The sequence below is a fragment of the Aulonocara sp. 'chitande type north' Nkhata Bay genome, linkage group LG7 (genome assembly GCF_057382095.1).
Source record: "Aulonocara sp. 'chitande type north' Nkhata Bay isolate Kocher_YH1m ecotype deep benthic linkage group LG7, A_spYH_male_GT1.1, whole genome shotgun sequence".
Classification (NCBI taxonomy): Eukaryota; Metazoa; Chordata; class Actinopteri; order Cichliformes; family Cichlidae; genus Aulonocara; species Aulonocara sp. 'chitande type north' Nkhata Bay.
The window spans coordinates 34221694-34483691 of NC_141350.1; the positions used below are offsets into that span (position 1 = coordinate 34221694).

Consider the following 261998-nt stretch of genomic DNA (forward strand, 5'->3'; position numbering starts at 1 on the left):
ACCAGCATTAGGGTTTATATGATGACTACTCGAAAAGAGTCTCAAATTGCACCTGAGCTTAGTAGCTGGTGCAGTAAAGCAGGTATAGACCCAAACCGGGCTTTTGTACTGCATGATGTTCCTTCTGATTTTGACTTATCAGACATTGAAGAGACAGCTCAGTCAGTGAAAGCTTTTGGAAGAGTAAAAGTGAGAGATAGACTAAGAGACACCCAGACAGGCAATAACCTTGTGCTGTGTGAATGCCGTCAAGCTACTCAGCCAGACCGCATACCACCACATGTACAGCCATTGAATGGAGGTCCTGTCTGGAAGATTTCCCTCCTCACTGAATCTGTGAGGTCAGTTGATGACTTCTCAGCCAAGCTTAAGAAACTAATGGTAGAAGAAGGCAAAACAATTGATGATGTTAGTGCCTTGCTGTCTACTGAAACCCCACAGGAAAACTCCCCTGAATCCATCATTCGGGCAGTCGGAGACCTGTTAGCGAAAACTATGCGACCTACCGGTGAGAATACTGCATCTCGACGTCTGCGGATATTCTCTGGCCACTCTCCCACTCCAGCAGGTGAAGAGAGCCTGGATAGCTGGGTTGAGCAAGCTCGCCTGATGATTGAAGAGTGTGACTGCTCTGAGAGAGAGAAGCGAAGGAGAGTAGTTGAGAGCCTAAAGGGACCGGCGTTGGAGATCATCCAAGCTGTACGACGAGATAACCCTGATGCTAGCCCGGAGAGCTATGTAGAGTCTCTAGAAAGTGCATTTGGATCCCTGGAGTCAGGTGAAGACTTGTACCTCGCCTTCAGGAGCCTGGGTCAACAGCGAGGAGAAAAGCTGTCAGACTTCCTGAGAAGATTGGAACGCTCTCTGACCAAGGTAGTGCAGAGAGGGGGTCTCCCTAGCCATCGAGTCGACCGTGCACGTATTGACCAGCTTATACGGGGTGCAACTGAGTCAGAGATAATGTTACTGCAGCTAAGACTCAGAGAAAGAAAGGAAGAGCCACCCGCTTTCCTGAAGCTGCTCAGTGAGATTCGAGAAGAAGAAGACCATGCAAGAGTGAGGCATGAGTCAAACACCACAGTTAGACAAGTGAAAGTTGGCGAAGAGACAAAAGCCAAATCGACAGAGGTTCAAGAGCTCAAAGCCGAGATCAAAGAGTTACGCTCTGAGCTTAAAGAGTTAACAAGCAAGCGCTCAGATGCCGAGCTAATGTTGAAACAAACCAAGAAAGTTGCTGAGACTGGCGCGGAGAATGAAGTCCAACAGTTAAAGCAGCAAGTTCAACAGTTACAACACCAGCTGACCGTTATGGCAGTGTCACAGGGTTCAACCCAAACTGACTCAACAAAGAGAGATGGGAGAGCCAGACGAAGCAAGGTAAACAGACCATATGCTGCAAAAGATTCAGAAAGTTACTTCTGTTACTGGTGTGGGGAGAATGGCCATATTGCCACCCACTGCATGGCTCCTGAAAACACTGCCAAAGTAATTCAGAGGCTACTCGGAGCCCTTCGTAGGAGCAAAGAGGGAAAAGGAGCTACAGGTGGCGCTTCTGAGCCCACACAGGTCGGTTCCATCCGGAAAAGTTCCGTGCACACATCCTCACAGGGTGGACTCCCAGAAGGATTGGTCGGCCCGTCCATGATGACCGATGTGACCATAGAAGGACAACCATGTAAAGCTCTCCTTGACAGCGGCTCTCGAGTCACCATTATATTTGAGAGCTGGTATTCCCGTTTCATCCCCAATGTGCCCATTCTTCCTTTAAAAGATCTCGCCATATGGGGACTGAGTGATTCCAACTACCCATACAAAGGGGTATGTGGCAGTTGAGGTGGGTTTTCCCCCCAACTCAAAGGAAGCTGTAGAGACAGTCACTGTCTTGGCCTTGGTGTGTCCAGATCCAAAGAGCCCAGACCCGGTTCCTGTCATCATTGGCACTAACTCCCAGAAACTGCATTCTCTGCTGAGAGATTGTGAAGAGGTAGGAGGGAAAGATGAGATTCACTCACTGAGGATAAATAGTCTCTCCTCAGAACTGCCCTCATCACTCATTAGCCAACAAATAGGCGTGGTGGGTCATGTGAAGTGGCAAGGCCCCGGGCCAATCACTATCCCTCCCTGTGCAGTACAGTATGCAGTTTGCAAGGTGGAACAACAGCAGCCATTAGACAAAAGTATTCTAATGGTGGAGGTGGGCGAATCTACAAACCTCCCAGCTGGAGTGTTGGTTCCACCTGTAGTACTACCATCTTCTGAGATGGACACTAACAGTTTCACACTTCTGCTAAGAAACGAGTCCCAAAGAGAGACTATTGTCCCCACTGGTACAGTGCTAGCTCAGGTGTACTTGGTGGACACTGTCACTGAGTTAACAAAGACCTCCGCCCAAGAAAGGTCTATTAACCCTGAACTGTTTGACTTTGGAGATTCTCCTATTCCTGAAGAGTGGAAAGCCAGGTTAGCAGCAAAGTTATCAAAAAGAGCGGATGTTTTTTCCCTGGAGGAGTGGGACGTCAGCTTAGCCAAAGGTGTCACTCACCACATAAGGCTGAGAGACCCTCGACCATTCAGGGAGAGATCTCGCAGAATCGCACCTGCTGACATTGAAGATGTCCGACGCCATCTACAAGAACTGCTGGCAGCCGGCATAATCAAAGAGTCACGCAGTCCGTATGCTTCCCCGATTGTCATAGTCAGGAAGAAGAATGGCAAGGTGCGGATGTGTATTGATTACCGTCTACTGAACTCCAGAACCATCCCAGACCAGTACACTATGCCACGCATAGATGATGCACTGGATTGTCTGACAGGAAGCAAGTGGTTTTCTGTACTGGACCTGAGAAGTGGATATTACCAAGTGGAGATGTCTGAGGCTGATAAAGAGAAAACAGCTTTTATCTGTCCTCTTGGGTTTTTCCAGTTTGAGAGGATGCCTCAAGGCATCACTGGCGCACCCGCAACCTTTCAAAGGTTAATGGAGAGAGCTGTTGGAGACATGAACCTGATTCAAGTCCTTGTGTATCTGGATGACCTTATTGTGTTTGGCAGGACACTGGAGGAGCACGAGGAACGGTTACTTAAAGTCCTGGATGGGCTAGGAGCAGTCCTGAACCAAGAGTGCCCAGAAGGACTCCGCCCGGTAGCGTTTGCCAGCCGCAAGTTGAGTCATGCAGAACGGAACTACCCAGTTCACCAACTGGAGTTTTTGGCTCTGAAATGGGCAGTAGTGGAAAAGTTCCATGACTACCTTTATGGGGCTAAGTTCACGGTGAGAACTGATAATAACCCACTCACCTACGTCCTGACCACTGCCAGGTTGAACGCGACAGGTCATCGGTGGCTAGCAGCACTCTCCACCTATGATTTTAGCATTCAATATAAGCCCGGTCGTGAAAATGTGGATGCCGACTCACTGTCCAGGAGTCCGCAAGACACAACAGATGGATGGGTGGATATCCCACCTTCTGGGGTAAAAGCTTTGTGTTGTCGGATCACTACAGATGGTTTTCAAGAACACACCACCAGATTTGTTGACCAGCTGGGTGTTTCGCCAGACGCCATTCCAGCTTTATATGCAAACTTCACTCAGATAGAAGTGGGCCCGCTGGAACAGCTAAGCCTGAAAGAACTGTCAGAAGCCCAAGACTCTGATCCAGTTATAGGTGTGGTGAAACCTCAGGTTGAGAGATACCAAAGTGTTTCAGCTTCCACGCATGCAAACCCAGATGTTGTGTTGCTGATACGAGAAAGATCCAAGTTAAAGGTTAAGCGTGGCCTTCTGTACAGAGTCACCACAAGACCCTCTGGCCGAGAAGTGAGTCAGATCGTCTTGCCTGCTAAGTATCGGCCAATGGTACTAAAATCAGTGCATGATGATGCTGGTCACCTGGGCACAGAACGAACTACAGAGCTCATTAAAGACCGGTTTTACTGGCCCAGAGTGGCATCTGAAGTTGCAACATGCATACAGAACTGTGGAAGGTGTGTAGCTAGGAAGTCCATCCCACAGAAAGCTGCTCCTTTACAGCACATTACCAGTAATGGCCCACTAGACCTGGTCTGCATAGACTTTCTTTCTATTGAGCCAGACTCTAAAGGCATGGCTAATGTGCTGGTTGTCACTGATCATTACACCAGGTATGCTCAAGCATTTCCCACAAAAGATCAGAAAGCACTGACTGTCGCCAAAGTCCTTTTTGAAAAGTTCTTTGTGCATTATGGATTGCCGGCTCGCATTCACTCAGACCAGGGTAGAGATTTTGAGAGCAAGCTCATTAAGGAGCTATTGACCCTGCTGGGCATTCGTAAGTCCCGAACGTCACCTTACCACCCTCAGGGTGACCCGCAGCCTGAGCGTTTCAACCGTACTTTGCTAGCAATGTTGGGCACCCTGGATCCAGCTAAAAAGCCTAAGTGGAGCCAGCATATAAGCCAGCTAGTACATGCTTACAACACCACTAGAAATGATGCCACAGGATACTCGCCCTACTTCCTCATGTTTGGAAGAGAGGCGCGACTACCCATTGACCTGTGTTTTGGTGTGGGGTCAGATGAAGAAAATGACTTAAAGCACCACCAGTATGTGGCTAACATGAGAAAAGAACTTCAAAAAGCTTACCAGCTAGCCGCTGATGCAGCTTCCAGGAACAATGAACGAAACAAGAGACTGTATGATGCGAGAGTTCGGAATCAGACACTTGAGGAAGGTGATCGGATGCTGGTTCGGAATCTGGGCCTCACAGGAAAGCACAAACTACAAGACAGATGGAACTCACTACCTTACATAGTGATTGCCAAGTTACCCAATCTCCCTGTGTATCGTGTAAAACCAGAGAGAGGAACTGGTATTGTGAGGACCGTGCATAGGGATCACCTGCTGCCCATTGGTTACATGGTCAGGATGTCTGCTCCATCAGAAAAGACAGCGCGACCAAAGAGACCAAGGACCAGGGCACAGCAAGTAAGGTGTGAAGATGAAAGTCAGACACAAAATCTGGAGCATCTGAGTGAAGATGATTGGTCCTCAGAGTCTGAAGAACAGTGTGTCTACTATGAACCTCCTTTAGCCTTTCGCGACAGTGTTGAACCTCGACGTGAGGAGGTTGTGAGCCTTCCTGACCATATGGAAAGTGATCATCCCAGTGTTCATGAATTGTCCGAGGTGGAGGAACAGGGGGAAGAACTCTCAGTAGTAGTAGATCAGACGGAGGAAAGTTCACAGCAACACCAAGACTTGGTGGGGGCTGAAGAGCTGGAGGACAGAGATGTTCCTACACCTAGTATCTCAGTTGGGGGTGCTGACTCACCCTATGACCTCCAAACAAAAAGGAGAGTGAGACCTGTTTTGCGCCTCAGTTATGATGAACTTGGAAGGCCCACTGACAGACCTGTGACTATTAGTTACCGAGGTATGGTAATTCAGATTTGCTACGACCCTGACTCCTAAATGTTAATGCACTAGCCAGTACTCTTTAGTCAGATTTTAACTGGCCTAATGCAAATAGGTCTGATGGGGACATTCAGACATTCAGAAGGGGGAGGGTGTAGCCCTGGCTATATAAGTAGCTCATTATTTCAATTTGTTCATTAATATTGATAGTTAATTGCAAATGTTTAATGTGTTCAAGAATGTATACAAATGCCTGCAAAGTATGTGATGTGTGTCAGTTAAATGCACAACCTTTTTATTTGTATTTTGAGGTTTATGTCATTATTTTTGATATGGTATTGATATGTACTACAGCTCCAGTGAACCCTGAAGTAGTCTCAGGTAGAGGGGTGGGAGTAAGTGGGGAGCCGTGTGCACTCTGCAGGAAGCGAGAGAGACGAGAGCTGAACAGTGTCGAGTGAACGCAGAGTTCATAGAAGGGCGACAGACGCATTTTCGGGTTAACGGATAGTTAACTGGAGTCGAGAACTGTTGTTACCCTACTGTGAGGTAAAGGTGGATTTTGTCTGACACTTGTACCCAATGTTATTGTGTAAAACGGATTAGCGCTAACACAGCCGCTAGCACAACTGCTAACATAGCCGCTAGCGTAGCCTAGCATATTCGCTAAGCTCTTGTTCTGCTCTGTTTTTATTTATTAAGCTAATGCTAAGATTGAATGTTATCGCATGTGAACTGGCATTTAGCGGAGTTGTGTGATTCAGTAGGAGGAGACGGACGTCTTGCTGGTGGTCAGAGAGGTCCCTTCTGCTGGTGTGCTGAAGTTATGTGTTCACGTGGGAGCACGTGGAAAGGACGACTGTGAGTGCTGCTGCCGCGGCCTGCTGGTAGCCGTGACCCAGTTTCCCCGCTATCCCCTTGAACTGCCTGGAGGTATGAGTACTGTTGTTTGCACGTGCTTTTTATTTTTACTGCTTGGCAACAAGTGAAGCGACCATATTGTTTTAGGTCCCAACGCACCCGAGCCACGACTCAGGCCTGCAACGAGGGGTTTGCTAGCAGAAAGACTGTAGCACTTGAGGTGTGTGTGTGTGTTTGGTGAGAGTGCGTGTGGGCCCACAATATTATTTGATTATTTTGTTTCTGTTGAGGTAGATACCTTATCATTGTTTAACAAACTTTATTGATTTTACTTATTTTCTTTGTGTTGTTAATTCAGCATTCACTAAAGTGGAGTTAACTTTATAATTGACCTGCTTGTGTGTGATTTATTTCCATGTAGTGTAGTTTTATTACATATTTAATACCATAAGCATTAAAAAGGGAGTATCAATAGGAAAGTAACAACAGGAACCCAGGGCCCCTCTCAATAGAACGTGGGACGGGTGTTACACAGGCTACTATATGCACAAAGAGGAGGCACATCATAGGAAGAGACCCGAGACATGCGGTTTAATTCTGTGCGATTCTGTTGTTTCTCATTTCACACTGTTGTATACCGAATGCTGCTTGTTTCGTAACTGATGGTGTTACGACCATGCTTCCTAGCCCAAGCGTCTGCTGCGTCACTAAGACTCTCTTTTGTTTAAAGTACTGTAATGCTTTGTTTTTCTAACAGACACAAGAAGCCAACATCTATTCAGCTGTCAGTTGGCTTCTACAATGTTTTATTGAACTGTTGGGAACTGAACGAGTATTTGCTTAATGGCTAAGGACATCAAACTTAGATCGAGGAACGGATTTCTAAATGTTAGGTTTTGAGAGGTCACTTTCCCGTCCACGAAAGTACAACATGTTGTATCTAACAGGGACAGAGATCTGTGTTTTGTTTGAAAATCTGGTGACGATCATGGTGTGTGGGAATTTTGGCAGAGTTCTGGATTGCTAATGAAAGTCATCTGTTGGACTGAGATAACCCCGCCAAATGCCTGCTGTTGCTCCTACAAGAGAAAGAGAGAGAGAGAGGAAAGAGTCCGACAAAGAAAATGATTCAGCCATGGTGAAATTGCAGCTATGAGCTGGAAACATCAAAGGTGCTGAGTAGAGGAAACATACAAAAGCATAAGTGTAAGTGGCAAATATTGATGACCTTTGATTTTGTAAAGCACGTAACTGCATCATATGAAGCGAGGTGGTGAAAAATGTGATTCTTTTTATGGTCCAACCAAATGTAAAAGCATGCAGCGCAAGCATGCACGATACCAAGAGCTCAAACAGATCGTACAAACAAGAGAAAAAAATACCTGGAAGTTTTATAGGTTGGGGAGTTTATACAGTGGGTTTATTCTACAGAGATAAAGTTTTTAAAAAGTACAGCGACAGCTGGGCCAAAGTAAAAACAAAAAAAAGAGAGAGAGAAAAAGCCCACTGCAGATTGCTTCACTAGGAGTGTTTATATGTAGGTTAATTTGAACATGATGTAGGAGTTATAGCTTAACAAGAGCTGTGCAAGACTGCGTACCTCCACTGACACTGAAAATGACCTCCACATCATGAATGAATCGAGTCCCAGCCTCCACAAGTGCAGTTATGTGAAAAATAAATTAGGAATTAAGCATCAGTCAGGTGCTGCTAATCAACTGCTCTTGATTAATTGATCATCAGCTAGTGTGAGCACCTCTAAAAAAGCAGATGTTTCAGCAGTTTGTTGGTCTGGGGCATTCAGGGGTGTGCTAACAAAATACTACGATCATCCAAGTAGTGGATGTCCCAGCAAATTCACCCCGAGGTCAGAGAAACTGCAAAACGGCTACATCTCAGACTCTACAGGTCTCGGTTAGCATGTTAAATGCTAAAGTTCATGACAGTAAAATTAGAAACACACTGAACATGTATGGCTTGTTTGGAAGGGTTGCTAGGAGAAGGACTCTTCTGTCTCTGTGTAGAGTGGCAGTACAGGCAGTACCTGAACAAACAACAGGGTTTCAGGAACAATATTCTTTGGACAGGTGAGACAATATTGTACAAACACCTCATACTGACTGTCAGTGATGGAGGAGTGATGATTTGCTCTTGTTTTGACACATGGTCTGGGCACCTTGCAGTCACAGAGTTGTCTGTGAACTGCTCTGTATACCAAAGGATTCTGGAGAACAATGATATCTGATGTCTGAAAAGAAAAGAGTCAAATGTTGCAATGATCCAGTAAAAGTCCAGATCTCAGCCCAAATGAAATATTCTGGGGTGTGGATCTTAAAGGAATTCCTACAAACCTCAACGTACTGAAGCAACATGGCAACGAAGAGTGGGCCACAATTCCTCCACAATCTTGTGAGAGTGTGATAGAAGTTACTCCTGCTTGAGGTGGTTCTTCATGCTACTAAGTCTTGAGGTGTATTTAAGATTTCCACAGTCCTATGAACATAACCTTTTTCATATGTACTAGATTGTGGTATTTTCACAAGGACATCAAGACAGTGTCTTCCAGTCTTTAGTATTTCAATCAGGTCTTTACCTCAAAATGTCCAATTATGCCCTACATTACAAAATTCTTCCAAAAGTTCCTGTATTCAGATCTAGATGGGCTCCATCACTTCTAAGCTGGGCCAGGCCACCTCTTTAATATCGCTATCAGCAGATTTTCATGAACATTTATGGGCAGATTTGCATTTATTTTAATCAAAAACAGACAAACCAAAGCAAGCACAGAACCTCGAACATTAAGATAATACAACTGAGAAGCAAGTCAGCTCTCAAGATGCTAAAGATAAACCAAAGAGACAAAACAGCTGGATTTCTTTAATGCTTAACCTAGATGTGGAACATGTCTTCAAATTTATGATATGACTGACATGTAAAGTTAGAGAGGTTTAGAAGAAGACAAAACAAAAAACTACAACTATTACCACTACTACTACTACAGTACTTTCACTTTTTAAAAAGACTTACTTCAAAGAATAATAGCTCCAGTCACAGCTGGGATATGTTAAGCTGGAATGGGAAAGTAGGTCTTGCAGGGTATCCTAAAAAGGACAATAAGAGTATCAGAGTCCACATAAGTGATGATGCAGTAGGTGTACTTGAACTGTTTATGAAAAGGATTGTTTCCTGGATTCAAACTGTTTTTGTTTGAGCTGCTCTCTGTAAGGGATACATAGAAAGCAATTCCTTTATTCCCATCCCACAAGAATGTTTAAACCCGCCAAAAATGTTTCATCATTCAAACCTTCATTGGGGAGTTTTTTGTTTTGTTTTTGTTAAACATGACTATGGCATGAGAATAAAGGAATGTTAAATGTTATATAAAGAGTGCCTTGGTGCACTTTGATATTTTAGTTCTGACTGACTGTTGATCTGTAAGTAGCACTGGGAGACAAAAGAAATGTTTCTAACAATATCTTGAATGCTTAACAGACTGTAAATAAAAGATAGATTGAGACATCACCCATTGGTTAGTGAAGCCCTCATTTGTATCATTATGCTCTTGCCAAGGAGTTAGTTCAACTAAGAAACAGAAGAAAATGTATCACTAATACAGTAGAGATCAGTAAGTCACAGACTAGGGCCCATGCTAAAGCACACATTACACTATCCTTGGGGCCATAATTTTTCAAAATGAACACCATGCACTAAGCAAGCAACTTCCAGGGATGGAAAAAGATCTTGGGGCCTTTTTCAGCTTGATTTGACAAATCCAGTGAAGAAACAACAGGAAAGCGGGGGCAGAGAGAGAGAAGGGGGAAGACATGCAGCAAAAGGTCACAGATCAGACTCAAACCCGGGCTGGCTGCTCTCAGCCATAAGGCACGTGGGTGCCTGCTCAACATGCAGAGCTAAACCAGCACCCCATGGATGGAAAAATTTAACCCCAAAAATTGCAGTTTCTTTAATGACCACTTGAGGCAGAATCTAACAATGACTCAGTCTCTGTCAATTCCCATTTAAAAATATAGATCAAACCACAACAACCTTGAGGCGCTTTATATTGTAAGGTAAAGACCCTACATAATAATCATAATAGAGAAAACCACAACAATCAGACAACAATATGAGCAATCACCTGGAGACTGTGGGAAGGAAAAAAATCCCTTTTGGTAGGTAGAAACCTCAGGCAGAACTAGGCTCAGGGAGGGGCAGTCAGCAGCTGTGACCAGTTGGGGGTGAGTGGAGTGAATCACAGATCGAGTGTTAATATTTGCAAATTTAAGGAATTTCTAAACTAACTACACTTTTCAGGTTAATTTTGTCACTTGACAATTATCCATATATAGTAAACAATTTCTGGACATACGTAGGTGTCTGAAATCACAAATTGTTTTTCTTTTACTTCCTTTCAGTAAAGTTTGCAGATGTTGTTCTGTTCAGTGATCAATTAGTCCACTTTTACTGTCCTCCCCATCTCCCTGATGTCTACATTAAACTCTGATCATACTGTAGAGCAGTTGGTAGTTCTAATTAGGGTAAGAGAAAGATAGGTAAAGAGAGAAAAGGCTGTTTAAAACAAAATGACCATTTAAAGTGCTCAAACCATAAAAACAAAAAAGCCTGCAGTAGTTAGCCGTTTTGCACGTATAGGTTTATTGCATGCCACTTTATTTTCGTCCACCCCCCTCCCCAAAAGGTATTTTTTTTAACAGGAAAAAACTATGAAGTCATAGCAAGCTGTTTCTCATGCAGTATTCAGAGATTTTCAGGTTAGAGCCGTTGGCAAATATCTGGCTTTTTACATGTACCTTCAAAGTTTAAAAGCAAAGAGAGTTTATTCTTTATTTCTTGCAGTGGAGAGCCAGGGAGCAGCATCTGTCTTTGTGCCGCGGCTGAGTCGTATTGTCATTAGAAAGCACTCTCCTGCACTCTCCTCCTCATCATGATTCGAGGACGCTGCTCCCCCACAGCATAAGGCGACACACGGCTCCATCATTGACATTCCTGCGGATGCACCATGCCCCCTGGTTCTCGCATAAGGAACTGGGGAGAAGTGCAGGGTGACATCAGAAGGAATTACTGACGGGAAAGAGGCAGAGAGAAGGAGAGTGTCACCTTATTATAACCTGACCCTAGGGCACTGAATTCCTACCTGAGAGAGATCTGGAGCTGGTCACTTACGTGATGTAACACACATGCACACACATCTCTGTGTCTGGCTGGAAAATCTGGGTGGCTAAAGTGAATAGTTGAGCTGCCCTTAAGCAAGGCATTGAACTTCAAGCTGCCCCGTTGGAGCTGCTCAGAGGTGCTGAGAGCTGGAGGAAGCTGTATGAATTTGAAGGAGGATATGCCTCAAAAGGAAGGTATTCATTCAGAATTGCCTGTTTCTAGGTAATCAGTATATTTCTTTCAATAATTTCTCAGCTTTTTCCTTAAAAAAAGAAAAAAAAAAGCTTTTTTGACTCTTGTATGAATCGCTCCAGCCTGTTTTCATCCCGGGGCATCAATTAGTGGCATGTTGTCAAAGCTGGTCGGTGGCGTGGCTCATTTATTCACAAGGTGTCCTGAAACACTGAGTTATGGCATCGGTGAGACTGGGCTCTCATTTCCTATTTCTTTTTTGCCAAACTAACGTACTTTAACCAAAACCACTTTTTTTTAGTACCAAATCTAAGTGTTTAGGGAAAGCTAGAACAAAAACACTGCTGTCCATCAGTGCTACCCCTCAGCGTCCTAGTAGATAGATAGTAGATGGTATAAATTTGAAAATCACAAGATATTTTTAGAAAAGTTGACCGCTGACATTAAGGTTGAGGTCACTGAGACTTGAACTCATTTGAGATATTTAATAGATGCATCTGTTTCAAAATCCTATGTTGCCTCATTCTCCATTTATAAATTTGACAAACTTGGGCATTCGTGCCACCGGCCAGCCCGGCAGGGTGATGACAATCCTCCATTGGCATTTCATGGCTGAAGAGTAAAAAGCCAGTGAAACTAAATCAGAAAAGACTAGGACAAGCATAAAATACAAAAGGTCCATACAGGACAGAAGCAGTGGTCTCTTTACAAATGCATAATTCAGGCGCCGCACTGCTTTGCCAAAATTCCAGCCACCAAAACATAACTGGAATTAAAGTATGAGCATCGACCAAAGCAGCATCCTCAAAGGTTCTCCAAACAAAAGGCTCTCTAGTAGGGGTGAGTTTTGATTATCGATTTATCGATTAAAATCGATTCTAGCTTGGATTACATGATATTGATTCATTAAAATCCTGAATCGATTTTTTAATATAAATGTATTTTGCCCGAAAAGCCAGAATCTCAGGTTAAACCTCACAAAATTTCAACAACCACCAAACAGCTAAAACAGTAAATGAGAGCAGGTACACGGATTCTGCACAAAGACGTAAACACAAAGTGCGGACCCACCAACGGATCAGAATCAGTGAGATGTCGCCTTTCTCACCCGACGGCACGGACACGGTCGAGGCTGAAAGCCGACAGCTCGCTGATTCTGATGTTTCGGCGGGTCCGCGCTTTGTGTTTACGCCCTTTTTGCGTTAGATTCTGAAGCTGCAGGTTTTATTTATCTCCAACCAAAATTCACTGAACCAGCAGCAAAAGAAGCAGCAAACTACGCTTCACATTTGATATAATCGTCATGAATCCCCTCTTACTTTTCCTGTTTTGTTTCCACCACAATAAAATCACACTTCATGCACAGCTCTCGCTCTCTCTCTCTCTCTCTCTCTCTCTCTCTCTCTCTCTCTCTCTCTCTCTCTCTCTCTCATCTAAAAATCTGTTTTCTGCATTATTCGCTTGCTTGTTATGCACAAGTCTCAAGTGTCAGCTTCCTTTTTGTAGATATAAAAATATGGAAATGTACTGATGCATGATCTGAATTATAATATTTCTGACTGTCTGAGGCAAATTTTCCCCGATTCAAATCGAATCGAATCGTGGATCGAATTGATTCGGGACCTTGTGAACCGGAATCAAATCGATTCTAGAAATCAGTGACGATACTCTCTAGCCAAGAAAGAGGGAACCAACCTCCAACAAAGCTTTACGCCAATTCAAAGTACATTAGGGGTGTTTACACCGAAGCTACCAGACCAAAACTTCCAAGTTATGCACTCATTGCCATTCTTACCATTGATATATTTACCAGTTATATGGATAATGGAGGTTTATGTGCGATGTTTTTGGATGTTATACCGTTTTCCCTTGCTCTTCTCTTTTGCACAATGTATTTAACACATGCATGCTGTGAAACGTATTTGGATGGTTTTGTGCTGCCTAAGTTTTGTTTTTACGTCAATAAATACAAATAAATTAATATTTATTGTTTAAAGCATTCATACATTAGAGGTAGCTTGCTGTTCCCAGATCTGTTATCATCAAGCAGCAACCTCTGAGGCTGAAAAATAAAGCTGATGCATAAATGCCAAAAAATCGAGTCTAGCCACATAGACCCATTATGAAAGAGCCAAGTTCACAGCAGAAATAAACATGTTTACTACACTGCCTATTTGAGCAATTTGTTGATGCTAAATTGAGTCACTGTATCCCTCTTCTTGTTTATGCTGCCGGTACCTGTGGCGCCCTCCCACAAAGAAATCGCAGCCTGTAATTGGATGATATGGGAAGGTTGTCAGCTGATGCAGCTCACCTGGGATTTCCAGGCTCACTCTCTCTTCCACTCCACCTGGCATCGACCCCCTTTGGTGTTTACGTTAATAAAATATTATTTATAACAAAAGGCAAATCTCTTGTGTCGACTCCTTCCTTGTCACACCCGTTTTAAAGCATTAAGTCTGATCACCTCTGCTGTTTATTGTACAAACCAAACAAGAACTTTTCAAGGGAAACATTTTTTTGCCATCCATAAGTTGATATTTCTGGTTATCATCTCAAAATTTTGACTTGCTAGCTCAAATGACATAAAAATAACTTGAATTTTTGAGTTATTTAATCAAGATTTTCATATAGTAACTTGATATTTTGTCTTATGGATGGCTATTTTTTTTTCAGTGGTGGAAACAAGTGTCCGTAGTTCTGGCCAGTGAAGTGTCAGTACTTTATTAATGTTAACACTAATTACTAGCTACCTGTATCTATGCAATGCATTCGTACAGTCTGTGAATGCAACTTAGGCTAAGCTATAATAATTTGTCGTTCCACAACATAGATTGTGATTGTCAGCATTCCAAAACATCCAAGTGGCAGTGTTGGGGAGTAACGGAATACATGTACCGGTGTTATGTATTCTTATTGAGTAACGTAACGGAATACAAAATACATTTTGGGGCATGTAATCTGTAGTGGAATACATTTTAAAAGTAACCTTCCCAACACTGCAAAGTGGACACTCCATCCATCCATTTCCTTCCACAAATGTGCATCTGGGTTGCGTGGATCACAGTCTCAGCGGACATATTCTCCCTGATTACCTCCTCCAGCTGGTCCTGGAGGACAGATGGGCTTTTCCAAGCCATTTGAGAGATATCTCGGTCTCCATCAACTCCTGGGTCTGCCCTGGGAGCTCCTGCTGGTTAGAACATGCCTGAAACAAACTCAGCTAAGAGGCATCAAGAAGGCATCCTAATCAGACACCTGGACCACCTTAACTGGCTCGTTTCAATGAGGAGGAGCATCTGCTCTACTCTCCTTCCTTCCTGAATGACTGAGCTTCTCACTGTGGTCTAGGGTTACCACTTACATCACCTCAAAATCAAGAAGATATTTCGATTTCTACTTTTTCTTCTACTTAGGTAAAGTTTGTGCCTGCTCTGCCCAGCTCTGCAAATGGACCCAAAAATACCTTTGACAAAAAGTGTCCTGAACCGACACAGTTTAAAAATAAGAAATAAAAAAGCTGTATAGTCCAAGTAACAACAGCCTCACAAGGACTTCTGAAAGGCAAATTATCCTTGATGATATGAGTGTGGAGCTGGCTTTAAGAATCAAATGACATTCATCGGCCGGAAGAGCAACTCTGAATGAAGAATGAGAGAATTGCTTAGCGAAAGCGCCGGGTGCAAATCCCCCCCAAAATACCAGAGGATCCTCTTTTTCTCTCCTCTCTAATCTCTGCCGCTCCACCTTTAAGCAACAGTAATTTGTGACTGAAGTCCACACACAAAAACACACACGGAGCTCTACATGTGTAAACGCATGAAGAAAACACTCATACATGCACAATGTCCTGCCGTTTACCTATCTCTGTTGCCATTAAGCTTACCCTGCGTGCTTCGTTTTTCTCACTGAATCACAACCACTTTGTGTCCTGTAGCAAGACAGAGGCTTTGAGCCCCGAGGCTGCAGAGCTTTATCTCCGGCCTGAGAGAAACTCAGTCAGCAGGGCTGATAAACTCAGACCTCTGAAAGCATGCACGTGCGCACAGATTCGCACACAAACACAACTGAAAGGCACACACACACGGCAACATAATGGAATAAATTCACCATGGTGCTACTGAGTGAAACGACTGTGGCCAAGTGTATGGCTACAGTGGAAAGATAACATTTATTTTTCTTCTGCTCTGTTGGTGGAAAATTTTGTTGAGGACTTGCTGAGGGGTCCTGAGGGCCATGCTGTTTTATTTTCATTAGACTGTCAAAGCTGACGAGGACCGCGAACACGTGTCCAGACGCCTGGCAACAGGCGAATGTTTCTTTCTGTAAAGAAAACTGCATGTGCGCTATTTGACATGATGATGAATCGCCTATGAAGTAGTCATGTTTCCAGTTCGCTGGTAGCCGTCCGATGAGGTAAACTCTGGGAAGAAATCACATTATGCCCGCTCATGCAACACCAAAGTCCATATGAAATGTTGCACCAAAAAAAAAAAGAGAAAAAGGGAAGTCGCATTTAGAAGAAATTAGCTGTTGCTCTCATTCCTTTTGCGGCCGTCACATGTCGTCAGACTGTTTCAGTGCATTTTTGTTTTTACCCAAAGCGAGCAGTCGTGAATAATTACAAGCTGTCTTTTTCACTTCCACCCACCCTTAGGTGAATAAAGGTAATATCAAATCTTGCTCTTGCTTTTATATCATAACAATCTCAAGTCATTTCCGAGGCTCTCCTGCTCTCTGACACTAACGCTTTGTAATGAGGGCTACAGCAGCTCCTCGCCATTTGTCATGTAATCTGCCTGAAACTGTTGACGGAAATGGAGCAGACTCTGTGGGCTCAGAGAGGACTCGCTGGACAGCGCAATCAGCCAACAGCAGCAGGATGTGGAAACCGGTTCATGAGGTGTTGCTGGACAGGGACAACAGCCTTCTGCTCATGAGGTCAGCCACCGCTATTCAGTGGACAAGGCTGGGAAATGCTGGACGTGGGTTTGTGGTTACAAGTGGTCCTGGTTTTGGAAAAAGGTTAATACATGACTTTTCCACCTTGCTGGTATTTCATGATTAAGCTAAAATGCTCCCTTGAGGAACACGTGGGAGACTGTCTTTCCTCATAAAGGAGCACTTAGCCGTTTTCTGAAAGGTTTCCTTCATCTCTTAAACATATGGAGGGTTGGATGAACAAGGACGCCTGCAGCTCTCACCCTTACTGTGGAGCTTGACTCCAGGAACTGCGAAAGTTTTCCAGCATCTAAATCTGTAAATGTGAAATAACCGTCAGCCACAAGATAATTATGAGAGCTGATGAGCTGATTAATGAAAGAGAGTATTTCATGGTCCCAGTCATAATGTTTCTATTTTCGTTGATGTCATTTATTATCCAGCATGTCGGTTTGTATTTGCCTTCTACTTCTGTTTCTTAGGTTATGTTTGGGTGGGGTCGCTGTGTGTCTTTGTTCTGAAGTATGTAGTTATCTCCAGCTTGTGTTCCCGTTCTGTTCCTCCAGTTTTGTCTCTGTGTTTCTTGTTCTCAGTTATGTCTCTTATTATGGTGATTGTTGATCTCTGTCTCTTGTGTTTAGTTTAACTCCTCCTCTGGCCCATTTTGTTAGTTACCCTCATCTTTTTAGTTATTTATGGTCCCAGCATTTAGTGTCCGAGTCTCCCCTTGGCCTTTGTTGTGTCCTCCCCGTGCGGCGTTTCCTGGGTTTTAGATTCCCTGCTCCTTATATTAGCCTTTTTTACGCTGTTTAAGAAACTGCATTTAAGTTGTTTTTTGAGTCCAAGTCCCACCTACCACAAAGCTCTTTTTATGACAGAGAATAATCTGGAAAAAGGGCTACAACCTCAAAAACAATCACATCAAGTCAAATAGTTCTAAGTCTTAAATGTTCAGCCCTTTAAGATCAACGCCATTACTCTTTATATCTTATAATGTTTGATTATATATTAATTTTTGGGCCTATTTTTGCTGTTTTTGAGAATCTTCAAAGCATTCTTCTTTTGGGTGCTCCCTTTAGCAATTGCCACAGAGGATCATCTGCCTCCATCTCACCTTCTTCATCTTTAGCATTCCCAAACCTTCCTTCACATACATCCATGAACGTCTCCATCTTCAACATCCTTTGTCCATCATATTCACCGTCCCTCCTCTGCACACACCCAAACCATGTCATCCTCGCCTCTCTACCCTCGCTAGCTCAAAATAAGCTCAATACCTCAAAGTAAAAATCACAGTTTCCTATAATCTGTCAAGAGTAGGTTTGTATTGATAGCACAATATTGTAAGAAATTATCAATAAACATTAACTGGAGTCTGGATTTAATGGATATCACTGAAGAGATTGGTAAAGGCCACGCCCATTTGCAATGATTTTTCTTTTACAAAACATTGCTTTGACTTCCTGTTGAACATATTTTCTACTTTGACATCATGATCATAGCAGATCTAAAAGGCGGGTTGGGGAGGTTACACACATACACACACGGGCAAGCGCACGTACACATGATTTTCACCCACCTGTTTTTCTGTCTGTGAAATGTATGCTGTCATGTCAATTCATCTCAGTCAATTCAGGGTCACTGGAGTCTGGAGCCTTTCTTTGCAGTGTTAAATAATATTACAGAAAGCTGTTGGTTTAATAACAAATGGAAAAAAAATAATTTGTACCTCCCAGATTTGGCCCGTTCGCTTTCCACTGCAAACTGAGACATTGTGGTTCACTTCAAAAATCCCTCCATAAGCTTCAACTGGTTCAGAACTCTGCTGCTCGCATTATCACCAGAACCCCCTCCTACCAGCACATCACCCCTGTTCTTCAGGAACTTCACTGGCTCCCTGTGAAATTCCAGATAATTTTCAAACTACTTCTGCTCACCTTCAAGGCCATTCATAACCTCGCTCCTCCTTACCTTTCTGACCTGTTAACCACTACCTGTTCTGCCCGTTCACTTCGTTCTTCTTCTTCTATCCAGCTTACTGTACCTTCCTTCCGCCTCACCACCATGGGAAGCAGAGCTTTCAGCTGCTCTGCTCCCAGGCTGTGGAACTCTCTGCCCCCAGAAATAAGAAACACTGGTTCTCTCCCCCAGTTTAAATCCCAACTCAAAACTCATCTGTTCAAATCTGCATATTCACTGTGAATCCACTGTTTGTTAATTTTATCTTGTGCTTTTATTTTATTGTTCTTATTCTGCCATTGTTTTACTAAGTGTTTTATCCTATTGTAAAGTGTCCTTGGGTGACTTGAAAGGCGCTCATAAATAAAATTTATTATTATTATTATTATTATTATTATTATTATTATTATTATTATTATTATTATTATTATTATTATTATTATTACTTTTTCCACTCAATAAAATTAAGCATATTTACTCTACTAGCTTTGCTAATTCGATGTTAAATCTTGATAAAGTTGCAAGGCTGTGATAGTTTGGACATGTGCAGAGGAGGAATAGTGGATATGCTGAACAAAGGATGATGAAAATGGAGCAGCCAGGCAGGAGGAAAGAGGAACACCGCGGAGAAGAGCCATGGATGTAGTGCTGGAGGCGGTGCAGAGGGTTGGTGTGATAGAGGAGTTTGCGCAGAGATAGAGTGAGATGGAGGCACATGATCTGCTGCGGGGACTCCTAAAAGGAGCAGCCGAAAGAAGAAATCAGTTTTAAATCTTAGCCAGAGCTGCTTTGTAAGGACATCTTTGAATAGTTACTTCATCCAATATATCCCACCTGTTTTTTCTCATTTTCTTTTCACTCCTTTGTAATGATCTCCGCCATCCTCATTAGTTTCACCTGCTCACTTTTTTCACCTGTGTCCAATCAGCCCGATGTGCAAAAACTCTCGTCTTTGTCAGTTTCACTAAAGTCCTGTTTTCTTTCCTGGACTGCTTTTTCTCGAATGCTTGCTTTTCATTACTTTCGCCCACCTCTGATGCCTGCATTTCAGTCATCAGCTCAATACCCACACCTTTATTTCATCTCAGTGCAGCATTTCATACAGTTGACCACAACATATTACTCAAACGACTGGAGAACTGGGCAGGTCTTTCAGGAACTGTAATAAACTGGTTCAAAACATACTTAGAAGATAGGAAATACTTTGTATCAATAGGTAACTTCACATCTGAGCAGACAAGTATCACATGTGGAGTTCCCCAAGGTTCCATCTTGGGACCCCCTCTGTTTAACATGTACATGCTCCCACTGGCACAGATTATAAAGAACAACAAAATAAACTATCACAGCTATGCAGATGACACACAAATATATATCACAATGTCACCGAGGCCCTGTACAGGCTCTTGGTAAATGCATCGAGGAAATTAATGTCTGGTTGTGCCACAATTTTCTCCAGCTAAACAAAAACAAAACTGAGGTAATAGTCTTTGGTGCCAAAGAAAAACGATTACAGGTCACCAGAGAACTTCAATCTATACACCTAAAAACCACAAACCAGGCGAGAAATTTGGGTGTAGTGATGGATGCAGACCTAAACTTAGAAAAACACATTAAGACAATAACAAAGTCAGCTTACTATCACCTCAAGAATATATCTAGGATAAAAGATCTGATGTCTCAACAGGACCTGGAAAAACTAGTCCATGCATTCATCTTTAGTAGGCTTGATTACTGTAACAGCATCTTTACAGGTCTACCTAAAAAATCAGTCAGACAACTACAGCTCATTCAGAACTCTGCTGCTCGAGTCCTCACTAAGACCAAAAAAGTGGACCACATCAGTCCAGCTCTGAGGTCCTTACACTGGCTGCCTGTCCGTCAGAGGATAGACTTTAAAGTTCTGATGCTGGCCTATAAAGCTCTGAATGGTTTAGGACCAAAATACATCAATGACCTCCTGACCCAGTATGAACCATCCAGATCCCTCAGGTCATCTGGATCCGGTCTTTTATCAGTTCCCAGAGTCAGAACCAGACATGGAGAAGCTGCATTCAGCTTTTATGCTCCTTATATCTGGAACAAACTCCCAGAAAGCCTCAGATCAGCTGAAACACTCAGTTTATTTAAATCCAGGTTGAAGACTCACCTGTTCTCAGCTGCATTTGAATAAAGCACCAAATCCACACTTTTAAGCTTAAATTTCAAAACTTACATTTAACTACTGATTTTATCTACTGTTCTGATTTTATCTACAGTTTTTTATCATGCTTTTTATTTGTTTGTTTTTTTAATGTCTCTGTAAAGCACTTTGAATCACCTTGTTGTTGAATTGTGCTATATTAATAAACTTGCCTTGCCTGTATTTAATTAAAGGAAAAAACTCAAAGATATATTAAATGGAAACCAGACACCACAACAACACCTGAACTTATTTATTTATTGACACATTAACAAAGTTTTCTTTTTAAAAAGTAAAAAGATCAATATTTTCATGTCAAGTGCAGTTGGAAACGAGCAAGTATAAAAGCTAAAAGTCAAGTATAAGCATTGTGAGACAGGCTGTGCACTTTAATGAGCCTTGAATATAATTAACATCAGTGTGCTGCAGGTGGTACATTCTTATCAGCAACACTCACGGCTCATTGTTAGCGAGAACGTGTTAACAAAGATTTGCTGTGCACTAATGCCTGTAAACAGCCATGTCAGTTTCAGCAGATAACCCATTTTAGGAAACAATAATAATAATAATAAATTTTATTTATAAAGAGCCTTTAAAGACACCCAAGGACACTGTACAATAGATAAAACACATAATAGAACAATGACACAATGAAGATCAAGATAAAATGAACAAACAGTGGGTTCACAGTGAATATGCAGATTTGAACAGATGGGTTTTGAGTTGAGATTTAAACTGGGGGAGAGAACCAGTGTTTCTTATATCTGGGGGTAGAGCGCCACAGCCTGGGAGCAGAGCAGCTAAAAGCTCTGCTTCCATGGTGCTAAGGCAGAAAGAAGGCACAGAAAGATCGAAGTTAGCAGGCAGAAAAGGTAGTGCTTAAAAGGTCAGAAAGGTTAGGAGGTGCGGGTTCTGGTGATAATGTGAGCAGCAGAAGGACGTAATCTGTTAATGTTGCGTAGATAGAAATAGGCAGAACAGGTGAGATTATTGATGTGAGATTTACAGGAAAGTGAATTGTTTAGGATGACGCCAAGGCGCTTAACTTGAGGAGAAGGCAAAACTGTGGAGTTATCGATAGTGAGTGAGAAATGGTTCGCCTTCAAAAGGTTGGATTTGGTGCCAATAAGGAGGATTTCAGTTTTATCCTCATTGAGCTTTAGAAAATTAGAGCTAAACCAGGATTTTAATTCGGATAGACATTCTGTAAGGGAAGAAGGTGGGAGGGAGGAATCAGATCTGCAGGAGAGATATAACTGGGTGTCATCAGCAAAACAGTGAAAGTGAAGATCAAATTTGCAGAAAATGGTACCTAGAGGGAGGATGTATATTATGAAGAGAAGAGGGCCTAAGACTGAACCTTAGGGTACACCAGTAGTGACGGGGAATAGACGAGAGTGGAATGATTTCAGTTGAATAAACTGGGAGCGGTCAAGGAGATATGATTGAAACCAGGCTAGGGGTGTGTCAGAGATGCCGAGAGAGGAGAGTCTGCTTAGATGGACAGAGTGAGAGATGGTGTCGAAGGCTGAGCTCAGGTCCAAAAGGACGAGAATGGTGAGAAGACCAGAGTCAGCTCCGATTAGAAGATCGTTAGTGACTTTAAGTAGAGCAGTTTCGGTACTGTGACATGAGCGAAAACCAGATTGAAATCTGTCTAATGATAGCTATCTCCTCACACTATCATTAATTAATTCATTTGATTTTATTTTGTATCCCTGTGACAGACTGCCGATCTGTCCATGGTGTACCTCGCCTCCTCTTCCATGCCTGTGGTTGCTGGGATAGGCTCCAGCCCCTCCTCCGCGACCCTGGCAAGGATAAGCGGGAGAAAATGGATGGATTTTATTGTGCAAATGTATCTAAATATGTAATTGTATCTTTCTAATATAAAAACAGACTAAAGGTCAGTGACAGATGGAAAAGGAGAGCATAAAGAAAGATGAAAGGAAGACTGGGAATGCTGGAATGGGAAGAGGGAAGCAGACAAGCCAACGTCTCTCTGGACCAATCAGTGCAATGATCACTCCACTAATTAATTTGGTTTACAGAAATGGGAACAATGGTTTTGGTCTCTACAGCCACACTTAATGGCCCATTGTTTGGACTGTGTGGACACAAATAGATCCTTTTTTCCCCTTTTGTTTTTACCAAGTTATGATAAAAATCTTGGCGTAATGACAGAAGTTATTTTTAACACTGACTGAATCTCATAATTAAGGAAGATTTTAAAATGCTTCAACAAAACCAACTCAATTGTATAAAACAACCTAAATGCAGTCGTCTTTGTGAATTTGACTTCTTTCTGGTGTATGCCTTTTAACATGGGCACATTTAATGGAGGTGGGGAGACTCCAGACTGTGATTGCACAGCGACTTGTTTCTCATTTCGCCATGAGTGATGCAACTTTTCTGAGACATAACTTTTGTGAATAGGGCGAGACATTAAAGTGGCTTTGTCAGAAAGTACATAGGACTTTAAAAATTATGTCTGTTCTTTTTTGAATTATGGACTATTGTGTAATGGTCTCTTTACACCCCCCTGCTTAAATTATTTTCTTGTCTCTGGCTTTTTTTAGATGCTCTGCAGACAAATGACCCAGGCTGGCTGCAATTTACCTTATATGCTACAGCACAATATTATGGCATAATGCATTTACAGGACTATGCAAAGGTTTTAAGAACGAGGAGGCTTTCAGCAGTAATTCCAGGAATAGGCTTTATTAATGAGTAAACTAAATAGAAAAGAACAGTAAAAGAACAGAACAGTAAGAACAGTCTGCATTTGGTATGAGAACACTTACCAAATGCCTTTAAGACGGCACCAAGCAACTTGTGGAACTGAAAAACTGAAGCCAACACAAAACTTCTGTCAATCCTCAAACTTCCAGATTAAAATGCCCAACTTTACAGCATGCTTTGGTGCATAGTTTCCACCTTTGTAACAACTGTTCATATTACCTTCAGTTCTGAAAACTCTAAATGCATTATACCATACACCTACGCTGTGGTGCAGAATATGATCAAAATCTATTTATATAACATATGTTAGTGTGTTCTACATCATTCTATATCATACCTTTTTAAAGACCTCACAGTATGTCATTATCCTAACACTGCACTTTCCTCACATGCTTACTTGTGGTTCCCAGAGTTTCTAAAAGCAGAGCCTTCAGCATTCAGGTCCGTCTTCTGTGGAACCAGCTAACCGCTCAGATTCAGGAGGCAGACACTTTTTGGCAAAGCATACCCTTCATCCGTTGATCATGAACCCTCCCTTTACTATGCTACATGCTGTGGCTGCTGGGGGTCTTCATGTGATGCACTGAGCAATTCTTCTCCACTGGCTCCTTTTTACTCCCCATGTCCTTACTGTATATTCCACTCCACTACTCTAGAATCCAGTGGCAACGGGCTTTACTCCACTGCATCTGATGTGTTGCATTGCGCTTGGTAATTTAAGGCTTGGATCCAGCTGCTCAGGTATGAAAACCCATTATGTGAAGCTCTCTATACACTGTTCCTGAGCTAATTTGAAGGCCATATGAAGTTTGGAGGTCTGGAGTGACTGGCTCTGCAGAAAGATGAAGACCTCTGGGCAGGATCCACTTCGTGCCTGAGTTGCTGTCTTCCCAAATGCTTCCACTTTATTATAAAACCACTAACAGTTGACTGTGGACTATTTAGCATTAGGGAGATTTCATGACTGGAGTTGTTGCACAGGTAGCATTTTATCACATTACCACACTGGAATTCACTGAGCTCCTGCGAGCAACCTATTCTTTCATAAATGTTTGTAGCAGCAGTCTGCATGCCTAGGTGCTTGATTTTATACACCCATAGAAGTGACTGGGACTCATGAAATTAAAGATTTGAATGGGTGACTGAATACTCTTGGTATTTTAGCATATAGCGATAGAAATTATCATATCTAGATGTAAACGTATCCAATATGTGGTATATGTAGCTATGACAAACCCTATTTATGAATTTAACATTATGTCAGCAAACCCCCAGTGCCTTTAAACGTATGCATAGTACTGTGTATATGTGTCAATCCTGTTAGATTTTGACACCACTGTTCTGCTCTTCAGTGACATTTGAGCACAAAGAAGGATGTCACCTCACTCTAAGCGCTGAACACAAAAAACCGTCAGATTCCTGTCCTGATGTCACAATCCGAGCTTTGACATTTTCTAGCTGCACAAATACGACAGACAGATACGCCTTTGTCTTCAAAATGAAAACATACAGTAGCATAAAACAAAAAGGACAGTTCCAATTTGCTCCAAAGTCAATATGAGAGGGTCTCAGATGGTGAATAAAACATACAAGTGAGTGAGGCGGGAGGGGGGCATGTCAGCATATGACAGTAGTCTCTAAAAAGTAAATCAAAGGAAATGCTGTTTTGTTTTTGTTTTTTGTCAGATGACGTTGTCACAAAACGTCAAAAGCAACTGCCATTCAGGCAACAATCAAATCCCTGCGCACGTGCCACAGAAACCCATTTTTCTAATTAGTTATCACCCAATAAAACAGTGGGGAGTTTGCAGAAAACATGAAGCGCTAGCGATGACGTTTGTTTTTTCTTCATAATGACTACTTTGAGAGACAATTATATGAGATGAAGAAGAACAGATCTGCAGTGTGTTCAAAGGTCCCCAGAAGTGTCCAATTAAAGAAATGAAGCTGAGCACATTTAGAAGTAAGAGCCTGTGACACCCAGCACCTCCTGTCTTGTAAAAATGGGTGGAAAGGTGCGAAGCAAACAGCCAATTTATTTAATTGGTTCTTTTACACTTTCAGGTGCAAAGAGCCTAATTTATCACCAATGTTGTCTGAATTTACGACTGAAATGAGGAAAAATGCTAATTTGTTTCTTCTTACGTTGAACTGTAGTAGTTCGAGGCATTAAAGTCATTATCCTGAATTTTAACTGTGTTGCTGAACCGCTCAAAATGAAAGTCATTTACATGAGCCTTTGCAGTGCAAGACAGGTTTGTTTGAATCCTTTCCTAAAATCAACACACTAAAACAGCAAAATGCAACTCCTGGTTTCAGAGGAAACTGTAAAGAAAGATCCAACGTGATAGTCATAACACGCAAACCTGAGAGTGACAGTAAATTTTAAATTTTAGCATGAATGGGTGTCTTTTTTAAACAACCTCCCCAGGAACAACATTAAATCTAACAAAGCTTTGTAATTTGTGCCATTTCAAAACCAAATTTTAAAAGGGTCACCAAGCCTTGTCAAATATTTTGTTTCAATTAGTTTTTTATTCCAAGTGAAAGGTTTGAAAGACTAAATGTTACATGTGAAATAATAGATTTTTTAAACAAAATTTTAAAGCATTAATATTAGAATCCTTTTGATATTTAAAAATTCATATTTTTAATTAAGATCTTCTGACTAAAAAAACAAGGTTCAGGGAAGCAAAAAGTGAAACACTTTAACATTTCAAACTGATTAATTGTACAATGCAAAAAGGGAAACAACATCATCCAGTGCTGTCATTGCTTTTAATGGTTCAGAGTATATCAAGTGCTGCTTTTGCTTACAATTTTCAGCTGAAAAGAAAAAAGGAAGTGACATTAGCTTTTGCTAATATGTGTTGAAAGCAACAGGAGAAAATATCTGTGGTTAAAGAACCACTGCTGTGCTCTTGGAACTTCTCTCCTGATGCATTTAGTATTTCAGTATTTATTTTAACAATGCTGCATTTAAACAAAATGCAACAACCATGATGTATGACTCCTAACTACTGTAGCTAGGCTTTTAAATCACAACATGTCAATACAAGTCTAACCTATACAGATATAAACTAAGAACGACAGTTATATAAGAGCTCAAAAGCAACAACTAAAGCGGAATCCTGTGCCTATAAGAAGACAACACTATGGACCATATGTGAACATCTATTTTTGAATTATATTTCCTCGTTGGTTATGTTATGATTGTGTTCACTTGTGTTTATAAATGTAAACCGGCTGACTTAAGTTGCTCTTACCAGTTTCTTATTTGATATATTCTAAATATAGTTTAATTCCACTTTTTAGTTGACATGAACTTTTTTTTTATATTTTGTTTTTTTTTTCAATGAGAAACACCTTTCAGTTTCCAGTTTGAGGTCAGTGTATTGAAAAATAATAACCTCTTAAGGGTGTGAACACAAGAATTCCCCCCCCCCCCAAAGATCACTATCACATGTTTGGATCAGAGTTGTTTTATTAACCTCTATGGGTCAGCTACATGAATCAATATAAAACAGAGAAACACTGCGTTGATTAAATCAAACAGCGGGATGCAGCTGTCAAGTCCTATCATTTCCTGTGGGTCTCAAAGCTAAGGGGAAATTACTGCTGGTGAAACCGCAGGAGTGTCCAGTGTGTGTGGGTGGGTGTGTCAGTGTGTGTTGTGATGGGGGGAAATACAAAAAAAATACAGTCTGAAGGTTTTTGACCTTCACATGTCAAAATAACCTTTGACATGATAACAGCTTACAACATCTTCTAGCATCCGATCACAGAAAATGTTTCTTTTTCTTATAACTTCTAAAATACAGTCGCTGATATGATTATTTTATGTCAGTGGAATGTAAAATATCTCTCCAGGCTTTCTGAAAGTCTTTCCTGGCAGCTTTTTTTTTTACTCACTTTCAGTCCAGTCCATGTACCTGCCCATTTTCAAAGCAATGTATATTTGTTATGGTACCTGATTACTTCTCCAAAAAAGTTATCCGGTGGAGGTTTGCCCGGTGTCGCAGAGGTCATGTCAGTGGAGCTCCGGGATCCGGGGGTTTCTCTGTGAATTTCACATTCCCGTGGTGGTGTGCTAGGTGCTTGCTCAGATTTGAAGTTTAATTTTTCGCTGTAGAAAGAACTTTTCTTCCCACTCATGGTGTACAGCGGACGCTAATACTTTTGTCACTTTTCACGGAATAAAACTCAAAGTAATGTCTGTACGTCCACGCTTTAAACACTGCACGGTCGCACTCTCTCCCACAATCCAAATTATCCATTGTTGATCTACACACGTCTATTGCTGCCACGGATGTCACACATGCTTACGTCATTGTCATGAGACACTCTCACAAACAAAATCACGACGGATTACTAATGCAGTGACGCAGCATGCTTACGGGAAAGTAACAGAAATGTGATTACTTCTTTTGCACCAGTAATCCCTTACATTACTCGTTACTTGAAAAAAATAATCAGATTACAGTACCGTGTTACAGCCCATCTCTGCTGACCAATGAATCATTCAAGCACAAAAAAGGCACTAAACTCAATCGATGTATCAATGTTTTGTCTACACACAAAGACAAGGAAGAAATCATTTAACACACATTTTAACACATTCAAAAACAAAATTTTTTAGAATCTATTAAAACAAAAACGGTCAAAGGTAACAGTTTGACAAACATAAAACAGTATTTTTAATGTATTTATAATGTGTTTTCCACAACAGTGTAATCCTTGAAAAACAGGAGTCTTGATGTTAAAACAGTAGTCACATGATAGACTGTTTTCAAAAGCCTGACCAACCTATGAATCGCAGGTTCTTCTTCTATTAAAGGACAAGAGCTCCTTACAAACCAGCTGTTATAATCTCTTCTTCGTGACCAGTTCCCTTTTGGTGCCTCATCTGTCCTCTGCTCTCCACTCCTGTTCTGTCTTTTACTCACTGAAAATAAGACAATCAGCATATACCACAAAACAATAACATCCAAAACTCACTGTTTAGAGCTGAAAAACAGTCCTCGTCCTCATCTTTCTCTTTCAGTACACAAAATGTGCTCTGCTGAGTATGAAATACTTGAAACGATGAAGTAGATCTGGGCTTGAATGATGCAAGCAAGGACCAAAACAAGCCATTTTAAAACTGCACAATAGTAATTTTTGAGACTTTAATATGTAATTAGAATGACAGATCAATAGACCCTGGACCGTTTTGTATTATATTTTAAGACCCAGGGTTATTCAAAAAAAAGAAAAACAGCCCTGAATGCACAAGGCTAATGAGGTCTCTTCTGTGAATCATAATTAGATTAGGAGTGCAAATAGGAAAAAGAAATTTCAGTGCCTTCCTAAAAACATGAAAGAGTAATGCAAGTTTGGCTGTTGATGGCAGAGAAGCAGGATTTTTATCTGCTGGGCTTTCAAGGGGATTAAACCAGGAGGTTTGTCAAGGGGGTAGTGTTTATTTTACCTGCAAAAGTTTCAGTTTTAGTCTTTTGACTAAAGTTTCATTTGGTTTTAGCCATAACGTTGACATCTACATTTTTTTAGATTTAGTCTAGTTTTATTTGACTAAGATTATACTAGGCTAAATCTCAAGTCGATTCAGTTGACTGAAATATAAAGTCTAAGTCTGTTGTTTTTACCAGTGACAGTTGCTCCAGACGGCTTACAAATCATCTTCTTTTTCTTGACGTCAAATTCAAAATGTGTCCGTATTTCTACTGTTGTCTTCCTCCCAACCGTTGACATTTTATCACATTTCATGAGGAAACAGGAAACATGACAGCTAGTTGTACCATTGCTCCAAAAAAAAAGAAAAAAAGTGCAGTCGGTACAAGAAGAATACTTCTGATTGGATCACTGACCACTGTATTCAAGATGGCCGGGGAACAATGTGGCTTCCACAAACCGGTTTCTTTCCTAATTTATTTTTAATGGATTATTTCTACATTTAGGAGATGCATCTGTTTGTTAAAAGATTTAATTATACAATAATCAATGTATATTTGAGTGCAATATAATTTTTTCCTATGAAATAACTTTAAAAAACAGCTGACTGTACCTTTAACACAAGCTCGCATAATATGATTATGAGTAAAGAGTACACAGTAAAATTTGAGTTTGCCAACATGTGTTCAATTTCCTTTCCACCAGGAAATGCTGCCTCATTCACTAAACTATTGTGCTTTTGGTCGTGCAAATTCTTTCTGCAATCTTAAATCTTGTAAATTTCTTAAATCTCATGTGTTTGTTTTTCCCAGCCCAGAGATATGCAGGTCCAACATCTCTTACCTTGCTACAGTCCATTATAATTGTATTATTCAGCTGCAGGCCATTACAGACAAACTGTAAGAAAGAGAAGAACCAAAAGTGTCGTTGCACTCAAACTGGGAATCATAACTGTTGGGTTGGGAAAAAAGAAATCATTAAACTTTACACACTGTTTTCAGCAGATTTCATCTGTTCAACTGTTGATTCTCATCGTGCAGTTTTCAGGTGAACATTGAAGTTGAAATCATTTAAGGTAATGCTTCAAAATAATTGCACACACAAAAAAAACAACTTCCATTTGGTATTTAGCTGCAAAGGGTGAACTTACTTCTAGCACTTTGGCTGTTAGTGTCCTTCACTGACATCAAATATTTTGGTAGAAATTCCTGTTGTTGGCTTTGTACTCATGAGTATCTCTTGTAGAGAATCACAAAGTCTGATTATCCAGAAAAGAGGCCATACCTCCTTAATTTAAAACAAATCATAATCTATTTACTATTTAAATCCATCCATCCAAAAAAATCTTTATTTTAAAATCTAAAATTAATTTAAAAAATAACCAAAATACATTTAAAAGGGACAGAAGCCATTGTACTAATCAAAGTATTATACAGTTTCATCTTCTATGCACACCTGGTGGAAAATTCATCACCCTTCTATATCTGTCAGCAGAATTCATAGAGGAATCATCAAGCTAAAACACATGAAAATACAGCAGATGTTGGTTCACACATCAGGTTCACACACCTTGATGTAGCCCTGTGGCTTACTGGTTTGGATACCAATTAACACTGCAATCAAACCAGTTCTTTTCCAGTTAATTAGAAATTCACATCACCTCAGTAAAGGTGGTGCCTTTAAGGCTTTCTGACAGATTTTATTAAGGTAATAAACAGAAGCTGTATGACTTCAAATCTTGTATTTTTTTTATTTTTATTTCCATCTTCTTCCTCCAAAATTATGCAGCAGGTACTTCCTTGCAAGTAGTAATTCTGCTGAGAGGATAAACAGATTCAAAAAGCTCAGTCTATTTCAGTCTCTCTGTTGTTTGTAACAGTGTTAAAATTCTGCCCCAATTGTAAATTTTAAAAATATCCCATGCTATCTTTGATTTTAAGCAGTTTCTGGGGTCTTTTGCCAATATATTCACAACTTTCCTTTTTTTTTACAGACTTTAATGGTACCAACAGAATGAATAATACTGACTTTGGTCATCCACAGAAGTCCTTAAGTCCCACTAGCTCAAAAAATAAAGTTGTTGCTGACATATTTTTTGAAAACCCAACCCTGCAGAAATAGTGTAGTTCTAAATTTATTTTAATACCAACAGCCATAAGTTTTGCCTATACTGTGTAATATCCCAACATCTGCTTAATGTAATGGCACAAAATCCAGCACAGACATGCTCACCAGGGAAAGCATCCTTGTGACTACAGTGACACTTGAGTTTTTCCCTACTCTCTGGATCTGTCCCACTGGCCTTTAAGCATGCTGTAATCCAGCCTATTCTGAAAAAAAAAAAAAAGAATCTTGATTGTTATGATCTTTTGAACTATAGACCAATCGCTAAGCTTCCGTTTCTGTCCAAGATCCTGGAGCGACTAGTTCTTTCTCAGCTTCAGGCGTATTTAGACGCGAACAACATTGCAGAGAAATTTCAGTCTGCCTTTAAGCCACGGCACAGCACTGAAACGGCCTCGCTTAGAGTTCTCAATGACCTTCTTGTAAGCACTGATTCTGGATGCTCTGTGGTCCTGGTTTTATTGGACCTTTCCTCTGCTTTTGATATGGTGGATCATAACATTCTTCTACTAAGACTTGAGCATACTGTGGATATAAGAGGCACTGCCCTTAACTGGTTTAAATCTTATCTCGCTGACAGCTCATTCTCGTTTAATTTGGGCAACTTCTCATCTTCCTCGGTACCTGTACGCTGTGGTGTGCCTCAAGGATCTGTATTAGGCCCTATTCTCTTCTCACTATATCTGCTCCCTCTTGGAGCAATTTTTGAGAAGTATAATTTTGCCTTTCATTGCTATGCTGATAATATACAGATTTATTTTGAGATTACTGACAATCTTGCTATGTCTTTTCACTATTTTCGTGAATGCATGCGTGAGGTTAAAGATTGGTTCAAGAGTAATTCTCTTGTCCTGAACGAAAAGAAAACAGAGATCGTGGTGTTCGATAGTAAAATCCCCCAAGACCAATTATGTGCTGCTCTGATGCCTTTTGCTAGCTCCCCTTCTGATTATGCCAGTAATTTGGGCATATTACTGGATAGCTCGTTTAAATTTGACAAGCAAGTGTCTGCCATAGTGAGGTCTAGTTTTAATCAGCTGCGCCTCATTTCTAAGGCTAAGCGCTATATTCCGCATAATGACCTGGAAAAACTTATTTACGCATTCGTGACTTCCAGGTTGGACTACTGCAACTCTCTTTACATAGGTCTTTCCTCCTCCCTTCTCCTTAGATTGCAGACTGTCCAGAATGCAGCGGCACGCCTTTTGACAGGTAACAGGAAATTTTCTTCCATCACTCCTGTTCTTGCTGGCTTGCACTGGCTGCCAGTTAAATACCGTATTCAGTTTAAAATACTAGTTTTCACATACAAAATTATCAATAATTTGGCGCCGAGCTACCTCAATGAGCTTCTTAGGTTACACACTCCTGTCAGAGCACTTAGATCTGCTACCCAACTTCTTCTGGAGCAACCTCGTTCTTGGCTGAAGTCTCGCGGCGACCGTGCATTTGCTGTAGCTGCCCCAGTCTTATGGAACAATCTTCCTGTTGCTATCCGGGCGTCTGACTCTATGTCATTGTTTAAATCACGGCTGAGGACTTATTTATTTAATCTCGCTTTTCCACCTAGCTAATATTTGGTGTGCGTTGATACATTTTTAATCTGTTATGCTTTGTTAACTAACTTTCCCTCCCATCTCCTTTTTCCTATTTTATTTTTTTTGTCAAGCATTTTGGTATACCCTTGGTTTTTTAGTGTGCGTTATAAATAAAGTTTATTATTATTATTATTATTATTATTATTATTATTATTATTATTATTATTATTATTATTATTATTATTTTCCTCCAGCTCCACCATCAGGTGTAGATTTATAGTTTCAACATCCATTTAATTTGGGTAACATATATATTTATGACATCAAGTACTTTGGCTTATGATAAAACAACTGCAGCAATATTAGCATTTGGGTCATCATCAGTTTGGTTTCAGTTTAAGCATGTTTTTCTTGCTACCTGATAATTTTAAGTTTAGCCAATCAAACACCCAGATCTCAAGAATTGCACTGTACTCCATATGAAAAAGTGGTGGCTCAAAACACTGATTTGCTTTAGTAAAAAAAGAAAAAAGGAACTTTCATCTCTGGCCATAATATAATGCTAGTTTTGTGTCCTTTGCTCAAGTACACAAAGTCCACATTAGGATCAAGATGAGTGGTAGCAGGTATCCTGTCCGGACTGTTGTTTCACTCATTGGTTATGTTTAGTCACTGAAAAAATTACTTGGTTGGTGTTACAAAGAGGAGGCGTTTAGGTTAAAACATGCCCCCTCACAACAATAAATTTCATAAATGACAAGTTGGAAATGAAAGATACCTAACTCATACCTTCCCAAATTGTGGGGCCCATTGCAGGGGGGGGGGGGGGGGGGGGGGGGGGTGTATGAAAAGGGGGGGAACAAAAGAACAACATTTGGACACTGCTAGCACGGGGCGCCCACACAAAGGCAAAGCAGGAGATGAAGCATAGCAGAATATGTTTCCAAACCAACTTCATTCTAAGCCAAAGACTAGAAAATATGGTGAAGCAAATCTTCCCTTTGGCTTCACCTGCACAAGTGCCAAGGTAGGTCTCCCCTGCAGAATTAGTTTTCCCTTCGTCAGGAGCAGCGCTGGGCTGTTTAAATCACGGACAAACAGTATCCTGCATTCTTGATTTTTAGTTCAGAAACACTTGTTGTAAAGACTAACTACTCCTGACATTTTGGATGTTAGCTCTTTATACAGTAAAGTTACAGTGGGATACAAATAATATCAGACTGATCCTGCCACGATTTGTTCCCCGGTTCGAATCACAGACAAACAGCATCCCACAGCTGTTTATGTTTTTGAACCTATTTTGCACAGAGAGGCATTTTTTGAAAAATGTATTGATAGCAATGTTGAATATTATTACACAGGAAAACAAACAACTACATGTAAAATAATCACACAGTGACACCTCTGCCTTTGTAAATGGAGGGACAGTAACTGCGTGTTTATATGTAAGAGTGTAAAACCTGAAGATAGAGAAAAAATACTGTTAATCTGACTATCTGTCATTCTGCAATTCATGTCATGTAAACAACAGCGTGACTTGAAAAAGGCACATACCTTTGACGTTGCCTGACGAACTCTGTATTCCTCGTCCACACATAAACACAAAAAAGGAGTTTTAAAAAATCTCTGTTTTCAGTGATTTGAAACGCCGTTTACGTGTGGACGAAACAGCTGCGTTTTCAAAAATACCCATGTAGGTGCGGACGTAGCGTAAAAGAGTTAGTAGTTTATTTTCTTACTACCTGTAATTTATTGCCGATACCTTGTATTTGCTTAATTGTTTACTAAATGTTTGAGGAATGGAGCAAAATATGGGTGTGTGTGGTTGGAGGATGTGTTTGTGCGCGGGGTTGGGGGGGCACGAGCATTTTTCTTGTAAAACAAAGGGGGGCCTAGCAAAAAAAGTTTGGGAACCACTGCCGTAACCCAAGACTGACTGCCAATACTATGTCTTAAATGATAGCTTGTGCATACACGAACCATGCCAGCAGTTTATACAAAAATGACCCTATTTGACATGAGAATGGGCTTCTATATCATTTTTATCAAAGGTGTTGGATAAGATCTGTTTTTGTTCTGCATTTTATAGCCTTAAATCTTCTTCCAGAGGCAAGAGGGGGATACAAGAGTGTCAAGGGTGGGTTGGACCACTTACTTGACTTTCCTACGCACGTATCTAGTGTATATACCGGTCAGGGCTAGTAGTTTGTTTCTGATGACACAACTCCATTCATGTACACCGTATGCAGGTCGCTCAAGTCTTCTGCTCTACAACTGCTGTCCAGGCAGTGCAGCTGTAGATCAGGAGGATCTTAATGCTATCACAATAGTGTAATCAGCATCTGTTGTTATAAATGGGTTTGTTTGGGCTTTCTCTGCTTAGCTTTGTTCATCTGATATATGCATACCCCAAGGAGCTTCTGAAAGGTGAACATAGCATAGCAATCATGATGGTACCCACTGGTTGTTTCATTTTCGCTAATGTCATCTTGATTTTATGGATGTCTGACAGATTTAAACATTTTTTAAAAAAAGCATAAACAAAGTCCATGAATTCAAACAGAAGACTGATAAGGTAAAGCTCACAGAGAGATGGCAAAAACAGTACAATGTGACAGGGAACAGAGCCAAACTGAGGCTTTAAATGTAGAAATAGACACAGCTGGGGAACTGAGCACACCTAAACTAAATCAAGGTAGCAAGGCAACAGAAGGACAGCTAAACACAATACACAACTAGCTGAACAAATAACAAAAGTCCACCTACAAAAGTAGTAAAACAAAAGTTCAGAAATGACTCACGAAAGTCACACTTAGAATCAACAGAAAATACTAGAAAGTTGGCAACTCAGAGAAAAAAAAACACTGGGTCAAAAGATCCAAGAGCATGGCCCTCATGCATTGTAGTTCAGGGTACTCGGTGTGACTCCTGCTCTTATGCATAGAGAAAAAGAAAAAGTATAACTGACAACTGCAGCATGATGCCCGAGCAGATCAATTTAATAGTCAACATGTGGTCCAGATACAGCTAGTGACAGACACACAAAGTTCAAGAAACTGCAAATGCAGCTATATGGTTTGCTGTAAGATAGATAATGTGCCAAAAGCGAGACTGAACCCCATCAATCAGAGCCTTTGCCCTAAAATTGCCTGCCATAGCTTGATCCAGTGAGTCCAGGTCGGTTCTTGTGCAGATATACACTGCCCAGCATCACACATGAATGTATTTCACTTCTGACCCCTGATCATTGATTTCTTTTCTTCTTCTCTTTACTGCTGTTATTCCTGTTGCACCCTGGACAGAGTCAAATGAGATCAAGTGGGATCACTAAGCAACTGTAAAGTCCGGTGATCTAAGAGGCCAGCTGCTTCAGCACAAACCCGTCACCCTTTGCCCTGACATTATGCTTTGAAATCACTACTTATTACATGTGATGAAACTTTAATGTAGCTCAGGGGGAAACTGAGGGAGTAAGAAAGTGACATGTCATTTCCTGCCGCTGTGATCAGGAGAAAACTAAGGAGATAATCGCTTTTAAAGAAACATGAATTAATATGGAGTAATATGGATTTAATGAGAAATTTTAATAATATTTCTTTATACCTGCTATTGAACTAAGCTATTTGCATTCAGCTGACCAAATTCAAATTACTAAACTTGGGGAGAGGTCATATTGTTGCTGTACTGAGAGGATGTTGTTTTCAGAGTTTTGATGGCTTCATCAGTCCCATCAATAATTTTATACAATACGAAACAAGTTGACTGCTCTACACTTAATTTTATCAAAAGTACTAAAGTTTGAATTGCATGTTTGCAAAAGAAAATCAGTTGCCACTCATAACTGAGTGGCAAACTTTGGTATGTTTGATTTGTAATTTTATGGGGTTTTTTGCAAGTTTTGTGCAAGTGCTACCTCTTTTAACCTTCTGGTACTTTAACAACTTTCAATAATCTTTAATACCACTGATCAAACTGTGCAGAAACTTTTTGTTTGGTCTGTTTCTTTTGAGTTCTTCTTAAAAACGTTTCCGCAGATGTATGTTTCCCTTAAATTAACCTGAATATATCACTTTTGTGAATGTGGTGCCTCCAGAGAGAGATTCACAGTCTTCCAAACAAAAACAGCTTGACAAGGTTGCCCTTTATAGCAAACAGGCCACTCCAAAGATGCTTCAGGATGTAGCAGGCATAACTCATCACCTGTGCAAATTGTGTTGCTGAGACTTCTGTAACATGAAGAATTCCCAGGTATCACGGCAAAGGCCAAGCCTCCCATGCAGAGAATGTCTCCCTTGCTGGGTAACATCAGCAATAGCAGACTTTAACCTTCCCGACTTCACTTTAGCTTGTTTATGGAAACTCAACCGAACAACGTGGCCGAAAGGCAAGTGGGACATATTAGAGGCATTGTTAGAGATGCAGCTGGCATCTGATGAGAAGCAACAACATTTAAACAACCCTTCACTTTGACCCATTAGATCCTACACAACTCTGCAAGCCTGGGCCATGAAATGAGAGCTCAAGACCTCACACCGCATTTATGGGCAGATCCGTCAAAGCAATGAGCAACAGTGCCATTAGCATTGATAGGGAGAGGCAGTGTTGCTTCACCGGCTTAATGGCAAAAGCCAATTTAGCGTTCGATTTAATAAAGAAGAGTTGTTGAAAGCATTGCCATGTGCCAATTACTTCAAGGCCTGCTGGTCAGCTCACTGTAATTGAAGGTAATTTTGCAGCCAGTAGGACATCCAGGAAGTGAAAACTGCCACTGCACCTCTCAAGATTACAGTCTACACAATTTCACAACAACGAATCATGACTTTTTCTTGTATTAACCAGCTCAATATGCCTTTTAAACTCTAAACTAATACAAAGTAGTGCACTAGCTGCACACGTGCGATCCCCATGAGAGCTCTCTGTGACGTAAAACCAGGGAATTAAGCGCCACAGTGGTCCGTGGTCCATTTCCGTCTCGCAAATTATGCTCTCTGCTTGACTCTTCCTGTTCTGGCCCCCATCCCTCCATCTTTATAATTTCTGTCCTAATGTGTTTTCTTTGCCTCTTTTCTTTCCTTCTGCCCATTCCTCTTTCCATCCTGCCTCTTAGCGTTCCCTCCTACACAATTACAGCCTCTCATCAACACTCCGCATTGCTCTTTCAAACATTTATTATCTGTTTCTCCTCCTGTCTTTCTTGGTGCCTCTGATCACCTCATTTCTTGCTCCAATTAAGCTGCAGCTCATAAATGTGCCCATATTTTTGTGTGTGATGCTTGATCTTGGGATGTGGTATGAGACAGTTAGAGCAGTCACACAATGAGGGCTACTGAAATAATAAATTGCCAGGGTAAGGATTGGGACGTCCACAGGTAGTTTGGTGCTAGGAATGATAGTGGCATTATCTGGTTTATTGCTGTTAAATGTGACAGAATTTAAAAAGGATCTGGTCCTAAGCTGCTGCTAGAGGAGGAAATCTGTTGATTGGATCGGATGGCTACAGGGGGAATGTGGACAAGATGAGTATTTTTTTATTTAGGTTAACATAAAGCTAAGGAAATACGAGACAGTATTAACACAACTTCACAATTTTAGCTATCAATTAAAACCTTAGCTGTGTCATAGGCTGGCAGTTACAGCCATCTCTCTCGTGACTGTGGTAAAGTATTCCCTCTCCAGGAATCCCAGCCTGGAGGCGTGGCTGGGCTTCTTAGCATACCTGTTCTCCATTTCCTGATTAACTGCAGTTGAATCAAGAACAGGACCATTTCATCATTCTCAACGAGATCACCTTCCCTCCTGGTGAGCCCTGGTGAAAAGAACCTGTTGGAGTCTGGACTGGAATTTCCCATGAAAGAAGTACTTACCTGTGAATGGCTTTTTGACTTTCTGACTCTCTATGTCAAGAAGAATAGAACTGAAGGGCTTAAGTAGCTGCCTACTCTCCATAGCTCACACAGCATTCCTGTTCTGTGCGTTAGACAAATAAAACTTACTTTCATCCTCTAAGTTTACTTTACTTACATCCAGGTGGGTACGTCTATTCTTTTGAGCATTACAAACAGAGAATCTGAGATGATTTGTATTTTACTTGCAGTGTAAATTCTAATCTGTATGTTTTGCATGATAACTTGTGTTCCTGAACTTGTTTGAAAAGTGATCAACAATAAAGCTACAAAATTTGATATAAGAAAAAGTGTTTGATGAATGTGCCATACCTGTGCATAACCAGATAAATCCTGGTCCTCCTCCCTGGTCCTGAAAAATGAACCCACATAACAACTTTACAATGTAAAGCAATGTAAAATGCTTTACACTGACAAAGCCTCGCCTCTGTCAGTGCACCCCAGGGCAGCTGTGGCTACAATGTAGCTTGCCATCACCAGTGTGTGAATGTGTGTGTGTGAATGGGTGGATGACTGAATGTAGTGTAAAGCGCTTTGGGGCCTTAGGGACTAAGTAAAGCGCTATACAAATACAGGCCATTTACCATGAGTGTTATTGTGGACTGATATATGAATAAAACTGAACTGCATCGGATAATGGCACGGCTGTTGCTCCACTTGGAGGAGTTAGGGTATCTCGGTAACCCCAAAACGTAAGCTTAGTTGTTATGGAGGGGCTCGGAGTAGAGCTGCTGCTTCTCTACAAACTAAATGGTGGAGTTCTTGCATCTGTCCAGGATACCTCCAAGGCCCCTGGTGAGCTGAAGTTTTATGTGCATGTCCATCCTGGAGAGATCAAGGGGCACACCTAGGACACACTGGAAAGAGTATGTCTCTGTGCCAGCTTAGGAATACCGCAGTATCCCTCACCAAGAGCTGGAGGTGGATGTATAAGAATATAGACAACTAAACTGATACAGAGAAAAGACTGGCTGTGTATATGGGCTGTTGAGACTTATAAACATCTTGCATCCTTTTTTCTGTACACCTATGTGTTTCAGATGGAAGACCCATATAAACTATCCGCTCTATCAATGTTATTGAAGAAATGGTTTCATGATGTTATCGTCTAGCCCAATTCAAAACATAAACAAACACGAGGGATTTCGGGGTCATGCGGGGCTCAGTGCATAACCTCGTCACATCAGACGGAATCAAAGTGGAAAAACATCTTTCTGCATTGCTGTTTCGGGACAAGAGGATGAGTTGAGACAGCTAAAGGAGTTTGTAAAGGTCATGAGGACATGTTAATCAGATGTCTGCCTGCAATCATTCCAGGCTCATCCAGCTGGGAGGAGACCCCAGAGCAGATCCCAGAGCACACTGTTGGTATTATTCTTTAGATGACCCAGGAGGTGCAAAAGGCGAACAGGTCTACTTTTCTAAGTCTGCTACCACTGTGACCCAGACGTGAATAAGCAGTGGAAAAGAGATGGAAAATGAGATAAATTGATGTAACTGTGGAAACCACCACAGCTGAGAGTTAAAGCCTATTACACCTGTCAATCATGCAAAAAAAGCTCCAGAAAATACCTTTTTTTTTTCTGACATTTTTCACTTTCATTAAAGTGATGGGGACAAGAAAGAAAAAGCACTGTCAAAATCCTCAATCCAGAGCTGAACAACCACAAGAAACATATTTAAATGGTTTTTGACATTATTGCAGTCGTTCATCTATTCAAAGCAATATTACTTCATTTATCTACTTGCTCATCATGATCACCAAAGGATGGAAAGAGCCTTTAGGCTCTTAAAGCAGATGTTTTTGCTAATTTTTCTCGTATTTAAAGCTCTTTGCATGATTCACAGTTCAAAACAATCCTTGTTATCCTATACTGGGTCTTAGTGCTGTTCATCCTGTGTCTAACGCAGGTTTAACCCCTCTCCTCTGAAGGCCAACTTCCCTTTAATCCACCTTTCTTGTGATTGCATAGTGAACTTACGTGTTTGGACTCTTGATTGTTTTTGTTTGTTAAAAGAATACTTTGAAACTACTACTGGACAAACTTTAGCTTTCTAAAAAGTCCAACAAGGGTGAGGTTCAAGAAGGATGTCCAGCAGGCGCTGAACTTATGTCTTCGTCTTCAGCACAACTTTGAATTTAGAACTGTTTTTCAACCAAGACTAGACTTTGAGGAAAGGTGAGTCAACGGTTGACATCACAGCTGTGTTTTCTGGGGTCTCCATGGACAGGAATATCAAGCCAAACCAAATCTTGGACTGCGTGCAAGGCTCGTCTGTCTCTGACCTTCTGCAGACTCAATACTTGACAGGGTTATTCCTGAAGCATTGTGTGTGTGTGTGTGTGTGTGTGTGTGTGTGTGTGTGTGTGTGTGTGTGTGTGTGTGTGTGTGTGTGTGTGTGTGAGAGAGAGAGAGAAAGAGATATTTCTGTGAAGCAATGGTTCCCCTGGTCAACCTGTTGTTGTTGTTTTTAATAATATTTTATGTCTCTTTTAAACCTCAGAGGACATGCTTTAGCGCTTTTAATCTCTTACAGAGGGGAAAAGAGGAAGGATGCTGAGAAGTTAATGTTGCAAAAAGGAAGTTTTGATGTATACTATTACTTGCAACACAATAATAAAATCCTGAAGACATTTGGGACGAGGAAAAAAATCTGTGACTCTGACCTGGTCTCTAAAGCGAGCCCAGACTACAGTGAACCACACTTCTTTTTTACTGCTCTTGTAATCCTGAAGGTTTTAGGAAATTTGGTGGGAAATGCCATTTTAAATGCCTTGTATCCGGGTAAATATAATATGTCTTCATATAGTTTAAAACGGAAAAGAAAGGATTTAAACCAGGGCAAGTAAAGACACACGAACAAGTGTGTTCATATGTCAGCACAGCAGGTGATGACCTACACAGGATATGAAGTCTGTAGCAGCTACCTCACTAAGCTCCCTGTGAAATCGCAGATCAGAAATATGAAGTAAAACAATATTATCCAGTGAGAAGTTGTAATGAGTTTCGCTAAAAACCCACAGTTATGCAGAAGGGCCTGATCATGGAGGGTCTCTCTGCAAAACCTTTTGCTTCATTGCCTGTTCAGCTTGTGACAATTTTCTTTTGGCATGAGACGGGTTTTAATACAATTTCAGGGGGGAGGAACATCCCATCGCCGTGACACATCAATCCCTCTGTGATCCAGACCCTTCTGCATGTTCAAATCGCAAAAGAAAAAGAAAATGACAGAGGTTTTGAAAATGAGTTTTTACCAACCATCACGTGCTAGTAATCATCCACTGTAACAGGTCTGTGCAGATTGCTCTGTTAAATCTCTCAAATCTGGCTCTTTTTAAATTTTAATCATCCTTACATGAAGATATAAAGTTGTCTGAGCAACGTGACGTGTCCAAAATATTACACAAAACATGTGAACACCAGCTACGTTTTGCAAGTGTTTAAAAACATTGTATAATCAACCGATCATACCATCCAGAGTACTTTTCATTATGTTTGATGTTTATTTAATCAGTACATTGAGCAGTGTTTGTTCATTTAAAGTGTTTAAACCCCTAACTCTAGCTTTTATTTGAATTTCTAAACCTTTTTTGTCCACCTCCTAGCGTTAGTTTTTACTTTGGGCTTAGTTAACGAAAATAACTATGGCAGCTTTAACTTTAACAGCTGATCAGTACAGGTTTCTGGGTTTGAAAAGATAAAGGTTGTATGTGTTGTTGGAGAGAAAAAGAGTACTGATTGTTTGTGAACACAAAAATAAAATAAAAATTCAAGTCTGAGTCAATTCTCTATAATCTGAGGCCTTACTGACAGCAGCGTTACGCACCTGTTGTCTGTTTCCACTCTTTATACTTCACGATGATAGGAGGGTTCAGGCTGGTTTTAGCCTTTATGTTACAGTGCAGTCCAACACACATTACTTCATCTCTTTATTGGACCTCAGGGTCAAACATATTTGCACTGCAAGGTCAACATGCATGTGTGCACGAAGCATTGTTAAATATAAACTATAGATTGTGGCGAACACTACTGTTGTGTAGGCCCCAAGGACTGAATGATTTCTATTCCATATGAGTCCTTTTATGCATCAGGGAGGGTGGGTGGCATAATTTGTCTTTTATTCTTGTATTTGAATGGATTCACAGAGAGATTGCAAACCTTGAAAAAGAGATTCTCCCCCTCAGAAAAAACGCTTTCACCGCTTCGTAGGGTTTGGTGTTCTGAAGAAAATGGCTGCATCGATTTTAACCAGGCCTGACTGAATTCCAGGGACGGCCTCAGTGGCCCATCCTTTTCCTGCAGCTTTCATCTGCATTTTCCCTCTCCGGCTTTATCTGCATGCTTTCTGAGTGAAATTAGCCCAATGTGACGACTGATGTGCCACTGGAACCCTGCTGATAGCTGCCAACCACTTCACCTAGAAGCAAAGTGCCGAGACGGGAAGCAGCAGGCTTCCTTCCCAGCAGATAAAAACACAAACATGAATTGTTATTATTATTATTATTATCCTATCTCCCATCTCTCAAGTGTGCTCCGAATATTCAGCCACCTTGCCCCCCATGGGTTGTCAATAGAGAAGCCAAGAGCCTGCAAATCTGTCTGTTTATATACATCACATCAAGAGCAAATATTAATGCTCAATTTCCTAGCAGTGGGCCATCCTATAATGCATTTATCCTCTGCAAATAGCAATGTCACGCTAACTCTGGGGAGAGGCGTCAGCTGAAACATTATGAATAACTTGATCAAATTACACAGTGAGAGCAAGAGGGGAATAATAAGGCTGGTGGTGTGGTGCTTGGCAGCCCGTAAGGGCCCAGCCAGGTTAAGGCACCCAGCCAGACACCATGCTTGGAACTAAATGAAGCTGTTAGGAAATGCTACAGGTCGTTCAGAGGCGCACGCTGCGCTCCCTCAGGACCCGCCATCTGCTGACACATAAAATGCCAAGACCAAAAAAGCACCAAATTACTTTAATACTCTTTAAGAGAAGCTAGACTCTTTGGTTCATTTCACTTTTTCATTGGGAATTAAAACTTTAAGAGGGTGAAAATAATTCCACTAAGTTCTTGCACTAGGCTCATTCAAACTGTGCTTTTCTTATAGATCTTTTACATGAGTGATGGAGCTTCACTAGGAAGAGTGATTTATTGGTGACACCGCAAAAGTTTTCAGTGATGTAAAGATGCCTTGAGTCCAGCTTTTCACAAGAATAACATTTGAAAAATGTCAGGAGTAGGTATCAGACAAGCCTTTATTCCAATGACCACATTTCTATATATCTTAAATTGTTTTTATATTAGCTTGTTTAGTTTGTTCTTGATATCTGAGTGATACATCTCTAACAAATTAAAAGTTGGTGATAAAGTTATGAAGAATTGGTGGCATGGTCAGTTTAACAGCTAGGTGTCAACCATGACTGCTGCAGTTGCTAGCAGTGTCAGGTAGGCCTCACCTCTCCTAATTCAAATTACTGAACTAGATCATTATTAACGCACATTTCTAGCAAATGATAGAGTGCAGTTAATTGTACTAACAGCACTTGAAAGTCTGCACCTGTAACCAGTATAGCCATAGAAATTAGACCTCTGCATTCTGCAGATTGTATCAAACTTGCTAGCATTAGCTGTTAACTTAGCACTTCAGCCTCTTGTCAACATATGGGCACTCCCAGCTCCAAAAAAAGAGATGGTGACCACATAGATGCCACATCCAATTTTGAATATGGGGTTCTGGCCTATTCCTACATAGAATACCAAATTGTAGGGCTGCTTTATAACGTTTTGATGCAATATATATTAAAACTTAGCAACAGGGAAAAATGTTCCACATGTGCAAAGTAATTTTACAGTATTTTATTTTTATGAAAATGTTTTTTTTTAAATATAATTAGTACTCCTTCTGATCTGACTTAAATGACAAGTCTGAAACAAAATTAGTTACATATAGTTACAGTTAATGTACCTATAAAACACGCAGAACTTCATAGTGTTGTTCAGATGGCTTTGTTTTTTTGCACACAGAAAAGTAAAAGCTTTGAGCCAAATGATTCATCTGAAAAGACAAACATCTTTTCTACATGATGGAACAATTTTATCAGCTGAATATTTGTAAAACAAGGTTTATGATAATATTTTATGATATAAAAAATAATCTTTTGGTATGAAAACTCATATTTGAAGTATCATTAATAGCATAGCATTTATAACAAACTAAAAAATAAAAGAGAACTTTAACTGATTGTAGAGTTCAGACTTCATAAGTTTTCTTATTGTAAAAACAGGCCCAGTTCCCTCTGTGAAATATGTGACCATGCTGATACATTGTTCCAAAAAACAGCAGCGAACAGTTATGCATGCTGTACACTGGTGACGATGACCTGAATTCACAGTGGCTGTTCCCGTCTTTTATATTCAGTCTATGGGAGAAAACTCTTTTTGCTAGTTGTCAAGGTCCTTGTGAAAAAAGCCAAGTCCAGTTTGATATTAAAAACGTAGATAACTGGCAGAAACCTCTGATCACAACAGCAACCAGCTTTTAGATGAAGTGTTAGCAGTGTTAGCTGCATGCTTTTACAGATGCAGATGAACACCTGTGATTTCACAAAGATATGCAATAAATAAAAAAAAGGAGGACATGTACAAACGAGACTGGATAACGTGATGTTTTTTTTAATCTAAAATGAAAAACGGCGTGAGAGGGGCCGCTGTGCACTAACTCATTATGTTTCAGCAAAATAGTTCCCTGAAACTTATTTTGTCCTCATACTAATTCAATTATAAATCCAATATCTTTTCTCCCTAAGCCAAATGTCAAGCTGTGCCTGAGTTATTCCTGACTACGTGCAGAATCAGTTGGTTTTGGCCAGCAAGATGTGAACTGAGGCATGCTGGGAAACGACTGGCCCAGCTGTGTTTCTGCATGGAGATTGATAAAGAGATTAGCAACCCCCTATGTCTGACCTAAAACAAGGTCATGCAGGGCAGAAACTGTACTTGAAGCCACTATCATTACGATCTGCACGTCTTCTCACAGAAGAGAAAACAGAAACCATCTCAGTAGCTAAGTGTGTGGAACGACTCCCCTGGAATGAGCGCTGACAAAAACAACATTTACAGTAGAAAAATCAAAAGGCGGCTTTTAAAATGAGTTTCCGAGCTCGCTGTCTTTGTGTGGAAGGAATGCTTTGTTTTGCAGCCGCTCCAAAAGCCTGTTAATAAAGCTTTACAGGAGGGGTGGTCAGTCAGCTCAGTTGTCAGAGACCACTTTAATTTCCCCTGAGTCATCACTAGACTATTGTGCTGTGCTGCCTATCACACCATCTCATTAATCATCATAGATATTTGCAGCACATCAGAGGATTTTTGGTCATTGTCTGGATTATTTCTCACTAATCTCTGCCATATTTATGGCACAAATGGGTGAAGGGAACCTGGAGTGGCTTTAGACTTTTGCAACCAGTTTGTTTTTTGACAACAGAAATAGAATAAGCAAATAAAGGGGACTGTCCCCCCCCCCCCCAACTCTATGTCCTGATAGGCAGAGATTCATGTGTTCACCAATGACGAATGTCGATGTCAAAGCCGCAAACAAAATAAGAGCTATACACTAACTAGGTTCTTTATTAGGTACTCACTGCTAGTACCCGATTGGACCAGTTTAGCCTCCAGAACTGCCTTAATTCTTCATGTCAACAAAGTGCTCGAAACATTACTCAGAGATTTGGGGCCATATTAATAAGATGATATCATACAGTTGTGAATCTCCATCTCTTATTGGATTGAGGTCTGGTGACTCTCATTGCCATGTTCAAGAAATTAGATGATCTGAACTTTGTGACATGGTACATTATCCTGCTTGAAGCAGCCATCAGAAGATGGGTACACTGTGGTTATAAAGGGACAGACATGGTCAGAAATGGTACTAAAACAGGCTGTGATCTTTAAATGATCCTCAGTTGGTAGTAAGGGGCCAGAGGTGTGGCAAGAATACAACACAGGGCAGGATCACAGCAAAAATGGACTTGTCGGGCTGACATGATGAATAAAGAACCCAAGTTTTAACACTTAGTCTAAAAAACATAGTGCTTTACCTTATGAGAACATCATTATTGTCCCGACACTGAGTTTGAACAGTGAAAGGGGAACCACTTCAGATTGTAATGATGCTTCAGATTTGAAGTATGGAGATAACCATGGAGCTGAATGTCAACACAAAGCCAAAGAAATATTAATGGAATAAGTTACCAGATTATATAAAAATACATAAAAACCCTAATAATATGTTGTTTATATCCCCCACTACTGTTTACCAGTGCCATATTTATCTAACCAGTTATGTTACCTTTGAAAGAGAGAGGATAAAAACAAACCCAGGTATTAGTCTGAGCTGCTTTATCCCAGAAGATCAAGTGCACCATCGGCTGTGATCTCTTGACCTTTACATTCAGCCAATAGTGTGCTGACTCTCTTAATTATCTGTGTACACATGTGAGGAGCTGAGAAGACAAATGAAGAAGTCGCATAATGACCTTCCTTCCCTTCCCCCTTGTTTAAGACTGTGTCACAATGATTGTGTCCTGCTCCTCATTGTTATTCATGAGCTGTCTAGACGTGTGTGTGTGTGTGTGTGTGTGCGTGCGTGCGTGCGTGTGTGTGAGGATGTTTTATTGCTACTCTGCCATTCTGGCTGCAATGACTCTGTGATGAGGCTGTGTAGCCTGTAGTCAAGTTCAAAGAGTAATTTGCCTGAGTGTTATTTCAATGGAGTGGAATGGCTTCTCATCACGCGCATTTTCCCTCCCAATAATGCCAGTGTGGTGAGCTGTGGTGCTGCTGGGCACGTGCATATACCTCACTGAATCGTGATGAGATGCCTGTTTAACACACATGGTTATACACACACACACACACACACACACATGCAGGGTGCAAATGGGCTGAAGCTAACACAGATGAGGCACGAGCGTCTTGTCAGCGTGTGGTATTGGCACTGGCAGCCTGCAGTCAGTGCACGGGGCAGTAACGCTGCTCATCCGAGTTCCACTCGAGCTAAGTTCACTGGTGACATTTATGAATCAGATGTGGTGTCAGACTGTCAGTGAGCAAGCTGCTAATAAGATGCAATACCTTAGTGTTGGGCCACCAGCATCTCTGTTCAATCAAAGGTCAACACTATAAACATAGCTTGCAGTCGGTCACAGGTTAAAGTTCAAAAAAGTTGAACTTTACAGGAATAAAATAAATAAATATTAGATACACCTCACAAGCTAATCTTTTAAGCAAGTGGAGTCTTTTGTTTTGGAATCAGCTAATTTCACTGACTGATTTCAGCTGCGGGAGCCTGAACGCATCCTTTTCAGAGGAGCCAGTTAACATCAGTGCTTCTGTATCCTTGAAGAAACAAAAAGCAAACTTGTCTGAACTTCAGCATCCTTGATCTTGCCCCTGGAATTCACTGTGCATCTTTGTAGTCTCACAGATTAATCACTTAAGGGCCTTGAAGCACTCCTAGTTGGTGCATTTGGTTATATAATTCAACTTTATCACAGTCATAAAGACAAACTCAAACCAAAATATATTGCTTGACTATAGCAAGCAATATAGGAGTATTTTTTAGATTTTTCCTTTTACTGGTAAAGTCTCTAAACTGACTGCATCTCATACATCAGGGCTTTTTTTTGTCAGGATGCAGAATACACACTTTCCACAACAACTGGGGTTTCCAGATGGCTGTCGTCTGGTCTTATAGGCATGTGTGTCTGGGGCTTTAGGCGACAAAACATGGTTAAGGTTAAAAAAGTTACTCACATTACTTGTAACATGAGCTGAAATTGTTATGCTACGTAATTTCTAATTTGTGTTGTATAGTTATTTCATTTTTAACCTTAATTTATATTCTATTCCTTCCTAGTTAAATTTACCCTTTTTAATTTTTCATATTTATTTCCTATCTTATTCATAGCCTTTTCCTTTTTTTGTTTTCTTTAGGTCACGAGCAGTTGTCCAAGCATTTCACTACATATCGTACTGTGTATGACTGTGTACGTGACAAATAAAATTTGAATTTGAATTTGAATTTGAATTATCAGTTATCAATATAAACCCTATGCTATAGTCCCATGTGCTAACACACATCCTTGTGCTAAAGAAGGCACGGATATAGCTTTCTTTTAGTGTTTAAGTAAGAATACAAAGAAAAATTGAAAAGCAGTTCAAAGAAACTTTAACGTGATTGTTACAACGCTGCAACGATCACTGCCTTTGTTTCCTGTTGAAGTTCAGGGTCTGGCTGCTGGGCTCGGTGTCGTCGTTCATGGTCTCGACAAGCTGTCCACACAGATGCTTGAAAAGGGTTCTTAACAGTGTAACACATTTGTTTCTGTTGCTGATGCAGTTTACCAGGTAAAGTGGTAAAGTTTCTCTAGTCCATGCATTCATCTTTAGTAGGCTTGATTACTGTAACAGCATCTTTACAGGTCTACCTAAAAAATCAGTCAGACAACTACAGCTCATTCAGAACTCTGCTGCTCGAGTCCTCACTAAGACCAAAAAAGTGGACCACATCAGTCCAGCTCTGAGGTCCTTACACTGGCTGCCTGTCCGTCAGAGGATAGACTTTAAAGTTGATGCTGGTCTATAAAGCTCTGAATGGTTTAGGACCAAAATACATCAGTGACCTCCTGACCCAGTATGAACCTTCCAGATGCCTCAGGTCATCTGGATCCGGTCTTTTATCAGTTCCCAGAGTCAGAACCAGACACGGAGAAGCTGCATTCAGCTTTTATGCTCCTTATATCTGGAACAAACTCCCAGAAAGCCTCAGATCAGCTGAAACACTCAGTTTATTTAAATCCAGGTTGAAGTCTCACCTATTCTCAGCTGCATTTGAATAAAGCACCAAATCCACACTTTAAGCTTAAATTTCAAAACTTACATTTAACTACTGATTTTATCTACTGTTCTGATTTTATCTGTTTTGATTTTATATACTGTTTTGTTTGTTTGTTTGTTTGTTTGTTTGTTTGTTTGTTTGCTTGCTTGTTTTAATCAATTTTAAATCATGCTTTTTATTTGTTTATGTTTCTAATGTCTCTGTAAAGCACTTTGAATCACCTTGTTGTTGAATTGTGCTATACAAAAAAACTTGCCTTGCCTTGCCTTGCCTTGCCATTGTCCACCCTTCAAAACTTGTAAACCCCTCCACCATTGTCTACAAACCAAAGTTAGCTTGTAGCACATGTGAGCATTAAAAAAGACATTTGTTTATTTCTATCTGCCTAGCATGCAGATAACTGAAGAACCTTTGTAACACAAGTAACCAAATACATTTAACTGTAATGTGATCACTGAATTTAGCACAGTAACCTGTTATATTACTGCTGACTGTGTCCCCTCTTAAAAGTCTGGATGACATGGATTCAGCAGCATACTTACTGATAGTGAAAAAAGTGACAATTCATGTCCATGAACAAAACTAAATGCATTTTTTATGACAATTTTTTTTGTAATTGTAAAAAATATTAGCAAAATAGTAAGTAGTAAATAAAGTCACCACCACTCTCCTCAAGTTTCTCAGTTATTCCTAGTTAAAAACTTACCTTTAAAGCATTAAACCACAAATATTCACATGAAACTATCTGGACCATTTATTCCTTTAACGTCATTGGCAGAGGTGTGGACTCGAGTCACATGACTTGGACTCGAGTCAGACTCGAGTCATTAATTTTATGACTTTAGACTTGACTTGAAAAAATGTTCTAAGACTTGTGACTTGACTTGGACTTTTACACCAATGACTTGGGACTTGAATTGGACTTGAACCGGTTTACTTGAAAAGACTTGATATTTTACCCCAAATATAAAATTTAACATGCATATTATATAGAGATTGAAAATGTGACGTCATTCACGGGTAGAACCGCAAAGGATTCTGGGAACTCGTGGCAAGCGGTACTAGCGCACGCAGGCTTTCAATTGAAATCAGTCACACAGCGATAAAAAGAAACACAAAAATGTCAAGAAGCTGTTGTATTATTAACTGCAATAGCCGGTCGCATGACAGCCACGGGAAGCCGACGGGTAAAGAGATCGGTTGTTATCGGATTACGTCGTTGAAGAGAAATTGTTCGAGCCATGTTTCCAAAGTAACAAAGACGCGACGGATGGTCTGGATTGCAGCCATTCAAAGATCAAATATAACACTCCAGCTCACAGGTTAGTCTGCTCCAAGCATTTACACGAAGGTCAGTGTTTTTTAGTACTTAATACGTCATTTTCATAACATAATTGGTGATATAGGTTACAAGCAAGTCTGGCGCTGAACAGAAATTGTCGCGCTATGCTCCTTTATTTATTGTGCATAAATAGTGAATTGTCCTGACACAATATTGTGTTTCGCTTCTGTTATTATGGTACATTGACAAAAACATATACTTTTATTCACAGGATAAAACAGGTTTTTTGTATCACTAATTGCCCAGTACGATTACAGCATACAGTATTATTGTCACTGCTACATTTCTGTGATGGGTACCAGAAATTATTTCCACTACTAATTAATTACCGTTGAGCTCAAAGGTCCTATTAATAAACGGTTAACGAATGTGTATTTATGACGACGATTTGTGAGACTGGTAAACTTATGATACGTACGATGGTCTTTACTTTCTACACGGTGCATTTCAAGGTCCTGCACCCATCCGTCGGTAAACTGTACCTGGGCTTGTTGCAGTGACCGGAAGTTACTAAACTTCATGAGTGTGTGCACTCACTCCAAGAACCGTATGATTATAAATATGCATATAAATATGCTAAGATGAGATAGCTGACTTCATCTAACTAGCAAATGTTGTCCAGGCTACGTTGGTGATTCAGTTTTTTTTAATATGTATGATATTTTTGTCATGCGATTTTAAAGCTGGTCCTACAACCGCATCCAAGAATAACATGCAGCTTATCTCAGAACTGTCGGTGAAAATTATTCTTGGAGCTAGGTTTAATTGAGCTGCATTTTAAAGAGGTGCAATTTCACAATTTGTGTATATTTTCTAAGTTCACTATTTTGTCATGTGTTGAGAAAAACACAGATTAAAAAATTACATGGTCTAATATTTACATTTAGCATAACTGCAACATTATTTTTTCGTTTTTTTTTTTTTAAAGACTCGAAAGGACTTGAAATTCAAAGTTTCAGACTTGTGACTTGACTCGGACTTTTACACCAGTGACTTGAGACTCGACTCTGACTTGCCTGACATTACTTGAGACTTGACTTGAGACTTGAGGATAAAGACTTGAGACTTACTTGAGACTTGCAAAACAATGACTTGGTCCCACCTCTGGTCATTGGATGCATGTGTGAAAGTGCTGACAGAGAGCAGTGAGACTACCAGCTGCAGGTTAACACACACAAACTAAAGACCTGTCACTTTGGTTATGCTGCAGAAGCACCAGGACCATGACCAGGAGAGCAATAACGGCGCTTCATCCCCAACCATCCAGCCTGTCTGAGCATAAATAATGCTACAATCAGACAGAGAAACCGAGGAATAAAAGAAAATCCAGCGAGGCATTAAGTCAAAAGGAGGAGAGAAAGAAAAGGGAAAGCATGTCTATGAAATCGCATAATTGCGCCGCGGGGAATTTTAATCAATTAGGACCGCAGAGCTAATTAAAGGCGGCATTGTGTTTACTGACTCAGAGCGGCAAGCTCAGGGGGAACAAACACAGAAAACACAAACACACACATTTCCTTATGACTCAAACATCCTGGACGCTTGCAGCCATATGTCATAGGTTTAGCTCTGACTCATCGGAGCATTTTGACGTTTCTGTTTTTCCTCTGAGAGATCCGAAATATGTTTGAAAAACACATGCACGTACACCCACACACACACGCACCTGCCACCGCCCATGGTCAGCTCCATTCATGAGCACAAAGCCCAGTCACGCTTTATCTGTCAGTGTCGAGCTAAGAGAGTTGACCCTCTCGAGCAGCCGGGCGCTGAATGTCTAATGATGTCTGACAGTGTCCAAATGGACTCCCATACAGTTCAGAGAAGGTCATTTACATCATTTAGTGCTACTGATGAGATGAATAATAAATGAATTACTGCCCTGATGGGAGCAGGGGGGGAGAAGAGAGTTGATTGAGACAGGAAGCTCTGCTGTTGGCCATGAATTAAGGCGATGCAAACAGGTGCTGTGTTTACTGCACGCGCTCGCTGAGGTGCCGCTCTCCAGCTGTAACATTTTCCTGACATCCTCCAGAGTGAAGGTAATTTCATTACCCAGCATCCAAACTCTACATGCTTGACTAGTCGAGGGGAGAAAGGAAATCAATAGACACCATTACCATGGTTCTTATTTGAGGCGTAATGGATATGCGTGTGTTCAGTGTATGTGTGTGTGGCTGTTTGTCGGTGTGTGCATGCTGCAGTGTAAAACAAACCTCATTTACTGTTGACTAATGAAGATTTAAGAACCTACTGTTTGTCTTTTTCTGAGCAGCTGTCAGGGGTTGATTATATCTTCACATCATAGAGGAGTCCTCGCTGCAGTGTAATGGCGTCGTCTTATGTTTCACGCCTGCCCCCCCCCTCCCCAGCTGAGGGATGAGGGGTTCAGAGCACGACCCCGTGACCCCGCAAAATGACGGGCAGGGAGAAGGAGGAGGAGGTGTTGAGGGAGGAAGCGGAGGAGTTGAACGGGTCATTGGAGTGAATAACATCACGTCAGACCACCAGACTCCTCCATCTGCTATCAGAAGTGTCTGTCTGCTCAGTAATTAAAATTAATTACCAAAAATTAACAGCAGGCCAGTTTTAGCTCAGTTACAAGGCCTTTCACACACATCACACACTAAACATCCAGTAGTGTCCTTTCAGCAGAGCTCAGAAAGCTCTCCAGTTATGACACCATCCTTGATAGACATCTTGTCTTCTGCCTCGGTTGCTATCTGCAGGGCTCATCATCACGAGCGCACGTTGCCGCCGTTGTCTTGTTTAGCAGGCTTATCTTGCCCCTGCCACGGCGCCGACAATTTGTCTTTTAATTTTGAGACAACATCACTTTGCATGTGTCATTTCAGAGACAGTGGGAGATTGTCTTTGCCTCTCCTGATGCTAGCAGCCATCGACATGTCCCACTGTGATGTATGGATTAGCAAAAAACCATCTTGACAGTCAGCAGCATGGCTGAGAGAGAAAACATGCTCGTATATCCGCTCATCACATGCTGGGCTTTATGTAAAAATAAAAAAAAGACAAACTATAAATAGGGATAGATAACTCACTTATCTTCCAGAAGGTTTCAAGGAAATTACTTCACCTCTGTAGCAACAAAATCCTCTTTATTCCAGCCCCGCTTTTCTTTCTTTTTAGGAGTTTATAATTAGTATTCTATTTCTAAGGATCTGAGGAGATACTGTAGTCTAAACAGCATGGGCACTCAGCAGTCCTCTCGTTATTTCGATCCAATTATATGGAAAACAATGTGTTTTATTGTCTTCTGTATTATAGCGTACAGTTTAGAAGATATATTTTTATTTAAAACCCATAATGCCCCATTAAAACATCTCCCATAAAAAGTATTTAAAAAGCCTCAATAATTTCCTTAAACCACTTTTCAATGTCATTTTTAACAAGTTTTACTCATGCAGGACTAATTAGCACATTGTGAAGAGGAGGAGCTATTTTTAGATTCATCTGGAAATATCATAGCTTTCCTCTTTCTTAGTATGCTTTGTCAAAACATCCGAGTCCTCCATTAAACATATCATGCAACATGTAGGAGTTTCCTGTTTACGAAGACCAGAGTTCATTTACATGCACAAATACCCACAACAAAAACACATTAGTGGTCTCCCCCAGGAAAAAAGAAATATTATCCCTACATCACTACATTATCAAAACACACACTGCTGCTTGTAGTCTTCACTCACAAGCTCAGTATCTATCAGTTGTCCCTCGTTCACGACTGAAGACTAGGAGGGACAGAGCTTTTCAGACTTCGTCCACACTAGCCTGGATAGATTTGAAAACGGCGTTTTCGTTTGAAAATGCTCCACATCCACACTAGCGTTTTCAGTCGTTTTCACAGAGTTTTGCGTCCACATTGAAACGGCCGAAAACGCTTACGTTCCAGTCCTGCGAAAAAGTGAGTGAGAGTCAAAGAATTTGAAGAAAAGCTATCTGGAGCATGTACAAACTGATATTAATCTTTTTTAGGGCTGTCAAAATTGAAAGCAATTAAAACAACTGCTGTATAATGCACTCCGCTATCTTGACTGCATCACATGACTAAAATGCGCCATTTTTTAGAAAGTCTGCGTTTTCGAGTGCCCACACTGTGACGGGACAGCTGTTTTGAAATGTGTGCGTTTTCGAGAGCGTTTTCAAAACGCTGTGTCTTTCCTTGGGGAAAACGCAGTCTCAGTGTGGACAGGAGGCCAAAACGGAGAGAAAACGATGTGTTTTCAAACGAAAACGCATTAGTGTGGACGTAGCCTCAGTCTGTGGCACTGAGGCTCTGAAACAGTTTAGCTGACTCTGTGGAGTCTTTAAAAAAGACTGCAAAAAACCTTTCTGTTTAATCAGGCCTTCTGCTGTTTTTAACACAGGTCTTTGTTGATATTGTGTTGTAATTGTTGTTCAGTGCTTTGTGACTGCATATGAATATGAATAAACTTCATTTACTTACATTCGTTGTCAAGACCTTCGAGATGTTTAAAGTCAAGCTTTTGGGGGAGCGCAAGCTGGTAAGAAGAACTGAAGCTAAGTGTCACGGCACTGGGACTGATATCCAGTGTTTTGTTAATTTATATTCCTTCATCATTGTTATTCATGGTTTTGATTCTCATTATTATGTTTATGTTATATTTTATTCTTTATTCTTAGGCTTTAGATTCCTGTTTCTTTGCCTTCTCCGAGTTCCACATTTCTCCTCTTGTCTCCATGTTCCCTCCGTCTCCCCAGTCAGTTGCGTCTTTGTGGATGTCTCTTGTTTCCTGTTTTATTTTGATAGTCCTTTTCAAAATAAAACATCTACTTTTGCTTCCCCTTGTCTCATTATGTCTGATTAGGCCCAGCTGTGTTTCCTGCTGTTTCCCATTCCCTCGTTACTGCCTCGTGCCCTGTGTTTTCCTTTGCCCCCTTGTTGTCTTGTATTTCTTCCCTCTGTGTTCCAAGTCAGCTCCTAGTTTTCAGTTCCTGGTGTTTGAGTTTCTTGTTTGTAGTTTTGGATGTGAACTTTTCTGGAATTAAAGCTGCCGTTTTGAGCTTACTGCTCCGTTTATGAGTCCTGCCTTTGGGTCCAACATTATGCTTGCCACACAGCACACCGTGACACTAAGATGCTGTCTGCTATCATGTGATCCATAATTTCTGGGATCCTGTAGCTGTTGACTGAAAGCAGATTGTTATGCTAGCCTAGACTCTTTCTGAGGACCAATAAGTCCCCAGAAAACCACAATGTGTTGTTCAGAATAATAACGTGCCGATTCGGATGATTAAAGTTTTCTCCTGAGCTGTTAGTCCAAGCCAAAGTAGCTTTTCTCTGCCTAGCCTTCTGTAAGTTAGGCTTATCTGGCTCCAAGCCATAAAGCAAGTTTATTAAGTACTGATATATCAAACTCTTCTTGTACTGACACTGTATTTACAACACTTATCTTCCTTTTATCGAACACTATGATTAAAGAGCCTACCTTCTCATGTACTGTTCACTGCTCAGCTTACAGTACTGTACCCAGTGCTAACATAGCTCATGTGAGGCGAAGCAGTCAATTAATTTAACAGCTAATTACTTCATTCTGCTAAACAGTGCTATTTACTCAAAGAGTTGTTATACACCAATTCAAGCAATAAAAATGTAGAACATTTAATAACCACCAGCATTTATTATTTCATCACTTAGTGACACTCATCGATCACTCTGATGACTTGAAGTAATTATTACAGTTATTTACAGGATACATCATTAACAGTAGTTTACATAATGAAGTAGAAAGAAAAAAAATGTTTTTAAGAGACACAGTATGTTACAGCAGATGAATGAATAAAGGTTGAGGCATACATCTGAATCATTTTATAGACTGCTTGATGAAAAATTACTGGGAGAAATTTCAGGTTCAGCTCTTGATCGCTGCAAACTGTCCCCCACATCAAACAAATCCCTTTGGACTGCAGTCTGTTTGGTGTCCTGTGTCTGAGTGATTCAGATTTTGTCTCATTTGTCAAAAAAAAGACAAAAAAGGTTTATTATACCTTGTGTGTACTATAATTTATTGAAATGTGCAAACATACAAAAAATTGTTTTTTCAATTCTAATTCTGACCACTTTTGTTCTTTAACACAGACTCGTATGCAAGCTTTCCGATCATTTATTTAAGTACCCTTCATTCAGGTTCTTGAGGTTGTTGGTTTCTGTTCTCTGTCAAGATGATCCCTCACTGATTCAATGATGCTTGGGTCTGGGCTCAGTGGAGCCCAGTCAATGACTGATAGTGTTCCATTGTGCCTTTTTCTACATGGGTATGCTTTTACTGCAATGGCAGTGTTTGGCGTTTTTCAACATTGTCATGCTGAAAAATGAAGCTGCTGCCAGTTCATTTGTATCTCTCGGGTCCTGTGCCAGGGCTTTACTTGATTTTTTTTAAGGACATGGTTTTTCTGATACTTTTCATCTGTTGTAGATACTTTATTTTTAAAGCTTGCCACTTTTTTTGTTCCATACTTCTCCAATTTCCTCATTTCTTTAAGGACATGCTGCACACCGTACTGAGATGTATCAGATTTCTCACTAATAGCGCTTTGAGGTATCACCTAATTGGTCGAGGAAAAATCCTCATCCTTAGCTTAATGTACACAGTAAAAGTTTACTTGACCGGAAACTTTCTTTTCTTAAGTGTTCAAATGTCGTCCTGCACACAGTTGACTGTAGTTTAGAAGCTCACTGTGGCTAACAATGACAGCTGACATCTATCTTTGAGTAGAAACAATACTGTAGTCCAAGAATGCATACCCCTGCCACGGCTGAAACCTGCCTGAATTCCCACAGGACCATATATTAAATGAGTTCCTGGGTGATCAAATCAACCAAGACACAACATAAAATATCCAATTTTGCAATCAGAATCTTTCCAAAACAAAGTCCAGATCTGGATGTGGATCCAATCATTATAGCTGCTGATCCAAAACCTGTGTCTGTAGGATTATTATTTTTATGCAAATCCATCCTTCGTTTTAAAAATTCTAACAGACAAACCGAACCAATCATGGAAACTCCTTTGGGAAGGTAAAAGCAAAACAACAACAACAACAACAACAAAAACTTGTATGTAATGTAATTACACCTGAAATGTAATTCAGGTGTTCTAATACTTCACTGACATGACTTCATGAGCTTGACATCAATGTTTTGCAGATTCTAGAAAAACATGCCAACACTAATGGGAGGAACTGATAAAACTGGAGAGATTGGATAAACCAGAAACTGGTTCTTGATTTCCATCCCAGCATCATGGCCCTGGATTTTTAGTTATTTTAATTCAGTTCTTTATATTAAGTTTTAGCTCTTCTTTTATTTTATTATTAGTGTTGTTAGTGTTTCACGGTGTTTGTGTCTCTGTCTCATTCGTGTCTTCATCCCTTTGTCTTCTTGGTATGTTTTTAACTTTGTGTGTCCTACACTTCTACTTCCTATGTCATCTCCATAATTGCTGATTGTTTTCCCAGCTATTCTGTTTTGAAAATCTCTTGTTTCCTATGTCTCTGTTTTGGTTACCTATAATAATAATAATAATAATAATAATAATAATAATAATAATAATAATAATAATGGATTGCATTTATATTGCGCTTTTTGGGACCCCTCAAAGCGCTTTACAAGTTACTATTCATTCACTCTCACATTCACACACTGGTGGAGGCAGCTACAGTTGTCGCCACAGCTGCCCTGGGGCAGAGTGACAGAGGCGAGGCTGCCATATCGCGCCATCGGCCCCTCTGGCCGTCACCAGTAGGCGGTAGGTGAAGTGTCTTGCCCAAGGACACAACGACCAAAAGTGACCGAGCCGGGGGTCAAACCGGCAACCTTCTGATTACAAGACGAACACCCAACTCTTGAGCCACGATCGCCCACGATTGCCCACGATTGCCTACCTTGTGTGTTACTTTTGAAGTCTCAACTCTTGTTTGTTTCCAACCTCTCTCTGTATCCTCTCATTTCCATGTCACAGGTCTGAATAATCTTGAGTTCATTTGAATGATCTCAGCTGTGGTTGTACTTGGTGTTATTGTATTGTAGGCGGTCTTTCTAATGGGCCTGTAAGCAGCTACAGCAGAAGCTTGCATGGCTTCCAGTATTGAGTTGGAACAGGTGGCTGACATGAGTTAATTGGAATCAACCCTCCAGAGGTGGCTGAAGCCAATAGTTTTACTGCGTGACTGGTGACAAGTGTTGCTCGCACACTGAGCAGCCTTGAAGTAATTACCGCATGTGTGGCTAAATAATTGACTGCAAACAAGGCCCACACACACATACCTGTAAAATTTATAGCATGTGAATGTGAACGGATTTCTTGTAACACTATAAAAAGAAAAATAGCTTTGATTTAAGAAAAAGAATAGAGGGGAAAAGGAAAAATATATGAAGAGAAGAATAGTGTCTGTATTGGTGTGTAACTGCTGTTATTGTTATCCATGCCAGCTCCATCTCAACCACAAATGATGGCAATGGATCAGTTTGTAGTTATTTCATATTAAAAATGTGCTTTTAAATTTGGTAAAACTTTCTTTTGTTTCGTTCTGATTTCCAAGTTTTGCTTATTGTTTTTATGAGGAAACAGAGGTAAGTTATTACAAAAACACCCATTTTGCACACTTTTTTAAACATTAGGCTGTAACTAAAATACCATACTGGCCTTTAAGAATTTGGACTCACACCTGCAAAAGAAACCTGACTAAATACAGTGTAAACCAAGAAATCTATCCCCTTTTACTTACCTGTCCCTGTGCTGTTCTGCAGGACTCAAGGCTGCTGACAGCTTCGCCCTGCAGTTGAAATCAATACAACAACTTCTTTGAGCATTTCTCTCTCTCTCACACACACACGCACACACACACGCGCGCGCGCGCACACACACACACACACACACACCTGCAGTTAAAGGATAACCTTGAGACAGATCCCACAATGGTGCAGAAGAATGAATGGATAGTGTGAGGAAAAGCAAGAAAGTGAAAGACACATGGGATGTAGAGAAAGAAATGGCTTTCACGTCTGCCCGACTGCTCTCCAGGCTACAGAGAGTTCTTTATAGCACAGCTGGTCGATCGCGACTGTGGAGAAGGCTGCAGACGCTAATGAAGCAGAGAAGGATCTGACTGCAGAAATAACATTAACAACCATGCTAACAGCTCTTTAAGGCTGCGATTAGACACAGTGGTCCTTTGAGCAAATGCTAACACCTTAATATGCTCAGGAAAAATACCGCCAACATGCTGATGTTTAACAGGTAAGATAAGGTTTAATAGAATCAACAAGTCATAACCAGGAGGTTTCCAGAAAGCTTATTAAATTTATAATAATAATGATGAATACCTGGTTTACATTTGGCAGATCTCCCCTTCAGAGTACTCTTCCTGTGTGCCTCTGGACTGTTTACAGTTCTTGGAAATTCAATTCTGACCTCTGACATGTTCCCTCTGTGATTTTGTGTTAAACCGACTTGAGTTTTGTATGAAAGAGGCCACCTATGGGGTATTCTGTTATAGTCAAGGAGTTTATTCTGTGCACTGCTGAAACATTTTGTGACACAAACCTTTACTGATCAAGCACACACATCCATACATATGCAATAATACTAAGTGCAATAATCCTTTCTGTCATCGTTGTATTTTTACTCAGTTGTATATAGTATTTGTATTTGTATTCTATTTTTATCTTATTGTATATTTATTTTTATTTTATTCTACTGTATATAGTATTTTATTTTATTCTATTCTGTACAGTTGTGTACTGTATTTATTCTTATTGTATTCTAATTTTTGCCTCATAACTTTTGCACTGTCCACTTCCTGCTGTGACAAAACACATTTCCCACGTGTGGGACTAATAAAGGTTATCTTATCTTATCTTACTTTTGTTGCTTAATGAACAACCTAAAGCCTCCTATAGTAAAGTGTTTTAATGTGGTTCCTCAAATCAGGCTATGTGCAGTCATCAGGTGGGGTTCATGCATATATTACTGTAGAGAAGCTTTTTGCCTTTATACACCTTTTCCACATTTTATGATTGGTTAACAATCAGTTGTTTAGTCCCACTCAGTGTGTATTCCTATGGGTCAAACTACCTGCCAGTCATCATTAATTGTAGCAGACATGAGTGGTTTTAATTTCAGTTCCTGCTAAGCGTGTCAAGGGAACAGTGGCTGCTGTTAGCCAGAACCGCTGCTTAGTGCAGAAAGAGAGAGCCTGTGTCCATGCTCTGAAAAGTGCATTTCCTTTTTCTTTGAGGAAATAACTGCAAGTTTGTGTATGTCTATAAATGCTGTATTAAATCTGAAGATTTAATACAGATCGTATGATTCGTTAGAACTGCATGTGTAGCAGATTCATGGTAGTGCTTCACAGTGTGTTCACATGACAATTGAGATAGATTTATAATAATCTGCATTCTTTTATTCACCTGTCCAGTGATGTAGTGTTAGGGACTATAGTATATTACACTGGTAAAAGATACTACTGTATGATATTAAGTATGTATGGAGTGTGGTAGATAGTACTGCAAATGTAATTTATGCCCTTTATTTTAAAGTTGTAGAACCACATATCAAAGGAAAAAGTCACAACTGTCTGAAAGTATTATAAGTGCGCAGTGAGTGTGACGTTTAAATTAAACCCCACTGAAGATGATTCCACTCTCGAACATTTTTACTGATGCCCCACAGAGAAACTGTCTGACCAGCAATTTATTTAAGGGCTGAAGCATCCACATTACTTTATCAGTGGTTTATTTTCATTACTTTACTTTATTTGTTACATTACTTTTGTTTTATTCTACAAAAGTCCTTAAATGTAGGACAGTGTGGCCTCAGTATAGAAACAGACATATGTAGAAATGGAGGCTACAGTGCTGCAAACCTGACTGTGTTTCTTAGCTTTTCCTTACCTGTTGAAGATCAAGCTTGGCATGCATTACACTGAGCTTTAACACTATTCTGGTTTCATTGCTATTAGTTTTATGTTATGGTTTCTTTGCAGGGGGTTGGAAAAACTTGATGTTGTGATAGCAGACAGGATAGTTGCTTCTAGCCTGGGTGGAGTTTGCACTCTTCAGGTTGTTTCAATCAGTAAGAAACAGTCATATCTCTACTGCTCTTCTATTTCCCTCTTCTGTTCTCACTAACTGAACTCAGGTGATGTACAACTAAAAAGGCATGTTTGATGTTTTTCTCTATCAAACCATCGTGCACATAATTTAACTTTTGCAGCACAAGCACTGACATATTTGTTTGATCAGTAACTGTAATGTGATAACTAAATGTAATACAATAATACCTTAGTTTACTGCATTAGAAAAGAGAACATGTGGACCACAAGATCAGCAATAATAAATCTCAAGCACATGACTGTTTGTCCACTCATTTACAAAAGCATACACCCTTAAATTAATCATGTCTAATAAACCAGTGCCCTTTAATTGGCTGTGATGGCTCACTTGTTGGTGTCAGCATGGCCCAAGGGCATAAAGTACTTGAATAACAGTGAGGAGGAGGTTAAGATTACATTAGAAGATAAGACCTGGATCAAGCATAGGTGACTTAGTATGTCAGTGCAGTGTCCCCTGAAACAAGTGTTTAGAGGTCAAAAAGAAGATATGAAATTAAATGTCAAAAAAGAATTGTTCCACAAGAGAAAAAAATGCCTCAGGAGAACAATCCAGCTCATCAAGATCTCCAGTGGATGGAAAAAAAAAACTTCAATAACCGGTGAGAGGCATCCCTGACAGGAACCTTCCCTTAACGTGATACCTGCCATATTGAATCTCCACAAAACACAGGAAGCAGGGACATCAGGTGAGGTGATTTTTTGTTTTGTTTTTTAGGGGGGGGTTGCATTGCACCTTTCACCCCTCCATGTGGCAAACGGTCAAAAAAGTTGCTGCTGTCCTGATAAATATACTCTCTGCATCCTCCAGTTGATGAAACATCTACTGTACTTCCATTTTTCCTGAGGATCCACCCAACAATAAAAATCAATTAAAGCTTAAAAAGGAGAACTAACTACTTACAGCTTCCCTTCAAATACAACACTAAACCCGTGCTGTGTGTGAACAGTGGCCAAAGAGATACCAGTTACAACCACGCTGATATTGTGACTTGTTGTGACTTGTTGTAAAGGAAGGAACCTCATTAGCATTTGTACTGGCACTTTAGTTGTCAATGCAAAGGTTAGCCCATTGGCTTTGTGCACATTTTGCAAACATGAAAGGCTTGAAATGCAGAAAATTTCAGTTAATCAAACTTACAGCAGCTGTGTCATCAAGAACAACTTGAACCATAAATAAAAGACATGCATTCCCACAACACTGGACACATGATTGTAAATGTGGCACAGAAAAAGTCAGACATAATATGGCATTGAAGACATTTTTAAACGGATAACAACACTTTACACTGACTAAATTGTTGACAATGCTACTGTTTTTCTCATGTACCAATGCTGCCATGTTTATTTTGGCCTTTTAGGTTTATAATAAAGATAAAGATCATTCATTCATGAAAGCATAATTTGTGTTGGTCACATAACCAGAAATCAGCCATGACTTGTTTAACCTTTTTCATTTTATGCCAATTAAATTAGCCTAAAATCCAACTTTAATTTGTGAATTTTACTTAAGAGCACTAGAGGTGGTCAGATCGATCCTACTATCAGTAGTATCAATACCTGGCATTGGTTTCATTCTATCCTCTAAGTTCAGTAACATAGCCCACTGATTTAATTATTTCTGTGTGATATTAAAACCTTTTTGTGTTGACTGTCACATATGTTTTGTTTACAGACTGTAGCACATTGAAATAAGAGAAGTTGGCACAATGTCCTTTAGAGACATTTCTATTCGTGGTCTCCAAAATAAATCCAGTTTCCAAATACATGGAAAGCTAAAAGGTGTATTCTATTGTGTTTACTAGCTATTGTAGAAATTAAAAGTCATAGTGATTTAGTGGCGACTAAAATGTGTTCTGTAGAGGTGGGCGAGTCGAATCAAATATCGATAGTATCAAGCTGGTATTGGTATCAGCTTGATGCTAGTGCAATTCAGTTCAATTCAATTCAGTTCAATTCAATTTTATTTATACAGTGCCAAATATCAAACAACAACAGTCACCTCAAGGCGCTTTATATTGTGAGGTAGACCCTACAATAATGCATACAGAGAAAAACCGAACAGTCATATGACCCCCTATGAGCAAGCACTTTGGTGACAGTGGGAAGGAAAAACTCCCTTTTAACAGGAAGAAACCGCCAGGAGAACCAGGCTCAGGGAGGGGCGGGCCATCTGCCGTGACCGGTGAGAGAAGGAAGACAGGATAACAGACATGCTGGGGAAGAGAGCCAGAGATTAATAACAAGTATGAATCAGTGCAGAGAGGTCTATTAACATATAGCGAGTGAGAAAGGTGACTGAAGAAGAAGAAGAAAGGTGACGCTGCAATAGGATCGATACTTCTATTTATCTACCAAGGTTAATATGTAGCCCAGTGAATTGTGACTGGAAACTGATGATGATGATTCATAACATAAAACATGACACACTGCTCTCCCGTACATAATTATGAGTTAAAGGTATTGGTATCAGTATTGGTATTGGCATTTCTTTCCCTGTATTTACTTGGTATCGGTCAGTATCACCATTTTCAGTATCGCATTGTACCACAGAGCATCTAAGATTTCATCAGGGATTGCTATGCACACTCTCGCACACAAACTAACGTTGATTGTTAAAAACGATCATCTACCCTATTTGCTGCTCCACGTCATGACCACATGGCATGTGCATATTCGAGTTTTTGTTCCTCTTATTTTATTGTGTTCTGTTAGACTCAACAAACAGCGCTACAGCTTTCATTATAAAGAATTCAGAATGAGTTTACTGGGCAAAGGTAAAGTGGGAGGTTTCTCAGCAGGAACAGTACTGAAGCTTCTGCCGGAGAGGAGAAGTTAGCAGCGGCCAAGTTGCCTATGATAATATTTTGCAATAGTTGTGATCCGACTTTGAGTGCCTACTTGTTTGAAACTTGAACATGTGATCCAGAGGAGCAACTGGCAGGCAAGTGGGATTCCAGAGAGTAACAGTAGAGGGTGAACAGCCAGGTGAGTTACAGGCAAGTGCTTTTCTTTGTAGGAGCAGTGACCGGCCGGATAGCAGTGTCCGTAAAACTCCACAGGGTAACAATCTGAATCTGAGGCAACAGGTTTTGGCAACAGGTTTGGCATGCTGGCTTCAAGCAGGCAACTGAAAAACAGACAAAATGACTGCAAGAATTACTGAGCAAAAAAGCAAAAAAAAAAAAACCCCCACACAGGAACTAGCTAAATACATGGATGGTCTAATTACACCATAATGGCGAGAGTAGCACAGCAACGGCAAATCAGCCGTTAAATACTATGAGCTGATGGGTTTACTCAGAAACAAGTGCAGGGGAGGAAACCCAGGAAAGAGGACCATAGCACGCTCACCTACTCCCTCCCCTTTCTTAATGCTTTTTTAAAAAAATCAGATTGCACGTCCTCATTCCTCTCCTGCATCTCAGTCCCTCCCAACAATGAGGCAAGTGGAGGAGGCAAGAAGAGAGAGGAGCTGAGGCATAAAACAAAATGAAGCCTCATTTTAAAGCGATGACGTCTGGCGCAGCTGCAGCCTAAATTGTTTCCTTATAGCATAACTGCAGTTGTGTTTTATGATCTCAGATGTAACAACATCCATAACATGTTTTACATTTAGGGCTACTTTAAATCTAATTTAGAAATCATTCTCTTGCCTGTTAGCCACATCCTGTTTTATTTATTTTTTTAGTTTCATTCCCTGTCTCTGTCTTCCCATCTCTGCAATTCCAGAATCATTTTCCCTGCTGTCTCAAAACCCAATCAGCCTTTTTTTCTTTTGTCCTCTCTCTTTTTCCAGAACGTCAGTTTGCCCACCTGTTCACCTGCCTGTTTTATCCCCATGTCCTTGAGTTTTCTAAGTAGTTATCCCTGTTTGCCTTTTGTTTTTCACCCTGCCTGTCCATCACAGGGACTTAAAACACAACACCCAGCTTTAGGTGCTTCTTGTCCATATGCAAGCCAAGAATACCTTAAATTTGAGAGAAAATGAGAAAAAGAAAAAGAAGCGCAACAGGCTGTACTGATGTCAGACTCAATGAGAAGCATTCATTAACCTTCAAAATGCTTTAAAAAATAGGAATGGGTTCAGCATGAAGGTAAACTCCATGAGCAAGACACAAAAACACAAATACAATTCTCCGTTTCCTCATGTGGTGATTCTCAGAAACATCCCTAATAAATGGACATATACAGAGAGAAGGGCAAACTAGATTGAGGGAGGCGTCCTGCGTGCTGAGGGTGATGGTTATGGTTGTCCATGAAAAGAGAGTCTTAATTGTTTCCTTGGAGACAGCCAGAAACAGCCCATGAGTTCAGCCTCTGACATCCACGCTTTTCTCATTAACTCAGCACCTGACATTCAGAGGAAAAGGAAAACAGCAGTCTTCAGCGACTCTTTCCCCCCTCAAACTGGTCGGAGCACTGACCGTCAGGTCGAAACCACTTCTTCATTATCCTTTTTATTGTTCTGCGTTCGTTGACAGTGTCCGCGGTGTTAATAGCATGACACTGGTCTCGTTTGTGGCTGAGAGATGTGTAGTCACAGTCTGCGTGTGGACACCCACTGTTTGTGAGCCTTTTCAACATAACAATGCAATGAGTGTTACGCCAGTGGATTTCACACCTTATGTAAGACATACAGCAGAGCAATGCGCAGAAAGGCCAACGTGGTTACTGCAATGAAGCATGCTTCCCATCATCCTCAGCTGCTGCTTGCAGAGAATTGTATGATTGTCGGGGATTCTCTCTCGAATACTGAAATGTTTATGCCTTACAATAAAAAGTTCCTTGAGGCAACTTGTTCTGTGAATTGGTGTTCACAGTCAAAGGTTTACTAATTACGTTTTTTAAACAACTCAAGACACTTTTGGTTTGAAGACTCTGGATGATAATGTTTGGAAAGGTGTATATACGTAAGAAGAGGCTGGCAGCGATGTGACTTCTATCTACTGTCAATAAAACCCAGCGATTTGAAGCGGTGACAGATAAAACATCCATTAGTGATGCAAAGTGGCTGGGTACCTAGTTGCCCGGGAATGATGTGTGATGTGTCTCCAATGCAGTTTCCTTCTTTCCTTTGCACTGTCTAAAAACACACTGGGAGCTTTTCAGAAACCGAGTGCTTAGTCTGCACATCCCAGCAGACAGTACTGGGATACTTTGAATCGTAAGTATTGTCTTGGGTGGGTGCGATCCGCTCCAGTGACAGTGTTGCCACTAGATTCCTGTGGTTTGTTTTGTTTGTTTTTGCCTAAACTGCCTAAATCCAACCAAACTGCTTGTGAAAACCAGACACTGTATATAAAAGACTGTTTATAGACTTTATACAGACACAGACTGTATATAAAGAATACCACAGGCATCATTTTGGAAAGTATATTTTGAATCCTTTACATGTGTGTTTTAGTTCCTATCCTGTTAGTTTTTTGTAACCATAAGTTGCCACATTTGGATAAGAGGGCAGAAAATTATCAGCTAATATTTGCAAGCTGCAAAAAAATGTATTGTACTGGTGCGCCACACAGACTCATAGACACATTTTTGCTAATTATTGCTAAATAACAGAGGAACAAGAACCTGAACCACAGACTTTTTTGGCAGGTTTCTTCCACACACCAAAGCAGACTATTGATTATTTGTCAGAAAATGTAGATAAAAATGCTCCAAGAGGCACCACAAACTCACATGGCATAGTTGGGACATCTGTCAATCAAAGCAGGGACACCACGGAAAACAGTATCCAGATGGAGGAGTTGTAAATCCAGAATTAAATTCAAAATCCTGCTCCTCACATACAAGATCTTAACTAATCAGGCCCCATCTTATCTTAATGACCTTGTAGTACCACATCACCCTATTAGAGCACTTCGCTCTCGCTCTGCAGGCCTACTTGTTGTTCCTAGAGTATTTAAAAGTAGAATGGGAGGGAGAGCCTTCAGTTTTCAGGCCCCTCTTCTGTGGAACCAGCTTCCAGTTTGGATTCGGGAGACAGACACTATCTCTACTTTTAAGGTTAGACTTAAAACTTTCCTTTTTGCTAAAGCACATAGGTAGGGCTGGACCAGGTGACCCTGAATCCTCCCTTAGTTATGCTGCAGTAGGCATAGGCTGCTGGGGGACTCCCATTGAATATTTCTTCCTCAGTCACTTTTCTCACTCACTATGTGTTAATAGACCTCTCTGCACTGAATCATACTTGCTATTAATCTCTTTCTCTCTACCACAGCATGTCTTCTATCCTGTCTTCCTTCTCTCTCCCCAACCAGTCGCAGGAAATGGCCGTCCTTCCCGGAGCCTGGTTCTGCTGGAGGTTTCTTCCTGCTAAAAGGGAGTTATTTCTTCCCACTGTCGCCAAAGTGCTTGCTCATAGGGGGTCATATGATTGTTGGGTTTTTCTCTGTATGTATTATTGTAGAGTCTATCTTACAATATAAAGTGCTTTGAGGCAACTGTTGTTGTGATTTGGCGCTGTATAAAACTGAATTGAACTCAATACCAAACCACCACCTAACCTAGTTCTGCTAGGAAAAGGGAAACTATCCAGAGAGGCCAAAACTATATTTTGTACTAGGTCTAAACATACTTTTTAATTCTGTAATGTTGGATATTTTAATATGACACCATTAAGATTTTAAGCCTCAAGTGGCCATTAGGTGAACTGCAGTTTTAGACGCCTACACTTTATTTTTCAACCCCAGAGGCAGGCCTTTGTTTCAGCACAATTGTACTTCATCATATCAAATGTGGGAACTTTTTCAGAAACATTTGAAATACCCATAAACAATACAAGCAGTGCAGTGGTAATATTGCTTAAGAGTATAACCCAGAAAGTGATGTTTTTTAAGCCTAAACAAGTAGTTTTATTGCCAAAACATAAATATTCCAAAACATTTTGACAAGCTCTTGCCTTCTTTGAATGTTTGATTTACACTACTACCGCCACTTCTCCTTACTTTTTTAAAATGACCATTTTCTCTACAAGTCAATTGTTATTATAGAACATGTGCAATTTTCTGAAACACCTTTTTTTTTAACTAAAGTATCTGAAGCCACATCATTCATGCAGTTGACTGGTGCAGCATTTCTGCAATCCAACACCTTAGGTTCAACCGCTGACTGGCACTTTAGACTGTGACTGAACTTCTGCTTGCCTTCCCTACAGTCTCTCCTTTTTCATGTTCTCAAAAAACAAAACAAAAGCCTGAGACAGATTTTTTATTTTTTTTTGGTCTCAAATTGAAACCGTTTTAAACTGCATCAGTTTGCACTAAATTTAACCCGAGAGGTCATCAGGCACAATGGACAGAAAGAGATGACCAGACCTGACTGATATGCTTTCAAGTAGCACTGATTTCCTCAGGATTTTCTAACACGGATAGAACACACACACAGTTCCACAGTGAAAAATTGGGTTCACGGTGACACAGAGGAGTCTAAATCATCAATATGTGATAAGCTGGGACTGAAACTATAAGATTTTCTGCTTTCGAAGGAGTCCAAATAAGAAGTGCTGAGTTTTTGTGATGTCTTGATACCAAAACCACTACGTATAGGCAGACATATAAGTGAAGTCCAGGCAATTGAGTGTTTAAGAAAAAACGTAAGCAAAAATGTTGGAGGCTACAGGGAAACATAGGATGATTCAATAGCATGTTTACAGTTTCATACAAGTGAAGTTCTTTGTTCTTTTTCTTTTGACAAGCCCAGATTTAAAAATTCTCTTTGCACTTTTGGGCCATTTTTCTTCTTCCATCACTGAAGATAAAACCATGCAACACTCAACCTTAATATTCCTGCTCAGGATCAGCGGCGCCTCGCCACTCTCCTCTGTGAGCTTCCTCGTGTCCATGGCAACACCTCAGTTTAATATTGATTTTACCATTTGAACACTTTGCAGATCTTGTTATGCCTTATTATCGCTGAAGCAGAATGTCTTTCTCCAGCCACTGGACTGCGATTTCGGTTTAGAGCCGCACAGGCTCCATTAAAAGCAGGCCTCAGCCTATTTGGGCCCCAATGAAACACTCTAATAGTACCATTAGAGCAGGTAGATTAGTCACACATGCAGGCACGCTACATGCGCTCACAGTGAGCTCCCAGCTCATGCTGTGAATGTAGTCAGAAAAAGCAAGAAAAGGAAAATGTAAAGTTGGATAAAGTTTGAAAGTGAGTCTTGATTCTGAGATTGTAGGACAAAAAAAATTGATCCGTGTCTGTTTTCATGTCCTAATATGGCACGTATATAGTAAAACAAGTGAACCTGACAAAACCACATGATTAAGAAAAGGCTTTTCTATTAACTGAGCCTGAAGCGATCGAACAGTTGAAGTAGCGGAAACAAATAACAAGAAGAATCAAGAGGAAGAGAACACAGAGGAACTTTATTAACAACAGGGGAGATAGAAACATAATTAAATAAATGGAGACAGGTCTTACTAAGCAATTTGGAAGACGATAGTGATTCTGCAGGCCTCTGCTCCTGTGGGAACCCACTATGAGCATGCTCAGGAAGGGGCCAAAAGCCAAACGTGCTTTCATTTACTCTCTATTTTTAGAACTGATGAAATGTACAGACCTGTTTTTGTGTGAAACACCAACGAACATGAAAGGTATGATTGTAATGCTGTAACTGGAATACTTTTATGGGTCAAAGACTGGCTTCCCCTGGCCTCTGAAAACCATTTCAGGACATTATAAAGGATTATGAGAGCCATCAAATGTCTATCATGGTCAGTAAGCAGATGTAAGAAAAAGTGTTTGGACATTTCTGTGGATGCCTGAATGTGGCAGCCATGGCTCTTATTTTAGCTCATATTATGGATTTAAAAAAAGATATCACAAAATGCTGCAATTTGTTGTATGTGCTGTAAGAATTCTTTTGACTAAACATTAAATTTGATGTTGTCAACAAGCATCACCGTTTAAGTATTTAAGAGCAAATATTTTATCATTCTGGATCTTGATCTGTTAAAGCAAATATGTTGTCAGTGCTCACTATATTAATTTTTATTTTTCATGGGTATTTTTTACAATTTACTCTTTACATCACAATAAATCACTTAGTTTGTTTATTCAGACCAAAGAAACAATGCAAACCATTTGAGAGAATGAATTCAGTTTTCTGGCGTGTAAACATGGTGATAAAACGGCAATACGATGGAGACAGTCTGTTACCAGTTTGCAACTGAATGGAGCCACGTTGGGAATTGCATGCAGAATACAACCAATTGAACCAGCTGATTCAAGTCCTCTGTTGCAAAGAGGTGTGTCACAGACTGAGGAAGATTGATTGAATTAGAATAGAATTCAACTTTATTGTCATTGCACATGCACAGGGCAACGAAATGCAGTTTGCATCCATCCAGAAGTGCTTTAGCCGATTGCAACGTTTTGCCAGTCTCTGTGTTTATAAATTAGACGGCAGTTATTTGCAAACGTTCTGTCTGAAAGTGATTATAGTGACTCTGAACTGGGATGCAACTGTTTGGAGACAGATTGCTTCCCACCAGGCAACCAGTGCAATCACTTTGTGATTGAAAAGTATCGCCCAGAGGTAGAACTTGCAACACCCTTAACCTCTGGGCAACCAGTTACCATAGTTATTTGTAATTGTGAATCTGAAAAAATGTATTCCAATGACTAGGAAACCACTGATTTTTACTAGTTCCAAGAAGTTGCAGTCCTATTTTTACTCTAGTGTGACTGAGCCTTAACTATTAAAATCAAAGATAAAATAATTTGTTTTAGTTCTAGAATCTATTGTAAACTGCTTTGACACAGTCCTGTTTAAAGGTTTGCGTATAGCAGTCACACAGTGTATATGTGTAAGATTTTTTTTCTTAAAGTCAAAGCAAATCAGGATTGGGCAGAGAGTAGTGTTTTTGCTTGAAATACAGATTCCTAGCATCTATGCAGCTTTGAAGAGCTTCTAGCGTGGTTGTAATCTTTTTGTATTGTTGACTCTTCCATCTCCAAATTTCATGATATGTTATAAATGAAATATCTTGTTTTTTATGTAATTTTTTTTTAATCAATCAGGCTTTTAATGCCATTTATTACAATTTGCATTGGCTATGTATTTGTCCATTATAAATATTTCATGAGCCAAGATTTAAAAATAACCCAGCATTATTTTTTCTGTAATGGGGCCTTTCTTCAATCATTAATAGCGTATTTGCGTGCATAGTAGATGAGATGTCTTCCACAGGTAGGAGGGAATATAAGCCAACTGGGAATTCAGCTAAATGACAGTGAGAATGTCAGATTTGATCCGGCTCTCGTTTCTAAGTGAAATCCTTCTTTTTTTTTTTCTCCTCTTCTCCTGTCAAATGTGCAGCTGGGTCTCCGTTCCCAATAGGTTCCAGTTAGAGGCATGTTTTGATTTCTTCACATGAAATATCACTCCATCTTTAAAAGCCCATAGGGCGGTGGTGTTCCCCCACTCTGACCTTTACCTGTCAATCAATAAAAGCAACCCTCCTTTCATCCGGAGACCCGACAGGAAAAATGAATACATCATTTGCTACTGCATATTTGCCATCAAGCCAATGATTGTGGGCCACTTAAATAAAGTTACTACTAGTTACTAGTTATTGCTTATAAACTGTGCGCTAAACTGCTGTTTCTCACTGCTTTTTCTTTGAGGTTTCACTTTAATGTCTCCAATGTTAGCTCTGCTCTGGATTTACAGATTTTACACTCTCAACTAAACTGCTCTCCATTTTGGCCTTTTTCAGTTGTTGATGTTTGAGTATTTGCTCCACCCACATCAGCACCACCAGGTGAACATGTTCACAGTTTACACGTTTAATGTGGAATGCTAATTTTGAAAATGTGAACAAAGGCACCCATTCAAAATGTTGTCAGCCACTTGAAAAGTTGGTGTCACCACCAACATTACTGGCACTACGTGACCTACTACAGCAACTAGGGTTGGTCAATACACAGTTATTGCATCATGTAATGGTCAAGAAATCCTCTAAAAGAATCTCACTGCTCATTTGTTCCAGCTGTCCTAAACAATCCACGTAAGTATTCCTGAAATGAAATGTACACATTTTAATTTTGAAAGCCCCCCCAAAAAAACAAACAGAACAAACAGAAAAAGTTAGAAAGCTCTAAGTTACTGGAGTGGAGAGTCCCCCCGAATGGATCATCCATTTGATGTTTATGATAGGACAAAAGGTTCCACTACTTCCTAGGGGTAGGGAAGATTTGCCCACCACAAACCACTTCGAAGTTCACGTTATACAGCTTTCACATATAAGACTTGAAACTTGTTTTTACTGTTTTATAAATTTGTGCTTTTTCTTCCCTTTTCACATGTTGTTTGGGTAACTTTAGACACTAAAATTACTTGAACGACAGTTAGAAAAAACATCTTTTTACAACATGTACAAATTATAAAAGCTCAGGTTTCTAGGTTACCAGGGTGAAGACCCCTGAGAATTTTAAGGTATCCTACAAAATATAATTTGTTTTGGTTTGTCACTGATTAGAATGGATTTAGGAATAGGAGAGCACCTGCTGGCCTTATGGCAGTGATTACAACTGATAACATCCATTCAGTGATGATTACAGTATTTGAAGCCGGTGAGAAACATTGCAGGAAAACCCTTTGTTGCAGCTAGAAGAGGTCTTTCCTTTATTCAGCCTTATTTCCTTCTATTTTGATCTCTGATTTGTTTATTACTAGAATTAGAATATGTCTACTCTCTGGAAGACTGCTAGTCCAGTAGAGCTGTGTTTTCCCATATAATAGTGCCTAAAGAGAAGTACTATGTGCATACCTTTTTTTAGACTACATGCTTTATAGGTCCAACCTCCCATTTGATTGATTGTCTCACTTCCTGAAGGCTCAGCATTGATTTAAAGTGTGGGAGCAGGGAGTCCACATCATCATTGACAGCCCCGACCTCACTCTGATGTTTACAATTTAAGCCACATATGTTTGCTAATGCAGCATTACTCAGTGGTGTAAGCATGCTGAATGCTCACATTATCCTACTCACTACTGACAACCGCCGGCTGCTTCTGACTGATGGGCCATCCACGTGAGGGGGAGCGGTGAGTGATAAAGAGCTCAACAGAGTTTTAATTAATGGTGTCTAGCCAAGGTCAGAGTCATCACGTCAGTGAGCTGTGGCCCCAGATTTGATTGATCACATTCTGCTCTAAAGCAGTCAGGTGACAAACATTGATCTGGCTCTGTGGTCTGTTCCAGTACTCCAAATACAACATCTACCCATAAATTCATCCTTTTACATATCCTTTATTCATCCAACCAATGCTTCCTCTGATCTTTTTACCTATCCTAGCATTTATCCAGCTACAAACCATCAACCAGCCCAATCTTACATGCATCTATAGACAAACGTTGAACCATACACCCTTTACCCATCTGACCATATACTCATCCACGAACTATCTATCTATCTATCTATCTATCTATCTGGAATCATTCATCAACCACCTACCACTTTACCGTCCAACCATTTATAAATCTACAAACCTTTCATTCATTGAACTATCCACATTTCATCCATTCTTTATTGCTTTACTCATCCTACCATTTAAAGTGGGGCAAAAAAGTATTTAGTCAGCCACCGATTGTGCAAGTTCCCCCACCTAAAATGATGACAGAGGTCAGTAATTTGCACCAGAGGTACACTTCAACTGTGAGAGACAGAATGTGAAAAAAAAAACCAAAACATGAATCCACATGCTAGGATTTGTAAAGAATTTATTGGTAAATCAGGGTGGAAAATAAGTATTTGGTCAATAACAAAAATACAACTCAATACTTTGTAACATAACCTTTGTTGGCAATAACAGAGGTCAAACGTTTACTATAGGTCTTTACCAGGTTTGCACACACAGTAGCTGGTATTTTGGCCCATTCCTCCATGCAGATCTTCTCGAGAGCAGTGATGTTTTGGGGCTGTCACCGAGCAACACGGACTTTCAACTCCCGCCACAGATTTTCTATGGGGTTGAGGTCTGGAGACTGGCTAGGCCACTCCAGGACTTTCAAATGCTTCTTACGGAGCCACTCCTTTGTTGCCCGGGCGGTGTGTTTTGGATCATTGTCATGTTGGAAGACCCAGCCTCATTTCATCTTCAAAGTTCTCACTGATGGAAGGAGGTTTTGGCTCAAAATCTCACGATACATGGCCCCATTCATTCTGTCCTTAACACGGATCAGTCGTCCTGTCCCCTTGGCAGAAAAACAGCCCCATAGCATGATGTTTCCACCCCCATGCTTCACAGTAGGTATGGTGTTCTTGGGATGCAACTCAGTATTCTTCTTCCTCCAAACACGACGAGTTGAGTTTATACCAAAAAGTTCTACTTTGGTTTCATCTGACCACATGACATTCTCCCAATCCTCTGCTGTATCATCCATGTGCTCTCTGGCAAACTTCAGACGGGCCTGGACATGCACTGGCTTCAGCAGCGGAACACGTCTGGCACTGCGGGATTTGATTCCCTGCCGTTGTAGTGTGTTACTGATGGTGACCTTTGTTACTTTGGTCCCAGCTCTCTGCAGGTCATTCACCAGGTCCCCCCGTGTGGTTCTGGGATCTTTGCTCACCGTTCTCATGATCATTTTGACCCCACGGGATGAGATCTTGCGTGGAGCTCCTGATCGAGGGAGATTATCAGTGGTCTTGTATGTCTTCCATTTTCTGATGATTGCTCCCACAGTTGATTTTTTCACACCAAGCTGCTTGCCTATTGTAGATTCACTCTTCCCAGTCTGGTGCAGGTCTACAATACTTTTCCTGGTGTCCTTCGAAAGCTCTTTGGTCTTGGCCATGGTGGAGTTTGGAGTCTGACTGTTTGAGGCTGTGGACAGGTGTCTTTTATACAGATGATGAGTTCAAACAGGTGCCATTCATACAGGTAACGAGTGGGGGACAGAAAAGCTTCTTACAGAAGACGTTACAGGTCTGTGAGAGCCAGAGATTTTCCTTGTTTGAGGTGACCAAATACTTATTTTCCACCCTAATTTACGAATAAATTCTTTACAAATCCTACCATGTGAATTCATGGATTTTTTTTTCACATTCTGTCTCTCACAGTTGAAGTGTACCTCTGGTGCAAATTACTGACCTCTGTCATCATTTTAGGTGGGGGAACTTGCACAATCGGTGGCTGACTAAATACTTTTTTGCCCCACTGTAGGTCTCAATGATCTGTGCATACTTCAAACCATCCTACATTCCTTTTTCCATCTAACTGTACATCCACCCTTCCATCCTTCTATGGATCCATTAAACCAGCGGTCCCCAACCCGTGGGCCATGGACCGGTACCGGGCCATGAGTCGTTTGGTACCAGGTTGTGAAAGTTGAGGCTCAGGTGTGAAATTTATGGTTTTCAGGGTTTTTAATCTTTTTTTTTTTTTTTTAATCATTTTTATAGTCAACTCTGTTTCCCTGGGCCTTTTTCCGTGTGTTATGAATAAATCTTCTTTTTTTTGGTACCACTACTGGTTTTATTTTGTTGTATTTATCTGCGACACCTTAAAGGCCAGTCTGTGAAAATAATGTCAGGCATAAACCTATCCGTGGTGCAAAAAAGGTTGAGGACCGCTGCATTAAACTATTCAAAATGTGTCCAACCATCCATTGCATTACCCCATTGTTTCTTTTAACCGCCATCCTCCATTTACCCATTTGCCCTTAGCACAATTTTAAAATCTATGAACCTTCCATTCCTCCTTTAAATCCTTCTAAATTTTAATTGTTTTATCCAGCCTACCATTTATCTCTCAGTGACTCAGCCAAACTTTTACCCATTCTACCATATTTATATCTGTGAATCGTCATCTTTTTTTAAACCATCCAAAATTTATCAGCTTCTATTCTGTGCAGATCCTAAGACTTATCTCTCAATGACCCATCAGTCCCTTAAACTATCTTATCCTAAATTCATGCTCATCCTACTATTATCTATCCACCCTTATTAGCCATCCTACCATTTACTTAAAACCTTTCATCAGTCCTTTATAAATTTATTCAACCCTCAATAATTCTATAACAGAGCCTACAATTTATCTCTCAGAGATCCAACCATCCTTTTGATACATCCTACATTATCCTACCTTTATCTATCTTTTCTATCTTTTATCCTAAAGTCATCCATCCATCCTTTTACCCATCATGCAGTGCATTTCTAAATGTGTAAATCCATCCATCTGTTAAACTCAAATGAATTCTTCCAACCATCTATTATTCTTTTGTCTACACTACTAAGTCTCTCAATTACCAGTTCAGTTTTTCCCCATCTTAAATTAATTTTCCATCCAACTGTCCATCTGTCACACACCCTTACATCCATCCACACACAGACTTTTTATTTACCCAGTCATTTGTTTATGTATCCAGTCAATCACTTACTCAACCCTTCATCCATGACTGAGTTTTTAAATTAAGCTCAAACGAAGAAACCACCTTTTCTCTCTTCTTATCTGTAGATGGGTCCCTCCAAAATGCTGCTCTGATAGTGAAGGTATGATAACCTGCTACTAAATCTGGAACTTGGATCAAATGATCGGGAGGAAAGCACCTCTCCCTGCATGCTGATGGCCTGTTCTGTCCCAACAGTTCATCACTCTGAAGTCAGTGGCACAACCACATGGCTTCAGCTAACTGTCAGGGTAGTGACCCCTGAAACCGCCTACCATTAATCACAGTTAGACAGCACATAGGGAGCCACAGTGGGCAAGAAATGAAGGTTGCTGGAGGTCAATCTGGCAGACAGCATCATTTCAAATTATCGGTTATTGCTGTATATTGGACTGTATATAAAAGATGAACATAGACCCTGAGTCTAAACCAAGATGACAGTCTAGAAGTGCCTGAAACCTGCATTATTTCTCCTGACCAGCTGGAGCAGAAAGAAACCAAAACAAAAGATAATGGTTATAGAAAGTTAGCCTACTTATTGTTTGATTTATCTCTTCAGTAAAAATTGTGCTAGTAATTTTATGGTCTCTGTCACTAGTTTTAAATCACTTGCACATTGCTACTGACAAACCTCAATCTTCAAAACAGTATTCCACAAATCAGTGTGTGAAATCACAGTGACTTTGTACTTCTTTTTCAAGGCTAAAAGATAAGGTTATTTACAGTGGTATTTACAAGTCTTACCAAATCAAATACACAGCTAGGCATGTAAGTAAACATTTTAAATTACTTTAATTAATGAAACCGCTTAAGAAAACTGCAGTTCCCCAAATGGCCACTTGAGGCCGACTACAAAACAGAGTGAATTTCCACTGACTCCCATGTTAAAATGCACAACTTTACAGTATAAATAAACAATTAATTTTCTATTCATGACAACTGCGTATATTACTATAACTTGTATGACTGTTCATGACCAAAAAGGCCCAGAACCTGGTTACTGACTGAGTAGTCGGCATGGAAGATGCTGACTTCTCTCCAAACATTTGCCATTTACTTTCTGAGTTCCAGTGAAATCTGAAGCAGTCTGATGCAAACTGGAAATGCAGCATATTTTCCTTCAAGGTAAAAGCTTTGGGTTTTCAAAAGGTTTTGGTTTTGGTAGTAGCTAGGTGGTTAGTTGGCGAGCGTTCAGGGAGGAGTTGGCATCTCCATGCAAACTACAGGTGACCAGACAATCTGCTAGTGACTAAAGCAATCACACATTTGTAATGTCACTTTTGTTTCACCCACTAACAGCCAGAAACAACTCAACAACTGGCCACACAATACAGATTTTTCCCTAGTAACTTGGTAACCAAACTAGCTAGCCAGTGCTAGTCTTGACTAATAACTGACCAGGTCAACCATCTCATCTAAATTGTGTTTAATGGGGAATAAATCCAATCTTGCCACTTGTCACTGTAGGTGACGCTGTTTTTGCAGTATGATTTGAAATGTCTTAGACACAGTTACAGTTTTACATTAATACAATAAGAATAATGGCTTAATCGTTTAATCCAGGGATTTCTAACTCATTTTACATCGAGTGTAAAGAAGGAGGATTTGGACCCAAACACAAGCATGGACAACAGCGTAGCTGTGAGAAAGTTTATTAACAATGAAAGGCAAAATATAAACCAAAGCAGAGCACTGCAGGGAACTACGCTAACAAAAACCTAAACAGGGAACAGCTACAAAATAATAATGAAAGGATCAAAAACCTGCAACGAGAAACCTGAAATATGAAAACCTGAGACGTGGAACATGGAGAAAGACACAATAGAAATACAGGGGTAGACACGCAGATGAACCAGCCACCAACAGAGGGAAACGCAAGGCTTAAATACACAAGGGACGAGGGAACGAGACACAGAAGGGGAACACAGCTGGGAGAAATAAGACCTAACGAGACAGGGGGAGCGAAGCTAGAAACACTGACATAACCCTTCAAGATAAAACAGGAAACAATTCACAAGGACGCAGAATAAGAAACACAGACTTTACACAGAGGGAACACACAGGCAGAGAAGACTAAGCACAGAACTAAACCTAAACTAAACATGAGGGCATAAGAACAACACCTAAGAACTAAACCCTAAAACAGAATAAACTGAAACATAGAATTCTAATAATAATCAACAAGGCACAACAGTCAGAATATACACAAAATACAAAATTAAACCAAAACACGAGAACTCAAAATACTGGGTCAAAATGACCCAGAACCGTGACAGCTGTAGTAAATAAAAGGAGAAATAAATGTATAAAAGTACGAAAAAAGTTCTGTAAGCTTTTTTACCAAACTGTCGTATATTATAAAGCACAAAGTTCTTGTTATTCACATTGGGGTTTGTTTGTTTTTTCCTTTTTTAACTTTTTTTTTTAAACTGTGGGTCTATAATGTGGAAAAAAAACCCACAAAAAACGAAATTTATATAGTTATAGTGAAAAAACAGAACCTTTCAGTAGTATAAGTGATATATTTTTGGTAGTCAAAGAATTTGACACATTTATTTGAAGCAATGCCACTAACCCAAAAACAAATGTGTTCATACATTTTGTTGTCAGCATAAAAACACTGATTACAGCCACTGTTTAACACTAAATCCACCACATGAAATTTATCCTAAAAGATTAAAATGTGCGGCACAAACAGCAAAGTAATACTTTAAAATTAGTAACTATTAGAGATGGCACGATACCACTTTTTTATGTCCGATACCGATACCGATATCATAAATTTGGATATCTGCCGATACCGATATGAATCTGATATAGTGTTTTTTAATCAGCAAAACTGTTGACAACAAAACCACCCCTCACGCTCCACCTCATGATGCTTAATCGACGTAATCAACCTTAATTTGATGCAGTGTGAAAAAAAATGCACAGAAATCAATTATTTTTCAAGAAATATTAAATAGATTCAACATCTTTCTTCAACAAAATTGCAGACTGCACAGATGGTACCTTCCCAAAGGAAAAAGTACTATAGCTTACTAGGGTATATATATTACCGTAGACTTAATAGTTACTATATACAGTAATGGACTTCTATTCCTTTTACATCAAATTAAAACTTTGGGTGTAAGATTCGGATAATTATTTATTAAAAGCTCGACATTTTAAATGAGAATAAAGAAAAGTGTGTCTTTGTGCCCCTTTTCCCTGTTCATGCCCTATCGGCCCCCCTGGCTAAACTTTGCTAGATCCGCCCCTGCACAGTTACAGCCGTCAGCTGCGTAGAAAAAGATCCTGGTGTAGAAAGTAATATTAAATACATTCTAACAACAGCTTATCAAGCTTAAACGTGCTGCTACTGTTCAGCCGCTGGTTTCCTCTTTCTGGTGCAAAGTGGGCCAAAAACAAAGAAGAGAGACGGACTCGCGACAGAAAAGCCGATCAGCTGATCGTTAAGCAGTTTCATGATTGAAGTAGCAGCAAGAGGAGGCAGTCGCTCCATATATCGCTTGTTAAGCTTAACGCAGGAATGCTTTACAAACATTCAGAGATGGACTTACACACTTGCTTTACTTCTCTCGGGGATAACTTTGTCGGAGATGAAATGCCGGGTTGCTAGCGAAGCTCCACATGCTATCCAGACCACCGACAGGTCCCGCATGCCACAGCCGCTCTATCACGTGATGCATACTGCTCCGACGTGTTAACGTTCTGAGGCGAGTTACGGCGCGTTGCAAGTTTTGTGAGGTGCTTTCGTGATATTTAATGGATCGGATTACATTTTTTATTTTTCTCCGATATCCGATCCAGTAATTTAGGTCAGTATCGGACCGATACCGATACGTAATATCGGATCGGTCCATCTCTAGTAACTATTGGATAGTTAGCTGGGCGTGTTTGAACTAAAACACTTTTTTGAGCATATGAATGAATTCCTTCACATTTAACTTTACTAAATGCGCTGAATCAAAAGTACTACCGCCATAGTCACCACTGTCCAGCAGCTGTCAGACAGTAGTTGGTCTTTAATATATATAATATCCATAACTTACATACGTATATATATTTTTTTGCATAATCAATATTCAGTTGTTCAGATAATAAACTAAATGAGGAACACTGTGTGTCTTACATTTCCTTTAAACACACGTCCTGCTAAGAGAACTTCACCTCTGAGCCAGTGGGAGTTTAATCTCTGTGAAAACACTGAATTCTTAGCCGCATTAAGCAGAGCTCTCAGAAAGGTTAGACTAAATGCAATAAACTGGTATTAGAAGCGTGTGACCCGCTTAGTGCAGGACTCACACAGGGAAATACTCAGCGCTGTTCCAGCCACGAGAAACCAGAATTCTGCACTATTTTTCATGTTTTCAAGAAATAAAGTTTCTTCTGGCAGCAACCTTTCAGACTTTGCTTAATCTTCAATTGACCTAAAAAGAAAAAGTTTTGAATTTCTGTGTTTTTGCCTTTACCTTGAAATATTTGAAAGAAAAGACATAAACAAAAGTGATAAATGTTAAAATAGCTGCAAGAAGAAAACAATAATAATAAATAACTAGAAAGTCCCAAGTTCTTTAACTCAAACACAGATTTTACAGCTGGACAGGTTTCATAGATTTCTAATAGATCCATTGCCAAGGTAAAGCTGCTAAAGGTCACTGTGTAGCAATATGTTAGACAGTATCAACAGATAATCATACAGTCTCTGAAGGAGCATCATGTTGCACCTTAGTGGAGCTGAATGTTACTGCTGTAGCTTCTTGTGTTGAGCCTCTACCTCCATCTAGTGGATGACATAACAGAGCACAGTGACTCACTTTAATAGGTCTGGATTCAGTGACACTCATTTAAATATTTCTAAACAACATAATTACTTTTCTTAGCTCCGTGTAATCAGCAATGATCACAAAAATATTAAATATGAAGATGTAAATATTAGGGAAGGTCACATATTTACATTATTTTTCAATGTATTTCTTCAAAAATGCATCTATAACTACACAAATATGTGGCTTGAGGAATTTTGTCACTGTTAGATTGTTTTATATGATGATTTTTTTAGCCATTATAGAGATTCACACTTGAAGATTAAACAAAAAGGGGAATATTTAAATTGTTCGTAACCGAGCTAGCTATACTAGTAACCTAGTGAAGTGCAGTTGATTCTCTTTTCCTATATCTTCATTAATCCTCCTTCATGGCTTTCTTTGACCTTATGACATTTTCCATTCAGATGAAGGTAAAGAGTCCACATTGTGTGGATTATCCAACAGCAGTCTGTGCATTATGAATCCAGGTTGCTGGAGTTAGCAAATAACTTCAGCACTTTGACCTCTTGTAGATAAGTATGCTCACTTCGTGCTCCAAAAACAAAAAAGTGGTTCCGATGTATCTTTTATACAGTCTATGGCTTAAGCATCATACGTATTTAACTTCATCTCCACCAGGAAGCCATCCTCTTCATCCAAAGCTATGCTGCTCTGGACCACCTGCAGTATGTTTGCCACCTTCACAAGACCTAAAGAAGCTTCAACTCTTCTTTGAAGCCTTTCCACACAGTTTAGGAGTGTTTATGGGAATTTCTCACTGTTCTTCTAGAAGTGCATTTATGAGGTCAGACATTGATGCTGGACAGAAGACCTGGCTCGCAGTCTCCACTGTAACTCAGCCCAAAGGTGTTCAAAGGTGTCAGCTTGAGGTAGAACTCTGTGCAGGCCAGTCAAGTTCTTCCCCACCAAACTCGCTCATCTATGTCTTTATGGACCTCGCTTTGTGCATCGATCTGCAGTCATGGTAGAGGAGGAAGGGGCGATCCCCAGACTGTTCCAGAAAGTTAGGAAAATTAAATTGTCTAAAATGAGTTGGAGCTAAGGGGCCGAGCCCAACTCCTGAAAAACAGCCCCACAACATAATCACCCCTCGACCAAACTTTACACTTGGCACAATGCAGTTAGACATGTACGGTCTCCTGGCAACGACCGAACCCAGACATGTCCATCAGATTGTCAGATGGAGAGGCGTGATTTGTTACTCCAAAGAACACATCTCCATTGCCCTACAGTCCAGTGGCAGCGTGGTTTACTCCACTGCAACCACTTTATCCAACGCTTTGCATTTGGTTTTGGTGATGGAACGCTTGGATCACTTCCACTTATTATAATACCACTAACAGTGGACTGTGAGGAAAATTTCACAACAGCACAAAAAACTGAAACTAAAAAACTGAAGTGTAACTATTATTGAGTTAAAAGCCACCAAATGTCAAGACTCCCCCTCAGGCGTGTATCTTCCTGATAGTTTTTTTATAAGGTTTCAGGCACAATGAAGAAGTGCTAATTCGCTTCAGTTATCTGCTTTCTTTATTTTCCCCATTTTCCCTATTTACTTCCTCCTTTGTTTAATGACAAAGGAAATTACCAACATGTAAGTAATTCGTGTAATTCCAGTAAAACCGATCGAGTGAAAAAAATATATTAAACTGAGAGCGAGCTCTGCTTTAAAAGGAAACTTAGAGTCAGCAGCTGCTAATGAAGACGTACCACTCGTTAAAATATAAGCTTTCATTTAATTATACAGTAAAAGTATTTTCACCAAAATCGTCATGCCCAAGTTTAAGAGTTAACTTTAACCCCACCAACCTTTGTTAGGTTCTCTAACACAGTCCTTCTGGTGAAGCATCTGTGTCGTCAATCAGTGATGAAACTTGGACTTGATCTCTCATTTACCTGCTCTCTTCTGTTTAGGTTGTTTGCCACTTCGATACCGTCAAACTCTCCTCATTCTCACTTTTATCGTTACTACTCTGATCAGGTGACCTTTGTGCCAACTGTCTCTGAGCTGGTCAGTCATTGCAATTCTTTCCTTCGTCCTTTTCGGAACATCATCTCAAGAACATGTCCTAGATTATCATCCTTTCTAACTCTAATAATGACCGTATTTAACAGAAGTAGGTTCATGCTTTATTCAGTATGACCTGAAACTATTAAACTCCTATTAAACTGGATGGCTTCCTACAACCAGAGGAGTTGCCCCCTGCTGGCCATTAGAAAGAGTTTAAACCAATAACCAGTACAAGCAGTGACCTCACAGAGTGTTTTAGATTTTCACTGCAGTTTTTCCAGTCTGCCCCTGTCCTGCCTCCTGCAGGTGAACCTTCTGATGGGTCCTGAACACGCTGTTGGTTATGAAAGTTTTCCCACAGACGACGCAGTGATATGGCCGTTCTCCCGCGTGCACCTGCCTGTGCAGCTTCAGGCTGTAGAGCTGCGTGAACTTCCTGCCACAGATGCTGCAGCTGTGCATCTTTTCCTCTGAGTGCGTCATCATGTGCATCTTCAGATTGCTCGGGTTGCTGAATCTCTTGTCGCACTGATCGCAGGCGTACGGCCTTTCCCCCGTGTGCACACTCGTGTGATACTTGAGATTGACCATGCAGCGGAATTTCTTGCCGCACACGTTGCAGACGGGCTTCTCTCCTGGTTTCTTGCCCGTGTGGATCCTCATGTGGTTCTGAAGTGCACTGGCGTGTCCACAGCGTTTGCCGCAGGTCTCGCAGACGTATGGCCTCTCGCCCGTGTGGATCAGCATGTGATGCTTCAGGGCGCTCCTGTGACTGCATCCTTTGCCACACACCTCGCAGGTGAAAAGCTTTTCTCCGGCGTTTTTGCTCGTGTCACTGAAACTGAGGCTGAGCACCTCGCAGTTTTCCTTTTGTGTGTGGGTAACTCGGTGAGCGGCCAAAGATGCGGACGAGAAGAAGGTCTTGCCGCACATTTTGCAGACAAAATCTCTGTTTCCTGAATGAAGATTCTCATGATCGTCCAAGCTCTGCCTGCACTCGAAGGTCTCTGGGCAAAGTGAGCAAACAAATGTCTTCTTCAACGCGCAACAAATGTGTCGCTGAAACGCCTGTTTCCCCGTGAACTGCTCCTCGCACAGCGAGCACGTGTGGGTGATCAGTTTGTTTAGGTTGTGCTGACGCATGTGCCTGTGGAAGGTTGATTTGTACGCAAATTCCGTTCCGCACTTTCTCGGTGTGCTTTCTCGAATGTGCAATGAGCCCACGGAGTCCAGCAAAGCGCTTGCCGCACTCAGAGCAAAGGTGAGGCTTGGAGTGAGTCAGGCAGTGTCTGTTCATCAAACACTTCAGAGCAAATGCTTTGCCACATGTAGGACATGTGAAGTCCTTGGTGGGCTACTTCCTTCCGATTTTCACAGCAGTGCATTCATGCTCAGCGTCTTTTTGGACGCCATTTTCCTCAATGACACTGGAGGCTGGTTCAGGATCTGCTATTGTGACTTCAGGTTCAGAGAGGACTTCAGAGCTATTTTCCTCATGTGATGCTGGATCAGCTGAAACAAAAACAACACTAGAACTAACAAGAGAGTAACACCAACCTATCCATTTCAAAGACTTTAATGCCACACTGCAAACATGCTACTTTAGTAATACTGCTGTTATAAAAAGTCAAACTCCTAAACAGAGGATCCCACTGTGTTTAAATGTATAACCTGATTCATTTATCTGGACACTGCAGCTAGTTTTGCTATTACAGTTGTGTGCTACACATATGTTAGATCGCAGTTACATCATGATTATGTGCTTAAAGTTCTGATAATGCTTGCATTTTTATAACGTAAATATTGGAAAAATAAAGCCATAATTACTGCACAGTCCTGTTTTCAGGGACTCAAATACAAAGTCATAATTCAGTCAGTTGTTTTACGGTCAAGCATGAGCAGTTCTTCATTAAAGCTTCATAAATAAAGAAGGTAAATGAAAGTATGAATATCAAAAATCATACGCCAGATTCAGCTGAGCACAGCAAAACTAACTGGATATTGCTTCACAAAGCAGATGGAAAATAGCCCAAAACATTGTGAGAACAAGACGGAACCTATTGAAATGTAAAGATGCGGAATATTTTGCAGTGGCTAAGTGATTCAACCTTCTCTGAGCCCAGTGGCTTTTTCCACTTGCTGAAAACTAAAGAGCAGAAAAAAAACACCAACGACTGACACCTGAAGACTGCTCAAGTAGAGGCCTGATAAAGCCTCGCAAAGGAGGAAACTCATTATCTGATGATGTCCGAGGGCTCCAGATTTCAGGATTGTCCACAAAATATTAAAAATGTACATTTTTAAAATTATTTTATATTCTTTTAATTTTATTTGAGCCCTAAAATAGTAAAGAGTGTATAAAAACAGCTGCAGTAACTTGTAAAGAAAACATAGTTACCAGGTTCTGGCACAGATTCTGGGTCAGCTTCATCTGTTGACTGTTCGATCTGTTCCTCCTCTGAAAACACACAAAAAATTCCAAACTGTATTCAAAATTTAATTTAGAAAAAGTGTTGTTGTTTTTTTATTGGTTACTGGCTGAATACCTCTACAGTATAAGTGATCACTCATCTGTCTTGTTGCTGGTTGCGATCCTTGCATGTTATTTCTCTTTCTGGACACAGATTCTGTTTTTACACAACAAAAGTTAAAAGCCTAGTTTAATATACAAAGAAATCCCAGAGTGAGAACATTAAAAGCCTCATAAACCATCAGCTTATTTACTTTTTCTGCCCCCAGTATCGATCTGCCCTGCTCTGGGTTTCTCTGCAGCAGGAGCATCTCTGGCGTCACTCATGGACACACTGAAAATTAAGGAGATTTTCTCCACAGCAACTTCAGCCCACTTTTTCATCAGGGAAGCAAACTGGTTCTGTACAATCACAGGAAAGACAGAATGATATTGCAAATGTATAGTCAGCCAATCACATAACAGTATTGCATTAAAGTTAGGGATTTAGATATGATGAATACGATCTGTTGAAGTTCAAACAGATCAGCAGAATTAGGAAGAAAGGTGATTTAAGCAGAGCTGCAAGGTTGTTGGTGCCACACAGGCTGGCCTGAGTACTTAAGAAAATGCTAATCTACTGGGGTTTTGCACATGACCATCTCTAGGAGGATGGGCAGGATAGGATGGTAACCGTTGCTCAAATAACCACTTTTTACAACTAATGTGTGCAGAAGAGCATCTCTGAGCATGAGTTCACTGTACTGTCAGTACACTGTCAGTGCGCCCCAGGGTGGCTGTGGCTACAATGTAGCTTGCCATCACCAGTGTGTGAATGTGTGTGTGTGAATGGGTGGATGACTGGGTATGTAAAGCGCTTTGGGGTCCTTAGGGACTAGTAAAGCGCTATATAAATACAGGCCATTTACCATTTACTCAAATGGCCTCAACATTCACCACCTCTCAATCCAATCGAGAACCTTTGTAAGGTGGTGGAATGGGAGACATGCGAGTCTCCCATTCCACCACCTTCCAAAGGTTGTGCCATCATGATGTGCCATCATGTTACCACGGACCAAAAACTCTAAGGGATTTTTCCAGCAACTTCATGAAGCTATGAGATGAGGAATTAAGATATTTCTACAGGGAAAATGGGTTACAACCCACTATTAGTAAGCTGTAACTAATAAATTGTCCATGGAGTGAACATGAGCTTGTAGTTCGTTGTAGTTTAACAAAATGTGCAGCAAAGTTTCATTCATTCATCTGCCCTGACAGGCTGAAGAAGCTAACTCATGATTAGCTTCTAAGATGGGATTTCGGTTGGAGTGGTCGCCATGGAAACAAACGATTGGACTTTTGGGTGACGTAGTGCTCATTTGTGCCACTTATACGGTATACATTTTAGGACACCGTACACTTAAGCTAAGAAGGGTAAGTGGAACTAGTGGAAAGTAAATTTCCTGTCATCAGTGAAACCGCACACATTTCCCGTGCGCGCGTGACCGCGGGGTTACCGTGACATCCTCGTGAAGGAGTTGCCTGCGTAGCGTCACCTCCCTCTCCTCATCCTCGCGCTTCACGGCGACTACGGAAGCCGCATTTGAGCGCTGCTGAGCGGCCACAACCGGAGCCGAGCTCCTCTCCAGAAGTCTCCCGAGCTCTGTCACGGCCGCCTCCACCAGAGTCTCCATCACAGACGACAACTGACTCTCAAATGTTTCCAGCCTGAACATGTCTGACTGTGATTTTGTTCGTAGTACTCATAAAACCAGACATCCTCTGCTGCTGAAGTTCAGCAGCTCATGTTTGTTTCCTCTCTTTACTTCTTCGACTGATTTCCCAGAGACAGTAAATGCATTTCGCTGCTGCCCTCTATGGGCCACAAAGCGGTACTACTTCTTTACAGACTAGATTTTTGTGTTAAACTGGTCGAGCCTCTAAATACTAAGAAAAGGTGTTTCATTACCTCGTTTTGCAGAGGATATACTGGCTCATGCTTTATAAAACGAACAAAATAACATCATCCCAATCCAAACAGACAAACAGCAAAACTGACAAAACAAGTAGGTCATGTGTCTTTAAATTTCCCAGATTAGACCAGAATCCATAAGTCTATAAACCTAACACTATGCAGTTGTGCAAAATCTGTTTATAAAGTTATGTACAAAAATGAAAAACAACCTTAATTTTAAATGTGCTTACACAAGTACAAAGTGAAATTTTACATTTAATAGAATCTGGTCATAAAGGGCATAAACCATAAATGACTTTGCACTGTTTAAGACACCTTCACCTGATTTAGCTGGGGACTGTTTCCAGAAAAGCCATGAAAAGATACAAGGTGTTTGTTTTTTCACCATTTGACCAAACCTTCCCACCAGACTAAGTGTGGTACACATTACAAATGTACCTCTGATGGGGAAATATGTTTTTAAATGTCATTTTCCCCTCCAAATCCAGGAAGTATAGACAAGAAATCAGATCTTCAAAAATGGAAAAAAAAAATAGCCTTAATACTTTAAAACATGCTGTTTTATGGATGTTCGTGGCTTCATTTGTTGAGGTACTTCACAGGTCTTCCAACTGAAATTTCCGCTGTCGTGAAGCAATCGGCAGGTCCTCCATCATGACCTTCCAGCAGCTTTTAAAATTGTCATTTTGTGACTTGTACAGGAAAAATGTCTTGTTTGTGACCCAAAATGCAGACAGAGGGCTGGCAGGTAGAAGAATAAAGATATTTGTTGGCACTTACTGATGACCAAAAGTTGCTGTACTCACAGCCCCCCCCCCCCCCCCCCCCCACACACACACACACACACACACAATGTATGAGGGCATTAGAGGGACAGGCCAGACTTCGGGTGGGAACAAGGCACAGGTAGAGAAAATCTGGCAAATTGCAGACATGGGAAAAGAAAAGTCGTTAAAAGGAAATTGACTCCTTTCAGGAAAAGGGTAAACACCAAAATGTCAAACTGAAGATTTGGAAAAACAAACACTTCCAATTCTTTGTGGATAAATTTGCTCATCTGGCATTAAGATGATGCCCGCTGACTAAACTCTCGTTCCTGCTGAACTGAGCCAGTGTATTTGATCAAACTGCTGTCAGCTCAGAAAGCACGAGGGGGAGGCCAGATGTTTTCTCAGGGGATCGTGAAGATGGTAAAGAGACTCCACATGTGACCCCTGATAGTCACAAGGTGAAATTCTACATAATGAACAAAACATGGCAGGAGTGTAATGTCCTCATAAAACAGTCTTCAATAGAGCCAGTCGCCAAGTTAAAAAAAAAATGCCGATCGTCTCTGTATGAGTGACGAACTTAGCCACTGTGAACAAATATTCAAGACTCCCTGGTCAGCAGTCAACTAAGTTCTGCACCCAATCAGACACTGTACACATGACACAGCTAGCACCAATCCACTGACCGTGCCTCGGATGAGCTCTTTCAGACTGGTTGCTTGAAGAACCTCCAGTACACAGGTATATGCATGCCCTCCAGGAACAGTCGGAGACTCCGTAGCAGTGCAGTAATCTCTGGCAATGTGATTTCAACTTTGTGGCCCAAATCATCTTGCCAGAGACACACACAGCCACAGAAAATCAGTCGTTTCTCCGGAGAAATCCCCCACTGCTCTGCCTCCCTGTGTGGTTAGTAGTCTTTCTCCTGATACTCCAGTCCAACTTCCCCTGACAGGCTTCCATGCTCTATTTAACTTGGGGCATTTCCCTGATTAACAGTGACTCCAGAGGCCTGAGGAATTCCTAACATGACAGTGTGTTCCTCTGACAGTAACCGATCGCCCCTTTGTGTCTTAAGGTGAGCAGGTGTGAGGGCTTTGGTGGCACATTAATCCGATGGTTTGGGTATCCTCCCCCAGGAAAAGACAAGTGTCAGCCTCAATTTTTCCTGGTGGATTTAGTGGGTTTTCTGCAACATTCATGATGGAAATTCCTGCCTTCAAGTAAAGAAATCAGTCTCTAGTGACCGATTTGCTCCTTTTATATATTACTAGAGGGACAAAGGCACAGTCTAAATATTAGGGATAGCATGTCCCCTGCATTCAACCTGAAGTCAGGAGGTGCAACTCTTTTGTTCACCATGTCTACACAGCAAGAATTTTTCTGTATTTTTCGGATCATAAGGTGCACCGTCGATGAATGGGTCTGTTTTCATACACAAGGTGTCACGGTTCTGGGTCATTTTGAACCAGCTTTTTCGGTTTCTTGTATTTTGGTGTTTTTCTAGATTATGTTCATTATATTTATGTTCTGATTCTTTAGCTATCCTGTGTTGATTATTTTAATTATTCTGGTTTAGGTTTTGTTCTCTTGCCCTCATGTTTAGTATAGGTTTAGTTCTGTGCTTAGTCTTCTCTGCTCGTGTGTCCCTCTGTGTAAAGTCCATGTTTCTCAGTCCGCATCTTTGTGAATTGTTTCTGGTTTCCTGTTTTACTTTGAAAGTTCATGTCTCATGTCAGCGTGTTTTACTTCTCCCTTGTCTCATTAGCCTAATTTCTCCCAGCTGTGTCTTCCTCCTGTTTCTCATTCCCTGATTACTTCCCTGTGTATATAAGCCCTGTGTGCGCTGTTGGTGTACAGCATTATATACTAGCTAGTCCAACTTCAGTAACCCTACAAGCGTCACTGCTGTTTAGTTTTCTGTCTTTGTTTATGTTGGAAGTGATAGCAGAGCTGTACGTTTGAATTTTTTCAGAAATCCCTCAGTCAGAACATATTGTATCATGTTTAGGTGGAAACTAGCGAGCTAACTTCCTGCTAACTTCTAACTCCATTAAATTTAGTAAATTCTGTTTTCATGGATGCCTGGATGTTAGACTTGTTACTATCACCTCAAGAATATTTCAAGGATAAAAGATCTGATGTCTCAACAGGACCTGGAAAAACTAGTCCATGCATTCATCTTTAGTAGGCTTGATTACTGTAGCATCTTTACAGGTCTACCTAAAACATCAGTCAGACAACTACAGCTCATTCAGAACTCTGCTGCTCGAGTCCTCACTAAGACCAAAAAAGTGGACCACATCAGTCCAGCTCTGAGGTCCTTACACTGGCTGCCTGTCCGTCAGAGGATAGACTTTAAAGTTCTGATGCTGGTCTATAAAGCTCTGAATGGTTTAGGACCAAAATACATCAGTGACCTCCTGACTGAGTATGAACCTTCCAGATGCCTCAGGTCATCTGGATCCGGTCTTTTATCAGTTCCCAGAGTCAGAACCAGACACGGAGAAGCTGCATTCAGCTTTTATGCTCCTTATATCTGGAACAAACTCCCAGAAAGCCTCAGATCAGCTGAAACACTCAGTTTATTTAAATCCAGGTTGAAGTCTCACCTATTCTCAGCTGCATTTGAATAAAGCACGAAATCCACACTTTTAAGCTTAAATTTCAAAACTTACACTAACTACTGATCTTATCTATTTCTGATTTTATCTGTTTTGATTTTATATACTGTTTTGTTTGTTTGTTTGTTTGTTTGTTTGTTTGTTAAGTGGGTTTAGAGCTCTGGGTAGCTCCCCAACTGGGTCTAGACTGGGTCTAGAGAGTATTTTAAATTCAGGGACTTTAAAATAGAAAGTAGCTCGTCCACAGAAGGACTGGTAGCTCCCCTTACGATAAGGGTTCAGATCGCGCGAACAGGTGTGAAATGTGTGTAGTTAGTTAGTTAGTTAGTTAGTTAGTTAGTTAGTTAGTTAGTTAGTTAGTTAGTTAGTTTGTTTGTTTGTTTGTTTGCTTGTTTTAATCAATTTTAAATCATGCTTTTTATTTGTTTTTGTTTCTAATGTCTCTGTAAAGATCTTTGAATCACCTTGTTGTTGAATTGTGCTATACAAATAAATTTGCCTTGCCTTGTTACATCTGGTAAAGCAGCAATGCTGATCATTTTATTAAAGGTGAAAGAATTCAGACAGTAATGCTTCAGTGTTCGTTTGACTTTGGGACCTGAAGCAGACGGAGTTTTGGACACAGATTACTCCGCGAGGCTCCAACAATCCATCAAGCAGTGCAGCTTCGTAGCTTACCAAAGTTGTACCACAACATTTTTTGACAGATAAAATCAGTTCGAGGTCAGTACACACAACTGGAATTCATACATAAGTAGGGATGGGTATCGTTTAGGTTTTATCCGATACCGGTGCCAAATCGGTACTTTTGAAATGGTGCCGGTGCTCAAACCGGTGCTTAAAGAATGGAGAACACATTTTTGGTCCAAAAACCTCTCATGTTCAGCTTGTTTTTGTAAAAAGATAACAATGTTAGCCTTTTCTGCAGCTATGGGGCATATATGGTATCACTCTTGGCTGGAAGCAGTGCTTAGACAATGGAAAAAACACAAACTTTATCCAAAAACCTCTCATGTTTAGCCGTTTTCCTCTTTTTCTTTGGTCATTTTAGCCTTTTTAGCCAGGGTGAAGGGAGTATCTGCCATCAAACAAGAAGACAGCCGCATGTAGCTATGATGATGTTTGCTAGTTCACCTTACCTGCATTAATGTAATAACATGGTTAGCCTACTCAACGTGAATTACACACGAACAACATTAAGCTACTCACGCAGAGAAGAACGGCTGCTGCTGCCATCATCATCCGTCATCATTTCTGCTACACTGGCAGGGCTAGGAGCCAGGACTCTCCTCTTCGTGTTTTTGGGGATGTTGCTAACTCCGGGTCCGATAACAGGCACCACACCCGCAGTAGATGCGCTCGGTGTGAGGTCTCCCAGCAAGCTATCAAATACAGCGCATTTCTTGGCTTTTAAAAAAAAACGCTATGCGTCGCCAGGTGTTTCATCGGATTTGAGGTGTTACCTCCTTTGACAGTATCACAGTATCAGCTTAAAGCACTTGTTGCAGGCTGCTGAGTTTGCATATTTTGCTGTGAAGTACAGCCAGACTTTTGACCGCTTCGCCTTGGGCATTTTTAATCTGTAGCTCTGCTCTAAAAGAACGTACGTACCTGGACCCGCCTACTATCCTCAGAAACGTAAAATGATTGGCTAGAAGTGTATCACAGCTCAGGAAAAAAAAGCACCGAAATAAAGCACCGAAATGTGCGCTGCTTTTCGGTCTGGTTACTACCGTTTATGTCAGAACCGTTGTCATGATACCGGTACCCATCCCTATACATAAGGCACACAGGATTATAAGATGCACTGTCAATGTTGAGAAAATTAAAAGGATTTATAGTGCGCCTTATAGCCCAAAAAATGCAGTAGACCCAAAACAGTCTTAACTTTTTTCCTTTTTTTCTTTAAAGTATTCATTTCTGTTAAATTCTGTACACATTAATCTGGCCATGATGAGATGTCTTGCAGAAAATGGGCTCTTGCAAATAAGCAAAAAAACTCCACATGGAGACAAATCCAGCGATGTGTCTTCCTGGAGATTGACCAGTTTGCAAGGCCAAGTGAATGAGTTATAGCAGATCTTTAATATACACTTGAGTGTATTTGATTTTATTGCAATTTTCCACTTACAAAAAAGTTGTACATTTAGTGCTTTGCACTGCACCAGACCAGCAGGATTTCTTCCTGCAGAAAACCCCTAGGCCAGGGGTCAGCAACCTTTAACACCGAAAGAGCCATTTGGACCCGGTTTCCACGCAAAAGAAAACACTGGGAGCCGCAAATACTTTTTGACATCTAAAATAACACTGTATATATTGTTTTCTACCTTTATGCTTTGTGTGAACAACTAAGGTGTGTTGCTTAAATCCATGAAGTGCTACAGAGAAAATTACATTTTATTTATGTAATTAACACATTTTGAACTCTTAAAGAAATATAACAAAAGGAAAGACACCCAGCGGAACTAAAATGATCCATGTAGCAAACAAAAACTGTTGTGAGCCACCACCCTTATATCTCCTTTGGGCTTTTGAAGCCTGACTTTTAAAAAATAATTGGAAAAAAAGCACTATGCTGCTACAAAATGAAAAATAGATATTTGCAAAATTCTGCCTAAATATGTATTTTACCTGCTTAATGTGTGTGGCGGGGTGTGGTCTGCAACGCCGCTGCATTGGAGGCGGACGCACCAGAGCAGCACCCGAAATCACGCCTCGCCGCCTTTACGTCTATGCTATCTCTGCTGTTGTGTTGGTGTGTGTCAAGCTGTGAGCTGAAAAGCTACAGCCGGCTGTATGCGTACAGCAACAGTGTGTGAAAAGTGGTCAATAAAGAGATGTTATAAAGCATGTTCATGCAAACATTGTCGGGTCTGCCGTGATATTTTTACAATGGGACTTCTGCTCCTGAACCTCTGCGCACAGCGTCTGCAAATTGGGGCTGTACGAAGTCACTTTCATCTTTACGCAGGACTGTAAGCTGTCATCTGTGAGGCGTGAGCGGTGTTTGTTTTTAAACATAGTTCACGGTGGAGAACAGCTGCTGATATAATGTGGATCCGAAGATCCATAATTGGGTTGAAAGTCTCGATAAATGCACGGCGTTTGGGCGGGTATACCGGCTTATTTTGAGCGATGAAAAAAATAATAGAATATAATTTTATTTTTAGATTTCAATATAACAATAATCTTCCAATTTAGAACTACAAGTTTAAAAAGAACTAACATAAATAAAATACACTTCAGCTAAATACTTCTAATTTATTTTCTAAAACCACGCGGAGCCGCACTATAAGGACTAAAGAGACGCATGCGGCTCCGGAGCCGCAAGTTGCCGACCCCTGCCCTAGGCAGACACTAAACACCTAACCTGACAGAAATAATTCAGATTAACTCTTTCTGGCATTAAAATGATTAGAAAACCACAATTATTATAGAGCAAGTCAAAAGAACAGACTCTTAATGTTTTTAAAAAAAACTAAATAAAACACACTTGACAATAAAAACTGTAGATTTAAAATTAAAATAGACATTCTGTATTCAGAATTCATAAAACTAACAAGTTTACAAAAAATTAATTACAAGGAAACAAAAGGAAAAGAAAATTGTGCAAGCATAAATCTGCCCAGCATACCTGTTACACAATAAATGTGTCTTTTGCAGTTGAAAGACTGTAAAACTTTCTTTCAGTCCCGTGTGACTCCCTGACTCTTCCCACTTCCAAGAAAGGCCACTCGCACAGCACGAAAACTTGAAAAAAAGCCACCTAATCAACCATCCACATTCACAGCAATAAGGCAAAAATGTTCACTCACCAGTTAAAGTGTAATTTTCACTAAGGATAAACTAAACTGCAAACTGAGGTTTTGTCTACCTACAGACCAAGCAGCCTAATTGTTGAAGGAGGAGGTGCAATTGTTGAAGGAAGGGGAAAGGAGAGGTTGGTGTTGAGTTTGAAGAAGTTGCTGTCATCTTTTTATCCAATAAACAGGCAGCAATTCTTTGAATGGACCAATCACAGGGCCCCACCTGTTTCAGTATCACACCCACACCTGCAGGATTCAAGTAAGGTGTAGTGAAGAGGTTTAGTCGCCCAGTCCCCTCAGGGTGATTATTTTTTTCCAACTGTTTGGATTTTTAAGACTTAAATTTCGGGGTGTGGTCAGTTTGATAGACAGGTGTGTCTCCACAGGCAGCTGCAGCTGGTTGCTGTTTGAAAGGCAAGTCTCACCTCAGCCTCTTCAAAGTTGCTGCTTAGTAACTGCTTGAGGTCCCACATGAGCTCCAGGGCCCCTGAGGGGTACCCGGGAATACCCAGAAATGGGCACACCCAACAGTAGACCGAGAACCTGTTTGAGAGATTATACCCGTGGGAAGTGTGGCATCTAAACTATAGTGGTGGTGCTGCCATGACCCAGCTGATAATTTTTGTTCTCAAACTGTTCTCCCATTAGGAGCTCAGTCTGAGTGGAGTTTTTTTTTTCTGCTCCTCTCACCTCATGTTATGTATTTTCGTTGTTCTTTTTTCCTATCAGCCTATCTCTCTGACATGTCTCCCCAATGTAATGTTTGTGTAAAGTATGTTTGGTCAGAGGGTTCCTTTGTAAGTGCGCATGGGCCATTTAGCGTGCTGCCTGCTGTAACCTATAATTTCCTTCGGGATTAATAAAGTATTCTGATTCTGATGATTCTGATAACAGATGAGCAAAGATGATGGGTGGACAGATCAATCGAAACTTTTTCTGTGCAGGAAAAATTCATACAAAGGTCTCCTATAGGGTAGAGTTATTTGATTTAACCAGCTGTAAAAGCTGAATATACAAAGGGCATTTCCTTTACACTGAAAATGTTTGAAACCAAAGAATATTCGAACAACTTAAAATTTTGTGGATGTTTGCTTTTTCAATTTAATGCTTAAATTGTAAGGAATTTAATTGTATTTAGTTTAATTACTACAAATAATACACTGGATTACAGCATTTCAAGCATTTTTATACATTTTGACATTTTAAAGCAGTGCCGTAGCTCCGCAAACGCACATAACGCACACTGCGTAGGGCACCAAATGGCCGGTAGGGCACCAAAAAAATCAGGGTCGTAAAAAAAAAAAGTAAACCATATTAATACTATAAATATCATATGCATTAATATGGTTAAACAATACAAAAGCAACATAAAACAATTTTCCCGAGAAAAGGGGTGAATCTGCTTTGTGCCCTGTCTCCAGTCTCCTCCTGGTGCCCCCCCACTCCCAGTGGTCTGTTCTATAATTGGTAAACACCTGTTTGAACATGGCCTCGAAACGGCAACAGGAGTCGGGAGCGGAGAAAAGAAAGAAGAAGAGGAAGCGTGATGAAACTCAGGCGTCGCTTGCCGGTAAGGCAATGTTTAAATAATAATAATAAAAAAAGTTCATTATTGTAGCCCTTGCTTGCACGCTCATGTCCGTCAACTCTGTGATAGCTCCTGTTAGCAGTGTTCATACTGTGTTAACAAATGTTGCAAATGATTGATGTTGGGTAGTTTGTTTACGTTGTGGATATGAATATAGAATGGACTACTAAAAGCAACTCATCATGGTCACTCAATTGACGGTTTTCAGATAACGTTAGCAATCGTGACTCACGATTGCTAACGTTATCGTGATTCGTGAGACTAGCATTTCCCTCCTCAGGTTGCTAGCTGGCTAACGTCATGCATGCTACTGATTAACCTTAACTTTGGGATAGGTCAGTGATGCAGTCAAGTATTATTATCAGATTAGACAAGATTACTTTGTATGTTGCTGCATTTCAGGATATCTATAAAGACGCATATCTTATTTATGCCATTGACGTCTGAACACATAAATAGTTCTCGTCTTTCTTTAGGTTCATAGATCAAGGGCGACATCTGTTGGTGAAACTGTAATATGAAACCTATATCTTCCAGTAATATAGATTTCCTACTTGCGCATTTATATCAAATTATGTACAGCATGTTTATATTGCCATTTGCCATTATGAAAATCTATACATGTAAAATATAGTTAGTAATTTTTAAATGTACCAGTGACTTACTTAATTTATTAGTCTTATAATGCAATCTTTCGTAGGCCTACTGTAGATTCAAAATTGTATTTCTGTAAAATCCCTGAATATTTTCTCTTGTATGCAGGGTCAATGCTTAAATATGTTCAAGGAGGATCTCAAGGACAGGATGAACCATCCAGTAGTAGTGCCATCCCTGGACATCAACCACCAGCCATTGTAGACCCTGCAACAATCCCTAGCCAAGAAGAACAAGAACCATCAACCACCAGTTCAGGTACAGTTCCATACACAAGTACCACTGAGAGTCCTGTCACTGAGAGACTATCAGAAAGTGACACTGTGGAGACATGTGTGCCCCCTTCAACCGATCCTGCTCTTTGGCCAGCTCACATTGTAGATGCTGATCGTGTTGAAATTGTGCGGAGAGGTCCTTTTAATGTCAGCTCTGATTTTAATTTTCCAAAGGGGCCTGATGGAAGAGCATTTCACACTAGCCTTAAGTTCAAAATTCTTCCCAATGGAGAAAAGGTTCACCGGAGCTGGTTAGTGTACTCACCGCAGAACAATGCTGTGTTCTGCTTTGCATGTAAGCTTTTCAGTGTGAAGGATATAAAGCTGAGTACAGAGGGCTTCAGTGACTGGTCGAACATCAACATCCGTTTGAGGGGTCATGAGTGTAGCCAAGACCACATACAGTGCATGCTTAAGTGGAGAGAACTGGACACACGGCTAAAGAAAAGCATGGCAATAGATCAACAGGAGTTGACCTTACTAGAGGCAGAAAGGAAAAAGTGGTGAGAGATTCTCAAACGATTACTCTCAATAACTCTCTCACTGGCTTCCAGAAATTTGTCTTTTAGGGGCTCTTCTGACTGTCTTTATGAGCCGGACAATGGCAACTTCTTGAAGGAAGTAGAGCTTATGGCAACATATGACCTTGTAATGGCAAATCACTTGGCCAACATAAAAGATGAAGGTTCCCACACACATTACCTCAGCCCTGAGACACAGAACGAACTAATTCAGATTATCTCTTCAGAAACATTCCGCGCCATTGTGAAGCAAATCCAGTTGGCAAAATACTTCTCCATCATTCTTGACTGTACTCCAGATGTGAGTCACACTGAACAAATGTCAGTCATAGTACGCATTGTTTGTTTCCAAGCACAACCAGATATTAAAGAATACTTTCTTGGCTATATAAATGTGGAGCAAACAACTGGCCTTAACCTGTCCAATGTTGTCCTTGACAAGTTGAAGGAGCTTGGCATTCCATTTGAAAACTGTCGAGGACAGGCCTATGACAATGGGGCCAACATGAAGGGGAAGAAGCAAGGTGTTCAGGCCAGACTGCTACAATTAAACCCGAGAGCATTGTTTGTGCCTTGTGGAGCTCACACGATGAATCTGGTCATAGCTGATGCTGCCAAGTCCTCTCCAGATGCAACTGGCTACTTTGGGTATTTGCAGAAGTTGTTCAATTTCTTTTCCAGTGCCACCCAGCGATGGGCCATTTTAACAAAACATGTGAAATTGACACTTAAATCTTGGAGTGACGTTAGATGGGAAAGCAGGCTTCAAAGTGTAACTGCTGTCCGGAGTCAGACAAAAGAAGTGAGGGATGCTCTCCTGGAGGCCAGAGAAGCTGTAAGTGTTGCAGTCGCAAAGGTGGAGGCTCAAGTGCTTGCTGAGGAAGTAGCCTCATTTCGATTTTTGATTTGCTCCATCGTGTGGTGTGAACTTCTTACAATCACAAACCAGGTGAACAAGTTACTACAGTCCAGCTCCATGCAGCTCGATGTTGCTGTCAGGCTCATTGACACTGCCAAAAGTAACCTCTCTAAATACAGACAGTCTGGGTTTGATGAGGCTGTGTCAGCTGCCAAAGAACTCTGTGAGGCCCTGAACATAGAACCACAGTTGAAGGAGAAAAGGCTCAGGAGCACAAAAAGGCAGTTTGCATATGAAGCTGTTGATGAGCCCCTCCATGATGCCCTTAAAAAGCTTGAGGTCACATTTTTCAATTGTGTTGTGGACTCTGCTTTAATCTCCCTACAGGAGAGGTTTGAGACCATGAATCAAGTGAAGGAGAAATATGGAGTGCTGCTTGATTTCAGCAAAGTGAATGGGATGTCCAAGGAGGATTTAAAAAAACACTGCACTGAAGTACAGAAGACACTGACAGATAAGGGAGTAGCTGACATTGATGGACCTGAGATGATGCAGGAAATCATCAACCTTCCTCAGCTGCCACCACAGACGTCTGCTTTGGAAATGCTGTCATTTTTACATGACAATCAGCTTCAAGAGGTATATCCCAATCTGTGGATTGCTCTGCGTATTGCACTGACCCTGCCTGTCACAGTTGCCTCTGCTGAGCGAAGCTTTTCAAAGCTCAAACTCATTAAAACGTACCTGCGTTCATCAATGGGGCAGGAACGTTTAAGTGGTCTGGCTGTTATCAGCATCAATGGTGACGTGGCTCAGAAGCTATCATATGATGACCTTATAGCTGATTTTGCAACCAGAAAATGCAGGCGTGGTGTGCCTCTCTAGGCCCTAGAGAGGCACACCACGCCTGCATTTTCTGGTTGTCAGAGTATGCCCTAGAGTCTAGGGCATACTCTGACAACGAATTGTAAAAATGTTTAACATAGTTACTTAAGGAATGTGGCTTTTGTGTTCAAATTCTTATTTTTCTTATTTAAGTTTCTTATTTAAATTCTATTGTGAAACTATTTGTAAATATATTAATAATAATACTATTATATTATATATATTATTTTTTTATAAAAAAAATTACACATTATTGCCAGGCTCTTTGTTCTTGTTCCAATGTTCAATTTTTGTTTCAGTATTTATTTGTAACAGTATTTTTAACCTCCTTTAACCTTATTTATTTGTTTAACTGTCATGTTTGTTGTTATTTAATTAAACAAATTCCACTGAGAAATTCAAAAGTATTAATGTTTTTTTTGTTTTTTTTTCAGTGGCGGGGGGGGCACCATAAAGCATTTGTGCTTAGGGCACCCAAATGGCTAGCAACGGCCCTGTTTTAAAGTCATGCTAGCATTATGCTGCCTGGGTTTTTTTTGTGTTTTGTTTGTTTGTTTTTCTATTTTAATAATTAAATGACTCATACAGAGACCAATAAGTAGAAACATATGCATTGTGTTCACAGGTTATGTGAACACAACTTCCTGCTGGTAAGTTAATAAATTCATTGACTCTAATATTGGTCTGAGCCTCAAGGTAAACATCAAACACTACATGCATATCACATGAACAGGCTTGTGCTCAGAATCTTGTTAAGCCCTCTCTTCTTTCTTTGAAGACAAAGTAAAACTGCGTATGTATGACTGTTAGGATGCTTGACACGCAGTGCCAACAGTGACTAAATAATCTCCTCAGCCATTTAGCAATGATTTACAACTTGTGGCCGCACTCCACAGCTCCATCTTAAACCCGTCACTCATCCCACTTTCTCATGTCACGTAAATCATTTTTGCTATAAATTCTCCGCTCTTACTCAATTGCACTCATTCACTTTCAAAAGTGAACACAATGTGCTCAGGTTCATGCCAAACTTTAACAGTATGCTGGAATAAGTTGAGCAGTTAGCAGTGTGAATAACAATTTCAGTAACTACAATAAGTCGTTTGAGCCTCCCTGCTGGATTTAGTTTTTTACATATTTGATGATCTTGGGATGTGGTCCTGCCAGCTGTTCAGGCACCCTTTCTTTGAACTCCAGTAACATTAAGAGCCACTTGGGGGTAGTTCTTAAGTTGAGGGGGGCGGGGATTATAAAGCTGCATCATAAAAATAATGCATTAAAAGTACTGTCCTGGAAATGTTTCAATATTTTGCACTGTAGCTTTTACATATGGCAACGTTTGAACAGCTGCACTTCACAGGCATTTTGTACTGAACAACTGTTTTCCACAATAGAGGGAAAAATATTACACACCTACTTAAAGGTTATTTGCATAACAACAACAACACTTCAGTAGGTCACATGTAGCAGGGGAAAGTATCACAGTGGTTTCACCCAAAACCTTCGGTGGTAATGACCCACGCCTTTTTCACACAGATGATGATGCATGATGATAGTGGGTCACTGACCACCCCCTAAGTGACAACACCCACTAGGTTTTAAATACCTGGGAATCTCCACCTTTTTGTTTGAGAACTAAAGAAACCTTTGGGATAAGAGTTGAAATGTCTTTTAAAAGGTTAAAGGTGTTTTGCCTTCTGTAACACGCACGTTAGTCTACCACGTTACACCTTCTTTTCAAGCTCTTAAGACCTACCAAAAACACAGATGCTATTCTGAGAACTGTGGTTACACAAATAACCAAAAGTCACTGGCAGTTAACAATTAGCCCCCTTATCCCAGTAAGGATCTAACTGTTCCTTTCTTAAACAGCAGGGATAGTCTCTTCTGCAGTAGATTACACTAGCAGCTTTGTGCTGTGAAATACCTTTGTGCACACACCCTGTTGTCACTCTGTCAGTCACCAGTGTCTTGTGTAATTTCACAACTTGCCAAAGGCTTTTTGTTTAACAAGAGGTCATTTGATGTGCCTCAGTGGGGAAAGTGCAGGTGTAATGACTTCATTATGCCTGAAATGTATTTTTCTGTTCTCTCTCTCTTTCTTTCTCACAAGTCTTGATACAACACAGTTATAAGTGGTGGCTGTGCTTGGACAAGTCAAAAGGGCTGTTCCTTTTCTTGTACTGCAACAGTTCTTAATATTTACAGCTTCTTGCCTGCCTGTTTCTCCTTTCAGTTATGTTTGCCAAAGCCTGTTTGACAGGCTTATCTGTACAGTCTTCTCAGTCCCCCATCGCACATAACATTCCTTTTTTTAGTGTGAAAGTCTCAGGGGAAACACAGTCTGCCCAGCAGCCCAAAAAGTTGTGAAACTTGCATTTGTAGATACTAAAATAGATTTGTTTTAGCTCTCATATGCACGGACCTATTTTGCAGACAGAGGTTAATTTAAGCATAGATTATTTTAGATTGTAGCTGAAGCACATGGAACAAGAACTGAAACCTATAACATGATCAAATATTGTATAGAGCTGCAGACTATATGATCATTTCACCATGTAAATCCAAAAATAAAACATGCAGAAACAAAGGGGGGAAAAAGAGAATCTATTTTTCTCAAAAAATCTTTTTCACTTACTGCAAAGTGTCAGTCACAGATGCTCCAGATGCACGTCTTCATACTCTTCATAGCTTCTTTCTTACAGACTCTCTGACAAGCTATGGAGTTATAGTCCAGCCTCCTCAGACAAACACAGACACACACACCCCTGACACATGCTCTTGGCTCCTCACCCTTACACTTCTAATGGTGTTTAAGTAAAAAGCCACTATAGAAGAGTTTATATCAGGAATATCAAACTCATTTGACAGCTCACTTTGATCTTGAATGGAGCAGTGAATGACATTTCCTAAACATTTAGCCCCTGAGATTTCTTAATATAAGAAAAAGAAGTGCATGTTAAACACTGTCTTAGTTACATGATGAATGTGTGAAATTACAGAGAATGTTCTGGTAGCTCATTGCTCGCACTGTCCTGTATTTATAAAACATAAAGTTTTTCTTAATTCACAGATTTTAAAAAAAACATAGCAATAGTAGTAGTAGTGGTGACGGGGAGTGAAAAACTTTTCTGTCATTAAGTTGTTTATCTATTACTTAACTAATTTGTTGCATGAATGGGAATTGAGGGAGGGCTTTATCAGTAGGAAAACCTGTACACATTATAAAAACACAGCTTAAAGTTCAACATCTGTGCATTTCTTGGCATTTTCCAAAGCTTTCAAGTGGGCCGGATTGGAGTCTTTGCCGGGCTGATTCTGGCCCACAGGCTTTATGTTTGATCTGGTATTATATGATTAATAATTAATTCCATTTAAAAGTGCCAGTCCAGCTGAACACAGGTGAACACATCATACGTTTTGAATCAAGTAATTAGTGCACTTAACAGTTAAATACTGCTGACCCACCCAAAACAAATGAGATAAACTAAATATTAATATTTTATTAATGCATTTATTTATCAATAAACACCAGTTAAATGTTGTTTCTGACTCCCTATGAAGGAAGGATATGTAACCACACTCTGGACAGGAGGGTAGACTACAGTAGTTTCTGGGTCCGAGAACAACAAGCTAATGAGGCTACAAAAAGCATTCTGAGAGCAACTTAAGATTTACAGCTTAAAAACACTTCTGATCTCCATGTCACTTTTCATAATTTTATTTTAAAGAGCCCTCAGTTAAGTCTTTCATTAGATTGACAAGGCAATACAAGATATAATAATTTTCTATGAAGCTTTGGTTTACTAAAATCTCTCCTATAAGACAACCTCACCTTTTAAATATTGACATATAGAGCTTTATTATCATTGAGGATCAAAGCATTATTTATTGTATATTATTCACAGAAATCATTAATAACAAAGACACGCTGCCTTACTTTGTAGCCTGTCCTCTTGCTCATGTAGTGACCCGGTGACTCTGCTGCCCTGCAGCTTTTTTCTGCACAATGCCAGGAGGAAGCAGTGGGCTGAGGCTGACTCTTTTCTCTCCTTTTATAAATCGGGCTTTATGAGCTTACATAGTGCCATTTGTGCATGAGGCCTGTCCCTGCTCCAAAACAATTCAAAGAGTTTGTTGGTCTGCCTCTTTTTGACAAAGCCACTCTTTCAGCCTGCGTCTATGGAACGCCAGGACTGCCATAATGAATTAATTAAATACACCATTAAATAATTAATTAAACGTGGCAATAATTAATTAAAATTGGAATTAATTAATTAAATAAATAAATAGTTATGATATATGTAATTAATTAATTATTGACACATTTAATTAATTATTTATGTATTTCACATTTTAATTAATTATTGACACATTTAATTAATTAATTATTGACACATTTAATTAATTATTTATGTATTTCACATTTTAATTAATTATTGACACATTTAATTAATTATTTAATGATATATTTATTTATTTCATTTTGGCAGTCCTGACGCCTGGCTCTCATCATGAAATAATTTTATCTGTCAGCCTCACCCATCAAACTCAGGGGGCGGGGTTAACGCTGATCGAGTCAAAACCATTGCTTTGGCCTGGTGGCCATTGTTTCTAGCACACAACAACCGGCATGTGGAAGCTAACAGAACTGAGCTTTGAAAAACCCTGTTTGTGTGTTACCAAATACCGTTTTAATATTTTTTTAGCCGAGAATGTAGTGGTTTAATCTTCATGTGTCTGGTCGGTTTGTCAAGATACAGCCTCTTTGCAAAAGTGTTTCGATGATTTCGGAGATGTCGTCCCAGTCTCACGGCAAAGCGTGGGATAGACCCGCTCGCCTCGCAAGCAATCCCACCGACAAAGCTCAGGCCCCGGTACACAGCTGTAGTAACCCCCGCTGACTTCTTTTACTGAGGTTATATTTATCGGTGTTTTATTTCCTGATGTTCTTATGTGTCCTACGTGTTTCAGTCGCCAATTCTGAATTATAACTAACATTAAAAACATGTTTAAGGAGGAGAGAGAGCAAATAAATCTGTTTAACATCTGATCTTTGGGTTTTTTTTTCAGCAATCAGCGTGACCTGTGTATAAACACATAAAAGAGATAACGTTGGTGTTTCTGTCATGTAGTAACTGCTGGCTTTAACTGTACAAAGGTTGTTCGACACTATGAAACACATACAGACTTCATGATGTTCGGCTAATATTTTTATTGTGAATATTAATCATGCTGACCTCGCTCTGTACACCACGCAGCGAGGTCAGCATATCCACGATATCCTCAGCTCCATGAGTTAACACAAAGTTTCCCAGCTGACTATCTAACTGCCAACTATTCCAGAGACGTGAAAATATACAGCATAAAGAAAAGTGTAAGAGACTCAGCAGCAGATTAGAATAACAGTTATACATTTAATAAATCACCAAATGAATCCAAGAAACGAGCAAACCTGTTCCGACAATTTGAATTTGTATTCCCTCAGCTGCAGACTCGCTGCTGTTTAAATGTTTGAAAAGGAAGATTAGATATAAAAAACGTCAAACATAGACTCAGTCTGCCTTCACATTTGATATGAGGCCAGCACGTATAGTGGCCTCAGCAGGCTATTACTGAAATACACGTGCTATATCATAAACTATGATATAAACAGGGAGGTCCTATTAACATGTTTAGTCTTAAAGGACACCTTCCTGCCTTTAGTCTCATTCATGAGCAGTATTAGTTTTCTTCTAACATCCAGAAGTCTGCACAATGTGTTTCATAGTTTGTAACAAGCCTTTGACAGGTAAACATAACATGACCGAAAAAGCAAAAAAAAAAAAAAAAAAAAAAAAAAGGAGAGAGAGAGTATTGACGTAAGAAGAGAAAATTCTCTCAATTATGGAGACAGGCAAATGGTTCATTTATGTTTGATGTGTGTTTATTCCTCCCTAAATATCGTCGGTGAAGTTCGCCATGCACGTCAGATTTTCCTGCGCATTTTTATACGTCTGCCAACAGAGAGAGAAAAAAAATCACATTCTAACAGACAGCTGGTGCTTAGAATACAGTTGAATAACTATTAAAAAACAGATGATATTTAGATGATAGTTCAGTCTAACACATGTGCCAGTGAACCATTAAACGTCTGTGAAACTATGCAGTTATGAAACGTAACTTTAACCTCAGCCAAACCGATTTGCTCAGTTGTAAATAAAACAGCGAAGTAAACGTGACCCGACAGACAGAACCTGAGTGAATGAAGTCCAGTGTTTAACCACTGAGAGCTAAAACTCAGCTGAGGTTTCAAAGCTGTGTGCCGGTGATTGGACATCAGCTGCTGATGAAGCTGTTCGCCTATAAAGTGCTCTGTAAGGAAACGAGCTCCAGCAGCTCTGCGCTCGGGGAAAACACTATATTTACTTATCTTGTGCAGAAAAATGCGCTGACATTGCGTTATATCGAGCACCGGCTGCCCAGTTAAACTGTGACTATCACCAGGTAACTAGGCGTGTTTCTTGAATTAGCAGCAGGTGTTAAACAGCTGACAGATGAGGAGGAGGATGCATGCAGGTAAACTGAGGGTCTGTTGAGCTGATCGCTGGTTTCGTGAGAAAAATGTCAGCTCGTTCTTTATGTTACAGAAGCACAGAGACACAAGACCAGGCGGAAAGAGACGATCGTTCGGTGAAAATGAGAATCTGCGAATGCAACATGTGGAACACGGAGAGTGGAATATGTAAACAAACCGGTTAACGTACCCCCTCGGTGCGCTCTGCATGCTAACTGTTAGCAGAGCTAGTGAAATCTCTGAAAACATCTGAGCACTTTTGCAAACATGTTCTATGTTGACAACCTGACCAGACATACGTTGCGACATTCGCGGCTAAAACACTGTTAAAAGTGTAGCTGGTGACAGAAAAACGGGGTATTTTAAAACTACACCACCACCATTGCTGCCTGTGATTTGATCTGCATTCTGGGATACCTGGCTGCCCCAAGTCTACACAAGCAATCGATTTTCTAGGATCGACCTGTTTTGACTTACTTTGCACGGCAACCAATCAAATGTTAGAGAAGCTGCATGGGCAGCGTTAACCCCGCCCCCTGAGTTTGATGGGTGAGGCTGACAGATAAAATTATTTCATGACGAGAGCCAGGCGCCAGGACTGCCAAAATGAAATAAATAAATATATCATTAAATAATTAATTAAATGTGTCAATAATTAATTAAATGTGTCAATAATTAATTAAAATGTGAAATACATAAATAATTAATTAAATGTGTCAATTAATTAATTAAATGTGTCAATAATTAATTCAAATGTGAAATACATAAATAATTAATTAAATGTGTCAATTAATTAATTAAATGTGTCAATAATTAATTCAAATGTGAAATACATAAATAATTAATTAAATGTGTCAATAATTAATTAATTACATGTGTCATAACTATTTATTTAATTAATTAATTCCAATTTTAATTAATTATTGCCACATTTAATTAATTATTTAATGGTGTATTTAATTAATTCATTATGGCAGTCCTGGCGTTCCATAATATGGAGGATATCTGGCTGTTTAGCAGGTAAATGCTCCAGTATGTTCTTTATGTCCATACTTGGTCTGTATGTAACCTAGGTAGGTAGTATACGCTTTCTTTCTTTCTTTGTTTTTGTAGAAAGTCAATGTTTTAAAAGTGTCATGGTGTAAGTGTAAGTTGTTATTAAATGCAGATAAATCAAAAATCATGTTATTTTTTAGAATGGCAATATACTCTTATACTCTAAGTAAATTTTAAGTAATGCATAAGTAATTTTAGTAATTTTAAGAATCAGATAACTTCAGGTATTTTGCAGAAAAGGAGACACAAATTATTCTGTAAGTAATTTTAAGTACTGCATAATTTCTTGGTAATTTTACAGAAAAAACAAACAATATTTCTTCATCTCACACTGTAAGTACACTGTACTTTTCAGCGTGTGGACCATATTACAGAGTAGTTTAACCTTACCTAACTTCCTGGTATTTTACAGGAAAGTGCTTTCTGTACACTCCTTTTGACAGTTGTTTGAACAGTCATTGTGACAGAAAAAAAAAGTTAGACGTTAGACATGGATCCATTATTATAAGGACACAATGGCCTGCAGATTTTAATGGTATTTATCTTTTTCTTATAAGTTATTATAATTATCTTGATAAAATAAAAGGACAGTTGAATAAAAGAACATCCTTCATGTACATGAACATAGTGACTATTAAATAAAGATGTAAAAACATAAAGGTGTAAAGACAAAATATTCAAATATAAACCCTGAATCCTGAAAGTACAGCATATTTACAATGTACGTTATTCTAGTGTGCCTTTAAGCATTTGTATATAAAATATAATTACACTGTAATTTAAAATAAAATACCTTGAAAGTCCAATTAAATACAGGAGTATTACACCCTTATTTACATGCTGTATTATAAAGCATTACCCTGACCCGAACCCAAAAACGTTAGATAGTGCATGCAGTTGATCTTTTTGTCTTATTACTGGCTGAGAGGATCATGAACACCTGTTAAGTAGATATCCTTGTACATCTGTAGAGTTTCCCATTAGATGTATTTTTTTGTTTTTAAATAAAAATCTCTCCTTAAGCTCATTCTGATCTCTGCACATACATATGCGAAAACCATCATCGCTATGGCCTTGGGTCAGTATTTTACCATCGTTTGTCCCCAGAGTCAGAAGAGAATATGGGCAACAATTAAATATGGTGCCTATGTTTCCCCAACATGAGGATCTGAAACTGTTAGAGCTGGTACTGTGTGAGAGTCAGAAAATATTACTCCTGATCAGTGTGGCTGCTCTTGGAGTTGCACTTTACCTCATTAGTAACAATATTGTTGTCGTTGATGTTATTTTTGCATATGATTTAAACATAGTGTTCCCTCTAACCAACCACAGACTTGGCTTGGAGGAAGAAATAAATATCCTGTATATCCAGTTCACTTTGTAGAAGTACAGAGCTCATCGAAGCTCCTGAAACAACCAGCAGGCGTCTCTCTTTCTCTCTTTCTTTCATGTATAAATGCAACACAGACTCTTTCACATAGGGAAAAATGTGTTCAAAGTTCAGCAAAGTGTTGGCTTTAGTTTAAATTATTAAACATTGCAAACGTTTGTTATTGTTCGTCTTTCTTTAAGGAGTTATTAAATAATTTTCCATGTGCAAACAATGTGTGATGTGCACATGTGAAAGGTATTAGTATATTGATCACTTAAAATTCATACAGTGAATATATATTACAAGCCAGCCTGTGATGTTAAATATAATATTCAAACTTTTGGTTAAATTCTCCTATTTTATAATTCATACGTCAGACTGGGAACACCCCTTCTTGCCTCCATGTGGCTCTCCACCCTCTCCTCATCCCTCTATCCTTCACCATACAGAGCTCCAGACCTCCTCTGGGAACATCCGAGACATATCAGTACACTACAGACTCTGCAGACGTTTAATCACCTCTCAACAGCTCAACAGCTGCTGGTACTCTGGTATTTAATCAGATGTGCTTCTGAGTTGTCAGTAGATTTGAATAGAGGGATTTAAAGCCGCTAACTGGTGACGTTTTGGAGCATGAGGGTGAGCCAAGTGTTGCAGTTGTCCACTTTACTGGTAGGACTTCACCATGTCTGGTGTTCACCTGCACTAGGTCAGGTCCCTGTGTCTCAGGTGAAGATGCTCTCGCTGGGTCTGGCTCACCTGCTGGAAGAGGTGACTGAGAACGTGGAGCGACTGGAGCAGCACGGGCAAATGATGGGAAGAGAGATGGACGGGGCAACAAAGCGTTTGGAGAGCCTTCGTAAGAAAAATATACAAGTGGGACGGACTCACAAACAGGTGAGTGAGAGCTCTGCAAATTACTTTTCACAGCAAATCAGACAACCTAGTGTGCAATCTTTGCCCCAAAATCTCCAGCATATGCTTCAGATTATATATTTTGGATGTTTTTTAAAGCTACAACTAACAACTTTGAAGAAAACAGTTCATTTTGGAGTCTAAAATTTTGGAGTCTACACTAGTGTGTTAGTGTAGTGTTATTTGATTAAAAATAACACTACTCTAACACACTAGCTACTAATTTATTGTCATTTAAATCCAGTAATTGATTAATTACCTAATAACTGATTGTTATATTATTATTTTATTATATATTTGTGCTGTCCTTTGTAAGATGGGTAAAATATAACATTGAATATGGCAGCTTTGTTAAGCTGAAAGTATTGATAAAATTACAGGTAACCATCTTCTACTTTTTATTAATCAAAATCAACTAAAATGGCATAAAATATTAGATTTTAAGCCCATAGCTCTGCATCTTCCTTGGTGGTTTGGCTGATTTAAATGTGTTTCTCTCCAGGTGAGGAAGGTCCTGCAGACATCGTCTGCCAGGAGGGACAGACAATGGAGGACAGTCAGAGACCTGCAGAAGGAGTCGGAGGATCTGGAGACTGAACAGGCAGGCATGCAACGCCGCATGAACCGGATCCTCCAGAGTATGAGGAGCCTGACTGAGGCAAGGTCAGGGGGTGGGGCTTGCACTGGCATCAGCTCCATGAAGGTGAGCAAAAACCAGGAAGTTAACCAATAAATTATCAGGAATCATGAAGAGACCAAGTCATCAGTCACACTCACGTTTGCTGCAAAAAAATGTTTTGCAAAGTATATTGATGACTCGCATATGAGGGGGTGGTAAATAAATTAGCACATTACTTAAGCAACTGGAGCTGGAAATGGCCACTACCAAGCGATCTCTTTATATGTGGGCAGGTTTCAGCCAACATTACCTTACCAACATTAACAGAGCTACTGAGGCAAGGAAGTCAATTGTGAGGGTGTTAAAAACATGACAAACTTTCCAAATGCTGCATAAATATCAACAGCTGCTGTACCATTAGCACTGGAGCTGTCCTGGATCAGGAGCATGCTGATTGAACCTTACAAAGAAGAAAGCTTCAGCAGTTGCTTCGATGGATTTATCAATGAAGTTCAGAGATCTTCTTACACTTTAACATTGTTGCTGTGTTGCAGGTTCTCGTTGATAAACAGGCCCGACGACTTGCCAACCTGACCTCTGAGGTCTCTGCGTGGGAGAGAATGATTGACAGACGCCAGCAGTACATCGAACATCTGGAGAAACAGCTGTCTTCAGGTTTAATGCTAACATTTTATACTTTTTTCATATTATGTTTTTGATTCTGTCTTTTCTACCTTTATAACTAAATATTTTACCTGTCTTGTGTATGTCACAAGGGAGGGCAAAGTCAGGCCTGCTGGTTGACCCAGTATGAAACTTCTCATTAGTTTCTTTTTTAAAAACACAGTTTTTACCCATTATCTAATTTGCCAAAAATTACATTAAATATCTCTAAATATACTTGATAAATAGCCTCAAAATCTTGTACAGACTTTTGATCACCAAACTACTGAATATTTCCACAACCACTGCATCGATTGCTGAATAATGTGACACAGATGAGCATGTTTTTTTTTAAACTTTTGGCTGCAGATGTACTTTATGATTGGTGCTTACTGGATAATTTGAGCTCAGCAGTGTAGCATGGCTGACTATCTTGTCTGTCACTCTAAATGTGTCTCTGTATTTTCTTTTCTCTGGTAATTACTTGGGTTTGCTTTCTACCTGCTCTTGTCCTCTCTGTCTAGTGCAAATAACTGTGAAAGCCCTGCACTGGCTGTGCTGTGTTGTTCATTAAAAATGCTCAGGAGTTTGTCTTCCTCTCCGGTGTGTCTTTGTGTGTTTGTTTTAGATGCCTAAAAGCCTCCCAGCAGCGCAGAGGGTAGAGGTTCACCCAGCCTGTGACCGATGAGCACAGCTGCATCAACACTGTGACTCTGACCAACTTACAGGCTGAGACTGATGCTGCAAAACTGACAAGGCAAACAGCTCTGACAGTCAGCCATGTGAGACGTCAGTGCCTTTTTAAACGTGTGTGCCATCTGCATCTCACAAGGATGTATTTTTTTTTACAGCATAAAGCAAATATTTTTACCCAAAACATAATAAAACATCTCAATTTCAATAAACCTAATGCAAAAAGCTGTTTGGATTCCTCATCTAGTATTTATAAATCAAAATCATCTCACCACTCCTCAGATTTATATGGTGGCCTCTTAGATAGGCCGGACTCTCAAGCTTGGCACCAGTGAGGAAACTAGCTAACTATAGTTCATGTAATTAAAACAATAACACCGTGTCTGTTTTGTGAAACTTCTTTTACTTTACGGGAGTTTCTTGTGTTATTCAGAGTGCTTTAAGGCAGGGCTTTTACTTCTAATAGAGCATTTTTCTATGTTATTTAGAGTTCGTCTGTGTCAAATATGTTGTGGAAGTGTTCTGTCCTCAGTAAGAGCTGCCTGTTTCTAAAGGTTTGAAAACACTACTTGACTTGTTCCTGAGTCATCACGTTGTGGCTCTGGCTTTCACATTGTTGTGGTGATGATGAAACGACTCACGAAGATAGTTTGTCACACTCACTGAAATAAACACGAGCGTAGTGAGACAGTTGTTCAGCACACCCACCGATAAAACAAATCATCCAGTTGAGTCACACTGAAATTTTTAAGAACTAAAAACTGAAAAGGCAAAGTTAGACTTGGTCAGACATTATTTAACTAACAAGTTACACGAAAGAACACAGAAATTAAACGACTGTGCTAGAATATTGAACTAAGACTATATTCTGAGATCCAGCAACTATCGCACTGCTCCTTTATGAGTAACAGAGAAAACAGTGTTTGTCATTTTGATGTCGCTGGCCAGAAATTTGTTAGTAATTGTTCGTGTTTTGACCTTGATCCTACATTACAGATGATCTGGATGTTGGTCTTATGTGTTTGTGTTGTGGCTTGGTCATTCTTGAAAATGAGATTTTTGATCTCAGTTACGTAATGGACATACTGTATACTGTCTGGCTTAAAGAAGAAGAAGAAGAAGAAGAAGAAGAAAAAGAAAAAGCCTCCAGCTGGATTTAACTAAGCAAACAGGTAAATCAAGAAAACAGTTGAGATTACTGAAGCTGCTGAAACTAGGTTAAGAACTGTCCGAAGCATTATTAAAACCTGTGATAGTGGTCAACCATCAAACTGCAGTTATAAACTCAGAGTTTTAAATTTTGTGGGTTCATGATTTTTTGTTTTAGTTTCATATTGTTTACGGTCTTCAGTTATTTTGCTATTTTTGTGTCTTTTTGTCATTTGTGCCTTTAGTTTGTTGCTTAGTAAGGCTATAGATGTGTGAGCTCCCTTTGATGATGCCATTCTGTTCCATCAGTCCTGTCTCTATGGTTGTCTTGCTGCATCAAATTTGTATGTTTAAGTCTTTAAGGGTGTCCAAATTCATGGGCTGCATCCTCCTGCACAGCAAATTCAAAAGTGTTAAATGTTTTGGTGTTAGTAGTCTTCTTGCAAAAGTAGAGTTAATTTTACTCTAAGCAGAGTCACATTCTTTTAATGTAACTCTGAGGTGTAAAATGATAGTAGTTAAAATCGAGTGTTAAAAATTAGTGTTTCTATTTCAAATCTGGAGGTGTTACAATGGAAACATTAACTCTTGACCTCTTAACTCTGAACTCCTACAGGGGCTATGACACCAATAGAGTAAATTCACAGACTCCGCCCCCAGCACCACAGGCTCCAATCAAAGCTGAAGTGAAGCCGTTTCAGAACATTTTGCTCTACATATTTGAGTTGTTTGCGATGCTTGGTAAGGCATTTTTTTCAAAGATTGTTTCAATTATTATTATGAGCTTTTACTTCTGTGGCTCTTTGGAGTTGAGACAAAGCTGTGTGAAAGGCATTAGCCATGTTGCTCGCTGATAGCATAATATTCTGTTTTAGCTAGCTGAAAGGTATTGTTTGCGGGCAAATACCACAGCCTTGAAAAAAAGCTTGCATGTGAATTTTCAGTCAAACCTTTGGTCAAATACACCTAAAACAATGTCTAGAATTTGAAATGTTGGTATAATGGTGCTACTTGAACCCTGAAAACGATCTCCCATAAAAATAAAAATAAAAACGAGCAAACAGCAGTAGCAGATGTCCTGACTGGGTTCTACCTACCTACCTACCTACCTCCGTGCCAAACTTCGTGATGCCTTTGGTTTTCTCACTAGCTCCTTCTCTGACACTGTCGGGAATCTGGGTGTGCTACTTGACAGCTCATTTAAACTTGATAAACAAGTGTCTGCTGTCGTCAGATCCAGTTTTTACCAACTTCGCCTTATTTCTAAGGCCAAACACTATATCCCGCACAATGACCTGGAAAAGCTCATCCATGCCTTTGTAACGTCAAGGCTAGATTATTGTAATTCACTTTATTTTGGTCTCCACTCTACCCTTCTACATAGATTACAGACAGTCCAGAATGCCGCTGCACGCATTCTAACTAAAACTAAGAAGTTTGCTCACATCACTCCCGTCCTCGCTGATCTGCACTGGTTGCCTGTGAAATTTCGTATTCAATTTAAAATTCTGTTGCTTACTTTTAAAATTACTAATAACACAGGACCAAGCTATCTTAAGGAACTCTTAAACTCATATGCTCCTGCGAGGGCTTTAAGATCATCCTCACAGTTATTGTTGGTTCAGCCCAGATCTCGTTTGAAGTCTAGAGGTGATCGAGCGTTTGCTCTAGCTGCACCTGAGCTGTGGAACAATCTCCCGATTGGCATCCGGGCGTCTGATTCTATTCAATCTTTTAAATCACGGCTTAAAACATATCTGTTTGAACTTGCTTTTTCTACCAGTTAAATCCTGGCCTTGTTTGCAGTGAGTTATTCTATTAATTTTTCTGTTTGTCTTGCGTTGTCTTGCGTTGTCTATGTTCTCTATCACTGTGTTTGATGGTACCGCTTTACTTTGCTATAGCTATGTGCTATAGTTTACTCTTATTAGTGGTTTTTACCTGTGAACATAATTCCACACTTATATGACTCTGATGTTATAGTGTTAATTGTTTTATTCTTTTATTCTTTTATGTAAAGCACTTTGGCATGCCCTTGGCTTTTAAATGTGCTCTATAAATAAAGATTGTTGTTGTTGTTGTTGTACCTTAGCATTTAGATCCCTCCAGAGTTTTGTGCACACGGTTTAGGTAAAAATGAAAAAGGTTGAGGTTTTACATTTAGTTCAGTATTACCTGTTGCCTGTGTCCTTGTCTTTTGGGAAAATACTTTACACAATAGCTCAAAGAGGATTACTTTTTTTTTTTTTTTTACTGTGCTGCAATTGTTTACTGGATTATTTGTGCCATTAATTAGTGTCAACTAATTTTTATTCAATCTCCGCACAGGATATGCTTGTGAAGATGGAATATGGGGGAGAGCAGAAGTGCGTTGAAGTTCCACAAAGGGATGAATGAAGGACATGCATATTGTATTGAAGAAATAAGTGATGAGAATGCTGTTATTTGCATTTACCATGTCAGACCTTTTGATAAACAAAATTCTAATGAAAGTGAGAACATGTATACTGTTACATCTTTCAGAAAATGTTTTGAAATTGTGGTGCACAGTTCAGAATAAATGTTTTTCAAAAACCATTGCATCTTTTTAGTAAATGTTTATTTCCAAAGGAAATTTCTAGAAGTTCAGAACAGTAAAATTCCCGCTTTTTAGAATGAATTAGAAGATAACTCTTACGTAGTTAAACTAAAATACTCTTTGAGAGTTAATATATAAACTCTTAACACCAAGTGTTAAATTATCAACTCCAGACAGATTTGGTGTTTAACACTAAATCAGAGTTAACGTACCAACTCTCCAAAAAGTGTTAAATTAACACTCTCTGGTGTGGACCCATATAGACACTTTAATAGTGTTGAAATCAAATCCGACAGTGTTAATTTGGACATGCTGGATTTGCTGTGTATGGAGGGAATCTACACAGTGACATCCATTCAATTTTAAATTCAATTCATTTTTTTTTATAGAGTGCCAAATCACAGTAACAGTCACCTCAAGGTGCTTTATATTGTAAGGTATACTTACAAAGAAAAACCCAACAATCAAATGACCCCCTATGAGCAAGCACTTTGGCGACAGTGAGAAGGAAAAACTCCCTTTTAACAGGAAGAAACCTGCAGCAGAACCAGGCTCAGGGAGGGGCGGCCATCTGCTGCGACCGGTTGGGGAGGGGGAAGGAAAACAGGATAAAGACATTCTGTGGAAGAGAGCCAGAGGTTAACAACAAGTACAATTCAGTGCAGAGAGGTCTATTAACACATAGTGGGTGAAGAAGAAACACCCAGTGCATCATGGGAATCCCCCAGCAGCCTACGCCTAATGCTGGACATACAATGTGCGATTTTTTGGCCCATTTTGAGCCGATTTTTCAGTCGTGCGACCGTTTTGGGGATCGACCCGAGTTTGGCCTTAATCGTGTGTCGTACATCGTATACGTGGGGTAACGAGAAGTGATTAACACCTCACGACCAGCTCCCGATCATCAGTCGTTTGGTCGTAAGAAAATCAAACCTGTTTGAAATCCTGTCGGCCGTCGTGAGGGTGTCAACGCAGCGTCTCACACTGCGCACGCGCAAACACAGAGATGAAAGCGAAAAGACAGAACAGCACAGCAGTGCAGCGTGTGATCCGGACACAAGGGATGGAGGCACAACTTGTAGAACTGCCAAGCTCATCTGAGCCTTTTCGATGTGGCCTCACAACAACCGTGAAAATAGTGTAAACTTTTGTGTTATAACCTTCATGCTATGGACACACAGTGTGAGCACTCAGGTTGCACAGAGCAGCGGGCCGTATAGTATGAGACCCTGCATCGTGACCTACGAACTTCTAACCCCTACGAGTCAATCGTACAGTTTGAACAGGAGCTGAATAACACGACTGAAAAAATTGCACAGTGTATGCCCAGCTTATTGCAGCAAAACCACGGGAGGATTCAGGGTCACCTGAGCAGGCCATCAGCCTACTAAAAGGATACAGAAAAATCCAGTTGAAATAGTGTTAGTTGTCATCACTGGTGCTGGTGGACTCATTTGAACACCTCCGAAATTTGCAAACGCGCAAGTATTCCTCTTCTTCCTCCAAATCCTCTCGGGACCTTTTCCTCGTGCCTCCAGTTTCATGGTTGTCAGGCTCTTCATGGGCATCTTCAAAAAGTTCATCATTACTGCTCTCAGAGTGATCATACACAATTGAGCTGGTCCCCGAATCAGAGTTTGCGAGCCTGGATTTTTTGCTATTAGGCTTTTCTTCATCTCCATCTTCCTTTCTGGACCTTTTCGTGGATCCAACAGGCAGCGGTACCTCATCAGCAATATTACCAAGATGAGGACAGCCCTCGCTATCAGTGTCACAGGCAGAGATAGAGTCAGAGTCATCATCAGAAAACTCCTTGCTCCATCTGATTCTTTTGTTTGGTTCCACATCTTCCACATCCATCTCTCTAGACCTCTTCCTGGATACACCTGGCTGAGGATCCTCTTCTGGGATGTACGGGTGAACATCCTCACAGTCTTCAAATACCTCATCAGAATCGTCATTTTCAATGCCGACAACAACAATAGCGTTATGATCATCATGCAGTTCATTGTTGTCAACATTGGCATTATTGTCTCTCACATTAATATTGTGATTGTTTACATTGTTGACATTGCCGTCATTGACATTGTGAAAGTCAATATATAAGACATCATATCGATCCTCTAATTCATCTAGTAGCTCAGTCAGCCTCCAAAAAAAGATATCATAGAGAGTAACATAAAGTCTTTCCAGTAAACCCCAGAATCCACCAACAGGTTCATAAGCTGGCTCCTGATCTCCTCTTGGAAACATTTCTGGGTTAACCTGTCGGCCTGCAAGATCATTTTATCTTTTAATTAGCATTCATAAATATCTGCTGAAAATCAGTTTTTCATCAATTTTACGACTGAGTACATGTGCTTACCATTACGGTTATTTTGTGATCCATCTCCGCTTCCATTCATTTTGACTACAAGGAACAGAAAACAACAATGATCACTAAAAAACTCAGAGTGTTCAGCGAATTTGCTTTTTTTGTGATAACTTTAGGCTACGTCCACACGTACACGGGCATTTTTGTAAACGGAAATTTTCCTTTTTCGTTTAAAAAAAATTCCCGTCCACATGTGCAGTTTTGAAAAAATATCTCCTTCCACATGTAAACCCTAAAAACAAAGTCAGGAACATGCCAAATCCTAACTGTGTAGAAATATTGGCCAATCAGAAGTCTAGAAGCCTGGGAGGAAAACCTCACAAAACCTTACGTACTTCTGAAAGGTTTTTGTCTTTTTCTGGAAAGGCAGCTAATGTTGTGTTACTTTCAAGTGCCTTCATCATTTCAAATGTTAATAACTAAAGACAGCATTTTAGCTGGTATAGACTCACAACTTTGGAATGGACAAAATGCATATAGCATACATGAATGTAAATTTTTTAAATTACATTTATTGCAAACCGACGTCAGGATTTGTATTGTGAGAGCATCTGTGTTGAATGATGCTCACTCTGATGCCTCTGTCTTTCTAAATGGAGGGACAGTAACTGTGTGTGTTCATGTAAGCATGTAAAAACGGCAGATACTAAGATTAACAGCAGAGCTTCTGTCACTCTAAGATATGATTAAGAACATTTTCTAATTTATGTATAATTTGTCAAATATTACAACAGCTGACAAATAGTTAAGTCTTCATTTGTTTTCCTGAATAATAGATCCACATCATCCTCTCTATGATGTAAAATATAGTCTAGACTTGCACAATGTAAAGTACATAAATACTGTCCTGGCAGGCAGGAAAATCAGGCTTTATATTTAAGTAAATGATCTTAAGTCTATAAAATGAAATTTGAGCTTACTTTAGTTCTTGGTAAATGACAGAGCAGTTAATCCTCAGGGAAATGTAGAAATTTCACTAAATAGTCGTCTTCCTTCATACGGTTGCAGTGTCTCTTCAGTTTTGTTTTCATATACTGATGTTTTCATTCAAAACATGTTTAAATGCTGTGATGCCATTCTAGCATCATAGACTGCAGAATGTACATAGATTCTTTTTACATCAAGTTGTATGCACAGATTTTGATATCTTTTATATAGAGACAAAAAATACTTAAGACAGAAGTGAATCTTAAAAACTAAAGCAGTCAATGTGTGTTTTTTTTTTTATTCTAATAGTTACTGTAAAGTTCTACTCTAAGAGATTCATCTTGGCCTTTATGCAGGATTAAAGCTCAATAATGAGGACACACACAAAATATAATACATTTCTTTATGATTGTTAGGCAAAAACAAAGAGAACCCAAAGCTATCAAAACATATATCCACAGTCTTATTCTTGCTCTGCTCCCTAATTTTCCCCTGGAGGCATCACTATGGCAACAAAACAACATGCATTAAATGACGTTCCAAACAACAACCAAACTGTTTTCAGTGCTTAATATTTAACATGTCTTCATTATAAACTGTATTTGTGCAAATCAGTGATGTTGATGTGCACAGCTGGGATTCAGACTTCGGAGGGTTAATCCAAAAATTAGGTTTTATGGCAGCTTTGATGGATGAATTGATGGATGGACGGTGCATAGCAGTCAGTTTTACAAATGTAACAAAGGAAAATACGACATTTAAAATGACAACAAAATTCCACATTATATCTAAATGACCATAAAGTTTATTGTGATAAACTGTGTAATACAAGCATGTAGTTGATGCAGTAACTGAGGACACAATGTTACTAAAACAGTATAATCTCACACATTGTCTGTGACATACAGTTTGTTAATACTGAGTGGTTGTTGGAGCAGGAATCCTCAGAACCGCAAACTCCACGGTTTGCGGTTCTGAGGAGCAGAAACTCCTTATTGCAAAAATAAGGAGTTTTGCAATACTTTGCAAAACTCCTTATTTTCCTGTGCTATGAAATTCTGGGAATGGGAAATTCCTGAGGAACGAGAAAATCTGTACTTTTCTCAGTCGGCATGAACTTTGACCTTTTCTTCGGATGTTTAACTATATGGGTTTTCCCTGTCCTATTGATGCAAGCCTGTTCATAGTTTCTGTACTCTAAGTGACGAGGCAGCAGTGGAGCAAATGAGTATAAATACCAGCACCTTTTCCCTCAGTCAACCATCACAAAGGAGCTGACAAGAGTCAACGAGAGAGTCAAAGGATCTGACCACCTTAAACCACTCAAACCTCCTGAAGATGAAGACGTTCAGCGTTGCAGTTGCAGTGGCCGTTGCACTCATGTGTATTTGCATTCAGCAGAGCTCTGCCACATTTGCTGAGGTTACAGACTGTGTTAAATTCATGTAATGTGCTTCTTCTGCATGAATTTGTTGTGAAGATGCTAAGATCTGTTTTCTTTCTCTACAGATACGAGAACTGCAAGAGCTACAAGAGGTTGTGAGCAATGACAGTCCAGCTGCTGAACATCAGGAGATATCAGCTGACTCATGGGTGGTGAGTTTCATTCAATAAATGAATGAATGAAGACAGTAATTGTGAGATCTCTCAAATACAGGAAGATGTTTAAAATAGACTGTGCACTCACAGCTTTACATAAAATTAGAAACAATGAAGTGACTTGCAGCTGAAGATAAACTCTCTGCTCTTCTCCTCTTTCACACAGATGCCGTACCACAGACAGAAGCGTGGCATTAAGTGTCGCTTTTGCTGCGGCTGCTGCAATGCTGGTGTCTGTGGATTGTGCTGCAGATTCTGAGAATATCTACCTGCGATTATCACATCAACCACTAAATATAGACTCTTATACATGAAATGATTTAACTGCTTAGCATTTGTTAAAGTCTGACAGTGTTTCTTCATCTGGTCGTCCTGCTGTATCAGTGAACAGTGTACCAAGCATTTGGAACAACAGTATGTTATTATATTAAAAAGTTCAGAGTCACTATACTATAACATGTGCTGTTTTGTTTTTTTCTGTTTCTGTCTGACAAGAATTAAACATTAATGGAAACCAGTGACATGAAGCTCCTGTTGTACAGGTTTTGTGCTGATATCAGTTAAGAGTTGTTGCCTCATACTCTTGCCCATGTCGTATGTGGTACAACCTGTTAATAGAGCCAAGCCATTGATAGCAAAAGTAAAGTGAGCATATTTTCCCATATTTGTAATTATATGAGTGGGGAGCATCTCATCATCATTCAATTTTACCACTAATTATGACAAAAATGCAGTAATGTACAATAGCTTTGAGCTGATGGACTGGTTCGTTGGTTATTTGAAAGTTAAACCAAGCATACTTTTTTTTTAAGAATGTAGAAGTGTTAGATAATGTTTCCTAGAAACACTTTCTATACAAGTTCATTCATAAATGTTTTAGACAACCTTATCTTGACAACCTTTCACTGAATTTATTTGGAGGTGTTTTCACGGTGTGCATATGAAGTTTCTAAGCTGCATGATTAATGCAGGAATCCCTCACACAGAAGAAAAAGAGAGAATAGAAAGATTTGAGTACAGCAGAAATTTGATACTGGACATAATAATAGAAAACATCTCAACAATACTGAGAGACGTTGCACTGTGGTGAAACTGTAAAGTAGGTGTAACACTGTGTAATGCTGTTTCAGATAATATCTGTACTGTATGTGCGCTGCATTCGTTCTGCAGAACATTTAAGCAAAAATATTTCACGACACTTCAAAAAAAGCTAGAGTAGCTGTATCATGTGGATGTAGCGTATCACAAACAGGCTCAAAGCCAGTACAACCAAACGTGATCAAACGTCAGGCCAAGGTGGAACTGATTCCTATCTTCTGTAACTTCTACAACACTGTCCAATAGAGACACATGAATGAAATGCAGTGTCATTAAAAACACTGATGATTTTTTTTCATATTGTTCATTTTAAAATTTTTATATATTTACATCTGAATAAACTTTTAGGCATTACGCTGACTGATTGATGCAGAATTCCCATTGGACTGTTCCCATCACGACCCAGGTGATCAGTCTCTCGATAGCTTTTCCTCTGGTTCCTGCTCTCTGCTGACACTCCTAGCTCTAGCCACGTTCTCCATTCCATCTCTTTAAACAAATTCTTATGAATAGTTTAACCATGTGCATTGAATCTGCGTTTGGTTCTAAGCCTTCTGGACCCGTCATTCGCGGTCTACTTGGGCCGGGTCCTCAGAAGGTCGGGTAGGCCGGAAGTAAATGGCTGTGAAACTGGACGGTCTAGCTTTCTGATTAGCGTCACCGCTGTCTCGGTGGAGTTTAATAAACTCGGCCGCCTGCTCCCTGCTATCTAAAATATAACAGGACACTGGCGTAAATTCTCGACCATCTCACACTTCTATTTAATCAGTTTTCTGTTTAACGTTTATTCAGCTGTGTGAAAACCAAGGAGGAACCAAGCAGATATTTGAAGTTTACACAGCTACATTCTCGCTGGAAAATATGTTAAAAGTTTATTTTGTGACCCAGAAAGAGTAATAAGAGTAATATTAAAACTTAGTAGTGGCTGCCATTGTTGGAAACTGGAATTGGCTGGGCTGTGCTATGAATTCTGGGATATGGTTGGCCACGAAGGATACACCCGACCCATCCTTCAAATTCGGGAAAAGGAGGACGCATTTGTTGGCTGCGTTTGGAGTCTACGAATTTGGACAGCCTTTGGTGCGTCGCTCTGACGTAATCGGCCTACAAATGCTGCCTCCGGAGGATGGAGCCTGTCACTACCCGATCCGCACCAGAAACCCGATCGGTACCACGCATGCGCAAATCTTACGTCACTTCCTCTCTTTGCCAACATTGCGACAGTTAATGTATTTGAGTGACACGGTTAGCACCCAGTTAGCTCATAGCATGCTTTTCTCCTCAACAGAGAGCGTCCCCTAATCGAACAACAGCTCCGTAAAATAAGAAGAATGGCGCCTAATTACAGACTTAATAATACTGACTTAGTAATATGTCACATGAAGATTCATCAGCCAGATGAAGTGTTTACTGACAATTGACAGCGATAGCGGACATCATCATTACTATTCCAACAATCCTCTCCACACAGACAATCATAAACACACTCGACTATCACTAAATCAAATTTAACACGCATTTGTAATGACGCTCGTTCATTTTACAATAGGGCTCATTCGCTCAGTCACCAGGTGGCGGTATCCTCGTACACTGGGGAGTAAACTGCCATTAAACGAAACAGAAGAAGAAGAATACTTCTGCACATGCACGGTACGAATGAGGTAGACCCGATTTGTACGGTCCGACTTTGCACATGCGCAGTAAGGATCGGGGAGTCCTGATCCGTAACTATCGTTTTATTTTTCGTTTTTGTCTACATTATATTGAAATGTTTCATTACTCCAAACAATTTAGGCGATACTTATTATTCTTAACATCTTAACAGATATTCTGACCCGTAACTATTGTAAAATGCTTCGGCCGGAAGTAGACACCTTTCTCACATGCATGTGTAACCGGTTTCTGCGTCACCCCACTGCAACAGTTCGGCCCAAACAGACTCCTCGACTCTGCGTTGTGTTGTGTTTTTAAGAAGACAAGGAGTCTCTGATCGATCGTTGCCACATTATTTGCTGAATGGAAACAGCGGTGTTTTATCAGTGCAAAGGCTCGCCACACACCACTCCAAACAGCACACTATGGCAGAACATCCCATTAGCATTCTGCTTTAGCATACAGTTTTACACAATAATAAACAAATGAAAAGTACATAAAACGGGTGTTGTGGACATGTGTCCACTACGCCCTTATTACACTCGGTGCCCATCAGTTAATCAAACATCTTTTACGTGTCTGTACTACTTAGCTACATTGTGTGTGCAACAATACAACTCACCTCTCGTATGGCTACGGCAGACTGGCAGCGATTACTGCAGCCAGCCTCACCTAACCAGCCACACCAAGAGAGGGCAGTGTTGCCAACTCCTCAGTAAGGAAAATCGCTGTTGGTTGTCCTAAAAGTCGCTAGAAGTCGCTAAATGACGTCATCGCCTAATTTGCATAATTGGTCATGCTAATCTAACTGTAACCTATGTTGTTGGAGAGAGAAATAACATCGTGGAAGAGACATAAAGTGAGTAAAAAACGTCCTAAAAGCATTTAGAGTTTATTTAGAACTACAAATTAAATTTCTTTTAGCAATTATTGTTTTTTTTAATGTCACAATTCCAACCCTGCTCCTTTACCCGGGCTTGGACCGGCAAAAGTGACCCAAAATAGGCACTCTGGTGGAGTTACTTTGTGTGTGTGTGTTTATAAGTAGTTTTAAACCTTGTGATCCACAAAACAGCATAAGAGTAAAAGAGTAAAAGAAGAACTGACTGCGTTACAGCACCCGCTGCTTGTTGAGAGTAGCGCTTTCACGTCTTTTTTAGCGACTTTTTGTTGTTTTTTAAAGTGTATTGTGCATAGTATTACACAACACTGCATAACCATTACATAACTGTGACATTTTCTGGACATGTTTGCTCAAACCCACGATGCAGACTTGGAATTGGGGGTTTTGCCAACATGTTCTCAGAACTGACTTAAAATGCAATTTCAACTGCAAACAAAGGGCCTCAGCAGATTTCTGTGGTTATTCTTACACCACATAAAAAACAGCAAGACTTCCTGTATTTTGTTTTATGTTTACTTGTTTTCACCTCAGGCTTAAGACTTCCTTTTTAGATAAGACCAAATATTTTTTACATGAATATTTAAAACATTTTTCATGAAAGAGGGACCATAAAAACAATGGTGATAGAGAGAGGACACAACAGTTTCCTGTATTCAGCATTGAATGAATCTCTCTATTAAATGACCGACTGCTGGAGTCAAATCAAACTTAAAGCCAGCAGCAAACCAGCAGCTGTGAAGCCTCATGACTGACCTACAGACAAATGTGACAAAAGTTGTGTGTTCAATCTTGGTGGACTGAGCTGATATACGATCGCCTCTAGTCACCGTTTTGATGTTTAAGGAGTGGGCAATCTGTCCCCTATGGTGTTCCCAAACAAACTTCAGACAAGCAGACCTCTGGCCCACTTAGAGGACAAAGGGGAGATGGAGGAAGGGCTGGAGAGAGAAAAGAGGAAGACAAACAGAAAGGGAGAGTAAGCGATGGAGAACTGCTTTTAGGCGTAAACAATAACAATATAAAATCAGCATAAAAAAAGAGGAAGGAGCAAGATTAAAGGAAACAAAAGAAAGGGAGGAGACAAGTAGAAATATGACAAACAACAGGAAAAGCTTCGATAAATAACTATCATTACTGGCAATGGGAGGGTATGTGCCAGAGCTGCCACTACTCCCCCTAGAGGATACATAGAAGCTCCTAAAGAAAGAAACACTGACATCAGTGCCTTAAAGTGTATCTGAGAAGGCACACACAAGGCAGGGTGTAGAAAACTTCCCCTTCCCTGTCTGTGCTCAGTTAGAGGAAATGCTTTGTGGTGGAAATTTACTCGTTTTCTTGGTACTATTCCACCAAAGACCTTTAATTAAAATGAATTTAAACTTTAACCCTCATCCAATAAGGAGACTACTGACTCAGAGCCAAATTTTATTTTAGGAAACATGAATTCATACATGATCTTTTTATGCATGAAAAAGCTTCAGTAATTTCATGTAGCAACTCGTAAGCCATCTGGAACTTACCGGGACCATATGATATCGCGCAAACATGAGCAATGCATACATTTATGCAAAACTAAGGCTATTTAAACGTCATAGTCAGTTCTACGTTTATGGCAGGGGAAGGGCTAAAAAACTGACAGGAAGTGAGTGTTTATTCTGCAGAATGATACTGATGCAATCGCGATTAACCAAGAATAACGTCTTCATGACTGCATCATGTTTGTGGCTCTTAGATGCGGTGCCTTTTGAACACCAAAGATTAAATGATTAATGGTGGAAGGTTATTAAACATATACAGAAATAAAGAACTGTCAATAGACTTCAAACTGGTTGGTGAAAATGGACAAACAAACAGGCTAATAATAAATAAAATAAAAATAAATAAACCAACTTTCTTCCAGTTTGTATATAATACAAAATGATGGTGTTTACGTCGTAGTACTGTATGAATGCTGCACTTTACAGGAAGTTAACGCACCTCATTTGGTTCATGCTGTGATCAAGTTAACTGTGACAGCTGACAGTGTGTGATACGTTAAATTAGGAACCATGGCAAACAAAAAGCCAACAAATACTTCCATCAAATATAAAAGTCAATGTGGATGTAGGTGCCTTTCACTACATGTTCCATGAGGCCCGTCCACTGAATTAATGATAGACGTAGCATCCGTGAAGTCCATCTATTGGTTTTGGGCTCTGCATTTTGAAGTCTCAAAGTCTGGCTCTATAAAGCCTCTATCTTGGGTTTTCACAGCTCTAAGGCATAGTGTGAAATACTATACCCCATGATTCAGCATCTTGTAGAGTCACTTAAAGCAGCACTTACTTCAGATCATGATTTATCAGCTTTCTCAGTCTCTGATGTTGTTATAGGAAGATTTTAGCCCACTCTTCTTTACATTGCTTCAGTTTATTGCAGTTTGCAGACATTAGTTTACCCACAGCTCTCTTTATGTCCCCCACACCATTTCACTCCCGTTTAGGTCTGGATTCTGACCAGGCCATTGCAACACTAGTATTTTTCTATTTTTCAGTCATTCTGTTGTAGATTTGATAGTGTGCTTGAGATCATGGTCCTGTTACCAGGCTTTACTTGTGGAGCAGCCGACCTTATGTTTGAGACAGGAAAACATCAGTGTTCATGTGTTCAGTGTTGCTCATGAGTAACTCATGAGTTCATGCTTAACTTAATGACCACAAGGTGCTCAGGTCCTGTGGCCGCAAAACAAGCCCAAATTATAACCCCTCCACCACCGTGTTTGACACTTGGTATAAGGTGTTTTTATATGCTGTTTTTGGTTTTCACCAAGTGTATCACTGTGCATTATGACCACACATGTGGTCTTGTCTGGCTAAATGACATTGTTCCAGAAGTCTTGCAATTTGTTTAGTCCTAAGATGTCCTGCCATGTGGTTTGTAACGGGAAGAGGCTTTCTCCTGACAATCCTTCCAAACAGGCAATATTTGTGCAGACCAACAAACTGCCCAAATTTCTGTTGGTCACACTTCCTAATGATAATTTGTTTGTTTTGTTCGTTTGTTTTGTTAATTTATTTCAAACATGTGAACAATATACAGGTACATTTAGTGAAAAATATTTAATCAAGTGCATTTGCTAAGTGGAACCGGGCTGCCACTTACCTTCTTCAATCCTGTTGAAGCTGTAAGGGTGCACTTAGTTTAGGGCTGCACAGAGTCCTGTGAACTTCATTTTCACATGAAAGCATGTGAAAATGAATGCTTACACTTTGACCTTTTAATACATTTATAATAATGTGTTGAATCTACCTCTAAGACATTCCAACTGTGTGTGTGGTGGTGTTGATCAAGTGGGACAAAGGTAAAGGTGCTGCTAAGACCGTCCGTCCTGCTGTTTCTTTTTGCAAAGATAAAACCACTACTACTTCATAATAACCCCTGACTTCATAAAAAAAAAGACTTGCATTTGCACTTTTGAATCAATGATTGGGTCGCTCAGTAGGTTATAATGAACTTGTGTTGAAATTAGGTGGAATTCAAAATGGTATCAGTCTGAAAAGGCCACTTGAGTTCATTAATTTTATCAATTTAATTTAGACATCAAGGGACACTTTTTAAAGGCCACTGGATGACCAGATTTAAACAAAAACAAAGTGCATTTATATTTGATGTCCGGTGCTGTGGTAACAGTTACTCTGTGACAAGTGACTTGGCTTCTTCTCAAAAGCCCAAAAGGTTTTTTAATGTGTTTGAAGTTATTGAGGAAGACGGGGGATGGCTTTACCGACACCAGGAAGGAAACAAAGGCAGAGAGACTGGGTCACCTAGATGGAAATGAGACCGTGGACACGGTTGTTTCAGATGCTGCAATAGCAGAACATACGCCGTCGCCTCACAGTAACAAGGTTTTGGGTTCAGATCTGCTGGTCGGTGTCTTTCTGTGTGACGTTTATGTTCTTCTTGTTCCGGCTGAAGTCCAAATACATCCCTGTTAGGTAGCCTGGGGATTCTAAACTGGCCGGGCAGGTGAGGTAAATAAGGTGCTGTATTGAATGTATAGGTTTTGAGTGGTCAACCCTATTTTTAAAAAACCTTTATAAAATGTAAAATCTTATTCCAGAAAGAAACCAGGAAATATGAATTTCAAATCAAGGTAGAGTATCTCAAATTTGTGACTCTTAAGGAGTTCTTGATCCTTGCACCATGTCATTTCCTGTGTCTTTCCCCTCATTTCCTGTCAACCAACTTTTGTGCTTTTTGCAATTTCATATCTTAATAAAAAATCTTCTTCTGAGCTCATATATTAATATTACAACATAACTCTATGAGCTAGCTTTATACCATTACTGTAAACAATATTTATGTGACCAAATTTGTGGTAGAAAGCTTTTAAAAGCTGTTGTGCATGATATTTATTTTCAAGACTTTTTCCTACATTGGCACTTTAACACCTAGCACTTTTAAACCTTTCTACAACTCAGAGTGAGTCATGTGCGTGCTGGGAAATAATACAACAGGTAGGCGGGGGGACAAACAGACAGAGCGAGTGAGAGAGAGAGAGGGAGAGAGGAAGTGGTGAGGATGCTCTACAGTCGCTGCAGCACTTGGCTCCTCATTTCACCACAGTCAGCCTAAGAGCTGATATCACACAGTATTTCTCTGTCACTGCCTTTTCCCAGACACGCATTGGCCAGTTTCTTCACAGCACCATGCCGATCAAGGTGAGTGAGAATCTCTTCTTTTTTCCGCCTCTCCACTTTGTGTTAAGGGGGGCAAGCGGTCAACTTTTCCATCTTAATCTGTGCCATCTTAGCTGTGAATGTGTCATTGTTTTAGCATGTGTGGGCCATTCGTGTGCCTCTTTAGAGGGAAGATATGCTGGCGATGGTATCACAAGAGGAAATCAGCTCCACTTCCTTTTCGTCAGAGAAAAATAAAATGTGCCATAGCCAGCTGGCGAGGAGTTGCCATCATTTGCATGCATGCAAAACAGCTGCCGTGTGTGTGCTGTGTGAGGAGGGTTCAGGTTTAAACATTCACATGAACTGACTGAGTTAAATATAGGCCTTCAGTGAAAGCACTCAGCTAAAAGTAGACATCAATTCAGAGGTCTTTTATAAAAAGCAGTGTAAAGGACCGGCGTTGAGTTCCTGTTCGAAATGACAGAGTTGTAAAGAAGTGATCACTCAGATGTGTGTGAGTTTGGAGGATGTTAGCAATACTGCTGACGTTTGTTGCATCATAATGAAATGTGTTTCTAGTCTAGACTATATTGAGATGAGGGCCTGTGGGCTCCACTCAGGGTGGAATGTTTAATATTTTAATATAACTTTTATGGACAATATATGACAATACCAAAAGATCCATCTGTGCATGTTCAAGCAAGAATGTCATACTTAGTTATACAGTATAGTGTCAGAAAGTGCTTTATAACCCAGTACATGGTATATAAATGAAGGACATAACAGCAGCACAACGTTTCAAGAAAGGAAAGAAACAACACTAAAATGTGAGATAGAATATTCCAGCTCAGAAGTAACAAATGCATCATCAGCATCAACAGTAGTAAGTTAGTGTAAAGTAGCTTGACTTATGCTAAATAATATTGTAATTTACAAAATGAGCCTCAAATTCCATAAAAAAAGAGACTGGAAACATGCTTATATTAATGGATCTTCTTTATATAAGGAGAGAAGTCGCCATCTTTGACTGTTAGAAAAAGAATAAGGTTTAAGACGTGATCACATTAGCTTTGCCTTTTAGTTGCCTTAACCCTTTAGAGCCGATCGGAGCGGGCACGCTCTGTTTTGCGTAACTATTATTTGCGTACTAGCAACCACGTAAGCTAGTGCAAAAAATTTTTTTGCATATGAAACCGGAGGAGTTGTACTTACATCTTATGCCATCAGCTTGTCCTAGGTCACGGTTTCCTTCCACATAAAGCTTTGCAAAAACTGCATAAAAAGCGCTTGCAGGAACAAAAACGTAATATTCCAGAAACACGCTTTGCCGATCCGATCAGCTGTTCATAACACTTCCTACGTTGGAATAGACGTCAGCGCGAACTTTTGCATTTCCGCCATTACCTGCCCGAAACTGGAAGTGACGTCATTTTCGTGGAAATGTAGTCTTTTTTACCATCAGGGCCTCAGGGCCTATACTGGTCTTTTTAAAAGTTATCTTTGACTTTATGACTTTCTGTGTCGTTTCTGGGATGCTTAGGACTCATATTGCACTGCTGGAAATAGTTTATTTAGATGCAGATGCTGCTTTTTTGCAAATTCGTTTTTCCTGCAGTATATAAAAATTGGTGTATTTCAAAAATAAAACTATGAAGACACTCAAAATAAATTTCCTGTGGTAGGAAACTATTTTGTGCAACTTTTTTGTATTTACAGTTATGAGGGATAAGCCTCTTAAATTTCTCTAACTAGAAATATATGTTAAAAAAGCAAAAACGATTTTCAATTTTTTTGTAGTTTATTGCACTTTTTTGTAATTTATGTAATTACTATGCACTTAATGAATACATATTATTAAAATCTAGGCTATAATGGTTGTATTGATGTATAGCAACTTGAAATGCTCCCAGAAATGGCTCCACAGCATGTAAAAATATAATATAAGCTCTGGCGGACTTGGTTTTATGGTAGGTCTTAAAGGGTTAAGGAACATTCAGCTTTTATATACAGTAAATGCATCACTATTGGCCCCTTTTAAGCCATCCAGGCATGAATATAGAGATAACTCCTAAATGTAAATAAATACTTTTTTTGATGGACTGAATTGTCTTAACACTCCTTCAGTGGCTGTTTGGGTTGGCGATGACTTCCTGTACCAAAGCTGAGGAATTCAAATATCTTGGGCTCTCAATTGGCTCAATTTTGGCTCTCCCTTAGATATAGAGTTAGTAGCTGGGTCATTTCTGACAAGCTAAGAGTGGAGCAACTAATCCTCCACATCGAAAAGAGCCAGCTCATTTGGTTCAGGTATCTGACTAGCATGACTCCTAGGTGAGGGGTTTTATGTCTTATCGGGAGCAAACCCAGTTGAGTTTGCATTGCATTACTAGCTTGGCCAAGCCTCAATGTCCCCTCTGAAGAGTTGGAGTAAAGTTGGAGTCAATATGTAAAGTGTTGCAAAGCCAAACCAAAAATAATCTACCAAAGAGTTTATGTCCATACAATTAACCTCATTCACTGATCTGATCCACTAGGTCAGTTTTTAATAATCTTTAGCAAGGTTTTTATATCTATTCAGCTTCTAATTTAAACATGCAAAGGAGAGCTGCAGGTGAGATCCTTGAAAAAACAAGTTTTGCCGTCACGACCCCCTGAAAAGACAGTTGCATTCTCTTAGAGACAGACCGCGAAACCACATCCTGAAACAGTGCTTAAATTAGACAGGGGCTTGTCTGCCAGGATAGAGTTTTCAAATTTGCTCATTAAACAAGATGATGTTACTAGAAGAAAAGTAACTTGTGTTTCCTAATGTTGGTTAAAATGCTGGTGCAGTTGCAAACTGAATCACAGAATACCTCCAGCTGATGCCTTTATGTACACACGTAAGTCAACTGTGTTAGTGTTAGGGCATCTGCCCATTTTCTGGCACAAATATAATGCAGCTGTAACCTATATGGACTTGTTGCCAGGTTTCCAGATTATAGATTTTGCTGATTAAAGGTGTATAATTTATTTGTTACACTTACGTAATGCTTGAATCTCCAATACTGCTTATGTGCAGATTAATTTTTTCAATTGTTTCCATATTTGTTTGTTTGAAGTTTAAGTGGTTGTGTATGTTTTGAATGCACATTTGCATGAAAATACGAGGTACTGAATATGTTGTAATTTAATTATAAACCTTCCTGGAGTTTCATCCATGATAAAGAATGATATAAATATGTGGTTATGGGGAATTGCTGAAGTTAATTTTCACAGTTTTAAAACTGCATATATTTTCACGAGGTTGAAAGTAACACCTCACAATACAGCCCTCAACTTTCCACATCATAGTCCTACAGTTATTTTCAGCATCTAAAATTAGAACTTATGCAGAGTACAAGAAGGGAGTTTTTTCAGGATATTTGAAAGAACGGCAGGGTTCAATATATCCAGTGGCACAATGGCTTAGGGCCAGAAAAAAAGTATGCAGGCAAATTGGTTGGACTTCTGTTCAAGCCAAAGAAGGTCACCTGTGAATTGTTTCACATTAAAATACCAATACATGTCCTTTATCACGCCACCTGTTTGGATAGTTTGAAACAGTCTTTTTAGTTATTCAAATCCACCAGTGGTTTGTTGTACTCGGTTATAGCGCAACTAAATTAAACAGAAAGCAAAGTGAAATCTGTCTGTGTTAAAAGAAGCTTTTAGATCTTTAGATTTTGCACAGATGTCTATGCTGCAAGCTGACAGCAACCACCCAGTCTCTTTTTAGCAGCAACACCACAGAAGGCAGTTCAGGTGAGTTTAAAGTGGGGTACATGATTTACTCTATTATATTTACTACAAAGCTTCAGATTTATGAAATTAAATTAGCAAATATATTTGGTGGTATATGAGGGGAAGGGAAAACTTAATTTTAAAGTTTCTTACACTGGTAATTACACATGGGTGCAGGCTGTATTATAGAGTATCCCCTCTTGCCTTTTCACATTAATTACCCTTAGCTGGGGTTGTCTGTATTTTTTGTAATTTCAGGAGAATTACATTGGAAATAAACCATAATCTAAAGCCCATGCAATTGAAATGAACAGATCTTGGTATATGGCTTCATTTCGCTAATCACTGTGTCCTTTTTTGGAAGCTGATGATCACATAATCAGGAAAACACTGTGCACTGTTATAACACGGGGGGATTGAACATGTAATAGTTCCCAATCCTTCTTAATTGGGATCAAGCGTTGTTGTGAAGTATTCTGGAGTTAAAAGACTAACACATTCACCAAAAGGTCCTCAGAGTCCAGAAGTACCCCAGACAGAAAGATTATTGAAAGCCCAGGATATACTGTAAGTCACAGGAACAACTAGACAAGACTGATTGGGAAGCTTTTCACTAGCGTGTGTGCGCTTTGCATTGACATTCATGCAAATGCAACACATTGTGTAACTCCTTTTTTCTTTACATCATCCACAGGAGCAGCCTACCTGGAAAATGCACTTTCTGTAAATTGTTTTGTTTGTGCATTTACCACTGAGGGGAAAAAAGGAACTCGGGCAGAATCAAAGTTGGAGGAAGGACAGCCGAGCTTCCCTCTAGTCCAGTTCTCTCTGTCCAAAAGATGTCAGCATCCCCTGCCAGCACCCTAGGAAGGGGAACCAAAACCTCTAAAGCGTCAAAGGATCATAAAAAGGTGAGTGGATCATTTCAAGCAAGCAATGGAAAAATCTTCAGGTAGGAACAAAATTACTCCCACACCAAGTCATTGCTGATGTCAAAACAGAAAATATCTGCGGTCAAACAGAACACTGAAACCAAAGGTTGTTTTTTTTATTTGAGAGTCTAAATGTGAAACTTATTATTTTCTTTCCTGAGATATTTATTTTAATTATTGACTACACCATGATCTTGGGAAAAATAATTAGTAGCTTAAAGGGGTAATAAAAATCCAAAAAGTCATACAGAAAGTCATGTGCAATATTACTTTAAGTCAAATGAAGTGCAATAACGTGACTGCAGCTACTCTTTCATCAGCTGTGTTATGTAACAGAGCTGCTCTGTGAGGTAGGGAACAAGTGGTGGGAAAATGGTGTGATTAGGCTGATCGGCTTCACACTCTGGCTCGCAGGAAAAAGCTCTAAATAAGTTCTAAAGTAAAATGTCTGCTTTTCTTTTAATTGGAAAAATTAATTTACAGGTATTAAGGCTTCGTTTAGTATTTGAGGTTGTCCTGAAGTGCCGGGAGCCTGTTCCAGACTTGCAATATAATCAAAGCAGTTTATTTTAAATGATTTGTTTATTTTAATTATTTTCTGATATAAATGAAGACAATTGTTTTAGTCACACTATATCGTTACATTTGGTCCACAATGAAATGCTGTGACTTACTGTAACACACTATGGCGTTTAACTGTGCCCATAATACAGCCTCACAGAGCACCAGGTGTCACTTTGAAAAAAATCCAGAATGAGCCCCTGTTAAAAACAACAGACATATTTTGTATCTGTTTGGTATCTTTGTATCCATACACAGAATCTTACCAAAACAAAAACAAAAAGAAATGCTGACCATTAAAATCTGTAGGGATGATTATAATTTTGCATTTAGCACAATTTTATCATTGAAGACTGTACTTTATCACAGGCAGTATAAAAGATGGCCATAACACCCATGGCATCACCCATTGTTTTAGGTTTCTGCAGTTTTGAAGCCCCAGTGTTAGAATTTTAGGCCATATGTTTTGTTTTTCAGTATTAAGTGACTATAAGTGACAATGGGAATGCTAACTTTTGGAGTACCAATTGTATTCTCATTGGCTAATCACTTGTTAGCTACATCCATGTTTTATGCTCTCTATGCATGCAACACACAGATACACATGCAGGCTAATAACAGGGATACGTAACAGAGTAACAAAATACTGGAATGTTTCTTATCAAAATTAAAGCAATAGATTCTTGGAAAGTTCAAAGAGGAGATAATAACAGTGAGCTCCATGTTAGCAGAGGAGAGGCCTAGCTACCTGAATCGGGAGATCTGTCAGGGAGATCAGAGAATAAAAATAACTCCCTCATAAAGGACAAAATATTTTTTGTGGTACCAGGTGATAAATCTGTCTTTTATTGCTGTAAACTTGTACATTTTGAGAAGAGAGCCAACCTGAAGTGATCACTAGAGAAACTACAGTTTCTGGTTCTTCAGTGTTAGCTAAATTTTATAGTTTGCTGTTTGTGTTTCACATGCTTCCTACATCAAAAAGCTTCAGCTTACTATCCTCTTTGTATATTAACACGATATCTAAAAATGATATAAATAAGACCATTAATCTAGCTAATGCTGTCCTCACTGTGAGGCAACTGTAAGCACAGTTTTACTTTGAATTAAATGCTAACATGCTCATAGTTACAAAACAAACTAAAGGAGCCATTATTGGTGATGTCAGCATGCTAACAAATACTGGAGATTAAAATTCCTACTGAGAGAAGCTTGCCAATGCTATAGCTAATCCAGTGTTGAGGTATTTTTGCACCGGACCAAAGTGTTGAACAACGATAAACTATGTTACAAAGAAAGCAAGAAAATGTGCAACTAAGTGCCACAAAAAAAATTCCTAATTCTAGGATGTCTAATTTGTTTGTTAGCCTACACCAGCTGCACTCAAAGGCGCCATCCAGCTGGGCATCGGTTATGCTGTGGGAAACCTCAGCTCGAAACCAGACAGAGATGTTCTCATGCAGGACTTTTCTGTGGTGGAGAGCGTCTTCCTGCCAAGGTACACTCACATTTGCACTGCAATCCTTTCAGAGAATGACCAGTGCACATGCACAGGGATTTCCCCCCCCCCCATATATCTAGGATGTTTTCTATGCATGTTAGGTTTACTCTGAAATGTCAGGGAGTTTAATTTTATCACTACCTACCAAGGAACTGAATGCATTTTTGGGAGATTTGAGTAAGCTTTAAATCCCAGATTGGCCTCATTACATAGCACATCAAGTCACAATCCAAGTACTAAGCCTAAACCCCAAAATGAACCAAAACTATGTAAGTCAGCTAAGTGTGACAAGTGTGGGAGAAAGTGACGATGTCACTCTCTCCCAGCCTACAAAAAAAATAAGTTGACTACATATTACCAACGAAAGAAAGAAATGCAAATTATTATTATGAGAAATCTTACTCTAAGTTATTTAAACAAACACAGTGGCAGCCAACCTGTATTGCTGTTAAGAAAAGAGGGAAGTTACCTTTAGAAGTGTGCAAATAATCACTTGTGGGTTGACAGAAACCACATGTTTCAGCAACCCCATTATTTCTCAGTAGGCATTTTGCACTTGGTCACTAGAGGAAGATAATACTGCAGCTGTTTCTTTCCAGTAGTTCATTTCATGGATATCAGCTATCAGTAATTTTCAATAGTTACACCTGTGCATTTCTAACCATGACCTGTTACATGCTCATGTCACAGTGCTCCTAAAAGTTGCAAATAGCTAGACTAATGAATATTTTGTATGTGTTCCAGTGAGGGTAGCAACCTGACCCCGGCACATCACTTCCCAGATTTCCGTCTGAAAACATACGCCCCACTGGCTTTTCGCTACTTCAGAGAGCTCTTTGGCATCAAACCGGACGACTATCTGGTGAGGGTGGAGACCCAAATTCACATTCTGGCTCACGACAATGTGGTGTAAATTTCCCCTGAGTTGATTGCAAAACATTGTTCGGCTTAAACTGTTGCCTCACTTTGAATTTCAGTACTCCATATGCAATGAGCCGCTGATAGAGCTGTCCAACCCCGGTGCTAGCAGTTCCTGGTTTTACCTCACCAGCGATGATGAGTTCATCATCAAGACAGTGCAGCCTAAAGAGGCAGAGTTCCTGCAGAAGCTGCTTCCTGGTTACTACATGGTGAGCTACTAAATAAACAAGTCTTAGCACATTTGCATTAAAGCCATACAGCAACATATGTTTGCATTACTCAAAGCAAGGTAAAGGGCGGGAGGGGGGGGGGGTTATTCTGGACACACATGAAGTATTGTGTAAGTGCAACATACAGTTCCATACTACTAGTAATTACTTAAGTTTTAACAGTTCGCTCAAGCTGCTTTATATGCTAATGAAAAACACTCAACATTATTAGCGAGAACCCCACCTATTAAAATTAATTGGTGAAAGTGGTGAGAAAGAACACCTATTTGACAGGAAGAAACACCCAGCACAACCAAGTTCAGGGAGGTGCAGGAGTTAACAGATGGTCAGGATCACACAATCCATCCCTAATTATAATCTTTATTAGAAAAGAAGATTTCTGTCGGCTGAACCTAAAATGGAACTGCTGTGCACATGCATCAGCACATGGACATGACTAGCTAAAATGTTACTTTTGGGGAAAGGGAACTGATTACTATATCACCTTTTAATATACCACTGATATAATCTACAGTTCCCAAAATGACCTGTTTACATGTGTATGTTCACATTTCTTCTCCGACCACTTATTTTGGACTAATTCCTATTTGAAAGTTGCAGTTTCAGTCTTTCTCTTCTTAAATTGACTTAAAATGGACAATAAAATGATTCATTTGGACCAATATTATCAGGGACATTTACTCCTTCTCTGTTTATCACTTAAAAAAACCCATCATCTTTGTTATTGTAGAATCTCAATCAGAACCCGAGGACGTTACTGCCCAAGTTCTACGGCCTCTACTGCATCCAGTGTGGAGGCATCACCGTTCGAGTGGTGGTCATGAACAATGTGCTGCCGCGAGCCATGAAGATGCACTACAAGTACGACCTGAAGGGATCCTCGTACAAACGCCGTGCCTCACGCAAAGAGCGTTCCAAGCCCTCACCCACATTCAAAGACCTGGACTTCCAGGACATGCACGAGGGCCTGGTCTTTGACCCGGACACATATAGTGCCTTGATGAAAACCTTGCAGAGGGACTGTCGGGTATGTTTACATGAGGATGTTACATCCATTAGCAACTATGTGTTGCATTCAATAGATAAATATTGAATGGAACACCTTTAAGATGTGCATTTTTACTTGTCGGATATATCAACCGCTAACATTTTTAAAGATCACAAGTCAAAAATGTACTTTTTTCATGATACTTGAAACAACATAGTCTAACAACTTAATTAAAAAAAAGATTGCCTTAAGAGGGTTGCTAGCTCATCATTTGGGGACCATTAAAACCGTAACCTTTGTGTTGTCCTCGGGCAAAAAATGGTCCCTAGGTGAATGGCAAACAAGTATATGGGAATCCCGAGGACACCAAATCCAGCTAAACTACCATTTTTATGTTGTAAGCCACATCCACTAAACTGCTGGCTAGTGAAGTAGATTTAGGGTTTAGTCTAGCATGCCTTCAGCAATACATTCTCATCCTGAGGGCTCACATAATGCGGGGTTATCCGATGCTGCTTGCATCTCACTTTTATGAACATCGTGTGTGTCAGGATGGCAAAGTTGGGAGCTGAGTTGTAATGCTCCCATTTTAGAGACACTGGAAGTTTTTTAGTCAGGAGGCTATGCTTAACAGTCCGTTTATACCTTTTTATTTTGCTTTGTTTTTTGCACACTCGCTAATTAATTTTCTTTTGACGCGTTTTTTTTTTTTTTCTTAATTGTAGGAGTGTCCTGCTGTTTAGGCATGGCAGCAGGTTATTGTCTGTTGTAGGCGCTGCACTTTGCGGTTGTGCATTGTCGCAAGGGTATAACATCAAAGTTATGTGGGCTACAACTGCTGGTGTCTTTGCTCTTTTTAATCAAGTGAAACTGAGTCATTAAAAGCAGCCATTGTTTGTGTTTCTCGCGCCCTCTTTAATCTTTAATCTTTTTGTTTTTGCTTCTCACTCGTCCTCCCCTGTTGTTCACAATAACTTTTGAACTAATCATCATCCTACCTACATTTATCGCCCTTTTAACCTCACTGTTCACTGTCCAGTCAGACCTCTCATGTCATCAGTTGCAGATATTTTAACTGTTCCCAGAATTAGATCTAAGGGTGCCCAAGGTGCTTTCAGGTATTTGGAAAAACCTTTTTATGTACACATGCCTGCATTCAGTATGTTTTTGTTATTGGTTTTTGTTCTAATTTATCTTGCTTTATTATAGTTTGCTGTTTTCACTGAGTTTGGCATTGGTTTTCATGTTCTCCTGTGCTGAGCACATTGAGTTTGCTTGTAATGAAATGTGCCATATAAATGAAATTGCCATTGCCATCATCATAGGGCGATGCACTGCTGGAGTTTCATGGGATTGCACAAACATGGGACCATAAATCCTACAATAGGCACTTAAAGGTGCTTGGTTGGGTTAATTACAACCACTTGGTTTGAGTTAGGATGATATCAGTGTTTGATTTACATTGCATGTACCTTGCTTGCAGCTCAGACATGCTAATAACTTTGACACAGTAAGAACATCCTGTTTTCATACATGAGCTTTTGACAGTGTTCAGAGATTCTGGTCGGTTGACCTTTTCCACATGTTGTGCAACAATAAGAGATGGTTTGTCTGACATGCTCAGAACTGATTTAGGCGATATGACACAAGACACCTGATGCTCACTAGCTGTGAATTATCTCGCGGGTTTAATAGGATCTTCCACAAAGCTTGTTCTTAAGAATTTGGAAGGTAAGTGTTGCCCAAATTTCGAATGCTTAGCTATACTCTCTAAAAGGAAAGGTCCCAGAAAATCCCAGTTATTCCAGAGCTCCAAACTAAATGGTCATGAGGATAAAACTTTTATCAGAAAAACATCACTCACTTGGTTTTTATGCCAAAATAAACCCAAAATCCAGAGTTTATATTCAGCCAATGATAACTGCGCAATTCCCCTACTTTGATAACATCACACAGGCCAGCACCTGGAACTGTGTCCCTGTTTGTTATTCCCTGAGCTGTTTTGATGACTGCATTAGTGCATGCCTGTTGTTTCATTAGCGAGAAACAATAGTGGTCACTTGATGAAGGATTAGCGTGCAGCAGAGCGAAACACCTGACTAATGGTCAGGCGGAGCAGCTGGACGCTAAAGCGCAAACTGGATGTAATACGCTCATACTGGGCTGCTGTATACGACCTCAGTTAGTGCATTAGGTAACGCAGCACATTTTAAGGCCCTCTTTATTTACAAGAGGTACTTCGTGACATAAGTGCTTGGTCAGAGGGATTGAGGCTTATGCTTTACTGTATTTTTGCTTATAGATCCAGGGTTGATCTCTGGGAGTGGGACTTCCTTCAAAGTAAAACTTTTTATTCATTTATTTTTATAAAGAAAATTGAACTGTAGGTGATTTTTGTTTTATTTTATTACTCAAATTATTATATTGTTAAAACCACTGAGTAAAAAATGTGGACATATATCAAAAAGGTGATATAATAAACAAAATAATGACGGGAAATTCTCTATTGCCTTTGTTTGGTGATCTGAAACATTTAAGTGTGACAAACATATAGAAAAAATAGGAAATCAGAAAGGTGATTGCAGCTGATTGCTTGACAGATAAGCAAGCATTCGTGCAGCTTTGTGGGGTTCATGTCCGTATCAAGTAGCTTTCTTTAGCAGGCATGTCATTTGTAACCTCCACGTGGCTAACCTGTTAGCTCATAAATGCCAATAATGGAAGGGTTTAGGTATGAGGTCTAAGTAGGGAACAAATTAAAGTATTGACCTCTTTCTTTTTGGTAGATTAAACGTCAGAGGATCACCAGATCATTCTGAGGGATAAATAAATGTTTATTTGCTCAGACAAAATCTCATTAACAGTTGGCAAAATTTCCTGTTCAGCTCAGCTGTGGGATTCAAATGAAATATCTCTTTATTTGGGAATATAGAGAGATACTAGGCCTATGTAAGCAACTAGAAGCCTCGGACACACATAACCACAAAATGTCTAATACCGCAGGCTCTGTTCTGTAGGCTCGATTGACCCTTTTAGTGGTTCGTGTCTGTATTTCGTTACACGAGTTGCCTAAACAATGACTGATGTGAACTTTACCTCATTTTAATGTTTTGATGATTTGATTTCAGCATGCCATAGCCACCATTACTTCATTCATTTTCCTCTACTGAAAATACAACACTAATTCAGATTTATTTAAATGAAGAGTAATGGATTATTTTAATCCCACAGCTGTTCTGTTAGCTTTGTTTATTTTTATAATGTAAATCTTTCATGGCCTACCGCATTCAAGGTCCACCAGAAGGTCTGTAGTGTGCAGGTCACACTGTGACATGCTTTTTGATGCTCTAAAGGTGGGCATTTCAGAATGGGAGTTTCTTTTAAACAATGCCACTGAAGTAGTTGCAGGTTGTTTGTTTGGCCAGAACCTTATAGTGTCCCTGTAAATCAGTGGGCTCTGGGGAACTTAGTGTCATGGTTTCAGACCTGATAGCCACTAGCATGTGTAGTATTTAAACAGTTAAAAGAATGGAAGGTTAAAAAATTTTAGCGCTGACAAACTAATTATTAAACATTAAAGAAAAATTTTTAGTTTTCAAAGGGGGTTCTTAAAATTTGATTCCCTGAGTTCAGTTTTGGTCTCTTATCAGGTCCTGGAAAGCTTTAAGATCATGGACTACAGTCTCCTGCTGGGGATTCACGTTCTGGATAGGAAGCCGCTGAGCAGAGGAAGCAGATGTGACAGCAGGAGAGGACAGAAAGTCCTCTACTCCACCGCCCTCGAGTCCATCCAGGGGAATGTCAAGGACCCAGAACCAGTGGCAGATGATGACACGTAAGTGGACACTTTGGACTAAGCAGCACATATGATAGAGGAAACCTTTTTTAACATCTCACATCACAAGTTATTTTTATCTTAAAATAAGTATTACCATATACTTTATACATACTAGTTTGCACACAGTCAAATCTAATAAGAACGGTTTGCTTCATACTAAAACGCCTGTTTTTAGGTCTTGTTTCCCTTATTTTTCTAGTGGCTTTTTTTTAAAACCCCACTGCTCGCTGATCTGGTCAAAAGTGTAGAAAAGCTGGACATTCAAAAGCATAATTTCATTTAAAAAACTGTAAAATTATCATAATTTTTTTTCCAGATTGGGTGGAATTCCTGCCAAACATAAAGACGAGAGTCTGCTCATCTTTTTAGGAATTATCGACATTCTTCAGTCTTACAGGTGAGCTCACAGCATTAACATGCACAAAAATAACATGCAGAAGACAAACTGTCTCATCATCCTTACTCAGCTGCACCTGGATCAACCATCCCCATGCAGCATTACAGAAACATTTGTAGACTTTTTTTTTTCAAATTCATTAAAATAGGCAAAGACATGCGACTCTTTTTTTGTTTGTGACTCTTGTTTCCTTGGCATTATTATTAGTTTATATTTTATGATTCTCAGGTTTTCATCCTGTTTTCCTGCTTCAGAAACATTTAAATTAGTTTAAACACTCATTACTGGCTCAGTAAACACAGGCTATATTATTTGTTATTTATTATTTAAACTTGGAAAATCTACCAAAATGGGATCTGTCCCCATCTCTCATGGCAAGATTGACACAGTCATGGCTGTGAGGCACGGCTGCAGCTCAGGCTCAACTTGGCTGAGGTGGCCTTCCAAGTCCAAAACCCACAACTAAATTAAAGAGATGCATTGCAGCAAAGCCATCAGAAGCATAGAAGGCATGTAAAAGCTGGATTTGCAACAAAAATGGATGAACGAATACCAACAGCTGTGACAGTAAATTGTGTTGAAAAGATATAATTTCAGGTAATACCACTTTGTACCACAAGATGGTGCAGTCAGGACAACCGTTATTCAACCAGGCAAGTCCTTAATAAAAGCACATTCTTATTTATAACTGCAGCCCCTAGAACAGGGGTGTCGAACTCCAGGCCTCGAGGGCCGGTGTCCTGCAGGTTTTAGATATCACCCTGGGTCAACACACCTCAATCAAATGATTAGTTCATTGACTCTGGAGAACTTCAAGACATGTTGAGGAGGTAGTTTAGCCATTTAATTAATTGTTGGATCAAGGACACGTCTAAAACCTGCAGGACACCGGCCCTCAAGGCCTGGAGTTCGACACCTGTCCCCTAGGGGAAATAGAGGTATTTAAAAGGAAATCTAAAAAGCTAAACAGCTCACGTTTATGTGAACATATACGGTTAACCACTGCCCCCTGGTGGTGAAAAGCAAGAACAAAAAAACAAAAATTTCAAGGCTGTGCAGCACAACCTTGCTAACCACAGTGGCTACCTCCATTTTATTATATACAGTCTATGGTCGAGAGCAAGCATAAATATTTACACAAGTAAAAATGTTACATAATGAACTCATTTGATTTTCAATTTTTAATCATTTTCAGGTTCGTTAAGAAGGTGGAACACTCCTGGAAGGCTCTTGTACATGACGGGGTCTGTAATACTTCTTACTTCTCCTTAACTCCAGGCTGTTTTATCCCTTATGTATGCAGCTGCTCACACGTGTGCCCTGTTTTCATTTCAGGACACAGTGTCAGTGCACAGGCCCAGTTTTTATGCAGACAGATTTCTGAAATTCATGGGCACGACTGTTTTCAAGAAGAGCCATCGTAAGTCATGCTAACCTGCCACCATTCTGTTTCCTGCATAAACGCAGCTTTTGTTTTAAATTCTTTCTCTGTGTGTTTAAGCTTTAAGGGGAGCATCTTCAAAGAGGAAGAAGAACTCTCTTTATGCAAAGTCAGTCTCCCAGGAGATTCTGTCACCGCTGAAGGAGATGAAGGAGGAGAAGAAAGCCCAAAGCATGGACAACCTGGATGGAAACTGTAAGCTGTTTCTTTTGTTTATGTTTGTTTTATTAGAAGCTTTGCTTGACTTGTTCGCTGACGGTGTGTTTGTTTTTAACAGTTTACAGTTCCTCCAAACAGCCGGATCTTCTACCTGAGTCTGCCGTTTCTTTAAAACTGAGCGGAAAAGAGGAAGAAGACTATGAAAACAGGTACTTCACATGTACTGCTTTCAGATCAAAGCCCAGTTTTCAGAAGAGAAGTTGAAAAGTTGATATTTTGATCTGATTCACACTGACACAGACATGAAAGTGTGTAACCATTGAGATTATTTTTGTGGACATTGTTTAACTTGCACATATTTGAAGCCTTGAAATTTGGCCGTTGCCATGTTGTTGGAGCCTGTCGAGGAGGGAAATTATTTTACTGCTATTGTTAAATAATTGTCATTGCATTAATAATATAATCTGCAGCATGGATATTGCATTCCAAGGTTTAAACAGTGTCTCTTTCAGAAAGACTGAGTTGCAGGCTGACAGGAAGTTGTATGCAGAAGTGAAAGCAGGAAGTTATTTTGAGCCACAGGCTAAGACGAGGCTTGAACAATGTAACAGATAGCTTTAAGAAGGCCTTAAGCAGCTATGACTATTTTATACACAATGCATATCTGTGCTTATTAAAGAGTTGGAGCTCGGTCAATTAATTGGGGGTCGGAAGCTTTGTTCGGCGCGATGTTCGGACAATCTATTGTGCAAGTGACTTGGAGCCATAGAAGGAATTGCAATACATGCTTACAAAACACTTATATATCAGATCATTTTATATTAAGGTTTTAGTAGAGGTTCTTGATTAAAACATTTATTTAGTAGAAGACATACACATAGTCTCAGTGAGCTTCTGGTCTGGTAAAAGGTCAGAAGTGCAACAGGTGAATTGAGAAAGAGCATTTGAGGACGAGACACAGACAGTAGGTGAAGAGGTGACACAAAGAGCATGTGAGGTCAACACACACACACACACACACACTTTAAGTTAGATTTATTTAGAGGAGAGGTTAGTTATGTTTGGCTGTAACTGCAAAATTGTCTTGGTAAAAGAGGAACCGTTTCTTGGTGTCTCGGCAAGAAAGAGGAACAAGACAAGAACTGAAAGGTAGACAGGAAGGGCTAGCCATGAAAATAGAAGATGATTTTCTAGGTGAAAAGTCATGATGATGTTGATCTGATCTATGTATAAAATGTATCTGTGACGCATGAAGGGGCGTCAGTAAACAAACCCTGATGCTATAAAATATCTGTTCATGCTTTGATTAAGTCGAAGACTACTTCCTGTCTGCGTACAGAGTTGTCTTCCCACGCGTGTATTCATTAAAATCATCGTTTGACTTCACCCGGCCGGATCGGTGTGGTTATTCTTCGATCACCTCTTGTACCCTTCCTCAATATTGAATCTTAACATTTGGGGGCTTCGTCCGGTTATTGAGGAGGGAGAGTTGGAGGTTTGGACGGAGAAATCCGGGGTCTTAGGTGGTCTGACGGGCAGACATGAATTCCAGTGGTCTAAGTGAGTGGGCATAAGCCGGCTTATCCAAAAGGTAAGGCACTACCTGTTGAATTATTTCCAAAGTGTGCCAAATTGGATATGATAAAATTTAAGTCTACTCACTGAAGTTACTGGTGGATGTCTGTTTTGATTTTGATGAAAATCTCATGAGTTGAAGCAGTTAGAGTTCTGCTAAGAAGAAATGAAAGTAGTTAAGAGTCTGATAAGAAAAGTTTAAATACTGGGTTGAAGTCCCAAAGAAATTGAGTTAGAGTCTCAAGTAGTTTGGTAGGGAATTGGTTATTGTGTTGGTTAGAGTCCAAATTTGGTCATAAGAGTGGACCTGAGCGGTCATTTTGTGAGTTGGAGTCTCCATTTGACCACTAGGTTGCACCTGCTTCAGTTATACACTTGTTTCGGGTGTTGATTGTTGTTTCAAAGTATTATAAATTATTCTAGAACGGCAGTTCGAGTCTGCTAGGAAGCGCAGAGCCCGGAGGTTACGCTCCCTCCTTGTCGTGGACGCGCGACATTGACCTCTCGGCGAAGAGGGTTAGTTCAGTGTGGTTTAGCTGTGGGGTACAGGGCATCCCGGAATTAAGCTAGGAGTTAGAGTCTCCTTACCGTTTGCAACGGTATCTGCGCTTTTTTGGCCAGCAGAAGTGGACTTCGGGCGTGTAACTTTAACCTAAAACTTCAAAAAGTTTGGGTTGGTTGACGCTTTTAAATTGAGTTAGGGATTTTAGAAATGAGGCCAGAAACAGTTAAAGTCTTGATACTGGTTAATTGATCGCAAAAAACTCAGGGAGTTTATCGGTTAAACTGTTATGTTAAATTTGTCGAAATTCGATAGGTGTTAAAAGGTTTAAAATCTGTGCAGTTGTAAATATAAGACGTCTCTGTAATAAAAAGATCTCTGTGGGTCGAGTCAGCAATGCACTGACTGCCTGCTGCTATTCTTAGATGAAGAGTGTGTGTGCATGCAAATGAGGCAGCTGATGCAGAGCGCATGAGAGGACTATGCTTTCGGTTTTGTGTGTCATTCAGCTCTATAACTATTGTTTGCAAATGTGGATAAATGTCTGCAATTAAAATGCTGGCTTAGTAAATAATAACATTGTGAATATATGAATGGTGACAGCGTTTCAAAATAGAATATAAGAATTGTTTGTGTTTAAAACCAACGTTTAGGTAAAGAAGATTTAAGGTGGATTTGAAGGCATAAACAAAAAATAAAAGGGTTACAGTCTGCAAGGGTTGTTAATTCATGAGCTGACTGGATGCAGAGTAAGTGGAGTGGTCATCCTGAGAGGATTGAATGATGCTCTAACTCTGTGGTCAAGTCAGACATAGGCTTTAAGCAACCATGAGCCACTAATAAGCGTGACAAATTAATGAGTATGTGTAAATTGAACTTGTTAAATAGCTTTGATAGGAGTAACTCAATGAGCACGCAATAAAGTGGACTTTTTAGGGGCAGTTTATCACTGACACCATAAAAAGCAACTTAATTAGTAGTTCAATAACAAATTGTAAAGATAACCTTTGTTATTTGATAAGAGAGAGAAAATTCAGGTTACATATAGTGAATAAATAAGGAAATGTTAATCTCTGCGTCATTCCACACTGAAATTTCAATTGTAGGGGATCATTTGGAGGTGAATTGTGTAGGACACGGGGAGACAGAAGAATCTCCCCATGAGTTTTCGGTGTGCATAGAAATTGAGGAGGCTGAACTGGAAGCCTGCCTGGGTCGTTGTTTTTGTTTATTTGAGGGTCTGCTGGAAGTTTGTGAAAACGACCACCTTGATATGTGGGAGCCTTCTCGGGCAGCGATTTTTTGTTAAACCTGTGGCAGGCTGTGCAACATGGAGAAAGCTTTGACATAATGTCATAAAGGTGATTTCTTGGTTTTAGATTTATTAGTACGGGATGCTTGAGGGTGTGTTGCTGTAAAGTATATAAGGGACGCGCAGCGCCGTTAATGGGTTTAAAATAAATGAAAAAACACTAATCCGAGGAACTATTGGAGAGGTAAGTATACGGAGGTGAGCGCGTTGCGCATAAGGGTTGCTGGTGTCATATATTAACACTTTGAGGGCGAATAATTTTGATTGAGTGTCAACGCTTGAGAACGCGAGGACAGCGTCTAAAGTGCTGGGTTAAACTTTGTGTATCACCGAGCAGGGGAAGAGGAGCCAGTGGTTGCGAGAACAGCGAGACGAAGACTGAAACCGAAAGTTAAGCGTGTCTGGGTGACCTAGACCAAGAAGGTGGAGTCGACCAACGCCATTGGAAGAGGTAAGTCTGTGTTTCAGAGAATGGCTGACAGCTCGGGTGCGACACCTAGTGGGAAAAGGGGATGCAAACCTCTGAAGGATCAGCTTGAACAGCTTAAGAAAGCTATTCGTTTGGCTTCACCTGGAGTATTAAAATCAGCAGAGAAAGAGTGCCAAGCGATGGAGGTTGAGGTAAGTAAACCTATTACATCCCAACAGAAAGGGCTGGGTGATAAAATACCTCTGAGCTTGGTGTTAAAAACTGAAGGAGAAGTGTATGGACAAATGCATGAGGCCCTACGTGCGTCCATAGAGGCATTAACGGCATTGGAGGTTATAAAGCAGAGAGTAATGCAGGGAGGGCCAGAAGAGGAGAATGAAGACCGTGCGACGTCATCAGAAGAAGAAGACGATGAGGAGGACGAAGATGGAGGAGCTGAACCTCAACCAAGTACAAGCCTAATTTTGAGGAAAAGAAGTGTGAAGAGAGACCAAGCACAGAGACGGCCCATATTTAAGAGCTCAAAGGGGAAAGGAAAGTTGAGGAAGAGTAGAAGAGTGAGTTTTGAACAAGGAGCTCCTGACCCTGGTTTAAATCTGCCTCTAATAGTAGGTCCAGAGAACGAACCAGTTTATCGCGCCTATAAGGTGAGAGATTTGGAAGCATTGGTTAAACAACTTCCACCAATAACCAAGGGAGAACATTGGGAAGGAGAAGAATTAGCGCTGGGCGACTTTCGCGCTTTGGCCGGACGTTGTATGCTGGGTGGTGGGTTAGCAGATGTAGAGCAGATAGCTCAAACAACCAGATATGCAAATGACCTACAATACCATGAGGTGCAGAATGACTTAGCAGATGCAGTCCGGGAGAAGTACCCAACTCCTAACTCTGGAGCCATTCCAAAAATTATTTGGGATCCCAAAAAGAAACCCAGAGAGTGTTTAGCTAAAGCAAAGGAACAATGGTTGTTAGAAACAGGAATACATCCGGGGAAGGAGGGTGAAAGTAGAGCGTGGTTTCGTTCGGCAGTGCTGGCAGGGCTGCCCAACCAGGTTGCAGTTGACTTGGAAAAGAACCCAGATTTTGCCGTTGCAGACTCGGTGCAGTGGGAGAGACATGTGACCCACGGACTTCAGCAGGAACAGGATTTGACGAACAAACAAAAGAAAGAGTTAGATGAAGCACAGGCGCAGCTGCTTAGGCTGCAGCTGGGTGAGGCTCGCGAAAAATATAATGCGAAGAAAAAAGAACCGAAAGAACTAAATAAGACTATAATGGTGGCAAGGCCTCAGCCCGATCCTGTGCCTGACTGGCCAGATCAGGATCCGGGTCTCTACCCTGATGACCGTTGGCCCGCCAATGCACCAAGGCAGCGTCAACCCGTAGGGAATTGGGGGACCGGTGGACCGCAGAGAGGGCGTGGTGGATCCGTGAGGGGAGGACAAAGGGCTCGGAATCCGGGGAATCCTGGCAGTGTGTCTTGGACTGGCTGTTACAGCTGTGGAGCAGAAGGACACTGGTCCCGAGAATGCCCTGAATCGCAGCGAAATTATCAGAGGCGAGGCTATCAACCCCAGGCACGAGGAGGCCCAAGACAAAGAGTTGCTTACAGGGGAGCACATCAAGCTCCAAACCCGAATGCAGCACCAGCCCCCCAGTACCCAGTAGCCGACTGGGGCTGGGAGGGGGAGCAATACTGACGGAGCCCGGAGAAACCGAACAGCGTGGGAACGGCAGAACCCATGCTGTCGATGACCGCGGAAGGCACTGAATTGCCCTTCCTGGTGGATACTGGAGCAACATACTCAACATTGAAAGACACACCAGACAGTGCAACACTCTCCTGTCACACAGTTAATGTGGTAGGCTTGTCCGGGATTCCAATGACACTGCCATTGACGGATCCAGCATTGACAAAGCTGGGAAAACAGACTTTGAAGCACCAATATGTGGTGTCCTCACAGGTGCCTGGAAAATCTCATGGGCAGGGACCTGCTTGTGAAACTGGGATCACCTTCAAAGACTCAATATTTAGTCCAGAACTCTGAACAACCCACTGCCGAAATCTACTGGGGGAGGCTAGTGGAAGAAGGCATTCTGAGACATTATCAGCTGTGGAAACCCTGGATAATGAGCCTGGCCGTCTATTCCCCCCGCGAGATCCTTTCCACGTTACACTCTTTTATGATAGGGAAGATAACGATATCTATCGGGAACAGTTCCAGTCTGATCTTGAGGGACAGACGTGGAATGTGCAGACACATAACATTTATGTTGGACCAGAAGGTGTGGCCGCGGCTGTGAAATTTACTGAGGAACAACTGCCTTGGTACAATGTGGGAGAGGATTCAACCCCTCACATTACATTGGCGGTCCACGAGGGTCATGGGCCAAGAGATCTGGGACCAATGGTCAAGCGGGCGCTGGACAACGCATGCTGGCAAAGCACCCAAATTCCAAATGTCTGGTATGCACCAAAATGTAAAATATATCGCATAACTTGTTTGTCCAACGATGCAGTGATCTTAGAACATAAAGAAATCTCCAGAATACATGGCAGGGAAAGAATGGATCATCCTGATGCAGTAGCTGAGCTCTCAAAATTGCCTGGTACTTTGTGGTCCGCAGGGCCCACAGATGTAGGTCTAGCTAACTGTTCGCCTGTCCTGTTCCAGCTGAAGTCTGACATACCATTTCACATGTATTGACCTAGCGAATGCATTCTTTTGTCTCCCACTGCACGAGTCACTCAGAGACATTTTCTCATTCACATACAGAGGCCGCAAATTTAGGTACACACGCCTACCACAAGGCTTTGCACTCTCACCAGGAATTTTTAATCAGGTGTTGAAGGAGGCATTGTCCCCATGTCAACTGCCAGGGGGCTGTACATTAATAGAGTATGTTGATGATCTTCTTATTGCAGCCCCGTCAGCAGCGGCCTGTACGGTAGCATTGCTCGTGGTGTTGAACAGATTGGCGGAGTGTGGCTTCAAAGTGAGCAAAGAAAAACTGCAGTTGGTCCGGCCAGAGGTAACATTCCTGGGCCGGGTGATCGCACACAGATCAGTGGGGTTAATGAACACACACAGAGACCAAATTCTGACACATCCAAAACCAAGAACTGTGAAGGAGTTGCTTTCCTTTCTTGGCTTGACAGGTTACAGCAGGCAGTTCATTCCGAACTATGCGGGTAAAACGGCCCCTTTAAGGGACCTGATCAAGAAAGTTGGTGTTCGAAATCTGAAGGCTGAATTGCCTTGGACGCCGGACACAGAGACAGCGTTCATTTCACTAAAACAGGATTTGTCAAGAGCCACAGATCTGGCCACACCTAACTATGATGAGGCATTTTATCTTGATGTTTCAGAAACAAAGGGAGTTGTGAATGGTGTGTTGTTTCAGAAAAAAGGGGGAGGTAGGGATGTACTTATGTATGTTAGCATAAGATTAAATTCAACAGAAGCAAGGCATCCCACATGCACACAACACGCAGCAGGAGTAGCAGAGATAATTCAGAAAACAGCACATATAGTGAGGGAACACCCACTGAAAGTGCTTACTACACACAGTGTAGTGGCCTATGTGAACTCACAGGCATTCACAATGACTCCACTGGTTCAGCAAAATTTTAGAGGCGCCAAATTTGATATTCACACATGAAGGAATAAATATGGCAGACCTAATGGGGTCAGGAGAACCACATGACTGTATTAAGAAAGCCCAAGTTGAAGGAAAAATCAGGGAAGACCTAAAGGCAGAGCCCATACTTGGAGCTGAGGATTGGTTCACAGATGGATGCTGCCACAGAGATGAAGAAGGATTGAAAGCGGGCTATGCAGTAGTCTGTAGAGTAGGAACTGAGTTTCAGGTGAAAGAAGCAGGAAAAATTGAGGGACAACAGTCGGCCCAGAGAGCTGAAGTGATAGCCCTAACTTGAGCCTTGAGGTTGGCTAAAAACATGAGAGTGAACATCTACACTGACTCAGCATATGCGTTTGGAGCAGCTCATGTGGAACTGGCTCAGTGGAAGAGAGCCGGGTTCAGGACGGCCACTAATGCACCCATCTGTCACAAAAAGGAAATGGAGGAACTGGAAAAGGCCCTGGAGGACCCAGACGAGGTAAGTATTATAAAATGCAAAGGCCACTCACAAGCAGACAGTATGGTGGCAAGAGGAAATCAGAAAGCTGACGAAGCCGCAAAGGAAGCAGCGGGCTACAAAGGACAGAGACAACTGGTGCAGGTAACCCCAGAAGAGGAGGTTAGCACTAACAGCATGGAAGAAGTTAGACAGGCTCAGGAGGAGACATCCCCAGAGGAAAAGGGGGTGTGGGAAAACAAAGGAGCCTGGCAAGATGGCGGTTTGTGGAGGGGGCCAGATGGGCGTCCCGCTTTAACGGCCAAAATGGCGGAACAAAAGGTGAATGAGGCTCACGGGCTTGGTCACGTGGGAGTGAAACAGATGGAGAGAAATTTGTGCCGATGGTGGCATCCTGATTTGAGAAGGATGATACTGGAAAAGGCCAGAACGTGCCTAATTTGTGGGGCACACAACCCAAAGCCAGCAGTAAAACCTGAAGCTGGTAAGTTTCTCATGCCAGGAAGGCCAGGAGAAGAGGTCGTGATTGATTATACCGACATGATTGATACAGGCCCAGGTGGGGTGAGGTATTTGTTGGTGTGTGTGGATGTTCTGACTGGATGGCCCGAAGCATGGGCGACCAAATGTGAAGATGCGAAAAGTGTGATTAAGTGCTTAACCAATCATTACATTCCAAGGCATGGGTTTCCCAAGAGAATTAGATCAGACAATGGTACTCACTTCAAGAATAAAGATTTGCACGAGGTAGAGAGGATGTTGGGAGTGCAACATAAGTTCGGGACGGGCTATCATCCTCAATCTCAAGGAAAGGTAGAGAGGATGAACCTAAATTTGAAAAACAAGTTGGCTAAAATTTGTGCGCAGACAGGGCTAAATTGGGTCGCAGCCCTGCCCATTGCTTTGATGACCATAAGATGTTTATGATGATGTTAACTTTGTATTTCAGGTGCAGTTATAACTATTTTATACATATTGCATTTTGTGCTTTTAAAGGAGTTGTGGCTCAAATTTGTCTCTGGAGGGTCACGAGCCTTTGGCTAGCGCTATGATTAGCCAATCTACTGTGAGGATAATATGAGTTCATGAAGGATTGCACACGCTTACAGACACAGAGTTAAGAAACACACATGACAGTATTGATTCCAGGCAAAAGGCCCTAAATTCATTTAGCTTTTAACTGAACTTAAAGAAGGACCAAAGAGGAAGGAAAGCATATATTTTGGTTAAGTCTGATACATTAGAATTAGAAGGTATTGTTACATTAAGGGAGCAAAATGAAATAAAAAGGTTATACCAAAACAGGTGATAACATAGGAAATGTGAGGTTTTAAAATGAAGTTAGTGTTAACACATAGGAGTTGTTTCAAGGCAGCATTTAGCTATGATGAAATGTATACAGGAGTAATTGCTTATATGCTTAAACTTAATTGATTAAAGTGGTTGTTTTCTTTTGGAGTAGATTAACTTGCAGCAGCGACAACTTGTGCACAGGATGTTGATGATCAAATAAGGGAAAGTAGAGCGAGCAACTGGACGTGAAACCAGCGCTTAAAGAATTTTAAAGTGATGAGTAACGCTGAAGAGTATACATAAATACAAGTCAATAAGTTAAGAAGATAATTAGGATCAGGCTTTTGATTAAAGAGTCCCAGATAGGATAAGTTAGGGAGATGCAGGAAAGGTGTTTTGTTTCTTTTGCAGAAGATCGATCTCGGCGACCACAGGAGGGGCGAGGATCCTGGAGATCTCGAGGTTCGAGACCACCAGAGAAGGGTCTGCGTGAGGACACAATGTATTGTGACCTCTGGTGTTACAGAGGTCAAAAGAGGGAGTGTCGAGGAGGGAAATTATTTTACTGCTATTGTTAAATAATTGTCATTGCATTAATAATATAATCTGCAGCATGGATATTGCATTCCAAGGTTTAAACAGTGTCTCTTTCAGAAAGACTGAGTTGCAGGCTGACAGGAAGTTGTATGCAGAAGTGAAAGCAGGAAGTTATTTTGAGCCACAGGCTAAGACGAGGCTTGAACAATGTAACAGATAGCTTTAAGAAGGCCTTAAGCAGCTATGACTATTTTATACACAATGCATATCTGTGCTTATTAAAGAGTTGGAGCTCGGTCAATTAATTGGGGGTCGGAAGCTTTGTTCGGCGCGATGTTCGGACAATCTATTGTGCAAGTGACTTGGAGCCATAGAAGGAATTGCAATACATGCTTACAAAACACTTATATATCAGATCATTTTATATTAAGGTTTTAGTAGAGGTTCTTGATTAAAACATTTATTTAGTAGAAGACATACACATAGTCTCAGTGAGCTTCTGGTCTGGTAAAAGGTCAGAAGTGCAACAGGTGAATTGAGAAAGAGCATTTGAGGACGAGACACAGACAGTAGGTGAAGAGGTGACACAAAGAGCATGTGAGGTCAACACACACACACACACACACACTTTAAGTTAGATTTATTTAGAGGAGAGGTTAGTTATGTTTGGCTGTAACTGCAAAATTGTCTTGGTAAAAGAGGAACCGTTTCTTGGTGTCTCGGCAAGAAAGAGGAACAAGACAAGAACTGAAAGGTAGACAGGAAGGGCTAGCCATGAAAATAGAAGATGATTTTCTAGGTGAAAAGTCATGATGATGTTGATCTGATCTATGTATAAAATGTATCTGTGACGCATGAAGGGGCGTCAGTAAACAAACCCTGATGCTATAAAATATCTGTTCATGCTTTGATTAAGTCGAAGACTACTTCCTGTCTGCGTACAGAGTTGTCTTCCCACGCGTGTATTCATTAAAATCATCGTTTGACTTCACCCGGCCGGATCGGTGTGGTTATTCTTCGATCACCTCTTGTACCCTTCCTCAATATTGAATCTTAACAAGCCATAAAGGACCATATTTGGATGACAGGGTGGTGAACTATGTTATCAGGAAGCTGCTCAAAAAGGCTTTAGTGTATGGGGATCAACTTCCTTATGGAGCCAGCAATGAAGTGGCCATTTGAGGAATTGTGTGTTTTTAGGAGTTGCAGTTCATTTTCAGCTCTAAAGTTTGCTTCTTGTGGCTTGTGAGCTGCAGTTTTTTTCCCCTGCCACTGATGAAATGTTCCAAATAACTGTGTTTTTACTGTTTTCTAAAGAGCTAAAGCTACATCTTTCTTTTGATATTCAACAATATATTCTGAGAGGATGCTGAACGATGAATGATGATGTAGACATTAACTCGGCTCATACACAACAGTAAATTGTATTTCTATGTTGCAGTGAAGACCGACGAGCCTCCAGTTCAACGATTGCTCTGGACGATCCACTGCCGTCCCTCAGCAGAAGCCAATCTGACTCTGAACTGGATGTCTACTTGGTAAGCCATGTAATTTCAATTGCAGAGTCTTAATGGGTTCTGTAATGCTATAGCTTATCGTTAGAATACAAGCAACCCAAGCCCAGCACCGAAGACCAGTAAACATTTAACAAGCAATCCAGTCGGAGCCCTGCTGAATGAGGCTCAGACTGGCTCCTGAAAAGAAAGTGAACAAGGTTATTTTTCAAGCTGAAGCTTTAACATCCATCTGTGGTTGTACACCCCTCACTCAGTACAGCATCAAACTGAATTATTTAGCTAGAGAACAGATCTCAGGCTACATTCACTTGTCACACAAGGGGGAGGAGGGGAAAAATATTCAGGGAGGTCAAGCTCAGATGTTTCTATGTCCAGAAACGACAGTTTAAATGTTATCAGCCCATTGAATTGTTTGAATAGTTCCATTCGTGTCACCTCATCTGTTTCATTCAGTCTTAGAAACAGAAAGTATACATCTGGTGGTCATGCCAAGAAGTGACTGTAAAATCTCCAATTGCAGATACCGTAGCAATTAAGTTATGCTTTTGGTGCCTAAAATAAACTACCTGCTTAGGTTTATTTTATTTTGGGGTTTACATCCAACCAAACAGCTCATAAAAATCGCTTTGTGCATAAAAGCTCCAAACTTTTCGATATATTCTCACATCCATATGGGGTCACTTGCAACATTGTTTGTTTGGCACACGTCTTTCAAGACATTGCTTTACCAAAGACCATGAAAGATAAAGCCACCAACACCCACAAACCCACCCATATTTTAACCATGCATTTTGAAGCTTTCATACTAGTGTTTTTGGTTGCAACCATGTAGAGCCATTTTGGAGTCAGGTGGTTGGAGCACTACATAATCAAGTGCCAAGTATGGCTGGCAAGCCGATAAACTGTATATTCAGTTCAGTGCAGTGCAATTGAGTTTTATTATATATATTTAAAGCAACAAAGCGCACCAACAGTCACCTAAAGGCGCTTTATTAAACACCAACAAGCAAACAACCCAATTTGATCCAGCACGTGGAGAAAGTGGGAAGCAAAAACTCCATCTGTACTACAAGAAATCTCCAACAGAACCAGGCTCAGGGAGGGGCGGCCACCTGCTGCAACCGGTTGGAGATGAGTGGAGGAAGAGAGGACAAAAGACACTGTGGATGTATACGTCTAAAGCACAGTCTCATATCTCCTCCAAGAGACAGAATAATATAAAACTCATGTAAAACCTTCTTGGATGACCCTTCCTTCACAGGAAGTTCCATTATTTGTCACATAATATCATTTTAAAAAGTATCCAAAAGTTCATATATGTTCTAGAGGTGTGTGCTTTAAACATGAAAGTCTTTGGGGACTTGCTCACTTTTAGAGTCAACCTCTACTGGCCATGTTTGTGAAAAATCCCAATTGACAATGACAATAAATAAATAAATACTAAATACTAAATACTAAATGAGGTGATCTCTGAGTAGACTTTGTAGGATGCCACCTTTTGGCCGTTTAGTGGGCTCATAATGTTTGAATGGATGCCTGAAACTATAGGCTTCAACTAGGGCTCATTAAGGGGCTCATTAAAACCCATTAAGACTACCTTATAAGACAAAGTCATGACAACAAGATCAACTCTGTTGTTGAGATATTATATTTAGTCCTCATAAAATTACATAAAAGAAGCCATAGTTAGTTGTTCTGCTGTATTTAGGAACACTGTGCACAATGAACTCAGGGGTCACTGGGTATCTCTGCATTTTCAGCCTCACACAGTCTCACCCAGGCGACCCAGCTGGAGCTGATCAGTCGTCAATAAAGTGTAAGCAGCAAATTACACCGATAATACTTTCTTTTAATTTGTACTGATCCTGTGATTGTGGCAAGAAGATGTGGAGGCTCTCATGATGTCATATTTTAGCCCCGATAAAGGCGCTCCATGAACAGAATAGAATCACGTAGTGATTCATGACCATAACAAACTGACCTTTATTCATAAGATGTTACTACCTAATACATGCTAACATTTTCTTGCTCAACACTCACATGCAATTTATCTCATCTTCTTGGAACTCTCTTCTTTGATGGTGATAGCCCTGGGGTCCTGAAGCCCCCTCTGACATCCACTCTGTGTGACTCAGCTGAGTCCAGTTCCCTCCTCCCTGCCCCTCGGTCCTTGTGTCAGCCTAAGAAACCTTCATGTATTCTTTTTTTTCTACAGCACTTCTCTTACATAACCACAAAATCCTCATTCAGGCTTATATGAAGCCGTTCTTCAGTCTACATTAAGCGGTCCCACTCAGGCTCTGCAGGAAGCCCGCAGACGTCCGAGTTAATCTGATCTCAAAGCCTCTGACATTAAGAGTGGGACTCAGAAACACTGAAAATACTGTAGGTTAAAAAAAAAGGAAATCTGAGCCATGAACCTATCTGTCTCCTCAAGTAAAATTAAGTAAAATAAATGTTTTGGCTTGGGTGGATGAAAAGCATGCTCCCAGCTGTTACCCTTAACCTCCTAAAAAAAAAAAAAAAAAAAAAAAAAGGCCTGACTTCAAAGACAATGGGTTTTTTACTGTGGGAATGCAGTAAAGACTCTGCACTCAACACATCAGTTCAAGCATGACAGAAATAAATGCAGCCTGACAGCTTCACTTTGATGGACAACCTCATCCTCTGTGGCAAAAATCCTGCTCACTGGAGGGTTGAATAAAATATACTATACAGCCAAAAGTATTCACTCATCCATCCAAATCATTGAATTCAGATGTTCCATTCACTTCCATAACCACATGGTGTAATAAAATTAAGCACCTGACTTCAGACTGCTTCTACAAACACTTGTGAAAGAATGGGTCGCTCTCAGGAGCTCAGTGAATTCCAGCATAGTACTGTGATAGGATATCACCTGTGCAACAAGTCCAGTCAGGAAATTTCCCTCGCTACTAAATACTCCACAATCAACTGTTAGCAAAAGCATTTGGGAATGACAGCAACTCAGCCACAAAGTGGTACGTCAGGTAAGATCACAGAGCGGGTCAGTGGACGCTGAGGCGCATAGTGCACAGGGGTCAACAGTTTTCTGCAGAGTTAATCACCACAGACCTCCAAACGTCATGTGGCCTTCAGATTAGCTTAGGAACACGCCACAGAGAGCTTCATGGAATGGGTGTCAATGGCTGAGCAGCTGCATGCAAGCCTTACATGACCAAGTGTAATGCAAAACGTTGGTATAAAGCACGCCCCCACTGGACACTAGAGCAGTGGAGACTTCTAGTGACAAACTACTTCTCCATCTGGCAATTCAATGGATAAGTCTGGGTTTGGTGGTTGGCAGGAGAACAGTACTTGTCTGACTGCACTGTGCCACGTGTAAAGTTTGGTGGAGGGGGGATTATAATGTGGGGTTGTTTTCCAGAAGTTGGGTTTTACCCCTTTGCTCCAGTGTAAGAAACTTTTAATGCTTCGGCATACTGAGACACTTTGGAAAATTTCATCTCCCAACTTTGTGGGAGCAGTTTGGGGACGCCCCCTTCTTGTTCCAACATGACTGCACACCAGTGCAGGTCCATAAAGACATCGACGGGTGAGTCTGGTGTTGAAAAACTTGACTGGCCTGCACAGAGTCCTGACCTCAACCTGAAGCAAGACCTTTGGGATGAATTAGTACAGAGACTGATTGGGATGTCACCCAAATTCATATCCGTGTGATGGCAGATGAGCAAATACTTTTGGCAATAGAGCGTACATAAGAAAATATAAAAGATGCCAGGATGTTTTTGAAAACTGCTCTTTTTTTTTTTTTACTTAACACACCCAAGACTGCACAGATGTGTCTGTTGTCACCTGAAGGCAATTAAAATCTTCTCTTCTTGATTTCTAGTGAGGAGAAACAAGGTTATTGCTCCTTTCCAACCACCTGCACTTGTGAACTTTGAAACACCAACCGCAGTCCAACAACATGAAGGCATCAGGACTTCAGCAAACATGGCACAAACTACAAGAAGTAGCCTGTTCTTCTCATTTTCTCCACTGTGAGCATCACTATGATCCTTGTAGAAGCATAATGCAGTCACTCGAGAAAAAAAAGTCCCGTGTTTCAATCTCAGAAAAAATCTGCTCTGTTTTTCCAAAATAATGAGATGCCTCCTCCATGAATGTGGGAATGTTCTTCCTGCTTACGCCGAGTAGGGCTTGTTACTTCTGCTGCCAGTTTTTAATCCATCTGTACTTCCATTGACTCCCAAATCTTCTAACAGCTTTTTACTTTTACTCTCTACACTTTAACCACTTTCTATACTTTACATTTAATAATCGTACTTTAGTTTTAAAACATTTGAGGTGTGTTATTATTTCACTGTGCACCTTCCAGACATCATAGCAATATGAATGTATATGTAGGGAATGATAACACATAAAAGACAGTCCCACTGGTGTATCTGTCAACTGATATGCAAGGTGTAGAGTTGAAAGATGCAAATACACACAAAAAAACCCCACACATGCAGGGAAGATGAGTGTGAAGCAAAGACAGAGAAAAGTACAGCTCGTGATGTCATCACATGAAATCAAGACACTGCTGTTAGCATTGCACAAAAATAGCTAGTGAAAAAAGAAATACTTTTTATTTTCGAGTCCAAACTTTTGACTGGTTCTATAAAAAATTAAACTGGACTAATCTAATTCAGGAAAACAGAGCAGTTTTTTTATTACATGTTTTTGGAATTTCTAAGTTAAGTATCCAAATTAATAATTCAGAAAAATATTTTTAATTTCAAGAAAAGTTATATAAGAATTATTGCATGTACATCTTGTTCATTTAAAAAAAAAATGGCTGCATTTGTTCTTGAAAAAAAGTGCATTAGGCTCTGTTGTTCCTCTTTCTTTTAATGTTAGGTGAAACTCGACTTTCCAAATCAATGGAAACACCTCTACAACTAGCAGATATGTTAATGTGTTAATGTGTATTAGTAGCACTGAACTACTGTGCTGACGTGCAGTAAAACACTACAAAGCTGCTTCTTTGCCTGTTATCGTTTACACTGCTGCTAGTAAATCCTTGTGTTTCTTTGCTGATATTTCTGATTTTCTGTAAATGTTTAAATTTCTCAGTGGCTGGTTCCATGAGGAAGTAAACATCAGCTCATCAGCTTCAGAAATAGATCAGTGCTCGTTTGTCTTGTATTTACGTAGAGCTATGTTCAAAGATCATTCAGGTTTTTCAGATGTATGTGTGAAAATCCACATTAGTTGTTCAGTTCAGTTCATTTTTTATTTCAAACATATACATTCACCAACATATCACAACACCAGTGTACAACAACAACAGCTGTTGTACATTCACTCACATTTGCATGAGTAACGCCCTGTTTTAACCCCGAAGAACATTACAAAATTACATGATTAAAAAATGAATAAAAAGACAAATTCATTAGATGAACTGAATTTTCAGACAAACTTCCCATTCATAATGACTACTTTGCAACGTACCACAATAGCTTACTAAAATTAGCACTCACGGAGCTGCTGGCATGGCTCTTACACCTGTTTAAACATACAGAAGATTTTCTGCTACGTAAGACTACGTAAGATTTTCTTCTACGTCATTTCACAAAGGTCAACTTTCATGCTATAATGATGTTTGAACACGTGACAATTTAAAGGAAAGAACTGGACCCTTGCCCTCTGCAGTAAAGCAACACGGTCGGTGTTGTGGTTTCACTCCATTTGTCACGATGCTGTGGCTCTGGGTTATCACCTCTGTCCTCTGATGAAATGTTTCTTTGCTAATAAGAGTTCAAAGAATGATAAAAAGAGTGAACATTTTGTGAAATGTATGACATTGCCTTTCAAACCCAACTGAACACCTACTGTAGAAGATTTTGTGTTTTAGTTTTATCCCCTGTTGATGGACTGGGGCTCTAACGCTTTGTGAACCTAAGTGCTTAAGAAGATAACTGGATGGTGGATCCCTTCCACCAAAGTTTCTGAGACTACCCACCTTTTCTTTTTCTTCTAACATTTCTTAAAATCTAAATCAATACAAGATGATATAATAATAATAATAATAATAATAATAATAATAATAATGTTGGTAAAACTAGACAAGGTGATATTCTGTTTATAGTGTGTCATACCTCATTACACCCATTTTATCTGCACTGGCGTTTCATAAAACTATATCCTGTTACAAACTGTGTAGTCCTCTGTAGTAAAAAGACACCATAGTGTGTCCCATGTATATACTGTCTTCTTATCTTCCACATGCCTTAAAAACTTTAAAAATCCGTGCTTTAAGATGCTTTGTAGGCCTATAATTGTACTATAGCAATACTTTACACTTGTATCAGGGAAATAAATTATTTCAATATCTTTACTTTGATCTGTGTGTTCGTTTTTTGCTTCAAAATTATGTTGCTTTAATATAAAATAGAGGGCAGTATCCATGGCTTCTGTTGATTAACCCATATTTTTATGTGTTGTTTAGTGGTGAGGGTGTGGTGTTTATTTCCCCTTTTCACTGAGTCAAGTTTCAGTCTTCTGATGATGTCTAACTGCTGATTGTCAACAGCTTGTTCATTGTTTTTCTGTTTACATAGAGACTCTATTCAGGGCAGAGGGTCTGACCAGAGCAGGTTAAACCGGTCACACGAGTTTTATATCACCACACATTCACCGCACGAGTAGTAACAATAGGAGTGTGTACCGGTGGCAGCAACAGCCTGAATCACTAACAGATTTTACATCAGTGCTCACTGTGGCTCCATACTCGGAGGAAGACGGTGAAAGGTAAAGTGAAAAGTGATCCTTGGTAGTGGTAGTATCATGGTCAGGGCCTGTTTTGCTGCATCTGAAGCAGGGCAGTTACATTTCTTTAGTGTTTGATCACCAAAAATGAAACCTCATTTAAAATGTGACAAATGTAGACAGATGTATGTGTGTTTGGCTGCTGGCTAACACGTGATTTTAGGCATGTAGACATGATCAAGACGACTTGCTAAAGTTCAATGTGAGCATCAGGATGGAGAAGAGATTCATGTTACTTTAAACATCACATGTTAGTTAATGCCAGGCAGGCTCATCTGAGTATTTCATAAAATGCAGATCTAGTGGGATTTCCCACCACAACCATCTCTGGGGTTTATAGAGAGTTATCAGAAAAAGAGAAAATACCCAGTGAGCTGCAGTTGAATGCCAAATCCATCCCTTAGCTGGTTTCTTGGACATGACGAATCATGGTATCATGTCAATATGGACGAAACTCTCTGAGGACCTATCAAATGCTTCCAGCACCTTATTGTGTCATTGTGGTGTTTTAAAATGCTGTTTGAGCAGACTGGCTTCTGGGTCCAATAAAGCATAAACAAATTAAGGTATATGCATTTGAGTATGTTAAACTGTACTAGGGAAATGTGATAGATATAGTACCGTCTCACTGTCTTTAACAGCTGCTGACAGATAAAAACCATTCATAACCTCTTACTTCCTTCCTTCAGTTTTCTTTCACTCCTTCTCCTAACATTTCCCTCCTTATGGTAAATGGACTGGTTCATATATAGCACTTTGCTATTCTGAGTACCCATTTACACACATTCACACAAACACTTTTTTCTATGCTGTGATTTCTATCTAACATTCACACGTATGCTAACGTGGGGTCAGTATCTTGCCTATAAGGTTATTTGGCATGCTGACTGGAGCAGACTGGGATCAAAACACCAACCTTCTGGTTAGTAGGTGACCTGCTTTACCACCTGAGCACCCCTGTGTAGGCCTGCACAGTATATTTATTTATTATCCACCCCTGTCCAGACAGTCCGAAACATGAGAAATTTTGACTGGCTCGACAAGACACTTTTCTAAAATCTGCCTTTTATTCAATGCATATGAAGGGAATGCGTTTTTATTATAGTCAGAAGGAGAAGGTTGATCATATTCACCAGGAGAAATTACCAAGAATTACAAGATTTGCAGATTTTGGTGCCTATGATAGAAACTACCACAAAGAAAGTGAAGCAACAGTGAATACATACTGTTTTTAATGTCAAAACCTGTTACCAGACATAACAGCAGCTGAAATAACAGTGAAATAAAAGAATATAGGAGTATAGAAAGACTTTCACATGTGGCCACAAGAACAAACTTATGCTTCCATTTATCCTTATTATGTTTACTTAGCAAAAGAGCAGGAAATGTGATATATTAGTCCTGTAACATGCTCAGTTTAATCTATTCTTAAATTCTAAAATGGATATGAAAATGTAACACTACCACCTGGCATTGTCCCACACAGACACACTGATGCACTGCATATTAGCAGTCAACTAGATTAAACAAATTAGCTTGCTAAACCATGGTTTCATTTCAGTTACCCAACCGATTTATTCCAATTTCGTTATAACAATCCAACTTGTTTGAAATTTTAAAAAAATGCAAACAAAAACAAACTTTTCATTCCAAGCTTGCAACAGCCCCCTCCCATCACTCCCTAGTCACTCCCGCTTTCCCTCGGTACAACACCCCTGCACGTACTCACCCTCATTCCATAACCAGACAATCAAACGGGGACTTTTTCTTTTTTTAAGTAGGGCAACACAGGATGGACCAAGAACAAAGCAATTATAGTATTTAACAAGACAAATATACTGGCATAGTAGGCACAGTGTTCAGGCTCATTTGCAGCTCTGTAAATTAACACAGATGTATAATACTCTGAGTTTAACATTTGTTTTTTTATTGAATAACTGTTTTACAAAGTGGTGAAACCAGTATTCACACTTTACTTCAGTTACATTCATAATCCTAATTACAATAAGTAATAGTCCAAACATTTTAGTGTCACATTAGACCTGAACTGGCTAAAAGTGCTCATTACGCAGAATCATTTAAATGATGTCAGCCATTATGAGACCTAAAACTGCCACGTTTAAGGCCAAACCTCTCACCACAACACGGACTGTGCACAACTCTTAGATGAACAATATTGCCTTTGCATTCTTGTGTTTTCACTGATTTACTCTTTTATTACCATAACTAGCTTGTGCTATTTCTTTTAAAGTTCTTTTAAAGGTGAAAGAATGAAATTGTAGGTACAAGTGGCTTTCTCTGAAGGGTGGATGGGCTCTCCCTTGGAGATGGGGTGAGTAGTTCAGTCATTCAGGAGGAGCTCAGAGTAGAGCCGCCGCTCCTCCACATCACAAAGAGGCTAAGGCTGTCACTGACTGGGAAAGGTGTTCCGGGTGGGTATGTCTAACTGAGTGGAGGACCCAGGGTAAACCGTGGGTGTGCTGGAGAGATTACATCCATCAGATGGCCTGGGAATGGCATGATACTTCCCTGGATAAGCTGGAGGAGGTGGCAAGAGGGAGGTATGGGCTTCCCTGCTTCGGCTGCTGCCCCGTGACCTGATTTCAGATAAGCGGAAGAAAATGGCTCGTTTTCGTACTTTCCACCACTGGTCTTACACAGGCTCTCATGGTGTAATGCATGTAAAATGAGTGGCACTATTGTCCAGTGGGACTGTTGGGTGGACACTGGGGAGGCCAATCATATTTCACAGGGAGGCAGTGCCACCCCATCCTCCCTATGTGGCAACAACCCTGCTGTCAATACATGAACTCAGGATGATCAGGATGATATGGGGTAAAAGTAAAAGAAGTAACATTTGATTAACATTGACAAGCCCTATTTATTCGTATAATTAATTAAATAATTTATTGATTACATCAAAAGATAAATTATGAAACTATGAACATCTATACATGTTTTCAAGCTTTTAGTAAGCTTGTTCCAGGCCTTAATAGCCATAAATAAGAACTTTGAGCAGCTGCCCTTGAAGCTCTACTTACCAGCTCTGAGCAAAGTTGTCTTTTCTGCAGTGCAGATTTAGCACTGAGAATTAAAACGAGACAAACATCTGAGTGCAAGATTAGATTCAAATAACTGAATATTTCGTGTTTACTAAAGTTATCACTGAGGATCAGAATGAGGGAAAAACTACATTTGAAACGGCTTTGAACGTGGCATGGTTCTTGGTGCCAGATGGGCTGGTCAGAGTATTTTAGGAACTGCTGATCTGCTGGGATTTTCCCCACACAACCATCTCTAGGGCTTACTGAGAATGGTCCAAAAAAAGAGACAATGAGCAGCAGCTCTCTGGACAAAACCTCACTGTTGATGTCAGCTAAGAACTGGGAACTGAAGCTACTGTTTGCACAGGCTCACTGAAATTGAACAACAGAACACTGGAAATGTTTTTGGCTCGATTTCTGCTGCAACACTGAAAAGGGTAGGTTCAGAATTTGGTGTGAACAACATGAAAGCATGGATTCATCCCACCTTGTACCAGTGGTTCAGGATGCTGGCGGTGTAATGATGTGGGGGATGTTTTCTTAACATACTTTGGACCCCTTAGTACCAGATGAAAGTCGTATAAACATCACATCACCTACACGATTATTTTTGCTGATCATATCTATCCCTTTATGATCACGTTCCCTGGTGGCTAGCAGCGGGATAACACGTCATTTCACAAAGGTCAAATCATCTCAAACTGTTTTGTTGAACCGCTGGTGTCTGTGAGTTCCCTGTACTCAAATGGCTTCCACTGTCACCAGATCTCGATGTAATAGAGCACCTTTGGGATGTGGTGGAGGGGGGAGATTTGCATCAACCAAATGTGCAGCAACTTTGTGATGTTATCATGTCAAAACAGACCAGAATCTCCGAGGACTGTTTCCTGCAACTTGTGGAATATGCCATAAAGAATTAAAGCCACGCTCTTGCTATCACTGGGTATGCTATCGCAACCAAGTAGAAGCAATAAAGCGCCTGATAAAGTAGCTGGTGAGTGTAGTTTCGGTATAAAAGTCCCTTTTATGACACCGGAAGAGTGACTCAGAAGAATGGCACCGCCCAAAAAGGTCATGGGTGAAACTGCAGTGGAGCTGCACACACAGCACACCTGCAGTTTCTAAGCTACGCCCACATACCTGAGAGAACCAGGAAGAAGGATTTTTCGAGGCTCGCCAAAACTTTGTTCCGTCAAAATCCTCTCCTTCCTCACCCTTCCTTTGTCCAGTTCAGCTTTTGGGATTACTCTGCTGCCTGCGGTCACATAAGGACAGGACACACGAAGTTTCACCTGGTAAGTAGGTCCGGCATTGTCCGCAGTGAGTATCGATTTGCTTTCACTGTGTTTGTGGCGCGCACTGCCATTTTACCCCATCTTTATCTGGTGCCTGTGTAAATTTAAGGTGGGGCTCCGACAGCTTAAGCAACTAATAACATTTTTTAGCTTGGTTCTTGAAGGCAGCAAGGTGTCATATTTTAATTTATTTGATAGTTTCTTCTTGTCAAAACGTCAGGTATGACCTACACTGTATTCGGGCCTGCGTGTAGCTGTCTCCTCTGCGTGTGTATTCATGCGCTTACTACTAGTTTCAGCGCACTAGAGGCACGCCTCAAGCCCCTTTAGGCAACTGTTGTTGTGATGTGGCGCAATCTAAATAAAATTGTGAAATTGAACAGGGGCTCGCACTGTGAGTGTTTCCTCGTGTTTAATGATTCTTATTTTTATTATTAGTTTATATCTTAACAGTTAACAAACATTCAAAAGCATCATTTCATTACATACATATAAAGCAGTATCATCTCAAATGATATACTTATAATAAAAAAGCAAGAGGAAAAAAACCTCTCGGATAAGTTTTTATTTACTGACATGCATTTCTGATAACTGTTGAGGTTCAAAGAACGAAGGGTGGAAGCTATAAACCATTTTAAACATGGGGTTGAATCATAGACTGTCGATAAAATATTGATATACCTAGAGTCGTATCACCCAGTGCCATTAGACTAGGAATGTGAGGTTTCGGTGTTACTGTTTTTAGCCACTGCTATGTGGAACCATGATCATATTTGGATGAGTTTGGAGTCCTAGCTTTGTTAACAGGCCGTCTCTATAAACTGTGCAAGTGAAACACGGAGATGTACACATGCTACTCCAAAGGACTTAATTTGTTAAAAGTTATAGTTAGCCGTGATTTTATTGTGGTAATTCCTTCAGAAATGTTCCAAAATGTACCACCAGCCTGAGGCTTATAATGCATCGCTTGCCTAAAACTGCCTGTTTGGGACACGTGCAAATAACAGGAGCCACACCGTATACGTTAAAACTGAAATAATAATATTAATAATAATCACCACACAGCTGTTATGAAAGTGCTAACTATTCATAGAGGTTCAGGATGTAAACATGCCGTTTACCCTGTAAAACTGTTAAATTTTAACAAGTGGCCGCTAGAAAAACAGCTGTTTTTGGCACTTCCACATTGGTTTCATTTTGTAGTTCTGAAGGCTGCTTCTTACCTTAAACTAACAGTTTAAGCTCTATGGATAAATTATTTTAGAATAAAACATAAAGATCGGGAATAGGGAGAATTAAAAAAAACAAAAAAAACATTAAACACTGTGTGTAAATGGTGATACAGCATGTGCACCCATAAAACAAATGGCATAGTTGCACTTTTATCATCTAGAAATCTTTGCATTTACATGTTTGTGGCCCTTATGTTGTGTAATGTTTTCAGACATAGTTCTTTTATTTTGCTTACAATTCAGTATCTAAAAGGAAGTAGCCATTAAATGATAGTGAATACAAATTTTCCATGTGGTGGTGTTTACCTGGAATTGTACACATACCTCCTGATACGTGTGTTCAAGTATAACGTTCAACCACTAAAATTACTTGTTCAGGATTGCAAGTAAATAACTGTAATTTGGCATCTTAATCAAAAAACGATCCTGTGTTTTATTTTTATTTTTCAGGGGGTTTTTTTGTAAAATGGTAAGTCTGAAAATTTGCAAATTACAATATTTGTATTATGCTGTTAAAAATATCATTTCAGTTAAAGAGTGTGCGCTTATCGGTGGATTAACCATTACTGAAACATAAACAATATTTTTGGTAATTACCAATACTGTTAATTTAGGACAGCTGTGGCATAAGCCTTACTTTGGGTGGTGTTCTCTCTAATATCTGTAGATCTGTGGTTTACAGTACTGTGCTTACTCACATTTCAACCTGTCTGTTGTGTCACATTAATTTTGTTCAAGCTAAATGTCTGAAAACCCAAAAGACTTTGTAAAAATAAAAGACCTGGACCAGTTTAATTTCACAGCTGGTACATCCCCAAAAGAGTTGAAATCTACATGGGACGTCTACAGTGTCATTTAGTTTCTTGGATCACGGTGCTCATGTCTCACTGCTATTGAACGGAAACACATCTAGCAGGGAGACCCAGCTTTTTATAGATAAACTGAAAAATGTTGTCTTTTTTCGCTCTCGTGTTGCTTTTTGACTCTTTAATTCATCTTCATGTCACTACATGCTTGCAGCTGATCCAGATTATACCTGTGGAGGGGATGTGCATACTGATTTTTTTTTTTCCCCTTTCCCTTTCTGTCTGCACACTCTCATCCCAGATTTGTGAGTGGCATGTGTCCCTCCATCTGGCACTCACATGCATTGCATACGGACATTGCATAATGGCCCGGGCCTTAGTAATGCAGCACCCCAGCACTACTCGAGCATGTGAGGAAGTGACAAGGGGCAGAGAAACAAACTGCTTATGTAAAAGCATTAAGAAGACCAAGCAGCTCCAGCCGCATTTGTTCACCCTGTGGGAAGATGAGGGGGAAAAAACAGAACTCATTCTCATTAAAAAGTAGTAAAAAAAACATGCAGTTACAGAGGAATTAGCTGGAACCATGAATTACTCTCCCACTTTTTAAAAACTAAAGGGCGTGAGCTGCGTGTGTGGTGCAGTGTGCATTCTCAGGTTAATTCAGATGCGTTATAGATTGATAATATTTGACAGATAAAGAACTTGGTTTGAATTTTACTGCTGAAAAAATACATTTTGAAATAAATTTCAGTATATATTTCCTTTGTGGATATGGATACAGTTCCAAGGGATTATTTTAACTTGAACATCCATCCATGTTCTCATCCTGGTCTGAGTTGTGTGGGCATCAGTCTAAGCATGATCAGGCATTTCTTTCCCTAACACTACCCCCTTAGTTTTCCTTGAGGGTTACTGAGGAATTCCAAAGCCAGCTGAGAGATAATCTCTCCAGCCCGCCCTAGGTCTGCCTTCAGGGCTCCTCCAAATTAGACGTGCTTGAAATATCTTTCCCAGAATGCATTCAGAGGCATCCTGGTGAGATGTCTGAACCACCTCAGCTGGCTTCTTTCCATGTGGAGGAGGAACAGCACTCCTCTGAACCCTAACCCTAACCCCCTAACCCTAGCCCCTGGAGCAGTTATTATCCCCTGCTCCAGGTCATAGCTGAGAACAGGAACGTATATGAACCAGGAAATGGACAGCTTCATCAAGGTCACAATGAATACATCCGATTAGAGTTTTCCACGTTTTCTATACAAATGCCAAACCCTAACTGACCAAATTCCCATATGTTTCAATTCAAAGCTTACAGGCTGTATATAAATACTTAGTGGTTTCTGGACTTCATATTTTAAAGTGACAGTATTAGTGTTTTGGCTGCTGCCATTTTGTTTTGTTGGAGCCCGAAGGACCGAGAGTGTGTGGGTGTCACTTTAAGTGATCAACCAAAGGCTAGCAGGCTTGGTTATTAGCCACAAATTAAACGGTTGTCACTCACACAAAATTCATATCTGCTCATTTTTGCAACTTCATTATGCTCCAAAAGGCACCAACAGCACAAACGCGGTGTAGACGCTCAATTTGGTGGAGGTGATGCTTGGCAGACAGCAGTTGGCTGTTATCCAGGCAGATGAGTTATTTAAAAAACAAACAAACACACACACACACACACACAAAAACTGTCTTACCTGGCTGTAAAGTTGGACATTTTAACATGGGGGGTTGACTTGCTTTAAACAGCTGCTAGAGGAACTGGACTTTTTGGCACTTCCACCTTTTATTATCAGGTTACAGTTAGCACGGAGCTCCTCAAATCATCCATCATTTGTTTATTTAAACTGTTAAACTTTGATTTCACAGGCTTTATTTCACAAACTGTTACCTGCAGTATTTTCAGCACCATTGTGCTGGTAGGTATCTGGCCAAAAAATAGTTTGCTACATAACTCGCTTTCTAACCAGTCATCATTGTCCATGTGCCAGGTGTTCACAGGTGTGATTGGTTGTTTAGTTTTTTCACGTTTGCACATGTGTTAGTCATAAGTACGCACACACATTCTTCAGTGTGGATTGGATCAGTGTTCCCCGTGAGATTACTGTAAAGTGTTGGATTATGATAAAAACGACTGTCACTCTGCTCTGTAAATTTTGCCCTCGGTCCAGCCACTGCTCTTAATCTGTGGCTCATCAGACAAAAACAGACATACAGGGTGAACTCAAAAGAAACCCCTCTCCTCATTTTTTTCCCCTCCTCTCCCCGCATGTTGCCGTTATCCAGTGTTTTTAAAAATAGTCTTGCTATTTCTGTGTCTCCCCTGCTGCGCTCCTGGCATTTTTTGCTCCCCCCTCTTGGAGTGCTGAGGGATTTTTCCTGCTCAGTGAAATCTGCAGCAGCTCTCATGGCAGGACCATCCAGAGCCGTAATCCAGACATACAAGCAGCTTGAATATAAATTCTGTCAAGAGTTTGCATTGGCTGGCAGCTCATCAAGAGGTCACAAAGATTTATTTATTTATTTCAAACCTCTCAGGACATGGCAGCCTGCTGTCATCTGGTGACTCGGGGATGGCAAGATACATTTAATCTGCGTGCGTGCCGAGGGTTTATATCAAAGTGGGAGGGAGGAGAGGGATGCATGCAGGGAAGAGTTGGGGATGGATTATTGAAGTTTACTAATGGGACTGAATGGTTGCAAAACCATTGTTAAACAATTATTAATCCACAAATTCAGAATACTGAGGATGAAATCACATTTTTGAGAAGTGAGTTGCAGACTGCAAGTCAAGGCATTATCTGACTCTCAGGTCCTGTCTTGCACCTTTCGCCTTGTGAAAGTCTGTCACTTTGGTTTGTGGAAACTTGTTGTGCAGCCAGCCAATCACAAAAGAAAAATCAACTGGGTCAGATGAAGGTGTGAATTTGGGCTTGAAAGACACACACACACACACACACACACACACACACACACACACACAGAAGCCAGATACATTTGGCTTCTCCAGTGAAACATGGGTGTGAAAACGTGCTGTGGCATCACATCTGTTCTTGTGCAAATCTTGAACTGCAGACTGACTGCAGCTTAAAGTTGTCTGGTCATTGCTTTGTCATTAATAATCTTCGTCCATTAGAGGTTAGCTCTGGTATTGAGGGGTGTGTCATCATGTGATTTGTTTTTTTCTTTTTTTTTTCAAAGTAGATGGATCTGTCTGGGTGTAAATGGTGAGAAAACTAAGCCTGGATGGGGGGATTATAGGAGAAGGGGGCGGGGAGCATGCATGATCTGTCAAGGCTTAGTACCACAATTATCCCAGCGGCTGCAGCAGCAGTCACAGCAGCGGCGGCGGCGGTGGTGGCAGAAGCTGCATTTTCATTAGTGTAATGTCCAGAGAAGCTCGAGAATTATGTAAGAGTGACGTGTTGTTATCCCCTCTCGGCCAGCCCACCTCCTGGCAGGAACGTGGCTGTTTGTTTTCCTTTCATCCTCGTTCGCTTGGAAAAGCCAAAAGGACATCTGTGGGAGTCAGCGGTTGAGGACAGGACCCTTAGTGGTCACGCCGCGGGAACCGCGCAGCACTGGACGCTCAATCTGTGGCTCAGTCTCCTGGAGAAAGTGATGCACTGAGGCGCAAGAACAGACAAGTTTGATGATGCCAAAGGAGATGAGTAGACACTCATCACTTCAGGTTGGGATCAGGGAGTGTAGCAGCAGTTAGTGATGAGGTCCATGGGATGTTCATAAAGGAGAGTTAGAAGATGAAGTTTAAGAAGTTCATCACGATCATGCAGGCAGCGATGGGGATTGTACCCTTAAACAAACGGGAGCTGCTGCCACCAGGCAGGAAACTGTGGAGACCCCCAGGGTGAGTTTGATTACTGTACCGTACCGGTACTTGTATTGGATGTTTCCTTCTAGAAGATGGATTTTTATATCCTGCTGTTGCAGTTCAGTGGGGGAATCAAAAGATTTCTGAAGAAAAAACAGTTTGGTGGTCATGCAGATAATTCTATTGTTAGTAGTTTCCCAAGGAAGGGGAAGGTATTTTATTTCATTCACACAGCACAGAAACTGTGTTTCAGTTACTCACCATAATCCTTAAAGGCAGAAATCTGTGAGGCAAATATATCAACATTGTGACCATCTGGGCCACTAGCTGCCACGAGGAAGGGGGAGGAATCGGACAGGTGGATTGTAAACACAATGCATGACACATTCTTCTCACTACAGAGAGACACAGTGATGTAATGTGGAAAGTAATTTTCTTTTAAAGAAAGACCCGTGTTTGTGTTGTGTCCTGCATTTGGCAGGAAATGTTTTCTTTTTAAAACTTTGTTTAAAATCATTGTTATGTAGTCTTTTTTTAATTTTTCAATAATTACTTATGTACCAATCAACAAATTGCTTCAGTTTAGTATTTGCTTTATTTACCAGCCTCAGTAATTATTGCAATACACTATTCTTCCAAGTTAAACTCACACACCTCAACTCGAGCAGCGACCCATAACAAAGGGAGTCAGGAGTAACAATTGCACATTATCGCCCAACCCTAATGTGGAACCCCGCCCAGGCTACAACTATTGTAGCAGCATTTTCAGCCTCTTTCCTTTTACACTTCAAAGAATTTCTTATCGTTTGTATCGTGACAGCCAAATTGTCACCACTGTCTCCAAACAGTTTAAAGTTGATTAAAGTTTCAAAGTAGAAACCTCCTCATCCTCTGTCTTTGTAGCTTTTTCTCCTGCATTTGTATTGATACATTTCAGTTTGTCATGCTGAGCGACTAACTTGCTTTATTACCTCATTAGTTTGTCATATATATATATATATATATATATATATATATATATATATATATATATATATATATATATATATATATATATATATATATATATTTATTTATTTATTTTTTCATTCATTCATAATTATGTAGTTCTTCTGTGCGCACAAACTTGTTCACTACTTACACTCGACACATCCAAGATAATCTAACTATAACAACAGGATTAAATAATCAAACTAATGCTTGTCACATTAATGACAAATCTGTGGAAAAGTAGAGAAATACAAATACTTACAAGCTTTAATAAAAGCAGGCCCTAAACAATGTTACTTCTGTGAACTACCTCACCCTCAAGTATCAGTTTTGTAGCTGCAACTGAGGGAGGTATACTTGAAATATTCTTGATCCCAAGGTTATTGAGCAATTTATGTTTCAGCCATAATTACCTCCACCCAGCAGATTATGTGATTGGTTCAGTTTATCTCTCTGTTTGTCTGTCTGTTAGCAGGATTACTACAATATTATGGACAGATTTGCCATTTCAATATTTTTTTTCATAGGTAGGGCTTGGTCCAACTTAGATATAATGAACTTTTGGGAAGGATCCAGATCTGATTGAAATTTAAAAACTTTGATACTGGTCTGTAAGTTCAGATGCACTGTCAAAAACATCATGACAATACTTTTAATTTGTTTGTCACAAGTGCTGCTGAAGTTTGCTTTGTTTCCTTTGTGTGCTACGCAATAAAAGCCATGTTAGGTTTTACTGGTTGAAATCTTTAATATTAATATGCAGCAATTACTTGGAAGCAAGCCGGCAAGCAGTAATCATTTACAGGAACGAGTCACAAAGTCCCACACAGAAGACAAACCAAAAGGAAAACAAAAAACAGAAGAGGGCGGGCGATCAACAGAACAAATGCTTCCTTTTTTATCAGTTTTTGGAGCATGTGGAAGCAACATGAAAATGCATTATAAATTTGGATCATTACAGAATGCAAGTAAATGCAAACTGTTGATTGAGCTGTAATTTGAAAAGAAAAAACAAAACAAATTGAAGAGGTGACTTTGATTCTTTTCCCCAAATGAAATCATTCATGAAGAATGGAGGAGTTGTTTTGAATGGATATAGCAAATAGGATATGTTTTTGGAGCGTGGCTCATACTAGGGATTAAAATGGTTTGGCTTTCTGTTTTACATTACCCTCTGAGTATCCTGCTTTTAGTAGTAACATAATTATAAATGCCAGGATAAATATCCATGAGCTTGTAGGAAATGAGGTACTAAAATATCTAAATGCCCTTTTAACCCTTGTATGGTGTTCGGGTCTGTGAGACCCGTGTTCAGTTTTTTTCAAAAGAAAAATTAAACAATTAATTATTTTTTCACGTGTAAATGTGTTGTGTCTTTCCACTCACTCCACTTGATTATAACTGATTTATTTATAACATTTTATATAAAAGAAAAACGAGAAGCACATTAATTCATAAATGTGATCTAATAAAGGTAAAGGGAAAAAATTAACCAGGTTTGCTGTTCATATGTCTTGTAATTGGGATGAAGTAAACATCTGTTGAGTAATTTAACATAAAATTGTTTGATAGTGTTAATTTGGAAAGCCAAAACTCTAGCGGGTCCACCAGACCCATGAACACTGGCTGAGTGACAAAAATACGAACACCACACAAGGGTTAATGTAGTCGCTCATAGAGTAATGAAGTCTGCGCAGAGCGGACTTCGGTAAGAAGTCAGTGGAGACACCACCAGTGTTTTTATCCCCAGGCACGCTTCAGGTCTTCCTGGAAATACTGAGCCCCTCCTTTTGCATTCACAGAGTGTGGTTTTTTTGGGTTTCTTTGAAAGTGTAACAGTTAAGGTTTGGTCACGCAGAGGAAATCTGGTTTCTTCCCTCTCTGTACGTGATATCTGACTTTATCCACTCAGATCATCTCAGTGTGTTTGACACAATGCCATGAAGCTGGGGATGGGTGTTGACCATATGTTTGGACATGCTGCTTGTGATCAATGGCAGAGATGCTTAAAATGAGACTTGAGATGAGTTTGATAATAGTCTGTTATCTGTGTCAGTCTGGTCTTCTGGTGAGTCTGGTTTAACTGTGTCATGCACCAATGAGAAACATGTGGCTAATTCTATTAAAGTATCCATCATACTATATACTCTATATCATTTTGATTTGCTTTTGATTGCCCTTAAACATTTTTTAAGATAATTTTTAATCTTGCCATATTAGGATCTGCATAAAGCCCCACCCACCTGTTCTTCAAACGAGGGGCAGCCAATCAAAAGAAGGATGGCTTAACAGGAGAAGGAGAATGAGGGAGAAGGTGGATTACGTCCAAATGTCAGAAAAATATAGATTATTTTCAACTAAAGTCATGCAAAACTACGAGTCGAGCCCAAGAAGAGTTTTTCCTCCATAATTTGTTTTAAAGTCTCTTATTTAATGTTTCCTGCAAACTGTGTAAAATACTATAAATGAACATGTCTAGGAAATGTGTAAAGCAATTACATAACTCAGGAATGTTTAGAGAGCCTTATTCTTTTTATGCTGTATAAAAATAGATCTCTCCGCCTGGTGCAAAGCATCTCTTGACACCTCACTTGGACAACATGATTTTCTGAGTCATGCCCATTTAAATATTTCAGACTATTCAACAAATTGCTATGTTTTAAGGTCAAAGCATCCTCTAAAGAAATAAATCTACTCCTCTTGCTGCCCTTTAGACAAAGTGCTATACAGTGAAAGTTTTAAATAATCCCTTTTCATTATGGTAACACTGCTGGTTATGATGTAATATTGTGTTTCTCTTATGTGCTCAGGGATCAGCCTGGCTCTGACCAGACCAGCACTGACCTCCTCAAGTGCAGCAGAAAGTTCTGCTGGTCCAGAGAAGCCCAGTACTTGTATCTTCGCCGCCTGTCTTCACGCAGTTTCTCGGCTATTATGATGGTACGTCTTTTACATAAACGTCCACACTGTATCTGATTTGGCCTCCAGTTATGTGATATTTTTTTGTTTTCCTTTCTTCACTAACACTACCTTGTGGATTGTGCCTTGTACCTGGTACTTTTTTGGTATCGAATGCAATAGATTGAGTCTTCAGTGAGCTAAGCCAAGAAAAAAAGGCGAGGACCGTCAGTCGGCCATCACGTGTGACAATCGTGGCGTACAACATTAAAACTAACATTTTTAAATGACTTTGCTAGGACTGGTTCAGATACTCGACTGTTTGAGCCTAAACTCTACCCAGTGTCCAGTCTCTTACTGAACTGAGTACACAGTTCTGAGCTTTATTTTGCTTTAGTTTCAGTTTGGTTTATTCACAAATCAATCAAAATATACATTTCAACATGATAGTCTATATGAGATGGTTATTTGTGAAATGGTGCTTCCTAAAAGCTAACCTCAACTTATAAATAGGGGCCAAAACATCAGATAATATACAGCAAATGCGTATAGAATTACCAATGTACTGTAACTAACCTAGTCACTAAAGTATCCTAAGGTAACCTTAAAGATCCTAACATATAACTAACACTGTTACACTAACCATCCATTAATACACTAACACACCAATACCTCTAGCTAGTTTCACATAAAAAAAAGTGTGAATCTCAGGTAGAAAGCCAACCAGAGTTTAAAATCTTTCCCTTCAAATCTTGGTGTTTTTGTTTTCTCGTATTATATGTGTGAGAAGGATGAAATATTGGATAAGCTCACAAAGTCTTTTGTTAAATGTAAATACTACTCTATACATAGCACAGTCATTGTGAAATATGTTATATTCTTTTAAATTTAGAGGTTTGAAACCAAGAAAAAGGGGATCAGAAGGAGCATCTAGATTGGACCATAATATTTGAAGTCTTTTATATGAAGTGTGTGTGTTATTTGATATGGGAAGGATAAGTATTGCACCATATAACAGTAACTTAAGTGAGGCTCTAATAACGATCGGTGTAAGTAGTTCGCTAATATCAACATAGGTAATTTTTTCATTAACTCATCAATATGCCTCTTAAAATTTAGAAGTTCATCAACATGAACCCCCCAGAATTTAGTAAGTATAACCCTTTCGATCATTAACATTTTTCTGATTTTTGTTTGAGTGAAATAATTTAATATCAACTGCTGCAAGACAAACTTGTTGTTGAAGTTAAAATTTGATATAGAGGTCCTCCCAGGCTTCAGACATCCCTCCCATTCACAACTGAAATCACCACACTGTAGTTTACTGTACTTTAAACATCTAGCAGTGAATCTAGTGGCTTTTCAATTAGCCGTTGTGCCGTCAGTGAGATCTCAGCCTCAGTTCTCTCTGCACCTACTCAATGTTAGTGACAGGAAAGAGCGAACAACAGCACTGATGACTAAGCCATTTGCATATGTGCGGTGTTGTTTGATGGTTTGTTTCCCAGGTGGTGTGTGTGTGTGTGTGTGTTTGTTTGTGTGTGTGTGGAAAAAGGAGCTTTTGCACTGAAAGCTCATTTTGCATGTTAGCATAAAAGAAATCACAGTACAATCATTGTCTTTAATTTTATGGAGATTTTAAAGATAATAAATCAGACGCTAGTTATTTTCCAACCATGTTAAATTCCCCACAAAAGCATCAAAGTAAAGCTGATACTGCTGTGTTCGTGTTCATTTTTGTGGTATTAAAAGCTTTGGGGAAAACAAAGATTCAGTCATTTGTTTGCAGAGCTTTCTACAATGACCACAGTCACCACCTCTTGTTTTCTTGTGAAGGCTGTGTGGTGCCCTGTGCGAGAAGGAGGCGAACACAACAGGCGGAAACCGAGTGAGGAGTTTGTTTTGTAGGGAGGGGTTCAGATTGGAGCTGCTGCTGTTTCTCAGCTCTGAGAATAGCCAGCTGAGGTTTGAGTCTGCACTGATGCTTACTAACCTTGCTCTGTGAAGGTGCAGTGCTTGTGTTGGGCTGCACGCACTTGTGAATGGTGGAAATCCATGTGTTTGTGTATGACTAGGAAAGATTTGACTGTAAATGTTATTGAAAAGCACATTGTAATGCATTATTCTTCCCTTTTTTTTGTATTGTCAGTCGGGCAACATGGACGCAGGTTTGTGACTGCAATAACTCGAGAAGAAAGTGATTTTCAAATTCATACCATAGTTGCATCTGCTTAAAAATCCCGAACATGTATGAATCTCAGTGACCTCAACCTTTAAGGTCAAGGTCAGAGGTCAAGTTTTCCAAGACTCTTTATCATTTCTGAAATGTACTACAGCATTTTTCAATTAGCGGTGGACATGATCTTTTACTTGATAGTGACATAAAATGCATCAAGATGATGTTAGAGGTTGTTTTGTTTTTTTTCAGCATCAGAGGACCTCCCACAGCTTCCTGCTGTATTTCCCTCTAACAGTTTGTTAGGAGATCCCTGAAAACGATGTGTTTACCTGGTATGCTTGTCTATGGTGCTAGGCCAAAGTCATGTAGATCCAGTGCAGAGCAATGGAAGGCAATCAAGCAGCCCTCGTCCCGTGGCATACTATGAAGGCCACATGTTTGTTGTGTAGATGCAGCCTGTTGCCTTTGGGTGTTCACCTCTGGACCTTAATTAAGAGACCCTCCAGGAGCCACAAGGGTGACTCATCACAGAGTGAGGAGGTATGAAATTGAGCCTGTGTCTCTCAGGTGGCTTGTTAACGCCTTGACAGATCGCTGGAAGAGCTAGAGGTGATGGCATGTCAGAGGGAGGTCTTTGCAGCTCTGCTCAGGCTGCTGCCTCTGTGATCACGACCTGGATAAGGAGCATAAGTGAATTCGTGGATATCCTCTGTTGTTCCTGTGTTTGTAGTGTGATCACGTGGATGTTTCTTCAGTTCTGTGTGACATTGCTATCAGTGAGAGTCCAGCAAACTTTGAGGAGGTAGAGGGAAAACGCCAGCTACCAAAAACAAGCCAAGCTGAGATGAGACACATGAAAGTATGATTTTTACTTGAATTGGTTCAGTGGAAATGATGTAATTCAGGTAACTACAATTTTTTTTTTTCTTAGTAATGTTTTAATTAAATTCATGGTATTTGTAGAAGTGATTTTGCTTGTTAGCTGGAGCTTATCTAAGCTAAGAAAATGTGTCAAATCCTTGCATTTTAATGATTTCCTTGTGTTGAGTGTAATGCTTTCAGGGCTTGTCTGTGCACACATGGAGCGCACTGAGTGTCCTTTTTCTTGGCTGTTTGTTTTTGTCAAGCAAGGTTTGATGGGTTTTGTGGTTAACGTCACTCGGGTGATTGTGTGAAACTCTGCTGTTGAAAATTTAATGATTTTTCAGTCTTACGAAACTCTTGCGTAATCCCATCAGTGATCTGAAAAATGCAGGCATGTCCTTTTTTTTCCTCTATTTGTGCAAAAATGATTTGTAAGCTGTGACTGAGACTGCTTCTGCTCTGACACATTGACGACTTGAAGATAAAGTTCAGTGACTCAGTCTTTCCCAGGCTGCTTCCTCCCCGTTTCCTTATTTGAATATAACTACACTGTTGTGACCCCTCCTGAATCCAGAATGATGATTAACCAGGGAGACATGTCACGTCCCAGAAGCTTCATTGTTTTAATGACTTGCTCCCACAAATTATTCAGGGCAGTGAAGCTGTTTTGCATTTGGATGGCCTATTTTAAGATCAGTTTGGCATCTCTTAGTTGGAGTGGAATGTGTTGATTTATTTGGGTTGACCTTAATTTCTCTGAAATTGTATTGTCATTATTTAATTCACTGCCCTAAAAAAAGTGTGGATAAAGTGCTGTGTTCTTCAGAAGCAGAAATTTGTAAAAATGGTGGATATTAAAGGGATGGATCAGGTTGTATAAAGGATTTTGGACATTTTCAGAGTCAGCTGGCGTGTTCTTATCTGATTCTTCTGTGATAAAATACCAGATGAGGGCGGCTTCGTACACACAGTAAATTGTGCACACAGAGATGAAAGGGGGGGGAAAAACAAGGGGTCATTGTGGGACATCTGCATGTGGTCATCTTGACCTTTTGTATAAGCTTCTCATAATAGGAGCTTTGAGTTTTTCACATAGTATTATATGGGTGACAAATAAAGGACAACCAACATTAAGAGTCATTTTAAGGTGTTGAGCCATCCAAGTGCCACCAAAATGGCTTCAGTGCCCCTTGGATTTGATTCTCCTAGACTCTGTAACTTCACTGTTGAAGCAGAGCACCGTCATTTTGTGTTTTTGATCATGGCGATGTCTGTCATATTTATTTAAGAAAAGGTGGTTTGATTAGATTGAGATCTGGTAGGCGTGTAGGCCATTCCAAGATATGAGCCTCTTGATTGTCACCCAGGAAGACGCTGCTCTCATTGGTTAAAAATATATTTGCCTGTTAGTAGATGAGTGGAATCAAACAATGCCAATTTCCACCGGTGGAAGCGCATCCAAAGCCAACTATTTCTTGCTGCGTGCATCATTTGAGAGAGGAAAATAGTCTGATCTCTTTATTCCATGACCTAAAAAAAAAAAGAAGTTATATTTCAGATGCAAGGACAGATCACAACTGTAGTGGAAGATCCTTTCCTATTACAACAATAGAAGGAATCAGAAGACCACTAACAGGAAGGTCAGTAGCTCAGTCCTCAGGTCTTCCGGTCCACATATTGAAGGATCCTTGGGCAAGCTACTGAAACCCAAGTAACTCCCAACACATCCGTCTGTATATGAGTGAGTGTGCTCTAGAGTACTACTGTATGAATTTGGGCATGTCAGCTTGTATTAAAAAGCCCTTTAAGTGGTCCATTTGACTAGAAAACCTCAATATAAATGTTTGTTCAGTTGAACAGACTAGGCAAGACAAAATATGTCAAATGTCCCGTTAAAGAATAAAGTTTTTTTTTTTTTAAGTTAAAAAAGATGTGTTTGAAAAGTTCTGGGAAACATTTTTGAAGTTGTAGAGGTTGAATGTAATGTAAAGTCAATCTGTAATGTCGCAAATACACATTTAGATGTAGAGATGTAGATATTAAGTTAGGGGAAATTTGATATTAACAGACAGCAAACACCAATGTAAGGTAATACTCAACAAATGACTGCATTCTGCCTAAATGAACAAACTATACTTTTTCCTGTCAAACCTGTTAGTAGATATTTAGGAGCTTAAATATATGTGTCGTTTGGGGGAGGGGTGTTGGATTTACTCACAAGAGTTATTATTATTTACACACCCTGAATAAACGTTGTTGTTGTTTTTTTTGCATTGAAAGCAGTTGGAATAAAATATTTCAGTTATCCTAAAATGGACGCGTCGACAGTTTGGTTAATGTCTATAATATTCCTCACTTAGTTTAATTAAGGCTGTTGTTGTGCTGTCTGGCTGGAAGCCTCACAGCAGGCTGCCTAAAAATCAATGGGAATTTTGGACGCGTCCATCTCAACGATCTAAGGGTGGTCGTAAGCCACCTTTATTTCTCTATCTGCTGTGTTATCAGCGGTTTGTAATTACACATATTATTGGAATATCAGTATTAGTTTCATTAAAATTAAGTTTCTAAACTGTTGTTCGAGTTGGTCTTTATTTATCTAAATTAGTTTGGACCTAACCCCACCCCTCCCGGGGGGTCCTACTTGGTACAATCTGAACCAAGCTAGGAGCTGTCGGCGCTAATTTTTTACTCTGGATTCACGAAGTCTGTGTGTTTTGTGAGTGAAGTGGTTCACTTAGAGTGAAACATTCGGGACTTTTACTTTTTCAAGCTTCTAATTTTTTTTTAAATTCTTCACAACTTGTGGCAGATGTGCCACCGGAAACGCCTAACTAGTCGTAGTTTGGTTTGAATCCTCGGTACCACTCTCGGACAGTTCAAAGTGCGTGATGCCAGTAAACGGAGGGGGGCTGCTCTCTCTGAGCAGATACGCTACTCAGTATTTAACAGTAAGTCCTTTTGTACGCCTACAGTCAGTACTGACGAATACAAATGTAGTGTAATGTAGCATTATTAGATAACTTTAGCCATATGGATGTGCTGTGTGTGTGTTTGCGTGTGTCTCTCTCTGTGTATGTGTGTGAATATCCTTGAGGAAAAGTCGGGAGTTTCCATGAATCCCTGCTGAAGCCTGTTGCACCTGCTGTTACTGCGACTGCTACCAGCTACACGAACGGTTTAGTTAGCTAACTTTTAACTTTAAACACATCTGTTGTCTTAAGATTAGTTTTGACTTCTGATCCAATCCGCAGTTTTTGTTTAGTCGACCGATTGGTACATTTTACAGCGGATTTAACGTTTTTGGACTTATTTATCTTGTGGTTATTTGAAAATCCACTTTCTCGGGAAACGGCAGTGTTGTGGTCCCCCTGCATTACAAACTAAAGCCTTCAAACTCAATGTAGTTGTTGTTTTTCTACACTAAATTAAATATACTTATGCAGGAGTTGTTTTTCTGGCACACGATGTAATGCAGGTATACGGCCAGGAGGGGGTAGACTTGCACTGCCTTTTCTTATCAGCAGCACATAAACACAGGAAGTGGCTGGGTCATTTTGTCATTTCCTGATAATGTTCCTTTGATTTCAAGGAAAGATGGGAAGTAATTGGGACAAGAGAAGCATGTTGCTCAAATGATGTGATTATACTCTAAACAAAGCTGTAAAACCTAAATAAAACTTTGGTTGATAGGCAGAAAAGTCTTTAACTTAACTGAACATTTTCTTGTAGCATGTTTCATGTCATGTTCCTACTTTATATAATTGTATTTATTTAGTTAGTTTTGGCCTGTAGGGAAGGCAAAGCAATGTAATTCAATGTTATAATTAAAATGCATCACTTTGTACCTTAATTTACATTTAACATTCAGATTAGTCCAAAAAAAAACCCCAAACAAATGAAGTTATAATGAAAATGATAATATAGGTCTACCATCTATTAAACATGTTCCAGGTTATTTTTCTTTGGACAAACGTGATTGATATAAGAATAGATGGGTACTTAAATAATTCTGCAAGAGACGTTACTGTCTTACGGTAACAGTAAAAATGGTATGTGTTTCAGCTACACACTTATTTTGTATTTTCTTTGTGATAAGTGATGAGCTGTATCTCTAAATTTGTTTTCCAAGTCACATCCTGTGTGTATAACCCAGTATGTCATTTCCCCTCCTCATTAGTGGAAATGTGTTTGTGTTTTGTTATGTAATCGCTTGCACTAGGGACTGTGACTTATCCAGTGGGCCTGCCTGCGAGGACCCATAACGTTCAAATCGCATAGTACAAAAAGACACTCTGACTTAAATTGGTTTGGCTTTGCCTGAAGCACGCTCATATTTCTAAGTCATTCATATGTCTCCCCTCTTCACACATGGCAGTCTGTTTGGCCCTTTGTGGTGCAAATGGATGTCAAGTGATATCCCCCCCCTCCAATATAAATGTTCCCCCTTTTTATTGAGGCTGGGCTCAGTATGTTTCCAATCCATTGCTCTCTACACACACGAGCCTGGTTTGCGAAAAACTGTTTAAGATAAAGTTCCAGATGGGCATTTCAAAGGTCATTTCCAGATCTAAAAAAAAAAACAAAACAAAAAAAATCTACCCCTCCAAGAGTTTGTTCCCCCCCACTGTGGGGTCTCTCTGCTTCTGCCACTGGTCCTAAAGTATTCCTGTGCTGGCCAGAAGATCAAAAAAGTGGGTTATGATGGGTGTGCTGCCAGCTCGAGTCATGCCCCCATTTCACTAAGCCTGAGCCTGGAATGGCAGCAGCACAGAGATTTTTCACTTTCCACGATGTAAAATCCTAACCATTGTACTAACTCAGATTTGAACTCCTCAAACGTTCACTGTGGGTTTGTCTCTGTGAAGTGAGAATCGGCTCTGAAACTTTGGGAAGTGCCCGATATATCTCGATGTGCGAGCGCGTGGCGAAGCCGGAATACGTCGAGTGATCCGCTGTCGCGTTTGTGGATGAACTCTCAGGTTGTTGGGATCGCCGCGCGCTTGCACAGGAGCTGGTGTGCCTGTGTGTTTACACTTTCTGCAGACGGTGGGATTTGTGCTGAATGTAGGCCAGCAGAATCCCTCTTACGTCAAAGGCAGGCGGGCGGGCAGATGCAGGGAGAGAGCTGCTGGTGGTTGTGCAGCTGTGGCCATGGAGGAGGCTGTGGCGCACATCAGTCTGCCAGAGCACCGCTGGCGGTGAGCAGGGAGAGACACAGAAAGGAAAGAGACTGAGCACCAATGATGAAGACGGTCCTCAGCTTGCACAGGAAATGGGCCCACGCGGTGAAGACCATACGTATCCTGCAGGGGCTCGTGAGTGCTATTCTGATTGCAGCTTAAATTTGATCAGATGTCTGGCCAGCCAGCATGACCTGAGAGTTTCTTTAATGGTTTGGGTCGTGTTTTATTTTGAAATGAGGATGTCAGAAGTGCAGAAAAGTAGCACTAACGGGTGAAAAAATTCCGGGTAGTTTACGTGAACGGATATAAAGTAGTTTGCCTTTTCTCTCTCCATGTTTGTTGTGTAAAAAAATTGATGTGTCATTCGTGTTTTTATATTTTGAAATCGCCTTTGTCGTTGTTGAAAATAAGGGCATGTTTTTGACCAACTTTGCGATTTTCTTTGGACTGAATGAGTTTTTAGTCTCCTAACAGATATAAATAAAGTGGCAGCATCTATTTAAAAAGGAAACATCTTTTAAACAATTTCACTTTATTTCAGTTTTTTCCTCACTCTGTCAGTTTGAGTCTGTCTTTTAATTAGTATTTCTTAGTGTGACCTGCTGGTGGCTTCCTCATACAGCCTGTTTCATACAGTTTTTTTGTTTTGTCTTATTTAAAGAGTGCAAACTGATGCTTAAGTGTTCCAAATCCATTTCTAATCAACAAAAGCCAGAAGTTACTTTTCACAGCTTGCACTAAACAGCCCAGTGGAGGGCTGTCATTGTTCTTGTGGTTGTGTAACAACAGGAAGCATGGGCTAATGAACTAGCTTTGTTGTTACATCAGAAAATACATTATTAATCTGTCCGGTGAAATAAACCCATCCGTGGTAATCTTTTCTTCTCTCTCCTCAGAACCCGGTCATGGAGGAGACCGTGTGGGAGCAATACACCGTGACCTTGCATAGGGTGAGTCCATCTGCACCTAAAGACACTCCCAACCTCATCTCATTTACAGCGTGCACATGTTTTCCATAAGCCCGAGCTGTTGACCCCGGTGGATCACAGGAAATGCATTTAATTGATTGCTTTGATATTTTGAAGTGAACCGATAGTGAAGGGAAAATGATGTCAGTGACATTCCCCTGAACTCTGAATGACCAAATTCAAGCAGAGCTGTTATGTTTTAAACCATCAAGAACAGTTATGTTTATGTTTCTGCTTATGATACTTGACTCGGGGTTAAGTAACTTAGAGTAATGGATCATGGAGCTTTTAGCAGCTAGGGGGGAGTATAATTCAAACGTGTGTGTGTGTGTGTGTGTGTGTGTGTGTGTAAGATGGATTTAGCTTTTACAACCAAGTCATAAGTGTATTTAATCTGCACTCTTTTTAATAGCCAGCAGATGGCGATCTGCTGGTGACCTGTGGTTGGAGAGAAGGCTACCTGGGAAAACACAGCTTGGCTGTTTTGCTCTGCGCCCTCAAAAAACAGTTTCCTGATTAGTTTAGGGGCTCAGCTCTTAGTTTCCAGTCTTACTGAATACAACATGAAGTCCAGTCTGTAAGTTTTCATTCTAAGAATCAGAAACAAGGATTATCACGTCAGACACCAAGATAGCGATGGCAATTGCAACTCAAGGCTTCTTAAAGACTGCTTTAACTGTCCTTGTCGATTTTGAAGATGACCATAATTTACAACTAAATATTTTATTCAGTGCTACTTGAGACTGACGACATCAAGAAATTGTTTAGAAAGGTAACAAAGTAAAGGAGCTGAGTTCTGGTTTTCCACAGAACTCATATAACATATAACACAAAGTCTTACTTGAAACCAAAGTTGTTGGCTTTGTGTGGCCATTGAAAAGACTGCAGGTGTAAAGCACATCCAAGTTACTTATATCTGAAAAGTAAAACTAACGTTCATCTTTTATACTGTCTATAGTCTACCTTAAAGAGGTGGTCAAGACATGGGAATCTGTGTCCTGAGATGATTTTGTTACATGGGGTGTTATCCTGCTGAAAGTAACAACAGACGATGGGTACACTGGTTATAAAGAGATGGACAGGTTCAGCAATAATACTCAGGCTATCGTGTTTAAACAATGCTCAGCTGGTACCAAGTGGCGGACCAGTCTCCTCTGGCATCAGTAAGGCATTTTTGCCCAGAGAATTGATGCTCACTGGATGTTTTCCCTTTTGTGGGCCCATTCTCTGGAAACCGTAGAGTTAACTGTGCAGGAAAATCCCAGTAAATAACCAGTTTCTGAAATACTCAAACCAGACCATTTGGCACCAACAACCATGCTGCGTTCAAAGTCAGTTAAATCACCTATTATCCCCATTCTGATGATCGGTTTTAACTTTAGCAGGTTGTCTTGACCACATCTACATTACTCCAATGCAGCAATGTGGGATTTGCAAATTGGCTGTTGCCAAATTTATTTTTTATTTTTTTCCCCTGGTTCTGTATGATGTCACTGAGAGTGAGTCCCACCTACCAGCTGTTCAAATGTTTTGTTGATGAGGGGCAGCCAATTAGAAGAAAGTTTATTTAAAAAGAGGTTGGTCTCAAAGGGGCATCTTGAATTTAGGGTTTGAGTCCAAGAATAAAAAAAATATGAAACAGAAATTGGCGTAATGGGTTCCTTTTAAAATAGATTTCAGTGTTTAACATGTGGTCATAGTTGGATTACTTTTCAACAATGTTCTGATCATTAATAACTTAAGTTTATTAGAAATACATTTACATAAATATACCAGGTTAAAATATTTATTTATTTATTTCTCAATTGAAAAATTTAGTCCAGGAATCCTAAACTGTATGATCCAGTGACTATTAAAAAATGAAGATATACTTCAGTTCCACTTTTTGATTTTTCCCAGCTATCACATCTTTAATCGTTTATTCGTTCAACTTGTTTAACCATCATCCAGTGACCAGGGTTCTGGCTGCTGTTATGTTAGTCACGTGTGTGACTGTGTAAGCGCAGGAAGTCATTTGAGCTTAGGTAATCATCATGATGAGCTCATTGTCGCGTGCTGTGGCTCACTTAGGCCAGAAAAGCAGATTTTGTGCAAAAAGGTCCTCTGCTGTAGGCGTGAGCCCCCCCCTCACAACCCCACCACAGCCAGCTGTCACACTCTGCTTTGTGCTTATACTTTTTGGTCCCTTCCACTATTTAACCGAATTTTCTCTCTTTAAATATTCAGAGTATTTCTAATGTCATTTAAGGAGCACAGAGTCTAAATATATGATATTTATTTGATTTTTGGTCTAAGGTAGAGCCCATACTTTGCTTGTAAGGGATTAAAACGGTATTTATTACAGTATGCAACATTCAGCCACATTTCCATTTTCAGGTAGGTTGCAGCTCGTAACTTAGTCGTCCACCCTTTTCTCCAAAAAGAAATGACTTCTGGAGTCTAGATCCACAGACATGTATATACAGCACAAAGTGCAAACTGAATACACAGTGTAGTACAATATCTGCCCAGTGGTTTATATCATTTGTCAGATTATGGCATTTAAAAAGCTCCAAAAAGAACAAACACAATCCAGAGTAGAGCAGGGCGATATGGCCAAAAATATTTATCACGATATATATTTGAAAATTTGCGATAACGATATAACCGACGATATAATTGATGCGAGACAAAATACAACTCCACAACATTACTAGCGCAAAAAGACAACCTTCCATTTATTTTCACTTAAACAAGAAGCTGGTTTTTATGTACATTAAAGCTTTATAAAAATGTAACAGTGCAAATGCAAATTCCTTGCTGAAAGTTTAACCAAAAGGCATTTCCAGTAGAAATGGGCTGACATATCCTGAGCATAACCATGTATAATATCCACTGAAGTTAAAAAGAGGTGCTTTGCAACATTAAACTGCAGTGTGCAGTATGCATTTTTCGGACCGTAAGGTGCACGGGATTATAAGGCACATTAAGCGAAACAAAGCAGTGAGATAAATCAAACTTTATTAAACTCATTCTTCTTGCTTCCTCCACTTCTGTACCATTGTTTCATTAATGTTGAATTCTCTGGCAGCTGCTCTATTCCCATGTTGTTGCAGTATATTAATGACTAACCTCGTATTGTGGATGGATTATCTCAGTTGTTCTCCTGACTGAAGTTTGGTCCGTTTACAGTATCCTGCCATGCGATTGCATTTGTCTCTAACCATGAAGAACCTTCACGTTAACTTTTATAAGTGGAAAAGTGTTAGTGTTCGTCCTCCAGCTTCACTGTGTATGTTATGCTAACATAGCTGTGTCGCTAGCGATCACGTAGCACATCATTATATACTAGCTAGCCCAACTTCAGTAACCCTACAAACGTCACTGCTGTTTAGTTTCCTGTCTTCATTTATGTTGGAAGTGATAGCAGAGCTGTACGTTTGATTTTTTTCAGAAATCTCTCAGTCAGAACATGCTATATCATGCTTAGGTAACTAGCGAAACTAGCGAGCTAACTTCCGCTAGCTTCCTGCTAACTTCTAACTCCGTTAAATGTAATAACTTTTGTTTTCATGGATGCCTGGAAGTTAAACTTTATAGTTACACCTGGTAAAGCAGCAATGCTGATCGTTTTATTAAAGATGAAAGAATTTAGACAGTTTTTAACTCTTAAGTGACGCTGCAGTGTTGTTTGACCTGAAGTATACGGAGTTTAGGACCCAGATTACTCCCAGATTTAAGAGCATCTTAGTCCGACAAATATGACAATAACAACGGCCGCTTGCATGTTCTGCAAAAAAATGTGCTTTGTTGTGTATCTGACGGACAAACACCAAACCAGTTCCACATCACGGAAGTTGCACCATTTTTACAAACCAATTCTGGTTCATCTGTTTCACTCAACAATCGGCCATGTGCGTATGAAAACAAAGGCACTGCGCATGCGCGTTTTACTCCCATTCTATCGCGATATTTCATTTTCCTATCGTTGCCTAACATTATACCGGTATTACCGTGAACGGTATAATATGGCCCAGCCCTAATCCAGAGGTTCAGTTCAGCAACTGGAATTGGTGGAGGTGATCCTGATCACACAGTTAATCTTTAGTTGCTTGCGTTGTTTTCCATCTCTGTAGCATGCACTTAATAATGAAAAAGCAGGATTCGCATGTGTTTCATATGAGTGGGATGTCGTCAAACATTCCCAAACTGAATTCTGGATTTATTGCTTTGTTTTTACTCATCTGCCAGCCAGTCAATATGCATTTATCAAATCCAATTTAAATAAATATCTGTAAACGTCTTCAGACGGAGGCAAGATTTACAAGATGGCAAAGAGGAAAAAGGGGAGATTCATGGTTATAATGAAGGAGGACATGCAGTGGGTTGGTGTGACAGGAGGATGTTAGAGGTGGAGATGGAGCTACACCTAGAGGGAGCAGCTGGAAGAAGAAGAAAAGGCAGAACAGGCCACACACCGTTTATTAACTTGGTTTTGGGTAAAGATGGGTATAATATGGTTGATCTGATGCATCAGAAAATAAAGCATGTTCTGAGTATTTAAAGAGAGACAATTCACTTAAGAATACCCCCCCCAAAAAGTTGTTACCAGCTCTACTTTCATCAACCTGATGGTGAAAAATAATCAGCCCATATCACATTGTAAATATTCCTTAATAATTATAAAATTGGTTTAAGATTTCTTATTTAGATTGGCATCTGCAGGAGCAGCTGGTGACTTTTTTTTTTTTTTTTTAATCAGGCTCCACAGATCTTCCCTCTTGCTTCAACCACTGGTGGAAACGATGCAAATCAGCAACAGGCTTTCTTCTTGTTTCAGTCAGGGGATTATTCCTGGTTTCATGTTACAAACTGCACGTGTTTTTGTTTTTTGAGTAGAAGAAATTCTGTGAGTTATGAAATCTGAGGAAAAATCAGACAATGTCGAGCGTTTTCATGTCAGGATGAAGGCAACCTTGAGAGAGTTGACATTTATGTGAGATCTGAAGGGTTGGGGTTAAAATTATTACATTATCATTTTTATATATGTAATAATTGTATTACACTTTATATTTTAACCTTTTCTTTTTCTTTTTTTAAGATATATTTTAGCCATAGTTTGTTGATGCAGCCCTCTATTCTCCCCCTCCACTGCTGCTCTTACTCTTACCCTTCCTCTATCTCGACAGCCATCTGCCAGAGAGTGTGTTGTTGGTTTTTTTTGTTTTTTTTTTGTTGTTATTCATTTATTTATTTATTTCGTATTTTAAGTACAGATGGAAGGGAGGGGATAAAGAGAGACAGGGTCAGCAAATCTCTGACCTAATCTCATCAGGGCAAGCTGGAGCAGTGGCAGGTAGAATCTGAGAAACCCAGAAACATGAAGAATTAAGCAGCCTTTAAAAACAGAGTATTTAAATTAAACTTTCTGTTAGTGCTCACATGTTAGATTGGCTTAAAATCTGACACTTGTTACTTATGAAACATCAATGTAGTATTTCAGAAAGCTACATAGTATTGAAGTACAGGTGCTCAGCCGCTGGATAGTCCTACATGCTCTCAGCAGGCAGAGCTGTAATCGCAGTCAGTCAAAATCCCTTTAATCACCATGTACAATACACATACAGCCATGATAATGCAGTGTGAGCTGAAACACACCGTTGGGATTATTGGACCTCACACACGCACGCAAAAGCTTAAAAACACAAGGGGACAATGAAGCGAGCCCTCATGATGTACCGTTGGAGGAAAAAAGTTTATGAATTCATTACCTGGATTTTTTCTTTTTTTATTCTTGAACTAAATCGCGAATAATACCGCATAAAATCCAACTAAACTATTAATGTACAAATGGATACTTTTGATGTATTTATTGAGCATGCTGTCACACAGAGCAGGGGTTTAGGAATTCATAGAACCTCCTTTAGCAGAAACAAACTCCATCAGACATTTCCCTCAGCTGCTTATGAGATATAAACAACATCCAGGAAAAATTGTTGACCCTGCATCCAATAGAACATTTTCATTTCATCATACCACAGCATCTCAATTGGATTAAATTGGGTCTTTCCTGGTTTAAAACAGGCCTGTGGGGGTTGACTTTGGTCTTCATTTTATTAAGGCAGTAAGTCAGCGTTGCCTAATCTGTTTTTTTTAAATGGTATTTTCCTGTTATTTCTGGCCATTGGATAAACAAGTATATTTTGTGCTTCAGTAAACTGATGCATGACAGTAAAAGTCCTGCCCTTCTGTAATGTTAGTGCAGTATAAACTGTGTTTTCATGTTAAATTATGTGTTTAAAAAGTAATATGTTCGAAAATGAGAACATATTAACCTCTTAAGGTTAATTGTGGTGCAAAGGCATCAGAAGCAGAGCACTACCAAACCTACTTCAGCGCTACCCCTCTGAATGTAAATAAAATAAATGGTATTAAGTATGTCTGTGCTGAGTTTGAAATTCTAGTGTCATGACAACTTTACACAAACACAGTTTATGGTCACGTGTAGATATTTCTGCAGGTGTTTTACTGTTAGCCTTGCTTAGGATTGCACGCTGTGATTTTCGCACAATGTCCAGTTGTATAGAGAGTAGCTGGAGCGTTTTTGAGTTCACAAATCTTTCCTCTCTTTTCAGGATTCGAAGATGGGCTTTGGCATTGCTGTATCAGGTGGGCGGGATAACCCAAACGAGGACACTGGCGAGACGTCCATTGTGGTATCTGATGTCCTGCAGGGAGGGCCAGCTGATGGATTGTTGTTGTATGTACCATTTGTTATTTTATGGTTTTACTCCAAAGAAACAAACTCCAAAATAAATCTACTCACAAAACAGATGTAACAGCTTGATAAAATAAATAAAAATGTAATTGACTTCAGTTGGATTAACTTGTGTGTTTACTTTTGTTTAGTGAAAATGACAGAGTAGTGCAGGTGAACGCCATCCCCATGGATGGAGCCATCCACTCGTTCGCTGTCCAGACCCTCAGGAAGTGTGGCAAAGTAGCAAAAATTGTAAGTAAAGCACTGAGCAGCTCCTTCAGTGGGAGACTGCAGCACCCACGGTGTGGGACGGAGAGATTTCGCAGGTCTTTCCTCCCCACTGCTGTCAGACTCCACAACAAAGACTCCAACTGATCAAACATACACATCCACACTGGTGCAATAACACTAAGTGCAATACTTTTCTGGCATCGTTGTATTTTTACTCAGTTGTATATAGCATTTGTATTCTATTTTTATCTTATTGTATATTTTATTCTATTTTATTCTACTGTATATAGTATTTTATTCTATTCTGTACAGTTGTGTACTGTATTTATTCTTATTGTATTCTAATTTTTGCTTCATAACTTTTGCACTGTCCACTTCCTGCTGTGACAAAACAAATTTCCCACGTGTGGGACTAATAAAGGTTATCTTATCTTATCAATCTCTCTTTTAAAAAAGAATCTACTCTTCACATTAGGAATTAGGATTTTTCTTAACTGGATCTGTTTGTGCTTTTATGGAAAAATTCAGACAGTCAAGAGGCCCAGAAAGGTTCCAGTCAATGTGCTCAATCGTCAGCCATCACCTGACGACAGAGTCTTCAACAATGACTACAATGATGACTACAACTATGATCAAGACCGACGTAGCGTGTACAGCGCTAGGAGTGGCGGAGGCCGGGACCAAAGCCTGGAGAGGGAGCGAGGCGGCTACATGGACTCCGGCTACCACACACGTGATCGTGACTATGACCGGCGGGAACGTGGCAGGAGCACAGAGAGAGACCTCAGCCCGGACCGCCAGTACCGGCGAGATGGCAGCAGAGGCCGCACTTTGGATAGAGAGTACAGCCCAGATCGCCGCTATAAGAGCGAGCATGCGCTTGACCGTGACTACAGCCCAGACAGAAGGTACCGCAGCGACCGCACATTAGACCGAGATTACAGTCCTGATCGGCGTTTCCGCAGCGATCGAGCCCTCGACCACAGCCCCGACCGACGCTACCGAAGCGACCGAGCCCTGGACCGCAACGAGAGCCCCGATCTGCGCTACAGGCGTGACAGTCCAGGACGAGGCCGCGGCCGCGATCAAAGCTACGATCGAGGACTTGACCGCATCGCAAATGAGCCGCGGAAATATGACGAGCCAATAAAGCGAAGTGCAAGCAGGGACCGCCTTGAACGCACACCGTCACCTGCTGCCGTGCCCCTCCCTCTGCCACGCCCTGCCCGGGATCTGGAGCCGCTGGAGAAACCTGTGAATGTGCTACTGCTGAAAAACCATCCCAACGAAGGTGAGACGCTAAAAGGCTGTCAGATAAACAAAACATGTGAATGGTTCTCTTCACCTTAAATGAAAAGGGTTACAGTCTCTGTGGGTGGCACGGAAAGCTAACCTTTACAAAAATTCAGGTTAAATCCTATTTTTATGTTAATGAATAAATAACAAAACAATCTATGTTGGAGGGTTGTGAACTTTTTCCCAATTCTGAACTAAGACGTAAGAAGAAGTTTGAGAATCACTCAGTTAGGTTCTTATCTGACATATAGAATGGTTTATTATTCAACATAGAAAGGTTAACCGCTTTCCTACCAGGTTATCTGGTGTCTTCCTCAGCTGATACCCTTCTACACAACCATTTGGCAAATCTCACAAAGGTAGCTGCCAATAGCACTTGTGCATCTGCAAGCCTATTGGAAACCTGACTCCTGCCCCAGCTCTTCCTTTTTCTGTTTCTATTTTAATTTCATATCTGTTGCCATTTATATCTGCTCTGTTCTGTAGTAGGGGGTTCCTTCATATGCACAGGGAAGGGCATGGTGATCCCAAAACAAGGGTTTAAGTGGTCCTGACTAGAGTTTTGTTACCCATTTCTAAGTATCTTTGATATCATAAAAAAGTAAATAAAACCTGTACAGCTATTTGGGAAAGAAACCCCCTCCTGCATTTAGCACAAAATAAGTGGTGTCTGCCACAAGAAAAACAATTGGCAACAAATTTGATAAATGTTAAGCAGAGGAAAGGATGCACTTTATTTGAAGGTTTTATTAAATGGATGCAAAATGGAAATGTCCTAATTGTACGTTTAATTGTTTACTCAAGCAATTCTAGCGAGAGAGAGAGTTAATGGAGGCACGGCCATGTCAGCATACATCACCACCAGCTGATTTCAGCATATCAGCAGATAAAATGGCTTGTACCATTCATCAGTTTGGCGCTTGCTGTTTACTGGCTTTATTTTTAAATTGAGGTGAATTTCTTCACTTGGCACAGAAATGCATAAAACAAAATGAACAGTTGGAAAAGTGATCACAGTGCTTATAGGTAAATTCTTATTTTAAACATCAGCCTAGTATATCAGTGCATCATTTATACAGATGTGTCCAGAGGCATTTTGGTCAGTGACCGTTAATAAACCCTTCAGAGGTCGAAAAGTGACCTGATTAATTTTTCCATTTGTTCGGTCATGCCAGGTTATCTAGACTGTGAATGTCAGATATAATTAAAGTGGAGTTGGGTAAAATAAGGTAAAATATTTGTTTGATTATTTATACATAAAATATATGTGTGATTTGTGTTTTTGCAGAATATGGCCTTCGTCTGGGCAGCCAGCTCTTCATCAAAGAGATGACCAGCACAGGACTTGCCAGCAAGGATGGAAACCTGCAGGAAGGGGACATTATTCTGAAGGTAGGGTGGTGTATATTCCTTATTTGTTATTTTTTGCTCATTAACCGTCCATTTCTGACAGTTCAAATGAATCCTTATTTATATTTTACTGGGCTTTCGCTCAGCATCATGGGTCACGCTTTGGATGAAACGATCCGGTCACACAGGGTTAAAGACACTGCGTAGCAACTACAGATCGCTAGGGGAAATGAGTATTTCCTGACCAGTTGTTGGCAGTCGATGTGAAATCGATGGCTACATCGCAGTCACGCAAGACTAATGACTAGTTTGTGACCCCATGGCCCAGCTGTCGCTTTGGAAAAATGAGTATTCCTCAGCTGGTTGCTAAAGCTTGCTGGTATTTCCTCAGTAAGATTGCAAAAAGCTGTATATACCTCTGCACTGAAACTTTCCAGTTGCCTTGTTCACTAGTAGGTTGCTGACAACACAGACACTCTGTAAAAGTTGTTGGTTTCAGTGATATGGTGCGAAATTTAGTTTGAAGGTGAGTATTCTCGATTTCTGGTTTGCATTACACTTTCTTAAGTTACAGCTCCGGAAGCAATCAAGAGCAGGCTGAGAAATAAATTATTTCCCTAGTGACCAGTGGTTGCCAGGAGTAGATGGGTCTCTGACCAAAGTCAGTGCTAGTATATTGTAACCTTGGTTTCTGCCGCTTCAGTTGCTTGGTTGTATTCCGTATCCAGGCACAGCTGACAAACAGCCTCTAATTTCTTTCTTTTATGTTAAAGTGCTGCAAAACCGTGCTGTAACACAGCTGTCATCTGTTTGCTTTCAGTCTCTTTTGTTTATGTCTTCCACTGAGAGAGAGTCAGAGCTGCAACATTGGGTAGCGGAAGTGTAACATCTTTTAGCAGAAAAGTACCATTGTGTAAAATAAGAAACGTGCGTTTAACAGAGTAGTATTTCGTACTAGAAAGGGCAGCAGCGATTAAACATTTAGTCGACAAGTCGCCCACATTCCTATCAGTACCTGGGAGAAGCAGCTGCCACACAGAGGCAGGGCAGAGTGGTCACTTTTACATTTGTCTCATATTAAACAAGATGAACAAGATTTCTGAAAGTTTCAAATAACAAAGGCGGCGTGTGTAAAGGTAATCTCAGTGAACCAACGCTCAGGATTCACACTGCTTTAAAAGCTCAGTTTTAAACTTTTTTTTTTCCCCCTACTGTTTGCTCTGTATGATATCAGTGAGAGGGGGGTGTCCCAAGTGTGGTCATGTTTGGCACAGAAGCACCAACAACCTGCTGTTTTTAAATGGTATTTGTGTGAATGGCAGTCGTCTTAAAATGAGGGTGGAAGAAGCTAAAAGGATGAACTTAGGGACTGCATTTCCATTTAACTTCAGCATTTAGTAAGCCACCATTGAATTTGAGCTATTTTATTCCATGGGGTATTTCTGAATTGTGTTTTAATGTTTTCAAAAAAATGTATTTTGTTTTTGCTCTTTGATTTATTTATGTTTTTTATTTTAGCTTCTGTCATTTTTTTTTTATCTTTTATGTGGACTGTTGTAAATCAGTTTGATTTCTTTACCCTATTTAATTGAGCTCTTTTTTTTTTTTTTTTTTTTTTTTTTTTTTTTTTTACCTTATTGCTTTGTTCTACTTTAGCTAGCCATTTTTGTTGTTGTGTTTTTGTTACTTTTTGGCTGCTTTTGTCTCCTCTGCCTCTTTTGACTTGTATCTTTACAGGATAATAAGGATTATTTTAAGCTTTAACAAAAATCTGGAGCTGGACATATGCCGAATAGGTTCAGTTTAAAGATCACCCATCTCAATGACATCATACAGAGTCAAGAACAGAAAAAAAGTATCTGAAACTGACTGTTTAAAGCAACCTGAAGCATGAGTGAGCTTTTGGCTCACGGAGATTAGTTATGTGCTTACCTGATTAAACCTTTGACCATGTGTAATATCAACATTTGTAGTTGTGATAGTAGATGTTTGTATATAACATTAGGAAAAGCATAATTCCTTTTTAAGTGTACAAAATATTTAAAAACTGTAAAACATTGCATGCTTTGTTTGTGTGATTCGTGAGTGAGAAGCGTCTGCACATCTCCTAATCCCCTCTGTCTCTGTCAGATTAATGGGACTGTGACAGAAAACCTGTCTCTCAGCGATGCCGGGAAGCTGATTGAGAAGTCCCGCGGGAAGCTACAGCTGGTGGTGCAGCGAGACAGGAAGAAGATCCTGGTCCGAATCCCGCCAATGGTCGACAGCGACTCGGAGCTCGACGGTGAGAGAAACTCGAAACTGAAAAGCAGCAGGTCCTATGCCGTGTAAAGGCACACCTGGCGAGTGGCCATCATCATCTCCATGATCATCATCATCTTCATCATTTTATATATATATATCTAGAAATATAAACCTCATTGCATTATGAACTTCTAATGAATCAATTGTGGAAACCTTAATGCCATTAATGTTTCTGTACCTGTCAATCAAATTTGTTCTTAATTCTTAAAATAAAGGCTTTACTTACATCAACTTTTAGTTTTATTTAAATATTATTTCACATACACATATTCCACAAAGCACTACGAGCTAACCATATTCAGCACATCATCACCATCCCCTCCACCCTCTTATTGCTCACCCCTTTATACCTGTTTTTATTGTCACATGACCAGATGGCATGCTGTTATTGGTCGGGAAGGATAGAGATAAGTGGTGTGAGTGGATTGTTCACTGACCAAATGTTTGCCGGGAGGAGGGGGGGATAGCACGAAGACTTGTGACCCAGTTTGACTGGTTTGGGGTGTGTGTGTGTGTGCGCGTGTGCATGTGTGAAAGTGCTCATTCGCCTCTAGCGGCGTGATCTAATCCCCTATCATAATCCTGCTACTGGATATGACAGAATTTCATTATGTTAAGGTTCGCACCGCTGCAGCCTTCTGGTTTCTACCATCCAGCACCCTTCTTTGTAATTCTGTTTGAGGACAATAGGGACCGACTGACTGAAAAAATTAGGATTTTGAGGTCTGACAGGTACAAATCACCTTAAGTGCACATGTGTAATTTTACTTTGTAATGGTATTACTGTGCTTATTCCTCCCTGCCCTGGAGTATAACATAGAAGTGCAGTCTAGCTTCCACACCCTGAATGCTAACATTGAAACATCCTGTTGAGTTTTAGTGCTCCTCATCATCATTGTAACCCCAGAAACTGGTATTTGCATATCTAATTGGTGTGGCTACTCATCTGGGAACAGTGCTCTGACCTTCATTTGTCTGAGAGCTGTGTTGCCCCCCCCGCTTTCATGACCCAGGGGCCATTTAAGCCGAGCAAAGGCCATGTTATGTAATTTACAAAACAAAGAAGCACCAAGGAGAGATGCAGCATTTTACTCTTTCTGATAAAGTTTATAGGCTTTACTACCTGAACACAGAGGACCCCACCCCCCACCCCCATAGCTGCTTGACTCTTGTGTGGTTTCACAGGAGTTGTGATATTTTTCATCATCCTTGTGTGTTTCAGATATCTCTGAGATCGAGTCGTACCGCTCCTATTCTCCACAGGATGACAGACGGGCCCACCACTCTGACCTCTCCTCCCATTCCTCCAATGAGAGACTTCGAGACAAGCCCAGGTACACTATCATTAAAGGCCAATTCTGGTATATTTCAAGCTGTAAAAGCTTTTAATGAGCTTTTCCTCTCAGCCTCAGGGCTCAGAGACTACATCTGTACGATGCTCTGAACCAGATGGCATGTAGCTGAGGTGTTTTGGGCATGTCTTATCAGGAGGGAGGAGACCCCAGAGCAGACCCGGGACATGCTGAGACTGTCTCTTTGCTTGCTTGGGAACTCCTTTGCGTCTTCCAGGCTTGGGAGAGGGAGGTCTGGGAATCTGCTTTCCTGTGAAATCAGAAAATGCGATTTCAGTTTTATTTTTATAGGGGGAAAAATAGAAAAAGAATACAACAATCAGATAATACTCTATGAACAAGCACTGGGTGATCACGGGAAGGAAATTTAACAGGAAAAGATTTCCGGCAGCATCGGCTCAGGGAGGGGCAGCCATCACCAGGAATGTGCAATTAGGAACCTAACACAAACTGTACCTATTTATTTGGCCGTTTGACCTTTTCAAGGATATTGGTGTCTATGACACCAATCCTAGTATGAATCCTAGCCCCTCCTTTATTGTTTGACCCTTTTTATTTTTCATGAAGTCGAGCACAGTGTTCATTCGGTTCACCAAGTTGAACTCAGTCACATTCCTATGATATCAGCTGATCTCAGTGCTAGCCCACATAAACTAATGGTTCAACCGATATCTTCCTGAACATCCTGTTTTTCAGTCTTGTAGAGAATCCTGTTTAACTTGCTTTAGCCTGCTACCGTTGCTGCATCTAAAAGCTGCAACCCCCATCCACCCGTGCTCCTTTTCGTGCTTATTCATGTCATATCTGCCATCCATGCCTGCTCTGTTTTGGACTAGTTGGTCTTGCAACTGCTGCTTTCCCCATCTCAGGATTTCCACTACACACGTGCATATGGAAGGACAGGAAAGTCTAAGAACAGAGCTGTACTCCCAAATCTTACTGCAGAAATAAAGTTCTTCTTTTACTTTCGTGGTCCTGACTGAGTTAGAAGATTTTGTGGCTCCACAGGTTATGCCAATTTGCACTACACACCTCTGCTCCAAAGATTTGTGGAAGATAAACTGAACTGGGTTGGGCAACGACTCCAAATCAACTGGAATTTTATATAGGTCATTTCAAATGTTTCTGAGTCTGACAAAAAGCAAACACACAAAGTTTAATCCTTGAAGAGCTGGGTCTATATTGTTTTGGCAACTGCTTGTGACCTTGTGTCTCATTTTCATTCATAGGAAAGAATTATAATTAACATTTCCTCACAACAAAAGATTTGTCTGCCTGCTCTACAAACAAACAAACAAAAACCACAATCATCTAAAAAATGATTTTAAGTGTTGCTTTGTTTTGTGCTTTTCTTAATTCTAGATAACACAAAAGCATTGAGCTCTGCTTTGGTCAGTCATTTATTACGAATGAATTAAATACACCAGAAACAAATCAGGATAATGTAGGATTATGCTGTTTTTATGCTTCATGAAGCTCAGGCAGCCCGTCACATCAAATATCGGAAAAACCACCATGTTATTAAACCAAACCGGAAAAGGAGTCATAATTATATCAACCGAATTAAATGTGTAAAATGCTTCTTTTAAACTTTCCAAAAATTTGGGATATTACTAGAGAGGAACCGCCTAGCAGGCTGGCAAAAATGGGTGCCATGCCGACCCCATTCAGAGGTGCCGACAGAGACGTTGAAGATAAGGCTGCTTTGCACGCAGAGAGGGAGGAGCCACGCTCCGAGACACCACCAGGTAAACATGATTTCGCCCTGAATATACAAGACTGTAAAAAATAAGTCAAATCAGACAGTTGAATTGAATACTGACTGTAAATGATTTTGTTTCTGCAGTACCAGCTGCCAGTGTCGCCCCAAAGGTTCACGCTCCCCCTAAAGTGCCACTAAAGCCAAGTGCAGAAGACCTGGAAATATACGGGTCAGTATTAGTTAGTTGTTGTTTGTTTGTTTGTTTGTTTGTTTGTTTGTTTGTTTGTTTGTTTGTTTTAATTGAGTTGCTCAAACTCAAATTTACTCAAAAACAAGAAGCCAGCTTGGTTGTCTCCGTCATAAATAGACTCTTCCTTTGTCAACTGTTGTTTCCATGTTTCCATAATGCAGGCCGAACACGGTGATGGTGCGTTTCCAGAAAGGTGACAGTGTGGGTCTGCGGCTGGCGGGAGGAAATGATGTCGGCATCTTTATCGCCGGTGTTCAGGAGGACAGTGCAGCAGAGCAGGAGGGTCTCCGGACAGGAGATCAGATCATGAGGGTACAGCATGTTTTAGTTCCACATTTAAACCCTGCACACACAAGAGTGCTGTGTCTGAAGTTGGAGAAAAAAGACAGAAGCTTCGTCTTTGAGACATATATCAGGCCAGATTTCTCATTTTATTTCCTATTGTGTGCTTCAGGTGAACAACAGAGACTTCAGAGGCATGGTGCGTGAAGATGCTGTTCTCTACCTCCTGGAGATTCCTAAAGGAGAGGAAGTTACCATTCTTGCACAGAGCAAGCCTGAAGGTACTGGACTGGATAAAGAACAGTTGCGCAAACAGTACTAATGCCAAAACCGTCCTGTGTTAAAGTATATCACATAGACACACACAGAATATGATAAAAAGTCTTAGTAGTCTTGTATGAAGAGCCAGTGGCTTGCTTGCTTTTCTATTTCCTGTAATTTATTTATTTTTATGATAATGGATGAATGAGGAAAAACAAGAGGCCCAAATTTGAGCCATGTGGGATGCCAAATAATGGTGGGGGGGTATTTTTAGCTTCTGTTTTCTTCTATTTTTGCCAGTGTATAAAGATGTCTTAGCATCTGGCAGAGGCGACTCCTTCTTCATTAGAACCCACTTTGAATATGAGAAGGAGGCCCCGCAGAGCCTTCCTTTCTCCAGGGGGGAGATCTTCAAAGTGACGGACACACTCTATGATGGCAAACTCGGCAACTGGCTGGCAATCCGTAGTGACAAAAACAACCAGCTGTTAGAAAAGGGAATCATCCCCAACAAGAGCAGGTATGCAATGATGATCATCTTTGTGCAGACAGCCTTTCTGCCCCCTGCTGGCTATCAGAACGTGATGGCTATGTTTTTTGTTGTTGTTTTTTTATTTTAAATATAAATATTTCAAGTTTTTAATTTTTTTTTTTTGTATTAAGGATTTGGCTGGATATTTTATCATTTTACATGTTCTTTCGCTGGTAAGAAATCTGCATATCATCGTGTGAGCAGTCTAACTAGACAAAGTCATATATTTTCTTGTTTTCGATATCAGAGCAGAGCAAATGGCTAACGTCCAGAATGCTGCACGGGCTGCATCGGGCAATGACAGAGGAGACTTCTGGAGGATGAGGGGCCAAAGAGCTGCAAAGAAGAAAGATTTGCGCAAGAGTCGAGACGACCAGGGCAACGTTCCGGTTACACGCTTCCCCGCCTACGAGAGAGTGGTATTACGTGAAGGTATCCAGGAAACACTTTCACCCTGCAATTTTACCTGAGGCATTTTGCAGAGGTCCTCGCTGTGCCAGGACTTCTGAATTAATTCTTTTTGTTTCATTTAGCTGGTTTCAGGAGACCGGTGGTGATATTTGGGCCCATTTCTGACGTGGTTAACGAAAAACTGGCTACTGAACTTCCTGATCAGTTTGTCATTGCTAGTAAGTATCACGACCGCCTGTAAATAAACATTAGCACTAACAGAAAAAGATTTCTGTAGGCTTTCTTTACTCTGTTCTTGTTTGTGAGTGGTTTTTATCTCCTCTTTCAGAAACTGAGCCCAAGGATGCAGGAAGTGAGAAGTCCTCGGGGGTGGTGAGATTGAACTCTATCCGGCAAATCATTGAACAGGTATGGTATAATCATTAGAAGATAATGACGCTGTATGAACACTAGTGCAGTGGCTGTTATGGGAGTGCGCAACACCCATTTTATATTGTTACAATTTATTATTTCCCCTATTTTTTATTTTTATGTCCCCTAAACACCATTAAACCAGAGTTGAATAATAGTGGCTCAAAAATATAAAGCTTCAGATATCAAGCCAAAGATCCCCAGCGTAATTTTGGGTGGATCCTTTTGGAGTTGCATCAAAACTCCAAAGGGATTTGTTGCATCAGAAGCATAAAAATCTGCCAACAGTGGAGCATCTAAGAAGAAAGAGTTAAAGAATAACTTGTGCAGCCATGTTTGTTGGAACCCATTTGAATTTTAGACTAAGTGATCTTTTTTATAAAAGATTTGACCTCATAGTTTCATCCACCTGTTTGAGGGCTAAGAATTAAAATAGGGTAGGGTTGTTAGTCTGTTCTGGTCAGCTAATCAAAATTTAATTTTAATTGAGATTTTGCTTTCCAGCTATTACCCTTTATTACCTTCCATAAAACAAGTCATCATAGAGCGCTTCTTTACATGCTTTAGTGCCGTTTTGTGCAGAATTTCAACTTCCTCTACATCAAAACAACCTTTATATCCCAAAGTCCATAGTAACCAAATAAACTGCTAAAAGAGACAATGTCATAGTTGAAATTCACCTGCAGAGTTTGAAGTGGCTCAGATGAACAGCTGTCGAGAGTGACTAACAGAGATTTCTGTGCAATTATTACTCATCATCCGACATATAACCATGTTTTTCTTTTTTATTATTCTCCTGCAGGACCGTCACGCTCTGCTGGACGTGACTCCCAAAGCTGTGGACACCCTGAATTACACTCAGTGGTACCCCATCGTCCTTTTCCTGAACCCTGACAGCAAACAAGGTCTGAAGACCATGAGAAACCGCCTCATACCCGGATCCAACCGCAGCGCACGCAAACTGTATGAGCAGGCCCTTAGGCTGAAAAAGAGCTGTTCACACCTTTTCACGGGTGAGTTTTATGTGATTTATGGCATGGTTGTCCGTAGTTAACTTGTGATTAATCAGATTTTTTTTTTAATCAACTGTAACTGCCCTTAACAGGATAGTTTTCATGTTTCTAATATTCTTACCAGAATGGGCCGGAAAATATACATACTTTATTCACATTTATGCTTATAATTATTGCAACAATCCAAATAATGACAACTACTACTGAGAAAACCCCCGGAGGTACTGCATGCTCATAAAATACACTGAATGTACGCAACAATTCGCTTCTTTCTCCATTTCTACTCACCATCCACAATGTAACTGAGGAAACCACTTCCAGACAACCCGATCTACAGGTCACAGAGCCCACATGCATTAATCGCGTGTCAAAAAGCCAATAGAGGCGTTAAAAGGAATTTGCGTTGACGTGGTATTGTCATGTTAACTTTGACAGTACTAAGTATTATGAAATCTTTTTCTTCCTATATTTTTTTCTTTTAAGAATTTTTTGTTTTGTTTTTTGTCTGTTAGACACCATCGACTTGAACTCGGCCAATGACGCATGGTATGGCAGTGTGAAAGATTTAATTCGGGAGCAGCAAGACAAAGCTGTGTGGGTGTGCGAGGGCAAGGTGAGTGTCAGTGAACTTCTGCAGACCACTTGTTTTTGTGTGAATTTGACTGTTTCTTACACCCCTTCGCTTTGCTGTTACTTTCTCTCCTCAGGTGGATGGTTCAGAGGAGGACCTAGATCTCCAAGACGACCGCATGTCCTACCTGTCGGCAATGAGTGACTACCTCAGCATGGACAGCCGGATGACCAGCGACTACGATGACACAGCGGACGAGGGCGGGGCGTACACTGACAATGAGCTGGACGAGACACTGGATGAACCCCAGCCCGTGTCGGCCATCAGTCGATCATCAGAACCTGTACTGCCCGACGAGGTGGGCGTGTCTGCCGATAGACACTCTTCTTTTCCCCAACGTTGTTAATCCATCATCATCACTGTTAAAATATCTACTCCAACCCCTGTGACCCTTCTCTGTGTGCCGTGTGTTTGTGTAGCGGCCTCACCCTGAACCCCGTGTACGTATGAGAAGAGAGGTGAACAGAGAGCCAAGCCCTCCCCCTTCTTTCGTCCCTGAACCCCCAAAGGTGAGAACCTCTCCCTGTTTTCCTCCCGTCAGACATCACTGTCGCTACACTTTCTTGTGGTCTCTCAAGCTGCATCTCAATTTAAAGTCTTTAGACCTTTCAGTTCTTGGCAAGACTCGAAGTACCATCAGATCTGATTCAAACCAAGCTGGAAATGTCTGAGGGTAGAACTGTCTTCTTTGGACTTCATTTAGTGCCGGTGTCCATTTTCAGAACTTTTTCTTGATAAATAACAAAAACTCTAATCTAGATGAATAAAGTTGCCCTTCTATACATCAGTTAAGAGTGCATCCAATAAAGGAGGATCTATTTAAATTGCTTCATTTGGTACTTCCTCTGCAAGCCGCTTTGGAACCCACCTGCACCTTGTACTCCTCCTCTAATTGATGTTTCTTTCCACATATGCACATATGTACCTGCAAATATAAGGGACTGAAGATGAGGGGGAAAAACACCTTTTGTTGCCTAAACCAGCTGTGACTGAAATAAACTTTCTCACACTAAGCTGATAAAAATGTTCAAAACTCCTGCCTGCCTTATATTTGGAAGTGGCTCTTCCTTAAAAAACAACAAACCACATCCTGTAGTTGAGCAAATGATCACAAATGGTTCTTTTTTTTGTTTGTTTGTTTGTTTCAGGTTCGTGCTCAGACTCGAACTGACTCCACACGGAGCTACGAGTCACACTCCAGCAGCACCATCAGCAGCGACGCAGTGGGCGGAAACAAGCCGCCTCCCCCTCCCGTGAAGCCTGTGAAGCCCACTATCGCCCGCCAACCAGTGAACCAGTCGTCAGAAGATCAGAGTCCGGGGAAAGACGACGAAGTGGAGGACCCCGCCAACAAATCCTTCCTGGGCAAGGTTAGACTCATTTATTGATTTAAATGAATTAATTATTTTTTATTTTATTCTTATACCAACAAGGCAGCTATCTGGGGCAAAAAGTCAGACTTTATGTTTCTTTCTTCCCTTGCTTTAGAAGATTTCACTCTGGTATTATATCAAACTTATTCCCTTCTCCTCCTTTTGTTTTTTTTTTTTTGTTTTTTTACTTTCTCTGCATCTAATGTGAAATAGAAAATGGGTGACCAGGTAACTACAAATTTACCAACACGTGTTTCCAACCCTCCCTTCAAATCCACAACAGCTCGTCATGCATCACAAATGTTCCCATTAATAAATCTCATTATGTATTTGCGTATTTACAGACACTCTTGTCTGTAAATGTTTCATCTGACAATCACTTCCTTGTGAGTTACACCATGTGAGTGGACGTGTGGCATCTATGCTGTTTTGTTTTTGTTTTTTTAAATCAAAAATTGAAGTTTCACTTTTATTTTCTTCCAGATTAAAGCGTTTGAGAAGATGGACCATCTGGCAAGAGCTCAGAGGCTCCTGGAGCTACAGGAGGCAGAAAACGCTCGAGTCAGTAGTGCTGTCTTTCTTCATGGTACAGCTGTAAACTTCAGAGCAGGAACAGACACAGCAGGGAGCTTTCAGTTGACTTTTGGCAGTTGAATCCTGTCAGATTTATAGAAAGCTGCATTTAAAGTTCCTCTTACTTCCCCGTCTGTCCTAAAACAATCCTGACATTCCCATATCCAAGTCCAGTGTCTAAAAGCATTTTCTGATGTTCAGTCAGATCCATGAAATGTACATAAAGATGCCTGTGTCCAACATAAATTGGTTTGTGGACTCATTTTGAAGCCTTGAGCATTTTGTCTGTCACCATCTTGCTGTTTTGAAACTTTTTTTCTTTCTTTTTTTAATCCACTTAAGTCTTACCTGTGAATCATCACGTGTCTACACTTGGCAATCTTTGCAAAGAACAAGTTTTTAATTGTACCAATAGGCACTTTGTTCCTGTTTCTTGGGCTGAATTTACAAAAAATCCCAAAGATAAGAGTTTGATAGGAATCAAATAATTTTGCACCAACAAGATGATTCCTAAAAACCTGCCATTGGTCAGGATGAACCAAAAAATAAATGAGAAAACAGCATCTGTCACATAAAGACATTTTGTTAAGAAATAGGAAAAGAATCCAGCAAAGACCTGAAACAGGACCTAAGAGATGCATCTGATCTTTCAGTTGATCAGCCTACTGTTCACTGAAGTTTCATCAATAATATTCTCAGTGGAAACAGTCACTTCCAAGCTCATCAGTATTGTACAAGCTCTGTATTTCCTTTGATGTTTGCATGTTTCAACATAATTTTTTTGTAAATTGTAATAGTCAGAATCTACCTTGCCTTGATTTACAAGGCAAGGTAGATTCTGACTATGTATTAATGTATAGATGTATTAATATTATTACAGTACCCCTCACAGTAGTTGAACTTTGGACTGCAGCGTCTGTCCTCCTACTATTTACTCTAAAAAAGCAGCACTCCAGATGGTTTAATGTTCACCGGGGTTTAAGAGTGTTGTTTTAAGGTAGAACTAAAAATCCTTCAACTAAAGAAAGATACACTTGCAGCCTGTCTGGGTATAGTAGGATATTTTATTTCTGTTCTTTACTTTTTTGTATTAGATCTGACATATCTGGGTCTGTCCCTCTCTTTATGCAGTTGGAAATCGCCCAGAAGCATCCAGATCTCTACGCTGTCCCAGTGAAGCTGCCAAAACCCAACCTCAGCCGTCCTCAGCCAATAGGGTGAGAGCAGAGCCTCATCTCTGACATCATAAAAAATGTTCTATTTTTATAAAGATGCAAGTTTATGACCCGTGGTGTGTGTGTTTGTGTGTGTCCAGTTCAAGCTCCATCCCCGAGCCACAGACTCCCTCCAGGCCGCCGTACTCTGAGTCGAGAGGACACGAGGACGACGAGGACGACTACCGCCGCCAGCTGGCCGACCAGACCAAGAGAGGATATTACAACCCCCAGAAATACAAAGACACTGAGCTGTAAGGCTGGGAAAGCAGGAAGTGACATCATCACCGATCAAAACTCTTCGAACTTCTTGTCGTGTCGTCAGTTTCAGACACTTTTCGCGTCCCTTGTTGTGCAGAAAGCGTGGTGCCCCACGCACACAAACGCACACAGATATCTCTGGTCTACCTTTGCCACTCGCCGTTACAGAAACTGTGCACAGCTGATGTTTCAATGTAAATATTCTGTTGGTGTCTGTGATCTATATTTTATTTTCCCGCCTTTATTCCGGGACTCAGTTTGTGCCTACCGTGTGTCACCATCACACAGTAAAACGCCCAATGTTTGGAAGGATAAGAAGCATAAAAGAAATGTAAACACGTCACTTGAAGCCATTTCACACAGCTGGAGACGTCACATTTTTATACTCCCTTTTTGAACAGAAGAAAAATTCATGAACTTAAAACACAGCAATGCAAATTAACTATAATGGCGCAATTGTGTCCTAAATTTAAGGTTCATGCTCTGCTGCTTAGGTCCTCTGCAGGTGGGACACAAAAGTATGAATATAGTATGAATACATGAAGTGAAACTTGATGAACAGTCGAGGCCAAAAGTTTGGCAGTGGCACATTTTTTTTTCATTTAGATTATATATGTGATGCGCTTTGAATACTTTTACTGGTAAATTTATGCAAAGAGTGAGTATTTGCAGATCTGCCCATTCTTCATAACATCTGCTGTTTTCTGTGGTTTGCTGGGTATCAGCTTCTGGGCCAAATCCTGATGGATGGTGATCTGTTTCTGTTGACCTTTGAGTCTTGATGGGTTGACATCACTTTTGCCTTGTGACATGGTGAAAATGCACCATGTTATTTTCACCATGACATGGTACATACAGCAGCAATCGTCACCAAATTGCTGCTGTATGAGCTGTTTGTTGTTTGTTTGTTTTTTGTTTTTTTTTAGTATGGTCAATCCTTACAAAGTGAGTTGACAAACAGGCAGAAGTCAGGATTTGGACCAGGAGTCAATGCCCAGCAACTTCAAACTTCAATAAATTCTGGAGCGGCAAAGTGTGACAAGCACAAAATTTCTGCTACTACCTAAACGTTTGACCATGACTGTAGAAAGATTGTTGTATCACAATATGAAAGTCCCCGGTTTGAGCTTGCTGGCTGGGGCCTTCAGGTGGGTGTAGACTCTCTTGGAAAGCTCCGGTTCCAGGGGTTGACTGTGTTGTCTGGCGCCACCAGTCCAGGGTATACCTGCCTGTCCTCGAGTGATGGATGGAATAGTCTCAAGAAATCATAATAAAAAAGTTTTTCAGGTTTTCATAATTAAACAATAATGTGAAGCAACAGAAATAGCTGTTGATCCCACTAAGTTGCCGAATACCATCAGTGCTGCGCGTGGAGCAGGTGCAAACCTTTTGGACACAATAAAAATGTAACAAATGTAAAATTAAAACCAGCTAAAAACACTGTAAAAATACAACTAATGCCTGTTATTGATACACCGTGCAGTTTTTTTACATTGTGATGGTGAATACACGAGGCTGAAACTGAAGCGAGCAAACGCCCAAATCACTGTTACAGTTCTGTGGACTGCACCTCAGCTTTTTCACCAATTTTGTGCGTTTTTGTGAGGCGCCACATGCTTCGGGCACGCTCCTCTGGTGTTAATTGTCCTCTAATCGCACCTCCCCTGCTGAACTACACATTCCAAAGTGGACGCCTGCGTCTGCAGCACGCCGCTGTGTGAGCTGTGCAGTCTGGGAAGCAGCTTATTCCCAAGTGCCTTGCAGCTCTGATTTCAGCTCGGGAGATAAAGGCTTCTACCTAAAAAGCACTTGTTTTGTTTTAACTGCTGTTGTAAACTGAACCAAGCAGAGGTTGGGAAGTATTTTCAGTACAGTTACTGCACACAGTCGAAATACACGAGTAGATTTAAACTGGAAACATCTTTCCTTTGTTCTTTGCTTTTGCTTTAGAAGAGCATTGCAGTCACTGAAGAGATGCGAAGTCAGAAATAGGAGATTCAGATGGATTGCATGAATGCAGCATCTGTATCTCATCATTGCATAATAATTACCAAAAGATTGCGCGCCCCCCCCCCCCCCCCCCCTTCTTTTTTTTTTTTTTTTTTTTTTAATTTAGGACTTTGGCGAATGCAGGGCTCTTGGATAAGATGGGGAAGCTGTGCAGCTGCCTGTTTAGCATTTCTGTGTTAGACCAGCGTGTAAATGACGTCACAGATTTCATTAAAAAGTGTATCACGAGCGAGGCGTTCAGACAACTTGTGATTGAGCTATGTTTCTTTATTAGCTGCTGGCAATCAGAGACAATCACATTTTTATTTTATTTTTTTATTGCTGATGCTTTTTTTTTTTTGTTGAAAATTTTGAATATATATTCATACACTTGATTCAGTTCAGTGTTTGTGCACTACTGTTTGGGGAATGTGGTGACAATCATGTTGGTTTATCAGTCTCTCTTAAATGTTATTTTATGATTTGCTTGTTTTGTTTTGTCTCCTGAGTGTTACACAACAGTCTCTTGGGAAAATCTAATAAATGTTTTTTTTGTTTTGTTTTTTTACACAAAGTCATGTTCAGAGTGTCATGTTCCACCTTTGCTTTTGGGTTGCTTTTGTTTTAGAAATGCTGCTGTGTTGGGCTCATTGTCTTCAGATGTCAGATGGCCTCACATTTGACTCTGATACTTTAGTACAGAGAGGACTTCAAGGTCAGCTCGGGGACTGCAAGGTGCCCAGGCCTGTGGCTGAAAAACGAGCCAAAATCATCCCCCCTCCACCACCATGCTTGACAGTTTGTATGAGGCTATGTTTGGTAATCTGGCTGTGTGCATTATGGATCACTTTGCAAGCCTTCTGGACCAATGATAAGATCAGTTTGTTCAGATGAAGCTTTGCAAACCTGAGGTGTGCTGTCATGTTCTTTTAGAGAGAAGACTACTCTTCCTACTGGCAACCCATCTAAACAAGCCATACTTATTCAGCCTTTTTCTAACTGAACTGTCATGAACACTAAAATTTAATGTGCTAAACGAGGCCCATGGAGTCTCAGAGGAAGCTCTTGGCAGTGCAGTGAGCGCTCACTGACCTTGGGGTGAATCCACTGGCAAGATTGTGACATTGTGTTAAAACACAGCTAATATAGAGGTGGTCACACTTGCTTTTTGTCAGCAGCATGTGACTACTACCTGCCCTCTTTATTCCTATGGAAGCAAGTAAGTGTGTACTTCAGTCAAGTGAAAAAACTGTTCTAAATTTATACTTGAGAAAAGGTCGACTCCACCACTGGTCCAGTTTTAACTACTTTTCAAACAAAAATAAACCAAACGTCACAGACTGCTGCCTTTTCCTTTAGTTTATTCTGCAGAATTATACATGCAACCTTTACAACTTCAGCTTTAAACTCTTTTTGTGTCACCCTGACATTTTATAGGTCCAACATGATTAGAGTACATTCAGAGATTATACAGCTATTCAAACCAAAGCTAATATTGGCTCTGTTCTCCACCTAAATATACACAAGAAAATCCCAAATTTCTCTTTGGTCAAACATAAAACGTCACATTAACACTCGGCCTAGTGAGATAATCTGCCTTCTGCTGTCACACTGGAGATGTACATGTTTACATGACAGTCAACTGTACAGATTAAGGCAAGTCAAGTGATATCAAACAGGGAAGGGAGAGGAGGGATAAAAGGGATTTAAAACGGAGACAGGCGGGAGTGATGTGTCAAGCGAGACGTGTGTGTTCAGATGTAGACCGGTTGTTCCTGTGCTGTCAGCAGACGGTACATGGCTGCAGGCATCGTCTTCATGTGGATCTGGAGCAGAAAGGAAAAAGTGCAATGAGCAAACTAAACTCTCAAATGAACCTTTTCCATGCAAGAATAACTTTTTGTAGAAAATTACAGTAGCTTCTTTTTTAAAGATGTCACATCATTTGTTTGTGTTAAACTGTGACACAGTTTAGGCCAGTATCAACCAGGGATGTACTTTGTTTCAGTGAATGCAAACGTTTACCTTCTTCAGGGCCCAGAGTTGATTAATCAGTGTGAATTTTCTCCACTGGAAGGCAATAAATGGTAAATGGCCTGTATTTGTATAGCGCTTTTACTTGGTCCCTAAGGACCCCAAAGCGGTTTACACTACACTCAGTCATCCACACATTGTTGATGACAAGCTACATTGTAGCTACAGCTGCCCTGGGGCGCACTGACAGAGGCGAGAGTGCCGGACACTGGCGCTACCGGGCCCTCTGACCACCACCAGGAGGTAACAGGTGAAGTGTCTTGTCCAAGGACACAACGACCGAGACTGTTGGAGCCGGGGCTCGAACCGGCAACCTTCTGATTACAAGATGAACTGCCAACTCTTGAGCCATGATCGCTCATTTGAAAAATATTTTATTACAGAAGGCTACCCTGTTGAATAACTACCCAATTGTGGTGTAGGGGTTTAAGTGTACTTCTGGTCTTGGCGTCTGAGAGGGTCTCCTACGGTAAACTGGTCCCTGGGGAGGGGCTAGACTAAGGAAGTCCTAATGAAACTTAAGTCTTGGCACTGCATAACCACTCGTGGAAGTGGAATCTGGGACCACCTCCTCTAGGCCTGGCCGCCAAACACTTAAAGCTCATGAATACACCACTTATGTCTTATACATGAGTGATGGGAAGGCAGAGCCTTGGTTGTGCACCTACTGCACTGGACTGTTGTGCTGAACCGAGAGCTGAGCTGTCCATCCAAGTTTTGACCCTCAGTTATAGCCACCTGTGAAGATCTGGGTAATGACTGAAAGAGTAAGGTTGAGAATTCATGGGGCTGAAATAAGTCTCACCTGTAGGATGGGCTCAGTGTTAGGGACAGGGTGAGGAAATCTGGAATGATCTCATATTCATAGTGAGGAGGCAAAACGTAGTTATTGTGCTAGATAAATCGGTTTATGCCGATAGGACCAGGTGGAATGGACTGATTGATTTTTCATGGCGTGACCCACCCATATAATATAATGGAAGGATTATTTTCAACTGTAAGTCATGCAAAGCTGCCGTAGTAAAGGCAAGCCTTTAAATATGGAGCTGAAAATGACAATAAAGCGTCTCCTTTAAAGTGAAATGGTGCTGTGCTGCACAAAGAACCCTGGGATTACAGCTTTAAAGCCGTAAAAAGGCTTTTAATGTGAAATATTGATGCAGGAGGAAAGGCATTCACTGAAGCAAGTCTTTCAGCTGCAGCTGTTTTCCTGATGGAACTGAGGCTGATTTTGAGACAGTTTCAATAATAAATCAAGAAGGCCTATAAAACGGGAATTTACATGTTAAAGATATTTTAGGATATGTCTCAAACATGTTTTTTGCTGCTGAGGTAAATAAAAGAACATATGTGGCCATTTTGAGTATTTACCTCTCCCATGGCATTGGACAGGATCTGAACAATCTTCTCGTGAGGAGTCGCCACGACGCTCTGGCTGTTGATCTCGATGATGCGGTGACCGACGCGGACGCCACCTCTCTCAGCGATACCGCCTCTCATCAGACTGCAGATCTGCACAGGAAGGAAACAGAGGGATTTGGCTTAGTGGGGACACAGCCGATACCAAATCTAAGAATTTGACAAGAAGGACAATTCATTTAATTTGTTCCCTGCAGCTGCGAGTGAGTTTCAGTAGCTTCAGATACTCACTATGCCATTCTGGACGCTGAAGCCCAGCTGGTATCGGAGATCCGGCCTGCGAATAAGCACCATGGTGACAGGAGGGCACCTGACAATGTTCATCTTGATCCTGGACTGAGACTTGAGACCCTGGGGAAACAGCAAGCAGACATATGAGACAGATCCAGCAAACATTTAAGAACCCCTTCTGCTTGTAAGGGGTTTCAAAAAAGATGAAAGGTGGAAAAGAGAGAGCAGCAGCGTACCTTGATGATGCTCTGGCAGGTGCTGAGAGGTAAACCCACCAAGCTTGTACCATTTATGGTCATGATCTGATCTCCGATGTTGAGTCGGCCAGACTTCTCCGCTGGGCCGGCGTGCATCATGCTAGCGATGATCACTGTGGGGAGGATTGACCCCCAGCCAGACTCCACAATCACCACGCCGAGGATCTCGCCTTTTTGCTTCTCGATGTAAACCTGAACGTGAATATGACCTTAGTTTCTTTAAAGATACCAAATAATGTTCATTTACAGCTTCAAAGTTGCATTTTGGGGATTCTAGTAGAACAAATCTTGTCGGATATCTGCTATAACTCTGTGAGGAGGGGCTCAGGCTTCCGAGAGCTCTCAGCCACATAAGGTAGCGGATCTTTGTTAGTCTGACATCGTGCCAAACAAACAGCCAGATGACTTGGATAATGAATGACTACAGTGTTTTTAGGCAATTTAGCAGCTATGGCATCAAACTCAGATATAGAACGTATATATGCATAGCTGTATGTGTTAATGAAGCCTCAAGATGGACGTCTTAGTGCTTTAAATCCAAATGTGAGGTGTGTCTGAAAAGTGAAGGAGCACACCAATTTCTCAATCACACAGTAAAACATACCGTGCTTTATCCTAATTTTTACCCTAGTGTGTGCCATAAATTACAAAATTAACATCCCGTTGTGTTCAGTAAGACCTGAATGTGCAACTGAGACCACAAAATTCTCAAGAAAGTGCTTAAAGAAAGACTTAAGACTTATCCCATAGACCTCCCTATAACTGGCCGCCCCCTGCTGGCCACTAGATATGAATGCAGGTTTATGGCACTTCAGCACTGGCTTCAGTCTGTGAGCTCAGCTAACATCCACCTGAACACTGGATTGGATAATCTCAAACAGGATGTAACATTTAATCTGCTGCTTCTGCAAGCCACTTTGCAGCCCACCTTCAATTCATGTCATCCATTTCGTACTCCTCATGCTGTTTCTGACTTAACTAATGATGCAATACAATACAAGTTTATTTGTATAGCACATTTAAAACCAAGAGTATACCAAAGTGCTTCACAACAACACCATAAACAGATACGTCTGTTTTCACTGATGCTGGGAAATTTGCAGTTGCTCTCAACCGTTATCCTTTCCACATATGTGCATGGAGGGCGGATACAGTCAAATAAAACTTCCTGCAGGTTTTGATTAAAAGCGTCCCCTCTGTCTTTATTGTGGACTTCATATCAAACTAAGATGTGAATCGCACCAAAGAAAAATAACTTTACAGAGACACTTTGGACACATATCAACAGTCACCTTCACCAATCCAAATCTACCACAGTCCTCCCAGTTCGGGCTTCTCGCCGCCAACCACACAACTCTGAAAAATGTGAGATGACAGCAGGCAGCGAGAGCAGGGAGGAGGCTCCGAGGTCAGAACAGGTCGAGCATCACAAATTCACCTTTATACTGAGGTTAGGAGTTTGCTCTTTTTATTAAAATGTCATCTCTCAGTACAACTGTCATGCAGCTGTGACTCCTAAACCAGATGCTCATGTAACAGCACTGCGAGGCAAACTAACAACACAATGAGCAGGAAAAACATTAATAGCCTGACCTGAATTAAAGAGATGTGTTGCTATTTTTATCTGAAAGATTCATCCATATGCAGAGTGGAATATTTTTATCTTGCGAATGCAGACGTGTCCCTGTCGATGATGATTAAAACCTCCCGACTGTGCCGCCACCTGCTGGCTGACTTACGTCTCTGCAGTTCTCCGACTTGGAGAAGTGGATGAGGTCGTCATTGTACATGTCCTGAGTGTTGAGCAGGTCACTGTACTCCCTCTGGCTCAGGTCCTCTGGGTCGATGCCGTTGGCCCTGAGGAACTCCTGGTAGGCAACGCTGAAGGACTGACCGATGGACTGAGCGATGAGCTGAGCCTGAGAGAAAGAGATCAATCACGGATAATAAGAAACAAGCTACACTACAGCTGTACCTTTAAAGACATTCCCCACCCTAAAAATAACATTTTATTCTAAAACCAAATCCTAAAAGAACGTATAGAATTTTTAAGCTCTCCCACTTTTTAGTTTTTCATTTTGTCCATAATTAATATTGGATCGGTCCTTTATGAATTACAAATATTTTCTTTCTTCTCAGGTTAAGGCTGACATCAGTTGTGCTTTTAGAAACAATGGAAGCAGATTTAAACTGCAAACTATAAATAACTCTCCCCTTTAGAGCTATTTTAGTGTTCTTTATCCAATCAGATTTCTGTTTCTGTTTCTTTCTATTTCTGAGTATAGCTGTGGCTCAGGAGGTAAAGTGGGCTTTCTACCAATCGGAAGATCAGTGCTTTGGTGTTGAACCCTGGGTTTCCCTTAAATGCTCCTTCAGCTCATAAAAGGCAAGCCAGATTTGATGTGCCACTGAGAGTTTATGAAATTCTGAAGAAATAATCAGTATGGAAGTTCTTCAAGGTGTCCAAGCCTGAAGGATTTATGAGTTAGCAGTAGGTTACCTAGCTAGTAGATGTCTAAGGGTTATAATACCATATTTTGGCTAAAGTTGATTTCTTAAAAAAGAAAGTGAAAAACTCTGAAGGTAAATTGAAGAGCAACACTTGGAGGGTTAGTTGACATATAGTGATCTGCTACATGATGGTTAGCTGCAGAGCTATGGTTAGGCTAACTTAACACAAAAGCACCAGAAACACATAAGATGAGAATTAAATTGTTCTCAATAAAAGTTCATATTGGAGCTCCTAATGGAGAGACAAATACCATTGTACAGCAAGAAGACAATGCAGAAACAGACCAAATTTAAGGCAAAATGCGATGACCCATTGATATACTAAATTACAATTACATTTCAAAGACTTTTACAGCTATTTAACACTCTTTACAGCTGTTTTAGGGGAAATTTAATCTAACATGTTTTCAGACTTAAGAGGCAGATATCCTGCAGTAGATTACTTAGATAACTTTTATGGCCTGCCCTACATCAAAAGCGAAAAAGACCCTACACCCTAAAAATAAAAAGGTGATCAAGTTGAATAAAATCAGATTTTGAGGACCACTGTTTTAATCATTGACAAAAACCACTAGTAACTCACATCCTCAGACTCGAAGACGTGGCAGATCATTCTGTACAGTCTTCTGTCATCTTGGGTTATGGTGGTTTGCTCTGCTGTGCTGTCCAGGTTTTCCTGTGCGCTGCGGGACCGGACCATCTTCCCTCGGGCCATCAGGACCACCATGTTACCAATGTCAGCTATGTAGGAGATTGTCCTCAGGGGCAGGTCCATTAAACACTCCTGGTAACGACAAATACATGAGTCACTTGTAAATACAGGCCCTGCATAATAAAAATAAAATGAATAATAAATCAAATCTAGTTTAACCAAATAAATAAAAAACAAAGGACCTAAAATTGAACCTTGCGGTACACCACAGATAACGTGAGCTTTAAATGATGAATATGATGTGGTAGCTGCTAATATACTAAAGGTTTTAATAGAAGTATGGAAAGTGTTGCAAGGGAAATTTGTAATTTTGTGGTGTTGATATAAAACAAAATAATATATGTTATGTTTATACCTGAGTGTCAGCATTGAGGACCTTGATCCTTTGTGTGGACATGAATAGATCAACCTCAGCAGTGGATGGAGCCTCGTCGTCGGGGCTCTGCATAGCCGAGAAAAGAAGTGAACAGAGGAGGCAACAGGTTGATAGAGAGCAGCAAAGAGAGTAGAGCGGGCGTCACGATTGTCCAGAACCTCCAAATCTAACAGCTGCTCATGAGATTGACAAAAGCAAACAGTCACGTCTGGTCTAATCTGCACTCAACAAATGAATAAGACAGAGACACTTGAAGCGTGCATGGCCATTCTCCTCTGTCGTCATCCTTGGCCACAAATTCTGCATAATGCATTGCAATCACAGATAAGCAGAATGAAAAACAAACTCACCTTCTTCCTGTTCTTCGCCTGTTTCTGAGCTGCCTGCAGTGATCAGAAAGAACAGCGATTCAGAAATACAAATCAAGGCAGCGGTGATTTGAGGAAAAGGTGGACAAACACAAAAACTAACCGGATCATGCACTGTAGACTGCCTCTATTCCAAATGCCAAATCAAGGGACACAAGAACCTTAAAGGGGTATGTTGCGTGTGCTTGTGTGTGTGAGAGAGAGGGCAGTGGTGTTACTGTCTATCACATTTGACAACAGTGGGATGCCAGAGGCGTTTGCAGCAAACATTATCAAAAGTGTTCTCTGCATCAGTGTGACACAAACGACCCTGAAGAAAGACGAGCGACCTCATGTGTTTGCAGCAGATGCCTCATCACAACTCGAGGTTTCCAAATGCTGTCTGATCCCCTTTAGAGATCAAGGATTTAGTCTGTGAAATCAGAAGGCTCATTGTGTTTATGTGGACTCAGACTACAGTTGATTTAGCTTAAACAAAAATAAATGTGGCTCTAATATGTTATCCAGTTTGTGTAACCTTTATTTCCGTCCAATTCAATTATATAGCATCAATTTACACCAACAGTTGCCTCAGTGGGAAGGAAAAACTGTTTTAATAGGAAGAAACCTCCAGCAGAACCAGACTCAGGGAGGGGTGCCCTGCTGCCGTGAGCAGCTGGGGGTGAGTTCAGTACAAAAGACACACTGTGGGAGAGAGAGTCAGAGTTCATTGATTGCTAATGATTAAATACAATATAGAAGAAAGTAACCAAAGGAAGGTTCAGGGTCACCTGATCCAGCCCTAACAATATCCTTTATCAAAAAGGAATGTTTTTTAGGGCCGAGTACAATAACCTCAGCTTTGTCTGAATTTAGAAGTTAGAGGTCATCCAGGTGTTTATGTTTTTAAGAGATGGTTATAGTTTAACTAACTGATTTGTGTCATTTGGTTTCATGACTAATAATGCTGGGTGCAGTAAAAATGTATGCATGTTTTTCTCTTAATATTACCAAAGGGACGCATGTATAATGTAAAAATGTACTGGGCCCAGCACATAACCCTGTGGAACTCCATTATTAACTGTTGTATATGAAGAAGACTTCCCACTTACCTAAACAAATTGAAACCAATCAGATAGATATGAGTCAAACAATTGCAGTGCACTTCCTTTAATACCAATGTGTGTTCTACTCTCTGTAGTAAAATATTGTCATTAACAACGTTAAATGCTGCACTGAGTTCTAACAGGACGAGCATAGAGATGACTCCACAGTGAGAAATCATAAAATCATTTACAACCTCCAGTTGCTGCTGTTGCAGTGCTATGGTGAACTCTGAAGAACTTCACTCAACACTCAAACAGACCATTCATCTATTTAACTCTGAAAAAGATGTGAAAGTAAACATATCCACCCTAACATCAGCCATTACTTTGTGGACTCCACATTTTGCCACTGTGTTGATTATTTGTAGCCATAGGAAACCATATTTGTACAGGAGAGTGCCATGAAAAGCTGCATCTATAAACTAAAATTTCACAGTAGAAAAATGTTTGTGAATCTGAAAACTGCAGCTCATGTGTCAATTCTTGTGCCATTTCTGATCATTTTAATGGAATATCATGACTGATATCATGGCTTGTTTGTGCTCCAGAATTGGTGCACGAGCCACCGTGCTGCCAATCACAGTTACAGTCACAACAGTTGGTATGGGATATTTTCCACAAATCCCTCTGCCCACATTAAATTAGGAGACACTAAGCATGCATGTGGACGACAGCCTCACACAGAAACAACAGCAGTTTATTTCTAGAGATTACAAGTGATTGCACTGTTCAAATGTTAGAAACAAATGGATGAGAGGTTAGGTAACTGGCACTAGCGCTGTGGTTACAGCAAAAAAAAAAAAAGATGACTGAAAATAAAATCTAGAGTCTTATGTTTCATGTGAATTAACTACATTTTAAAAAGTGTTTTTACCATTCACCACATAAAGCATCCTTGTTCAGCTTTGGTCACTAGAAGCCGAGTAGAAGCTTAACTTCACTTTCAAGGAGTATAGACAAGAACATAAAGTCTGAAGATGTTACAGCTCCAGCAACACGTGCAGCATGAAGAAGAGCTTCATTACAAAACCAGGAGTCATCCTCACCCTGATGAAATGCTGATTAAGTAATAAAGTTAAACTTCACACTACAAGCGCTGCTGCAGCTTTAACCTCTTTTTGTCTGCTGCAAACCAGCCCTCCATTAAATACGACACACACCAATATACCAATATTTAAGAATTAAAAACTCTATTTACTGATAACTATTATTCTACTATAACACACGCAATCTCGGTTTGTTTGTCTACCAGCACCTTGTACAAAACCCAACTCTGCAAATGGGTACTTCTTAGGCTTCTTGAAGGTTCCTATCAGTATCAGATATTATGACACCATTGTGTTGCCTAGTAACCACCTACCAACAGGCTAAAATTGTAATGTTTGTAATGGCACCTTAAAAAAAGCATCGTCTCATTTTGATATCATAACAAGAGGCTCTAATTTTGATCCACAGATGTTTAATGATGCACGGTACATGATGGCGCCATCACGCTGCCTGGCAACTACCAAGCAACAGGCTGAATCTACTCATTTTTAGCATTTATGCAGCCATAACAACATATGAAAGCATATGAAAGCATTTTCATGATCATTTTCATTTCATCATGAACAGCAACAGCAGCACAAAGATGCTAAACTGCTGTGGTGTGGGCATGTACTAGTAAAGTTATCCTTCAGCTATTTCATTTTTGGTAAACAGTCCCCATGTGGATTATATGCTTAACTTTTACTATAATTAAAATAAATAAATAAATAAATAAATAAATAAATAAATAAATAAATAAATACAATTAATAATAACAACAACAACAGGAACATACAATTTGAAAGGCTCCCTTTGAAAGAAGGTGTTTTTAATAAAAAAATCAAAAAATGTTCTTGTTTTTGATAACTAATAAATATAACAATACCTAATTTAATAGACTCCTTTTTGTATAGTTAAAAACTTCAACCATATAGTTGACAAGATATTTAGTTTCTACGCCACATGGGTGATGTCAGTGAGGTTATTTCCATTTTTTAGTACACACTCTATGGATTTGATATTTTATTTTTCAAGACTTCTTTAATCAGACATTATATTATAGATTATTATGTACAGCACAAAAAAAACCTGTTATCAGCTACAGACACTGAACCTATTAAGTTGATCTAGTATCAGTTTTCATATCTGATCTGTTCATTTTCTTCAGTAACTGGAGCAGCTTAAATGCATAAAGCCACCGTAGAATCAACGCTTACTGTATTCACTTTGCATGAAATGCAATTTTATAGAAAATGTGTGTGGAAGAGCCACACACACACACACACACACACACACACACACGACTGAAAACAAAGTCAGTTTTACAGAGAGCTGTACAGGTTTTAAAAAAGCCACAGCATCAGATTTAGCATCCTTACAGTCAGCTCATCCAGCTTACTAGACAGAAGCCTGTCTCTCTTTTTCTTTCCCATTCTAACAAATAAAAGGACTCATACATCCCCATCATCAGCTCACAGTCTCTGACCTTCTCCCTCTCTGTAGGCTTCTCAGACATTAACAGAGGCGACGTCCCCAAACTATCAGTCAACCATCCAGAGAGGAGCGCAGAGCCGGGCTCAGCTCCTGTCTTCCTCCTCCTGCCTCCAACTTACTTCTTCACAAAGCTCACGTCTCACTACTCATCTCTCACACTCAGATAGCTCTACGTTTGAATGCCATCTCACTCCCTCCCTCCCCGACACCACCTCCATTTAACTGACTGCATTAGAAAGAAAGGGCTGATCTGTTTTTTTTCTCATGTTTACAGTAACACCAAAAAGTCACATTTAAATTAACATCCTCTTATTCCTTATCCTTTTATTACGTCCCCATTTGACATCATATACTGTGACTGAAGAATAAAGTGAGGTCTCCTAGCCTCATAGCACAGTTTATATAACATCCAGCCTGTACGGCTCTGGATCAGAAGCAGTGATCTGTGGTTGATTCACTGCACACACACACACACACACACACACACACACACACACACACACACACACACACACACACACACACACACACAGGGACTTTTAGCTGTGTTGCCCACTGAGGGCTTCTGACTTTAAAGACCCAAATACACAGCAAAGCTCAGTTCCATCTCCAATGATGCGTCAAGGCGCATTAGAAAATGCAGCTCTGAATCAGGGCACTGTGGCTTTAATATCTGAAATCCTTGATGTCTTTTCCAGCATGTAAAACATTTTGGCGCCCAAAGACATGTTGACCTTACCTCAAAGGAAATATCACCCAGACTGTGATAAGTGGGGATTAATTTACTCAAGACACATTTTTGTTCATCAGTCACCGGATAAACACAGGAGAATGCACAGATGTCTGTTAAGTAAGATAACACACACTCCACAACTTAAAAACACTCAGTGGCCACTTTATTAGATACACTAGCCATTAACAAAAATGTCTAAGAAGCTAATCACATGGCAGCAACAAGACGGACCGCTAAAGGTCAAACTGAGCATCAGAATGGGGAGGAAAGGTGGATTAAGTGACTTTGAACGTGGCGTGGATAATTTTTCAACACGACCATCTCCAGGGTTTACAGAGAATGGTCCACAAAAGAGAAAATATCCAGTGAGTGGCAGTTTTCTGGCTGGAAATCCCTTGTTGACGTCAGAGATCAGAGGAGAATCGGTGAAGTGCTTCAAGCCAATATGAAGGCAAATGCTTAACTCAAATAGACACTGGTCACAACCAAGCAGAATAACCTTTATGAAAGCGCAAAACCTTGAAGTAGATGAGCTACAGCAGCAGAAGACCACACCGAGTGACTCTCCTGTCAGATAAGAACAGAAAACTCAGGCAACAGTTTCTAAAAACGGATGATGACAGAAGATTAGAAAAACATCTCCTGGTTTGCCGAGTTCCAATTCCGCAGTAATATTTGAATGTTCAGATTAAAATTTGATGTGAACAACATGAAAACATGGGTCTGTCCTGCCTTGTATCAGTGCTCCAGGCCTGCAACGGTGGTATAAAACTGTGGAGGATACCGGAGGATGAGTTTAAAGCCACAGGCTACCTAACCATGTCAGTACCTTCATCATCACAGGGTTCCCATCTGATGGATGCTTCCAGCAGGCTAAAGCACCATGTTACAAAGCTCTGCTCATCTCATAGAGGCTGGAGACTATCCCAGCTGTCTGAGGCAGGGCACACACTGGGCTAAAATACAGAGACATACAAATATTTCGATGGGCAATTTGCCAGTTAACCTAACCCCACGTCTTTGGAATGTGGGAGGAAGTTGGAGAGAGAACCCATACAAACACAGGGAGAACATGTAAACTCCACACTGATGGTGGAAATGAACTCAGGACCTTGTTGCTGTGAGGCAATAGTGCTAACCACCATGCTACCCCTTGTATTCATGGTAAAACAAGAAATAATTATGACCTCTAGGGAACATTTAGTTCCTATGAAGTCTTAAATTTACTCACAGTCAGTCACAAATTGATTTTTTTTGGTCTCCTCACTCTCTAAAACTGGCAAAATCAACCTCATCAATCCGCAGATGCCATGAACGTGTCACATACGCACGTTAGGTCAGCAGTTACAGATACACAAAAATTAGATATGGGCCAGGCCTGGCATAGATGGCACTGTCCATGCGATGGCATGCCATATCTGGCTCGATTATGGTTTGGTTTATTCTGGCCCAGGCCCATAGAAAACAGGTCTGGCCCGGATCTGGCATCAAGCTGGCACTTCTGACTGACCGGTGTCATGGCAGAGTGTATGTCAACCAGATCTGGGCCAGGTCTGGCAATGATGGCACTGTTTATGTTCCTATTTTAGTTAGAAGACCCAAATGCCATGTTGCAATACTATACTGCTATGGTAGCCAACGTTTCAAATGCAGGTTTGTGAGTGTACACTTTATCCAAAACCTAGTGAGGGTTTACTCATCTTTGCCAGTGAGTGGCTGTAGCTCAGCAGGTAGAGCAGGTCACCTACTAATCGGAAGGTTAGTGGTTTGAGCCCTGGCTCCTCCAGGCTGCATCTCAAGAATGTGAATTTGTAGAGGAAGTGTGTGATTGGGGGAATGTGGCATGTTGCATAGAGCACTTTGAGTAATCAAGGAGAGTAGAAAAGCATTATATAAGAATCAGTCCATTCACTGTCTGAGCCTTGCCATGTTACTTTTGCATGTTCTGGCACATGTTGTTATTACATGGCTTGATTAAGGTATCATTACATTACATTACATTAGGCTGAATGGCAGAATGACAGATAGTCAGATTAACAGTATTTTGTCTCTATCTGCAGGTTTTACACGCTTACATATAAACACACAGTTACTGTCCCTCCATTTACAAAGGCAGAGGCGTCACTGTGTGATTATTTTACATGTAGTTGTTTTTTCCTGTGTAATAATATTCAACATTGCTATCAAGAAATTTTTCAAAAAATGCCTCTCTGTGCAAAATGGGTGTAAAAACAAACAGCTGTGGGATACTGTTTGTCTGTGATTTAGACAGGGGGAACAAATCGTGGCAGGATCAGTCTGATGTTATTTGTATCCCACTGTAACTTTACTGTATAAAGAGCTAACATCTCCAATATGTCAGGAGTAGTTAGTCGTTACAACAAGTGTTTGTGAACTAAAAATCAAGAATGTGGGATACTGTTTGTCCGTGATTTAAACAGCCCAGCGCTGCTCCTGACGAAGGGAAAACCAATTCTGCAGGGAGACCTACCTCGGCACTTGTGCAGGTGAAGCCAAAGGGAAGATTTGCTTCACCATATTTTCTAGTCTTTGGCTTAGAAGGAAGTTGGTTTGGAAACATATTCAGCTATGCTTCATCTCCTGCTTTGCGTTTGTGGAGGCGCCCCGTGCTAGCAGTGTCCAAATGTTGTTGGGTTTTTTTTTTCCCTTTTCATACCACGCCCCCCCCCCCCCGCAATGGCTCTGCACCCGCTTAGGGGACGGGCCCCACACTTTGGGAAGGTCTGCCTTAGGGTCATGTCCAATTTCTATGAAGCTGGAAAAGATCTCCGTGATTGTTAGTCCAATACCAAATAAATATGTGGTTACCCACTGCACCATCTGTGAGTTTTTCACTCACATCTTGACATTTCTGGTTTTATTTTAAATATAAACCCCTCTATGAGTCTTATTTTACCCTAGATAGGCCTTAATAACAGGTATCTGTTACATAAAGAATAGTTACAAAGGGAAAGCCACATTTTTTTTCCTGTTCATATCCTTTCACTGTGATGTGAACACAGAATGAAACGTGCTCTTACTCGGACTCTGCTCATGGCCTCTTGGGCCTGCTGCATGCGGGCGCTCTTTGTGGGCGTCCTCTCTGACAGCAGGTGGGTGCAGCCCATGTAGGTTGCTGCAAAGATGATGCCATCAATAAGGTCTTCAGGGTCACACGGTCCCGGGACTGCATTTAACAAGATGCACTTGTTAGAAAAACACACATAAACGCTGCATATGTACATTAACATGCTTTCAAATAAATATCTGATATATGAGAAATACAAAATATGAGACAGAGGTTCAGCTGAGAATAAAAATATGATTATCACTCACCGTCTACAAACGTGGGAAACTGTGGAAGAGATCTGCGAATCTGAGAAGGCGCAGGAAATTAAAAAAACAACATTTATTATTTCTCCTCACACGCTGCAGGTCTCCACCGACTCATTCACATTCAGATGAACACCTTATAAGAGATGCAGGCCTTTGCAAGATTTATCATCACCCTAGAGTCTTACTGTGTTTCTACGATGGCATTTTAGATTCATTTAAGGGGTCGCAGGAATGTTACTGGAAAGAACTAGAGATAAGAGCAATATGCTATAAATATGGTGGAAGTTTTTTTTAACCTTTTTTTCCTTATTGGTAAATTTTTATTCATAAATGTGCAAACTTTCTTATAGCAAATTTGTGTGTTTATGTCTTAAATATGTGACTTTTTAATCTATTTGATTTGTGAGGGGTTTTTTTTAATTTTTTTTCTCCCTCTCTCAAATGTGTAAGTTTTTTTAGTTAATTACTTTATTTCTTGTAAATTTGTGACTTTTTAAATCTCTTAGATGTTGGAGTTTCTTTCAAGTAAATTTGTGGGATGTTTTTTTTCTCTTACATTTGTAAATTATTCTCATAAATTTGCAACATTTTTCTAGTAGATCTGTAAGTTTACTTTATGTCAATTTTATACATTTCGTTTTATACCTCATACATTGGCAAGTTTTCCCCCATAAATCTGAGATTATTTCTTGTAAATCTGCATTTTATCTGCATTACTGAGTTTCCTTTCTCATAATTCTATGACTTTAATATGACCTTTTCTCAGAATATTATCCCTCCTTTTCCACAAACCTGCACAGGCTGTAACACTTTTTCAAACACCCAAAGATCTTTCTTAGCCTTATTATGACCCACATTTATAAAACTCTCATGTGACATTTATTCCAAATATCAGTCGGTTGTTATCTACAGAAACTTAATACTGGGTAAAACAAAGAGCTGCGTTTTGGTAAGTTAAACTCTCACCTCCTGCACAGATGGCTTCTGAGGAGGTGACTGTTGCTGAGCTTGAGTCTGTGGCTGTTGAGAGGGGAGCTGCTGCTGCTGCTGCTGATGTTGACACTGTTGATGCTGATTAGGCGGCATGTGTGGGTACGGCTGTGGCTGGGTGTATGTCTGCGGTGACCTAGCGGCATCCCTCTGCTGTGACTGGTGGCCTTGTTGGTGCAGGTGGTGGTGATGGTTGTGCTGGGACTGTCCAGTGTGATAACTTTGGGGATTGGGTGCTCTAGAAGAGTGATCAACCCTCAGGGGACTGACCGGATCCCGAACTGGAGCTGAGGTGTAGCAGCTTGGAGACTCAGAAGCTGACTCAGGGGGTGAGTGAGGAGAAGACTGTGGGAGGGGAAAAAGAGAAACAGGAAAAACCCCTGTGAAACTGCAACTTGATACAAGGGTCAGGATGAAGCATTAATACATGTACCATAAAATCAAATGAGAGCTAGCAATGTAAGCTAACTGGAAAGGATAAAAAAAAAACTTTATCAGTGCAGCGCTCCACAGAAAAATCACTTGATGACATCAGTCAAGCCCTAAAGACAGTCTACTATGTTTTTTTTATTTATTTATGGAATTTGTTGTTAAAATGAGTGCAGTGCGATTGTGGCTCAGCAGATAAGAGTTTAAAAGTCCTATATACTGTAAGTACCAAATGTTCTATTTAGTGGGAGTAGATATCCCTTATATCAGGGGTGTCAAAAGTAAGGCCCAGGGGCCAATATTGGCCTGGAAAAATTGTAAACTTTTAAACTGTAACATTTTCTGAGAATTAACAAAAACTCACAGGACAGTCTGGGCAACAAACTACCAGAACTACTACTATAATTTTACACATTAATCATGTAGTTTCACTGGTCCAGCCCACTTAACATCAAAGTGTTGCTGTATGTAGCATGAATTATGTCATTTAAAAGGAGTCTGAAATCCCTGCTTTATATAGTGATCTCAGGCACAAAGCCCCACCCACGCACTATTCAAACTTTCTGTTTATCAGGGGCAGCCAATCAGAAGAAAGATGTCTATAATGACTGGACAGACAGCAGATGAACTGAGGGGCTGGACCATGAATATGGATTATTTTGCACTGTGAATCATGCAAAGCTGCTCTAGCAGAGTCCAAAAATACAGAGGTGGAACTGAGCCCAATAGATCCCCTTTAACACTGTGGAAAATAAACAGCAGTAATACATAATAATATTCTAAAATACATTTTCAAATACCTATCACTGCTTTAAAATGATCTTTATATGTTTCTCCATCTTTGTTCAGCACCAGCCTAATTCTGCTCTGCCCCCTGCCTCCTGTTGACATGCTGGGCTACACAAAACTCCTAACTCAGCTAAGTCGCGCCAAAATCATGAATTAATACTCTACTCTGTGCCATACCACCTTACCACCAGGTGCGATAATTAACACTTTGAGGCACACTCAAAAAGACGATTCTTTGCTAACGTGAACATGAAGGATTAATTTTTTTTTGAGTAAAATGCAACTGAAATACACAAAATTAAAAGTTTATTTATTCAAATAATTAATCACTGAGGGAAAAATGCTTGGAATAACTGAATGAATACCAATCAATCGTATTTCATTTGACCAGATTCTATTAAATAACATTTTTACAATTTATTTATGTAACAAAATTACATGTAATCACATTACTTAAATTCTGAATTTTGGCATAAATAATTTGAGGGCACATGAGTAGTAGTGCATCATGGATTTGATGTGCTTTCTGGTAGGGGTATATATAAGCTTAATAGTAAAGAACTCAAAGAGACTTGGACAAAATATTTCATGATTTCAACTCTGGTGACTATGATAGATACCGGCGGCTCTATAGCAGTGTGAGATAATATTTACTGAGGCTCAAGTTTCTCAAATATTTGAATAGTAATCAAATTAATAAGAAAATAAAATTGTTTCTGCAAGTATTGCTTTTTTTATGTGCACCTGGTAGTATGTAGCTCACAGTCTATTTGAAGACTACCATATAACGACAAGAAAATGCATCAAATGTGTATAGAGCTGATAAAATATGTGTGAAACATGAAATTAGATGCTACAGATGAAACAGAAGAAGCATGAAAATAAATGAAAAAAATCGGTAGAGATGTTAAAAAGTCCTGAAAAATCACAGAAAATGAGGCAAAAACCAAGAAGCTGCAGGTCTTCTATATCTCTGCACTGTCATGTGATAGTGCGGTTGGATGGCTTCCTGTACTCAAAATGCTGATCCCTAAAAAGATTCAGCTTTCTGTTCTGTTTCTGTTTAATGACCTCTATATTTATCTGCTGCCATCACGAGAGAAACCTGCTCACTATAGAAAAACAAAACAGCAGGAACATGAAAATAAAAAGGCTAAACTGATCTACTCCCCTGAGTCAATCAAACTGCATCTTTCAGTCTGTTGTGAAATTAATAAAGTAACTGATGGGATACTAACATGGCCAGCTGTAGTCTGCAGGGGGTACATATCCTCCGTGGGGCTGACCTCCTGTCTCATCACCCAGATCGGCTCCACAGGTTGGTCAGGTGTGTACGGGGAGCGCATCGTCTTCGTCTTCACCCCCTCAATCGCCTCTTTGATGTCTTTAATCGCTAGGCTAATGGCGTCGCCTGAGCCCTTTGCACCTTCTGCATTCTGCTCATCCTGGGCCTCGCCTGAGCTGCTCAGCCCAGATGGAGGGGTCTTGGCTTGGGTTTCTGGCTGTCTGGGTGGCTGCCTGCGGTTTTTAGTGACAGGGCTTTGATCGGCACTGCCTCCCTCGCCATCAGACTGACCATCATAGTGGTGCAGCCGGCAGCCAACAGAGCGATCCAGAGGGGAGCGCTGTGAGCGCCGGTCTCTGGCCTGCCTCGGGATATGATGGGAACCCTCGATGGGGGAGGGCAGAGCTCCTTTTTGTACATTCTCCTGTCTGTGGGGGGTAAAGGGCTCTTGGCGAGACTCTTGGTGGCCCCTGTTAGCCTCGGTCCTCTGACTGGCCTGCCTGCGAGGTTCCCTGTTTGGCTCAGGGTAGGAGGTCTTAAGCGGCTCGGGAAAAGAGTTGGGATGGGGTTTTGACTCCGAGTATGACTCATAGACCGGCTCTGAGTAAGACTTTTGGTGGGACTCTGTATAAAAGTCTGCATAGGTTTTTGGATAAGATTCAGAGCAAGAAGTGGAGTGGGACAACGAGCATGACTCAGAGTAATCCTCATCCTCCTCTTCTTCTGGTGGCAGGTCATTATCGGGTAGAGGGCTCATACTGGCGTCCTCACCGAAGTGGTCCAGCTGGGGGAAAGCTGGAACATCAGGGGAGGAAGGGGGAGTTGGTGAGTGAAGTGGAGGCGGGCTGTGGAGAGGTCCATCCATACTGAGTGAGGCGGCACTCTCCGTGTCAGAGCAGAGATCTGTGATTTCACTTCCCTGAGCTGAAGGATCCTCCTCCACATTGTCCATCACTCTCTCTTCATCCTCCTCCACCCTCTCAGCATACTCCTCAGCTTTCTCATCATGCCCGCAGCCAGAGTGACCTTCTCCTGGGCGGTGGTCTCCATCCTCATCCCCTACCTTCTCCTGCTTTCGATGATCCTCTTTAAGATCTGATTCCTGCTCACACTCCATTTTACTCTCCAGGAGATCTTCTTCAGCATCATCAGGAGGAGCATTGTGAGTGTCAAGCTGTACTTCACGGGGTGCAGCACCAGATGCAAGGTGGGTGGGTGTAACAACAGCAATGGGAGTCTGGTGAGAAGATTCCCTGTCCTGTGATTGGTCCACTACAGGATCAGCTGTGGATGATTCCTGCACCTGTACCTGCCGTGGACCTTCTCTCTCTTCCACACCTGGTGAGGAGTCCTGAACCTCTCTGAATGGCTGCCGCTGTCTGTGACTTCTCAGTCTGGGGTTAGGGTCACCATGACGGCGGTAGCGAGTGACAGCAGCGCGGGGTTGCTGGACAGGACGTGGGTCAGCATCCTGACTAACCGCAGCTGGGGCAGAGACCGGACTCAGAGGCTGACTTTGCCCTTGCCCTTGCCCTGATGGAGGCCGGCGGCGGTGCCGAGGCGGTCCACGACCTCCAGGTGGGTGGTGGTGGTGATGGTGGTGGTGATGGTGAGGAGGAGGGTGATGGTGATGAAGGGGATTCAGTTCCCCATCCTGGTTGAGCATCTGACATGGTCTCCAGGACCGGCGTACAGGAGGGTCTCCAGTGGTCCCATTGGGCTGCCTGCTCCTCGGAGGCCCCGACACCTCCTTGTGTTCCTCGCTGCCTTCCCCCGTTGCCTCTCCCTGATACTTGTGGCTCATGGCTGGGGTATGATTCGAGTCCAATTTTCAGAACATGCTCCTCTTACTGCCAAGAAAAGCCAGCTCAGGGCACAACCTGGGAGAGATGGAGACACGACATAAGCAGGAAAATTATTAAAGGGTAAGGATAAAACATGAAGGCTTTGAAGCCTGAGACAAACGGGGTAAAAATTATATTAAAATAAAAACTTTTGCTAACGGATAAGTGAAAGAATAATAATCATTGTGTTGATATAAGGACTCACAGATTCCATTAACATGTTTGCCTAACATCTAAAATAAAATAATGGTGGCTTTGGTGATCACCCCTAGTTTGCACTGCAGGTCTCTGCCGCCTGGGGCTCATTCTCAGTGTCGGATGGACCCGTGTCCTCAGTCATGTCCACCTCTTTTTGAAAGCTATACTTTGCTTTATCCAATGGTGCAGCAGCAGAGGTGTGAAAATAAGTCTGCAGCTCTGTTTATTTATTACTTACACACCTACGTCCCACTCACCCCATTTGTCTGATTGTTTAAACCAGAATAAGAGCTACAGAAGGATTTATGAGCTTGAGATGAAAGCTATGACGTCTCCCGAGATCGCCAAGCACGGATAACAATCACCTCTTTTTCAGACACAGGTACACCTTGTCTGTACCAAAATACATAAGGCTGCTAGTAACTGGAGGCCAGTCACCGTGAATCTAGATTGATTTCCCACTGTGATCTGTGCCAGCTGCCGATGCGCTTCATCACAAATCAATATCTTAATTACTGGTCTTTATTTACTTTATTTACTGCCAAATATCCTTGGGCAAAATACTAACCCCATGTTTGCCTACTGGTGGTGGTCAGAGGGCCCGGTGGCGCCAGTGTCCGGCAGCCTCGCCTCTGTCAGTGCGCCCCAGGGTGGCTGTGGCTACAATGTAGCTTGCCATCACCAGTGTGTGAATGTGTGTGTGAATGACTGAATGTAGTGTAAAGCACTTTGGGGTCCTTAGGGACTGAGTAAAGCGCTATACAAATGCAGGCCATTTACCATTTACTACAAAAGCATTAAGTTAAAATTATTGTAGACTGCTACTTTACATTTTCCAGGTCTTTTGTTTTGAAGGTTTATATGCCATTGACTAACGAACATCTCTTTAAAAAACAGCAATATTGCATATCACACTAAGCAGGGACTATACTGCTAATAGCAAAAAAAACAAAACAAAATCCAAATCCTCTGGGATGCAGAGCACTTTAATCTGCACCCCGTTCATCCGTCCATCCGCCAGCAGCTGGCAGATGGCACGGGGTGGAAAACACGAGAAGGAAGAGGGAGAGGAGGAGGCAGGGCAGGGGGACGAGGAGGGGCTTCTTTCTTGCTACGTGATAAGATCTGACAGAGAAGAATGGAAAAGGGAGTGATCTAAATAATAAATGCCCTCTGTGAAGGAGAAGCCCCTTTTTGATATGTATTTAATGTGACGAGGCTACCGGGGAATCACTCATTTATCTTGTATCGCAGGCTTCTGAGGTCAATAAGCTGAGAGAGGACACCCGAACGTCACCTCGCAGCATGTTTCAGAATATTAAACTGGTTCTGGACAGTCTTTATAAACTACACTGCAGTGTAGTTTATAAAGACCAGTGCAGATGCATCTTAAAAGGTTCGTATCTGATCTGCCCTCACTTATTACAAGAATCTATAAATACATTAGAGTTACATTACAACTTTTTTAGCTTCTTCTTACAGCTCTGCAGCTAATGGTCAATCAGAGAGTCCATCGGCGCGCTTGTTTGCTGACTTGGCCTCCGGGGGTTATGGACTTTTTCAGGGCTTCCAATGCTGGCCGTGCATATGTGAACCAAGACTTCCATTTTTTGCATTCATTGCTAAAGAACGCAGATAAACACCTCAAAGCCTTTTTCTTATTTATTCTGAACGTAAGCACAAAAACCTCAGGATAAAGGCTTGTGGCTTTAGCAATGCAAGGAAGAACTTAAAATAGGAGAATACGACAGTAATCTGAACCAAATGACTATTTTTTTTACTATATTTACTCAAAAATGTGAGCAAGTAACATCTGAGAAACAGAGACACGGTTGTACTGAGGAGCCAAGCAGGAGGGGCTATTGCAGTACTAGAGATGATCTGCAGATACACATCATGTCCTTGATGGTTTTCATATTGTGGAAATTAGTCCCGCTTCTGCAGAACTGGCTATGTATGTGTGTATCTTCTCCACCTTGGACACCTACTAGGCGTAATCCTTGTTTCTCTTTTTCTGAACTGAGTGGTTTCTGTGATATTTTGGACCTGCTTCTAGAACAAAATAACTGGGTGTACATAAGAAGTTAGTGAGGGTGATCTCTTCCTGTACAGCTTACTACGGCTATGCTCGGAAAAACCCAGAAATTCTAACGGCTGTCAAATTGTGCTTTGACTGATAAACTGGGGTGCCAAAACACGTCATTAAGGCTACAGGGGCGGTCGTCTTTATGGAGGAAATAGTTAATGTGGGGTTGCAAACCTAAATGCAGACACGACTGCTTTCTCTGTTCACTTGTAAGCAGGATGCCTCAAAAAGTTTTGGAAGCATTTGCGGAGCCAATTAAGGACGTTAACTTGAGGAGTCTTTCCGGATCTAGATCTCGATCCAGAACTTTTTGGTTGGATTCTTTATGAATGTAACATTTAGAAAAATGGGACGTTTAGCAATGCATCTTCACAGAAAAACTGGGAGACATCATCTTGATGTCAAAGAAAGAATCACAACTTCATCTGGATCCAGGAAGTCTATTTATGCATGGTGTTTCTGGAAGCTTTCCCACAGCTCGCTAGTTAAGTGTCCCACAAACATCTTTGACTTAATTTTTTCGTTTATTCCTAACAAACAGACACAGGAAGCTCTTGATCCCATTTCAGTTATCCAGTCTAATGTAACACGTCACTGCTAATAAATCTGCTGACGACGCTACAGTCAGAAAACTGTTTTGCTTCCCTCATGAATGGATGAACCGTCCTGTGTGAAAGCAAAACCTCAGTAAACGTCTTAATGTGTATTACAACAAACCAAGGCAGAAACAAAAAAAAAGTATAAATGGATTTTGCAGCGTCGAGAATGCTTACTGCTATTTTTTTTTTTTTTGTTAAGGCAATTTCAAAAGACCTACTGAGGGAAAAACTGATCTGTATACAGCTTTAGAAAACCAAGAATCTGGAGCATTCAGCTACTTACTTAACAAAGATTGGTCTGCGTATGCTTAAAGCAAAGAGTATGTGACCATACTTAATGAAAGTCTGTGGATATTCCTGTTATTTTTTATCTATTTAATAAACAGAAAAAATTATATTTATATGTTTTAATCATATTCCTGGTGATTTTTCTTTGGTGAAAGGCCAAGGTCTTTGGTGGGTGCCAACATTTTTCACATGCAGCAAAACCTCTGAAGCATCCTTATATTTTTCCCCTCTCATCTTCATGTCATTTGCATCTCTTTTGATGAATGTCAGTGGCTTTGCAGCAGTCATAATAAACTGTGAAAAGGTGGTACAAGGATTACAGCTGTCTCATAACACCACCACCTCTGTAAAGGTGTTAAGTAAATTAAAGGCAAAAAAGCGAATATGTGAATATGCTGGATGGTGAGGGCAAAGGTTAATGGTGATGATGAAACATGAGGACAGAACACAACTGTCAGGAGGGGAAGCAGGAAGATCGAGGATGGACCTCCAGCATGGCTAATGTCCCACTCTGAGTGGAATTTACAACTGGATAGCAGCGGCTGGGTGAGTCCAGGGAGAAAGGGGTGACTTGGGTCACAGATGGCCCTGGCAGCACTGCTGTTAGTCAGGCAGGGCATGCAAAGCTGAGAGGCGAGCGCCACGCCTCCATCTGTCAGGCTGAAGTGAAAGCTGCCGGGTGGGGGATTTACTAACCCATTAACTCGCTGACCTTTCACTGACAATCATCCACACACACTATACATACCAGCAAAGCCCTGAATGATTAAATCTATTTAACACTCTATGCATGCATCAGGGCTAAAAGGCAGAATTAAACCAACAAATAATTGATTTCAGTATCAATGCTGCTGTCATTATGTTACATGATTAAACATTTAGTCTATGAACTATCAGGAAACTGTGACAAACACTAGCATCCCATTTCACACATCCAACTATTGGCACAAACTTGGACAATCCTGGCCACGTTTACAAACTTGAGGTGGACCGTCAGCACCTGCTTAACGCCATCAGGGAGAACGTCACATAAAAGAAATATCTGTTTCAATGTGGATCTTATGTCTGATCATGGATTTTTAGTCCTTTAAGCTAAGCAAAGCTAACCTCAGCTAATTAGTCCCACAGTGAAAATAAATTCACTCAAAATGGAAAAGATAAGTAATTAATTAAGTAATAAAAAACTAAAAAAGAAAGCAAAAATCAATTTATATTATGTTATATTATATTATATTATATTATATTATATTATATTATATTATATTATATTATATTGTATTATAATAGCAGGCATTTGGGAACCCCGCAAGGGACATTGGAGGAAAAAAAAAATGAAGATGATCTTTTGAGATCTCAAGTTTGCGAGATCTCGCAAAAGTAACTCTGTAGGAAAGTGACATTGGGAGGGAAAAACTCCCTTTTAACAGGAAGAAACCTCTGGCAAAAGCAGGCTCAGGGAGGTGGCATCTGCCATTTTTTTTGGGAGCGAGGGAAGGAAGACATGAAAGTGTTTTGTTGGTTATCAGCTAGCTAGGTAGTTCGGTTATCAGGCCAAGCTAGTATTCATAAACTGTAAGGGTGCAATGCACAGATACATATCTACTAATTAGTACAAGGTTAACAAACAATGTCATTAATCAAAACTGAAGCTTTCAAACAAACTGGCCACCCCCTAACTGCAGAATACACCTGGAAGAGTCGTCATTTATAGAAGCTAAAACCGTTTTCGTACCAGGCTTTAAAAAATGCTTTTAATGGTGTAAAGTTGAGCATTTTAACATCGGAGTCGATGGGGATGACTCACTTGGCCTCAAGTGGCCACTACAGGAATTACAGGCTTTCTTGTATTGGTTTTTAAGCCTGCACACTCAATACTGCAGTAACACTTAAAGCAACTTTAGTTATTTTTGTTCAGTTATGATTAGTTCATAGGCAGCTAACCAAAAACAAATTTGATTTGCATATTTCAAAGAAAAAATGCCCAACATAACCCAGTTCCATCGTCTCCTCATGATTAGCTGCCTTACATAACAGTAAACTGAAGTAACCTAAGCTAGTTTAGGGTTTTAATACATAATTTTAATATTTTCTCACATTATGCTTTAAGGAAATTAAAAAAAGAAAGCAATGGGCAGATGAAAACGTATGTACACCTATCCTCATCTTTCTCTATCCAAGTATGATTCATCCCCCCCCCCCCCCCCCCCCCCCACACACACACACACCACAGAAACAGACACCCACTCAGCAAGCATATGGCCCATACAGGGATGCATCAATCGTGACATTACGTGCACTGTATTACATGTAGCCTCTGGGAGACGATTAACCCATAAAGCTGCCATGAGCTTTTATTTTGAAGGCGCACTCGGTTTCTTAAATACCCTCCCATGGCCTTGATGTTAAAATACCAAAAGCCGTCTTTGCTTTTGTGATTGCTACTGTCATTATAAATGATCAGCCAGTCTTACAGCCCGCTTCTTCGAATCGTTGAAATGTTATAGTTCCCATTTCCTAAACGGTCATTGGTGGGGTTTTGTTTTTCTTTTTTTTTTGGATATTTTATAGTCGTTCACTGCATCACGATCTCTAAAACATTTCCTGACGTGCTCGTGGAAAGGAGATAAAACCGTTTAGCGAACTGTCACCTGTCTAAAAGCCTCCCTCTCTGCCCTCTCGCGCTCCACATTCATCCTCCGCAGGTGTCAGATCCGCCATCAGTGGAAACGACCCGTTCACATTCCCACTAAAACCACCAGAAATCCACGATTCCTCGTCTATCACACCAGCTCTGGGAGGTGACATTTACTCATTTACCTGCATGTCAGTGGAGGAGAGGCCCGGCTTCGGCTGCCGTAGTGTACATCGCCCCTGTGTCTGCGCGTTCTCGCCCGGATCGGCTCGGTTTGTCCCTCCAGACACAACTTGCTCGGATTACAGAGAGAGCTCAGCCCCTCCTTCTGCACCGTGACATCAGAGCGGATTAGCGATGCACAAAGCGCCTTTATGAACACTGCTGATGTCGGTGGTGCAGACACAAGCAGCTCTTTACGGCCGTGAGCTCAGTCAGCCTCATCCCACCTCCTCCATCAGCAGACAGCAGCCTGCAGCTCTGCAGCACCGTCACACTCTCACGGGCTGTCGGAGGGGTCGCTGTTATCCTTCTGTTGATCTCCCCGGTGTCATCCGTTAGAAAGAAAACACCTGTGAAACCTGCGCAGGTACACAAAGAGGTAACATATATATATTTGAAGGCCAACTTCTTTTTAATAGAGCGTTTTCAGATTTTCCACGATGCATAAACCAAAATAAAGTAAAATAATAACAAAAAAGAAATAGAAAAACATCTGAATTTTGAAGACTAAAATACGAAATAAAATAAAATACAATAAAATACTTACACATTTAGCGCAACAATATGGACATTTTTTGAGAAATAAATTGGCAAATTTGCCTAAAAGAACAGCAAATTTTCTAGAAAGAAATTGCAAATTAATAAGAAAAAATGGGGAAAAAATAGCAAATTTAAGGAAAAAATCTTGGCAAATTCACGTGTTAAATAATGGAAATTTTATTTAAAAAATAATAAACTGACAAATTTACCAGCAAGAAAACAGCATTTTTTTTTAGAAAGAAATGGGAGGTCGAGAAAGAAAAGAAAGAAAGAAAAGTATTCACAAAGCTTTAGGAAAGGAATAAAATAAAATACTGGCAAATCTAGAGCAACAGTTTAAAAAAAAAATTAAAGACAAATCAGCAAATTCACACAAAAAACACAAATTTATGTGTTGAAAAACAAAACCTCACAGATTTTAAAGAAATACATTTGAAATCAATAAGAAAAAGAGAGAAAATACTTTGAGAAAAATATCTGCAGCCTTTAAAAAAGTGAAAATATTAGGAAAAATAAACTAGCAAATGTACTAGGAAGAAATGATAAAACAATAAAAGAGAGGTGGGTGACAAAGTGTTGACTCTCCTACCCGTTCCTGGATCCTCTCTCCAGGCAAAGTTCTGTGGGCCCTATACTGTCCAAGAGAAACTGAGTAACACAGATTATGTTACAGGTACCCCAGACCATAGGACAAAGTGTTGTGTGTGCCATGTTAATCTGATGAAGCCTTATGTTGTTTGTGATGCAGGTGTAAACTCCTCTTCATCCCCCTCTTCATCCCCCGCTTCGCTGTGCTGTGTTCCTCCTGAAGGAAAAAAGAGGGAACACACGCATGTAAAGGAAGCACTCAAAACGTGCAGTTATCCTAATTGGGTGTTCTTAAAGTCAGCAGAGAGGCACAGAAAAGAAGATCAGACACCAGCGAGGGAGGATAAGAAGGACAGACGCAACAACATTGTCATCCCCTATGTAGCCGGTGTATCAGAAAAACTCAGGAGAGTTTTCTCCAAGCATGACATCCCGGTGCATTTCAGACCCAATAAGTAGCTGGCTTGCGTCGTTCACTTCAAAGAGTCGGGTCTAAGAGCCGTTTCGTTCACGACGACACATCATTACCCAGCAGTATGTAAGTAACCGATGCAGCATTTAACTGCAGCATTAAAAGTAAATACACATTAACCAATCAATAGTTATGATTCAGTCGCGTAATACATACAGGCTTCTTCACACTGAGTGCTTTCACTTCAGCTACTTTATTTTAACGCTAAAACATTTGTGCTATTACTTACAGAGATTTATGATTTTTTTAATGCAAACAGTCTGAATAAATGTTTCACCGCGTTGACAAACAGATATTCAACAGCAGCAGCGAGGAGAGCTTTCAGTGCAGCCAAAGCAGCAGAGGTAGTTTGTAATAAATTACAGGATGACCCCAGCTTTAATAACAGGACCATCCTCAACACCGACCAAGTGTGTCTACTCTTGCAACTGCTTCAATCCATGCAGGCCAGCTGTGGCTGAGCAGGTCACGTGCCAGTCGAAAGGTCAGTGGATCGACCCCTGGCTTTTCCATCTTGGGCAAGATGCTGAACTCTGAGTTGCCTGTGATGCATCTATGTGAGTGTGACTGTTAGATAAAAAGCTTAGGCATTGATAAAAGCACTGTACGAATGTGTATGTGTGGGTGAGTAATGCTGAGATTGAGTAGAAAACAAAGAATCAAAGCCAGCTTTCATCTGTGTCACAGTACAGGGCTCTATTAGCCTGTAAATAGTGCACAATGTTTTCTACGCTACATTTATTCCTGATTAAATATTCAAATTTGCCGTATTCTTGCCCCCTGAAACGCTCTGATTGGGTATTCTAGTACAAGTGATATATATATATATATATATATATATATATATATATATATATATATATATATATATATATATTTTTTTTTTTTTTTTTTTTTTTTTTTTTTTCACAAGATACCCTGACACACCTCCATGTAGTTGATAATCTTTATGAATTATTTAAAAGGGGTTTGTGAAAGGTTTTCTTCATATGCGTATTAATATTATATACTAATAGTCCTTAGTTGCAGTTGCATATTTTCTGAACACCTTATCTTGAGAATGATTTACTTCCTTGATATTTTTGCAATACATGTGTCTGAAGTAAAATTAATTATTGATATTTATAAACGCTGACAAAGTGTAACCCTAACCTTTAAACACTGACATTTTTCCTCACTTTAATTGACAAAGTGCAGATTTTACATCCTTAATTTTCTTGCTGGTTTAATGTATTGCTGACTGCTACAGCATAAAATGGAATAAGCGAGAATAATTTTCAAACTTTGTCAGTTGCATGTTTTTGTAAATCACAGAAGCATATTTTCCAAGCTCTTATCATTGCTGCCATGTAGATAGGTCCAGCTTATGTCATTCAGTCACAAAAGAGATGATTCAACCACGACCCAGGTGTTATGAATGCCAAATCCCTGTCACACAATGAGGGCTACTTAAACAGAAAAAAGCCATTGTTATATTTATTTGTAAGACTTGTGCTTTTACTACCATAACATGTGAAAATGACAAAGAAGGATCACCCAGTTGCTCCCACTAAGCTTTGGGGCAGATTCCCCCTTCAATTAAGATTAAATTGACTTTGACCTAGCATATAATCCAAACTGAGACTTATCATTGTGTTCACAAAGTTTTGCACAGCGCTTTGGTCAGTTTCTGCTGTTTGGATTGTGATGCATAAACAAACTAGACTTGAAAACGTCGGCTTAAAAAGAAAACTAAGAACCCCATCCTTATCAAAGGCATAAACTCTGCCAACAAATTTTGTTTGTTCAACTGAAAAAGGCTCAATCATTGAGCAGTAGATGGACCACTATTTGTTTTAGGTGTACAGAAAGTCTTATAGACTTACAGGCTCTGTTTACACAGTTCTTAGCCTAAAAAAGTGAAGTGAGCATAAAGCCTCCATTCTTTTTAATGGCCAGCAGGGGGCGACGCCTCTGGTTGTAAAAAGGAAATCCGGTTGTACAGAAGTTTGGGAGCAAACGGCCTTTGGCTCCTTCACTCTGTGACCTCGGTAAACACTTATGGGCTCAGTGACTGTCTTCAGGCCATACTGAAAAAACCCCATGATGTTAATCTTGTAAATGATTGTCTTTCTAAGCATCAGAAAGGGGGAACATTCAGATTTTGGTTATTAGCTAACATCTTGCCAAACACAAATTTATCAGCCAATGATCATGCACTTTCCCAGTTACATCCACACTTTGCTAAAAAACATCAAGATGGGAAAAAAAACACTCAGCTCGAGGCCAGTGGGTGGTGTCACAGTAGATACGCGGATCCTTTATGCTGTCTGTGATCTTAGGCGATCAGATCAAGTCAACTACTCTAAGTACAAATAAATCTCCACTAGTATCCTGTGCTACGACACAGAAGTTCACCTCAACCAGGTGACTTCAGCCCTAACTCTGGATTTTCTGTATACAAAGGTGGCTAACCATTTACTGACATAAATTATCATGATAACTAATGCTGCAAGCTTAGCCTGCTCTGGAGTAGGTTATGATCCAAATCTGAGATCAACAGATATGACATAAACCGACCAATCAGTTCTCCAGGAAATAGTGCTATCATTGCTAGAGGCTGACTTCAAAAGGGCTTAACCTAATTAATTTTGGTGCTCTTTTCCAGACTTACTGACTAAAGCACTTAAAGCGCACACTTGTAATACTACATCAGAATCAGAATCAGAATGGGTTTATTGCCAGATGTTGAGGTTTACAACATTAGGAAATTGCTGCGGTGCTTCAGTGCAAACAATAAGAATTAAAGTGCTATGTAGAAAGAAAGATATGTGCATGAGATATACATGAGATATATACATGAGAATAAGAATTATGAGTGCTACGTAGAAAGATATATACATGAGTGCAGGTGGTGATCAGTGCCAGACATGAAATGATGCAGTGACACAGCGTAGGGTCATGTGTTAGTGGCGGGGACAGTCATGTGGTTATTGTTCATGTGTCCAACAGCAGAGGGGAAGAAACTGTTCTTGTGGCGAGAGGTTCTGGTGCGAATGGACCGGAGCCTCCTGCCTGAGGGGAGCAGGTCAAACAGACTGTGTCCAGGGTGAGAAGGGTCAGCTGAGATCCGGGCTGCACGCCGCAGTGTCCTGGAGGTGTACAGGTCCTGCAAAGATGGGAGTCTGCAGCCAATCACCTTCTCAGCAGAGCGCACAACACGCTGCAGTCTCTGTTTGTCCCTGATAGTGGCTCCAGCGTACCACACGGTGATGGAGGAGGTGAGGATGGACTCGATGATTGCAGTGTAGAATTGCATCATCGTCCGTGTTGGCAGGTTGAATTTCTTCAGCTGCCTCAGGAAGTACATCCTCTGCTGGGCTTTCTTGATGACGGAGGTGATGGTGGGCTCCCACTTCAGGTCCTGGGTGATGGTGGTACCCAAGAAGCGGAATGAGTCCACAGAGGTGATGGGGGTGTCAGTCAGGATGATGGGGGGGAGTGGGGCTGTGTGCTTCCTGAAGTCCACAATAATCTCCACTGTCTTCTGGGCATTCAGCACCAGGTTGTTGTGGCTGCACCAAGACACCAGACGTTCAACCTCTCTCCTGTAGGCAGACTCATCCCCGTCAGAGATGAGTCCAATAACGGTGGTGTCATCTGCGAACTTGATTAGCTTGACAGACTGGTGGGTGGAGGTGCAGCAGTTGGTGTACAGGGAGAAGAGCAGAGGAGAAAGAACACAGCCCTGAGGGGAGCCGGTGCTGATGGTCCGGGAGTCCGAGACATTCTTCCCCAGCCTCACGTGCTGCTTCCTGTCCGTCAGGAAGTCAGTGATCCACCGGCAGATGGGATCAGGCACATTCATCTGGGAAAGCTTGCCTCGGAGATGGTCTGGAAGGATGGTGTTGAAGGCAGAGCTGAAGTCCACAAACAGGATCCTGGCGTAGGTTCCTGGGGAGTCCAGATGCTGCAGGATGAAGTGTAGGGCCATGTTGATGGCGTCGTCTACAGACCTGTTGGCTCTATATGCAAACTGCAGGGGGTCCAGGAGGGGGGCCGTGAGGGTCTTGAGATGGGAGAGAACTAGGCGCTCAAATGACTTCATGACCACAGATGTCAGAGCCACGGGTCTGTAGTCATTTAGTCCAGTGATCCTAGGTTTCTTGGGGACAGGGATTATGGTGGAGGACTTGAAGCAGGCAGGCACATGACATGCCTGCAGTGAGGAGTTGAAGATGCCAGAAAATCACTCTACAGTGCTTTCCCTCTCACACACAGTGGTGTGTTGCTTCAGTCACAGTTGCTGGTAGTATTATTTTGTCTTCCTGTGTAAAGTCTGCTGACATACACTTATAAATCATTGTGATTGGTTAGAAACAGCCAGTGCCACCCCTTTCATGTGAACTTGCAGGGGAAACCCTACATTAGCTTCGTGTGACTGTTTCACTGACTCCTGATTATCATTGTAGGGGCAAGTAAATCTAGATATTTGAAATATACCCTGAGTATGTTGAACACGTGTCCAGGAAAATGTGTAATCGCTGCAGGAACCAGTGTTCTTTCCTCTCTTACTGCATCCTTTTAAGTGGTTAATGGCTTCCAGTCTCAACAGCTGTAATCATTTTGTTTCTGACACTTGAGGTTAATATATAAGCATGTCTGTCTTTGTCTAATACATGTGTGGTTTTCCCAGATTGTGTAAAACATGACTCTAGCTTTTGGATGTGCCAGTGCAGAAGTGCTTCAAACCTGCATTTTCTTTAATGGCCAGGAGGGGGCGACTCTTCTGGTTCCAAATGACATCCAGTTGTATACAAGTGTATAAGAAAATCATCCTTCAGCTCCCCTGATACACAGCCTCAATAAACACTTTCAACATATGTTCACAATTTATACTGCTAGTGTCAAGTCTTGGACCACAACCCATCATCAGTTTAGGAAGTAATAGTTCCCATTAGAGTTAAATAGAAGAAAGCCAGGTATGTTTCACCATGTGACTAACAGATAGGCTGTGACTCTTAATGCAGCCAGATCTTCTTCTACCTTCCCTGTGTGCTCATGCAACTTGTAAAACAGAGTTTAGTTTGAAAGAAATGATTAATAAAGATGGACAAAATAAAAGGAAAAAAAGTGGAACGGAAAAGCTGTGAGTGTGAAATAGAAATAATCTAGAAACAGATGCAGCAAAAAAAAAAATCAACTGATGTTAGCTGTCTGGGTTGCTACAGGAGACAATATTGCCAACAAGTAGTTACAAGTCGATGCTCTCGCTAGCACCAGCCGTGGCGAAGGGCATAATTAGGGACAGCAGTACCAAAAACAGAGTGGAGAAGAGACGGAAGAAGATGTAATTGATGTGGTAAGAAAATAGATGGAGGGACGGAATTAGCAAGAGAAAGATCCAGTGATTGAAGTACAATGATTGGCTGCTTTGACCTGTTTATCCTTTCCCCCTTTTTGTTGTATGTACTACTCATCATTACCATTACTCTGAGGAACTGCACAAATATGTGCACGTATTTAACTGGACCATCTGCACTGTTCTCACAGAACATGGCGGGCAAAAAAATCCCTGGGCTGATTTTTGCGTATTGATCCAGTTACATCCATCTTTTATATCCAGTCAAAGGCAGTTATTTAATAGGTAGGAGCTGCTTTAACAGAATCAGTTATTGCAATCAAAATTGATTCCTTATTCTTATTCTTTTTTTCAGCTACTCCGTTTAGGGGTCCATCTTCCTCAATCTGTGGAATTATTCTGATTTGATTTGGCAAAGACTTTATGTCAGATGTTCCTACTGATGCCACCCTTCCCCGGGGCCTTCTTACTTGCTATCTTTTTTCAGCTTTTTGTGGAAAATTCACACGATGTTAACTGCAGACCTTTCGTGTTGTAGGCTGACATGTATGATATAAAATCTAGTAACTTTTAAGAGGTGATGGAATAAGCTATCTTAAGCTCCTGTTTCCAATGATCCAAGATAATAAAGAGGCTGTGTCTTCATTACTAATCGAGCATTGTTACTTAAAAGTCACATGCACCTTTCTGCAACTGCACGTGTTACCTTGACAACAATACTTGATGAAGGATGGCGATGGAGTGGAGTATAGTAACCATGGTATCAAATCTGTTATTAGTATCTCAGCAGGCACACGTCTTTGGTCCCACACAAACAACCGGCACACTTTTTTATGAAATACCGGCTATGAACTGAAAAGCTCCATAATAGGGCCAACATGGAGAATCGGGTCAGTGGAGTGGGTCTGGGGTAATGTCACATAGCCTATAGTTCATGTTCTGTGTTCAGCTTGCTGCTGTTCTATTTACAGAGAAAACATTAATAATTTCTGCATCTCTCTCTGCATACATCAATGCAGCTGTACTGTACATGTTCCTTCTGTAGTTAGATGGCATGCAGTCGGCACAGGCTGAACCCATTAGTGGAATTAACTCACATCAATGTTTCATTAGGGAGTCATCTCTTATCACGCAGAAAACCAGTGGCCTCACTTTACACGCTCCGGTTTCCATTATGTTCAGGAGATGATCCATGTTTAAACTACAAGCCACAGGGCCCGTGCTTGTTTGAGCCCGGCTGCAGGTGGAGCCCTTCAGCAGGATGGAAGTGGTAATATAACAATAAAAATCGAATTATGTAGCGCTTTTCAAGAAGGGGTCACAAAATAAAGCAAACGCCGAATGGGGAAAGCACATAAAGGCCAATACTCTAGAAAGTGTTTTGGAAAGAAAAAATGGTTTAAAGGAAATTAAGACTCAAGAAACCTTGGGAAAGGATTTCCATTTAAAGCACATTTCAAGTCACTGACTCAGCTGACCTGATTTACTCAGGCAGCTCATTCCTGAGCCTCCAGGCCCCTTTAGAGTTCGCAGCAAGACACAAAAGACCTCTGCCCTTAAGGTACGCACTGCTGCATGTGATACTAAAAGGTTAGGTAAGGCCATGAAGGGCATAATCCTTAAGAGTAATCCATAAAATCAGCTGTTATCTCAGTTGTGTATGAAATGTAGCAGGGTCATGCCTCAGGTTTTCATATTCATCTGATGGAGGTTTAAATTCTCAATATGCACATAAATTGTTCAACTTTGCAATTAAATATTACATTAACCTCAGTGATATAAAGAAATTTTCCTATTATTAAATAATTTTGCTGTTTAAATAAAACACATATAAAATTATAATACTGTGTTATAAGTCTAAAAACCAGCAACGGTTTTATTCTGCTTAAATGTCCTCAAAAATTCCTGAGAAAAATCAGAAGAGAGCTTGCCTAAGAGTCATTCCAAAAATGAGGGGTGGCTCATGACCTTTGCACAGTACTCTGTATTTCATCATATTGAGCATTTATTCTAAGTAACCATTATTATAGTTAGGTCCATAATTAACTTACAGAGCTTTTTTTGTAGTTTTGCCTCTGTACACCACCACAGCTGATTTTAAATCAATATGTGATCAAAGTGCAGACTTTCAGGTATAGGAATTATAGTGATTTTTATACATAGTGTCACATTTTCAGAGACTTACAAGTAATTTGACAAGTGATAATCAAACACATTTCTGTACCAACTGAAGCAGATATAAAATCATGAGTCCATTCCAAGTGTTGAGCTTATATTTGGTAACCCTTTCACTGGATGCTGGAACTCTCAATATAAGATTCAAAAACACTGAGGACGCAAGCAGACCATCATTAGGCTGAAAACCCAAAATAACTATCCAGCTCAGCAACATCAAAAGGCCTGAGGGACCGCAGAAGACAACTAAAGTGCACAATGACCGAATTATTTCCACAGTTAAGAAAAACAGCTTCATGACATTTAGCTGTGAAGACTCTCGAGGAGGCAGGCGCATCACTGTCAAAGTCTACAACTAGGAGACATCTACATGAATGTAGATACAGAGAAAAGAGGGCAGATTAGAATTAGCCAGAAAACATTTAAAAAATGTTATGGCACCGCATGCATGCTGTCAGTGGAACTGGGTCACCAATGCTTATTGATGATGTGACTGGTGATAGAAGCACATGGATGGACTGTGGAGCACACAGGGCTATACTCTCTGCTCAGACTCAGCCAAATGCTGCTGAACCTACGGTGGCCCCTAGAGACAAAGCACGTACAAAATCCAAAACACGTGCAAAATCCAAAACACATGCAAGCTCCAAAACACTTACAAAATAAAAAACACATGCAAAAGACAAAACACGTACAAAATACAAAAAACATGCAAAATCCAAAACACGTACAAAATACAAAACACGTGCAAACTCCAAAGCACTTACAAAATCCAAAACACGTGCAAACTCCAAAACACTTACAAAATAAAAAACACATGCAAAAGACAAAACACGTACAAAATACAAAACACATGCAAACTCCAAAGCACTTACAAAATCCAAAACACGTGCAAACTCCAAAACACGTACAAAATCCAAAACACATGCAAACTCCAAAACACGTACAAAATACAAAACACATGCAAAATACAAAACACGTACAAAATACAAAACACGTACAATATACAAAACACGTGCAAAATACAAAACACGTGCAAACTCCAAAACACTTACAAAATACAAAACACATGCAAAATACAAAGCACTTACAAAATCCAAAACACGTGCAAACTCCAAAACACGTACAAAATCCAAAACACATGCAAACTCCAAAACACGTACAAAATACAAAACACATGCAAAATACAAAACACGTACAAAATACAAAACACGTACAATATACAAAACACGTGCAAAATACAAAACACGTGCAAAATACAAAACACGTACAAAATCCAAAACACGTGCAAACTCCAAAACACATGCAAAATACAAAACACGTGCAAAATACAAAACACGTACAAAATCCAAAACACGTGCAAACTCCAAAACACATGCAAAATACAAAACACGTGCAAAATACAAAACACGTGCAAACTCCAAAACACTTACAAAATACAAAACACATACAAAATACAAAACACGTGCAAAATACAAAACACGTACAAAATACAAAACGCGTGCAAAATCCAAAACACGTGCAAACTCCAAAACACATGCAAAATACAAAACACGTGCAAAATACAAAACACATGCAAAATACAAAACACGTACAAAATACAAAACACGTGCAAAATACAAAACACATGCAAAATACAAAACACATGCAAAATACAAAACACGTACAAAATACAAAACACATGCAAAATACAAAACACGTACAAAATACAAAACACGTGCAAAATACAAAACACGTGCAAAATACAAAACACGTGCAAACCCCAAAACACGCGCAAACTCCAAAACACATGCAAAATCCAAAACACAACGGAAGTGCTCCAGGACGCTAGGGGCAGTGTTGAGCTTTTGTTACCTAGTAACTACACAAGCCAGGAAGTACCAATGACCGGATTTGGGGTCTGCAGCCTTAAAGGCCGCATTTTAAGGCCGATTATGTCACAGTGACACGACAAAGACTGTCCCAATTCAAAGGCTGCTCGAAATGCGGCCCTCAAATGTGTCCTTAATTTCCCTGAATTTTAAGGATGGGTCTGTGTAGCCTTCATGGCCCAACATATCCCAGACTTCATAGCGCGGCGGTGGTTTGGATAATTTTGCCGAAAAAAAACGGCGGAAGCGGAGCGGACGAAGAGTAAACTTCCAGAAGTAAGTACTGAATATTATGTCACTTATTTATGCGCAAATGTTTTTATAATGAAGAACATTAAAACATTACTGTTGGCAACATGTCGGGAAAGTTATGTGACATTAGCGACGTTTGTACTAACTTGGTTTTAAAGCCTTCACTTCAAAATATTCGCCGTTCAATAGCTGACTTTAATGTTACAGAGAATGTGATGATTTTATGCGTAATTAAAGTCAGTCATGTCAGTCAGCTGACGGTTCACTCCTTAAGCTGAAAGAAAGATGCTTTAATCACAGGAGTCACACATGTGTCCACTGTACCATCTGGGAACTCTTCTTGTTTAGCACTCGTAATGACACAAACACTAAATCCTCCTTCTCTGGTGCTGTTTTGTAGCAGTGTGTACACCTGAGACTGTCACCTGTCTGTCTGTCCTGCACTCTCTCTCTGTTTCTTTCTCTCTGATTGTGGAATAAAAGTATGAACATGTATTTATAAGTCACACTTGTGTTTGAATCCTGCAGCTTATCACACATTTGATTTCTATGTGTGACACCTGCAAGTGTCCAGAGTGAGAACAGACTGAGGGACCCACTGCATTACATCATCTGTGAGGCTTTGCACCCCTGATGATCCACCAGGACAATCTCAGCAGTATGTGAGGAAGAGCCAGCAGCAGCTGACAGATGGAGAGAATAGACAGACTGTTCCCTGTTTGTGAAGGACTGCTAGAAAAGTTTAAAATAACTAGTTGTCTGTCCTGAATCAGTCTTATTAGGTAATGTTCAAATAATTTTATCATTCCAGTGTTTCCAGTGTGGGAGAAAGTACTCAGGGCCTTCAAGTTACGCACTATGAAAGGCAGCAACAAGTTTAATGTTCAGAAACCTAAAGTCTGTATCAGCAGCAGAATGGAACTAAAAATAAATGTTTGTTCCAGTTCTATGAAGCTTTGAGTATTTTGGATCAGTAGCACTGCTGTGTTTGTTGCATCATATTGCTGTAATTGTTTATATGCTTTATATATTCTGAGGTAAGTTGATCTATAGTGTTACATCATATTCTATAAGGATGTTATGTGTTTGTATACTTTCTGCCCAGTTTGACCCATTTAGCAGACGTCAGCCTGTTTAAAGCTCTGATATCTATTCTGTATGACTTAAAGCAGTTATGACATGGTCTGATTTTCTCACCCAATAAAGGAATATTTAATACATCAGTCTACTCTTCATTTTATCAGAAACATATATATACTATTATATATTGTACATATATTTATTAGTTTCAGATGTAGCCATTCTTGTATTTTGCTTGTTTACATTATTGTATTTTGCACAACTCTGTTGCTTGTGAAGCTCGCACACAAGAATTTCACTCACATGTGCTGTACCAATGTACCTGCACATGTGATGTGACAATAAAAGTGATTTGATTTGAAACAGCTCACAGCTTGTACATTTTCTTTTTACACATGTATGTAAGCATTTGAGCCAAATTTAGTAATGCCAACATACTGAAGGAACAACATTTGTCTCTTATATATGATACACCTATATATGCACTGTCAATATACATTTTGAACCAGCTGCAGATGTCAGAGTAACAACTGACTGACCCCCACATAAAGTGCGTTACAGTAGTCCACAGGGGAAGAAATAAAAGCATGGATCACGGTTTCAAAGTGCTGCCTAGAAAGAAACGATTTCACTCTTGCCAGTCGCCTTAAATGATAAAAATGGACTGGTCCAACTTAAAACCAAGGGCAGTAACAACAGGTTTAAAATAAACCTCCAGGGGTTCCAAATGAAAAGAAGAGGACTCACAGGGGCCACTGGGTCCAAACACCAACAAATCTGTTTTGTTTTCATTCAAATTTAAAAAGTTTAGAGCCAACCAAGCTTTAATGTCATCTAGGCATGTCAAGAGAGGTTTTATTCAGATGCCATCCTTCGGCTTCAGTGGCAAATAAATTTGGCAGTCATTCCTATATACTTGTCTTTGAGTGAAGATTTAAGGTGGTAAGACATGTAAATAACTGCAACTTGAATCTGTACTGAAGCTCAGTATTTGACAAAGAGTTCATGTTCACTGCTGTAATACCTAATAATGACTAATATAATAACCATAATATTGTCCATATTATATTTACATTACCAAAGTGATATGACTTTAGTCTCATGAACAACATTAGCTAATTGTTATTTACTAGCTAATCTTAAATGACTGTTCAGTACAGAAATGAAGCCCAAAAATCATGTTTTACTGTCCTGTGGTCTCAGCCTCAGATACTTATCAAATCACACAAAGCTCTTGTAGAAACAAACAAACAAATGAAAAAAAATATGTTCTCATTCATTTCTGTCAAAAAAAGTTGTATGACACGTTTCCAGCTGTTAGTATAATAGTTGCTAGGCAACCTGGGAAGCGCAACGGAGACTAGAGCCCATGTGTTTGCAACAAACTTGCCGTTTATTTTACAAATCGAGCTCAACACTGCCCCTAGCGTCCTGGAGCACTTCCGTTGTGATTTGGAGTTTGCACGTGTTTTGGATTTTGTACGTGTTTTGTATTTTGCATGTGTTTTGAATTTTGTACGTGTTTTGGATTTTGCATGTGTTTTGGATTTTGCATGTGTTTTGGATTTTGTATGTGTTTTGGAGTTTGCATGTGTTTTGAATTTTGTACGTGTTTTGGATTTTGTACGTGTTTTGGATTTTGCACGTGTTTTGGATTTTGTACGTGTTTTGGATTTTGCATGTGTTTTGGATTTTGTACGTGTTTTGGATTTTGCACGTGTTTTGGATTTTGTACGTGTTTTGGATTTTGCATGTGTTTTGGATTTTGTACGTGTTTTGGATTTTGTATGTGTTTTGAATTTTGTACGTGTTTTGAATTTTGTACGTGTTTTGGAGTTTGCACGTGTTTTGGAGTTTGTACGTGTTTTGGATTTTGCACGTGTTTTGTATTTTGTACGTGTTTTGGATTTTGTATGTGTTTTGGAGCTTGTACGTGTCTTGGATTTTGTACGTGTTTTGGATTTTGCATGTGTTTTGGAGTTTGCATGTGTTTTGGATTTTGTATGTGTTGAGGAGTTTGTGCGTGCTATTTGGAATTTGTAAGTGTTTTGGAGTTTATACATGCTTTGTCTCTAGGGGCCACCGTACTGAACTGATAGATGGTGCTTCACCGTGCAGATGGATAACGGATAATGACCCAAAACATACTTCCTTAAGAGCTTCTTACAGTAAAAAGATGGGATAATCCTCAATGGCCAATTCAGTTACATGAGCAGCAGCCCAACAGAGCAGCTTTTCAGTTATTAGACACACAGCCACATGCAAAAAGATCCAAAGGCACAAAGATAAGTAGCAACTGAAGCCGTCTGTTGTAAAGGGAGGAAAAACAGCATTTGGTGATGTTCATGGTTTTATCCAAGTGCTAAAAACAATCCTTATTTTTACGTCACTTTTCCCAGTTCATTTTGAGCTTCTGGGGGACATTTCTAAAAATTGCTTCATGGATTAAAAAAGAAAGCCTGCCCTTCAGTCACATCTTGCTTTAAAATCCACTGCGGCGGTGTATTGTCTGAAAACGTCTGTGCCTAACTGTATAACATGTTGTTAAAAAATCCCAACAGACTAAGTAAAAGTGGGGTTTTCTGTTTTTGCACAAAACAGATTTGTGACCAAGTTTTCCCTCGCAGACACATCACTTTGTACGCAGCAAAGATCAAACCTTTTCATTTAAACAAATGTTATAACAGCTGTTGTAGGGTCAACCACCGCCAGCAGAAGTGGTGGGCTGGGGTGTTCCCAGAAGAAGGGTGGGGGTCCAGCGACTACATTGTTTGGTGTTCTTTTTGGCAGTAAATCACACACTGAGGAGAACGTTTCATAACTGAATCATCGAGCAAACAATGACGTTTGCATGCACCGCACATGACCGAACCCTGACAGCACCCTTCAGTTCTTTATTGAAGCTTCACTTTGTTGTTTACAGAGACAGACCAGACCAGAAAATACACAGAAAAAAAATGAACTTTTAATTATAATCTGTGAAGCTGAGGGAAAGCAGAAATCTCTGGACGCTGTTTTCAATCTTCCCTCTGTGTTCTCAAACAAAGAATCAGTATTTGTATTCCCCCCTTTTTTTTTTTAGCTCTTGAAGGATATAAAAAAACAACAACAGCAATAGAATAATATTAAACACAAAGTGAACCCGTCTTCCTTCATTAAATAGGTTCTTTTAGATGTTAAGGAGGAATTGACTTAACCAGGCTGGCGGAGAATGAAGACAACCGGACACCTGCTGCAGATGGGGAATCAGTGAACTTTTATTGAGACAGAGACAAACTCTCAACGCAGCTCACATCAAGAGATTCCTAATATTTGCTGTGAGGATGGGTATATATTCTCTAAAACTTACAGGAGGGGGTTGTGAGGAAAGTGCTGCATTAGCAGAAAAACAACTCCATAAAAGGAAATCGGCCTTGGGTGTTCTAGTCTCTTCGCTTGCAGATATCTTTCACCTGCAGGATGAGGCGATCGCTTCTTATCGCTCTCAAGGCCAAAGTCGTGAGCACATTTTTATTACACAGTTGCACAGTAACTTTAAAGCTGAACAATATTTAAAGCTGAATAATGTTTGATCAGATTATATTTTCTTCAAATCCCCCTTTTGACCCATCTTAAATGGGTCAACACACAAAAATAAGTAACAATCAAAGGAACACAGAGACGTGTCGAAGCCTGGCTCGAAAAACTCCTCGGGTCTTTTCATTTGTCTTTATCTGTCATTGCAGATGAGGAGAAAAGAGTCCAGGCACCACCCTGCCCAGGGGTCGGCTGCAAGCAGTCTCGGTTCCCGATGAAAGCAGTAACAGCTGTCCTGCACACAAGGGTACAACGAGTTAGTGCAACCAGGGTAGTGACACAAAATTAACAGTTCCTGTAACTCAGCAACCAAAAAGCATAAGTAATGATAAAAATGTGGAGAGTACAGAGTATACTATAATAATGAGAGATATAAACGTGAAAATGTGAAAGAATAAATCAACCGTAAAATAAACTCAGAACGGTAACTGCTAAGGACATTCAAAAGTGAATATGGTAAAACTGGAGAGGAAGTGGTGGGCAAGACCCTAGGGGCTACATTTGTCAGATTGGGACTGTCAGAAGGGGGCGAAGCTTTTGAACTTGAAGGTGTCAGAAGTGTCGGGGGCCCTTCACAGATCAGGATTATGCCAATGGGAATGAGACCCAGGGCCAGGAAGCAAACAAAGACGCAACATCTTTGCCTGCCTGTCATTTCAGGGGGAAAGGGCCAAGACATGTTTACTTAGCTTGGATGTCGTCTAATAGAGGATGATGGGGCACAGAAAGGTGGTCCAGTTCCCCCCACCTCGCCAAGGGCGTGTTCTAGGAGTTAAAGAGCAACAACCTGCAATCTGTACCAAAAAATCTTCATAGTCCCACCGGAAAATCATAAGAGTAATAAACGATTCAGCTCAACAGACAAGTATCATGTTCAGGTTTCTCCAATCATTAAATCACTATTATTGCCACAATTTGCTTTATTCACCCTTTGGGCAATGTTATTCCAAGAGAGAGAGAGAGAGAGAGAGAGAGAGAGAGAGAGAGAGAGAGAGAGAGAGAGAGAGAGCGAGAGAGAGAGAGAGAGAGAGAGCGAGAGCCCCTAATGGCCAGTTAGTGGGCTCTAGGTCAAACTGTCCCCAAATTTGTTATCTGTTATTATTACTTGTTGTCATGTCACTTGTCTGTTTTCTACTGCACCCCTCTCACCAAAGCAAAGCAAACATTAGCAGCACATTGACCGTAGTCAGGCATCCTCATTCCATAGGTGCTATAAAACATTTCCTGTAAAAGAATCACAGTTTTCAAGACAGGGTGTGTCTCCCCCAACACTCTCACCAGAATACAGTGTAATAGCATCCCCAACTCCTAACCCATAAACACCGTTTCTTCACACATCCGCCCAGAAATCCTGTAATAGAAAAACATTAAAACTGTAACCCTGTAGGGAAGAAAATGTAAATGGTAACGCTGCGCAGTTACCTCTGTAAGCAACACAAGACACAAAAATGGCATTTACAGGTTCACTCATCCTCGAATATTTTGTCATCCTTCTACTCCTGTAAAAGAAACCCACATAAATTCATCCACCCTTTTATCCTATCTAGGTGGAGGTGGTTAACCTTGAGTCATGGTCAAGTCTTGTCATCTTTTACCAGTCAGTCCGTTTGTTTGTATTCCCAGTCTTTCATCCATTCATCCGTTCTTTGCTGATAGTGAAACCTGTCGTCGCATCTAGTTTCCACACTCAGCAAAATGACGTCATCTCAAAAAGAAACAAGAACTTGAGTTTGGATTACCTCGCTGAATCCTTTTTTAAACAGGGACTCTCGTTTCTAATTGTCCCCACAAGTGTTTCCTCCAGAACCCATTTCAATGCGGAGAAACTCACTTACAACAATTTTCTCGCCGACGTGTAATGCTTGTAATTTCCGATGTGCAGATCTGCTTAAAGAAAAGATTCACCAACAAAAATCAGTAAATATAAAACAAAATAAAATGAAAAATAACAAAAACAAAATGCAGACGCCCGGGTCTTAGGACTTGTCACTGAATATTCTTCCCATCAATAAAAATACCAACCTAAACCTACACAGAGTCAAATCAACACCACCTCAACCTTTTCATATTCATAAACCTATATGTTTTGCGTTCGTGCAACAAAATTGAACCATTAAGTAAGTTGAGCTCTTGAAATGTTTTAATTCTCTTAATTCTGCCAGTTTATTTCAACACTTATTCAATGACTCTTATTCAACTGCTACTTGGTCACTCGACTTTTACCTGTTCAAATTGCCTAGGGTTCAACAAAGTCTAGATCCCCGTTTTCATGAAACTTGAACGGTGTACGATGATTTACTTACAGTAATTTAGAATCATCACTCAACCTAGCTCTACTACTGGCACTGCGTGACTTTTCTCACACTGGAAACCAGAATTTAGTACAGAACTTTAATGCCTCAGGCAATCGCGTTCAAGGGCTGCCCCCCCTTCTCTTCTTCTTTGTCCGTGTGTTCCTCCTTTATTAAATCTCCATCACAATGACGTGGCGCTCTGAAATAAAACTCACACTGTTAATTCCTCGTTTTCACTCTGCACCACTGCTCAGAGTGTTTTCTTTTCTTTTTAGTGTAGAGTAAACAATTAAGTCGAGGCCTTAAGCCCCAGATATCTCGCACGGGCATCATTTTCATAACCAAACCGCTCCGGACTCTGCTCCCCAGACCACACAAATGCCCTCTGGGCTTATTATTATAGCAAATTCTGTATTTGACTTTGTTGTGTGCAGCATTGAGCCTTTGTCAGTAAAGCATTCTTCATTGCAGCAGCTGGAGCATTGTGTGTCACTTCTTAGTAAATTAAATCAACATTTTGATTTTAGTGCATGGGTATGTATCAGTTTTTACTCCCTCAACAAGTGCATAAGTGTTCATGTGTGTGTTTCCCTTCATTCTAAGTAGGCGCATGCAGAAGTGTGTGTTCGTGTGTTGGTATATGTTTGTGTTCATCACCTTCCTGTTCTGTAGTTTAGGTAAACCAGCGGCCTGACGCATGGCCTAGGGTCCTCCCCTCCTCTTTGGGTCTGTTTATGTTGTCCTTACTTTGCTCCACGGCCTTCTGCAGCTCTGCTGTTCGGCTCTTCTCAGAGGTCAGCATCCTTCTGCTCACCGTCCCTTTTCCTCCGGGCTTAATGCGCGTCTCGTCACAGCTCTGTCAGCTGACGCAGCCTGGGAATTTCCCCCGTGTAGTGAAACGGGCTTTAGGTTTAGTGCTCTCCGTCTCTGCTGCATGAGATCACTCTTTTGCAGCACTGTTGACATCCTCAAGTTGTTGTTGTGAGTCCAGCTGCTGTGGCCTTCAGGGGTCAAAGGGTCAAAGATGGTCGCGGAGAGGGCAACGATGGTAGAGGGGAGGGTAGGAGTCCAGGTCAGCTTCGGCTCTCAGAAAAAACAAAAACAAAACAAAACAGGCGAACAGGAAAATGATGTTGTGTTGGCTGTGCTGTGTTGGCTGTGTTATCCCGAGAGGGGAGAAACAACGAGATCTCGTCTCCCCCCTTTTTTGTTTTTGTTTTTTTTTTTTTTTTTTTTTTCACCATATAATCAACTCATAACCCCTCAAGTTGACAGGACAACACAGGTACGTGTTAAAATTCTTAAGATCCTGTTTAGAAACCTAAAAAGGAATTTCCTATCATTCAGTAGTCATTTGTCTTAAACAATTAACAAAAACATGTCCCAAGTCGACCCTTTTAACCACTAAATTTGTCGTGTCCTCACTTAATCCTCAGACCAGTGTCTTTGTCTTTTGACGTTACGTTGTTGTCCTGCAACCCAAAGCGTTTAATTGTCAGTAATGTATAAACTATATCATTTAAAAACAGGTGTATGTTAAGTGTCGCTACTTTAACCTTGCATGTACGTGCACATGTATGTAAGCTGTTTCTTCATTGCATGTATGGGTGCGTCTGTATATGGGTTACTTTAACTTTTTCTCAAACGAGGCATGTCTCTAACACGCACATGTGTCTGTTCCTCACCCTTCTCATATCTTTCTCTGGTTGTGTGTGGTTTTATTTGTTTCAGTGATTTACCAGGAACATCTTTTCCTTTTCTCCATGTCTTCCGCCAGAGGTTAACACTGGTGAGATTCAGGGACACAGCACCCAGAGCAGTTCAGCGAGAAAAACCCGCCTCAAACTACATTCTCTCTTTTTTGTTTTACCGGGAGGGGTGAGGACAACTCTGGTGTCCAGCCGTGAATTTTAGCCAAAGCTTGGCCTGTCTTCTGCTGCCGTACTCAGGCTTCCAGGTTAAGAAAAAACACCTGTATGAAGACACTAAACATACATTTAGTATTTGTATAAACATAACTGCCTAAATCATTGAACTCTTGAGGAGGGTGTATTTCAGAATCAGAATCAAAATCAAAAACTTTATTGTCATCGTCATGAGACCGACGACATTAAGAATGGTCCCCGATCATTGCATCATCCCTAGTAATATCAAATATAAAAAACAATAAAATTCAATCAATAAAATAGATAGAATACTTAAAATACTAAGTATTCCCACCGTCATGCTTCAGACCGTGCATAGATTAACACAAGAGTGGCATGGTGGACATTTTTGTAGTATTCAGATGTGTTATTGCAGTTGGATAACAGCTGTGTTTGAGTCTATTAGTCCTTGCTCTGATTGCCCTGTACCGTCTGCCTTAGGGCAACAGTTCGAACAGGGAGTGGCCAGGATGTTAGGTGTCTTTTATCATGTTTTGGGCCTTTTTAAAACAGTGGGCGTTGTTTGACTCTTTACTAACTTTAAAACCCCACCATAACAATTTCTCACTGACAAACTTCTATGCATCCATTTAAACATGCGAAGCCAGCACAAAATCACACACATACCCCTACAGCAAAGCTTTAACATAACCACAATGCAACTCCTCCCTTAAACGGGAGAAATCACCCTGAATCAACCAACTCTATATAAAACGTCAAACAAAGATAAACCACAAACATTTCTACACTTCTGTGTCTTCCACGCAGCACAATAGGCAGAAAAACACCGATTACTCACAGTCTACAACAAAAGAAAAACCTGCTCTTTTCACAACTCTCACAGCTAAAGTCAAAACTCTTACCCAGTGCCTCTGAAATAATAAAAAAAATCACCAAATACTCGATTACTCTTTTCACTCGCTCCTTCTCACTCCCTTCTTCCTCATACAGCATACACGCTCGCTCCCGCGGACCCGCTCGGCCCCGCGGGCTCACTCGGCCCCCACCTTTTTCCTCTCACAGAGACAGAGAGAGAGACCCTTTTCCTTTTTTTTTTTTTTATTTCTCCAGCACACATACACACACAGAATCCCAACTGAGAGAAAGAGGGAGAGAAGAGAAAAGAGTTGTAGAGAGGAAGTTTTTTAGCAGGAGTTTCAGATCTAACAGATTTATACAACTTATTTACACACACCGGTAATTTATGTTCTATTTATTGATTTTAAAGGAGAATTTGGGCCAGCTGGGTTTCTGCCTCTGTTAGGCACTAACAGCTGGGGCGCTGCTTTAAAGGTGAGTCAGCACTGAAATATCCCTTCAGGTGTTACCAGGCTTCTACCAAACCGGAGTCTGGCGGGTAACCTTGCCTAGAGCTTCCTGATAGGGGTGCTAGTTGGTTGTCACCTTGTTCACACGTCTCATTCACACTTCATACATTACCTGCAGTCACTCATTACCCTCCTTATGTATGTAATAAATGTGTAAAAAAAAAAATTCTATGTGTGGTGTATTATTTTAACCAAAAGAGGAACCTAGTTCCTTTAATTGTGTAATCTGTGAACAACGGAGAACCAAACTGTCCTGCCCAGTGTTCCACAGCAAGCATTCAGCGTGTATTTATGTGTGTCCAATATCAAACAGAACATCAAAACATTTAAAACACTAAAATCATCGGGGTTTTAAGAAGAGATCCGTTTTCTCCTATTGATCAAAGGGACCCCTCCTTTGGACTCCAACCAGTACTTCTCCTTTTTAAGTTTTAGAGGATCTTTTCTAATAAAGTCCTCTGGGCCTTCCTAACCCTTCTGTAGTTTAGAGAATATTACTAAAAAATATTCTCAAGGCCTTTAACCTTTTAATTTGTTTAGAAAGGCGTTACTAATAAACCCTTTCAAGGTCCCAGACCTGCTGAGGTATGTATCCGACACCGGAGAGCAAACCCGTCGGCTGCAACCGTGGTCAGACCTCAGTTCACTCTTATCTTTATTCACTTATTCACTTATTTCTTATTCACTTATCTCTTATTCACTTGTCTGATTCTCAACAAGCCTTAAGTAAGCCAGACAATTTTGGTTATGAATTACTAGGAGTTTGGACACTAAGTATTTTTATAATGTTCAATATAGCAGAAATAAAAGGTCTGCTTACCTTGTTTTTTGTGTGTACACAGCTTTTGTCCAAACTCCGTTCACTCAGACCACGGCCGATGTCCTCCCTCCCGTTCCAGTTTGACCTGGAGCGGATCCTGTTCGTGACGCCAATTGAAGGATATAAAAAAACAACAACAGCAATAGAATAATATTAAACACAAAGTGAACCCGTCTTCCTTCATTAAATAGGTTCTTTTAGATGTTAAGGAGGAATTGACTTAACCAGGCTGGCGGAGAATGAAGACAACCGGACACCTGCTGCAGATGGGGAATCAGTGAACTTTTATTGAGACAGAGACAAACTCTCAACGCAGCTCACATCAAGAGATTCCTAATATTTGCTGTGAGGATGGGTATATATTCTCTAAAACTTACAGGAGGGGGTTGTGAGGAAAGTGCTGCATTAGCAGAAAAACAACTCCATAAAAGGAAATCGGCCTTGGGTGTTCTAGTCTCTTCGCTTGCAGATATCTTTCACCTGCAGGATGAGGCGATCGCTTCTTATCGCTCTCAAGGCCAAAGTCGTGAGCACATTTTTATTACACAGTTGCACAGTAACTTTAAAGCTGAACAATATTTAAAGCTGAATAATGTTTGATCAGATTATATTTTCTTCACTCTGCATTTTCCTCTGCATTTTCTAGCAGGATAATATTGATGGCTTCAGTCAGGCCTTCTTGCCACGCAATTAACAGGTTTCACAAATATCCACCTCCCCATGTGCTCTATAATTGTTTCAGATTTCTTGTTAAAATTCTGGTGAACACAAGCGATAAGAGTGCAGAACTGCAGAAAATGAGGAGGGGAAAAAACAGAGGCAGAGAAAGCAAGGCTGACAGATGGACCACAAATGTGGAGGAGAGCTCTCCCGCTGAAAAGTACAGCAAAGTCTGGTCTTCCATACCCAGCATGCTCCATTTTTTTTTCCACCATTCAAATTCATTTTCCTTCTGCAGTTGGACTCAGAGTATCTGTGCTGACATTCAGTGCTCCAACAATTTAATTTTTTACCCATTTTTCCTGAATTTAGGTTGGATTTTTCACATTTCCATGTGGCTGCTTTGTATTTAGATGAACTAGTGTGAACTGCAGGATTAGTTCAGGATTTCCTAATACAAGCTGTTCACATATTTTATATCACTGAAAAATGTTTTGACGCTCCACAAGTCTGTAAAACACAGTTCAGATCATTTGTAGACCCCAGGAAACATCATCATACCGCTTCCAGACAGGCTCTCAAATATGTCTTCTCATTAAATTCCAGCTGTTATGCTACGAATATGAACTCGATACAAAAGTGTTTGACTACCTAACATGCTTGTGTTATAGCTGAAGGTGTCATTATATAGCAGTGTCTTTTAACGTGCACTATTTTAGAGCTCTGCTGCAGAGATTTACTCCAGAGGGTGTAGAGGAAAACTTCTACGGGTCCTGGCTTTGTGCATGTGGGAAATGCTGTAATATTGAAAAGGGAAGGGAAGTATATTTTCTAAATTAAAGGAGTCATTGTGTGAAAAAAATCTCTTCTCTTGATCAGAAAAAGTTGCTCAAATGAAAAAAGAAGTATTGTCCATATATTTTTGACTACCTTATGCACTTTATTACAAAAGGAAATCTGCACTGGAGTTAAATTGGAGCATCTGGAAAAGATTTTCAGCAACACAATAAAGTCTGTGTCTCAAAAAGACCCACATGATTATTAAAAAATGATAAAAGTGTCACCACACAAACAGGTTCAGCAAGAGCAGGAGTACTCTTGGCTGGGTTTAGATGTTTTGCATCCCCATCAGGTTAGAGGTGCCCAACTGCAAGAAATCAAAGATATATGAGTGAACAGTAAATGTCCCCCAAATCTTCTTTTTTTATGTTTTTTTTTCACTGCCAAGACGTTTTCGTAGTGTTTATATGTGTGTGTGTCATTCTGTCTGTAAACACGATAGCTTGAAAAGTTTTGAATGAACTATGTGGGGGTGTAGAGTGGGGTCATGTTAACAGTCCATTAAAATTTGTCATCTTAACAATTTATTGGTCAAAAATATACAAAAAACTCTTATAACCTATAAAACTTCTATAATTCTTACAAGGTCGAACCTTCATCAAATGTCTTTTATCTTTAAAACTATTGGCAACATTTAGGCAATTATACCAATATATGAGGATTCTGACTCTACAGAAAGAGAATGTCTAGTTAGTCAGAAATAAACTGTAAACTCAAGCTATTCATGTGCAGTTACTCACATTATCCATTACCTACTCCTACATTATGTTTGTGTAGTCAAAGTAATAATCTGCACTGCAAACTTCTTAAAGTTTGCTCAAAAAGAACACAGAAAACAAAATGAATAAATACGAAACACATTACTGTTCCCTTAAATGTAAATACAGCCCAGAGAGAGAGAGCTGCCTTGACGGAGGAGTGCTTCTTGTTTTCCATAAGTTCATCATTTAGCTGACAAAAGCCTCTCACTTCTCTCCTTCCAGCCTGATTCATGTAACGTTTTCATAGCAGCCTGTGCACTCCAGAATTTTCATGTCATGATAAAATTAGCTCTATTATTTCCTTTTGGGGGTCCATTTACCATCTTCTACCTCCATCTGAACCTACTGATCAATGATGCCGCTTCTCGTGAGAGTCCGATGGCCAAAAATATTCAATTGCGCACATTTTTTGAATAAACGTTGCCCTTCTGTCTCAAAGGATTTCTCTATATGAAGCTGGTAAAAGCACTGACACCAGGAGTGTGTGACATAATATAATTCAATGCATTCAAAGGTTGTAACAACAGGCTCTCCTCAAAAATGTGTAGTTTTTCTACACCGCTGCAAGTTACTGCTGATCACTCAACACTAAAACACCTCCAGAGAGGAGATAACCCTTTACAAATTCATCTGAAGTTCATATCAGGACAATCTTTCATAGCGCAGTATTGTTTGACAGTTTATCACAGCACACTGATAGGGGAGGTTAGTGTACACCAAGTATACATAGGTTTACTGCACAGTCATGTTGTTCACACCATAATTAGGTTGTTTGCAAGGAAACTGCAAACTCTGGAGATTTTAAGCATTTTAAAAATGTACCGACTCTGTCGTTTTTCTCTGATAAGGACAGTTTCGCTCATTAGGCTCATGTCTGAACTGGAAGACGCGGGCCTAATGCTCAGGGTGGGGGGTGAACTGAGTAACTGAGCTGCACAGGACATTTAAC

The 261998-nt window shown here is 40.4% G+C and overlaps 8 protein-coding genes, 1 long non-coding RNA gene and 1 pseudogene across 19 annotated transcripts in view; 6 read left to right on the forward strand and 4 right to left on the reverse strand.

Moving 5' to 3' along the window:
• The window catches only part of LOC147325579 (paraneoplastic antigen Ma2), a 3168-nt gene extending 1318 nt beyond the window's left edge, over positions 1-1850 (forward strand). For both annotated transcript variants that reach the window (XM_086300145.1, XM_086300146.1), the window contains exon 2: positions 1-1850. This exon is cut by the window's left edge. In XM_086300145.1, coding sequence (XP_086156271.1) covers positions 19-1833 — 1815 coding nt within the window. In that variant the 5' untranslated portion in view covers positions 1-18 and the 3' untranslated portion in view covers positions 1834-1850.
• Positions 1851-78178: 76328 nt separating this feature from the next.
• LOC147325580 (uncharacterized) lies at positions 78179-89342 on the reverse strand (annotated as a pseudogene). The gene is made up of 5 exons (XR_015130353.1): positions 88070-89342; positions 86828-86975; positions 86650-86730; positions 86502-86561; positions 78179-85615 (listed from the first exon to the last, which is right to left on the reverse strand). The product of XR_015130353.1 is annotated as an uncharacterized LOC147325580 (transcript).
• Positions 89343-109941: 20599 nt separating this feature from the next.
• On the forward strand, positions 109942-116109 carry LOC147325581 (uncharacterized). The gene is made up of 5 exons (XM_086300147.1): positions 109942-110390; positions 110911-111111; positions 111582-111702; positions 112319-114273; positions 115861-116109. The coding sequence occupies exons 1-4, from the start codon at positions 110127-110129 to the stop codon at positions 112324-112326; spliced, it is 594 nt and encodes a 197-aa protein (XP_086156273.1). The 5' UTR covers positions 109942-110126; the 3' UTR covers positions 112327-114273; positions 115861-116109.
• Positions 116110-116338: 229 nt separating this feature from the next.
• Positions 116339-119505, reverse strand: LOC147325582 (uncharacterized). Its single transcript, XM_086302483.1, has 3 exons — positions 119405-119505; positions 118476-118520; positions 116339-118383 (listed from the first exon to the last, which is right to left on the reverse strand). The coding sequence occupies exons 2-3, from the start codon at positions 118513-118515 to the stop codon at positions 117533-117535; spliced, it is 891 nt and encodes a 296-aa protein (XP_086158609.1). The 5' UTR covers positions 118516-118520; positions 119405-119505; the 3' UTR covers positions 116339-117532.
• Positions 119506-120493: 988 nt separating this feature from the next.
• LOC147325583 (hepcidin-like) lies at positions 120494-121446 on the forward strand. The gene is made up of 3 exons (XM_086302484.1): positions 120494-120833; positions 120921-121007; positions 121177-121446. Exons 1-3 carry the CDS (start codon positions 120750-120752, stop codon positions 121267-121269), a joined length of 264 nt encoding a protein of 87 aa, XP_086158610.1. The 5' UTR covers positions 120494-120749; the 3' UTR covers positions 121270-121446.
• Positions 121447-129241: 7795 nt separating this feature from the next.
• Positions 129242-161685, forward strand: LOC147325584 (phosphatidylinositol 4-phosphate 5-kinase type-1 beta-like). Of its 2 annotated transcripts, none has more exons than XM_086300149.1 (14): positions 129242-129365; positions 133783-133999; positions 135949-136079; positions 136827-136944; positions 137060-137212; positions 137964-138260; positions 141872-142056; positions 142376-142456; positions 143652-143700; positions 143792-143876; positions 143958-144092; positions 144175-144265; positions 155249-155345; positions 159199-161685. In XM_086300149.1, the coding sequence occupies exons 2-14, from the start codon at positions 133928-133930 to the stop codon at positions 159199-159201; spliced, it is 1497 nt and encodes a 498-aa protein (XP_086156275.1). In that variant the 5' UTR covers positions 129242-129365; positions 133783-133927; the 3' UTR covers positions 159202-161685. The 2 variants fall into 2 exon arrangements, with proteins under 2 accessions (XP_086156275.1, XP_086156274.1); XM_086300148.1 differs by lacking the exon at positions 129242-129365 and adding an exon at positions 133573-133655.
• On the forward strand, positions 147234-149575 carry LOC147325585 (uncharacterized). Its single transcript, XM_086302485.1, has one exon. It carries the CDS (start codon positions 147917-147919, stop codon positions 149573-149575), a length of 1659 nt encoding a protein of 552 aa, XP_086158611.1. The 5' UTR covers positions 147234-147916.
• Positions 161686-166234: 4549 nt separating the features above from the next.
• On the forward strand, positions 166235-210156 carry tjp2a (tight junction protein 2a (zona occludens 2)). 8 transcript variants are annotated; one of them, XM_086300156.1, is made up of 26 exons: positions 166235-166461; positions 176126-176255; positions 185336-185389; positions 192022-192146; positions 192296-192398; positions 192906-193668; positions 194962-195065; positions 197154-197307; positions 198550-198661; positions 200297-200427; positions 200526-200610; positions 200793-200943; positions 201086-201194; positions 201475-201694; positions 201954-202138; positions 202240-202335; positions 202446-202525; positions 203331-203541; positions 204054-204154; positions 204249-204470; positions 204592-204681; positions 205321-205542; positions 205759-205773; positions 206029-206106; positions 207250-207335; positions 207434-210156. In XM_086300156.1, the coding sequence occupies exons 2-26, from the start codon at positions 176250-176252 to the stop codon at positions 207588-207590; spliced, it is 3660 nt and encodes a 1219-aa protein (XP_086156282.1). In that variant the 5' UTR covers positions 166235-166461; positions 176126-176249; the 3' UTR covers positions 207591-210156. The 8 variants fall into 8 exon arrangements, with proteins under 8 accessions (XP_086156282.1, XP_086156276.1, XP_086156278.1 ...); XM_086300150.1 differs by lacking the exon at positions 166235-166461 and adding an exon at positions 171864-172361; XM_086300152.1 differs by lacking the exons at positions 166235-166461; positions 204592-204681 and adding an exon at positions 171864-172361.
• LOC147325587 (uncharacterized) lies at positions 209678-236787 on the reverse strand. Its single transcript, XM_086300159.1, has 13 exons — positions 236490-236787; positions 228611-230537; positions 226131-226499; positions 225165-225204; positions 224870-225015; positions 217473-217505; positions 217102-217188; positions 216618-216818; positions 215263-215442; positions 213503-213715; positions 213267-213386; positions 212988-213128; positions 209678-211408 (listed from the first exon to the last, which is right to left on the reverse strand). The coding sequence occupies exons 2-13, from the start codon at positions 230459-230461 to the stop codon at positions 211337-211339; spliced, it is 3453 nt and encodes a 1150-aa protein (XP_086156285.1). The 5' UTR covers positions 230462-230537; positions 236490-236787; the 3' UTR covers positions 209678-211336.
• An 18186-nt stretch (positions 236788-254973) lies between these two features.
• Positions 254974-259404, reverse strand: LOC147325588 (uncharacterized). Its single transcript, XR_015130355.1, has 2 exons — positions 259014-259404; positions 254974-258885 (listed from the first exon to the last, which is right to left on the reverse strand). It is a non-coding gene; the product is annotated as an uncharacterized LOC147325588 (long non-coding RNA).
• Between the last annotated feature and the right edge of the window lie 2594 nt (positions 259405-261998).

Excerpts from the sequence above, each read along its gene's own strand:
- LOC147325581 (XM_086300147.1), top strand. The coding sequence starts at position 110,127 with ATGAGGGTGAGCCAAGTGTTGCAGTTGTCCACTTTACTGGTAGGACTT. Across the intron at positions 110,391-110,910 it reads TGGGACGGACTCACAAACAG|GTGAGGAAGGTCCTGCAGAC; the intron begins GTGAGTGAGAGC and ends GTTTCTCTCCAG. Across the intron at positions 111,112-111,581 it reads CTGGCATCAGCTCCATGAAG|GTTCTCGTTGATAAACAGGC; the intron begins GTGAGCAAAAAC and ends GCTGTGTTGCAG.
- LOC147325582 (XM_086302483.1), bottom strand. The coding sequence starts at position 118,515 with ATGAATGGAAGCGGAGATGGATCACAAAATAACCGTAATG. Across the intron at positions 118,384-118,475 it reads ATCACAAAATAACCGTAATG|GCCGACAGGTTAACCCAGAA; the intron begins GTAAGCACATGT and ends ATGATCTTGCAG.
- LOC147325583 (XM_086302484.1), top strand. The coding sequence starts at position 120,750 with ATGAAGACGTTCAGCGTTGCAGTTGCAGTGGCCGTTGCACTCATGTGT. Across the intron at positions 120,834-120,920 it reads GCTCTGCCACATTTGCTGAG|ATACGAGAACTGCAAGAGCT; the intron begins GTTACAGACTGT and ends CTTTCTCTACAG. Across the intron at positions 121,008-121,176 it reads TATCAGCTGACTCATGGGTG|ATGCCGTACCACAGACAGAA; the intron begins GTGAGTTTCATT and ends TCTTTCACACAG.
- LOC147325584 (XM_086300149.1), top strand. The coding sequence starts at position 133,928 with ATGTCAGCATCCCCTGCCAGCACCCTAGGAAGGGGAACCAAAACCTCT. Across the intron at positions 136,080-136,826 it reads GAGAGCGTCTTCCTGCCAAG|TGAGGGTAGCAACCTGACCC; the intron begins GTACACTCACAT and ends TATGTGTTCCAG. Across the intron at positions 137,213-137,963 it reads TGCTTCCTGGTTACTACATG|AATCTCAATCAGAACCCGAG; the intron begins GTGAGCTACTAA and ends TTGTTATTGTAG.
- LOC147325585 (XM_086302485.1), top strand. The coding sequence starts at position 147,917 with ATGGCTGACAGCTCGGGTGCGACACCTAGTGGGAAAAGGGGATGCAAA.
- tjp2a (XM_086300150.1), top strand. The coding sequence starts at position 172,255 with ATGAAGTTTAAGAAGTTCATCACGATCATGCAGGCAGCGATGGGGATT. Across the intron at positions 201,195-201,474 it reads TGCACAGAGCAAGCCTGAAG|TGTATAAAGATGTCTTAGCA; the intron begins GTACTGGACTGG and ends TATTTTTGCCAG. Across the intron at positions 204,682-205,320 it reads TCGTCCCTGAACCCCCAAAG|GTTCGTGCTCAGACTCGAAC; the intron begins GTGAGAACCTCT and ends TGTTTGTTTCAG.
- LOC147325587 (XM_086300159.1), bottom strand. The coding sequence starts at position 230,461 with ATGAGCCACAAGTATCAGGGAGAGGCAACGGGGGAAGGCAGCGAGGAA. Across the intron at positions 217,506-224,869 it reads AGGCCATGAGCAGAGTCCGA|GCAGCTCAGAAACAGGCGAA; the intron begins GTAAGAGCACGT and ends TGATCACTGCAG. Across the intron at positions 216,819-217,101 it reads TCCTCAATGCTGACACTCAG|GAGTGTTTAATGGACCTGCC; the intron begins GTATAAACATAA and ends TGTCGTTACCAG.